Below are 279,621 nucleotides of genomic sequence, written 5' to 3'. Positions count from 1 at the left end.
TCTATTTTTTGTGGCTTTTTTCCAAACGTACGGCCCTAGAAAAAATACTGTTCCTAACTCATGCGGAAAGTGTCTTCCCCGCACAGGGGCGTAACAGAGGCCCCGCATCTTGAAGCTTGCAGGGGGGCCCCAGTCGAGCAAGGGCCCCAACTTGTCTGATATTATGTAAGAATCTATTATAGGTATATGATTTTACTTTGTGTGTTTCACTTTAAAAACGTAAATTTCTAAATAGGCGTATTGGGCAAGTGAATCATCTCGTATCTAAAAACTTAATCCTTTCCGGTCTCATGAACTTTTATGGGTGGCGACAATAAACTATAATTCTTTGTACGTGACTTTTGAAAGACTTGAGAATTGGAATTTGCCGAATTTTAGAACAATATTTCTAAATCTAGAAATGGGTTTTCTCTTTAATCTTTACCTAAGTTTATTATTTCGATACAATTATCCAGAGGCGTAACAGAGGCCCCTCAGCATGAAGCTTACGGGGCCCCAATATGTCAAGGGCCTCATCTTGTTGTCTAATATATCTAAAAATGTGTTGTTATATTATTTGCATACATACCTTTTTTAAGCAGTGCCGTATTGAAAATGAAGTTGTGTGCACGAAGAAAGTTGTTCATCTCATAGAATAATACTAATGTAATCATTTAGTAATTTTTGTTCTATTTTATTCTATACCAATAAAGACAAAAAATGTAAGTCGTCATAAACAATGCATGAATACACCAATAGCTCAGTAAATGACAGTTTTGGAGTGAAATTATCAGTAGTAATTGTACAAGAGCTCTAAAATTATTGAATTTTTCCCGAGTGTCACTTTGACAGTTTTAATTTCACAAGCCGAAAGCGAGTGAAATTATTTCAAAGTGTCACGAGGGCAAAAATTCTATATTAATTTTAGAGATCGAGTGCAATTTGTTGCGATTATTTCATGAATAAAACTGTTCAAAACCAAAATTTTATTGTAATATATTTATGTAAGTAAAAATCAGTACAATTAAACACACAGTTGTTAGAAATATTTCACGGTTGAAAGTAATCACTTTTATAATTTTTAAAACATTAATTGTCATTAATGTCACTGAATGTATTTTTTCGTAGCAACGAAAGGCATCTGACGTAATATACTTGACGACGGGAAATTATCAAAAATTATCGATTTAATTTAGATTTCTGTAGCTTTCTATTGGTCAGAATCTCCTATGAATGAAATAATCAGCGTCACGACGGACGTATTTGCTTGACAATTTGGATTTAGGTTCTAGTTACACTTCACTTCAAAGTTGGATTTATGCAAAATTGGAGGGGGTGACACCACTCCCTGGAGTGAAAAACATAAGTTTAAAATAAGTCCGAAAATGTATAAATTGACTAATTATAAGCAACTTTTGTTCTATAGAGTTTCTTTATCTATGTTAATACTTTTCAAGTTATTGGCGAGTGAAAATATTTACTTTTTAACAAAAAAACAACGTTTTCAGATGAGTTTTTCGCAAATAACTCGAAAATAAGTATTTATCGAATTAAATATTATATATCGAAAAAATATTTGTAGCAAAACTGTAGCTTAAAAGATACAAAAAAATGGTGTACTTATTCATGAAGTCTATCGACATAGTAAAAGCACAGTTGAAGCTCATGAAAAATTATTCTTATTCGTCCAATTCCAAATCGAATATTTCAACCTGAAATAACCAAAAAATGAAGCAATTTTCGGGAAAAACTCATTAAAACTAAATTTTTCACAAAAAGCTTTATTTTTATTTTTTTATAAAAGTTTCTAGTGCCCATACTATACGAGTTACGCCCAAAATAAAGTTGGCCCCTTTTTTGGTTAAAAAAAATCGTGAAAATCTGCCTCCATTTCGCACCCCAAATAAAATTTATCATTAGCGCTTTACCATTTACTTTAAATATTTATTATTTAGATGATCTGTAAGTTTGAACGATTGGAAGTTCTTATTTTTGAAAAAATTTGGTTTCACAGTAAAAAAAGTTTTTTTATTTTGGAAAAATGTTTTTTTCAAAATAACTTAAAAAGTATTAGTGATACGAAAAATCTCAAAGAGTAAAGAAATGTAGGTCTTGCTTTTATAAATATTGTGGCTTTATTTTGTTTTTCTGCAAGACAAAAATTGGTTAAGATATGGCTGTTTAAAATTTGCATATACTCATGATTAGTGACTCGTTCAAGCCCTTTCAACTAAAACCATTTTAAAGGGTTAAGGGTCATAGCAGGTCATATAAAAAAGTTAAGTAATTTGTAAGGCGATAATGATTAGTTTCATTTGGGGTGCTAAATAGGGGGATATTTTCACAATTTTTTTACGAAAAAATGGAATAACTGTATTTTGAGCGTAACTGGCTTATTTGATGCTACAATTTTTTGTAAAAAATAAAGCTTCTTTTAAACACTTTACAAAAATTTCTAATGACTTTCCCCGAAAAGTATTTCATTTTTTGGTTATTTCACGTTGAAATATTTGATTTGGAATTTGACGTATAAGAAAACTTTTCATGAGCTACAACTTTTCTTTTACTGAGTCGTTAGACTTCATTTTTGTTTCATTTTTGTATATTCTAGATACATTTTTGCTAACAATATTCTTTTCGATCGAATACTGACTTACTCTTTAAACTATTTGCGAAAAATCGGCTAAAAACGTGTTTTTTTTTGTTGAACACTAAACATTTAAACTCATAAATAACTCAAAAAGTCTTGAGTTGACTTGAGTCTTGAATTCGGTGGTAACATTGAAAATTCCACGGTATCGCCATATTTTACGTTGATTTACTGGGCTGTAACACATATAGGTATACCTCGTCCGATTTACTTACCGTTGCACGTCATCCGCGCCATAGCCTGTGACACGATACCAACACGAAATATTTAGGCGGTGGGTGTGTTCTTTTTTAGAATCAAAATAATTCTAAAGGGGAACACACCTACCGCCTAGATATTTCGTGTTGGTATCGTCTCACAGGCTATGGCGCGGATGACGTGCAACGGTAAGTAAATTGGACGAGGTTATATTTGTTACACATGTCGCATTTAGTAATTTCTTAAAGGCCCCATTTTAAGGGCCACATTTCCAATTCTGCGGGGGGGCCCGACGGAGTTTGTTACGCCACTGTCCCCGCACTAGACTGCTTGCCCGAACTCCGCTATCGCGTCGCTCGGGTCAACGGCAGTCTCGTGCGGGAAAATGTCACTTTCCGCACTAGTTAGGAAAATAACTATTTTTTTTTCAAATAAATCGAAATTTACCCATAGAACCACATATAAAAATGCAAAACCTAAGACTTTATTACAACAAACTCTACCAAATTTTACGTATCTCTAATACTTTAAGTTAATGTATTTGAAAAAAAAAACGGAATTTTTTGTAAAAAATGATCCTCTTCCTTCGAACTCTTTTGTTTTATTTTATACAAGTATTTTAAACCTGCCAAACTTCTGGAGCATACTATAAGTACATTATTTATAAAATGAATAATTGTAAAGGAGTACCTAATGATGATTTTTAATTAGGGTGGTAATATGGGGGTGATTTTCACGTTTTTTCTCTTTGAAAAAATACGGTCTAATACCCCAGGCTGTGGGTGAAAAAACTTGATATAATTCAGGAATTTTTGAAGCCTATCAGGTGTTGTAAAGGACGATGCCAGGAATAACTTCTATTAAAATGTAACCAAAAATATTGTGCGCTTTTTTTTATTGCGATTTTCATTTGTTAAATTTGCAATTTTTAATGATTTTTAATTTTGCAACTTAGGATATTGATTTTAGAGAAAAATTTTTTAATACAAAGTTGTAGTAAATTACTAAACCTACAATTTGAGGTATAGTATGTTCAATTTTGTTAATTGGTTATTGCAAAACAGCCTGCGAAAGGTCCAAAATGGCCGTTTTTTTACAATTGCATTAATTATTGTACAAATAATTTTTTTTATTTTTTAAAGCTTTAAAATGAAAACCTTTCAATTCCAAACATAAAAAAAATTGTAAAGCCAGATTAACGAATTTGTTGCTTAAAAATTATAAATTGTTTATCCCAAGAGGTCAAATGTCGAAGGCTATAACTTTTTGAAAAAAAATCGTAGAGAGTTGGTGAAACATCCAATCTCCTTCTAAAGAGTTATATTTTTATATTCTGATGTAAATAAATGCGTAAAACATTTTTAAACCTCTAATTTTTTGGTTTGAAAATAAGGGGGCAAATTTAGTTATAAACATTTAGAGCTGAAGCGGCCCTGTACATCCTACGAGTTTTTAACTTACAGATTATTGTTGCTGAAGATGAAGAAAAGATTTATAAAAAAATAAAAAATTTCTACGACCAACTGAAGCCGAGATAATTCTTGTCTTTTAAAATAAGGGGGCAAATTTCGTTATAAACATTTATAGCTGAAGCGGCCCTGTACATCCTATGAGTTTCTAACTTACAGATTATTGTTGCTGAAGACGAAACGAAGATTTATAAAAAAATAAAAATTTTCTACAACCAACTGAAGCCGAGATAATTGTTTTTTTTTTTCTTAAATCGTAGTGCCTTTATTTATAACAATTAAGAAATTATTTTATTATTAAATTATTAATTATAATTAATTAATTAATTAATTAAATTATTTTACTCTCGGGGGAACCTGTAACCCCTAGAGAGCGCGTCCCCAAGGTGGCGGATAGGGGCATGTCCTCACCAGCCTAGTGCTGGCGGATAGGTAGGAAATAAAATACTACCCGCGGACCAACAGGTAGGGCGGAGGATGCTCTAAAGCTGTAGAGAAAGCAAATCCTCTAGGAGAAGGAATACTCCAAAATCAAACCCTGGTCCTCCAGGTCGGGGGTTGAGGCATCGGGTTAACTCCCCGTTACTCGGAAAAATTCAAACTGTTAAAAAACCTAGCGAAACGCCTCGGAATCGATTGATTATAAAACGACGACACATGCTACGGAAAAGGATGACGAATATTGGAACTTGGAACGTACAAGGGTTTAAACAAAAAATAAATGAAGTAATACACGAAATAAATAGACTGAACATAGACATCGCAGCGATTACCGAAACAAAACGAAAGGGTCAAGGATCAGAAAATATCGGAGAATATGATTACTTCTACAGCGGGGTACCAAAGGAGAAAAGAGCACAACAAGGTGTAGGTATACTTATACGCAAGAAACTAAGGAGATTCATAACTGCTTGGGAAGCCATCAGCGAAAGGCTCATAAAAATGAATCTAACTATCAAAGGAAAAAAGATTACGATTATTGGAGTATATGCAGTAAACGATGATGCACTGGTGAATATTAAGGACGACTTTTTTGAAAAGCTACATTCAGAAATTGCAAATATCGGCAGATCACGAGAAATTATAATCTTGGGGGACCTAAACAGTAGAACAGGCAAGAAACAGCACAATAAAGTCATAGGCCAATATGGTGAAGAAGCTATAAATGACAATGGTACTAGGCTAATAGCCTTATGCGAACAAAATGATATGAAAATCACAAACGGATTCTTCCAACACCGAGATATCCATAAATATACATGGACACAAAATACCCGAGGGCTGAAATCAATCATAGACTATACAATCATAAGACAAAAGACTAAATTGATTGTACAGGATGTGCGGGTATATAGAGGAGCCACTTGCGGCAGTGACCACCATCTATTAAAAACAAAGCTCACAATAGGAATAGATAGAGCAAGAGATTTAAAAGAAGCTGCAGCGGAAATAGAAAAATTAACAGAAAAGAAATACAACCTAAACAGCTTAGAACAAGAAAGCGTGAGGGATTTATACAGGAGTAGATTAGATAAAAAGTTAGAAACCATGCAATTTACCAGCAATGAAGAGCATTATCATTATATAAAAACATGTCTTCAGGAAGCAGCAACAGAGGCCCTCGGACTCCAAATAAAAAACCACAGAAAAACTCCGTATTGGTGGGACGAAGAAATAGAACAAGAGATTAAAAATAAAAGAGAGAAGTATAAAAAATTTCTGAACACAAGGACCGACGCCGATAAGGTAGAATACAAGAGGGTCCAAGCTAAAGTGCGAAAAATGATATGCCAAAAGAAGAATGAGGCTTGGGAGCAAAAGTGTAACATGATTAACACACATTTAGGAGGACGGAGAAGTACAGAAAGTTGGAAAGTATTAAAATCGCTACGACAGGAAAAGAAAAGAGATATAATATCAGCAATCACACCGGATCAATGGGACGAATATTTTGAAAAACTCCTAAATGAGGACAGAGCGGAATTTTTAAATAACAGTGATACCAGCAATGTAAATATCTTAGCCTCACCATTACGGGTAACAACAAAAGAAGTAGAAGAAGTATGTAAGTTTTTAAAAAATAACAAAGCACCAGGACCAGGGAACATACCAGCTGAACTAATAAAATATGGCACAACAAAATTATATGAAAACCTGGCTAAACTCTTTCAAAGATGCATCAACGGAGCGGAAATCCCAGAAGAATGGAAGACATCATGGATATCCACCATACATAAAAAAGGCAGACGGGATCAATGTGACAACTACAGAGGCATCGCTGTAACGAACTCGATCAGCCGAATATACGGAAAACTGATTAAAAATAAAATCGAAAACGAATATAAAGATATAGAAGCTGAAGAACAGGCAGGATTCAGGGCAGGGAGATCAACGGTTGACCATCTGTTTTGTATTACACAGATTATTGAGAAGAAACTGGCCGTCAACCAGGAGGTGCATCTGTTATATGTGGACTTAAGAAAAGCGTATGATAGCATCCCACAAAACAAATTATGGGAAGCATTAGAGAAAACCAATATAAGCGCAAATTTAATAACAGCGACGAAACAATTGTATACCAAAACTGCATCAAGGGTGAAAGTTGGAAGCAGGCTATCGAGAGGATTCCAAATTAGCAAAGGCCTAAAACAAGGGTGCTGCCTTTCACCGACATTATTTAAGATCTACCTCGAACAAACTCTAAAACTTTGGAAACGCAAATGCAAAAACATGGGATTACCGATCAGCAACAATACAATATACACTTTGTCATTTGCAGACGACCAACTTGTACTAGCGCAAGACTACGATGATATAGAATATATGACAAGGAAATTAATAGAGGAGTACAAAAAAGGTGGTTTGGAAATAAACATAAAGAAGACCGAATATATGTGTATCGGTGGGACACAGCAGGACCTTACACTGGGGAATGGCGAAATTATTAAACATTGCGACGCATATAAATACCTTGGTATGACCATCACACAAGAAGGAAGCGTAGACCGGACGATAGAAGAAAGAAACAACCAGGGAAGAAAAGCAATTACCCTTCTCAATAGCATCCTCTGGGACCAGTCAATATCAAACAACAACAAACATAGAATATACAATACAATTGTTAAGAGTATAATCACTTACAGCAGTGAAGTATGGCAAATAAAAGAAAGATACAAGAGAAAACTTGAAGCAACAGAAATGGATTTCTGGAGGCGCTCAGCAGGAAAATCAAGATTAGAAAGGGTAACCAACAACAGAATTAGGGAAATAATGAATGTGAAACACACAATAGTAGATGACATTAGTACCAAACAGCTTAGATGGTATGGACACGTACAAAGAATGTCCGAAGAACGACTCCCGAAACAAATCCTAACGTGGACCCCTCATGGTAGACGAAAAAGAGGAAGACCCCGCCTGAGTTGGAGAGAAGGCATAAATCGAGAAATGAGAGAAAGAGAATTGGATGAAGACCTTTGGATGGACCGAAGTGAATGGCGACTAGGCATCGGAAGACGTAGGAGAACGTTTTAAAACCGATATATATATAAGAAATTATTTTACAGTCATTGACTAAAAAAAGACTATATTATCTTAAAATAAAAATTATTATAAAATTTAATTACATTTAATTATTAAAAATTATTTTTAAAATCGGTGCTTTTGCAAGCGGCCGAATTTTGCAAATCGCTCGGAAAATTTTTACGTAACTTGTATTAAATTTTGACAAAAATCAATTTAATAATATTACCATTATAATATACAGTCTATTTACCACTGTATTTGTTTTTCTTGATAAACTTTTATATGTGAAATCCAAACGAATAGTCACTAAAAGAAGAAAAAGTTTTATATTGTATATTATAGTAAGAAGTAACATTATTATTATATTTATATAACAATGAAAAAATTAAAAATATAGTTATATATTTCATATATATGTATCATTTTTGTAATATTATTTCTTCCGATATTAAAGATTATCAAGAAAAACAAATACAGTGTTAAATAGACTGTATATTATAATGGTAATATTATTAAATTGTTTTCTGACAAAATTTAATACAAGTTACGTAAAAATTTTCCGATCGCACGGATTTGAAGCGAGCCGGGCGATTTGCAAAATTCGTCCGATCGCAAAAGCACCGATTTTAAAAATAATTTTTAATAATTCAATATAATTTTATTTTATAATAATTTTTATTTTAAGTTAATATAAGTCTATTTTTAGTCAATGACTGTAAAATAATTTCTTAATTGTTACAAATAAAGGCACTACGATTTAAGAAATAAAAAACAATTATCTCGGCTTCAGTGGGTTGTAGAAAATTTTTATTTTTTTATAAATCTTCGTTTTGTTTTCAGCAACAATAATCTGTAAGCTAGAAACTCATAGGATGTACAGGGCCGCTTCAACTCTAAATGTTTATAACGAAATTTGCCCCCTTATTTTCAAACCCAAAAATTATCTCGGCTTCAGTTGGTCGTAGAATTTTTTTATTTTTTATAAATCTTCGTTTTATCTTCAGCAACAAAAATCCGAAGTTAGAAACTCATAGGATGTACAGAGCCGCTTCAGCTCTAAATCTTTATAATGAAATTTGCCCCCTTATTTTCAAACCCAAAAATTAGAGGTTTAAAAATGTTTAACGCATTTATTTATATTAGAATATGAAAACATAACTCTTTAGAAGGAGATTAGTTGTTTCACCAACCCTCTACGATTTTTTTTCAAAAAGTTATAGCCTTCGACATTTGACCTCTTGCGATAAACAATTTATAATATCTAAGCAACAAATTCGTTAATCTGGCTTTACAATTTTTTTTATGTTTGGAATTGAAAGATCTTCATTTTAAAGCTTTAAAAAATAAAAAAAATATTTGTACAATAAATAATGCAATTGTAAAAAAACGGCCATTTTGGACATTTCGCAGGATGTTTTGCAATAACCAATTAACAAAATTAAACATACCATACCTCAAATTGTAGGTTTTTTAATTTACTACAACTTTGTATTAAAAAGTTTTTCTCTAAAATCAATATCCTAAGCTGCAAAATTAAGAATCATTAAAAATTGCAAATTTAACAAATGAAAATCGCAATAAAAAAAAGCGCTCAATATTTTTGGTTACATTTTAGTATAAGTTATTCCTGGCATCGTCCTTTACAACACCTGATAGGTTTCAAAAATTCATGAATTATATCCTGAAATCGACCTATTTTTTACCCACAGCCTGGGGTATAAGCTTATTTTTGTCATAACTCCCTTATGATTGTAGACTTTTATAGAAAAAAATAAAAACAAATATTTTTCTAGCAATACAAAAGAGGTTTTTTGAATATACCATTAAAAATGCATTAGTTTCTTCATTATTTCACCTTGAAACTGTCAATTTTGGCGTTTGGGGAAGAGGAACCTACTTTCAATAAGCTATTTTTCCGCTTGTATTGAGACTACAGACCAGTGTTGCCAACCGCATTTCTCTAGATTATCCGATGATCGCTCGAAAAATATCCGATTTGTCACGAAAAGATACTCTTATTGGCGTAACCAGGGAGGGGGGTTGGGAGTTATAACCCCCCTCCCCCCCATTTGGATGTACTTTGAGCTCTCTACGCTTAACACCGTTACTATTCCATACCTCCCAGAGACCATCCAGTAGTTATAACTCCCTCCCCCCTTAGGATCACCCTGTTACAACGTTGGATACGCTACACACTAGGTCAAAAATTATTCTTTAGTTAAAATCAATGTTGCCAATGTTATTTTTTTATCTGACTACTTTCATTCTCCGTTTAAATTTTTCAAAAATACTAATTAGTTTTCTCAGAATTCGAAAAAAATGATTACATTTAAAATACAGTGAACTTTCCTCTTACGTAAAAAAAAACACTTTTAAATATTATTTTATTAAAACATATTAACTACCTAAAACTAGGTATGTACTAGAAAAATAAATAATAAATAAATCAATATAAAAAAACTACAACTACATTAAGAGCGTATTTCAAAGAGCATTTCTAGTCAATGGCTTTTCGAGTCCTGAGAAAACTAGTAAAGTATTTTTAAAAAATTTAAACGCAGAATGAAAGATTACCTTATTACCGAGGACCGAAAGTCCCTGAAGACTTCTATAATGTTTATTGTAATAAGTTATATCGGTTAAAAAAAAAGAAAAAAAAAATTGATTGTGATTTTTAATTTCAAATATCTCATTACAAAAAACCTTTTTGTTCCTTAGAATACTAAGGGATTTTTGGTCCTCGGTAATAATGTAGTCTTTCATTCTGCGATTAAATTTTTCAAAAATATTTATTAGTTTTCTCAGGATTCGAAAAAAATGAATACTGCGTTGACACTAGCGTTTGAAAATGGTAGAACGAATAGAGATGAAAATACTTTTTTTAAATTAGGGAACAAATATATATTAGTTTGTTTTTTTATTTTACCATTTATTCATTATAAAACAGTATTTTCAAAAACCAAAACTTATTTCAACAGACATACATTTACTTGAGTACTGCACTACATAAAATAAAAATAAAACTAAATCGTGCAGTAGCTATCATAAGTTTAAAGACTAAAAACCCATAAATAAAATCGGACGGCAGAATCCCTGTTTTTGAAATTTGAATTGAATCAGTATGCCTTAAGTGAAAACATTGGTGCATTCAAATTCTAAACAAAACAATTCACACAGGTCCCTTTTGTCCCTTCTCATCTGTCCCTACTAGTACACTGAAAAATATACGCAAATATCCGATTTATTTAAAGATACGAAGAAGACGCGACAACTCTCAAAAAGATTCGCAAATCGGATAATTATCCGCCGATTGGCAACACTGCTACAGACACCATAAACCTACTTTTTTTTTTTGTTTTTTCATAAGCTTTATTTTTTAAAGAGGTAATTTTTTTATATGGTGTATTCCACGAATATACGACTGTTTTGGATTATCGCGACAACTAATATTTTAGTGTGCAACATAGGAAGTACGAAAGTATTTTGCTATAATAATTACTCCAATAAACAACAATATAATTTGCAATTTACTTTCGTTCTTCATATTTTGCACAGTAAAGTATTCGTCGCGATAATCCAAGAGGGTCGTATATTCGTGGAATGAGGTAAGGGAAAGTGGGGGAATGGTGCGCTCTTAAGCAGTAATCGCTTCTGCTGTAAATTCTTTAAAGCTATCATAACAACCAGTATGTTTAAGTAAGCTCTAACTATTCTACTTTGAATACTTAAAATAAGTTTTAGAGAAATACAAAGTGCAAACGCATAATATTAAAAAAAGAAAAGAAATGCCTTTGCGCACGATTCCCCATCCATGAGGGTAATCATGCGCATAGATGGGGAAATGGTGCGCACTAAATTAATATTAGAAAAAACCTTTCTTGCTGCTTTCTCTTCCTCCTTTCTCTTGAGATTCTCGTTACTTAATCGTCTTTTTTCCTGAGGTTCCTCCAATTTTGTTTTCAATGGTGTGCTTGTAATAATTTCCTATTGTTGCTTGTTACCAGTGGCGCACCTAGAATTTTCCTCTGGTAGGGGTAGGCTTGGGCACCGAAATTTTTTTGTATTGTTTGTGAAGGTGTCGCGAAAAAAGGTCGCCAACAATTGGTCGAGCAAAAAAATGTCGCGCACATTTGAGCGCGTATCAAAAGGTCGCCGACGAAAAAACAGCGCCGACGAAATAAGGTCGCGTGCAATTGATCGCGCGAAAAAAGATCGCGTCATGTTTTACATTATTAAAACCATTCAATTGGTTTTCAAAAAGGTTCTAAAGAAATTCTATTTGCATACTTTAACTTTATGCATTATGAGCCGATTAGTCTTGGAATTCCATCTAATTACTTTTTAATGTATTTTGGATGTATAAGAAGATGGGAAAAATAACGTATATCTAAATACTTTTTAATGTATTTTGGATGTGTAGGAAGATGGGAAATATAGGAGAATGGGAAATTATTTCATATGGTATTTTCAGGTTATTCAAGTGAATATACTTGAAAATTGAACAATTTTTAACATGAAGAAAGTATTTTTTTTTTGTTCTACGTGAATAATTTTAATATATGGATCTAAATTCAGAAAGGTACTTTCCTTCACACTTTTTACAGGCTTAGGACTGTCAGCAAAAAACTGGCGTGTTTAAAAGTGTTTGCTCTTCCTAATCGGATATCGTTAAAAATGTACAGTAATAATAGTTCTATTTACAGTATATATTACATACAAACGAATACCAGGTACCAGTTTACCTATTTTTGGTATTTTCAGAGACCGGTAATTAGCATAATTGGTTCTTAGTAGAAAGTCGTTATGCAGATTAGTGAAGAATAAGTAGTTTAGATAAGGGCACCTTATTGTGTAGGTATTTATTAGGAATTCCATGAAGTCATTACGATAAGACATTATTGGAAATGCTAAAATAAATATTGTACAAAAGTTCTTTGTCTAATTGTGCGTTATTCACTAATGTGGTAATTATTATTCCATATTCGTGAAACGTACTTTTATTACTTTTTAATGTATTTTGGATGTATAAGAAGATGGGAAAAATATCGTATATCTCATTATTCATTAGCTTGTCGATTTGTCAAGATGGTCTTAACTTACGTAAAGAGTCAAAAAGGTGCCAATATGTTGGTGTATAATGGATATATCCATAGAAAGGAAAAAACGATTGATCAAAAGACAATTTGGAAGTGCGCTCAGTACAATAAGCATAAATGTACCGGGAGAGTTCACACAGTGGGAGATGAAGTAGTGAAAAGTACAAGTCACAACCACGTTGCCGATGCGTCAATATTAGAAGCAAAAAAGGCTTGTAACAGAATGAAAGAACTGGCTCATCAAGTTGAACTAACAACACAAGGAATCATAGCTACCGTTTCACAAGAAGTGTCTGTGGGTGCAACTGGGCAGCTACCTTCTATTTCATCCCTAAAGCGAACTATTCAGAACACACGCCAAAGAGTGGAAGCTATTCCGGCAAATCCAAGAAGCTTAACAGAGCTTATTATTCCGGAAGAATACACCAGAAACAATAACGGCGAACCGTTTCTTTTATTTGACAGTGGTCCAAACGAACAGAGAATTTTAATATTTTCCATTGAAAGAAATTTAACTTTGATGGCGAGCTGTGAACACTGGTATGCCGATGGAACATTCACATGTACTCCTCTATTGTTTGGTCAGCTGTATACAATACATGGCGTACAGTATAGCAACGTTATTCCAACTCCAACATACACTCGACTCTTCCATGAATTAAAAACGTTACGACCAGGTTTACGTCCTACAACAATAATGGTGGATTATGAAAAAGCAGCAATTAATGCTTTACAACAAGAGTTTCCTGAAGTCAGAATCCGTGGATGTTTCTTTCATTTCACACAATGTTTGTGGAGAAACATGCAAGGTACAGGACTGCAACAAGTTTATACAGAAGACGCGAATTTTGCTCTACATCTGCGACAATTGGCAGCCCTAGCCTTCGTACCTGAAGTAGATGTTGTTGCAACATTCGGAGAGCTACTGGACAGCGAGTTTTACACTCAAAATGAAAATTTACTAACACCTTTAATAAACTACTTTGAGGATGTATGGATAGGCAGATTGGATCGACGACAACAAAGAAGACCGCCAATGTTTCCAAGGAATCTTTGGAATTGCTTCGAATTTATAGAGGAAGATCTACCGCGTACTAATAATGCTGTCGAAGGTTGGCACAACAGCTTCTCCTCGATATTAAATGCAGCACACCCAAATCTATGGAAGTTTATTACGGGGCTAAAGAAAGAAGAGAGTTTAAATCGATTAAAAGTGGAGCAATACATAGCTGGAAACCAACAACCTCAAAAAAAAATTTATAAAGATACAGCGCGGCGAATAAAAACGATTTGTTTGCAATACGGGAACCGGCCAAATCTAGAATATTTAAGAGGAATTGCCCAAAATTTTCAACTGCAAGTATAAAAAACTAAAAAACAATTAAAAAAAAAATTTAAAAAAAACAAAAAAAAAATAAAAATTAAAAAAACACAAAAAAATAAAAATAAAAAAAAATAAATAAATAAAAATTAGAAAAAAATAAAAAAATTAAAATTAAAAAAACTTTTAAACACGCCAGTTACTAACTGCCAGTCCTAAGCCTGGATAAAGTGTGAAGGAAAGTTAAAGTATGCAAATCTGTTATTAATATAAATGTATTCTTTAACTATGATATCTTCAATAAGTACTCACCAGTGACAATGTATTAATGAAATTGTGCCTGTTATATAATTTTTAACCACAATATCATTATTTTATTTGGGAAATTTTATTTTAATAAAGATGGTAGCCCTTAACCTACCCTATCTATATGTAGTATATACCCTGTAAAATATATTAAGCTTATATTAAAACTTACTCTTAAATAACCAAGGGTAAATTTTGCGACACTGCCAAGTCGTGAAATAATACCTCTAGGTACTTTCCCTACAACATTTACAGTTAAAATTACCTTAATTCGACCATTAAATTGGTCGAACATTTTACATGATCAATTTCAAATAGGATTATTTACTTCCAATTATTTTCCTATTATTTAAAGTGGAAAATAAAACTAAAGTCATTTAGAAGTCAATATTGGGTTGACGAAATATTTTTTACCAAGAGGTTAAAATGACTAATAAGAAAATATTTAACTGTTTGGGTCATTATTTAACAGCAATCCTTTAGTTCTATTGCATCATCTAAATCTGACCTAAGCCTGGATTAAGTGTGAAGGAAAGTTAAAGTATGCAAATGAAAACATATTTTCTGACGCGATCTTTTTTCGCGCGATCAATTGCACGCGACCTTATTTCGTCGGCGCTGTTTTTTCGCCGGCGACCTTTTGATACGCGCTCAAATGTGCGCGACATTTTTTCGCTCGACCAATTGTTGGCGACCTTTTTTCGTAGATCCGTTTGTGAAAGACATGTTATATTTTCCTACTATTCTTTATATATATTTCTATATGCTCTGGGAGGGGTTTCAACCCCCAAAACCCCACCCTGGGTGTGCCACTGCTTGTTACGAGATTTTCTTTTAAGTTCTGGTTTAACCGTTATCGCTGTTATTGGAGCAAAAGCAAAAAATGAATTTTCCTTAGATGTAGAAGACTCAACATTTGTAATATTCAACATTGACTCATCAGTAAATGCATTTTGTTTAGACGTTGCAGAAGCCACTGGTAGAGAAGCGACTTTTATTATAATTTCCTTTACTTGGCATTGATTGGCATTGGCAAGAGTAAAATCATCCTCATTAAATTTATCGGGATCTAACGGACATATTTCAGATGCACTAAAACCTGACACTGCCTTCTCCATAATGGCTACTTTCATAAATGCTATATTTAACAGCTCAACGACGTCACTTTCGGTTATTTTTTTATGGCCTGTTAGACAGATAAAGATCATATTCTCTATAAAGTGCATGTTGCACGTGTGTGCATGTATAAAATGGTAATGTTAATATTTACCATTTCATTGTTTGTGGGGGAATCGTGCGCACTCCTGCGCACTATTACCCTTTTACGCATGAAACAGCAAAAGTCATCACAAACGGAAAACTACTGAACCATATAAACCAACAGATGCACCAAAATGTACGGAAAACAACATGATTTCAGTCAATAATAAGTTCAAACCAACTAAATAAAGCATACGAACGTAACGTCTTAATTTTTGAAGCAGCAAAACTAGAAGAATTTTTGCAATTTTCAATAATCGGATCTCACTTAGTTCACGTGCAACGATCGACTGAAGATAATAGCGTCAACTGTTCACGAGATCGGCCGAAAGGTGTCAGACTGGTTGGATTCATAAAATCTTCCACGGAATTTGAAATATAATGCAGCGCACGATTACCCGCCGCGCACCATTCCCCCACTTTCCCTTATACGGTAACTATTTGAGTAATTCGCAAAACACCACTTGAAAAAGTGTTTTTTTTTTCTAACAATTTTCACATTTTTATCTGCGAGCAAAGACAAAAGTTGCTTAAAGTTGGTTAATGTAATGATTCCCAGTGTTAATTTTAATAAAGAAATTTTACCCACGAGAGGGGGTGCCACCCCAGGGTCATAGCACCCTACGGTACAGAGTTAACTTTTAAGCTGAGGGAAAATTACGCGAAAAAATAATCAATGCCTGTTCTAAAATGCCTGGGCTAAATACATTTTTCAAATTTTCAAGTACTCAAAATTTATTTTAATTCCATGGTTCCTTCAGAATTTTACTCAACGTGGCTTATGGGTCATTTTTCATACCCAATTTTTTACATTTTTTCGTGTCCAAACAATTTGTCCCTCCCGAATATGTGATTAATAAAAATATGTGATTAGATATTATGATTAATAAAAATATTAATTCAAGATCATAGTAGAAAGAATAGATAATTTGTACCAACTTTCGTCTTCAGATTATGCCCGTGCATCAACGGCATTCCAGTAATCTATGACGCAATTGCTGACCAAAAAAGCCTCAATATAAAAACGTGTGCACCTTATGCCATTTGATATTGTTATCCACACCCTTTTAAAAGACTGGTTCTGGTTCTGATATTAATCAACTATGTTTCCGCATGGTCGCGTTCCAAGCTTATTCTACGACTTTTCTGCCGTTGAAAACTAGGTTAGTAATTTTATTTTTCGAGTTTACCAAAGGTTGACGTAAAAATTGTCTGATTTATGACATTAACAATAATTATAAACATGATAAGAATTATAAAATCTTATTTTTATCTAACAAATCTTAATACCGTAATAATTATTAAAAGTGTATACCCTAGGAAATAATCGAAAAATTGTTGGGCGCTATTTTTAAACTGGAATATCTGGGGAAAATCAATAGAAAAGGTGTTCCATCTCGTGAATATCGAAATTTTTACTGCGTCGTGGCTTTTTTATTATCATTAAAGGGGGGTAGGTTTGAAATCAAGATATCAAGCGCATTTTTGTGATTTTTTTTTCGAAGCTATGGTAAAATTATTTTATTTTTAAATTAAATAAACATATTAAGTACAATTCAAAGCATATTTAAAACAAATATAATCCAAAATAATGAAAAATATGCCATTGGTGACAAATTTTGACACTCAGCTCAAAATAAAATGGATTTTGCGGTGGACATCAGAACTCGTCACTCGATCATAAGAAACAAAAAATTCAAAAAGATTTAATTAGCTTATGAGTTTCACGAGGTAATAACGTTGAGTTTTTTATTTTTAATGATTTTTGAATTTTTAGTATAACTCAGAAGTCAAAAATACGAATTTTTTGGTAAAAATTGTGTAACAATCAACTGCTTTAGTATTGTTGAACAAAAAATAAGCACAAAACGAAAAATATCTCGACGTTGTTACCTTTTGAAATGTCTAAAGAAAACCTATCCAAAATTTTAGGTCGATCGGTCAAGTAGTTTTTCAGTTACAATGTCCACCGCATTTGAAAAAAAAAACAGTTTTGAGAAAAATGCGTTTACAGTTTTGACAACTGCATCTTCTTCTTCTTATTTGCCTGCCAAATCGTAAAGTGATGCACATTGGAATATGTTTTTTAAATCGCGGAATAATCTACAAAAGAGAAAGCGAACAGTTGTTTAACGTTTCTTACTACGCCCAAGTTTGCTGGCGCGAAGCCGCGGCAAAGCGAGTCGAAGGTAGGGATAAGTAGGTAGGTAGGTATGCTTTATTGTCAAAAAAATTTTCCAATTTGTGGACAAAGCTTATACAAAATAAAAAATACAATAAAAAACAAAAAATAATAAAAACTACAAACAAAATAAAAACAGAAACAGACAACAAATAAATGGCGTGAGTTATACTACTTAAATACAATTTTATAGTTATTAAGAACACATTAAAAAATTTTAAAAATTTTGCAAACAATATGTATACAACGTCAGAGCAAAAAGAAGGCGAACGAGGAAAAGGGAAAGGGAAAGTAAATCAAAAGATCTATGTCGCTATAAAAATGTACAAAAGTACTCGAAAGTAATAATCCTGCAAGTCAATTTGCTGAATTCAAATCGTTTATAAAAAAAGTCATTCACTGTATAAAAAGCTCTCTCAAGCAAATAAGCTTTCAAGGCCTTGCGAAAAGCGGGAAATGCTGCAATAGATTTGATGTTAGATGGCAGGTGATTGTGCATTTTTCTCGAATTGTATAATATAGAGCTCTTAACCAGCTCAGACCGTGGGGTTGGCAGATAAAGATTATGCTCCACGTTTCTAAGGGGATAGTTGTGCGTGGGTCTCTCTGGACCTTCTGATGCATGTTTGCGGATTAAACAAACGGATTGAAAAACAAACAAAGAAGGAAGAGTTAATATTTTAAATTTTTTAAAGAATTCTTGGCAATTAACTCTGCTATTGAGTCTCAGGGAGTAACGAGCTCTCTTTTGTAGTTTAAAAATACGCTCAAATTGAGTCGCACAACACGAACCCCAGAATGGAAGGGCGTACCGAAGATGAGACTCAAAAGGGCATAATAAACGGTCCTAGATGTTGACAAATTCATTTCCGTAGCAACTGATCTTAGCGCAAAACAAGCAGAACTTAATTTTTTGTGTAAGGCATCAATGTGTAAGTTCCAATGTCTGTAGCTATGGTATTGCGAAGATCCATAATATCCGTGTTACTCCAAGTAATACTAGTATCATCTGTAAAGAGACATATTTTTCCTTTAATGTTCAGACTAGAGATGTCATTTATGTATATAAGAAACAATAAAGGGCTTAGAACTGAACCCTGAGGTACCCCACATTCTAATGGCATGCAAGAAGACGTCTTCGTGTCAACCCTTACAAACTGACTTATTTTATTAAGATATTATTTAAGCCATTTAAGAGCCTTTCCCCTAAATCCATAGTGTTGTAATTTGTCAGTCAAGATGTTATGGTTTACACAATCGAATGCTTTAGAGAAATCACAGAAAATTGTTGCTGTAGAGTGATAGTTGTTTAGACTGGAGTAAACATGATCGAAAAGGAAGAACATAGCATCATTCGTGCATTTGTCACTCAGGAATCCAAATTGATGTGGAGTAAGCAATTTGTATTTCAACAGAAAAGATAAGATTCTTTTTTTTTACCAGACTTTCAATTATTCAACATGCCGTATCTCTGGTAATTTTACTCCGATCAATATGAAATTTTCCAGAGAGTATTCTTGAAAGTATGTACTTTTATTTGAAATAATAAAAAAAATTAAGTATTTCAAACCAAACCCCTTAAACAGACTTGGACACTAGACCCATGACTTGATTGACCATTCCCCTCCATCCGTTCATGTACATTGCTCTCATCCTTCAATTTGTGGCGTTGAGTCTTTTTAGATTGACTATTCCCCTCCATGCGTTTATGTCCATTGCTCTCATGGATTGCGCTGGATAACGACCTGGAAGGGTCTACTATTTGATTGTGTCTCGGAATCGGCTCTCCATGAGAGTAATGTTTTTGTCATCATAGTCTATCATCATAATAACTGTTCTAGGAAATTCTGATGGGAGTGTTTTCTGTTGACTTTCTCATCGCAGTATAGCAACCATTGAAATTTTTCAGGTAATGATTGTGGTAGTCAAGTTTTAAATTTATCCAGGATTACCTATTTCTTTTTTGCGTCTTGAGCTGATACTGATGATCCTTGCTGCCCTTCACCAGGGAGGGATATGAAATAAGTAATTAGATTTTGGAAGGATAAAGGGATTGGGCATGGTTGTTTCAGTAAAAAATTTAGAGCAAAGATGGATCTCATGGGTAGGGTTACGTCCCCTGTCTTCTCTGCATTTATTGAAAATTATAGATGGGTGATTCCATTTCAAATCACTCAATTTTGGATCAAAAAACTTTTGGATCTCCGATTTGTCTGAAAATTGGTATATAGCATCTGCGGGATGTAGAAATAAAACATTTAAGGTCGAATTGTCTTCTTCTTTTTTTTTCTCAAAATGTTATTCTAAGCGATTTTACAGTGATTTGGTATTTATTTAAACAAATTTGCATTTTTTTATCGTAAAATATCAATGGAAAACATAATATTTTAATAGAAAGGACTCAAAAATGTCATTTTATGGCATTATAACAAGTTTTTTGATTCAAAACAAGTTTTTGATTAATTTTATAGTATGGAAAACGTTAAAATGCCGTGTTTTACATTTTAGTCCATTCCTAATATACATCATAATCGATTTGGCTGAAAATTTGCCCACGGATAACCAAAATATAGTACTTTAGGTGGTTGGAAGGATTTAAATTATATTACAATACTAAAAAAGTTACATGCAATATCATGGTCAAAAATATAGGCGTCTACTTTAAGTGCAATTAACTCGGAAAATATCGATCTCACGACAAAAATTGTTAAAAAGAAATTGTAATAACTGTAAACACGATTTATTTTAAACAATTTCAGTTTGTAACATTTTTGTCGAAAAGTTAAAAATGGCGGAGATATTGAGCAAAAACGGTTCTCCTTTAAAATCAAGATGGCGGTGACGTAACAGAGGATATTCATTCGCGATTTTAAATCTAGACTACTATTGACCCCCCTAAAGATTAGAGAAATAAAACTAATATACTTATGAGTCTGATATTATTGCATGTAACTTTTTTGGTATTGTAATATTATTCAAATCCTTCTAACCAGTTAAAGTCCTATGTTTTGGCTATGTATGTACAAATTTTCAGCCAAATAGATTATGACGTATTTTGGGAATGGAGGAAAATGTAAAAAAAGCGGTATTTTAACGTTTCCTACACTATAAAATTTGCTAAAAAACTTGTTTTGAATCAAAATAATTTGTTATAATGCCATATTATGATATTTTTGAGCCCTTCTATTAAAATATTATTTTTTTCCATTGATATTTTACGATAGAAAATGTAAATTTGTTTTCCACCTACCTCTACCGAAAGTATACTTTTCCGAACCTGATTGTAGGGAGCAAAGTTGTACTTTTCCTCCCTAGGGAGGAAAATATTTTTCCTCTCTAGGGAGGAAAAGTAAAAGTGACGTCATGGTATTTCATTCATGAAATATAACTTATTGACGCCCTGTACAATACCTATTTTCTATTACGTAAGTATCTATACATTTTAACGTTTATTTAAAAACACTCTGTATTTTGCAGAATGGCAAAAAAATAGTAAATTGTTTTTCTGATTTAACAATGTTTACATTATTAATTTGACTTATATTTGACAGTTGACAGTTATATTGTACCTACTTGTTAGTTTTACTTCTAATAAATTTTGTTGGTTAGTTACATAAATAAATTAAGTAAAACTGAAAAAATGACTTGTTATTTGAGGAAGGTGGAAAAACCATATGTATAACATGGGAGTAAAGTGCCTTTTCCTCCCTTGAATGATTACTGCCCTCCGCTACGCGTCGGGCAGTAAACTTCATTCTCGGGAGGAAAAGTAGCACTTTCCTCCCTTGTTATACAAATAGCTATTAAATAAACACTAAATCACTGTAAATTCGCATAAAATAACATTTTGAGAAAAAAAGAAGATTTTTGACCTTAAATACATATCTTATTTTTACGTCCCGCAGAAGCTATATACCAAATTTCAAAAAAATCGAAGATCCAAAAGTTTTTGCCTGAGTGATTTGACATGCAATATACATACCAGATACTGTTCATCGAGTTTTTTGAATTTCTGTTATTTAGTACTTTAATATAACTATTTTTCCAATGACAATTTGTATTCCTGGAGCTACTTTTTATATATATACTTCAGAATCTTCTTTATTATTATTCTTTCTTTTTTTATATAAACATTTTTATAAACACCAAAAGATAATTATTTGGATTATTTCATTCGTAGGAGATTCTGACCAATAGAAAGCTACAGAAATAAAAATTAAAGCTTAAAGTGATTTTTGATAATAGGGCTTTTCATTCACAGTCATTTGTTTCGAGCTTCTGTCATATGTTGTATAATCCGCGTATAATAATATTATACACAGATTATACAACATATGACAGAAGCTCGAAACAAATGACAATCGATGAAAAGCCCTATATTCCGTCGTCAAGTATATTACGTCAGATGCCCTTCGGAAAAATACATTCGGTGACATTAATGACAATTACTGTTTTAAAAGTTATAAAAGTGATGACTTTCAACCGTCAAATATTTTATATCAACTGTGTGTTTAACTGTAGTAATTTGTACTTACATAAATAAATTAAAATAAAATTTTTGGTTTTGAACAGTTTTATTCATGAAATAATGGTAGCAAATTGCACGCGATATCTAAAATTATTACCGAATTGTTTCCCTCGTGCCACTTTGACATAATTTCACTCCCCTTCGAACTGTCAAAGTGTCACTCGGGAAAAAGTCGATAATTTTAGAGCTCTTGTGCAATTACTACTGAAAACTACATCAATAACTTATAAAACATTTCATAATTCACTTGTATCTTAAAGATTCTAATTATATACATTAGGATCAGTGATTACAATATTTTAAATATATCTAAGCGTAATATGCAATGTAAAAGTAATTTACATTGCATAGCAGGATATACCCACAGATATTATTAACAAGCGTAATATTTGACTTGTTCAATTGTGATCCATTTTTATTTTCTCGAATAATTCATTGTTTTATTGGTATTTGTGAATAAATAGGGTCAATGCTGGCCGTTTAACTCAATAATATATAATTATCGGTAATTGCAAATTGAGATCATACATAAAGAATGAGATTACTTCATTTGAATTTAATCCGTTCGATCGGTGTTGTGATTTCTCGTAAAAAAATTTCAATACGGATTAGTATTAGCAGAGATAATCACAAAATTGATATAATTAATGGAAAACAAGATGTACGGAAAACTATACAAAGCAGGAACAAATCAAAAACAGGAACAACAACGAAACTGTGATACGAGAAATATGAAAAATAAGTGAAAAAGCTTCAGATATGGATGAATAACAGAGAAGACAAAATTATTGGAAAAGTTGCAGAAAAATTTAAATGTTTTCCACATTCAAGGAACCTTGATTTTAAGTTTTTTGTTTTTTCGATAAAACACTTACTTTTTGAGTTATTTACAAAAAACCGCCTAGTGTGTTTTTTTGTTGTCGGAAAATGAACATATTTACTCGCAAATAACTCGAAAAGTATTAACTTAGTGAAAAAGCGCTATAGAACAAAAGTTGCTTAGAATTAGTCAGTTTATCCATTTCCGGACTTTTGAACGTATATTTTTTCACACCAGAGAAGGGGTGAAACTCACCCCCAGGGCAAAAGCATGCATCGGCTCAATATCACTTTTCTTCTTTGACATGTTACCAATGTGTACGTTAAATTTCATGTCAATCCAAGCGGTTCTTTAAAATTTTGATTAAAAACCGTGATTGAACCTACTATAACTGTGTATGAAACTAATTTCAGTCGTAGTTGAAAATTATTTTGTCACTGCGTACACACAAAAACTTATTGTTTTTAGTCTCATAATTGACATAATTCCCCATACAATATTGTTTTAAATTATTATTGTTATAGGCTATTGATTATATATTTTAGAAAGGAACTACAACGTTAACAGGGTTTTATTGTTTCATATAGTTAATGGACCTCTATATTTGAAAAAACCGCGAAGTGCTACCATTTAAATGGGTGCCTTTTTGAGAAAGGGGTGAATTAGTCCCTAGGCACAGGGCGAATTAGGGTGAGTTCTATGCACATTTAGTGCAAACACGTCTATAGCAAAATTGTTCCAGGTTAAATTTACTATTGAAATATCACATTTTAAAGTCAAAAACATGTGTTTTTACAAAAATATATCCAAAAGGAAAGCCAGAAAAAAACATAAAAGATAGCAATTTTGTTTTTTGCCCCATAACTTTTTTTCACTGGGATATAGGTATAGGCATTGCTTCAGATAAAAAGAACTTCAGTCCTTTCTCTTTAAAATGGCGTTTGGTAGACCTCACTATAATTTACAATTTCCAAAATATGATTTTTCAAATTTCGCCACTCACAGCGATTTTGGGATATTTTCCTTGTTACTTCGCAAACATTGTTCTGTAACTTTTTTCTACGCATTTCTAGGTATACGCAATACATTTAGTAGAAAGAGAAGTCAATTACCTTTCGAATGTTCTATCGTAAAAGGCGATTTGGCTATATTTAAGCAAGGTATGGTTTTTCAAAATTGTATACTTTTAATCATTTTTGATGTATTTTACGATTATTTTTAAATTTCTCATTATAACTTTTTTTATTGTATATTTGGGTATATACATTGTATAATAAAAAGGAAAGCTCATTTTCTTTACTTTAAAATGGTGTACTGTAAAAAATTTTAGGACTATTTTTAAACAAGATAATATGTTATTTCAAAGTGTGACATATACACATGCAATAGTTGGAACCATATGGAAAACTTTTTTAGTATTCATTTTATGAAAAAAAGTTATTTTTTATATAATTATCTGCCTAGTGTAAAACCGAAAATGCAATCATCAGATATAAAATTATATTAATAGTGTACGAGGTATGTTAAAAAATATGAATTTGCTCAGGAGTAAAGTACCTTTATATTTCACAATATCGAAAAGTGTTATTAAGAAAAATTATTTGGAATTAAAAATTATATTATAATATGCAATTATATTTTACTAATTGAAAAAAAAAATAAAAAAATTTAAAATTTTTTTTAATTACGGATACTCTTGGATATCCTACGGATATCTTGTTTAAAAATAGTCCTAGATTTTTTTGGAATACACCATTTTAAAGTCAAGAAAATATGCTGTTTTCTATTATATAGTGTATATCCTTAAATGTACAAGAAAAAAAATCATAATGAGAAATTTAAAAAAAAAATCATAAAAAATATCACAAATCATTAAAAGTATAATACCTTGAAAAAGCAAAGCTTGCTTCAAAACAATACCTTGAAAAAGCAAAGCTTGCTTCAAAATAGTCAAGCAACCTTATACAATAGTTAAAGACTCCTCTTTCTAATACCTAGAAATATACCTAGAAATGCGTAAAAAAAGGTACAGAACAATTTTTGCGAAATAATAGGGAAAATAGACCAAAAATGCTGTGAGCGGCGAATTTTGAAAAATCCTATTTCGAAAAATATAAATCCTAGATACTTCTGCTAAACGTCATTTTAAACAAACAGAATGTAAGTTATTTTTTGCTAAAGCAGTGTCTATAAATATATGCCTTTGGAAAAAAGTTATGGGGCAAAAAACAAAATTGCTTTCTTTCGTGTTGTTTTTTTTTGCTTTTCTTTTGAATATATTTTTGTAAATAAAAATATTTTGACTTTAAAATGTAATAATTCGATAGTAAATTTAACCTGGAACAATTTTCCTGTAGACGTCTTTGTACCAAAAGTGCATAGCACTCACCCTAATTCACCCTGTGCTTAGGGACTAATTCACCCATTTCTCAAAAACGCACCCATTTAAACGGTAGCACTCCGAGGTTTTTTGAAATTTAGAAGTCCATTGACTATGAGACAATATGAGACTTTTAGCTCTCTTATTTTGAACATAATCAATAGCCTATTATTCCCAATACAATATTGTAATAATTGTTTTCAGTCTCATAATTCCCCATACAATATATTCCCAAAATTTAAGCATAACCAACAGAAAAAACCCAGTGACAATTCAAAATTTTTAAGACATATCTAAGGTTTAAAAACAGTTTCTTGACATTCAAAAAGTTTGGGTATTATTATTAAAACTAATACTCACTTTAAAAAATCCATATTAACACAACTGAACAAAATTAAGGAATGTGAAATGATGAATAAAAATTGGAAACTCGCGAAAGAACAGCACCAACAATATAGGATAGCATAATAAGTTCCCTCTACACAAAGAAGAGGTAGGTAACCAGTAAACACCTACACATTTTTAGGTAGCCACTGCACTAGAGCCTCATATATTTTTTGAAAAAGTAAACCTTCTGCTCACCTTGTATGTTTTTGTTTACTAAAGCCACTTTAACAATTTTAGATTCACTTAGCAACTAGAATAGAATAGAATATGGATATAACTGAAAAATAAGGGTGTGATATGATATCCTCGAACGCATGATGCAAGATTCCATAAAGTTAACCACAGTCCCCAAAGTATGTGTTAACATAATATTATTTTTTGCTTATGCAACGCCGTATCGGTTGTGACTATATATACCGGATGAAGTCTGAGATAGGACATAGTTCAAATCTGCTCTTGATCCAGAACAAACCACATCCAACATGAAATTCTTGGTAAGTTGAGTTATAGTATTTTTTATCTTTCCTATATATTTTACTCTCTTTCCAATGTTATCTTTAGGTTTTTTTTCGTTCTTCTTCTTTACGTGCCATCTCCGCGTCGAATGTTGGCAATCATCATTGCTATTCTAACTTTTGACACTACAGCCCGAAAGAGTTCAGTTGAGCTGCATCCTAACCATTCTCTGAGATTTCTCATCCAGGACATTTTCTTCTACTATGCTGCGCCTTCCTTGAATCTTTCCCTGCATAATTAATTTTAGAAGTTCATATCTGTCACTACTTGTTACATGAACCAAGTATTCCAGTTTTCTTATTTTAATGGAATCAAGTATCTCCCTGCTGTTCTTTATTCTTCTTAGTACTTCTTCATTGGTTATTCTATCTGTTCAGGAGAGTCTCAGCATTCTTCGATATGTCCACATTTCAAATGCTTCCAATCTATTGAGACAGTATTTATTAAGAGTCCATGTTTCCACATCATACAAAAGAACAGAATATTTTTTTCATTGCGTTTCCTTATATCTTTAGTCTTCTTTTCTTATACAATAGTCTGTCGTAAACCTGTCTTGACTACCAGCTATCCCCATCATTTAAAGGTTCTTGTAGTATTTTAAAGAGTCTAAATGTCTGGTGCCTGGGTGCCTCTTGGTCTTAAATTACTTAATTTCTACTAGTTATACTCCTCTAATATGTTGTACTTCCAGAGATGTCTTATTTGGTTCTCAATGCTCTCATTTCTGACATTATACGTATTATTTTTTCCTGCTGCATCTGCTCTCGTTGCTATAAGTGGTTCTTCCAAATGGGCAAATATTCTTCATAGTTTGTGTTAAGCAAAGTGATTTTACGATAGTTACTAGGATTTTTACTATTATTCTCTACTGGTCTAGTACTTGCTCGCTATTTAAAATTTCCTGAAAAAGTACATCTATGGTCTTAATTACCGTTTCCCGCACATATTCAAAGAGTTCATTTGATATGCCATCGGTTCCCAAAACTTTCTGTTTCTTAATTTATATAGGCTATCTCAAATTTCTCCTTGTGTGATGTTGACGTTGTCATCAACATCACTCTTGTTTCTGTTTCTTATGCTTCTGTAGTTCTAATAAATATAGTCTCCATTGTAAAGTTCTTTTCTGTAAAATATTCAGTGTTCTGTTTTGATTTTGTTTAGATTTTTATATTCATTATTGGATTGTTTTTACATTTCTGGTAAAACTGTTCGTTATGCTCCATGCTTGGATATGAATCATATCCAGTGGTTTTTTGCTTGCCGCTATTTTTGTGATTTTCATATTCCGGTTAAAGTATGTATTAATATCGTTATTTTCTTCTTGCTATATTCTTACTATTTTAATGGAAATAAGCCGCATTTTTTAATTTCTTCTTTTTTTTTATATAAGCCATTTTGCTTATTCATTGGCGGGTTATTGTCTCTATGGAAGCATGTACTTCTTCTGTCATTTCTCTTCTATCACGGTCGGTATGTTCTTCGCTTATTCTTCGCTCATGTCTTCTTCTATCACTTAGTGATTTAACCCTTGACATTTTAAGGACTATTGTATCAGCCATTCTACTGACGTGATTGTTCTTTTCTTTTTGTATTTAGTTTTCACTAGTTTGTACTCTGTACATTACATACTCAGTGTGTTTTTTGTAATTATTCTAATTTCTGCTGTTTTCAGCACTCAGAAGACTATCTAAGTTTTTTCTGTGTAGGGTCTTATTTCTGATGTCTCTGACATCAGAATATTTCTGACATCTCACAGTGAATGTGTCGGTTACGCCATATTTCAAGGAATCCTAGTAATCTATTTGCTCTTTTTACTTGATCTCTTACTTTTTTTCAACGTCTTCTATCTACTTTATTTCCATTACATGTTCAATACTTCATTTACTTCCAGTTTACATCTTAGTGGTTCTTTACTGATTACTATTATTTTCTGAGTTGAAATCGCCATGTTAAATTGTTTTTCTCTTGTATTAAATCTATAAACTAGTCTTAGGCTATCTACATTTTGGTCTATCAATATTGCGCAATCTGCGTAACAGAGAATTTTAATTTCATTGTTTTCCATTCTGTATCCTCTTCCTTTATTGGCGTTCTTCATGACTCCGTTCATGAATAGATTGAATAGCACAGAACTTAGTGAATCCATGCCTTGTTCCATTGCCTGTATGTATAGGTTCCGTAAGTTGTCCATCTGTTTTGACCTCCATATCATTGTTTTGATAGAAATGTTCAATTATTTTATAATATTCAGAGGGATATCCTTATTATACAAGAGATGAATTATTACATCTTCAAGTCTAACTCTGCCAAATGCCTTCTTCAAGGCGATCAAACATAGGAATGCGGGTCTATTGTATTCTACTGCTTTCTCTGTAATGTGTTTTATGACGAATATTACATATTTCTATACACTCATTTGCTAAGTTTATGAGGTGATTTATTCTTTCTTGTAAAGTTTGAAATGTAAGATTCAGGAAAGTATTTTACAGATTGATACTTCTGTAGTTTTCTGCTAATGTGTTATTTGATTATTTGTTATTTTTCTATTAACATAAGGGTTACAAATGTTTAGGTAGGTATTTATAACATTCCTTACTAATAAATCGTATGATCTTTGTAGGTTGCTCTCGCTATCTTGGCTTTCGCCACCTACGCTCAAGCCTCCATCCTCGGTCTAGGATTGGGAATTGGACCTGCCGGTATCATCAACCCACTCGCCCTTAGCCCAATTGGACCCTCTGGAATCGTAACCGGTGCTGGAGCTGCTGGTCCATCAGGAGTCGTAACCGGAGCTGGAGCTGCTGGACCCGCTGGTATTGTAACTGGAGCTGGAGCTATTGGACCAACCGGACCCAACGGAATCGGCATTGGCATTCTTGGAGTACCCGGATTGGGATTAGGATTGGGATTAGGACGCGGTTTGGGATTGGGATTGCACTAAAAATGTTGGAGATTAGGCTGATTGACTTGGAGATAAATTAATGTAATTAAAAAAAAAAGTAATAAATTGTAAATATACAACAATTTGGTCTTTATTGAGTTTTGTAGAATATAGTACAGTAAAACCTCGATGTAACGAACTAATTGGGGGGACGGGATGTCCGTTAAAGCCGAAAGTCCGTTGTATAAAAATAGGTTTAAAATGTATCAAATTTTTTTTTGAAATTATGTGGGTACTGTATTTAGATACAGTGTACAAATCTGTAAGTTTTGGAAAAAAAAAGGATAAAGTTTTGTTCGCTACTTTTCTACTTCATCTAAAAACTTTCTGCAATATACTCATTTCGTTGACAAAATTACTCATTGATTCATGGGTTGAATAAATGATGTAGTTTTTTGTTGCTGAAAAATATTCTAACAGCCCAACCCAGGGGAATGAAATGAGAAGACGGGGTAGACCAAAGCTGAGGTGGTTGGACGGGGTAACACAAGATGCCGAGAATATCGGAGTCGGCAACTGGAAAATTCAAGCAAGGGACAGAACATAATGGCGTAGAAAGCTTGAGAAGGTCGAGGCCCTCTAAGGGCTTTAGCACCAAGATGATGATGATCTTCTGAATTTAGAATACTTTCAGGGGGATTAGCAGGAGCTTTTTCTAAAATCGATAAACATTTCATCTCTTTAGACGGTATTACCAGTTTCTTCTTTTAAAATTTTCTCATTGCAGGTACAAATCCATTAAAAAACAATTTTTGAAAATCTGGTGAACCATGCAATATTAGAGCTATAATATGAAGCGGGCAGATGATGCCTTTTGATAATTATATCTTTGACAACACTAGGTTTACGAGATTTACCAACAATAATTATACTTAGAGTAGTCAATCCATGCGATCCATCGGCGTTAGCACAAAGCAGTACTGAGATGTTTCCTTTTTGTTTTTCCTTGTAGAATTTGATTTTTCATATTTTTTGCATTCAATTTTTTTTTTACATTTGATCTGATTTCTAGTCCATTATATCCGAAGTCCGTTAAATACAGGTCCGTTCTATCGAGGTTTTACTGTAATAATAATTTTAATATCTGGAATTGAAACTGGAACTGGAACTGGAACTGGAACTGTAACTGGGACTGAAACTGGAACTGGAACTGGAACTGGAACTGGAACTGGAACTGGAACTGGAACTGGAACTGGAACTGGAACTGGAACTGGAACTAAAACTGTAACTGGAACTGGAATTTGTAACTGGAGCTGGAGCTGTAGGACCAACTGGACCCAATGTAATTGGCATTCTTGGAGTGCCCGGATTGGGATTGGAATTGGGATTAGGACACGGTTTGGGATTGGGATTGGGATTGCACCAAAATGTTGGAGATTAGGCTGATTGACATGGAGATAAATTAATGTAGGTAATTTAAAAAAAGTAATAAATTGTAAATATACAACAATTTGGTGTTTTTATTGAATTGTACAAAATAATAATATTAATAAAGGTCAACACATATATGAAATAAATAGGTATGCACTACATAGTATCGTGAAAGATCTGTTGGTAATGACTTAAAAAAATATATACCTTTGCTTTTATCAAAATCATTATTAAGTGTAGTAGGCCAGGACCGAAGCTTTTCACCTCGCAATTTTTATAGAATGGATCGATTTGCTTGAAAGTTTGAGAATAAGTAGCGAATAGTCCAAGGATCAAAATCTATATGATTCCGAAAGGCGCTTTTACGATGGGGGTGGTTGCCACCCCATCCTGGGTGGAAATTTTTTATTATATTATTTCGACCGCAAAAGTTAATAAAAACTTTCATTCTAAGCAAAAAATGTTCTATACATTTTTTTGATAAAATTAATAGTTTTCGATTTATTCGCTATCGAAAGTGTTAGTTTTGTATAGAAAAAATCAATGTTTTTCGATATACTCATTTACAATTTACTCAATTTTTGCTGTAGAAATTTTTTTTTCAAACTAAGTTCTTGGGAATTAAATAGCCTACAATTTTATACTGAAATATTTTTTCGTGTCTCTGATGCTAATCTTTCTATGCTGAAGAAAATTGCATTTTTTACCAAACTACAAAAATTCGTTATTCGCTTTTAACTCCAGTTTTTTAAAAACTAGTCATTCTAGGCCAGTCAAACTTCTATAATCTATTAATAATACATAAGTAAATAAGAATGAGTAAGGTCAATGACTAAAAACACCGCTTACATTATTATGCTTCCAATTGGATTTCTCCTTTTTTTTTTTCAAAAAAATATATTGATTTTTTAACCGTAACTTTTTTATTTTTTATCTTAGAAAGTTTGTTAAAAAACAATTTTGTAGTTTTTTACAAGATATATAGGCCTATTAATATTAAATCTTTTTAAAATGCTCAGTCGCAAAAAGAGGTGACTTTAAAAGGGTTGGTAAAGGTGGTTTTTGCATGTTATTACAAGTTTTAATTGTCAATACCTCACTCAATTTTTGCCGTAGAAAAAATTTTTGCAAACCTGGTTCTTGCAAATTAAATAAGCTACAATTTCGTGTTTAATAGCTATTTGTATAACAAGGGAGGAAAGTGTAACTTTTCCTCCCGAGAATGAAGTTTACTGCCCGACGCGTAGCGGAGGGCAGTAATCATTCAAGGGAGGAAAAGGCACTTTACTCCCATGTTATACATATGGTTTTTCCACCTTCCTCAAATAACAAGTAATTTTGTCATTTTTACTTAATTTATTTATGTAACTAACCAACAAAATTTATTAGAACTAAAACAACAAGTAGGTACAATATAACTGTCAGCTGTCAAATATAAGTCAAATTATTAATGTAAACATTGTTAAATCAAAATAACAATTTACTGTTTTTTACCATTCTGCAAAATATAGGATGTTTTATAAATAAACGTTAAAATGTATAGATACTCCGTAATAGAAAATAGATATTATACAGGGCGTCAGTAAGTTATATTTCATGAATGAAATATTATGACGTCACTTTTACTTTTCCTCCCTAGGGAGGAAAAATATTTTCCTCCCTAGGGAGGAAAAGTACAACTTTGCTCCCTACAATCAGGTCCGGAAAAGTATACTTTCGGTAGAGGTAGGTGGAAAACATTTTTTCGTATCTCTGATGGTAATTTTGCTATTCTGAAGAAAAAGCCATTTTTTCCACACTACAAAAATTCGTTATTCGCTTTTAACTCCATTTTTTTAAATTAATCATTCTAAGCCGGTCAAACTTCTAGAACCTATTATTAATACATAAATAAAAAAGACCAAATAAGGTTAATGACTAATTTTAATTTAGGTGGTGATTAGAGGGTTGCTTGCAATCACTTTTTCGCTGAAAAAAATGGGGACTGACATTTTTTTCATTATAAGTCACTTAATTTTTGAGCTAGAGACTTTTTTTTATTTCTGGAGATAGATATTTTTTAGTACTTTAAATTAGTTTGAACAAGTTGTCCTCGAAAAATGCATAGTTTTCCCGTCTTTTGACTTTGAAACTACAATACTTAGCATTTGACGAAGAAGAGCCAACGTATAATAAAGTATAGCTAGATTACTATTGGTCTTAAAGAATATTTAAAAAACCGGTTTTGTTTATTTTTTCAAAAGGTACATTTTTGTTAAGTAAAGTTGTTTTGATAAAACGAAAACTTTTGGAGATATTAGCAGAAAACTTAATAAAAACATTGATTTTTTCGATATTAAACTAACACTTTCGATAACGAATAGTAGAACGAATACATAGAAAATGTATAGAACGTTTTTTGCTTAGAATGAACGTTTTTACCAACTTTTGCGATTAAAATATAATATAAAATTTTCACCCCTGACATGGGGTGGCAACCACCCCCATGGTAAAAGCGCCTTTTGGCATCATATAGATTTTGATCCTTGGACTATCCACTACTTATTCTCAAATTTTCAAGCAAATCGATCCATTCTGTAAAAATTGCGAGGTTTTGTCCTATTTTAAGCTTCATTACTTGGACTATTATAGGTACCTAATAATAAATTAAAAATTGGCAAACAATTAAATATGTAAATAGAACAATTTGAAAGAGTAGAAAAAGAAAAGTCAGATTTGTCGCCTGAACTCCATCCAGATGGTTGGGTGTTTGCACCTGTACCATAAAACTAATTTTTTTTAACTTGCAAAGTTTTTTAACTTTTGTAAATTTTGTATTTTTTCACCAATGGGATCCTTCTTTAGTAGTGATACCTTTAAATTTTGACAATTGCTCTGAGAATGACTATTGCCAAACTCTGAAGATGGCTCTAAACTTATTAATACTGTAAAAAAAAGAATAAAAAAGAATTTACTTGTAGAAATTACTAGTTTCATTCTTATTCTGCATGGTAGATTGGACCATTGGCTGTTGAGGGTCTAGCGATAATCCAAAAGAATCGCAAATTCGTAAAATATACTCTATCTCATTTACTTATTGAACAACCCTCGTATAAGTTTCAATAATTTCAATCAATATAAAATATAATATAAAATATAACATATTATTATTATAGAATCTTAATGACTGTTTCCATATTGAGTAAATCATATATTGTACAGAGCGTAAGGTCATATACGTTGTTCAAGTTTTTCTCTACTTACAATATCGTTTACAACCACATTTACATGATTCATTATCCAAGTAATACTACATATAAATATCTATTTACTTTAATTAATTTGTTTTATGTTTCGGTATCATTTACATGTAGCAAATAAAATTCGGATTAAATAATAAGTTAATAGTTGGTATCAAATAAGTACAACATAAAACACTTCTTCTTCTTCGAGTGCCATCTCCGCGACGGAGGTTGGCAATCATCATAGCTATTCAGATTTTAGAAACGGCTACTCTGAAAAGTCCCTTGATGTACATCCGTACCATTCTCTCAGGTTGTGCAGCCACGATATTCTGCGTCTCCCTATGAACCCTTTCCCTTGAATCTTTCCCTACATAATGAGTTGGAGCAAGTTGTATCTCTCTCCAGGTGTAATATGTCCAAGATATTTCAATTTTCTGGTTTTGTTTGTATTTAAGACTTCCATTTCTTTATTCAGCTTTCTCAGAACCCCTTTGTTTGTGACGTGTTCTGTCCATGATATTTTCAGAATTCTTCTATATACCCACAACTCGAATGATTCGTTTTTTTCATTGATGCCGCAGTCAAGGTCCAAGCTTCCATTCCGTAAAAAAAATTCGAGAAAACGTAGCACCTAGCCAACCTTACTCTTAGCTCTAACTTTAGATCTCTTGTGCAGAACACTTTTCTCATTTTGTTAAAATTATCTCTAGCCATTTCTATTCTAATTTTAATTTCCTAGAGATGTATTTCTTCACGATGCATATTGGTCTACTCACTCGACATTGGTTCCGTTTATGAGGAGATTCTCGTTAATTTTTGCGTTTTGGATATCCTCATAAATTTTGTCTTCGTGATGTAAATCGAAAAAAATTTTGTCTTCATCTGTAAAAATATTAGTACATTTGGACATTGAGAGGTGACTCAAATTTTTTTGGAGAAATTGCTTGTAAATAACTAATAATAACATTGTTTAAATAATCAAAATGTCAAAAAACGAAGGAAAAATTCGATTTTTTCTTCGTTTTTTGATTATAACTTTAAAAGTATTCATTTTCAAGAAAAGTTGTACTGACATAAAAGTTGCGTAATTAAATTTCCTACAATATACAATTGGTTAAAAATTTAAAAAATAGTCATCCTTGTTGCAAAATAGCAATAATTGTGAAAAAACATACAAAAACAAGTATTCGCATTTTACGTTGTTCAACCATTTATGCTACTCTTGGACCTTCACATTTCACCCCGAAAAGCTGTATGATACAGTAAAATAATACTGTAAATTTCATTAAGATCGGTTTAATAGATTTTGCAAAATAAATTTTGCAATCCAGCTTTCGCAAAAAAAAACTCATTTTTTCAAAATGTTACAGGACTGAAAATAAAGCAGATAGCAGGTTCAAATATTTTTTGCATATAGAAGTCTACTGCACCTTTCATTTGCAATTTGCAAAATTAAAATATATTAACTACCACGGCGTCAGGAATTTTTTTAAATAAACATTAATTATTGGTGCTACGCGCAGGACAGCGGATAGTTTGCTCTTATTGGGCATTCCAATGACCTTTGATCATGATTGATACATTTTAATTTTTATTACATTTCGATATAAATAAATAAATTTGTTTATTGTAAAATAAAAACACATAAGTATTCTATCCTTTGAAATAACACTTTTTTAGCAAAAATTTTCTTTGTTCATATATTTTAACTTAGAGAATAAAAGTTTATTATTTTTAAACATATGCAATTGTTTAAACAATATTTCACAAACAATAATAAAATTAGTTTGATTTTTGTGGAATTAAAATATTAAAATACAACAAAATTTTATTGTATCCGTCTGCAATCCCTTCGGTGAGTACCGATCCAACAAGGATAGAAATTATTTTTATTTATTAAATTTGCAATCTAAATTTTTGGGAAGGGTTATTAATTTTAAAAATGATGTAGAATCATCAAAATAAAATTTTAATTATTTAAAAAATGTCTTACATATAAAAGGGCATTGTTGAATAGAAGAGTCTAGGGAATTTTTAAACAACTGTATGATTTTTATATCGAAAAAAGATTGTCTAGGGCAATCATGTAAGAATACTATCATTCCCAACAATGATAATATGATACAATAAATGAGGAAAAATAATATTTGATGACCAAGAAATATTAAGACGGTGGAAACAGCATTTTCATGAATGACAATTAAGAATACACAGTCTTAACAATGAATACGCAAAACTACTGTACTAAAGATCTGGCGTCATCTCTAAATGAAATTGAAACCATTATAAAGAATCTAAAAGACAACCAATATGTCCTGACGTGATTATATTATAGTAAATGTTAAAATATGAAGGAGCGCAGCTGACAGACAAAATACACAAACTACTAAAAACATGTGGGAAAAGAAGAACTACCAATGGAATGAAAGCAAGCAGTACTATATCCTCTTTATAAAAAAAGGAGATAAAGCGGTAAAAGAAGTTAGCAAAAAGTCTTAACAATAGCAAAGGAAAATACTTGAATTACTTTAAGGGACGTACAAGCTGAAAGTCATGAATATAATAAATCGACAATGACTCTTCGTAGATTTTAAACAAGCTTTTGTAAGAATAAAAAAAAAGAATTATATAAATCGTTAAAAAATTTAGAAGCTAGAAAGAAAAATAATAAGAATGATAAAAAGCTAACTCTTCCAAAAACAGAAAATTAAGGGAAGGTAAATAATAAACTAACATAAAAATTTCAAGTGAGAGAAGGAGTAACTACGACAAGAAGATCTGGTAGGAAATACACAAAAGACTAATGTCAGGAAATCGTTGCATGTATGCAATCAATAGAATACCAAGAAGCAAAAATATAGCCAAAGCAGCTAAATTAAGTATGTATAAAACTGTAATAAGATCAATAGTTACGTATGCAACAGAAAACTCGAATGTGACAAAAACTGAGTACGGGAAAAATTAATTAAAATGATATTTGGCGGAAAAATGATAAAAAATAATCAATGGACATAGATATGAGGAAAAAACAAGTTATAAAAAGAGTTAGAATAATTATAAAAGGAGCCTAATATGACTGCAGTAGTAAGAGCACTAAGGCATAGATGGTTAGGATATGGCCAAAGACTGACCCAAATTAGAATACCAAAAATCTTGATAAGCGCTGCAATAGGTGATAAAAAGAGGACAGGTAGGCGTAAGACCAGATCGAGAAGTTATAATTACGACCTAAAGTATCTCAATGTAAGCAATGGGAAAGGAAAAGCGAGCAACAAACAGGAATGAAGGAAGATTGTAAACCAAGCCAAGAGCCTGCTTGACTCGAAGTGCAAATATATATTATTATTATTCCCTTTGATTTATTTGTAGTGTGTGTTTTATGTCAGAGGAGTTGTCAGAGGAAACTGAAATTAGACATGGGCTGAGACAGAGATGCGTACTGTCGCCAGTTCTTTTTAGTGCCTACTCGGAAGAGATCCTAAAAAAAGCTTAAGGGTGAGACAGCTGGAATAAAGGTAAACGGAGTTCCCATAACAACATTAGATATGCAGATAACACTGTCATCTTAGCCGAAAATATTGAAGATCTTCGGAGACTGGTAAACAGAATAGCAAATGATATAGCAAAGATTATGTAGTCCAGGGCGCATCTGTTTTGAGATGGACGTTGAGAGGTGACTCAATTTTTTTTGCAGAAATTGCTTGAAAATAACTCAAATAATAATAATAATAATATGTGAGTTATCCTCCCACTCAAAATGGTCCGGAACATTGTTTAAATAATCAAAATGTCAAAATATGAAGGAAAAATTCGATTTTTTTATTGGTTTTTTGATTATAACTTTAAAACTATTCATTTCTGAGAAAAGTTGTACTGTCATAAAAGTTGCATAATTAAATTTCCTACAACACAGAATTGGTTAAAAATTTAAAAACTAGTTACCCTTGCTGCAAAATAGCAATACTTGCGAAAAAAAACATACAAAAACAAGTATTCGCATTTTACGTTTTTAAACCATTTATGCTACACTTAGGACATTCATATTTTGCCCAGAAAAACTTTATGATATAGTAAAAAAACACGGTAAATTTCATTAAGATCGGTTTAAAAGATTTTGCAAAATAAATTTTGCAATCCAGCTTTCGCAAAAAAAAATCTTTTTTAAAAATGTTGCAGGACTGAAAATAAAGCAGATAGCAAGTTGAATTTTTTTTTGCTTATAGAAGTGTACTGTACCTTTCATTTGTAATTTGCAAAATTTAAATCGATTAATTACCACGGCGTCAGAAAATTTTTTAAATAAACATTACATTTTGGTGCTACGCGCAGGACAGCGGTGTTAGATTCACACAAGTTGATTTCCACCAAAATTTCTTCCAATCTTTATCTAATATATTATTTTCTTACTCTATATTTATTAGCTTCTCACTAATTGTATCCGAACATAACAATGTTCGATTAAGACAATGAGGTCGACTTTACTAAGTAATAAGACATTTACCAACACACACACTACACATCTTCTCGTGGTCTCCACGAGAAGAAGCACTACGGAGCAGGGGACGACCACCAACCAGATGGGCTGACGATCTGAAGCGTATTGTCGGCAACTGAATGCAAGCCGCACAAATCAGAGAAAGATGGAAAGATCTGAGGGAGACCTATGTCCAGCAGTGGACGAGTACGGGTTGATGATGATGACGACACTACACATTACACTATAATCGGATTGCGAAATCAACTGTATAATGCTAATGGCCTTAATTTTTGGGGCATTTAAGGCAAATGGCAAATAAAAAATATATTTTTCGAAAACTACTTCATCGATTGTGCTGAAATTTTGTGCAGTGTATTTTTATATTAAAAATATTTTTCTGAGTAAATTTTGAAGGTTCTATGTGGCTTTTAAATATCTGAAAAATGTTATTGAAAAAACATTGATTTTGGACCCCTTTTGTACCTAATAATAATATATTTTTTCTACAATCACTTGATAAAGAAGACTTTTTCGCTTGTCAATGGCAACGAAAAGTTGACGTTTACTGAGTACCGTCACTTTATCGCTCTAGCGCGTAAAGTTTAATTTTACGCTCGTCCTCCGTAGCGTCCGTGCAACACACTGAACATTCAAACTGAAAGATATAAAAGTTAATGTTATGAGATTATAATGACAGATATAAAACAGTTACAATAAAGTTTATGATTTAAAAATAGTTTCATTTTATTAAGTGGTTGTAGAAAAAATGTTGTATGTATTACAAGCGCAAAGTGACACTTGCTTTCGAGTATCTTACTCTCAAGCAAAAATGTATCATTTTTCGCTCTTAATACATAAATAACTATTTCAATTTGCAATCAATTTTATTTTGATAACGTAACTTTTTCCGTTTTTTTTTGCTCTTCACATTTTGCTGGAGCTCGCTCTTCACTTTTTGCCGGGGTCCGCTCTTCTGCTTTTTACTGGGGCCCGCTCATCCCTCTCGGCGGCCTTCGGTGCTTCCCTTCGCAAAGAATAAGACGTTGTTACATTTTTGTCCGGCTTATTTCGCAGATAACAATTACTATCTATATATCGACACCTACAAGAATTGAATATTTGTTGTAATACATATTTTTGTATGAAAAAATAATCATTTCCCACGTTGTCAATTAACCACTAATCCACAATCCACAATTAAATATACCATTGAAGTCCGCCCATCATGTAAGCTAACCCTACGCTTGCAACATAACGGTATAGCGGCGTTTACTTGGTCACCAATAACTACCGGATTATGAAATAGCGGTTTTCCATTTAAAAAAATGTATCGTTTCCTAATTATGAGCAAGTAAGGTCGATTCTGAACTATATAAGCTGGGGTTGATACCGAAACTTTATCTTGTGGTCTAACAACACCGAGCAACAACATGAACACTCTTGTAAGTATATTACATCAGAATTTACTCGATTTGAAAAAAATATTTTGCCTCTGGCTAGTTAAACGATCTTATACTATTGTTTTCATTGGGTGTGTCATTTTAGTATTTTTTTAAACAAGGATATGTGTTTGCAAAATAATATGTTTGTAATTTCATTGTAGAATATCACGTGTAGCGTGTTTTAAAAACTTCAAACGTTTTCTCTTTGTCGCATGTAATTAAACTGTATTGAATTTTTTTGGTTTGTTTAGAGATTCTTTTTTGTCAGTTTTTCCAGATTTCAAATAATTCTTCTAAATATTGATATTTAAAAAGTTTTCCTGTGTCTTCCAATGCCTAACCGCCATTTTCTCTATACGTCTACAGGTTTTTCTCTATTTCTCTAGCTCTCGTTTCTCGATTGATGCCTTCTCTCCAGCTAAAGCGAGGACTTCCTCTTTTCCTTCTACCATGAGGTTGCCACTTTAGGATTTGTTTTGGAAGTCGATCTTCGGCCATTTTTTTGGACTTGTCCATAATATCTTAGTTGGTGTGTACCAATATCTTCTACTATTGATGATATACTTTCATGATATCTTTTATTCTACTGTTAGTAACTCTTTCCAATCTCCATTTCCCTGTCGAACGTCTCAAGAAATTAATTTCCGTTGCCTCAAGTTTTCTCTTGTGTCGTTCCTGTATCCGCCATACTTCATTACTGTAGTGATTATGTTTTTAACAATAAGTGGGAATTTATCACATTACACTTTTGTTGTCAGTCTTCATTTTTCTTATGGCATATCATTATTGCACTTTGGCTAGTCAGCAAGTATTTTTGTATTACGAAAAATGGAAAAAAAATAACTCAATTCAACTAAGATATCTTTATTCATTTTAGTTTGTAGCCATCTTCGCCACTTTGGCTGTTGCCGCCAGTGCTGGAGGTATTGGACCTCTTGGACTTGGAGTTGGAGGACTAGGTCTTGGAGTTGGAGGACTAGGTCTTGGACTAGGAGGTAAGTTTGGATCTATTTAAAGTAGATCAATTGTATCAGAAATACTTCATTTTCTTCTTTTCATGCTGTCACACTTTCCCTCCAACAACTTTTGCTGTATGCGGCACACTTTCCCTCCAATTTATCTGCTACACCTTCTTCGTGTGCTATGTACTTTCATAACGTTGGTCAACATCATACCTATCTTATTTTTATTCACTGCTACCCTAAATAGCATGCTTGGATCAAGACCATACCAATCTCATAAGTTTTTCAAACATGAAGTCTTTTTTCGTCTCGGACTGCGTTTACCTACTATTTTCTCTTTGTAGCAATGTATATTTGGAACCACTCGTTCCATGTCCATGTCCAAAGTACTCCAGCTATCTCTTTTTGATTTTTATAGTCACTTATTATAGTATTTGCTATAGTCTCTTTTATAGTATTTTATAGTCTCAGTGATCTTGCTGAGATGTTCTAGTATTGATAAGTTTCGAATCTTCTCCATCCAAGAAACTTTTAAAATTCTTCTCTAGCACCACATTTCGAAAGCCTCAAGGAGATTTAGGTCACTTTTATTAACAGTCCGAGACACCATAATGTAAGAAGGATAACACGTAGCAGTGAAGTAGACGGATTCGCAATGCCAATTTTTGGTCTCTGTTACATAATTCCTTGGTCATCCTTCTAAAATGCGGCTCTGACTTATAGCTGAAGGTCAATAATACTCACTTCATCACTCACATCATTTTTGAAAAACTATTTTGAACATTCCTATCCCAATTTCTCTCCTCATTTAATAATAAATATGGCCAAAAATATTAATAGTTTATTCTCTCTGTTTTAATAGGTCACGGAATCGGCTTAGCTGGTCCCGTCGGTTTAGCTGGCCCCGTCGGTCTAGCCGGTCCCGTTGGTCTTGGTCTTGGAGTACCAGCCCTAGGAGTCGGTGCTCCTCTCGGTTTGGGACTGGGACTTGGACATGGAGTCAAAGTAGCCGCCGTACCCGTACCCGCCGTCAGAGTAGTTGAAGCTTCCGGAGTAGTCACTGGAGCTGGAGCTGCTGGACCATCTGGAGTCGTTACTGGAGCTGGTGCTGTTGGACCTTCAGGTAAGATAAACGAGTACATACGAGACTTATATTGCTTTCTCAGTATTATATTTTATTACTCTTAGAGTTTTGTCTTTGCCAATGTCTTTCTTCTTCTTCACGTGCCATATCAGGAATGTATTTTCAATTATATCCAATTTTTACGATATCAGTTTGATTCCAGTACAAATTTTTTAATGACACGAACATCTTTGTCATTTATTCCTATATTTACTTTAGCTTTACTTTATCGAACGCCTGTTCAAAGTTCACGAAGCATACAAATACATATTTTCTTTGATCACAGCATTTTTGTTATAAGATATTTAGAGAAAAAACTGCCTACCTGGTTACCATCGCATTTCTAAAACCAAACTGGGTATCTTCTAGATCTTCTTCGCATTTGCATCTAATTCTGTTGTGGAGTATTCTTAGGAAAGGCTTAAGAGTGTAGCTCATTAAGCTAAAGGTATTGCGACAAAGATGGACTTAGCAAGTCTATGGGATTCACTCTAAATATATTGCATTAAAAAGTTTTACTACTACTTTTATGTTAACTTCATCTATTAGTTTCAGCAATTAAGTTGGTGTATCATCTGGACTACAAGCTTTCCTAATTTTAACATTTTTTATAGCGTGTCGTACCTCTGATTTCATAATTTCTGGCCCATCAGTACAATTTTGGTAGAATTCGGTAATATTATTTCTGTCATCTTTAAACAACTCTGATATTTACCTACAGCTGCCACTATCTTCTTACTTCGTTCCCATTTACAAAATTTTTGTAGATGTCTATATTCTATATTCTTTACAATAATTCTTCTTTGTAGATGTCTATATTCTGTTTTATTCTTATTATAAGTCAAAGTTGTTCCATCATTTTGAAGATGCCGTCTGTCATTAATGTATTTATTTTGAATAGGTAAGTTACTTCTATAATCATTGTTTGTGGAGATTTCGCTAACTTAGTTTTTAAATTCATTCCACAGTTTATATGGATCTTCTAGTTGTTCTCCGATATTCTTTATTCTATTCTTAAATCCTTTTTAATGTTATTTTTATGTTTATATCGTCAAAGTTAAGCACATTGATTTGTGGTTGTTGTCACTGGATTTGTTTTAACTTTAGGTTAATATCTGATTAGATCCAATATCTGCCACTAGAAATGGAGTGACTTTTTTGGCGGCATTTTGGAAGCTCTCACTTACAAGTACTTATATAGTTTATTTGATTTCTTGAAGACCCAAGGGTTACTGTCCTCATCAAATGGGGCTTTCCAGGTATATAGTCGTGATTGGGTCGTTTATACCAAATGCTTGCAATGATGATGTTTTATTTACAAAATTGTAAAAGTCATTATTACTTAAATAACAACCTGTTACTTATTATATATTTTGCTGCAGGAATCGTAACTGGACATGGAGCTGTAGGACCCACCGGTCCCAACGGTAGAGGTGTCGCCATCGCTGCCCCCGTTGCCGTTGCAGCTCCAGCTGTAGCTGTAGCCCCCGCAGCCGTCGGTGTTGTCGGTGTTCCCGCCCTTGGTTTGGGTCTCGGTAGAGTCGGACTTGGACTCGGAGGACACGGACTCGCCGGAATCGGAGGACTCGGAGGACTCGGTTTGGGAATCGGTCACGGAGTCGGACTCGGGCTCGGACTCGGTGGTCACGGAGTTAGAGCTTGGTAAATTGTTGTTGCCGTTTAGGATTTTTTAATTGTGATGAAAAACTGCCATGATCTATTTTTGTATTTATTTATTTAGTGTTCAATAAAATAAGTTGCGTCATAAGTAGTTCTTTTATTTATCTTATCATTTGGCAATAGACAATAAATTACATAATAATGTAAAAGTGCTTACATAATATTTATCCAAAATGCAACAGAAAACCATGTAAAAATTGCAGAGGACTATCCTTGGCAAATACAGTCAGTAGAGTGTATGGATCAGTAATGAGAAATCTGATAGAAGAGGAAGAGAAAGAAAGAAAAAGAACAAAGCATATTTCATAATGAAAAACATATAATGACAATAATATATTCGTAAATCCTTAAAAGCAGTAATTAACAAAGAAATATGTATACCTAACATTTTTAGACTTACTGTGATTTAATAATCACATTTTTATTATAGGTCTACAAAATATCAAATTTAAATAAATTCAGGATCATCTAAATATAAATCATTTGAATATAATGTGATGAAATTAATAGGGAACTTGCATAAAATTTGAATTCGAAAAAAATGGTATAATCACAACAGAACATAATTTAGAACCTGTATCAAAGATAAAAAAGTTTTGTTTGTCTTTCGTTTGGCCCCTAAAGACGACTAAAAATTCAACTTATACTAGCCACCCCAAAACGCGTCGTGACGTCACGGGGTTGTATGTTTACATTCTACACCAATAATTGTATATATAATTTTATATTAGACACTATAAACGTCAGTAAAAAATATAGTTATGTGACGTTAAAAGTGTTTTTGATCGTTTGAACTATTCATAGAAAATTTGTACTTTTACAAAAAGGTTTTATTTTCAATAGTAAACCTTCTTTCCTTTCCTTCAAAAACTGTATCAAACTCCAATCTCAACAAACTGGTATATATTATTACAACGACATACAATAAATGTCATTAGAATATAAATATTTTCCTTTATTCCCCGACGACGAGCTGGCCAAATACCCAAGTAGGTGGAGGCCAATAAACTAAAGAAGAAGAAGAATAATATACGTAAATATAACCATAAACGGAACCACATAGTTAAACTCTGTGACGTCACGGGTCGTTTGAACTATTTTGAGATAAAGAAGACTTTAAATTTGTACTTCTAAGTTATTATGAGTTTTTGAAGCGTGAAATTTTGGAAATCTCATTTTTATACAAAACTGAACATTATTATGTAATAAAAAAAATGTGCAAGTTCCCTATTAAATATTTTAATTAGTTAAAAGTAAACAAAAAAATATATCACGCATCAACTCTCAAGGAATAAAGGTTGGAGTCAAGGATGTATATAAATGATAAATAAAACAAATGAATAAATAAACACAAACAAACTGACTAACAACAAAAAATTGGACAAATTCTTCAACTGAATAAAAAAAAGTGTGGATTCAAAAATTCCTTTAAATTTTTAACACTCCCTCTCACTCAAACACCCCTTTTTTACGAAAAATGTTTCACGTTTAATGTGTCCTCTAGTAAAGTGTACTAATCACGATTGGGTGCTTAGTTTTTTTTCAGCGCATCAGGTTTTTAGGGAAAGTGTGTTTAAAATTTTTCATGAAAACTGCCAAAAATACTGAAAGAATATTTATTGAAAGTATATTTAGTACAAAATTACACTGCAAACTTGAGTTGTTGTAACAAATTATAGAGAAAAGTACAGCCTTAAATGTGCCGAATCATTTAGTGTTCGTTGACTTAAAGAAGGCGTATGATACAATATCCTTAAAATGATTGTTTGAAATATTAACGACGACAAGCCTAAGTAATGAATACATCAACATGTACATAAATTTAAAAATTGTCGTTAAAATTAAGAACAAAATTTTAGACACATTTTCTGTCACAAAAGGCGTAAGGCAAGGATGTCCATGATCTCCAACTCTATTCAAAATCTATATTCAATTCAAATCAAATCTATATTCTCAAGGGATGGGAAATAGAACTAGGGAACAAATATATGTATAACAATTTTTTTTCGCAGACGATCAAGTGCTTATGGTAAACGATTAGGAAAACATGGATTTTATGATTTGAAAATTAACCGAAAAATTCAAGAAAGCGCCAATCCAAATCCTGCCATCAAAAATCTTTGCGCCAACCCGCACACAAGCGCCACTCCAGTAAACCACTGTATAAATTACCGGTCACATATCGGTAACAACAGTATTGCGTTGTTCAGTGAACATTGTATACTAAATTTACATTCAAGATGCAGCAGAAATAAACAAACCAACACACGTTAAATTCTACTAAGAGCACTCCCGAATCATAATTTACAATGTATATACATTGTAAATCCCAAATCATGATTTCCAAAGTTTATACATTGTAAAGTATGATGCGGGAGTGCTCCTAGTAGCATTTAACGTGTCTTGGTTTGTTTATTTCTGCTGCACCTTGAATGTAAATTTAGTTTAGTAGTGCTTGAGGGCTCAGAAGACTGAGGACCCCAGAAGCCCTGAAGATGACGTCAGAGAGGACGTCGAAAGCTCGACCAATAGAATATCGATGAATTCTTCTCAAATTCTTGTAATAATATTGATTTTAACAACAAAAACAAAAAAGCCAAGATTATACTGGAAATATGCAAACGTTCGTTCCTGAATTTGGTATTTCAAGCTGCAAAGGATAGATATTACTTCACTGAAATTGTTGTTAACATTTATATTAATGAAGATAGTGCATTAAGAAGAAAAAGGAGTCTTAATAATTTCAAATAAGCTTTTTATCTGCGAGATTAATAATAGTCCAGGGATATAATATTTTTCTCGTGACACATCCCCCTCCAGGCCGAAACCAAATTATTTGAGTAGTATGGACATCTATATTAATAACCTATATGTTTCCTGCAGCAGATTTTGATGATATACATAGTTATAAACAAATGAAGATCAAAAAACGGTAAATTTTCACTTTTTTCGTCTATAACCAAAAAGTTAAGCATTTTAAACAAATTTGAGAGTAAGAAATTCATAAATCGTCTAAAAGATTTCAATATGCCGTTCGCTGAATATGTTTATCCTTATTGGTTGCTTAGAAAATTGCAAAATAAATCATAACTTTTGAGTTTTTATAAATATTTATAACTTATGTAAAAATTAACTTAGAACCTTCTTATTACACGAATTGCTGAGAATTCTGGTGTTTAAATTATATTTTAAATTTCAAAGCAATTGGTCAAATAGTTTAAAAGTTATTTAATTTGTTTTTCCCAAATTCATTTTTTTTTTCAACACTATAATTCAGAAAATTATGAGATTACAGTAAGACTTCTGACAGTTTATGGAAGAAAAACATTTATACTATTGACTTAATTAAAAAAAAATGGCAAAAAGTAATTTTAAACAGTGTAAAATTATTTTGCAAAAACACGTAGATTTTTTGCTTACTTATAAACAATTAGATTAACTTTTTAACCGTTACCCGTAGAAAAATTATTTTTTCATATTTGAAAAGACTGAATTTTTATACACATTTAGAAAGAAAAATAATTGTCCGAGGACAATCAGGGACAAAGTTAGCCCCCCCATTTTTTAATTTACATGTTTTTGCAAAATAATTTTGCAGTACTCAGAATTATTTTTTGTCATTTTTTTTTTAAATTAAATTAATAGTATAAATCTTCTTCTTTCATATACTATCCAAAGTATTAGTGTAACTTCATCATTTCCTGACTTATAGCGTTGCAAAAAAAATTTGGGATAATCAAATTAAATACCTTTTAAACTATTTGACCAATTGCTTTGAAATTTAGGGTATAATTTAAGCACCAGAAGTCTTAGCATTACGTGTAATAAGAACGTACTAAGTTAATTTTTACACAAGTTATGAATATTTATAAAAACTCAAAATTTATGATTTTTTTTTTCAATTTTCTAAGCAACCATTAAGGACAGACATATTCAGCGAACGCCATATTGAAGTTTTTTATACGATTTATGAGTTTCTCATTCTCAAATTTGTTTAAAATACTTAACTTTTTGGTTATAGACGAAAAAAGCGAAAATTTACCGTTTTTTGATCTTCATTTGTTTATAACTATGTATATCATCAAAATCGGTTGCAGGAAACATATAGGTTATTAATATAGATGCCCATACTACTCAAAAAATTTGGTTTCGGCCTGGAGGGGGTTGTGTCACCAACAGGATATTTGTTCCTTATTTCTCTGAACTATAAAGAAGATTCCTAATACATCATTCACAATCTCTGTTAAAATCCGCGTAGTCCAAAGAAACATTTTAACCGTATTGACTTACTTTAATTCCAAAAAATCGTGGTATAGTACACATTGAAACTTTTTTTGATGATATCCTGTAGTAAAATGTCGTATCATAAAATATTAGCTATTTTTGGACATTTTTTGTGTAAAGTGTCTCAGTGAGTGCTCTTAGTTCGCTCCTGTTGTTTTCTCAATGTCCAGTTCGGTCCATGCGATTGTTTTCGTAGGATATTAATACGGCAAGTAATCGAACTATCAAAGTGGATACGAAACATATCAGGTAACCGATGGTGATTGAAACAGAAGTGGTCGAAACTCTCGAAGTATTCGAACTATAGAAGGGTTAAAACTTACATTACTTAGAAAGGTACATACTTACTTAGCCATTTAGCCGATTGCCACAAACCCAAAAGCAATCCAACTCGAAACTCCGGATCTCTAATGAAACATAAACGGTCACATATCGGTAATAACAGTATTGCGTTGTTCAGTGAACACTGTAGTAGTGTCTGTAGGCTCAAAATACTGAGGACCCCGGAAGCCCTGAAGATGACGTCAGAGGGGACGTCGAAAGCTCGACCAAGAGAATATCGATGAATTCTTCTCGAATTCTTGTAATAATATTGATTTTAGCAACAAAAACAAAAGAAAAGTCAAGATTATACTGGAAATATGCAAACGTCCGTCGCTGAATTTGGTATTTATTACTTCAGAGTAATAGATAGATATTACTTCACTGAAATTGTTGCCAACCTTTAATAAAGATAGTGCCTTAAGAAGAAAAAGAAGTTTAATAATTTCAAATAAGCTTTTTTATATGAGATATTAATAAAATAGATTCTTAATACATAATTCACAATCTCTGTTAAAATCCGCGCAGGCCAAAGAAACATTTTAACCGTATTGACTTACTTTAATTCCAAAAAATCGTGGTATAGTACACATTGAAACTTTTTTTGATGATATCCTGTATTAAAATGTCGTATCATAAAATATTAGCCATTTTTGGATATTTTTAGTGTAAAGTGTGTCAGTGAGTGTTCTTAGTTCGCTCCTGTCGTTTTCTCAATGTCCAGTTCGGTCCATGCGATTGTTTTCCTAGGATATTAATACGGCAAGTAATCGAACTATCAAAGTGGATACGAAATATATCAGATATCCGATGGTGATTGAAACAGAAGTGGTCGAAACTCTCGAAGTATTCGAACTGTAGAAGGGTTAAAACATGATGTACATACTTACTTAGCCATTTAGCCGATTGCCACAAACCCAAAAGCAATCCAACTCGAAACTCCGGATCTCTAATGAAACATAAACGTAATGAAATAGCGCCGTCAATGTATATAGAAAGGGCTCGGGCAATTACAGGTAACTAATACTCCTTGATACGTGTTTAAAGTTAGCTGCATTGTTTACTAGGTGACCGCAGAGCCAAGAATAATGGCGCAGGCAGGTCGACTCGAACCATGACAAATGGCATTCGCGTCCAGCCCCCGTCCAGGTTAATACCGCTGCTTGGCAAACTTCGATAGGCGAAATTCCAGAAACTTTAGACAACTGTCCACTCAATACAAATCTCTCTGCAGACTCCATTTAACAACCTAGATAACCTTTGCGGATGTTATAAGGAATTTCATAATCGCTTGCAACTTAGGGCAAGATCTATTTGGACATATTGATATTACTTTGAAGATTTATTAGAGACACAGGGTTCGAATTACGCTTAAGGTATATATCAGCATTCGGATACAATTAGCAAACTTTCAAATGTTTCAAATGTGTCCAGTGGCGTGTCAAACAATTGCAAGAACTTTAGCTTTGATTAAAAACCAAGTGTAAGGTCTCGTTTTATGGGTAGATACGTTCTACAGAAAAGCGCATATAAAAAAATCGCATAAAAAAAGACTACTTGCATTGAAAAAGAAAGGATACGTTCTGTAAATTTCTAAAATCACATAAAATGGTGGACGTTTGTCCACCAAAAATTATATGTCTTTGATATTTTTGTCTCCATTGGGCCACATAAAATCTTAAAGAATAAATTAAAAATGCAGACTAACGATATTGAGATTGCAAAAATCTTTTCTAATGGAACATAAAATTTTACGACACTTAATTAAATGTTTCAATCCAGAAATCAAAATGTGCTGTTTATTATACTGCAACTTGAAATCAGCAACATTTAAACTCTTAAATACTTAAACATTTAAATTCAATTTCAAAACAATTACAGGTTATACCTTTCTAGTCCAAGTAATGAAGCTTAAAATAGGACAAAACCTCGCAATTTTTACAGAGTGGATCGATTTGCTTGAAAATTTGAGAATAAGTAGTGGATAGTCCAAGGATCAAAATTTATATGATGCCGAAAGGCGCTTTTACCATGGGGGTGGTTGCCACCTCAACTCGAGGGTGGAAATTTTTTATTACAGTTTGACAGCAAAAGTTGGTAAAAACATTCATTCTAAGCAAAAACGTTCTATACATTTTTTTGATAAAAGTAACAGTTTCGATTTATTCGCTATCGAAAGTGTTAGTTTTATATAGAAAAAATCAATGTTTTTAATCAGTCTTCTGCTAATAGAGAGATATTGCAAATTTAATACAGCCTACGTTGCGCTATTTGCACCGCGCTATTTTGACAGAATTGACATTTCTCAGACGTGTCATAAATACAGATATTGCTCAACATTTTGGTGGCGGTATTTTACGGCTCGATTATGTTTGTCTAATTTGTATGCAATTTTGGATCAAGGTTTAGTTAGAAGCTCTCATTTTGGCCAATGCTAATGATAAGAACATCTAGTTTATCATCTTGCACATAACATTCTGGAAGATGAACATACACCTATTACATGCTAAAAATAAAGAATTTGATTTAAATGGAAGGAAGGTTTGAATTCTCTTCCAAATATCGAGCATGAGAAACAAATGATCCTTGAGTGTTCTTAAAATAAAAAAATTTCCTGTTGTACACTTCATGTTTTCCTGAACTAACGTCCAATTTTCTGAATAAGTCAATTGATTTTGATGTTGTTCTGAAGCTATTTTCTTGTGGCATTTTTATAATCAAGTATATTTAAATGGGAAATAAGCCACAATTTTACCTAAAAATGATTTTATTAACGTTTCGACGCCCAAGTCGGGTGTCGTTGTCAAAATACAAAATGAAATTAATAATAATACAAAATAAAATTTTGTATTTTGACAACGACACCCGACTTGGGCGTCGAAACGTTAATAAAATCATTTTTAGGTAAAATTGTGGCTTATTTCCCATTTAAATATACTTAATTGATTTTGACTTACAACTTATTTTAATAAACACAAATCGTCATCAGATGTAAATCTAATTCGTTTGCTACTGTCTGAGGTACTCATTTTAGAAAATCATTACAAATAAACTTAGTTTAAATGAAAGAAAAACAACAAACATAACCTGAAAAGAAAATAGCGCAACGAATACCGCACAGCGTAACGGCTCCCCTAATAACGGCAGGCACTATTTCCAATAACGCAGCGTAAGCCAATTATCACATCTGCGCATGCTCTACTGTCAAAATAACGCGTGCTGTAATACAGCAAGTGCAAAAGTGACTATGCAATATCTCTCTATTAACTCAAAAAGTTTCCGTTTTATCAAAACAACTTTGCTTAACAAAAATCTACCTTTTGAAAAAATAAACAAAACCGGTTTTTTAAATATTCTTTAAGACCAATAGTAATCGAGCTATACTTTATTATATGTTAGCTCGTCTTCGTCAAATGCTAAATATTGTAGTTTCAAAGTCTAAAGACGGGAAAACTATGCATTTTTCCATGATAACTTGTTCAAACTAATTTAAAGTATTTAAAAATATCTATCTCCGGGAAAAAAAGTCTCTAGCTCAAAAATTAAGTGACTTATAATAAAAAGAATGTCAGTCCCTATTTTTTCAGCGAAAAAGTGATTGGAAGCAACCTCCTAATCACCACCCTATTTAAAATTAGTCATTGACCTTATTTGGTCTTTTTTATTTATTATGTATTAATAATTGGTTCTAGAAGTTTGACCGGCTTAGAATGATTAGTTTAAAAAAAATGGAGTTAAAATCGAATAACGATTTTTTGTAGTTTGGAAAAAAATGGCCTTTTCTTCAGAATAGAAAGATTAGCATCAGAGATACGGAAAAATGTTTAAATATGAAATTGTAGGCTATTTAATTCCCAATAACTTGGTTTGCAAAAATTTTTTATACGGTAAAAATTGAGTGAGCTATTGATAATTAAAACTTGTAATAACATTCAAAAACCACCTTTACCAACCCTTTCAAAGTCACCTCTTTTTGCGACTGAGGATTTTAAAAAATTTAATAATAATAGACTTATAGATCTTGTAAAATACTACAAAATTCTTTTTTACCAAACTTTCTAAGATAAAAAATAAAAAAGTTACGGTTAAAAATCAATATATTTTTTTTAAGAAAAAAAAAAGGAGAAATCCAATTGGAAGCATAATAGTGTAATTTAGCGGTGTTTTTAGTCATTGGCCTTATTTATTATTATTTATTTATGTATTAATAAGAGATTCTAGAAGTTTGACTGGTTTAGAATGATTAGTTTTAAAAAAACTGGGGTTAAAAGCGAATAACGAATTATTGTAGTTCGGTAACAAATGCCATTTTCTTCAGAATAGACAGATTAGCATCAGAGATACGAAAAAATGTTTAAGTATGGAATTGTAGGATATTTCATTCCCAAGAAGTTGGTTTGAAAAAAATTTTTCTACGGCAAAAATTGAGTGAATCGTAAATGAGTATTATCGAAAAACATTGATTTTTTCGATATAAAACTAACACTTTCGATAGCGAATAAATCGAAAACTATTAATTTTATCAAAAAAATGTATAGAACATTTTTAGCTAGAATGAATGTTTTTATCAACTTCTGCCGTCAAAATATAATAAAAACTTTCCACCCCCGAGATGGAGTGGCAACCACCCCCATTGTAAAAGGGCCTTTCGGCATCATACAGATTTTGATCATTTGACTAATTACTACTTATTCTCAAATTTTCAAGCAAATCGATCCATTCTATAAAAATTTCGAGGTGAAAAGCTTCGGTTCCTGGACTATTCAATGCAAAACTCAGATTGATGTAATAGCTACATGCTACATCATGTCACAGGGGGAATAACCGAATTGCAAACCCTAAGATTACTGACATCTGGATGGGAATAGTTAATATTAATTCCTACTATTTGTTAATAATATAATTTTTTTTGATGAAATACAAACCGCGCAACTTCAAAATCGCATTAAAATAATCCGCATAAAAAGAGATCTTACTGTATTGTATATATTTATTTTTCCGATTACGTATTTAAGATTTCATTATGTGTATTTTGAAAAAAGAGAACTTACGAAGAAAACAAGAATAATTACGATGGGACTACAATCATTTTAAAATTTATACAATACAAATAAACGGCCCAGTAGAATTAACAACAGAAAAAGAAGTAATACAATTTTACAATGGATTATAACTTAACTATAGATGAAGGTAGAGAAGAATACAAAGCAATAATAATAATGCATGATTGAACGCTAGAGTGGGCAAAGATCATAATAGAGCGATAGGCTGTTAGGATATGTTATATGATAAAAGATAGAACTGACTACAGAAAAAACTCAAGAATAGAGAAATACAAGAAAAATATCAACACGAAGCAAGCGAAGAATTCAAAAAATTAGAAAGCGAGGAAATCCAAAGAAATCTCAAAGAAAAGTGGAAAATATTCAAAAGAACCGATTACTTAAGGCGGAATGACAAAATTTAACAAACATTTTAAGAGGGCAGAATGGTGCACTCAAAGAAAAATCATTGTAAAATCAAAAAAATTTATAATGATTCAACTAAAATCCAATATGTTTTTGCTTCATTAGTGTTTTTATTTAAATTATTAACAGATCTTACGATTTTAAACGCATTTTTAAAATAAGCATGGTCATAGTCATTCTAATTGGTTAATCCTATTAAAACGTCGCACTGTGGTATTTGAAGTAAATAAGTACCATTAAGCAATTGAAATGACCTATATATTTCAATGAACATGAAACACTGTTATTTTTATAATAGTTCTGTATAGATTTAAATGCTGATAATAACATTTTAAAAGTAAATTTGATTTGAAATAAAAATGCTATCCCATTGATTTAAAGAGAAAATGATTTTACTTCCTTGGCTTTCCTTTTGTTTCTAAATTACGTTCTTTTTGTTTTAAAATACGTTCCTTTTATTTCAAAACTTACAGTTCTCTTAAATTATATGTGATAATATTTAATTTAAAAAGAAGTAATATTAGATATCAAAGAAAAGGAAATTCCCTTAATTTTAAATAATTACATTTTTATTATGTATTCAAATCAATATCATATCATTATCGTCCATGTGGTGGTACCGCTCCCGTCTGGAAAAATTTCTGATTCGGTTTTTTTGTGGATTCCTATTCAAAAATGTCCCCTTTAAACAAATCTGAAGGGTGCAGGGCGGAATTTTTGGGCAGAAATTGTTTAAACAATGTTTTTAAACAAATACAAAAGATCACGTTTTTTTTAACCGGAACATATATTTTTAAAAAGACTAAGTTTTCACTCTAATGGCATATAAAACAACATAATGCTATTCCACATCCCACCAGAATGAAAACAATGGGAACCTTCTCTGGTTACACCTCCGAGGCTTCTACAATTTGCAAGCCATACGGATGCTGAGACTAAGGAAGATGAGGGAATTCTACAATTTACAATTCACGTCCCATCTGCTCAGCGCGGTAAAGTTCCAACGAGAATGGTTCCCTTCATACTCCACACAGAGTAAATGTAAATAAAAAAAAATTAATAACCATTTTCAATTTCGTTGCAAAACGAAAACACAGCCGAACCATATTCTAGTCCAATCAGAGAGTGCCGCAAGCACCCCTACCGGTTTCGAAACTTATTAGTCTCTCATCAGGAGGCACATATGCTGCTCTCCCCGATCCAACCAAAACAAAGCCCAGCGTGCAGTCCCGGATTGCAACGAACGAAATGGCATAGATGCCCTAGCGGCAACTGCTAGCAAAAAGACTAAGTTTTCACTCTAATGGCATATAAAACAACATAATGCTATTCTTTAGTTTTTAGTAAACTTAGTATAAACTTAGTCTTTAGTATAAACTTAGTCTTTTTGCTAGCAGTTGCCGCTAGGGCATCTATGCCATTTCGTTCGTTGCAATCCGGGACTGCACGCTGGGCTTTGTTTTGGTTGGATCGGGGAGAGCAGCATATGTGCCTCCTGATGAGAGACTAATAAGTTTCGAAACCGGTAGGGGTGCTTGCGGCACTCTCTGATTGGACTAGAATATGGTTCGGCTGTGTTTTCGTTTTGCAACGAAATTGAAAATGGTTATTCATTTTTTATATATTTTTAAGTTTTGTGGGTCATTCTAAATAAGAAAGGTATCTTGTAAATTTTCTCAAAAATTGATAGTTTTCGAGTTATAGGCGATTTAAAATCTGAAAAATGCGAAAATACGCATTTTCGAGGCCTAAAAACTCATATTTAAATTAGTATTTTTGAGGTTACCAGATATATAAATTGAAGTTTAAACCGCCAGCTTCAAGATTTTGAAGAGTGATTGCGTCTAACCTTAATTTAAACCGTTGTTTTTTAATTGTTAAATATGCATGCCCATCCGATTTTTTTGCCGGTGCGGGGCGCTCTATTTCAAGAATCTTCAATTTTCCTCCGAAAAATATTTTTTCTAGATTCTTTGGGACTTTCTAAATAAAGTAAGTTTTTTGATATTTTTAATTTGGATTTAAAATCCAAAAATGCGTATTTTTTACATTTTTCGGATTTTAAATTGTTTATAACTTTGAAACTATTAACTTTTGAGAAAAATGTCAAGAAACTTATTTTTCCGCAAATCGCCAGGAAATTTTGACATTCCTGTCAAAATTTCTTGAAGAAAAAGTCAGGACTTCCTTACTGTAAGGAAATGTCATTTCCTTACTGTAAGGAAATGATATTTCCGTACAGTTGTTAGTGTTCTACATAAATGATAGAAAACATTGTCAAGTTTGACAATTCAACCTCAATACGTTTCCATAGTAACCCAAGTAATTTTATTAGGAATTTCAAAGCACCATTTATTTGGGAATAAAATTATCGCGTTTTTTTTAAATCAATCAATATCTGTCGAATTTTAAACGATTTGCGGAAAAATAGTATGTTTACCTCGTAGGAAAAGCCACATTCCTGGACTCTGTGTTGCTAAGTCTCGGCTTGCGCCTCGACTTAGCAATCTTCACAGTCGTCCAGGAATGTTAAGCTTTTCCTACCCGGTAAACAATGTACTATTATTTAGAATATTCCAAAGAATCTAGAAAAAATATTTTTCGGAGAAAAATAGGAGATTTCTGCACCGTCAAAAAAATCGGATAAACACGCATATTCAACAATTAAAAAACAACCGTATAAATTAAGGTTAGACGCGATTACTCTTCAGAATCTTGAAGCTGAATGTTTAGTCTTCAATTTAAGTATTTGGCAACCTCAAAAATACTAGGTTAAATTAATATGAGTTTTAAGCCTCGAAAATGCGTATTTTCGCATTTTTCAGATTTTAAATCGCCTATAACTCGAAAACTATCAATTTTTAAGAAAAATTACAAGATATCTTTCTTATTTAAAATAACCCAAAAAAAAACCTAAAAATATATGTTTCAGAGCAAAACAACGTGATTTTTTGTATTTGTTTAAACAATTTCTGCCCAAAAATTCCGCCCGGCACCCTTCAGATTTGTTTAAACGGGACATTTTTGAATAGGAATCCACAAAGAAACAGAATCAGAAATTTTTTCAGACGAGAGCGGTCTCACCACATGCACTATTAGCGAACGTTTATGAAATAAATACTTTTAATTAATTAAATTAAGCAGATCAACTTAATTGTTTTAACGTGATTTGTTGTGCATTTTAAAACGCATAAATTTTCTGAGTGTGGAGACAACAAAAAATCAAAACATGAATAAAGGAAAAGTAAACTGCCTAGAATTACAAGATATAAAACCAAACGTTCATAGAAATCGATAAGAAGGAATATATTACAAAGAGAAACATAGCAAAAAGGGCAGTCAAAAAACAAAAAGAGAAAGCTGGGAAAAATTTGGAGGTAGCTTGAATGAAGAATATAAGATAAATAACAGACAACTCTGGACTCGGAGTCTCGGAGATTATAAGGCAACAAAAAAAAATAAGAGCAATAAAAGACAAAAATAGTCTACTAAAAACGTAGAAAATTGAAATATTAGAAATTTGGAAATAACATTAAGCAGAAATATTTAGGGGCGAACTGGCACAAGAATACTTAGAGGAAGACGAAGTAGTGGAAAATTTACTGGAGATAATAAGAGAAGAAATGGACGAAGCCATGAATAGAATCAAACAGGAAAAACATGTGAAAAGGGCTAAATTTCGCCAGAAATGATAACGTATCTAAGATGAATGGGAAAATAGTGACAGTGTGTAATTTGAAAAGAAGCTTTAAAAAATTAAAACATGCCTGAGGAATGGGTAAATAATGTAATCATGCCAATATATCTATAAAAAAAAGGATAAGAAACCCAACGTGAAAACACTAAGCAAAAGTCAATGTTTTAATTCAGACATATTAATAGAATGAAACTAGATAGAATTATAAGGCAAATATTAGAATTCGGAAATAGAAGAAAAAGGAAAATGGCAGGTATATCAATGTGTTTACGGATATTTTAAACTGACTTATACATTATACAATATAAAATTAGAAAATCTACGGTTTCGTTTTGATTTAAATCTGTCTCCTGCCATCCCCCGATAGTACTATTTCTAGGTCTACCTGTTGTCAAAGAGGCTCTGCAAAAGACAAATTTATACCAAAACGTCCGTAGTTCTCAGTACAAAAATAAAACTATTTATACCGTAGTATGGTTAGAACGCCATCTAACGGGGAATAAGTGAAATGAATGTCGACTCGATTCAAGTTCTCTGTTTAACCCAGATATGACAATATCAAAAGGCACCGCTAGGGAAATATTCCAATATGCGGTTCAGAGAACCTGTATGAAACGAGTCTTTGTACTCTAATACAGAGTATGGCATTAGTAAAATTAGAGAATTTACGGTTTCGTTTTGATTTAAATCTGTCTTACGCGAAAAAAATAACCAAAATTATTTTAAAAAATTGGTTTCAAAGGTAAAAAAAACAGTTTTTTATAATTTTTTGAAAAATAAATAAATAGGCTGCCATGAAAAATTTTCAATAATTTTTTAAACATACGATATTGGCACTATAACCTATTGATTAAACCAAGTTTCAGTTTGTGAGTATGAAAAACCATTGTGGGCAATCAGTTTTTCCTAAAAACTTTCGAGAAACTTAACCACATACCATTCAAATACAAATGACTTTGTAATAAGCTTAGCATTAAGCTTTACTAAAATATTTTGATAGGTACTATACTTCGTCATTTACTGATATCATAATATACTGATTATCGGCATCTAATAATAATTGAATCCCCGACTTGTAGGAAATCTTAATACGAAGAAACAACAATATTATATCATAATTATTGTAGTAAATAAAATAGAGAAAACACTAATTCAATTTAAATTAACATCGCTATGAAATGAAACTTTTCGATAATGTAATAACTGAAGTAGGAAAATCTCGATACCTCATTAACTCTACTCAAACTAAAAGTGTGAGTTTAGGGGCGCCCAACCGAAAACTTACTGACGTTGTATGTTTCTTATTTTGGTCCTTTATGATCAGGTGTGTACTCAGCCCAATAATAAATTCCAAGGTAGAGTTAACGCTTCATTCAATTTGAATGAATTGTTGTTTTTTCAATGTGCCTCTAGTAAGTTGTTGTTCCATCGTTTTCGTGGATTTTTCACTGATCCAGTGACGGTTTAAGGCATCATGGGGCCCTAGGCGGCCATAAGAAGTAGGCCCCTTTATATCGACCATTTACTTAACACATTTACAGATATTTATGTTGTTTTGGGAACTAGTTACTTCAAAAATAAATTACGACAATGTACAAAATATCATTTTTCTTTTTTTTTACATTTCGCAACAACTTAATTACTTCGCAACTCATATTGTGTCGATATTGTGTCGATATGTGATTTTGCCCTGGGTATAAGTGCTACGTCTTCGGGGGTGAAAAAACATACATTCAAAATAATGGATAACTGATTAATTCTAAGTAACTTTTGTTCTTTTGAGTTTTTTCACTAATGACTAAATCAATACTTTTTGAGTTATTTGCAAGGGAATATGTTCATTTTTCAACAAAAAATAACACCTTTTTAGACGGTTTTTCGCAAATAACTCCAAAATTAAGTATTTTATCGAAAAAATATTCTTAGAAAAAATATAGCGTATACAAAATTTAAAAAAAGGGTGTTGTATGAAGTATGTAGACCCAGTATAAGCAGAACTGGAGCTAATGAAAAGTAGATTCTTATTCGACAAATTCCAAATCAAATATTTCAACGTAAATTACCAAAAAATGAAGCACTTTTCGGTGAAAACTCATCACTTTATTAAAGTGTTAAAAAAGTTTTATTTTGTTTTTTTTTTAACAAGTTTTAAGTATCAAATTTAAGCAACTAAGGCTTAAAATAATGTTTATTCCTTTTTTTTTGGCACAAAAATCTTGAAAATGTACGAAAATCTTGAAAAAAACTTGAAAAAAAAAGTATATTACTTATATGATCTGTAAGTTTCACCGGTTCACAGTGCCTATATTTCAAAACATTGGGATTGAAAGTAAAACAATTTTTTTGAAATTTTGAAAAAAAAATGTCTTTTTTTCAAAATAACTTGAAAATTATTAGTGGTACCAAAAATCTTAAAGAGTAAAAAATATAGGTTTTGATTTTCTGAATATTTCAAATTTTTGCTTTTTTGGAAGATAATAATAATTGGTTAAGATATGATTATTCAAAATTTGCATACCCTGGGTAGAAAATTTTTTATTTATTAAAAATTAAGAAATGAAAATAGTTTATATCCTTGTGGGATCGGTACTCACCGGATGGACCGCAGACGTTCGGATACAATTAGCGTCTCTTTGCAAAAACAATGACGACTTTGCTAAGTAACCAGACATTTACTCAACACACACTACCTACTACAGTAGGTACCTGATTGGAAAAATCCACTGTACTATGCCAATGGCCATTAGTTGTTGAGGCATTAAGCCAAATAAAAAAAATATCATACACTCGTGATTAGTGACTTGTTCAAGCCTTTTCTACTACAGCCCTTTAATAAGTAAGCACTTTATACCGATAAAACTTACAGAGCATATAAACAATACATAAGTAAAGTAGCTTGTGAAGTGGTAAGAATTAATTTCATTTGGGATGCTAATTAGAGGGTTATTTTCACCAGTTTTCTTTTACCCAAAAAATGGGATCAACTTTATTCTGAGCGTATCTTGCTTACTTTTTATAATAGAATTTTTTTTTAAAACAAGAATAATGCTTTTTTAAAACATTTAAACAAGTTATGATGAGTTTTCCATGAAAAGTGCTTTTTTTTATTATTTCACGTTGAAATATTCGATTTGGAATTTGACGAATAAGAACCCACTTTTCATTAGCTACAACTCTGCTTCTACTGGGTCTACAGACTGCACACATACACCATTTTTTCAAATTTTTAAAAGCTATATTTTTGCTAAGAATATTTTTTCGATAAAATTACTTTTTGAGTTATTTGCGAAACACCGTCTAAAAACGTGTTATTTTTTGTTGAAAAATGAAGATATTCACTTTCAAAAAACTCGAAATGTATTGACTTGATGAAAAAACTGTTGAACAAAAGTTGCTTAGAATTAGTCGGTTTATCCCCTTCCGGACGTATTTTGACGGTATAATATACTTTTTAACCCCCGAGAAGGGGTGGACTCAACCGTAGAGCAAAACACACATTGGCACAATATCACTTTTTTATTTGACATGTTAACTATGCTTATACCAAATTTCATGTCAATCCAAGCTCTTGTTTCAAATCCAAAGGTTCTTTAAAATCCGGAGGTTTTGCAATATTTTACCGTGAGTGAATGGATTATAAGACCCATTGGTGGGTAGAAATTGAAAAAAAAAACGTACCATACCAAAATAATTACCAGTTTTTATTAAAATTTGCTTGCAAAATTGATTACCAAATTGAGGGAATGATTAGAACATGGAATATAAAAATGCCTTTGAAGATAACTGCTTAATTTGTCTTGAAGTCGGTTGTATTTTTCTAATATTTGACAAAAGACAAAAAAAAAACTGAGTTTGATAAAAATATCAAATCATAAATTAACCATTTTCTTTTTTTTTCTCAATTAGCCCTATTTGATTTTTTTAACATTTAAATTTTTTTTAAATAACTGCTTATATAATTAAATATTAATTAATGCATTTGTGTGGGATGCGGGCCCCATCAAGTGCCCGGGCCCTAGGCGGCCGCCTAGTCCGCCTAATGGTTAATCCGGCACTGCACTGATCGGCTTACTGTGGTTTTCATCTCCGCTGTTTCAAGCAATATTTTTGTCCTCTCTGTGTAGGGTCGTGTTTCTGCAGCATATGTCATTATTGGTCTGATGGCTGTTTTGTAAATTCTGCCTTTCATTTGTGTTTCGATATTTTTATTTCTCCATATTATGCCATTCAGGCAACCTGCGGCTCTGTTTGCTTTATTCACTTAAGTTTTCTGGCGGTTATGTTAAATTGGTACAGCATACGTTGTAAATCATCTTCACTTTGAGAGATTATTATTGCATCGTCTGCATAGCAGAATATTTGAAGTTGTTTTTCTCCCATTTGGTATCCTTTTTTATTTCTTACTTTTTTTATTGTTTCGTCCAGGATCAGGTTAAACAATAAAGGACTCAAGGAATACCCCTGTCATATGTCATTGCCGCCTTCAATTGGGTCAGTCAAACACTATCTGGAATAATTGCGAGTAGCTCTGCGATTACCACAGCCAGCCGGTATCAAGCCCGGATAAAATGTGGAGAGTGATTGGCAAGGTTAGCAACCTACCAATCGGAAAAACGAATACTGCTCAAAGAATCAATGTGAAGCCTCGGAACCAGATTGATCATAAGAAGACGACCACAGCGAGAAATAAGGACAAAAGAAAAACATTGATGAGGATTACCCCATAGAACATCAGATCACTTAGAGATCTGTACGATAACTTGTACATATGTGAAAGTATGAATATACTTTCAGAGGGTGTGGACTGTAATTAGGATTGTTAGGTTCAGGTGTAAATATAAAATATAGGGTTTTATACAGACAATATTCATATGTATAATAAAGTCTTACCAAGTTGTGAAACCTTGTCCGGAACACGAGTCACATACCAGATGACTGTTTCCGTACCACGTGCCTAGCGTTTTGACTGTTGCGAAATCGTGTATGGCGTCACTCCCGAATTACTGTTAGTGCACGTATTGCTATTGTTGGTTTCAGCCCAAAAGAAAGGCTGGACCGTCAAGAGATGAGCGGTACAAACTTGATACGTCGAAAGATCGTGGCAAAGAGATTGCAACCTCACGTGTGAGTGGTACTTGTTGACCGTCGAACGGCTGATGAGAGAGAGGAAGATTTCTTCTGTCCCGAATCCAAAATTGTCGGTCTGTAGGGGTAAGGGTAAAGTTAGGAGGGGATGGAATGGTACTATTGAACAGGGCTGGCTTGAGGTTTATTTAAATTATGGGTTGTAATAAGAGATTTAATGCAGTAAAAAATAAGTAGTTATTTTAATATAAGTTTAATGCAGTAAGAATATTTTTTGCATGTGAAAATTGAACAAGATCAATAGTTTTTATTCAAACGATTTATTAAAAATTGTGTACGCGACGGCATGGCAGTCCGTGCCTGTTTTATACATTTCTTAATTCACATCTAGAAGACATACCCGGGAGTGTTCTTTAGCATTGCTAGTAATTAACGGGCGTGCACAAAATCTTCTTAAATATATTTATATACATATTTATCTAGCGCAGATTTCTCGTTTAACTTCAATTTCTAATGGTAACTGACTTGGCGCTCGGGCCGCCGTAGGGCGGACTCTATTAATTAGTGCGAGAGGAGAGACAGCATCAGCAGCCGGTAAATATGCTGCTGGTGCTGAGGAGTGAAACGGAATTTTCTGCTGCTTTGCAAGGAAAAGTGCAGATGTGATTGCATTTATTGCGTTACATGACATGGCATGACAAGTATATAAATAGTGATAGTGACAATAAAATATCCGCAGATTATATTTATAATTGCATATATCTTGCGATATATCTTGCCCATTCCAAAACGTCGATAATAATAGCTATCAAATCTTTGAAAGACGGGCCCTAGAATCGATAACATTGCTGCCGAAATACTTAAAACTGATTCACGTCTAACTGCTGAACTTTTGCTCCCCATAATCCGAAAGGTATGGGATACAAACCGCATTGCAGCGGGCTGAAAATAAGGCAACGTTATGAGGCATTCAAAAAAGGGCAACTGTGCAAAAATTTCAGAGGAATAACTTTGCATACCGTCATAAATAAAATTTTCACAACCATTATACTGAGAAGATTAGCAAAAAAGTTGAATTTCGAGCTAATCAAGCAAGCTTTGATAATGGAACAAACGGTTAAATGAGACACACCTCTATACATGATTTTTGTCGATTTCGAACGTGCCTTTGATAGCATAAATCATGCTGCTATTCTTTTTCTCAGAGGCATATTTCAGTGCGTCACAGTTTTTCGATTTCTTTCTTAGGTACTTACTTAAGCCGTCCTCTTGTACCTTACGGTGTCGAGGTAAGTGGAGAAATCAGACGTCTCCATGCCTTTCGGTCAGTAGCTAGTCTTTCTGCTTCTCTCCACCCAATATTTCTTTTTACGCAAGCCTTTTCAATATTTGCGTTCCACGTTCTTGCTGGTCTGCCTCTTCGTCGTTTGTTGTCGGATGCAACTTTCAACTTTCTATACCCTCTTTACAGTTCTACCTTCACTCATTCCCGCTATATCTCCGAACCACGATAACTGTTTAGTTTCAAGTCTGTCAAAGGTCCAACACCGCACCTTTCACGTATGTCTTCATTTCTTATACGATCACGTCTGGTCACCCCTGATACCGCACGTAAATATCGCATTTCACATGCTTGAATTTTACTACGGATGTTGTCGTTCACTGTCCACGTATCACTACCGTAGAGTAGCACCGGCTCGATCGTATACAGTTATGAAATACTTTCATTTTTGTTGTCAGGCTTACTTCTTTTTTCCTAATAAAATTTCTTTCTAACGCATTAAGTTGTATGTGACAGAAGAAAGGCACGTCCGTGATTACAGAAATTTATAACATTTATTCTGGTTGTCGATAAATGGCGCTATAATCGAAAAAAAAATTATTTACGAATTATATAATATATCTACGAATATAATCTGTACAATTTATAAGACTATACAAATCAAAGAAAATACCATTTTATAAATGCAATAAACACATTTGATTTGTTTTTATGCCAAATTGTAAATAAAATTTGACAACTGTTAGATTTAACTAAAATGTAATGTTAGAATAAATGTTATAAATGTGTACTTATCATCACGGACTTACATTTTTTCTATCATTTGTGACGCACTGAAAAATGTATATGAAAAGGACCATATACGGAAAATTTTAAAGCTAAAAAACATCCCGCAAAAAAGTATTTCCATTATAAAGTCACTAAGTCACTGTACATTGAGACGCGCAATGCAGCGTGAGACACAATGGCATCAACAGTAACGAATTTAAAATACTTACTGGAGTCAGACAGGGATGTGTGCTTTCTCCGTTTCTTATTCACATAGCTCTATACTATGTTCTCTCCGATTAGACTCCGAAATAAGAGGTATACGATGGACGTTAATCGTTAACCACGCACCTAAGCGATCTAGAATACGCCGATATCTACCTCTTAGGACAAAGGTTCCAATATGTGGCTGTCCGATAAGAAACACTTTCCACTGAAGCCAATAAAACAGTTTTGAAAATCAGTATTAATAAAACCAGATCCATGAGAATAAATGCACGAAACAACATACTATTTACTATTAACAACACGCAGTTTGTAATAAGATTACGTATCTTGAAAGAGTCATACCAGAAAGCGCAGGTACAGAAGACGATATTATGATGAGGATACGAAAAGCTCAACTAGCAATCAAGCAATCAGAATGCTTAACTCTATTTGGAGGTCTTGCAAGTTTACTACAAAGACAAATATCCGAATACTCCAGTCAAATATCATGTTTGTTCTACTCTAAGGATGTGAAACCTGGGAAGTGACAAAAACCTTCACCGGCAAACTGCAGGTCTTTGTTGACAAATGCATATACGAAGAATAGGGATGTTCACTAATTTTTAAATATAGTTAAATTCAATAGATTACAAGGTATATAAAAACGTAACAATCATAAAACTGTTTAAAAATGTATATTTTTTAAGATAAATGAGTTCATAATGTTGATTTTCTTGGAGGCTAGAAAAACGGTACCCTGCAGCGAGGCTACGGTCTGTGACGTCAGCAGTCGTAACGTCTTTGATCGACGACTAGTTTTGTATACTTATTTACGAAGTGTATTTGAATTTGCGCAGTTTTTTACGTACTTGATTATTAAAAATGAAGCCAAATAAGTGGTGTTTTGTTCCTGGGTGTGTAAATACATCAAAAAACAGTTCTGACAAGATTTTTATGACCGTTCCAGCCAATTTAAAACAGAAAAAGAAATGGTTTGTTGCAGCTATAACTTAAAATAACTAACTTAAAGAACTAACTTAATAAAATAAACACTATAGAAGTTTTCCAGAGACTTTCGCCCCTTGGTAATAATGTAATTGTTCTTTCTGCATTTACATTTTTCAAAAATACTTATTAGTTTTCTCAGAATTCGAAAAAAATTAATTAATTTAAATAGCATTAGACCAAGATTTTGCACCTACCCCGTTAAGGAGTAAATGAAAAAGTTTCGGGACCTCAAATTTGTATTCCTTAAACTGGGATATTCCTAAAAACGGGATTCTAATAATACATACAGTAAAGTAAACCTTGAAATAACTACATGTGGATGTAGGTATGACTTTATATTAAAATCATTAATAATTTAGTGAAAAGATTGGTTGAAATGAAAATGTATAATACCCAAGTTCAAAAACATTTTTTACCTTGGAACAGTTGTCAACTCGAAATACGAAACAACCGAAATAAGATCTAGAGTTAAAAAAGACAGAGCAACATTTAACAACATGCATGAGAAATATTTTCACCCATTGTGACATAATATCTCTTTCACTAAAAATGCGGCTGCTAAAATGTTATTATTTCCGGTCTTGCTATATGGCGCAGAGGCCTGGACAATAATGGAAACATTAATGAAAAAGCTAGAGGCATTCGAGATGTGGGTGTACCCACGTATCCTCAAAATATCCTGGGCGACCCACACCAACGTACAGGTATTGCGTCGAATGGGAAAACAAAAAGAAATCTCTTTTACAATTAAGAAACGAAATCTTAAATATTTCGGTCATCTCATGTGGCATGATAAATATCGTATACTCCAACTGATAACGCAAGGTAAAATAGAGAGCAAACGCGGACCCGGAAGAAAAGACACTCATGACTTAAAAACTTACGCCAATGATTTGGACAAAAATCGATCGAGTTATTCAGAAACGCCGCAAATGAAATTAAAATTGCCATGATGATAGCCAACGTCCACAACGGACAAGGCACATGAAGAAGAATAAAAATAGTTTTAATACACCTAACCAAGGTAAGGTAATAACCAGCCAATGTATGTATACAATATGCATGCATACAACTTTCTCTATGTTTTTGTGGAGTATTAAGCATTTATTTTTTAGCTTAAAGAAGACATGGAAAATTATATGGAATATACACTCAGTAAAGCTGTGGTAGATTTATTTTTTTACAAGACGCCAGTAAAGCATACACCATTGTTACATCTACACTACAGTCAGTAGTTAATACGAATCGGCTTTCTGAAAACCTTCTTCCATTTTATTTGTTTATAACTCCACTTTAACCCTGATAAAACAAGAAGAGAACAAAATAAAATGACCTGAAACGTCAAACAGGTAAACAATTTACACTATGAGAATGGCGCGCGCTAGGGGTATGCAACTAGTGACGTCAGGCCAATAGAGAAGCGTTCTTGAAATTTAAAATAATGCTAGATTTCTAATAAAGATTTTTTATAGAAAGACTTTTTCAATTTTGTTGAAATTTTGGACAATTATTCCTAGGGTGTTTCTTAATCGATTTACATGTTTGAAATGACTTTTTAATTTTTTGTGAACATCCCTATTGTTCATATTTTCTGGCCTAACATCATCAGATACGAAGATCTGCTACACCTGAACGAACAAAAGAGTGTAGAAAATGAAATAAAGTTTCCACTTCGAAAAAATAGCTCCAGTATTTCAAAGACTGCCTTGTAGTGGATCCCCAAGGAAAAAAAACAAAGGTCTCCCAGCACAAACTTGGAGAAGATGCATCATGGACGAGTTTAGAGGTCAACGAAAATCTTGGAATGAGGTGAAGACCTAGAGCAAAATAGAACTCGATGGCGCGTTTTCACTGAAGCTCTATGCTCTAATTAGGGATTGAAGAACCTCATATACAAAAGAGCCGCTACAATATAGGTCCCTATATCTGCGTATTTTTTTATTATTCCAAAATGTATGTATTACTCATTGATTAAACGAAGAGTAATGGGGATGTAAGACAGTAGAGGATGTAGATCGTTGTGCAGAATTCTGCGTAGGGAAGTAGGGAACAAGTGATTCCGTACCTTTCTGACCATCTTAAGATTTCTACATGTACAGACGCTTTTCTGGAAGTTGAAACCCGGTATTTGTAATGACGCAAGCCAGTTTCTTGTCAGAATTCGATTAGTCGCTTACTTTTTTGATTTCTCTCTCCCAAGCCAAAGTTTCCAGTGATGTTTTGCGTTATCTTCTGTTCAACTTAAGCGTTAAAGTCTCGTATAATTGGTTTTGTTTCTTGTTTCTTTATTTTTAGAACTTCTTCTATTTGATGGCAGAATTCTTCATTTTCTGTTCATCTGCATCAGTAGTCACAAACTTATATTATATTTAGGTTTGGCATTCAGCTGTATTAACAGTATTCTGTACTTCTACGGTAACGTAAATTCGTCATTCATGGCGTCTAAGGAACAAATAGGGAAAAATAAATCAACACCAATTTTAAAAACTAATATTCTGTTTAATGTTCATCTCACAAACTAAAAATGTACAATAATTCCATCGGATAATAGGAAAGACATCTGTAAAACAAAATCCTAATCACAGTGCTATACAAAAAGTGATAAAACGTGATAAAAAAACAATTATTCTTAACTCTATGTAAAATCTTTATTAAACTTTATCCTACTTCAAAGACAAGATTAAAATAAATACAACAACAAAGTATAAACAAAAAAGATATCTAAAGTTATATTCATTTTTCCTATGGACAAACTGTACAAAATATGCTTTGTTTCAATTTCTTTATATACTTCTATAGGTACTGTGACTACAGGATGACCCGTTGCTCAGCTTTCAGATAAAAACATTAAAAAAATCTACAAACAATAAATAAGAGAAATTATTATTAGATAGTATTTGTATAACTGTGCAATTATTGCTCCATTGGAAAAAAAATTGAAAAACGATGAAACGCCAACTTTAATTTGATCTTACTGAAAATCAAATATCGACGCTCAACGTCAATGTCAAACTTCAAATGTAAACGCCACACGTCCACTCAAAGTCAAACGTCAACATCAAAAGAAAAATACTTTTAGGTCTAATTTATAATGATGGTCGTAAATTACTGTAGAAGGAGATATAAAAAATGAAATGAATAAAGACGGAGGTATTTCAGTTAAAAAGACGATACGTAAAAGAAAAATAAAGTATTCACAAATTTTGCAATAAAGTATAAAATAAAAAAACGTTATGCAAATGTCAATGTCAACGTCAAACGTCAATATCAAAAGGAACGTCATAACCAGGGTTGGCAAAAACCACGGTTTTTTCCAAAAAAACCAAAAAAAAACAGGTTTTTTTGCTTTTAATCAGGTTTATTTGGTTTAAACCAGGTTTATTTGATACAAAGTATTAAATTTATATATAAGCAATGAAAAAATTATTAAGACAACTTTTATTTTTATTTACACACACACAAAATTAATATAACAAAAAACATCTTCAAACGTAATAATATTCAAAATAACTAAATTTGAAAATACAAAAATAGAATTTATTTATCTCAATTTTCTTCATTTACTGCAGATGTATTAAAAACTTTAAATAAACAACAGTTTGGAGGCTTTTGCTGTACCCAACCTGTTTCGACTTCACTAGCCCAAAGGAATAAAAAATTATTCTTTCAACGCTTGCCGAAGACGCTTGGGTTGTGTGAAGTTGTTCAATAATATTAATGATGTTAGTGTGATGATATTAATATTTTTGTGGCTTTTCTGCCACTCAATCGGTGTCACTTTTGAAGTAACACTGTTTTCAAAAAAATATTTTTGAAAAGCTACACTTTTTGCCTGAAACTTTATAATTATTAGCAAAACGTCAATTTCAGGATACTTTTCTTTTGCAAAGTCCAGTGCTGTTGATGTCTCTTCCTGTGTTAAATCTAAGTAGGGGGATTTTTCCCTTGTGTCAAGCATATATGATAAAAATGTGCTTATGTTATTGCCATTTCATACAGACTTTTGAATTTTTTTTACACTATTCATTTCCAATATTTCTGAAATTGTTTTCAAGCTCATTCCATGCATGTACAGGATCACTAATGTATTACTTTGTTTTGAAAAACCCACAAAAAACCAGTTTCAACCAAGGTTTCAACCATGTTGGTTTAAACTTGCCAACCCTGGTCGTAACGTAAAAGAAAAACAAACTGAAAAACAATTTTTGAAAGAAAAACATTTAAAATTTATATTATTCCACATTCCTCAAGAAATATACAAGGCACGTACGTGAAAATAGGTAAATTATAGATCATTAATTATATTAAACCTGTTAACTACCTCGATATGGGACATTACATAATTTTCAATGAATTATGTACATCTTAAAAAGTAATTTCAGGTATAATTGCTCTCCCAACGGGTCACCTGTAAGTGGTATATATGTACAATAAAAAACTAGCCTTAAAAATACCTTCTCAAACCTGTCTTTACAAACAAAAAGTACATATGTACATAAAGGATATTGTTCGAAAAAAGTCAATCAACTGTTTCAGAATTTAGCAAAAAGAGTTCAACAATGAGTAAAGTTGTGTCAGTTGAACGTAGAATAATGTATTAACTGTGTAGTATTATTACACTGTGTAGTTATCAACTGTGTAGTATTATCAATGGAAATATTGGGAAGGAAGCAGCATGCAGACTGTACAGGATTTATATTAGCATCTAAAAAATAAGAGTAATCCATATTGATTTAATTTTTAAAGTCTCAAACAAATATTATTTACATGTACTGTTTACATTACGTAAATGGGCGACATTGCTTCTGCAATGTAGGCCACTCGTTTTGAAAACAACGGAGTCAGCAATTATGTTACTATTAGTATTTTTCATGGTCACGTTCAAGTATGATCAATCATAACAAACAATTGGGATTTATTTATAGATACGTAGAAAGTAAAGAAAGAGATTATTCATTATTCAAAAACCGACGTGGTTAGAGTAGAGACATTATCCATCCCGACACCAACTAGTTACTGTCGTACATGGTGACTTAAATAAATATATTTCGGTAATTAGTGTTTCAACTTAATCAACCCCATCATCGGGGGGGGGGGGGGGTAACAATCCCCAGTACCAAGAACAATAGGTAACCATAGTCTCCATATGAGTAACGATAATGAAACAAGGTTAATAGATTTTGTAGAATCCCACAACCTACTAATAAAATCAACAATGTTCGAACACAAGAAAATACACAAAGAAACATGGGTCACCAACGACAGCGTCACAAGAAATCAAATCCATCATGTTCTGGTAGATGGACAGAGGATTATAACAACATAGGCTCTACTTGGAAAAATATAAAATTAACTTTGATAAGCGTATCAGATGAAATACTAGGACAAAAAAGAGAGCAACAAAAAAATGATTGGGTGACGATTTACTGAAATCCATAAAAGACATAATCAAAATCCCTCGCACAACAGTGAAAGGTATCAATAAGAACAGAGACAAGAAAACTAATAAAAAGGAAGAAAGAGTACCAAGAACACAGAGATCAAGGCCGGGTACCAAACAAGAACAGGAAACTTCCTTCAAAACGACAGCGAACAGCTTATTACTGATGACAATTATATCCTAAAAACCTGGAAGGAATGTTTCTATGAACTGTTAAACGACAAATCTAGCACAAATACATCAAACATAGAAGTGCATACAGCTGAAATAGAAGATCAATACCCGACATACGTTTTTGGTTTGTGTAATGAGGAAGTGTGTCAAAATGACAAATACAATGCAATATATATTTTCACAAGAAAAGGGTCCTTCCTAACTTGTGTGGTGGAGGACGTTGATGTAATTTGCCAGGAGTGCTTCAAAATGCCTCAAGTCAATGTCATCACCATTAACCCGTACACATCCACTGCTGGACATGGGTCTCCCTAAGCTCTTTCCATCTGTCTCTGTTCTGTTCGGCTTGTATACAGTTACTGATAACATGCTTCAGAGTCGTGTTTGTTTTGAATAATGAAGAAGTGTGCTAAAATAATTCCAAATTCAGTGCAATATGAGATATTTGTCAAAATGGAGTAGTTTATGTCTTGTGTTGTGGGCAACGTTGATGTGATTTGTCAGACGTATGTGAAAATTACCAAAGTTAACGCCATTTGACATAAGATTTTTTTATAAGTATGTCAAAATCACAAAAGTGATGACAATAGGATATTTTCACAACTAAGTAGTAGATTCACAAGTAGTTCAAAATCACAAAGTCAACGTATTTCGAGCTATATTGACAGGAATGAGAGTCAATGGGATAAGAGCGATTTTCACAATCAAAAATAAATAAATTTGCTGAATCTTGTCACCAAAATCAGAAAATTCAAAGTAATTTCAAATGGTTTCAAGTGACTATGGCCAAAAAACCAAAAGAGAGACAAGATAACATTATTTTGGTCCATTATCCTGAAAGAGGGCGCAGCTAACGATGCTATTGATATATAAAGTTTCTTCGCAGAACTGGCACAACTTTTATTAGAATTTTCCATCTCCAACATCATCATAACTTGAGTTCTTGTGTACTCCACAGCAAATATCGAAACATATATTTTTCTGTTTGGTGAACAAAACATTCACTAAAATTTTTGCACTATCGAAAAATTGTATTTATGAACACTAAATGTACTGAAAGGCCATATCGCCGGTCCAGAAGAAGAATGACGTAACCAGAAGAATGAAGTAACTGCAAAAATTAAAATTCTCCAGGAGGACAAAAAACCGATGTTTAAATATTTAAAATCGTAATTAGATGAAGAGTAATCGCGCAAGAGCATCGGTATGGCGGTTATTCCTACAACGATGGCTTTTATTTTCATCCCTATTAATTCGAATTTCATTATTCTAATTTAATCCCCGCATTTTCAACCCTATCTACAGTGGCGTCATTATGCATCTGAAACAAGGCCTAAAACGGCGCGTATTTCAATAACGACGCAACTACCCTATAGTGGCTCAGTACATTTTTAGAGTTCGGTCGTTTTTGTATCATCTGTACACAGTATTTTAGAAGTTAATTATGCAATAAACAGAAATTGACAAAATTTGCAGTTAGGTACGTCATTGTTCTTCCGGGACAGCGATTTATAGTAATATAGCTACATGAAACGATGCTTGGTAATTGCATTGCTAACGGATAAAGACTTTAACAATGAAATATATACAGGATGTTTATTTTAAATAAATTTATTTTATGTAAATCTTGATTGACTCTTTACGATATATACCCGAACATTAACCACTGTAAATCAAAAAAAGTACCAACACAGAACTGTTAAAATAAGAAAAATGTAAAAAATGTAAACAAACAGATCCTAAAGCCAGCACAGCCCTAATTATTTAATAGAATATAACATAACATGATAACTGTAAGGCAATACTTTTTGTGTTATTCATATATTAAGTATAAAATCACTTGTTCAGGACCAGCCTTTAAGTTCTAATGTAAAATGAAAAGTTTCTTATACAGGGTGATTCATTACGAATGTCCAAGTTTAGTTCTGGGTGTCAGAGTTGTAGTTTCTAGACCTCAACCCTAATCACTTAAGGCTATGGGTACATAATTCGCAAATATTTTACGGCTATCCCTACTTTTTCTGTCTTCACACGGCAAATTACAAATTACGTGTAGTAAAATTCTCACTGGTATAGAAACTGCAGATGTAAACATTAGGTTGACAGTGACATTGTCATTAGAAAGGTAGAGATGGCTATTTCGGTTTCGTTCAGTTTTTGAATGTTCTTGGATAACCTTTACTTGTATAAATGATAGGATTATTTTTTCACTAATTATGTATTCAGTGGTTACCATTATTTATATACTATACAAATAGTCGAAAAAGAAAAAAAGTTGTAAAGTTATTTTAATAATGTCCTGTTACCATGGAAAGCTTAGATAAGGTTTGAACATGTGAAGAACTGCGTTGTATAAATGTAGTATCACTCAATTAATTTATAAAGACTTTATTTATTTCTTTATTTGCGCAAATTAAAATATGGGACGTTGTTACAAGAAATGTGTTACTGAAAAGCGAAGAAATAGACGGTTAGCTCAATTGAAGTAAGTACTTTTTTACATAAATCAAATTAATTACTTTTATATTTTTCAAATTAATTTTAAATTTATAGTGAAAATATGATCTATAAAATCTATCGGTAAAACAATAATTTTCACATTAAGTTTTATTCTCGTTTAAAGGAGTAAACTATTTATTACTACACAACAGAAGTACCTACTACTGACCAGAAGTATCTACTACAAAGCGTAGCGCCAGCCGTGTCTGCATTACACCAATCGTGATGGAATTAGTTTTCCATGTGCTTGTGATTTGTGAATTCACATTTTTACGTACCAAATTATTAGAATTGTACATGAGTAAAAATGAGTGACTCATATCCGAAGCGACAAAAGAGTTACGCGGGGATAAAAATGAACAATTGTTATTTGTTAATCTTCTTCACAATTATTAAATTTTATTTGATAAAAGAATGACCCCAAAAATTAAGAATCTGCTTCTTAGTTTGTATATTTTTCTATGACACACATTCATAAATGCTGCCATATTGTAACAAAAAAATACCTACGCCGAAGACGTCCACCCACCAACTTCACTTAAACTGAAGCAAAATACTACTAAACAAGCACATACTTCAAAAGCGTAGTACATTCTTCTATGTAGGCTAGTAAATAGTAGCAAATACTACGGAGAAAAGCAAATGCTTTTAAGTGTAGCGAAATCTTTAAAAATGTAGTACGTACTTGAAGCATTAGCATTTACTACATTTTATACCACCATGGGCACTTTACTTTATAGCTAAACTCGTACCTATTTACGGTTATCGGAACAAACTCTTATAAAATAATGCTTTTATTTGAACTTTAATGACTTGGAATACTTGGATTTTCCATAAATAATATATAAACAATAAATAACTTTTTATTAGTTGAACGCCTTAAATCAATTATTATTTTTCAAATACACTATCAATACTATTTAATAAACAACTCTTTGTTTGATTTTATTATCATCGTAAAAGCGTTAAAAAGCAGTAGCAGAATGAACTGCTATATCAAAATAGCGGGTCGGACACATCTCTACTTGGCACTGTCTAGCTAGAGTCTTGTCATAACATTATATTCGAATGAGTGCGTTGTATGACAAAGATAGCGAATGTTCGATTTCCACGGACTTGGTGTCCATTTTTTTCGAATCCTGAAAAAACTAAAAAGTATTTTTAAAAAATTTAAACACAAAATGAAAGACTAAATTATTATCGAGGGCCGAAAGTCCCTTAGAATATATAAGAAGTTTCTTTCGAATAAGATATTTGAAATTAAAAATCACACTAAATTTTCTCTTAAAATAAATTTTAAATTACTGCGTTTAAATTTTTTAAAAATACTTATTAGTTTTCTCAGGACAAAAAAAAATGAATCCCCATTTGAATAGCATTGCAGCCGAAAATACGTACCGATTCTCTTAAATAAAATGTGGCTACTTACTGTGTTACGGTGTTTTATTAAAAATTTAAAAATTTGTTGCCAGTAGGTACTTTTAAACTATTTAACATATCCTTGTCATTCTTGGCAGAAAGTGTAAGTTGTATACCGTACTAAATTATGATACAAAAACGTTTCTAGCTACTACCAGAGACGTACGATAGGGAGCAGTGAAAGGTTGATTCTTCCCAAATCCTACGCCACTGCACTGGTGGAATTGCTATTTTAGCATAATTTTTAGATTCTCCAATACTTCCTACGTAAATAATATACTCTTCGTTCGTAACGACAAAATCATTAGTTATCGAGATATTTGAAGTTAAAAATGAAGGGGCATAATACATTAATCAAAATAACTGTGCCGTTTCATTTTTTCTTCAAATATGTCGAAAACTAATGATTTTATCGTTATGAATGACAAGTATATTATTTACATAAAGTATTGGAGAATCTAAAAATTATGCTAAAATAGCAAATCCGTCAGTGGCAAAGAATTTGGGAAGGGTCAACCATTCACTGTCCCCTGTCGTACGCCTCTGGGAGTAGCCAGAAATGTTTTTGTATCATAATTTAGTAGGATATACATACAGTACCTACACTTTCTGCCAAATATGGCAAGGATATATCAAATACACACACCGGCAAAATTAGCCGAACGCCTTAAAAATGGGACATGTTTGATGGCTCGAATTTCCTAAACCTGTTGTCCGATTTGAGTGATTCTTTTAGTATGATATAGTTTCATTATTTAAGAATATCGGTGTAATAATATTGTTGCTAGACAGGTAAATGTCATTTTATACCGGGTGTAACAATCATACTGTGTTTTTTCTTAAAATTCGGAACACCCTGTCGAATATTCTAGCATATATAAAACATTGAAATTAAAACTCAATTATAGCCTTAGGCTTTCTTAACATTTTCTTTTTTGATTCATTTGCTTATGTTGGAAAATAAAAAAGTTCTGGGCTTTAACAACTAGCCATGTTTTTCATCAATAAATCCTCATAGTAGGGGAGGAAAGTATGCTAGATTTGCAGTTACTCGAGCGTTATGGGGACCTATTGGATTGTGAAGAGTGGGTGCTAAAACCAAAAAAAGTTAAGATACGTTTTTCATAAACTGTGGGACTCTCCGTTTTTTAATTTAATTTTCCATTTCCACCAATCGTTTTTTCCCATTATACCCATCTACCCATAAGAGTTACTTATTTTTACGTCAAGAATCCAAATCTGCAATAAAAATTGGGGGCTTCTATTTAAGATTTTAAAGTAACCCTCACCCCACCTCCGTGGGGGATCGTGTTTGGTGCCATTCGATAGATTTTTGAAAAATATTAAATACGTGTATTTTGCAGTTTTACGATCTGACGTTCATTTCGCGAAATATCGTATTTAAAATTTTTAATTTATCCCCACCCCTCTCTGTGGGGTGACGTGTTTAGTATTATTCGATACAATTTTGAAAAATATTGAACACGTATTTTTTAGTTTTTCAATCTGACGTTTATTTCGCGAAATATTCGCTTTTTTTTGTGAAACTTTGTGACACCCATTTTCTTACGCCCCGCTCAAATCGTCAGATTTTTGAAATATACACTATTTTGCATGTATTTAACTTAACTTATCTTAATCTAACAATTTCTAGTTTTTCCAAGAATAGATTTTTTTCGGTCCCCCCTTAATGAATTCCCCGGTGTTAAGAACCAATATATGGTATAGGTACATTTACAGGGTACAAGGTTTCTCCCCATGTGATAACCTGACGCTCTCGAGTAACTGCAAAAATCCCCGCTTGGGCTCCCCTACCATCATTATCTGCTTAGTTTAATAAACAAGCCTAAAGTAATTCAATAAATGTATTAAATAAATAAATTACTAAGCGTTGTAAGCGATGTCACAATGACGACCTCCCGTGGATTTCAGCTGAACTAGCTTCGAGGGGGTTTTAATGTCAAACGCTGAGCGCACATGTATTTGAATCAAGTATGTAATATTCAGTATTTATTTTTGCATGTTTTTTTACAAATTTTATATACAACATCGACGCAAAATGAACATCAGATCGAAAAACTGCAAAATACACGTATTCAATATTTTTGAAAAATCTATCGAATGGCACCAAACACGAGCCCCCACGGAGGTGGGGGTGGGGGATTTAATTTAAAATCTTAAATAGGAGCCCCAGGCAACTTTTATTCGACACATTTTTTCGAATTATGGATAGATCGCGCTATAATCGGAAAAAAACGATTGTTTCAAATGGAAAATTAAATTTAAAAAAAAATGAAAAGTATCCCACTATATGGAAAACTTAACTTAACCTTTTTCTGGTTTTAGCACATACTCTTCACAATCCAATAGGTCCCCATAACGCTCGAGTAACTGCAAATTTAGCATATTTTCCTCCCCTACTATAAGGAATTATTGATGAAAAACATGGATAGTTGTTAAGGCACATAACTTTTTTTATTATCCCACATAATTAAATGAATCGAAAAGTAAAATGTTATGAAAGCCTAACTCTACAATCGAGTTTTAATTTTAATATTACACATATGCTAGAATATTCCACAGGGTGTTCCAAACTTTAAGAAAAACTCACAGTATGATTGGTACACCCGGTATAAAATGATGTTTACCTGTCTAGCAACAATATTATTACAACGATATTCTTAAATAATAAGGCTATAACATACTAAAAGAATCAATCAAATCGGACAACTGGTTTAGAAAATTCGAGACATCAAACACGTCCCATTTTTAAGGTGTTCGGCTAATTTTGCCGGTGTGTGTAGTTTTAAAGTACTGGGCACAAATAGTTTTTAAATTTTTAAATAAAACACCCTGTAACTCAGTGAGGAGCCACATTTTAATTTAAGTGTTTAGGGTTAAGTCTTAATATTTTGGGGTCTAGAATCTACAACTAAGAGATTGGACATTCTTAATGAATCACTCTGTATAGGTATAACTATAAAGGTAAGTGAAAAGGGTACACCAAGATGGAGGAACGGCAACATTGAATGTGTGCATGCAAATAAAAAATAATACACGCAATATTGCACTAATATACATCAAATAATTATTAATAGATACCATTCGAAATCTTTACCACTCATACACAAAAATAGCAATTGATAAAAGAGTTGCAGCTTGTCTGTAAAGTTTAAATTTATCACAACAGGTTATTACCAAAAAACTCAAAGACTGGCTCCCAAACACGTTGAATATTGTTTAATGTATCAAATACAACTTATAGTTTAAGAGATATACAGTGTAGGTAGTCATTACATGCCAATAGTTGGCATAATTATCTATTATTATACAAGGTGTCCCCGAAAATAATGCGTTCCTTTAATGTGTGGATATAATGCACAATTTAGAACAAAAAAGTCCTACAACATTTTTTCCTAAAGTTAACTGTGTCCAAAAAAAATTACATTGTTCTCCATATGAGTGAATTTTTATTTTCATACATTTTAATGACCTGGCAGCATTGCGTAGAAGAACCTGTGGAACCCCTTATTTATTTACTATTTGAGGTGTGATTTTTAGGGTTGTTGATCCTAGATGTAGGTACCTACCTGCAAAATAATTATTTCTTGCTTTAATAATGTGGCATTTTTGCTATTAATATCTGAATTAAGATTTTAGATTAAGGCTCTAAATTTTACATAAATTATAACTTTTACTTAAGTAACTATGGTTTAATTCCTAAAATGTAATTAATGCTCTTAGTGGAAAAATGATTTGTATCTAATGTTTTTCTGAAATCTATTGAAATATGGAATAATTTTAAACGAATTGATAAAATGTCAGTCATTTACAATAAAAAACACTTTATCTTTTAACTAAACTAGTATTATGTAGTTATTAAGCTTTAAAGGTGTTGAATGCAAAGGTTTTAACTGAATTACATAGTTTACGGTGGAAATTAAATACAACAGACAACGTTTAATAATTCTAATTTAGTTTTTTACATTATGCTCCGACTATCAGTAATTTGTTTACTTGTGGTCTAAAAATTAAATTAAATATTTGTAAAAAAGTATATTAATTGACAATTTTTATAATACTTAGGGCCGGTTGTTCGAACGCTAATCAACAATGATCATTATCAAATATTTAATTACTGTCACCAACTGTCAATGTCAACTTTGTTTGGGTTGCTGAAAACATAATTAATTATAATTATGAAATTACTTAATCAATTATGTTAATAATTGTTATGTTAATTGATTAACTAATCTCATAATTTTAATCAATTATGTTTTCAGCAACCCAATAAAAGTTGACATTGACAGTTTTGACAGTAATTAAATATTTGATAGTGATCATTGTTGATTAGCGTTCGAACAACCGGCCCTTAAATGTTCAAAGTGAGCTCTACCATGTATCGATACGACGAATACGGTTGTTAGTAATGCCATAGTTAACTAAATTATGTCGGATAGTTTCTACAGCACCAAAAATGCGTTTATGTAATTCAGCTTCTGTTTGGATTTTATGTCGGTTATCATACACTGACGATTTCAAATGTCCCCAAAAATAAAAATCCAATACATTGAATTCGGGACTCACGGTGCCACAGAATGAGTCCATTCCTACCAATTCCACGAGGATAGTGGTATCCACAAGATTTTTCACAGCTTTGGTAAAATGTGCTGGGGCTCCGTCGTGAAGAAACCACATCTGACGTCGCGTCGTCTTTGCGAAGGCACGTCTTCAAGAAGTACCGGCAAAACATTTTGCAAAAAATTTACAGGCCTTTACATTTAGTGTTCTGGATAATTCATAAAATATTGCACCCTTTACCCTTTCTGTATACTTTACAAATTCCTCATTGTTAAGAAAGACATGTTCTTTTGGAATAAAACTAAATGACCCCAAATATCCAATGTCAATAACATCAAACAAAACAAGGGGTGAAAAAATGTAAACACTAGCCATTTGGTTAATATTTACATTTTTACTTTACTACCTACCAAATACAAATGACCTACAAACCTACTGTTTTTAAATGTGTCAACCTTTAGCTCTTGTATTGCACGGTGTTGCCAGACTTCAATTTGCATATCAAAATGTATTTTCGTTTTTTGGCCAAACGGCTGAATTTAGAAAAAAATGTCATAAGACTTTTTTGCTCTACATTTTGCTTTCTATCTATACCTTTAAGGAACGCACTATTTTCGGGGACACCCTGTATATGTAAATATTCAAGCACATGATTAGGAAAATTGTAAGTATTAGTTAAAGATATTATCTAAATTTTGTATTTTATATATTATAACGACGTGGCAAATTCTCCAACGTCACTGATAAAGACACGCCTCTTGGAAATATTATCATGCGCGCGCATTAAAACCACGTCGCTTGAATCAGTGGCGGATCTAGACATTGAAACCACTACTAACTAAAAACAAAAAAGATAAACCCAAACTACATCCTCTTCTTCTTTTGGTGCCTATTCGTTTTGAATATTGGCGAATTATGGCTATAATTATTTTATTAACTGATGCTTTAAATTAAGTAATTGTTATTGAGAACTATATCATCGGATTTTTTAATCATGATATTCTTCTTCTTCCAATTCCTCGCTTTCCGAATACTTTGCCTTCAGTCTGTATTTAGTGCCGTTTCTCATTATGTGTCCGAGATATTCTAACTTTCTCCTTTAAATAGTATACATCACCTCTCTTTCTTTCCCCATTCTTCGTAATACGGTCTCGTTGGTTATCTTGTCCGTCCATGATATCCTTAGGATTCGCCTGTATAGCCACATCTCGAAGGCTTCAAACTACATAAAAGACATAAATAATAACTTATATGCATTAAGTTCCCTTAATTTTCCTAACAAACGGGTTTACTGGGTTGAATTTGTCTGTCTGTGGTTTAAGTTTCATGTCAGTTAATATATGAGACAACAATTGTTTTTCTTTCATTTTGGACCTTGTTGGTGGGGAGAATTTCCCCATTTTCCCTCCCCATAGATCCGTCAGTGCCTTGAATTTGTTGACTACAGACACACCTGCGCAACATATAAAGCTGAAATAAGAGTTGGAAATCAAAGTTACGCCACTGATATAGACACGTCTCTTGAAAATATGTAATTCAGTAACTATAGAAGCACCTGCGCAACATATTAAGCTCAAGTAAAAGCTAAAAATCAAAGTTGTCAAAGCAAAAGTGAGGATCAGGATATGTTTCGTTATAAAAATCTTAGTTGATAAAAATTGAAGATCATAGTTATGAAAACTGTAAGCACGGGTCAAAGATATTGTCCAAATTTTGTAAGTTGTATCATGATACTATAAATAACAAGATAATATATTGCACATCCTGAAGTTGTGACGTAACTCGAGACCGGCAAGTTCGTAATGGTTCGTAATCATTCGTAATGTCCGATTAGTTTGAATTGTTCGCGGTTGTAAGCTGTGTATTTTATATTTTATTTTTTACGAAATTTTGACAGGAATTTCGACACTAATTTTTTTTTCGAATACATTGAAGTTTAAGGTTATTTTGCTAATTGAATAATTTCATCACATAATGCATACAAATCCCATTTAACTTTAACAAGAATTCAAATTCAACTTCCGGTCTCCAGTTACGTCATCATGCGCCAACTCGGAATTATTTGAGCTACGGAAAGACTCTATCTCGTTATTTATAGTATCATGAGTTGTACGTAACCACGCGACGACGTGGCAAATTCACGAACGCCACTGATGTAGACACGCCTCTTGGAAATATGATCATGCGCGCGCATTGACACAATGTCCCTTGAATTTGGAGTCCTGTGCAACATATCAAGTTGAAGTAAGAGCTGGAGATCAAATTGATCAAAGCAAATACTGAAATCAGGATTCGTGTTGCAAATACATATCAAAAAGGATAAAACAACACACTCTTATACGTTATTACTTATGTTTGTTTTCGTATTCAACTGCCATCGAGATTTTTCTCATCCAAAATGCCTATACTCCACCACAAGACTTGTTAAAAGAAAATATAATTTAATCAGTACATAAAAAATAATTTTCAATTCGATAGGAATGACAAATTCAGTCTTAAACCAATCAGTCCTTTAAAGAGCTTTTAAAAAGTATATTAAGTCTTCGAAATCAGTTGTTTAGCGGAAGAGATATAGGAAAAAGTTAAACTGAACGTTTTTTCATCAAGATTAATAAATTTTTGACGACCAGAACGCGATTAAATACAATTTTTCTATCGTCAATGATAATTTAAGAAGCTTGTTACAATCCTTACTATTTTTTTATGAACTACATCTTTTGAAATTCTAAAAATCAACAATTATCCTAATCAGGTATCCATAAAAACCATTCTAGTCTCGTCTACACAATATACCTCTTTTATATATACATTCATCTCGCAGGCATCCCATCACTATTCACTGGTTAAAACGTTTAACGTCTCATTGTACTATTCAACGGTTGCAACATCCCGTTTATATAAGTCCTGTACATTTGGGGTTGCGCTCTCTGCAACGCAGCCGGATCCTGATACTGCGTCTGCGCCATATTCATCATCTGCATCGGTATCTGATTATTGATAAACCCTGTATTAGCTATATAACTAGTCACGGCGCTGGGCGTTTGCTGAGTAGGCATGGGGTAGCTGTTCATGTTGTAGGTCTGCATGTGCTGCATAGCCGCTACATTAGTGCTGTTCCTGCTGGACCTGCCCAAGTTTTGACTGATAGACGGAGGTGTCACGGTGCTGCTCAGCTGATTGACGTTCATGTTTGCTTGGTAGTACTTATGATAGCCCAGCACCTGCTGCTGCAAATTGGGCGGGATCGCGGAGGGAGGGGTTAGGTTTCTCACAGTCTGATTCTGCACTATTTGGTGTGTGGGGGGAGGAGTGGCGTGCAGGTGCGTAGGGGGAGGGGTTAACGTCATCGTAGCCGGAGGGGGCGTCATGATCTGGCACGACGGAGCGGGAGTCATGTCCAAACCGTTGGTCAGTTGCTGCAGTTTGGCTATGCTAGAACTTGCGTTGGCTGTCGCTGGTTGGACGGCCGCTGTGTTGCCTCTTTGAGATGGAGATGGGGTTGTTGAGTGTGTGTGAGGGTTGGTCTGGATGTAAAAGTTAGTTCCTGAAAAGCAATAAATAGTTAACCCAAAATGAAATAAATCACCATAATTAATATACAAAGGCACCAGAAGATATGTCATAATGTACAAACGAAGAATTGGGAGACCATTTGAATGAATCCATAATCATTTGTAGTCCAAAACTGGGAGATCTTTTGAATAACCAAAGTATTGTGAAAGCTTAAGTTGTACACACTATCAAACTATTAAAAAGAAGCAAAGCCGCAGGACCAGATGATGTGTATGCAGAAACAATCACGTTAATGAAGAAAATGTGAACATTATTGTGAAGCTCTTTAACAATATCTACGATACGGGCCAGATTCCAAAAAAATTGGTTTCGCTCTACATCTATCGCTGCACAAAACACTACGTGCGAAATTCTTCAAGGACCATCAGCTTATACAATAAAGAGATGACTCAGAATTGAATGTAGCAAAACTTTTCGTATGCAATTGTGAGAACATCGAAAAACAACTCGACGCATGAGAAAATGGAGAAGATGAAATGGTCCATAGCGCTTTATACGCAAATAAAAGAATACGCATATTGACTTGTATATTAGGGTGCATCGAAAAAGGCGAAAATTTTTTTTTTGCGATGGAAAAGTAATACCTCACAAAAGTTGCCCAATCAACTGTTAAATATTTTGGTAAAATTTTTTCGAAATTGGAAAATATCTTCTGCCCCCCCAAGACAATTAAAAATTTTGAAAAAATGTTAACAGACGAAAAAAATTTTTATTTCGAAACGAAAATGTAATAGCTCTCAAAAGTTTCCTAACACACTATTTAGTATTTTAGTAAAATTGCGTCGAAATAAAAAAATATTTGCTGCCCCCCACGGCAACTAAAAATTAGAAAAAATACATTAATATGCGAATTTCTTTTGTAAGGGAAATGTAATACCTTATAGAACTTGAATAAATAAATTCGGTTTAAATTGGAAAATATTTTCTGGTTTCACAAAGCAATTGAAAATTTTACTTAGGAAAAGTATACTAAAACATTCTTTTTATAACAAAATAGCCTAACTCATCCGTCTCCCTGACGTCACCCAAGTTTTTCAATACTAAAATAAATATAAAGCAAAGTACAAAATTAGGTATATAAATATTACAAAAAAATATGGTAAAAGCATTCTATTCGAAGGGTGTCTTCCGATTTAGCATTAAAGTGGGGCATAGTTTTTCTGGAATCAATTCGAGTTTTTATAAATCCATCCCTCGAATACGCTCCACAAACTGCTAGAGAAGCTTGTGTCACAAGCTTGACACATCGTTCTACACATTGTTTGTGGCAGTGATATTTCTCCATCTCAATGTTAAAAGAGTCTAAGTTAGGATTCTTAATAAAATCTCGCAGATTGTCACTCGAAAATCTAGAGAATATAGGTGGTTCTGTAAGGTGATATTCTAGTTAATTAACTCAAAGTAGTCGTTTGAATCAAAATTTTTATAGGAGAAAGTTTGAAGACCCTCACGTTTTTTGATTTGGTCACTGGAAAACTTCTTTTGATGTCCAAGGGGTAAGATCATTTGAATGTCGCAGACATACAAACCACTGAAGCGGTTTTTTAAGATGTTCTTCTAACAGCCGTATTACATCACCCTTAACGCCAGTATTTACGACTGTTTCGTCACATGCAATAGCTGCATTTGATACTTTCTGATATACCAGACAGCGGATACCCATATCCGAAATATTTGCACCCTGGCTCATACGCAAATGTTATGTGTTCTTCCACGATCGATTGACCATAAAACTTGGTACTGTTTTTTACTTGAGCTAAAGTTTTGTCTTTGCGTCGGTAACTTTCTTCTTTTACCGTTGTTCTCTCTGATTATATTTTTTTTTTGTTTTCCCTATCAATCGAGCTTATCACCATTTTTCTGGGACCTCTCTGATTTAATAGAAAAGCATTGAATTTTATTTTTGTAAAATTCACTGTTTTGTCTGTTCTTAAATGGTTTCCTAAGTTTCATATTATATTTGTCATGATAGGCTTTTAAAAGCTGAATAATTCTTGTATATTAAATTATTGGATTTCAAGCCTTTTTTCATATTTCCTCCAATTTAATTGCAACCTGTTCGACAATACCAGAAAATTCTGGATCTTTCTTGCTGAGTTTGTTATCCTCTTGCAACCACAAAACTTCGCTTGTTTGTATTTCGGTAAAACATTTTCAGGTATATTTGGTGGTTGCCCAAAAATGAGACGGTCCACAGCACATCTTGATTTTATTCCCCATAGTCCTGGTTTATCTATTTTAAAAATCTTTAATTTACAAACAACAATAATAACAAAGTAAGGCATCGCACCAAACATAAGTGAAAATTACACGCACGGACTCACGAAGCGGGACATTTCAAAGGGGTTGGGGAGACTGAAAAAAACAAATAAAACTTTAAATATCGTTTAAATTTGTAATTGATAACATTTTAAGTTTTCTTTAATTGATCTTAGATCGAGTTAGCACATATTTTATTCCAAATAATATAAATTGAAATTTCCAAAAAAATCAGATATTTAATAAAATTCAAGGTCGTTGGGGGGACAGAAAATTCGCTTAGAAAAAAAATTAAAAATACTAATATGCTCAAAAATAACACTAGCAACTTTTTCACGCTATTAGATATAACATTTCCAACTTTAATTTTTTCGATGCACCCTATTGTATATCATTCAAACGATATTTATATTTATTTTCGTTGAAAATAATACTACTGATTTAAATTTGGCAACAATGCAAAATTTTCACAGCGTAAACCATTCAAATGCTGATGAAAAGCGCCACCTGTGAATCGCGCTTTATTAATATAAATCCAGTGGCGTAGTACAGATGAGGCTTTTAACGGAATATAGCTTGAAAAATATTACACCATATCTACGTGTTTGTTATAGTTGATAAAAAATATTGGTAAAAATGGATCGGTGCCTCAGTAAAAATTGTAACAATTTGTCATACCTGTCGTCACAGCACAACTAGGACTTGGAGCTAACTTCTGGTTGGATCCTCCGACCGAGTTCAATGGACTAGCTGCATTTTGTTGAGTGGAACTCATCCCGTGCTGAATAACCGTCGTCATGGGAGAAATATTCACGCACGTACTGGTAGATGGAAACGCTTGAGTCGTCACTGCCAAAGGAATATAATTCGCTTGGCTTATCACAGCGTGATGGTGGACGTGAGGGTGTTGGTGCACTGCCGAGGGTCCAAGCTGGTACTGGTAGCCTTGATGTACGGCGACTTGGTGGTGCAAATGAGACTGTAACTAAAACATTCGGGTTTTTATTCGTATATTGATAAATACATTATAATTTAACACCTTGGTTGCGTTACGAAACAAATAGACCTTGTATTACACTAACGGATGGCTGCATCGACTGTGCCGTAACGCAGGGTGGCAAATGGGCTATACGGGACATATATGTCTCGTAACGCACCCAACGCAAGTTTATAAATATCTAAATAAAATCAATAAACATGTTTCGTATTTTTTTCTATGCATTTTTCTTAAATTAATATGAACAATTATATGAATTAAGAAATAGCAGAGATTGATAAAACATTTCATTTTTCTCTTTATTGTCCATTGTATACACTAAAAAGCTGAAAAACGCCGCTAAACGAGATGAGAACACGTTAAAGACATTAAAAGCTATGACATAATGTTTTTAAAATACCGAAAGTATTATATAAGCGATGAAAAGCTTGGTTAAACCGTTATCAACTTCAAATAATCATAAAAAAGCATTAAAAACCGGCGAAAAGCGGCAAAAATCATGAAAAACAACGAAAAAGGTTGATAAAACATTTGAATTTTCTGCTTATTGAACAATAAACGGTAAAAGCTACCGAAAAAGTGTTTAAAAATGGCAAAACTATCGTATAAGCAACTTGGTTAAACGTTTATAAGCTTCGAATCAGCACAAGAAGAAGTTAAAACCGTCCAAAAAGCAGCAAAAATTCACTGTTTACATTAAAAAGCGTAAAGATAGTGCTTAACATGATAAGAAAGCGTTAAAGACGTTAAAAATGACAAAAATCTCGTACAACTAATTAATAACCTTGATACCCCGTTATAAGCTTTGAATAAGCATAAAAACGGTTGAAAAAAACAACGAAAGATTTCATAAAAAATTTGATTTTCTTCTTTATTGCCTACTGTGTACACTAAAAGGATTGAATCTGAACAATCATCACTTAATTGTGCTCAAGGTAGTGTAACAATCATCACTTACTTGTGCTCAAGATAGTGCCAACTCTATATATACTATACACAGACACAGCTGACATCCCTACCAATAATACAGTCGAACCCGCTTATTGGAATAGCCTTTGTGCAAGGCAAAAATATTCTTATAACCGGGATATTCTAATAACCGATCATTGGTGGCTAGTCGAAATAAGTGTTACCGAATATACGTAATAATATTATTTACATACTGTGCCAATGTGTAGTTTTACATACTATACCAATATGTAGTTTTATTACATACTATGCCAATATGTATATCATATTATATGTACCTACATATTCAGTGTATGTAAATGGTTTTAGGTCTTTTTACGTCAATAATACAGTAGTGTAACTAGTACTTATCTATGTATGTGTTAAATACCAAATTACATTACATGTATGTGAATGAATACATTATATAATTAATATGAAATGTATGCAATATGTAGATATGTAAATATTTTCTTATTAAAATGCATACCTATATAACAAAATTACTTTTTTTTTTCTTGAGAAATTATTGGTAATTATAGCTTTTTCGTTGTTAATCCGTGTGGTCATCCTTAATCCATTGGTTGAATAGAAGTTTTATTGGCGTCAAGAAATGGATTGTTACATTCTTGTTCTTTTCTCTTCTTTTCGAATTTAACAAAGCCATAATTCCATCTTGCAAACAAGTAGGTACTCTCTGAGTGAATTCTAACTAAACTGCTTCTAACAATTTTATAACAGGCAACAGTGCCTTTGTGTAGACAAATAAAAATTATTTTATGACCCATGCATTTGTCGGCTATGCTAAAGATCGAATTGGTATTCCTAACAAAGTAATAAATATTTATTACCCTAATAATATCTAATCCAGCACTACCGGCCGTTGACGACAAACCATAATACCAAACATAATTTAAATTTTTAGTAAATTGTAAAAAAAATATTCTTTGACCTGCAAAATATGCTAATAAGCGGTATTATCTAGTTAGATCCTATTCCAATAAACAGATAAATTTATTAAGGAGTAAATGGAAATGTTTCGGGAACTTGAATTTATATTCCATAAACCGGGATATTCCTATAACAGGGATTCTAATAAGCGGGTTCGACTGTACTACGATTGCTACATGTGCAAATGATACTGTCACAATGATCACTCATGTGAATCCAAGATTAACATCCAACAATTGTTAAAACCGCTTGAACTAATTAGAAAATTGGTTAAAACTATGACGTGTCACAGTAAATAATACTAAATAAAGGCTGATTCACATAATAGCTCAGGTCACACTCCGCTCACGGTCAGCTCAAGCCACGATCAAAATATTCTCTCGGAGAAACCACGCAGTCAAAAAAAAAGGGACGGAACTTGACCGTCGTGTTTAGTGCGGATAGCATGATTAAGATGCGTGTAAGAATAGTTGACCGAACCTTGAGCTGAGCGTGAGCGGACCGTGACCTGGCTATAATGTGAATCAGCCTTAAACTCACATCAGCCTCACGTTAAAAATAGAGAACTTCCCTCTGGTATGTATAAAGCGAAAATTGCTGCCTGCTAAGGAAAATGTCAAATATCTGGGTATCTACAGAGATAATCACTTAAATTGGGGAAGACATATATACGGTGATGATGATTATCCCCTAACTGGGCATGCTTTACAAGAAAATGTACTGACTTATGAATTGGAAGTCAGGTTTAGTTCGCTTGGCTTATCACAGCAGAACAAACTTCTTCTCGACAAGGCCGGTCTGGATGTACGGGATTTAAATCTGGGGAACTGTTAGTAATACAAATATGTAAAGACTACAAAGATTCCAATTCAAAGTCCTTCGTGATTTCTGCAGCGTCCCATGGTATGTGTTATTCATTATGACCTGAATGTTGAAACTGCTAACGTAGCAATTGTAACTCAGTGTACAAACTACTTCAAGAAACTATCATCTCATACACCACTCACCAACGATATTCTGACCCACCATTGCTTAGAAGACTAAAAAGTTGGATTCTCTAGAAGATCGCTCCACCGCTATGAACTAGATAAAAGTTGCTTATTTGTATAAAAGCCATAAATTTGATATTGTAAACTAAATATAGGTGAAGGGTGCTCACCACTGGGTATACCTCCCACTGTGTAATTTTTTCTATATCTGTTCAAACATATTGTTTAATTGATATCAGATTGCAAGAAAAAAAGAAAGTTAAAAAAACTTACTTGTTGTGGATTATGGTGCTGATGCTGCATGCTGCCATGTTGAGCCGTGGGGCTGACTTGCATCTGTTGCAGCTGTTGCGTATTACAAGGAGGCGTGGCCCGTTGGCGGTTCTGTTGGGTGGATTGCGTGGCGCTGGGCGGCGTCGATCTGCTCATGTGCTGTTTGCTAGAAGAAGACGACGACGAGGGCGTGTTGCTCCTGTTGCTGCGCTGCTGCTGAGCTTGTCGTTTGCTCGACGAATGTTGGTGTAGCTGCTGAGGGGCCGGTTGAGCCTGAGCCAGTTGGATGTTGGGCTGCGGTGGCATTGTAGGGCTGACGAAATATTTGTGATGGTCAATATATTTTTATCGATATCTTTTTGATGATAATATAGATTAAACTACAACTATAAAATAGACTATTATTCCACAATTAGGCTTCTTAATAGCAACAGTCTCTTCGCTAAGACAAAATCTATTTATAATACTGCATAAAAAATTATTGGTTGAAATATGAAAATTATTATTTATAGGTAGATCATGATCGTTTCTGTGTCTAACCATAAATGGTTAGACACAGAAAGTGCGGTGCAAAAATTTACTAGAAAACCTACAAATCAGGTGTAAGTCAATCAATACAACGCAATTACTACAAAGCCATCCATAAAGTAAGACAACAATCGTTATTAAACATTATTAAATGGCGCAGTCTTATGATCAATGAAACCTGCTGCTTCCAAACTAAAGCGAAAACACAAAGTTGTTAGAATTAGATGCAATATGGAGTTTAGAATCAGTCAACCATTATAATATGAAAGTAATGTCCCTGAAAACTTTCAGCGATTCAAACATACATTTGAAATTTTCCTCTTGGCTAGTGGCAAGGCGAAAGAGGAAGATAAAGAAAAAAATTGCTCTGCTATTTAATTTTTTTGGAGGTAAAGGACTTTTTGTGTTTAGGGTTGAAGTTAACGGATGCATAGAGAAAATCGTATGATACAGAATTATGTGAATTAGAGAAGTATTTCACCCCTAAAAAGAATGTGATCTACGAAAGATGTTTGTTCTATAATAGACAAAAAAAGGGGAGCTAGTTGACACTTACCCAACTGACTTACGTAAATTGGCAAAAAATTGTGAATTTGGAGATGTTCTAGACTCAATAATCACGAATAGACTAGTTTTAGGAACAATCAATAAAAATCTACATGAAAAAATGTTGCAGAGTTAACCTTACAAAAGGCATGTATAGAGCATAATATGCTCTACACAATTTCATATTAAGAAATTTCAAAAATACAGTTTAAACAAGTTCAGTAAGTGAAGCACTTAATATTCATTCTGTAAAAGGAGGAAATGGTTTTTTTTGAAAAATGGCTTTGGCAGAGCCGATTAGCAAGACTTGTTTATGATTGATTGCAGATTCATAGTCATAAATTTCTTATAACATAAGTATATTCTACAATATTATTTTTATAGATACATTGGTACATTGTGTAGCTTTTTTTAGTTTTTTTTTTTTAATTATTTTACTGTGTTTTTTTAATATATATTTTAATTTGTGCGAAACACTTTTTTACTTCTTTTTTCTATCCTTTTTTATTTTTGTTTCTATTTTTTTTTTTTCTTTTTTTTTTATTAATTAATTAGTATTGTGGGAAATGGTATTAAAACGACAAGAGAAGAAAGTCCGAGTAACAATTTTAAGTTTTTTCTGATGCAGAGTTACGTTCAGTGGAGTCTTGAGGAGATTCCTTTGTGGAAAGTGAGAAGGAATGATATGTGTAGTGATACCATACCGGTATTTTACCAGTATTCTTTTTGTTGTTTGGTCATACAGAACTGTGTTACAACTGATAGACTAATCAAAAGATGACTTTATTATACACAAAGATATATTGACTGGATTAGATAAATATCCTCAAAAATGTTAACTAAAACTTAAAGAGAATTTTGTTGCCGTAGCTAAATCACCGTGGAGGGTCCCTCTAGCCATTAAAAAATCAACTATTAAATTTAGAAAAACGTGGTATTATATCTAAGTGTGAGGGTACTGCGGAATGGTTGAGCAAAACAGACTAATGAAAGCAAACTTTTGTGTTTATACATTAAATAGGTTACTAAGAAATAAGACATTAAATAATAAACAACAAGAAATGGTGCACATATAGGAACGCAAAGTACTAAGGAAAATATTTGGAGAAAAAATAGAGAAAGGCGATTGGATCAGAAGGACAAATAAAGATCTGAAAGAGTTATATGGGAAGCACGGCATACTATGGGTAATACGAACCCAAGACGGCTAAGACACATACAGAGGATGCCAGAGCTAGACTACCGAAAATGCTACTAAGTACACTACTCACTAGAGGACGTCAGAGAAGAGGTCGATCCAGAACAAGGTGGAAAATGAATGTAAAAGATGACTCAGCAAGGTTCAACGTCACAAATTGGACAAGAAGTGATGGAGAATAGTCACTCAATCCGTGAGCCTACTAAGTCTTAACACACTACGAACAAATAAAAAGACTTACCTTGTGGCGGATATCGCAGTACTTTGCAAATTCTGCTGCATGGTGTGCTGCACCGAACAATCATAGCTCGCCTGTGGAGGGTTCTGAACCACGGCAGACGGGGGCCGCACAGACTCAACTGAATTCTGCGAATTAACATCGCTAGCAATGGACGCCGGCGATTCGAGGTTCAACTGCGTCACGTCCATCTCGCAATGGCCGTAGTGCAGACTGTGGACTGAATTCGTCGTGGAATCTGGAGTGTAAACTCCCATGGACGGAATCTCAGCCGTTGCAGCCGCTGTGGGTGGAGTTTGCTTGATGGGGTTGGCGATCTGTTGGGCGGCTTCCTCTAGTTTCTGTTCCTTGCGATCCGCCTTGGATTTGGACTCTATTCTTTCGGTGGTACCGACTGAGGCAGATTGTGAAACAGGTTTGGTCAAATTTTGATTGTAGGAACAAGGGGTTGGTTTATTAGATTCTTCTATAAGAAAATTTTAATTAATAATAAGCAATTAATAATAAAATAATACATTAAGACAACAGAGAACACCACACAACAAAAAACTTTATGCTTCTACAAATATTAATAACTTAACAATTTAAATACCCAACAGTTACGTTGAAGCATATATTAGAATCATCCATACATTTTTTCTGCATTTCTTCTTGCACCAGCCAACCTTTCTCTTAGCTCTAGCTTTAGATCTCTAGTGCAGAGCACTTTTCTCATTTTGCTAAAATTCTCTCCAGCCTTTTCTATTCTAGTTTTGATTTCCTGAAAGTAATCATTTATGGAGTTTATCATTGTTCTAAGATATGCATACTTTTTCACTCCGTTTATTAGAAGATTCTCGTTATTTCTTTTAGTTTTCGATATTTTAATAAATTTTGCCATCTTGGCGTTCACTGTTAGACTCTTTTCTATACTCCGCTATTCTGGTCACCAGTCTCTGAACATCTTTAACATTTTCGGCTAAGATCACAGTGTCATCCGCATATCTAATGTTGTTAATGGGAACTATATCTATCTTTACTTCAGCTGTTTCATCCCAAAGAGTTTTTTTCAGAATCTCATCCGAGTAGGTATTAAAAAGATTTGGCGACAATACTCATCCCTGTCTCACCCCACGTCTAATTTTAATTTCCTCTGACAGCTGTTCATTAACACGTATTTTTTCTTCTTGCTTATAGTATAAATTTGATATGATCCTGAGGTCATTGTAGTCTATGTTTTGATTTTAGGTATTTCACTAATTATTCATGTCGTACTTTATCGAATGCTTTATTATAGTCAATAAAACAGACATGTACATCCAGGGCTGGATTTACATAACCCATGGGCGATAAATCTTCAAATCCGCCTCTGTATACCTACATATTCATGGATGTCCAGTCACCTTTGTATCAGTCCAAGCACCTTTTCTCCATTACTCAACCTAAATCTACACAAATAATAATTCTACTAGTCTAAATCGATCACTTACCAATTTTTGATGAGGCACTAAACGATTCTTGGTCGTGCTTCAACTTTTTATCTTCCTTCTTGGGCGAGGAATGTTTGTCTCTCGACTCGCTGGTTCTGCTCGCCTCCTTCATCTTACTACTACTACTGGAACTCCCACTACTGCCCTGGCTCGAATACCTGTGAGATTTCGATTTGTCTTTCTCGCAGGTCGTCGGCTGCTTGGGTAACATGTCCAAAGGAGCAAACTGATGAAGCATCGGATGATGAGGATAGGCCTATATAAAAACGAATTTATATAAAAATATACTAAATATTAGAAACTACACAGCTAACAGATCATAAGTGACAGACGACAGTTGGCAAATGATTAATGACTATTGGCACATGACAAACGACATTTCACATATGAGGAGTGATAGCTGTCAACCAATAACGGTATATGATACCTAAAAAGTGACAACTAACAAACGTTGGAGTGAAAACATCATCATCCAACTAATTTACGTTCACTGCTGGACATAGGTATCCCCAATTGTTTCCACACTTCACGGTTTTGTGCTGATTGTTGCCAGTTTTTACTAATCCGCCTAATAGCATATGTCCATCGTGTAAGCGACCTTCCTCTACTGCGTTTATCTTCTTTTCCTTCGGCCTGGCGACGTGTCCTATCCAGTTCCATTTGAGCTTGAGCAATAAGCGAAATTTTCAAGAAGATATAGATCTGATAAGCGATAAATGACACAGGACAGCTGACAAATGGTAAGTGACAGCTGACACCTAACAAATTATAAATGACTGTTGACACAAGACAAAAGACATCTAACATTACGACAAGTAACAGCTAACAACTAAAAAATTATATTGACACTTATAAAGTGACAAATAACAAATATTTCCGTGAAATACCAACTTAAATATTTTTTTATAAATATTAACTTCATTATTTCCTAGTCAAAGTCAATAAAAGAGATTATAAGGTGCGATTTATCTATTGTTTTCATTTTATACTAAGGTTTGTTTTCAAACCAAGAGGAGTAAACTAAAAAAACAGATTCACACCCAAGAAAGTCACTAGAAAAATCACCAAATGCATCTTCTTTTTTGATTGATCATATCGGCCTTCGATGATAATCCATGAATATTATATTATACTAATACGTAGCTAAAGAGTTCTAAAAACAAATGTTTTTTATATAAAAGTAGACTAAAAATCTAAAAATTAAAGGAATAACGCAGCAAATTCAAAAAACGCTGATATAACTTAATTAACCTATGACATGCCAATATTGTCAAAAGCTCATAAATGTCATTAGTGTCAAAATTTCGTAACAGTTGAGTAAACTTACCTGAGGTAAAACCATATTTTTAATTCAAAATACAAATGAGTCGAATATAAAAACGTTTTTAAAAGGTCAAAAAAAGCGTATGGTGGAATAAACAGATACAAATTGAGGTAAATAGAACCACGAGCATAAGAATGACAGAAAAGTGGGTCCAAATAAACGAAAGGAAACCTATAAAACTGAGAAATTCCCAAACCTATTACTAGTATTCCCATACCTAGAACAACGTAATCTCATCAATTACCTTATTATCATAATAGATATTCTTGCCCCAAATTCTCTCCCACTGCCAATGATACTGCGCCTGCGTCATATAGTTTTCCGTGGCCATCGCATTCGCTAGCAAACTCTCGCTGTCCATATGCATCTTGGGCTGAGCATCGTACATAGCTTTCTCCTCATGCAACTTCTGATGATACCTCTTTTCGTCGTATTTATCCTTTCTGGAATCTGATTTTGAGGATTCCTGTTTTGGCGAAATCTTCACGTCCATCTTCGGCTTGGGGTCTTGATGCTCGTGAATTTTGTGCTCACCATGCACGGTATAGTGTTTCGGTTCTGGATGCGACGAGTATTTGATCTCTTTTTGAGAAACCTTCTCGGAGGGTTTTACTTCATGGGGTTGAGCTGGCAACGGCTGCAAAACGGAGTGTTTGTACTCAGATAATAGATTGTCGGAAGGGGGATGAAATTTTTCCGGTTGTTGAGGCTTAGGGTGGATCTTTTGGTAGTCTGACTCGGTGGTGGGTTTGCGCTCCTGGGTTGGACGAACCTAAACAAATATAGTGAGTTGTTTAAGCACATTAAATAACAGTGCTGAAAAACGTGACTTAAGTTTTCACTGCGTAACAATATTTGTAATATCGTGACTTCAAGTTGTTCTAAGCTATATAAAATTCGTAATTTAAATTGTACATACTATAAATACTGTATAATATACTGTACGATTTAATCCATTTAAATAAAGTCACTTGACAAAAAAGAAGAATTAATAACCTAGAACAACCTCATCATGTTCCATAGTTGAACCAGACACAATTAGAAGTAGCATTTTAAAATCAAAGAGAGGAATAAGAGGTGGAATATCGAAAAATTTAAGGAAGCAAAAGAGATACAAAAGTATGAAGGTGAAATAGGTAAAATAATTGCCGCACTGAATAAGGGAAGAGATGACGTCGAAGAAATATGGGGTGATATTAAAAAAGCAATTAACCACACGGCGGAGACTACATTACGGACAAAGCAAATTACAAGAAAGAAGGAATGGTTCAATACAAAATGTAAAGAAGCAGTTGAAGAAAAAGTAAAAGCACGAAATCAGTGGATACGGACTCATAAAACTGAACATAGAGATATGTACGAGCAAAAACGAAAGGAAAGCCACAAAATAATAAGGCGACATAAGAGAAAATTCATGAGAAGTCAGTTGGAAGAAATTGAGGCGGAAAGTAAGACTCAGAACACCAAGATATTCTACACAAAAATCATAGAACAGAACAGAGGTTTCAAACCAAAAGTAAGTGAAGTTAAAAATAAACAAGGGCAAATAGTAACATAAGATCAACCATATATGGAAGTCTGGATGGAACACTTCAAGGAGTTACTGGCAGAAAATCAAACAGAAGAGATTACAGAAATGGAGGAAGAGTTGGAAAATAATGGAAGGAATGAGCCAACACTCGAAGAAGTAATCGAAATAATTAAAAATAACACAAACGGAAGAGCACCCGGGAAAGATAACATAAACAGCGAACTCATAAAACTAGGAGGGAAACCGTTGCATAGGGAAATACATACACAAACTGATAGTAAACATCTGGAAAGAAGAAAAATGCCAAAAGGCAAACATGCCAAATCATAACGATACATAAAAAGGGAAACCAACAAGAATGTCAAAATTACAGGGGAATAACATTACTGAGTACAGTATATAAGGTATATTGTCAACCATAATACAAAGAAGATTACAGCAAGCAACGGACAATAAGATAGGTCAATATCAATGTAGATTCAGGAAAGGAAAATCCACAATAGATGCGATATACATACTAAAACAAATAAGGAGAAGGCGAACGAAGCCAACATAAACTTATAAATACTTTTCTTAGATTTTAGACAAGCTTTTGATTCCACCAAACGAAACCAACTATTGGAAATATTAAAAACGCTACAGGTACCGCTTAAATTAAGAAAACTTATAAAAATGACGATGAGCCATACCAGAACGAGTGTGAAAACGCAAATAGGGGAAACAGAAGAGTTCGAAACAAACAAAGGAGTGAGGCAGGGTGATAGTTTATCCACAACACTATTCAATATGGCAATAGAATATATTACCAGAAAAATGAACAAAGGAACACTCAGAAATAAAGGTCGAATTGTAGCATATGCCGATGACGTTGTTATAATGGCAAAGAGAAGAGATAACGCAAATGGTAGAGGAACTCATTCAAGAAGGAAAAACAGTGGGTTTGAGTATTAACGAAAACAAAACAAAAATGTTAAGATTAGGAAAAAATCCTACTAATAAAGAGGTCAAAGTGGGAAGATACAAATTTGGAGAAGTAAGTAAATATAAGTACCTAGGAGTCATGCTGTCAAGTGATGGAACAAGACAAAACGAAATAAATGAGAAAACATTGGCAATAAATAGAGCATTCCAAGCCAACAAAAAAAAATGATAAAAAGCAAAATATTAACAAAAACGATTAAATTAAGGCTCTATGAAACGTTAATAAGACCGACATTAATGTATGGAGCAGAAGTGATGACAATGACAAAGACAGACGAAGAAAATTTGAGAAGAACTGAGAGAAAAATAATTCGGGCAATATTAGGACCAATAAAAACAGCGGAGGGTGAATACAGGAGTCGAAGAAATAACGAAATACATGAGGAATTTAAGGGGCAAGATATAGTCAGGAGAATAAAGAGACAAAGATTGAGATGGCTTGGGCATGTATGGAGAGCAGGAGAAGAAGCGATAATAAACATCGTAAAGTGGTCTCCGGCCGGAAGGAGACGAAGAGGAAGACCGATGTCCAAATGGATGGAAGAGGTGAAGCGGTATCTAGAGGACATGGGAATTAGAAATTCAGAAGAAAAAGCAAGAGACAGAAGGAGCTGGAACAGGATATGTAATGCAGTTTAAGAAACGCATTATTTTTCAAAATGGCCTGAAATTGCACTTCTTCCTAATCAAAAAGCGACTACAGTAGCAGAAGCGTTCATATCACGGAGAAAGGAAAATGGATAACTCACCTGCTTCTGTATAACAGACTCGCTATTCTTCCTGGGATTAGACTCTTCAGATGATACATTATTGCGGAAAGGAACATCTACAGGCTTCTGTAAAACACCATCAAGCGTTTGCTGAACTGGCATTTGCATCTCGAAAGACCTTTGCATCTCGATACTTTTGTTAACTGCAACATCAAGGGCTTTCTGAAGCTGGGGCTCTGGTAGCTGCATTTGAAGCTCGACAGGCTTCTGAATTGGAGGATCAGTAGGTTTCGGAGTCGTAAAGTCGTTGGGTCTTTGAATCGGAAACTCAAGAGGCTTCTGGTGTTGGAATTCGTAGGGTTGTTGTAGCGGAATATCCTTAAATTTTTGATTTTGCAACTCATTCGATGGCTGAGCTAGAACGTTGTGTGATTTTGGATCTTTTTCCATTTGAGGCAATACTTCTTCCGGCCTTTGGAGCTGGAGCTCACTTATCTTCTGGTTCTGAGGTTCTAGTGGTTTTGGTACCTCAGAATCAAAAGATTTGGATATATTGCTTTCAAAAGGTGGTTGAGTTTGAGCTTGCACTTCATAACTTTTTTGTTGAGGTTCAATTTGAGGTTGAGGTTTCTGAGATTGCAATTCCTCTAACTTTTCTGGAAAAAGCAACTCAACCGGTGGTTCAGCTGTAGTTTCCTTTATGTGTTCTTCCTTCTGCGTCTCTTCCATCGCCGTATTTTGTTGTTTACTTTCTGTGGAAACCTCTTCCTGATCCATATTTTCCACAATATCCGCCGACGAAGTGTTTTGTATAACAGACTGCTCTACAACAGGGTTCGCTTCTGAGCTTTCTTTAGTTTCTTCTACTGCCTCCAAGATTTTCTGGGCGTCCTCCAAGAACTTAATTCCAGTGACTGAATTATCCGCAATTGCTTCAGTTATGTCCATTCTTTCCACGGAATCGTCGGTTGAGTCAATGATAATTGTCTGCTTGGGCACTATGATATTATTTTTATGAGTCTCGTCGATCTTTTCGAGCTCCATATCTGTGGATTTCCTTCCGGATTCCGGTTGAGAATCTTCCTTGAGGATTTCTGCATTAACGCTATCGATTGAAGCAGTTTGTTCAACTGGACCACTTTGGAAATCACTGGGATCTGTCTGCTTTATATGAGGCACTAGTAACCCGCTTTGAAGAACTTCTCTGTGAGATATCGACTTGATTTTTTGCCCATCAATCTCCATCTCAGATTCGGAGCTTGTAGAATACGAAGGTGATTTGACGTTTTCTTTGATTTCCACTTTATCTTCTTCTTTAGGAGGAGTTTTAGACAAACTCTTTTGTATAGAGTCCAATTTTTCTTTCGAAGGACTCGTCTTTGTATACTTGAATTTACTCGATGGAGAAATTTCTTTCTGAACTGGTAATTCGTCGTTTTCCATCTCATCATCAGCCTCAGCGCTCGAATCTTCTTCTGTCGATATCCTGGACGTTCTTTTCTTTTCGTCCTTTCGAGCTTTAACTTTTTCTTTTTCAGGGGTAACTTGAGTACTTGGAGGTTTCTTTGCTGCTTCTTCGTCCGACTTTTCTGAGACCAGAGACTCGCTTTCACTGTCTTTTTGTAAGTTTTGTTTCAGAATTTCATGTAAAGTTAACTGTTTGACGGGTTTTCCGCGTACTTTCGTTTTACTCCAACCGCGCTTTTTCCTCATCCTCTTCGCTGAAGCCTTATTCTGAGGTGTAGATGGAGAAATACTTGTATTTCCGACAGCTTCAGCAGTGACACTCGCCTCAACGACTTCAGTTGTCGCTGCAGCTATCGGAGTTTCCTCCAAGACAGTTGCAGGCGTATCTTTTTCTTTCTCCTCCACAACTTCGACTTTGGTTTCTTCTGCCTTTATCTTATGCTCCTTTTCTTTTTGTTCTTGCTGCTTTTTGACGCGTCTTTGAGACCACCGTTCCCCTAATACTCGTTCTTTGGTAGCGGAGTTTTTCTTTGGTTTGGGGGTTGAAATTTCATTTGGGGTTTGGGGCTCGTCGGTCTGGAAATCAAAAAAAAAACTAAATATATCAATTTGGACATGAATGTGTATTATTAGGTTTTCGACCTCGCTGATTATTAATTTGATGTCAAAATTGAAAAATTCAAAATGGGGGATCCAATATGGCAGACCAAATTTCATAAAATTTTAATTAATTGGACATGAAACAAGGATCTACAGACCCAGCGAGTCTCGTAAATTGCACGGCTTCGAGCCACGCTTCACGCAACCGTATTTGCGTACTTGTGTTTCGAGTTGCGTGGTCGTGCGGAGTTATAATTTACCAAATTTAAATATAATCGTTTCTACTGATTCATATAATATACTATTAAAGTTTTTAATATTGCTAATATTATTAAAGTTTTTAACATTGTATTTTAATATAATTTTTTTATTAATAATAAAATTACCTAAATATTGCACCTAGTTCAAAAAAAGTACAAGATAAATACCGTAGTATTTTCATATGAAAATGCAAAGCAAATAAGCAAAATATACAATTTTCAGAGTAAATGCTTGTTTTTTTGATAAAATAATACAAATTGTATATAGGTAGGTAGAGTAACTAAGCGTTGAGTAGTTATAGCAAAAGTAGCTACGCCATTTGTAAAAAAGGTATACTACATTCATCTCGCTAAACTCAACCGTTATCGAGATAAACGCCATTTTAAATCTGAGAGACAAAATAATTTTTTGCATAAGTAATATCATTGTAGTTACACCCGAAAAATAACTTAAAATCATAAAAATTTACAAAAATGTATCGCAAATTTCTTCAAATGGAATTTGCGATGCAATGACATAAATTTGAGAACTGGCACAATTATTATGGTTTCATGTTTATTTTTCGGGTCCAGCTACAATGATATTATGCAAAAATTATGTTGTATCGCAGATTTAAAATGCGTTTATCTAGAAAACAGTAGTTGAGTTTATTAGTGAGATGAATGTAGTATACCTTTTTTAAGTAAAAATATTGAGAGAACAAAAGTTTTTATTCAAGAAGTATATAGAGTAGGGGATAAAAGTTGACCGTATTAAATGAGCGCTGAAAGACGTATATGTGGCGCCCTCTGGGTAATACATCAGTTTTGGTGGCGAATTTAGATTTCTCATCCCAAAAAACCCCCGCTTACCAAATTTCGTGTTGTTACCCCATGCCTTTCGGGAAATATTCAAGAATAAATAAAATAAAAGTTTAATTTTGACACCCTGTATTTCGGTTATTATCAACTTTTATGCTAAGGTAAGTTAGCTTAAATCCACCTATTTTAAGCTTAGAAATCTACGGTTAAGTTATGGCCCATTCTTTAACAAACACCCTGTATAAAATATGATATCACTTGGATGTTTTCTTTTTACATGTGCCGTCAAGTTAGTAGATTTCGAAAAGTTTATGTTACACTACAACGTTTCATTTTCTACTTACAACAAAAAGAACACTTTAAAAATAAAACAAGAGTTTAAATTATAAACACAAAACTAAATAAATAATTTCTCGGTCAGCACAACGGTCAGGACAACGGTCAAAAACCACACTTAAAAGTTTTAAAAATTCACACCACATAATATCAAATTTTTAAACACCTGGCGTGTCTCAAGTACGATTGCGCGAAGCCGTGCAATTTACGAGACGCGCTCGGTCTGTAGATCCAAGTGGACATGAATGTGTACTTTAAGGTTTTCGACCTCGCTGATTACGAATTTGATGTCAAAATTGAAAAATTCAAAATGGCGGACCCAATATTGCCAACAAAATTTCATAAAATTTAAATTAATTGGATAGGCTCGGTATTTAAAGGTTTTAGTAGAACTGGCTGATTACGAATTTGATGTCAAAATTAAAAAACAATGAAGGCACTCGTGGGAGTGCCGACTGAAGTGAAAACTTCTTATAGTATATAAATTACGAGCTCAATGCTTTTTCCCCATCCAAAAAGAAGTGCTATACCTATATCATATACGCGATGCGTATGCCCTATTCTATTTATGTATACATACACATAATTTATATAAGTACAAAATTTATTTCAGCGAAGTGATGACGGTCGCAAATTTAATACTTTTTCCCCATCCCCAACCATTTTTCCCATCTAAAAAGTGCACAACGTCCCTAAAGAAGTTTTCTCTTCAAAAAATGATTTCGTCGAAGTGATGACGGTCGCTAATTCAATAATTTTTCCCCATCCAAAAAGTGCACAACGTACCTGAAGAAGTTTTCACTCCAAGAAAAGTTATTTAGCCGAAGCGATGAGGGTCGCGACGACGGTCGCGATGACGGTCGCAATTCAATACTTCACTATTTAAAAAGTGCACAACGTCCCCAAAAGAAGATTTCACTTTAAAAATTTATTCGCCGAAACGATGACGGTCGCGATGACGTTCGCTAATTCAATACTTTTTCCCCATCTAAAAAGTGCACAGCGTCCCTAAAGAAATTTTCACTTCAAAAATGTATTTCGTCAAAGCGATGACGGTCGCTAATTTAATACTTTTTCCCCATCCAAAAAGTGCACAACGACCCTCAAGAAGTTTTCACTTCAAAAATGTATTTCTTCGAAACGATGACGGTCGCAATTACGGTCGCCAATTTAATACTTTTTCCCATCCAAAAAGTGCACAACGTCCCTAAAGAAGTTTTCACTTCAATACACATACCTACGTACAACATTTATTTCGCCGAAGAGATGACGGTCGCGAAATAAATCCTTTTTCCCCATCCAAAAATAGTTAAGTATTTTCTATGATAAAAATGCCACAAGGAAATAGCTTCAGAACAACATCCAAAAATAGGTTTTACATTTATTTTAAATTTAAATACTTCTATACAATGTATGTATAGATACACATAATATAGATACGTACAAAATTTATTTCGCCGAAGAGATGACGGTCGCGATGACGGTCGCTAAATAAATATTTTTTCCCCATCCTAAAATATTTTTTACATTTATTTTAATTTTAAATACTTCTATAAAATTTATATATACATACAAATAATATATAGCATAAGCGATGACGGTCGCAATGACGGTCGCGAGGACGGTCGCGAATTCAATGGTTTTTCCCCTATTCAAAAATCGCACAACGTCCCTAAAGAAGTTTTCACTTCAAAAATTCAAGATGGTGGATCTAATATGGCGGATCAAATTTCATAAAATTTGAATTAATTGGACATAAATTGATATTGGGAGGTTTTCGATCTCAGTGATTACGAATTTGATGTCAAAATTGAAAAGTTCAAAATGGCGAATCCAATATGGCGGAGTAAATTTCATAAAATTGGAATTAATAGGACATAACTACTTGACTTAAATACTTGACTGTTTTCGACCTGGCTGAATATGAATTAATGAAAAATTGAATATTCTAAACAGCAGAGCCTAAATGGTGAACAAAATTTATTAAAATTTATTAGGTATTGATTAGGGTAATTTATTAGTGTACATTATAGTTGGGATAATTTATATTGAGATCTTGCTGAGATTTAAACTAGATTAGGGTAATTTATTAGTGTACATTATAGCGGGGGTAATGTATATTGAGATCTTGTTAAGATTTAAGCTAAATTAGGGTAATTTATTAGTATACATTATACAAACATATAAAACAAATTATTAGACTTAACATAAGTCTTATATCAAAAACGAAAATCTTAAAATGCTGGATCCAAAATTGACGAATAAAATCGGTTCAGCTGTAATATTAACATGTGTAGTAAAAAATATTAAATTTTTTTAACAAGCTTTTGATAGAATTCAATAAAAAACTATACAGTATAGTATGTACTAAGATAGTCAGGTTTTTTACATTCGCCATTTACATTTAAAGTCGCCATTTTGAAACTCGGCGACAGAATTCACAAAACTCTAGTGGCATACTGAATAACACAAAAACTTTATTGAATTTTCTCTTTCTTCTTAAAAAAATCTCTTAGAAAATCTTGCAGGTACGCTATCTTGAATTTATACGTCGCTAGAGCATCAAAAAAATAATGCAAAGGTGTGTTAGTTTAGTTATTCACAATTTAAAATATTATACTAACAACTTTAAAAGCTAAACCAGTATCGATAGAGTGTGGTCAAAACCATGCAAGAATCACAAAAAAAAAACATGATTTTAATGAAAATTTCATCAACACTGGTAGTACGGTTGACGACCACTGGAATAATAGTAAAATGTTGAGAACTACTGGCATACAAATCACTTACCTTCTCTTTTTCAGGTTTGTCGACGGCCTTGGCAATCTTTGGCGTACTGCTTGGCTTATTGGCGCCCTTAGGAGTCTTGACAACTTCTTGTGGTTTAGCGGTATCGTCCTCCGGTGGTTTTTCGACGTTCTGCTCAATCCTGGACCGTTTCCTCGGCGTAGTATTCTTCTCTACGGGCTTCCTCTTGTTGTTGACTTCCTGTATTTTCGGTTTGGAGTCGCCGAAAGTGGTCTCGTTAAATTTACTGGGTCTCGTCCGTTTTCTACCCGAAGAAGTTATCTCTATTTCTGTGTTCTCCGTGCATTCCGTCGAGGAACTGTTCAGCGCCATCTTTGGTTCTTGTTTGGGAACTTTAGGTATTTTCGGAGTAGCAGTCGATATCTTCCGTTTCTTTCCTCGTTTCAATTTGACTCCGGTTTGTGTCTCTATAATGATTTTTTCCGGCATCGGTACCACTATATCGGCCGTTTCTTTGGAAACGTTAAGGCTGTCGTCCAGTTTCGGTTCTGAGAGCTGGCTTATGGTTTGTGTGACGAGAGGAGTCCATCGCAAACACTCGTAGTCGATGGGTATCCGCGTTTTGGACTGCAGTACCCTCTCCATGTGAGCGTCCACTTTTTTCCAGTCGACACAGACCAGCGATTTGTTCGCGCCCTCCTCTATGGAGACGTATTTTATAAAACCGAGCAGTTGTAGCGCCAGCGATATATCCTGACAGTACATCCCGGTTTCTTTGCTGATGTCTGTAAGTTTTAACTGTTTGGTACGATGGGCGTGAAGGTACTCCAAGATCACGGACTTCCAATAAGCGTAGTAAGAGACTTTACCCAAGTCTGAAAGCGGTTTTTCTGGAGTACCAGGTTGGCCTTCTTCTTTGGAGAGAAGATAACCTAAAAATTCGATATGAAGCTATAAAAGTAATAATTTAAAATTTATACAATTGATAAAATGTTTATTTTGTTACAGAATAGAAGAAGAATTAGATAAACACGAAACTTGTCACTCATGTCACACCTGCCCACCTGTTACACCTTTCCATCTGTTATACCTGCCCAACTGTCTCACCTGAAGTAAAACACCTGAGGTAAAACATCAAAGAATTCCACTTTTTCCATCACTCAACCAGTCCATGCTCTGCTGGCATCTGTCAACTGTCACACCTGCTCACCTGTCTCATCTGGCAGTAAAACATCAAAGGATTCGGCTTTTTCCTACGGTCAATAAAATGTTCTCACACCGAACCTGCCCATACTTTCTACCATGCCATCTGTCACATCTAGCTATCTGTCGCACCTAAGAGCAAAACATTCAAGGATTTCGCTGTTTCCCACACTCAACCGACCCATACTCTGCTAACATCTATCACCTGTCACATCTGTCACACACACACCTGTCACATCTGTCATATATTTTATACTTACTGAAATCGATTAGAAATCTTCCAAACCCTTGTCTTTGGTACTGCGGCATCGTCATTATACAAGAAACATTGTATTTCTGTACACAGTGCTTCTCCTTCGAAAAATACCCCACCAAATGACACCCCTTCTTATCGTTCTTGGTCAACACGTAGAACAAGAACGGCTCCACGTCGTAATACAAAGTTTTGTGGTCCAAAAACAGCTTAGCCAGAAGGCAGAGATTCTGACAGTAGATTTTATTGACGTTTCCGTCCACTTCGAAAACCGACAGGTCTTTACAACGGTATATTTCGGTGGCGGGAGGATGTCTCCAGGTGCATTTGTCTTGGTGTCGTTCCAATACAGCCTTGCTTTTGGTATATTTCAGGCAAAATTCACACAAGAACAATTTTGGCAACCTAAAAAAGGAATAGATTAAAAAATATTTAGAAATTTGTAACCGGTTATTCTTCTTCTTGTGGTGCTGTCTCCTTTAGTGGAGATTAGCGACTACACTGACAAATATGTCTCTTTCCAATGCGGCTCTAAACAAAGATGTTGAATCAAAGCCGGTCCAGTCTCTGATGTTTCTAAGCCATGAAATCTGGCGCCTACCGGGACCCCGTTTTCCTTCAATCTTACCCTGGATGATCAGTTACGCGAGACGGTACTTTTCGTTTCTCATTATGTGTCTCAGGTAGCTAACTTTTCTAACTTTGATGATCTTCAGCAGCTCCCTATCTGTAAATCTGTACCTATTCTCCTCAGAACATTTTCGTTGCTGGTGTGGATTGTCCAAGGTATTTTCAAAATTCTCCTATAAAGCCAGACTTCAAAGGTTTCTAATTTATGCATCAGCGTTATATTGAATGTCCAGGCCTCCGTTCCATACAAAAGTATGTATTGACATAACAATGTCAAAACTGTTCATTTTGATAAAGCCTTGTTAGACTACCTCTATTATCGCACTTACTTCTTGTTTATAATCAAGTTTTTTGTTGAACCAGCAGCCAAGATATTTGTATTGGTTTAGGTATTCAAGCTGTGTGAAAAAGGACTTACCTAGCATACTCTTGGGGAAATGGGCTGGAATACCACGTTTGAATCTCGTATTTTCCGAACTCGATAGCAGAAGGGCATCTTATTTCGGTCGGAAGGTTGCCGGAAGGAGTTGCCGGTACCGTCGTCAGACTCGGAGGGGGCTCGATGATTGGGGGAGCAGGAACTGGTAATAGAGCTGCGGTTGCGGCTGCCGCTTTTTCTCTAGTGTCCCTAAACAGCTCGACGTCTTTTTGGGTGACTCCTGGGGCCAAATGGATGTTCTTGATGTCAACTGTAAAGGATTTCATTTGGTAAGTACGAAAACAGATCATAAAATGCATTTTAAAAAAACTGCTATAATATACAAAATTTTTAAACTAACAAAATAAATAGCAGGGAAATTTATAAGGAAAATAGTAGGCAGTGGAAAAAAAAGGCTTTGAAAAAACAAGTACAAGAATCAAGAAATACCTACTAGCTAGAGCATACCAACAGACACGAAAGCAGAAAATTTTACAAAAGAATAAAATAAAGCACACAGTCATTTAGACTAAAATTGAGAAATGCAAAGACAAGGAGGGAGAACTACAAACAAAGAAACAAAAAATTATAAGGAAATGAAAAGAATACTTCGAAGAAATCCAAACGCAGACAATGAAAATGAACAAAACTAGAATCAGGATAAACGACGAAATTAAGGGCATGGGCGCACAATGTCGCCTGTCAAAATGTTCAATGTGTTTTAAATGTATTTATTTTTTTTTCGAATCCTGAGAAAACTAATAAATATTTTTTAAAAAATTAAACGCAGAATGAAAGATTACGTTATTACTGGGGGCCGAAAGTCCCTGAAAACTTCTATAATGTTTATTTTAATAAGTTACAGGGGTGAAAATAAAAGAGAAAATTTAGTGTGATTTTTAATTGCAAATATTTCATTCAAAAGAAACTTTTTATTTATCCTAAGGGACTTTCGGCCCTCGGTGATAGAGTAATTTTTCATTCTGCGTTTAAATTTTTCCAAAATACTTATTAGTTTTCTCAGGATTCGAAAAAAATGAATACATTTAAAACACATTGAAAATTTTGACAGACGTCAAAATTTTACATTTTGTACCTTTCGCCTTAATGAATTAAATGAAGGGTACGATATTGTAACATTTGTGAAAAGTCAAAGATTCAAAAATCAAAAAGAGTCAAAAATCTTAAATAGGAACCCCCATTATTTTATTGCAGATTTGGATTCCTTACTTAAAAATAAGTAACTTTTATTTGAGACATTTTTTCGAATTATGGATAGATGGCGCTATAATCGGGAAAAACGATTGTTGAAAATGGAAAAAGATGTGGGCGTTCGAAACGTTTATAAAATTATTTTTTTCAATTTAATTGTGGCTAAATGCGACTAAAATGGAAAACTTAACAACTTGACTTTTTTTGGTTTAGGACCTACTCTTCACAACCCAATAGGCCCCCATAACGCTCGGATAACTGCACATTTAGAGTCCTTTTCATGAGCATTTTTCAGTACGTCACAAATGATAGAAAAAAAGGTAAGTCCGTTATAATACACATTTTATTTGCAATTTGGCATAATAACAAATCAATTGTGTTTATTGCATTTATAAAATGGTATTTTCTTTGATTTGTGTGTGTGTGTCTTATAAATTGTACAGATTATATTCGTAGATATATTATATAATTCGTAAATAATTTTTTTCCCGATTATAGCGCGATCTATCGACAACTAGAATAACTAGAATAAATGTTATAAATGTCTGTAATCACAGACGTGCCTTTTTTTTTCTGTCACATACAATTTAATGCGTTAGAAAGAAATCGAAAAACTGTCACGCACTGAAAAATGCTCATGACTCTAGCATACTTTCCTCCCTTACTATTATGATGCCAAAAGAACAAGAAGTACACAAAATTACTTACTTATAGGATTATTTTGGAACGACGAGACAGCTGGCGAATTCAGCAAGTTATGGACCCTCTTTTTGATACTTTTTGGTTCCGTTTCGGCATTTACTTTAACCTGTGGTGTTTCCGGAGTTGCAGGAGCTGCTGCTTCAGATTTGATCAACTTTCTTTTCTCGTGCTGCTTCGAGTTGACTGCAGTCTTGACCAAATTCGAAGGTGTCATCGAAGTCAACGAAACGTCTGCTTTTGGGTCCACTTTCACTTCATCTTTGGGATCGATCTTGACATCATTCGTAGTCTCCACTTTTTGCGGAAGTTTTGGTTCGGCTTTTTCTTGGGTGTGCTACGAAAACGAAACATTAACACATAAAATAAACTAAAAAGTAAACGCTTACTTTGGGAGAACTTTTCGCTACAGTCGTGGCTTTTTTATCCTCGACTTTCGTTTCCTCCTGTACATCATCAGGTTTCTTTTCTTCCGTCTGTCCTTCCTCTTCCTTGCTATCTTTGGGTTTCCTCCTGTTGGGATTATAATTGGGCTGAGACCTGCTAGCCCTGCTTTCTGTAGGTGCTGCGAATAAATGGGACAAACCATCAAAAAGACCTACAACAATTATGGGCTACAATATGCAAACTGACGCTACAAATGGGTAAAACGGGTCGTAAAAATGCCGATGGACGACTGCTATTTACCACTAGATACTCAATCATAAAAGCAAAACTATATGCATGCTAAAAAACAATTACAAACCTTTGAGTTGTCCAAAACCTGGTGTTTTCTGGTACTTATCGGACGAGGTGTCATCCGGTTTTGTGGGAGTAACCACGGCGGCGTTCTCCTTAAGCAATCCCTCTTCTTTAAGGGCGGCAATAAACAAGTTTTCATTGCTTTTAGACTTCGGCAACGACGATTCTTCAGGTTTTGTCTCTTTCTGTTTAGCTTCTGCGGCCGCAGCTAAAATTTAAGAAAAAATAAATAATAAAAAAGGCTGAAAGGAAAGAAGAACCCAGATAGTAATATAGGAAGTATCAATGGAAGAAATAAAAAATGAAATTAATAAGAAGAAAATGGATTTGATAAACAAAACCGTATACTGAAAATAAGAACTAAGGAGGGAAAAAGATAAAATAAAAGAAAAAACAAAGTCAGCTGAAAATAAAAGATAAGGTTATTAAAAAAACAATAAAAGAAAGAATTCCAAAAGGAATAGCAATAACTGACAAAGAACGATAAGGTGAAGATATTTGGAAGGAATATAAGGAATACAAAAAGAAGAACGGAAAAAGAACAACTTAAGAACTGTACCTATACATAAAAGAAAAATTGAAAAAGTTGACAGTGATAAGATATAAGTAACAAAGACAGAAGAAAATAAAAAGTCCACATATCAAATATCAATTTCACAAAAAAAAAACGAAAAAAGAAAGAAGCGCAAAAGAACTGGCAACAAATCCTTACCAAAAATAATATAAACTAGACAAGTGGAAGTGGAAGGCATTTGGAAAATAAACAAGTAAAAGGGAAAAGAAAAAGAATAAATTAGAGAAACATAAGAAAGGAAGAAAAGTCTAAAAGAGAATAAAGGAATTATGATTAAAAGAAGGGTATGAAACATTAAATTGATACGAGAAGGAAAGATTGAAATAAAAAAGGAGGAAATTCAAGATAAATCCACTAAAGAGGAAAATGGAGAAAGGAAGAGACAAGAACTAAACGGCAAGAAAGTTCACAAGAGAGGACAAGAAAGGCTTTTAACTGAGAATCTCATTGTAAAAGGAGTAGGAAAAAAATTGGTATAGAAATACAGAAAAGACTGAAGAAAGAAAAATAATAAGTGAAGAAACTAAACATAATCCAAGACAAAAACACCGAAAGTCAGAGAATAAATTAGAGAAACATAAGAAAGGAAGAAAAGTCTAAAAGAGAATAAAGGAATTAAGAACGAAAGAATGATATGAAACATTCAATTGATACGAGAAGGAAAGATTGAAATAAAAAAGGAGGAAATTCAAGATAAATCCACTAAAAAGGAAAATGGAGAAAGGAAGAGACAAAAACTAAACGGCAAGAAAATTCACAAGAAGGGACAAGAAAGGCTTTTAACCTTATATTAATCCTTTATCTCATATTGTAAAAGGAGTGAGGAAAAAACTGGTATAGAAATACAGAAAAGACTGAAGAAAGAAAAATAATAAGTGAAGGAACAAAACAAAAACCAAGACAAAAACAACGAAAGTCAGCATATTCGAAGCTGATTAATAAAGCAATAATTTTAGTAAAAAAAAATTATAAAATCTGTCTTGTGTATCTTACCCGCAAATCCCCATGGTTTATCTTCGTCTTCCGCCATGCCACCGAACGTATTCGACTTCTCTTGCTTCATATTAAATATTTGGGGAATCTTGATGTTCCGCATACTAGTTTTAGAGTCCGAATTGTCGACAGACGAGTCGGAATTTGATTCGGAACAAGAATCACAACTGGAGCTGTCCTCCGAGGAACTCTCCTCCGATTCTTCGCCTTCAGTTTCTTCTTTTTCTTTTTCTTCCGTTTGTTTATCTTTCGACTTTGGACTACCCTTTGGTGCTGCAGAACAAATAAAACAGTTTTCAAGTGATAAAAAGTTTTATGAAGTTCGGGGTTAGTTTTATATTGTTATTTTTTACTGTAACATCGTGAACGATAAAATATTTACCAGTTACGTGGAGGGCACGAAAGGAGCCTCCACGTAGATTGTGATCAATTGTTAAAACAATCGGGCGTCCCCTGGCAACGAATAATCAGCCCTATTCTGTAACTACAGATCGAATAGAGGTCAGTAAGTAGGGTATTTGAAGGAATTGGTATTCTGTAACTCATCTCGACCTCTACTGTCGGAGCGTTGAGTAGAAATTCATTTCGACTAGACAAGCTCTGTCGAGATCACATTTCGACATCGAAAGGGCCTAGCCGGGTAAGATGATGAAAACTGCCCCCAACTCGATTCGAATTCCATATAGGTCACCGTTTAGCATATACAGTGAAACTCACTGTCTGAAATTTTTAGCCCCCTAGGTGGTCATGTGACCCACCTTAGAGCCTAATTAGGGTTTTTATGTTTTTATTTTTTATCTCAGCCGCATCGAGAACTAGCAGAAAACTTTAAATAAAAAAAGTTGTAAGCTTTAAAAAGTTTTGTCCGAAATTTTTTTTTTTATTTTTGGCGGGAAATTTAAATATTAGAACGATTTTAAAATTTTAAATGAGTATAAAAAAATAACTAAGACATTCATTTTCACTAAAAATATATATAACGTGTATTTTTGCATAACATTTCACCCTGAATTTTTTCAAATCTTTAAAGTTGATGAAACGCACCTTTAAAAATAAAAAACCGCATTTTTTTGGTTTTTTTTTTCGTTTTTTGATACAATTTTATACATATTTTTCAAAAAAGGTCACTAGAATAGGTAAAAAATTTAAAAATAATCGGGGTTTGCTTAATAAAAACTTTTTGTAATGCCATCCATTTTCAAGATACAGGGCGTTGAAAGAAACAAAATTTTACACATTTTTTACGATTTTGCCGAAACTACTGGCACCATTGTAATAAAGTTTGGCGAGTTTTAAGAGGTAGTTACTGTGCATTTTTTGACATACAATTAAGAATTTTATATTTATCACTGGCGCGTACAGGGGTAATGGTCTGAACTTATCAAAGAAAAAAGATAGTACGCCACTGGCATATTTCAAATTAACAATCGTTTTTGAATTCCTCGTTCAATTTGTGACAAAAAATCTATCTTCCTATTTTTTCATACGACGCGCCATTTTTATTCAAAAAATAAAACATCTTAACCCTTACAAAGTATTCGAACTTCTAGTAGTTTCTACATCTACATAAACTCGTACATCCAGTATAAAAACTAATTCGAATACTTTGGAAGCGTTAAGATATTTTATTTTTTGCAGCAAAACGGCGCGTCGTATGAAAAAATGAGAAGATAGTTTTCGTAAAAAATGTGTAAAATTTTGTTTTCTTCAACGCCCTGTATCTTGAAAATGGATGGCGTTACAAAAAATTTTTATTAATCAAACCCCAATTATTTTTCAGTTTTTTAACTATTCTAGTGCCGGTGTTACCTTTTTTCAAAAACATGTATAAAATTATATCAAAAAACGAAAAAAAACCGAAAAAATGCGGTTTTTTATTTTTAAATGTGCGTTTCACCAATTTTAAACATTTCAAAAAATTCAGGGTGAAACATTATGCAAAAATACACGTATATATTTTTTTCGTGAAAACGAATGTCTTAGTTATTTTTTTATACTCATTTAAAATTTTAAAATCGTTTAAATTCTTAAATTTCCCGCCAAAAATTTAAAAAAATTTCGGGCAGAACTTTTTAAAACTTACAACTCTTTTATTTGAAGTTTTTCGCTAGTTCTCGATGCGGCTGAGATTAAAAATAAAAACATAAAAACCTAATTAGGCTCTAGGTGGGTCACATGACCACCTAGGGGGCTAAAAATTTCAAAAAGTGAGTTTCACTATATATGCTAAACGGTGACCTATATGGAATTCGAATCGAGTTGGGGGCAGTTTTCATCATCTTACCCGGCTAAGCCCTTTGTCTTGACGCTTGCGCATTGGTATCATAATTTTGACGTTTATTTATTTGTTAAATAATTAGCGACTGATTAATTTTTGTAGCTGCTTAATTTTTTAATCTGTAGTGGTATTTATTTAGATAATTATTGTATATTTAATTTTGATCGTGTACAATGGATTTCCAAATAGATATGGGTATCATTCTTGAATGATCAATAGAAGCAGAGCTACAAAGCCCAAGAAAATCTACTAAGTAAGTAACTGCTCAGCAGATGTTTTTTCTTTGGTGTTCCGCTTGCCATTTTTTATTCTTGTGTTTAATTTTTCAAACTTAATCAAAACTACTTGACAACAAGCTTGAAATATTATTAAAGATTTCTTCTTTTTTTCTGAATTTGTCGATGAATTCTTCGAGCCGCACTTACCTGAGCACGTCAAATAGAAGTTGGCGTTTTCGATTTACACTGATTACGATGTGAGTTACAGAATGCCAATCCAAACATGAAAACGACGTGATAGATATCCAACATTCCGATTTCGTGTTCTTACGATTCGACATGGTCATTTCTATTCGATTTGTTAAAAGTTACAGAATATTGCTGATTGTCGAATCAATCCTTTCAACATCTGAGTGTTCATATAGCCCATCATTTCCTGACAAAGGGCAAGACGACATCAAGGAAGAAGAAGATGAGATTACAACGAAATATCTACGAAGAAAGGGATGTTCTAGGTACTTCCTTTGTCTGGAGGATATAATAAAGCGGCTGGCCTAGACCAGCAGTACGAACAGAACAAATAATCACCTTTTCACCAAAAACCATAGAGTAGCTAGTGCAAATGATGCATTACATACATACATATATCGGTTTTAGAACGTCTTTCGACGTTGTCCGATGCCTAACTTCCACGTCTTTCTATCATCCCTTGTACTCATTGCTTTGGTTACCCCTTCCTTCCATGTCTTTTTGGGTCTTCCTTGTTTTTTGCGGTTTGGTGGTACTCACTGCATAATTTTTTGGGCAATCTTGTGTCTTCAATTCTCTGAACATGACCATACCAAATCAACTGTTTCCTCTCAATGTCTGTTGTTAAGTAACCATCTATTCCAATTCGTCGTCTTATTTCCTCATTTCAAACCCTTTCCCTGCGGAATATACCTTACGATCTTCTAAACACATCCATTTCTACAGCTTCTAATTTCTTTCTGTTGTTCTCGGTTATTCTCCAAGTTTCTGCTCCGTAAAGTAGGCTGCTGTTAATTAGGGTTTCATAGATATTGTATCTTCGCTGTATTCCTATTTCGAAGTTCCAAAGTATTCCATTTAGGCAGCCAATTGTTCTTCTAGCTTGTGTTACTCTTTTCTTTATTTCCTCGTCTTTTCCCGTTCTATTGAAGATTACATGTAATCACTACAAGATGTGATTTCTTCATTAATCTGGACTTCGATATTGGATAACTCAGCTCCTATGGGTAGGTATTTAGTTTTTTCCACATTAATTTCCAAGTCCCACTGTTCATATTCCTCCTTTAGATCCATTACAAATCCCCAAAATCTGAAGCAAAGCTAGAGTGGTGGAGACATCCCTCTTAAAACCAGGGATATATTCGGTGGATACAAAGAGTTTTAGAGCTGTCTCTCTTTTATGTCACCTTTTCAAGGCGTTAGAAGAAATGATTCTGAACGGGATCGCTGAATCTCTAGAAACTAAAATTATTCCAGAACAAGCAGGATTCAGACCAGAAAGTGCTGCTGCAGTCAAATCCATAATGTCGCCCAACATGGTTTGGAAATAAATAACAGAATTAGCGTTCATAGACCTAACTGTCGCCTATGACAAAGTTAACCATCAAAGGCTGCTGGTTGGTGGGAGCTCAGGGAATGACTAAAAAATCTATTCATTTTTGAAGTGCAATCCCAAAAAAAAACATGATTTTCAAAATTTCCTAGTATTCAACTATAGATGTTATTACTATACTAGCCAACTATTAGATATAATAAAGAAATATACGAACAATATAGCGAACCAACTCTAGCACAATACACTAAACTGCAAAGATTACGGTGAGCAGGGCACGTGGTCTGCATGCATGAGAATAGAATCCCCAGAAAATCCTATCTCAGGAACTTCTTATTGAGACATCCGGTATAAAAAAAAATCACTCACCTGATTTGCTCTCGACGACTACCGCCGTTTTGTTGCTTTTTTCGTTATTAACTTTGGTATTTCTTTTGCTTCTGCCCGTTTCCGGCGTTTTCGCCTTAGCCTTCTCGTTATTGTTACTTTCTTCTTTTTCCACCTTAACCTTCTTGTCCGCTCTTTTTCCTTTTGCCTCCTTCTTCTTTTCGGAATTAAACGCAGAGCTCCGAAAAAACTTTTGTTTCTCTTTGGACATTTTTTGGGACGATTCGAGCTGTTCGTTCTCTTGCGGTTCCTGTTTTACCTTCACCTGGTTAGAGACCGAATGATTCTCGAAGTCGCTTTTGTCGCTTTCGTCTAGAGGTGGTACTCTGCTTTTGCGAGTTGAAGATTTGGTGGTACTGTCATTGGCTGTGGTGGGAGTGCCACTGGGTGTTGATTGAGTCGGTTCTTTTGACCTTAAAGTATTAACAAAGGATGAATACTAGACACAAAATAACATGAATAAAAATTTAAATTATATGATATACATATGCCCCCACAGAAGTCAGTGCATACACTAAGACAAAGGGTAGAAATGCCCTCACCCCTAAAATTCATTCATATTTTTTACTTTTTTATGTGATGTATTTAAGTGATTAAAAATTAAGACTCAGCGCAATTTTAGTCCCTCACCCCCTCTCCCCTTTCCAAAACCCCAAAATCGTCATTTTTCGTGTGTATTTTTTTTTTTTTTCGAAAACAAAAAATCATGTTTTTCGCGGTTTTGTGGGTTTTTGCGGGATTGATCAAATTTTTGACATCGATACAACCTAAATCGATGGATCGTCAATTCATATTCAAAAAAAATATAAAATATTTTCAGGCCTGAATACAGGGAACAAGCAATTTGGATGTGCATTACGCAACAAAGAATTATTATGAAGCTGGTTAGGTAACAGTTTAAATTTTTGAGCAATCATTCCTTGTACTGTTTCAACCACCCTGACCTTAGTAACTAACCTAGAGGCATTAGATTCCTCAACTGTAAGTTGGTTGGATGATTATTAACCCCGCAAAAACTCTTAAAAACAGTGAAAAAAAGATTGTTTTTGGGAGGTTAAATGCGTTTCGCGCAATTTTTGAATGCCCTGAAGGACTCAGTTACTTCAAATTATATAATAACCTATACAAAAACCTTGATTTGATCTATTTTGAAGTCAATAAAATGGGGAAACCCAAAAAACCTCTAAAAATCAGTATTTCCGGTTTCTAAATGTACCGCACATTACGGAAAAATCTGAAAAAAATCATAAATATATTTCTTGATAAAATACACAAAATAAAAAGAATAAACCTGCAGCCATCTCCAAAAAAAAGTTTCACGCTTTTGTCAAAAAAATAAATGTATTTTTAGGTTATGTAATACCATAGGCCACACACCATTCCAGAGTGACGTCATTTGACAGCGGTTGAGGGGCGATATCTTGTAAACAAAGTACGTTTAGTGCAGAAAATCATGCAAAAAACCATTGTTTAATTTAAAAATATGATTAAAATGCCAGTGTTTTGTTCAGTTGTAAAGTGTTCCAGTAAAGGTAAAAGAGATAAAGTGAGTTTTTTTTAGAATACCGGCCGCATTTCAAGATCGAGTCATTTTAAATACACTGTCAACAGAACGACGGGAATTGTGAGTCAAGAATACTGATTTTCTGATTATGCCGGGTTTTTGCATCCCATGTGAAGTTGTTATAATATCCAATATTTGACATTTTTGTAGTTAAAACCACAGAATTTTTATAATAAAACAAGAAAATAGCAAAAATGGCACTAAAAACACAATATTTGCCGCTCAGCGACGCTGTCAAGTCACGTGACCTGGAATGGCCAATTGTAATACCTACAGTGCCGGCAAAAAAAAATCTTTACATTGCCAAATAAATCACCAAATTTGAAGACAATTTGCATGCGTTCTGTCTGCGCTTGGAGGGGAGGGTAGGGGAAGGGGATAGCGTACTTGCGACGGCAATTATCTGTAGTTTACGGACCGCTTGGCTTATTTAGGGTATTCTGCGCGTTTGTACTGTAAACAGTTGGCTTTGTGTGGGTAGTCAGTGTTAAACTTCTTCTCATTTACCGCGTAAAGTTTGAGATCGTCAAATTCTAAATTGAACTGACAAATATTGGTCGAAAGAGACTCACAAAAGAGGAGAAGGTACGTGCTTTAACATAATGGAGAGAGAAGACTCTGTAATTACCGTAGCACGTGATATTGGTGCTTCAAGAAGGGCTATTTATCAACTGAAACGTTGCAGCTGAACGTTGAACTGACAAATATTGGTCGAAAGAGACTCACAAAAGAGGAGAAGGTACGTGCTTTAACACAATGGAGAGAGGAGACTCTGTAATTACCGTAGCACGTGATATTGGTGCTTCAAGAAGGGCTATTTATCAACTGAAACGTTGCAGCTGAACGTTTCAGTTGATAAAAAGCCCCTCTTGAAGCACCAATATCACGTGCTACGGTAATTACAGAGTCAAATTTCTCCAGTAATGTTAAAGCACGAACCTTCTCCTCTTTTGTAAGTCGCTTTTCAGCCATATTTGTCAGTTCAATTTAGAATTTGACGATCTCAAACTTTACGCGGTAAATGAGAAGAAGTCTAACACTGACTACCGACAAAAAGGCAACTGTTTACAGTGCAAACGCGCAGAATACCCTAAATAAGCCAAGCGGTCCATAAACTACAGATAATTGCCGTCGCAAGTACGCTTGCCCTCCCCTACCCTCTTCTCCAAGCGCAGACAGAACGCATGCAAATTGTCTTCAAATTTGGTGATTTATTTGGCAATGTAATGATTTTTTTCCCGGCACTGTACACTCCCCTACATTAAACCTACGCACGGGTCCATAAAAAATAGAATTGTTTTGTAAAAGCCTCAACTATGCGTATGATTTTTTTTGAAATTTGTAAATGGACTGCTACTTACCGAAAAATAAATAACGAAAAAAATTACTTTTGGCGAAAAAAAAATGAAAAAATTCAATTCTAGAAGTGAGGGTATTTTGCGGAGAGTACCCTTTTCATAAAATCCCTGTAATAAAACCACTTACTTTTGGTTTTTCTCCTTGATTTTTTCTCTGACCTTGTCCAATTTTTTTCGCGCGCCACTGCCGGCTTTTTTAGGAATTACATTGTCGTGGTGGCCGAGACAATGTTTGCACCTCCAGGGGCACTTTGGTTTCTTTTCAGCTGGCGGATCCAAACAACCCATATGGTAGTTCCTTTCACAGCTGCAGCAACATAAAAGGCACATGGACACACCGGTGTTGCCTGAAAATGATAACAGAGATTACTACTTGAACCAGACAAGGAACAAAACATTCACTAAGGAAAAACGATAAAAGAACAAAACAGGAGTAAGTGTCAATTTCAATTATGGCACTCTGTGAAGGAATTGAAATATAAGATGTCTCTTGGTTTCGTTTTACAAGAACTTATTATTTCCTTTTTAGTCCAGGGCGCATCTGTTTTGAGATGGCCGTTGAGAGGTGACTCATATTTTTTTGCAGAAATTCCTTGGAATTAACTCATACAATAATAATTGAGTTATCCTCCCACTCAAAGAGGTCCGGAACATTGTTTAAATAATCAAAATGTCAAAAAATTAAGGAAAAATTCGATTTTGTTCTTCGTTTTTTGATTATAACTTTAAAAGTATTCACTTCCAAGAAAAGTTGTACTAATATAAAAGTTGCGTAATTAAATTTCCTAGAGTATACGATTAGGTACAAATTTTAAAAATTGTCACCATTGTTGCAAAATAGCAATAATTGCGAAAAACCATAAAAAAACAAGTATTCGCATTTTACGTTTTTAGACCATTTATGCTACACTTAGGACCTTCATATTTTACCCAGAAAAGCTTTATAAAATAAAACAATACTGTAAATTTCATTAAGATCTGTTTAACAGATTTTACAAAAAAAAATTTTGCAATCCAGCTTTCGAAAAAAAAATTCATTTTTTCAAAATGTTGCAGGACTGAAAATAAAGCAAGTTGAAAATTTTTTTATATATAGAAGAATACTGTACATTTTCCAAAATTAAAATCGATTAACTATCACGGCGTCAGGAATTTTTTTAAATAAACATTAATTTTTGGTGCTACGCGCAAGACAGCGGTGTTCGATTCACACAAGTAGATTTCCACCAAAATTTCTTCCAATATTTTTTAATATATTATTTTCTTACTCTATATTTTGTTGTATTTTAATATTTTAATTCCACAAAAACCAAACTAATTTGATTATTGTTTTTTTCTCTAAGTTAAAATATATGAGAACAAAGAAAGTTTTTGCTAAAAAAGTGTTATTTCAAAGGACAGAGTATGTGTTTTTATTTTGCAATAAACAAATTTATTTATTTATATCGAAATTTACTGAAAATTAAAATTTATCAATCATTATCAAAGGTCATTGAAATGCCCAATCAGAGCAAACGTATCCGCTGTCCTGCGCGTAGTACCAAAAATTAATGTTTATTTAAAAAAATTCCTGACGCCGTGGTGGTAAACCGATTTTAATTTTGTAAATTGCAAATGAAAGGTACAGTATTCTTCTATATGTAAAAAAAATTCAACTTTGCTTTCTGCTTTATTTTCAGTCCTGCAACATTTTGAAAAAATGAATTTTTTTTGCGAAAGCTGGATTGCAAAATCTGTTGAACCGATCTTAATGAAATTTACAGTATTGTTTTATTATGTTATAAAGTTTTTCTGGGTAAAACATTAAGATTCTAAGAGCCGGTTGTTCAAACGCTAATCAACATTGATCACTATCAAATATTTAATTACTGCCACAACTGTCAATGTCAATTTTGGTTGGGTTACTGAAAACATAGTTAATTATAATTATGAGATTAGTTAGTCAATTAACATAACAATTATTAACATAATTGATTAACTAATTTCATAATTGTCATCAATAATTATGTTTTCGACAACCCAACCAAAGTTGACATTGACAGTTGCGACAGTAATTAAGTATTTGATAGTAATCAACAATGATTATTATCAAATAATTAATTACTGTCAATGTCAACTCTGTTTGGGTTGTTAAAAAGTCTGTGGAGTCTATAATCAATTAATATAACAATCATTATTTTCCAAAATTAAAATCGATTAACTATCACGGCGTCAGGAATTTTTTTAAATAAACATTAATTTTTGGTGCTACGCGCAAGACAGCGGTGTTCGATTCACACAAGTTGATTTCCACCAAAATTTCTTCCAATATTTTTTAATATATTATTTTCTTACTCTATATTTTGTTGTATTTTGATATTTTAATTCCACAAAAATCAAACTAATTTGATTATTGTTTTATTTCTCTAAGTTAAAATATGAGAACAAAGAAAGTTTTTGCTAAAAAAAGTGTTATTTCAAAGGACAGAGTATGTGTTTTTATTTTGCAATAAACAAATTTATTTATTTATATCGAAATTTACTGAAAATTAAAATTTATCAATCATTATCAAAGGTCATTGAAATTCCCAATCAGAGCAAACGTATCCGCTGTCCTGCGCGTAGCACCAAAAATTAATGTTTATTTAAAAAAATTCCTGACGCCGTGGTGGTAAACCGATTTTAATTTTGTAAATTGCAAATGAAAGGTACAGTATTCTTCTATATGTAAAAAAAAATTCAACTTGCTTTCTGCTTTATTTTCAGTCCTGCAACATTTTGAAAAAATGAATTTTTTTTGCGAAAGCTGGATTGCAAAATTTATTTTGCAAAATCTGTTGAACCGATCTTAATGAAATTTACAGTATTGTTTTATTATGTTATAAAGTTTTTCTGGGTAAAACATTATAGGGCCGGTTGATGATTATTATCAAATAATTAATTACTGTCAATGTCAACTTTGTTTGGGTTGTTAAAAAGTCTGTGGAGTCTATAATCAATTAATATAACAATCATTATTAACATAATTAATAATAAATCTCATAATTGTAATTAATTATGTTTTCAGCAACCCCAACAAAGTTGACATTGACAGTTTTGGTGACAGTAATTAAATATTTGATAATGATCATTGTTGATTAGCGTTCGAACAACCGGCCCTTAGTGTAACATAAATGGTTGAAAAACGTAAAATGCGAATACTTGTTTTTTATGGTTTTTTCGCAATTATTGCTATTTTGCAACAAGATGGATCATTTTTAAAATTTGTAATCAATCTTATATTGTAGAAAATTTAATTACGCAACTTTAATGTTACTGCAACTTTTCTCGGAAATGAATACTTTTAAAGTTATAATCAAAAAACCAATAAAAAAATCGAATTTTTCCTTAATTTTTTGACATTTGATTATTTAAACAATGTTCCGGACCTTTTTGAGTGGGAGGATAACTCAATTATTATTATATGAGTTAATTCCAAGCAATTTCTGCAAAAAAAATATGAGTCACCTCTCAACGTCCATCTCAAAACAGATGCGCCCTGGACTATTAGTTTTACTCCTAACTGAGAATGCGGGACCAACTTTTCATTGGAATTTTGCTAAGCTGAATAGGCAGGAAGTGAGATGAAATTTATAGATCTCTCCTGGCCTTCTTTGTTTCCAGCATTCCTTTGGTTTGTAAATTGTAGGAACCACAGAGGCGTTACCAGAAAATTAGTCTCAATATAAGTTTTATTTTTAATATTATTTTTAATTTTATTAAAATAAAACTTTCAATTGTTTTATGCAGATGTCGTCAAGGCATCCATATCATTTGATTTTGCTCTGAAAGCTAACGAGCTTGAAACCGGCAAGGTTGTTTATAGCACTCTCTGAGCGAATTGAAATATAAGATGTCTCATGGTTTCGTTTCACAGCGAAATTATTATCTTAAATATATATTAATTATCTCACTTACCACATCCATCACAAACTTTACAATCCTCACAGAACCATTTTCCCCCTTTGGCCAACAGGGCAGTTAGTTCTGGTTCACCGGAGGTACAGGAAATGTGCACCATGGCGCCACATTCGGAACAAGCACTAAGTTTTTCGAAAACTCCTTTCCTGTTTTTCGCTTCTGTGCCTAAACATTCCGAACATATGGGTAAAGGTGTTGGGGTCTGGAAAATAAAAAGAAATACTGAATATAGACGACAAATGTATCTCTTCAGGCTACAATAGTTTGAAATATATTAATACAGCATCCTTTACAAGAAGGATCTACATTACATAGTTAATCCAGCTGAATGTTACTTGTGCACAAAATCATGGTTCATGAATAGTTAGAGATATGTATGAATCTTACCTTTGGAGCTAAAGCATCTTCTTGTCCCGATGATCTCCTACCTGCATCCGACTTCCTTTTTGCCCCCGCTGTATGATTATAACTATACTTGAAATTCTTCCCATCTTGAATGACAATGTTCCTACCGACAGCCCTTTTGATTGCCACTTTGATTGCATTTTTCAAATCGTTTTCTGTAGTTTCTTCAATGATATGAGACTGCCTTATATGTTTTTCTATTGATTTCAACGAGGATCCATCCCTTTCTCCTAATTCCCTTACAGCTTTGGCTACCAGTTTGGTTAGATCAGAGGTTGGTTCAATCTTCAGGTTCTTGCTCTGAATACCACCTAAAATCGATATATTTTTAATACCAAAGTAAATACAAGGCAAATTAACCTACCTGGATCCTTGTAGGAACTCTGCCCCTTATTGAAGACCTTCAGAGTATTACCCTCCTTTACAGCCTGTTCTAGGTGCTCTCCAATCACGTCCTCATGGTAGTTGTGGTGTTGTCTGATGGCGTGGCAGATCCTCTCCACACTAGGTCTCTGCTTCTGTGACCTAATCTTCCTGATTGCTTCGAGGATCCATTGCAACCAGACTTGCTGGGAGACCTCCTCCGGGTCACACATGCCTGACTGATCTGTCGAATTGAAAATTAATATGAAACAATCAAACTGCAATGTTAATTTTATAAGAATGTATAAACAAAAGCTCCCTCATCATGCAAATGTGTACTGAGTCACTGATTAACTATTTTATTTGTCAAAAAATTTAATACATTAAGAGATTTATAAGATGCTTTAGAAAATTTGAAGTATTTTAGTATTTTAATTAAAAGTACTTTCTTACAATTATATTAAATATAGTAACAAATAAACTTTAAGATCATGGAGATGATAATATCTAATACAATATCTATTTTCTATCTGATGCAATAAAAATATTGTGTATATTTCACCGCATGGTGGAAGAAAACTGTCTACACAGTAAGAATAACTAAAAAACTAAACCGATTTACCGTGAAAAGTATCTAGTTGGCAACAGGCAGAACTACTAGAAAAATGAGTTAATATCTAAAGACTTATGGGACTGAATAACCAATAAAACAGAGAGTGAGTCAGATACTGATGTATTATCTGTTTGTTTGAGACATACCTATTAAAGAATCGTAAACACCTAAGGCTCCAAAACTAAAAATACAGAAGATGTGGAATTCTAATAATTTTTTATGGCCCTGGAAATAAGATAAAAAGCACATCCAGTGCTTTCGTTGCCATTCCTGGGTATTCTAATTGATCCACTTTTTTAAAAACAATATTCTCTACTTCTGCTACTTATTTTTAGATTATCTTCGGGCTGCATTTTATTTGCTCTTATTTCAAATTATTTTGATTTATTTTTAATTGCGCACAGTTCAAACTTTTTCAATATTGCTTCCACTATATAAATCGTATTAGTTCTGATTTTGATCTCACAATTAATGGTATACTGTCTGCAAACTGCAAATGAGATAACTTGTTATCTCCTGTAGTATTATTATACAGTGTGTCTCTACACCACCTTGTTGGATTGTAGGGTAGCTTCTGGGATAAGGTTAAATAAAGTTGTGGACAGAGGATCTCCTTGTCGTAATCCCTTTTTTACTGTGAAATACTCTAATAAACTTCCTTCCAGGATTATTTTATTTAACGTTTCTTTTAGGTCATTCCTAACTTAATAAGTTCGGTAGGTATTTTTAATAGGAGGATGAATCAAATATGAACCGACCTTGGCTAATAACTTTTTATTGAAACTTTAAAAGGGTAAACCCTGTAGTTGGCTGTATACCTTCGTTAAAACAACGTAGAATGAAGTAAACACTTCTGTTGTATGTAGGTATATGAATTTATTAAAATTCTTAAAATATATCCACAAGGGAGTGGAAGTACAAAACGTTTTCGGTCAAACTGACCATCATCAGTGTAAACGTCCAGTGTACAAGTAATTGAAACTAGCCACTTAAATAGGTGTAAAAACCTCTAAATAACATTATTGCTACATTATGAGCTATATAGTAATCGACATTAAGTCGATGTCTTATGATTATAAATATCACATGTGGATGTATGTCATCCTTGCTCAGAAATTGCACAAGGTTGTTGTGATCAGGTGAGAGGTTAACAACCAACTCTTAGTTGGATCATATGGATGCATTTTTTAGCCTTGTGGCAATTTCTCATTTTTCGTGATGAAATATTTAAATATTTATTTAGTATTAAAAAGTCTTGATTTTGAGTAAATTATTACCTTACTAAATTATTACTTATTTTGGGTATATTATTATATTATTAGAATATTATGACATTACCTATAAACCATTTAAAGATCAGGATTCTTCAGTACTACTTAAATGTTGTAAACTTTGATCTTATTATTTTCTTTATTTTATAAAGTAATTAATTCATCTATATACTGTATTATTTTAAAATTAATATTTTCTATTGATTTATTTAAAAAATGTTTATTTTCTGTTTACAAGAAAAAAATATGGTGGAAATCAAAAAAATAGAAAAAGTACTTTTAAAATACAGTCCTCAAATGAACTAAGAATATGATAAAATAGAACAAAATTGAACAGGAAAATAAAAACTTAAAATAAATGACAATAAAAAACAGAATGCAAAGAAATCATCAAGAGTAAAACCGTTGATTGAAATATTAATACGGGTAAAATACAGAAAGAGTAAAAATTAGAAAGGCACAATAAATATTGGCATAAAAAGATGGTAAATGCAGACAATAAATTGAGAATTAAAAAGACAAAACAAATCTTAAAAATTAGGCGTTACAAAAAGGGTAAAATAAAGAGAGGAAAAAGTCAAAATTCAGCTATACATTTCTTAAAATTACAAAAAATTGATTTATAATTCAATTGTGTCAGCCTATACAATTGCTTTGAATAAGATGGGTGGTGAGGCACAACCTTGTCTAACTCCTGTTCTACATTTCTCTACATACATATTTTGACCTGGGCCTCTCAAATTTTTAAAAATATAGCCTAGAAAAATATTATGAGTATCTAAATAGAGCAGATGGGCAAGAGGCTAAAAATATATTGTTATTTTTATTCTTTTAATATATAAATATTCTATTCCTGACAAAAATGAGAAGAAATGTCGACAAAACAAGAAAATTTCTGTTGAAAAAAAACAGAAAAATTATAACACAATAAAATTGTAGGTTATGAATGGATTTTAATGTTGTTTATAATAATAAATTTACATAAATTCGTCATTAAAAGCTGTGGGTACAACATTATTGATTTTTAACGCTATTTTCTAGGAATATTACAAGAAGTAGACTGTAAATAATAGTGATGTTTTGGCGGTATAAATTTATGAATAATAAACAAAGCTTTTTAGGAATAAAAACCATATTTTAAACAAAACAAACGTTATCGCTTTTTACTGAACACGGAATGTATTAACACCTTTTCGATCTAGGCCATAAACAAATATTAGACAATCAAATTTGTTTATTGGAATTGGGAAGTCCTGAATATGACCAAATTTGTCTGTTTTACTCAATTTTCGTTAAGGGGATTATATATTGGTGTTTTTGTCAGGTTTGTCTGTAATTAATAGAGCACCTTAATGGCTTTTATACTCACCAGACCGTTGGGCACACTTCTAAAATTAAAAGTTCGTTATCCGGCGGCACCCAAATCTGTGTCCTCCAAAATTAAAACGCAGTAAAATCGACACTTGTCTACCTATTATCTACCACCAAACCCATTTAAACGGTGATCAATTGCTTGCACAGATTATAAAATATCTTAGAAATAGTTTCGAATTGTCCGCATCGAAATTATAACACGTTCATACGCAGCACAAAAGTAGAATGAATTCCGACGGCAGCCATCTTGGGCGAGTAAAATCGTCAACATTATCTGTTTTCCGTTTTAAATCGCTGTTTAACATCACTAAACACTTGTAAAACGATTTTTCACGGCTTAAAACAAGGTGAAGAAAGTATTAACACAGTAAATAATGCGTAAAACTATTCAGAATGTGTCAGTATTTAACTGGGACTTCGTTTGTCTAATGACAAGCCACTCATCCGGCGGCAACCAACGGTAGATATTTCTGTTCTCGATCTCTCCCAAAAACATTCCATAACTTTCGATCGACATCCGTCAATTACTCACTTTTAACGTTTTTAATTCACTGCACTGCTAAAATCGCACTGGCCAGTAGATAAATTTAGATATTTAACATCGGATTAATTATTTTCTGATAGACATAATTAACTTCAAAGCAATATAACAAAAGGTTAATATATGTGACGAAATGATACAGGTCGCGCTAAGCGCGCGCACATTGAATCTATTTGCCTGTTTACGTTCCCAACAGATCATAATTAATTTATGTTTCCTTTGCCAACGGCTTCAGGATTATTTTTCACTTTCTCGCTTTGAACTAATGTAGTAAATGAGATTATAAATTAGTAGAAGGTAAAAATTTGCGAATACAATTTTATGACACCCACGTATGATTCTTATAGGATATTATATAAATAATTATCTTCTGAACTGTTTATAAATGTTTATTTAAACAATAAAGATATTAATTAATCGGAAATGATTTCTAGCAATTATTTTTAACAATATTGTATACATGTTATAAGTAAACTACATATTTTTGGTGTAAATCAAAATCAAGCACAGTAATAATTAAAAACGTTTTTACAAAACAAATTAACATCCATTATTTTGAAATTCCCTCGCCCCTCATGAATGTCAAAAATGATTAAAATAATTTTAAAATGTCATGTCAGCTACTCGAGTCTAGATCCTGACCCGAGGATTAGCGGCGTGTAATTTGTGTTGCCTATATAAACTTGAATCGCGAAAGGGACCTGTTTATTATTCAGAAAATATTACAACTGTACAAAGCAATGTAACTAATACTACCTACTACTAACTTTGAAACTTGTCTGTGCCTGAAATTCCATCTCTCACTTCATCTAAAACCGCTTAAAATGGAATTTTTGCAGCTAGTTTTCGCACTTATAGACGTTGCCTTTAGGGCAGATTGCAATTGCGCGCAGCGGTCAGAAAGGAGAGAGACCTAACCCTTCTGTTCGGTCCAAACCTAACTTGCGGGTGTTAGAGACAAGAATCTACAGGTCGAGCAAGTCTTGTAAATTTCACGATTGCGAGCCACGTTTCACGCAACCGTGTTTGCGTACTTGTGTTTCGAGTTGCGTGGTCGTGTGGAGTTATATTTACCAATTCGCGCAATCGTACTTGAGACGCTGTGTCAGGTGAGGTGTTTGAAAATTTGTGTAACTTGATTGCTTGATTCTGTGGTGTGAAGGTGGTTAAACTTTTGTTTTATTTTTTTTTGTTGTTGCGAATATATCGCAGAAAGTTTTTAGATGAAGTAATTGTATGATGAAGATAACACAGAAAATACAAGAGGGCAGCATACTTTGCAAAACAATTGTTACAATTTGAAATCAACAAATTGTTAAGTTGTTGTCTTGCAGGTAAAAAAAGTGACTTTTTAAAAAAATTATATCTCGGAAACTAAAAATTATTTTTATTTATAATTGAAACATGTAAAAGTATAGTACTCTCAAAAAAATTTCAGCCAAAAATATTCATTTTTGTAGAGTTGACTGCAATTTTTCGACAACAGCCCTTTTTTGCAGTGAGCAGCATAACAAGTCCAGTCTCATCTGAAATCAAAGTTTCTTGTAGTTTATACCTCTGGCTAGTGAATGAACAAAGGATTTTTTATTAGATGAGGTCATTTTTGTTTTATAAAAAAAACTACTTTAAAAATGAGAAAAGTTGGGGTCAAAAATGTGTTTAAACTTATGTAAAATCTTCAAATTTCATTTTTTTTAATTCCTTCGTTCATATTCTAGCCAGAGGTATAAACTACAAGAAACTTTTTGATTTCAGATGAGACTATAGTTATGCTGCCAACGCAAAAAAACTTAAACTCTACAAAAATGAATATTTTTGGCTGAAACTTTTTTTGAGACTACCTTAAGTACTATACTTTTACATGTTCCAATTATAAATAAAAATAAATTTTAGTTTTCGAGATATAATTTTTTTAAAAAGTCACTTTTTTTACCCACAAGACCTATGTAACCCCTTAAAAAAATGTTTGGAAGAATATGTTTGATGGCCAAGATGCATACATATATTTAGAAGGAAAGTTCCTGATTTCTGTAGTATAATACATAATACCGAAGAGGAAGTAGCCCTAAGCGCCGGACTCCACTTGCGATTTGTAGTTGTGAAGATTGAACACATTCTTTCAAATAGAAGTCAATCCATGATTATTTAGTCACAAATGGATTGACTTGTATTTGAAACAATGTGTTCAATCTTCCTGATTACAAATCGCAAGTGGAGTGCGGCGGTAATAACACCAAAATATTCCATATAGGTCCATAGAAGGTACACAGACATTGAAAAATTCCTGGAATATCCCCGAAAACATGTTCCCTGAACATCCCAGGAAAATCCTGTGTCAGCATTTTAAACATTACCTGAATGTCTTATTGGAACATTCCATGAATGTTCTCTGGACATTCAAAATATATTTTGTAGACATTCCCTGGATATACCAGAAATACAGTGATGAGCGCTCTAATAACCGGCAAAATAGCACAAAAGATGTATTAAGTAGTGAGATAAAAAGACATGAAACTAGTTGAGCTGGGAAATAGCGATATTAACTTATACATTTAGATTGTATTGATTGTGTACCACCTTCAGACGTATCAGACGAGTTTGGAAACTACCACTGTCACAGTGACAGTTTTAGTTGACATACTCCTCCGATATGTGTAAAGGTGGGATCAATATAACGTAAATTTAAAGGTTAATTTCGCTAAATTTCCCAGCTCGACTAGTTTCATTTCTTTTTATCTCACAACTAAATATGTTGCCCATATTTTGCCGGTTATTAGGGCACTTATCACTGTACATCCTTGCTGATGTGACAATACCTCCTATCTGTTTTTTCATGAGAGATGGAAAAACATGTTTTAAGGTCACCTCCTGTGTTCATATGTAAGTTTTGACTTGTTTTGTAGTTCATAGATAGTTTAATTTACTACAAAACAAGTCAAAAAATATCATATGAAAACAGGAGGTGACCCTAAGACAAGTTTTTAGTCTCTCTTACAAAACTCATGAAAAAACAGATAGGATGTATTATTACATCACTGACGATATGTGGCCATACCAAATAATACATCCTTGATAAATATAAACATTTTTATTGAACAAAATCTTTTCATACATTTTTTTAATGCAATTTACTGATATTCCTAAATATTTCAAAAAAATGTGTCACATTTGCTTTGTAAACCTTTCTTTTGCCTTTCGTAGCCACATATTCCGTTTCCTTCCTGGTTTTTTGTAGACCACTTCTCTCAGCTGATTCTAAAAAAAATGAAATAAATGGTAATTTTTCTATCCTTTACAATTAACAATCAGAAGAAATATTATTTACAGATAATGATATGCATAATAATAATAGGTTTGTTCTAGCATCAGTTTGAAACCATCAGCGAATAATAGACCAGCGCGAGTAGAGGGGATCGCACTGGTGACTGTATTATGTTCTTTTACTGACCAACTGTTTGCTGATGGTTTTTGACTAGTTTGACTGTTTGCTAGAACAAACCTAATAATAATAAATATAAATATTTTGTATTTTGACAATGACATCTGATGTGGAAGTCAAAACATTAATAAAATTATTTTTTCAAGTTAACTTTCACATGCGCGTCTTAAAATTGTACTTTTAATACTTATATCATAAATAACTATTAAAACTATCTTAAGAGGAAACAGTATCGATCAACAGGTAGCGAAAATGTGTTCCAAGATTGCGGCTGTAATTTTGAATATTTTTCAAGATATTTGGCACACATATTCGTAATATAATAAAGAATGGCGGTACAGAGCCCAATTTGAAAAATATATTATTATGTCGAAATTACTCTGTAATTAAATACAATATAAAAAAACGAGCTTTTACCGCCATTAAGAAGAACAAAAAAATACACTTTCTTCAAATACAACTTTTTTATCCGATTTTGTGTTATTTTGGAACTACTAAAATTTTTTATTTCATTAGTAGTTCCAAAATTACACAAAATCTAGGCATCGGATAAAAAAGTTTATTTGAAGAAAGTGTATTTTTTTGTTCTTCTTAATGGCGGTACAGGCTCGTTTTTTAAATATTGTATAATTACAGAGTAATTTCCACATATTAATATATTTTTCAAATTGGGCTCTGTACCGCCATTCTTTATTATTTTACGAATACGTGTGCCAAATGCCTCGAAAAAATATTCAAAATTACAGTGACAATCTTGGAACACGTTTTGGCTACCTGTTTATCGCTACTGTATTACCTTAAAACATTGTAATTTGCTAAACCAGTATATTTTACTCTACTACTACTCTACTAGCTACATTTTCCACTGTTTCTAAAGACTTGTTTACATGGGTAGAGTTTTGAGGAGAGTAGAGTAGCGGTAGTACTCTACCAAAAATGGCTTGATACCATTCACATGAGGAGAGTACAAGTATAGTACTGATGCTAGTATAGTGAAACCGATTTTTGTATTTTTAAACACTCTTGATTATAAGTGCACCTTAAATTCTTAATTTTTTGCTTAAGCTCGTTTACTCCAAAGCCCCTTTGCCATTCTTTCGACGATTTCATCCTCTGCAGCTTGCTGCAAACTTTTATTTCTGTAGTATACACTACCTAAATTCCATAAACACTGGTATTCGCCGTATTATAGCTCTACAAGTTTTAAAGTTTCATCTTCGGTGAACTTCATTTTCACTATTTACACAAAACACAATTCCAGCCAGAATGACAGCGCCCCCATGTACTCTCCTACCTACTCTATTCTGCCATAATTGAGCGTGTTCCATGGGTAGATTGTGCAGCCGAGTAGACATTTTGGCAGTAGTGGTGGTCATAGAGTAGTTACTTTGCCATAGGTTGCTAGTCACTCTACTTTAACTCCAACTATACACTCTACCAGCTATTCTACTGTGCTGAGCATTTTTACGGTAGAGTTACTCTACTCTATCAAGTACTTGCATCATTACTCTACCTGTGTAAACAAGTCTTAAATCTACTGAATGAAAATCTACTTAATCTTAATCTACTCTTAATGAAAAATGTCTAAAATCATTTACCCACCTAGTATTATTGTAGAATTGAAGACAGTCCAGTGCCTTATAAATAATTTCAATATGAATATTTTTTCCTTTAATTCTCCTTTGATACCACTCCATTTTAGATTTTGGGGAACTAATTTCATTGTGTTTATAGCCCATATTTATTGAAGGAACCCAATCTGGAGATTGTTATTATCGATTAAGTCGGCTGGTTTTCCTATAAGATTAAAATGTTAACATCTTCAAAAATCGTTACTGTTGTAATTGTAACTTACCAGATATAAAATGATTACAGCAGACAGGACAGGAAAATTTTCATTTCGCTAGTAAAACCTGTACATTGTATTGCATTTAACCATTGTTGTCTCTCAGATACCTTATTTAGTTCAGTTTAAAAGTGAACTTTATCTTGACTTTATCACAATTACTTTGCATTTCACACTTCAAAACACAACACCAATGAAGCATATTATCTTTCTAAATTAATACTTCCAGAGAAAATGTTAAATTAATCTTTGTACAACACAAAATTACAAAGAAATACAACTAAAATTATCTAAAACTCATTAAGAACAGATAGAATAAGATTTATCTTTTACACCCAGTAGCCATATTGACATATTGATTTAATTTTGACAGCATGTTGGAACGGATTTAAATTTGGTAAATATAACTCCGCACGACCACGCAACTCGAAACACAAGTACGCAAACACGGTTGCGTGAAGCGTGGCTCGCAATCGTGAAATTTACGAGACTTGCTCGACCTGTAGATTCTTGTGTATTAGAGTGAGAGAACCGCAGGAGGTATTTGACCGCTGCGCGCAATCACAACCCACCCTGCCTTTAAGCACTTTTAAAGGGGCAATTGCATCCAATTTGTCGGGATGCGAACTTTTTACATGTCTTTTTAAATCATGTTTACGTTTATACACCTTTCCGCATTCCACGCACTTATTAATTCTTTCCACACCGAACATTTTCGTTGTCAAGAAAATGAAATACCTACTCAAAAGCAAACACAAACACAGAACTGTGAACAGTAGAAATGATTGAATCCGAAAATTGATCTAACAGCTTCACTGTTTAATTGGTAATTATACAAAGAGTCTACATTCTACCACATCCAATACTATTTTAATATTAAATATCATGCAACCGCAGTAAATATCGGTTTTTATTATCACTAAATGGTCTTTTCAGCGTTTTAAATAACTCAAAAGGCCCATTTCGTTGATTCAAGTTTATATAGGCAACCCAAATTACACGCCGCTAATCCTCGGGTCAGGATTTAGACAGAATAATGTCAGCTTTGTTGTTTGTTGTTGACAGTTAGTTTGAGGTTATATCAGCTGTCCGTAGAGAAGAAGAAGTACTGTCACATGGAAAAATTGTTATAACCCAGGAAAATTTAGTTTATTATTAATTTTATTATGATCCTGTTTAGCTAAATAAATCGATAAAAACAATAACTTAAACAAATTACCTGAGCCACCAAATACAAAACATAGTTATAAATTTGCTGGCTCAAGAAACTGAAAAAAAATTATTAAATTAATTTAAAAAATTTGTTTTTATTCAATATACCACTCAAGATATTTAGCGATACCACGATCAGCTTATAAATAGTTTTATTTTCCGGTATATGTAAAAATAAATTGCGATGAAAATAATTTACCTTCCAAAGAAGTTGTTGGAAGTTTTTTGGGATTTATTTGCATATTAGACCAAAGTGCAGAAGGTCCTGTAAATTAAATTTTAAAATTTATACAATCAAAGCACCTTTCCGTACACAACTGCAGAGGATGTATGAGTTGATGCGTTATGAGTGGTGTATATTCAGGCGTACAAAGGCGCATAACTGACATTGAAAAAAGAGTTTCCTATCTTCATGTGCATCCCATAATCTGAACCTAGTGTTGAATGATGCCGTTGATGGTGTACAGGAGTTGGTTTTTTTACGACATAATTAAGAGATTATTTGTTTTTTTTAGTGCAAGTATTAAAAGATGGAATGTACTACATATATAGTATTATCACTTTCGATTCATGGCGTTTGCCAACCTTAAAAATGTTATGTGAAACCCGGTGGTCATCCAGACATGATGCTGTTATGGCTTTGGTCGAGCTTTCCGACAAGTAATAAAATCTTTAACGAAAATTTCATTGCCTTCAAAAAAATATGAAAAATTAGAAGCTAGTGCATTATTAGAGCATATGAATAATTTTGAATTTGCCGTTAACGTTACTATTCAATCTAAAATACTTAACGTTATTCAACTAACATCAAAACTTCTGCAATCTGAAACGGCAGAGTTTACGGTTTTTCAACTTTTTGAAAAAAACTCGTGATAATCTTCGGGAAATGAGAAATTCGTTATCCGAAATTTTAGTAGAAGCAGCAGGAATAGCAGAATAGTGGAGATTAAACCGGAATTTAAAAATAAACGGAAAAACGTATAAAAAAATTTACGATGAGCTCAGCTGCGACGAAAAAATAACTTGTAGCAAAAAAGTTTTGAAGTTATTGTTTTCAATGTATTAGATATAATATTGCAACAACTTACTAACAGTGAAATAAATGGCGACTCGATTCTAGTTTTCTGTTGACCTAGATATCAAAATATCAACAGGCACCGCTGGGAAATATTCCAAAAATGCGGTTCAGAGAAACTATATGAAACGAGTCTTTGTACTCTTATACAGAGTATGGCATTAGTAACAATACAAAAATAGACGGTTTAGTTTTGATTTAAATCTGTCTCCTGCCATCCCCCGATAGCGCTATTTCTAGGTCTACCTTTTGTCAAGGAGGCTATGCAAGAAGACAAATTTAAATCAAAACTTCCGTAGTTCTCGGTATACAATAAAACTATTTATACCGGAGTAAGGTTAGAACGCCCTCTAACGGGGAATAAGTGAAATAAATGGCGACTCGATTCTAGTTTTCTGTTGACCTAGATATCAAAATATCAACAGGCACCGCTGGGAAATATTCCAAAAATGCGGTTCAGAGAAACTATATGAAACGAGTCTTTGTACTCTTATACAGAGTATGGCATTAGTAAAAATACAAAAATAGACGGTTTAGTTTTGATTTAAATCTGTCTCCTGCCATCCCCCGATAGCGCTATTTCTAGGTCTACCTTTTGTCAAGGAGGCTATGCAAGAAGACAAATTTAAATCAAAACTTCCGTAGTTCTCGGTATACAATAAAACTATTTATACCGGAGTAAGGTTAGAACGCCCTCTAACGGGGAATAAGTGAAATAAATGGCGACTCGATTCTAGTTTTCTGTTGACCTAGATATCAAAATATCAACAGGCACGGCTGGGAAATATTCCAAAAATGCGGTTCAGAGAAACTATATGAAACGAGTCTTTGTACTCTTATACAGAGTATGGCATTAGTAAAAATACAAAAATAGACGGTTTAGTTTTGATTTAAATCTGTCTCCTGCCATCCCCCGATAGCGCTATTTCTAGGTCTACCTTTTGTCAAGGAGGCTATGCAAGAAGACAAATTTAAATCAAAACTTCCGTAGTTCTCGGTATACAATAAAACTATTTATACCGGAGTAAGGTTAGAACGCCCTCTAACGGGGAATAAGTGAAATAAATGGCGACTCGATTCTAGTTCTCTGTTGACCTAGATATCAAAATATCAACAGGCACCGCTGGGAAATATTCCAAAAATGCGGTTCAGAGAAACTATATGAAACGAGTCTTTGTACTCTTATACAGAGTATGGCATTAGTAAAAATACAAAAATAGACGGTTTAGTTTTGATTTAAATCTGTCTCCTGCCATCCCCCGATAGCGCTATTTCTAGGTCTACCTTTTGTCAAGGAGGCTATGCAAGAAGACAAATTTAAATCAAAACTTCCGTAGTTCTCGGTATACAATAAAACTATTTATACCGGAGTAAGGTTAGAACGCCCTCTAACGGGGAATAAGTGAAATAAATGGCGACTCGATTCTAGTTTTCTGTTGACCTAGATATCAAAATATCAACAGGCACCGCTGGGAAATATTCCAAAAATGCGGTTCAGAGAAACTGTATGAAACGAGTCTTTGTACTCTTATACAGAGTATGGCATTAGTAAAAATACAAAAATAGACGGTTTAGTTTTGATTTAAATCTAGGTAAAGTTATTAAAAATCTAGGTAATTAAAATCTAGATAAAGGTAGACCTAGAAATAGCGCTATCGGGGGATGGCAGGAGACAGATTTAAATCAAAACTAAACCGTCTATTTTTGTATTTTTACTAATGCCATACTCTGTATAAGAGTACAAAGACTCGTTTCATATAGTTTCTCTGAACCGCATTTTTGGAATATTTCCCAGCGGTGCCTGTTGATATTTTGATACCAAGGTCAACAGAAAACTAGAATCGAGTCGCCATTTATTTCACTTATTCCCCGTTAGAGGGCGTTCTAACCTTACTCCGGTATAAATAGTTTTATTGTATACCGAGAACTACGGAAGTTTTGATTTAAATTTGTCTTCTTGCATAGCCTCCTTGACAAAAGGTAGACCTAGAAATAGCGCTATCGGGGGATGGCAGGAGACAGATTTAAATCAAAACTAAACCGTCTATTTTTGTATTTTTACTAATGCCATACTCTGTATAAGAGTACAAAGACTCGTTTCATATAGTTTCTCTGAACCGCATTTTTGGAATATTTCCCAGCGGTGCCTGTTGATATTTTGATATCTAGGTCAACAGAAAACTAGAATCGAGTCGCCATTTATTTCACTTATTCCCCGTTAGAGGGCGTTCTAACCTTACTCCGGTATAAATAGTTTTATTGTATACCGAGAACTACGGAAGTTTTGATTTAAATTTGTCTTCTTGCATAGCCTCCTTGACAAAAGGTAGACCTAGAAATAGCGCTATCGGGGGATGGCAGGAGACAGATTTAAATCAAAACTAAACCGTCTATTTTTGTATTTTTACTAATGCCATACTCTGTATAAGAGTACAAAGACTCGTTTCATATAGTTTCTCTGAACCGCATTTTTGGAATATTTCCCAGCGGTGCCTGTTGATATTTTGATATCTAGGTCAACAGAAAACTAGAATCGAGTCGCCATTTATTTCACTTATTCCCCGTTAGAGGGCGTTCTATCCTTACTCCGGTATAAATAGTTTTATTGTATACCGAGAACTACGGAAGTTTTGATTTAAATTTGTCTTCTTGCATAGCCTCCTTGACAAAAGGTAGACCTAGAAATAGCGCTATCGGGGGATGGCAGGAGACAGATTTAAATCAAAACTAAACCGTCTATTTTTGTATTTTTACTAATGCCATACTCTGTATAAGAGTACAAAGACTCGTTTCATATAGTTTCTCTGAACCGCATTTTTGGAATATTTCCCAGCGGTGCCTGTTGATATTTTGATATCTAGGTCAACAGAAAACTAGAATCGAGTCGCCATTTATTTCACTTATTCCCCGTTAGAGGGCGTTCTAACCTTACTCCGGTATAAATAGTTTTATTGTATACCGAGAACTACGGAAGTTTTGATTTAAATTTGTCTTCTTGCATAGCCTCCTTGAGAAAAGGTAGACCTAGAAATAGCGCTATCGGGGGATGGCAGGAGACAGATTTAAATCAAAACTAAACCGTCTATTTTTGTATTTTTACTAATGCCATACTCTGTATAAGAGTACAAAGACTCGTTTCATATAGTTTCTCTGAACCGCATTTTTGGAATATTTCCCAGCGGTGCCTGTTGATATTTTGATATCTAGGTCAACAGAAAACTAGAATCGAGTCGCCATTTATTTCACTTATTCCCCGTTAGAGGGCGTTCTAACCTTACTCCGGTATAAATAGTTTTATTGTATACCGAGAACTACGGAAGTTTTGATTTAAATTTGTCTTCTTGCATAGCCTCCTTGACAAAAGGTAGACCTAGAAATAGCGCTATCGGGGGATGGCAGGAGACAGATTTAAATCAAAACTAAACCGTCTATTTTTGTATTTTAACTTACTAATAGGTTTAGGTTTGTCGGATTAAGACACATGAAGGTATAATAGGTTTTCATGTCTATTCCCAAAAAATTTATTAACACGAACCGACGAAGACTTATTAAAGAAAGGCGAAATATTGTCATTTACACATATTTTAGTAAATGTTTATAATACGGGGCCCACAAAAATGGTCGCGGGGGGGCCCCCAATCTTCAGCTAAGCCACTGAGACTAGATGTCCTGCCAGGTATGTCGGACTCGTATGTAACAATAGTTTCCCCCGCGAAACTACCTTAAGACATTAGCTACTTCACGGGGGGATGATCCGACCATTGCTCTTCCTTGATGCTATCGAACTAATTGCTTTTCTCCTTCTAACATTCTCTATTTTCAGCTCTTCCCCTTTCAATGCACCGCAGATCCTGGAGGATTTCCATCGCAAATGTGTTAATTGCCTTCGATGAAAGCGTTTCTTCTAAGGTCTCTGATCAGATTATCTATCGGTTGGCTAATCGTTTTCAGAGTATTGCGTCCACCTGCCTGTTGTTGCGGAATCCCACTGTAATGGCCATCGATGCATGCTGTTTTGCCGTTCTCGTCTTCTAAATTCATCAAGGCACAATGTAGTTGTAGGTGACCCTCTTTGGTGATAAAAGGTCTTCCTTTCTTCAGGTAGCACTCCATTGGGCAGCATCCCAGCTGTGATGTATATTGCGTTCTCAGATATTGTACGGAATGCGCTGGGAAGTCTAAAGACGCTCAGACGATATACTGATGCGACCTTCCTCCGTGATTCCTGGGGTTCCGAGATGCCAGCCCAAATTTATATTAATCCTGACGACAGTAAAATCCTCCTGCTTTATTTTGGGCCACCTACATTCGGTATTAGCCATGGAAAGGCTGCTCTTAGTACTGACATGCTCCATCTGATGCTTGACACTAGAGTCTGGCATCAATCACTCCCAAGTACCGAAGGAATGCTTATGATGTGATGTCATGTTCTCTAATGCTCAGTGCTACGGTTTCCACCTGTTTCCTACTACAATAGTAATAAGCACTGCCTCAGTTTGGTGCTTCGCTAGTTTTAAATTGATTGTGTTACATTCACTTAGAGATTTTCTCTAAGATGATCTCAAACATGGGACGTATTTCCTCAAGTTGCTATGCGACCATTACCATAGCCACTTTATCGACATTGCTATGAGCAGGCTAGCATCCTTTGGTAATTTTAACTTTAGTAACCTAATCATACATAATATTCCACAATAGATAGCCTAGCACAGAGCCCTGTGGTACCCCTATAGTGATTTTATATTCCTTTGGACCGGACTTATATTTCAAAATTCGATCATTGAGGTAACTATTAGTCACTATACTCTTTATATATACCGGTACCTTCATTTCGATAAGAGCTCGTACAATGCAATCCCAGTTGGCGGAGTTGAAAGCATTTTTTGTCCAATATGGTCACGAGACAGTACCTCTTCGCCCCCCTCTTTGATCTGGTCACTGCACTCGCTTCCTTAGCTGTGTTAACGACAAGATCAATCGCAACTAGTATTATTAAGTGTCCTTTTCGAAAACCATACTGATTGCAGCGATTCAACTGCTGCTTCGATTCTTTGATTGACTATTCGTTATAGTATAGTATAGATTGACAGCTGTATTGTAGAGAGGGGATGATAAGATGATGGTTCATCTAACAGAAAATTAATAAATTAAGGTAAAATTTGAACAAAACTTATTAGGGAAGTTCAGCATTTGTAAAAGCAGCTTTACATCAAGGCTATGCAAGTCTCATGCTATGCAAGTCCGTCTTGCATGGCATATCTCTTGCCTGCCCTGACCTTTTTACATCGGAGCTATTTCTGTGCAATTTTAGATACCACTTTCATTGTTGCCAATAGAAGAAATATATCAAAATATTAACTTTAGATATTTCACTTAAAAACTTCAGTCCATAATTAAATATATTCAAATATAAACCACAAATTATTACATCCAATAAATACCATTTAAACTTACACAATAAGGTTAAGTTTTTTTCTAAACTATAAATTTTGTCATATTGGCAGCATGAATTTTGACAGGACTTGCATCAAAATAGCATGAAAAATAGAACATGTTTTAATTTTTCGTCTAGCACAGGAATTGCATGGAAATAGCGCGTGGGCATGCGCAGTAGCGTGATCTGTCTTGCATGGCTCTTGCCTAGCATGAAAATAGCATAATGTAAAACTGTCTTAAGGGCAGTATTAAAGACAGTAACGAATAATTGAAACCATTCATGGTCAGAATGATAATAAAATATAATGTTACTATAAGTTTAAAATATGTACAAATTTTTTATTCAGAGTTGATAAATTCACAAGGAAAAAGGTTTTATGTAGTTGACTGTATACCATATAATACAAAAAACTAATGAAATCCTTTATAAAAGGTATAAATTTAAAATCCCTAAGAAGGGCTACATCACAGAACTAGTTTTCGATTGGTTGACCAATCATCATCAGTGCTTACGTGATCTAACATGCTTTTTTTGTGTGTGTGAGAGTGGGAATCTTCTAAAGACCGTACCAGGCGAATCGTACTTGGCGTGTGTTGGATTCAGAGTAAACGGAGTACATCCGAACGCAGTTCCCCTCTGGGGGCCTTGCTTCCAGATGCATCCGTCCGTCAAAGCAAAATCGACTGACCTGCTGCTCATGGTGGCGGTTTTTTGAAATTTTATCAGGACGCTTTGTGTATGTTTAAATGAGACATTTAAAAAAATGCCGTGTCCCGCTAGTGATATGATGTATTAATATAAACAGAAAATAAAAACGCACTTAATCTGATATAAATTCTTCTATTTCCAATATTGATTATCAGTTTGATTTTGTATACATAACCTCACTATCGCAGTTTATGTCAATAAATCTTTATTAACGAAAAAGAAAATATTTTTATTGCACTATAAATTACAGTATAAATTAATAACTAATGAATTCTAACAATTGTATTCAGTTATTATCACTACAAAATAAAATATTCAAGTTTAACAAAATAATCCCATAAGACTCAATGTTAAAACGTCCTGACAAAATCTGACAGCGTGTCACGTGACTGTAAGTAGAGGGGAGACGCACGGAGCCAATATTGCTTTTGTTTACCCCTGTTTAGTTGTCTCTCTCTTTCTATAATCTCTTTTCTCTTAATGATTTTTGTCACAGCCAATATCACTTCTTTAAACTCCCTTCCCCCCTTGTCACTATGGCCATAAAATTGTTTGCTCCTAAGATGCCTACTTTTGCATGTAGCTCCGCTCTTTCGTCATTAAACTTTCTGAATTCAAACACGCAGTGTTCTGCTGTGTCGCTTACTCCGCAATCTACGCAACTATCATCTATTGCCTTGCTTATCCTCTCAAAGTATGCTCTAAACGATCCGTGTCCTGTAAGGAATTTCGTGAAGAAGTAGTTCGTACTTATTTATATTTGCACTTCACCCACTCCTCCACGTCAGGTATCAGAGTCCTTGTCCATGCATGCTAACATGCTAACCACCAAAATATAATATTACAAAAATATGAGGGCAAAAACCCTTTAAAATTAATCCGTCAAGGAAACATTGATGAAATATGCTAACTTAAGCATGGATGTGTGACGCCTCACAACCCGGCCTAATTATTCTCGATGCTTCCCGGGGTTACGAGTAAAGGCCAGACCTTCCACGGCGATTCGAGGCGACCGCTGTCAGAGTATTTAAGAACAGGAATTCGAGCACAGGCCAGTCAGTCAATGAACGAGCCGCGACGCGTGATATAATTGTATTCGAATCCGATTTAATGAAATGTATATATTAGTTATCGAAGTTATTATGTTTAGTTAATTAAATCATAAATTTGAGTTGTAAATAAATTAGATGTGTTAGTTGGTGTTATTTGTAATTATTAAAATAAATAAGTGATGTAAATAAAATAATATAAGTAAGTCTTCCTTTATTTAAATTAAACTTAGTGCCTAAAGATATAGGTAAATAAATAAAATAGTAGAGTCAATCGCGTAACAGATGTTTAAGCCACCATATTGTCATGTAAACAAGTCGTAGCTCAGATGGTACCGAATACATGGTACATGGAATATTTTAAACATCCATGGTTAAGTTAGCATATTTTATCAATGTTTCCTTGACGGATTAATTTTAAAGGGTTTTTACCCCCATATTTTTGTAATATTATATTTTGGTGGTGAGCATGTTAGATCACGTAAGCACTGATGATGATTGCTCAACCAATCGAAAACTAGTTCTGTGATGTAGCGTCTTTTAGGGATTTTAAATATATTCCTTTTAAAAAGGATTTTATTCGTTTTTTGATAAATCATTTTTTAAATTTTCTTTCCCAAAATTGTCTTGTACTATAAACCTACCTTTGCTGTGACCTTTGCCACAGATGACAGATGCCTAGACTCCTGCAGTTATTCAGTCAGGAAATATCAATTTGACGTTTTAACTAAAACCTATTGCCGGTTGGCTGGCAGTTGCCCATTTAAATAAAAAATACTTTATAAACATGCCCCGGAATCTTATATGAACAAACTGGGGAATTTCCCCCATCACTTTCACTACCGTCAGCTAATAAAGAGAAATGACAGCCTATCTCGCTCACGAAGACTTTAACCAATCATTTATGTTAACGCCATATCTGAATGTCATAAATAAAATAATCAAACGAGGCTTAACTCGGCAATGTCAATTCTGTCAAAAGTAATGACAGTTAGTGGAAAAAATTTTCCATTAGTTTACAGTTTTTATTTTTTATTGTATTACCTTTAACGATTTGTTCTTAGTAATTTCAATTTAAGTTGGTTCCTTATCCTTCGTTGATAAAGTGTAGTTTTGTTTTAGTTACGAAACGAAAGAACTTTTGTGTTGTGTTAATAAAAAAACTGAACATGGTTTATTATTGTTGTGTACCGTTGTGTACAAATCATAGAAAAGTTAGAAAAATGCGTAGATAGGTAAATAGTAATTAGTTTATAACTGTTTTATCTGAAACAACAAATAAATACACGTACCTATATTTAGAAAAACATTGTCATAACTTTTTTTATATCCCTTTTCCTTACTAAATTTTATAGCAAAAATAACATATTTTTGTAACTTGGGAATTCCGAATAAGGTAAAAATTTACTCTAAGGGTAGACCTTGAAAATGCCAATTTTTTTATGGACTTAGCCTGAAAAGTGGAAAAAAGCAGACATTTTACTGTTTTCTTTGGGGGAAACTGGTAAAAGTGCCCAAAAATCAAGAAATATTTGAAAAAAATCAAAAAATGTAATAGTAGCCAAAAAAAATTTACGTGAAAAGGATACAAAAGTATATAGAATGTCTTAATAAAATATAAGTAATTGAAGCATAATACATATAACTGATTTTTACAATCAAATTATGAAAAAATACGTAATATTGGTTAAAATAATATTTTTTTTGTCATATTTCAAAACAATATGGCGGACAGGCGCCGAGAGGTCAAATTTGACAGTGTTGCCAGTTTTAACCTTTTAAAGATTTAAAAATTTAATAAAAATTACTTACAAAACAGCTATAGATCGATGCAATTTGAGAGTCCAAAGCCAAATTCGTGGCTTTAAATGTAATAAAAGTTGCCACCAACATATTTATTTCCTCTGCCTGCAGTTTACTAGCTTCGAAAGAGGCCTTTTCTTTGTGAATATAGGTATTAAAGCCACACCTTAATTGTACTTAAATTTACTTTCGTAACACCTACACACCATTTAGTCTCACTTCACCTTTATTTAATGATAAACTGGGCAGATTGCAATTGGGCGCAGGCGGTCTGAAAGGAGGAAGGCCTAACCCTTCGGTCCAAACCTAACTTACGGGTATTATATTGAGAGAACCGCAGGAGGTATTTGACCGCTGAGCGCAATCACAACCCACCCGATAAACTAACTTCACTTTCACAAATTTGTATATGATGCAACAGACAACGCCCAAATCCAGGGCGCAGCACAAACAACCGACCTAACAAACTAAAAACTAACAATAAACTGTTTAAAAAATGCGTCAATGCATGCATCTACCAATTTTTCAAAAACAGTTGCCAAATTTAGAGGTTTGCATAAATATTCCAAATCAATGGTACGCTTAAATGGACAAAAATCGATGTTTTCATGTGAAATTATCTTTTGTCATTCACATGGCAACATGGTTTCCCGAAATCAGTGACAGTACATAACCATGAAATACATAAAATTTCATTCCAACCTTGAAAGTGTATTCTGGGAATCCCACAGAATTTATTTATTAAAATATAATCATAAATCACTATAATATTAATAAACTTGATGTAATCTAACCTAACGTAACGAAACCTAACCAGAACTAACCTGACCCTTGTAATAAAGCAGTCATTTTGTGTTAAAAATGCGTCAGAATAAGTAAAATGACATATTTAAGAATTGAAAAATTGTAATTTTCATAAGAAAACATATTTTATATAACTATGGCAACACTGTTAGGATTCTCCTTCTTGCGTTTATAAAACGGTTGTCATTCCTGTCGTTTCTTGTTGTTTCATGGTATATAATGGCGGAAAATGGCGGCGATTTTTAAAAATAAGACATATTTTAAATTGCAATTACATGAAAAGTAACGCCCGCCCCCAATAAAAAATTATTGTACAATTATCAGTAAGTGAAACAGAATTCATTGGTATAAATTTCATATCCGTAATCCGTCTACCCATTCAGTAAACTAGAACCCCGAATAATTTATGAGTATTACTTAGATATTATTTAAATAAAATACTTTAACAAGCTTAGTAAGTTCTGGTATTTTATTTTAATAATATAGGTGAGATTATAAGAAGATATTTTAATTAGTAACGAAAGGGCCCGCAAGAGGCGCTGAACGGATGAAATTAATGCTTGTCCATTTAAATTTCCCGCCAAATGGTGATTAGTTAACACTACGGTCGCAAGTGGCGAAAGGAACCAAATTTTTACAGTGAGTTGCCTATCTATCCGGTAATACCATATTATTAATCTATGCTTTATAAAGGTCAGCCGGTTGTGTAAAGTTCAAATTTTAGTATTTTTTTTTATATAAATGGTTACAAATTAAAATAAATACCCATTTGTATTTGTAGGTGATTAAGGACGGTGAACTCTAAGTTTAGTGTGAAAATGTAAGTAATAATTTGAATAAATTAAGGTCAGTTATAACAAATCTATTAGATAGTTAAAACTTTCACAATTTATAAATAATTAGAGTTAAAACTTTCAGTTTAGTAAGTTTAAACCAGTGAAAAAACATATATTTTAATAAAAATTATTTTTAAGGTAACTTATATTTTTTAATTGAACACTTTTGATCTAATTGTATGAAGTATCTCACAATAAAACACTGAAAACTTTTGTTTTCAATACTACCACAGAATTTATTATAATGTCACTTTTGAATTTATTCGAAATAAATTCAGAATTTGGAACTGTTCATTAAAAGAATGATTATGATCTAGAAGTTGAAGTGCCTATGTAGAATCTGTTTTTTTATAGTTATAAAAGCCCTTTTGTGTTCTGCTATCTGTTTGTCAAAGGTTCTGCCAGTTTGACTGATGTAAGTTTTTGGGTCAACACATCGCTGCCTAAGAATTACAAGGTTGTATGATACAAAATGATGAAACTGAGAAAAATAACTTTGAATATTTTGACCCTTAGATTTCGTATAAAACAAAGTATATTTGCTTTTGCTTTAAACGTAATAGTTAAAAGTCAACTACAAGAGCACATTTAAAAAAGAATGAAGAAAAAATATTTAATTTTTCCCATATTTTTATTGAAAAAATAAAATAACATCCCACATAACAATTATGTTCGCATCATGTTCTAAGCATATTCCACCAACATTCGTCGAAGTATATTTTTTTTAGTATATGCGTAGTATAAGCATAGCATGTACAATAAAAACATTCTAAATTTCATGTTCTTTGCACGTGCTTCAAAGAATATCCTTGCACCGAATAAACTTAGCACATTCATGTACGTAGTATCTCGGAATGTTCGTAAAAGTTTATTCTTAGAATATACCTTAATCGAATATTCTTAGTATATGCGTAAGTATATGCAAAAGTATATGCTTAACACATACTTGTATATACTTTTAAAATATCTTAAAAAGAATATACTGTATGTACCTATAGGAAGAAGATTATCAACTTCGCGTTAAGAATAATTAATAAAATTTAGGTACAAATTGTATTTGTATTTTGGTAGGTACTACTGAACTATTTAATTCATTTTTTTAAACCGTTTTAATTGTATGGTAAAAAAGTTTAAAACTTAATTCTATTGAAGAAAAATGAGAAATTCTCGTTTCGTTTTTAATTGAAATGAATATACCATTTTTATTTGAGTTTATACCATAAGTATTTTTACCTATAATTTTCGGGAATCCGGAAACTGCCATTCATTGTCATTCTGACCTTTGCATTGCATATTTTATACCTGCAAGGGAAGGGGGTAGGTATAACAAAAGGGCAAAATATGAAAATAGTTTCCAGTACAGTTATGTCTACGCTGTTAGGACGAAGTATTTGTAGCTACAAGGACTAAAACATTTTTAAGAACATAAAAAGCAGCTTGAAAATAATAAATTCATATTGGTACTTCAATATTTCCTAAATACCTAGTAAGTAAAAGTATGTATATAGATACCTATAAATATTAGTAATTTACATACATATTATATATATTTGGCTATTATATAATTATTATATAAGCAGCATTTTTATTTTGATGTGCACATAATAACTAAATATATTACTTATATTTTATATATAGGCTACTTACCCATATAATATTAATTTATTATACATAGGTACCTATATAACTAACTAAAGTTTATATATTTTATACTTACTTTTTACGTAATATTGTAGAATGTAATAACTTAATTCTCATATGCAATTAGAATATGTAAATATAATATATTAGTAGAACCTAGGATGAGATTAGGTGATGTTGAAAACATACTTCTGAGGAATATAGCACATCCTTGGAATATTCTTCCCATATACTAAAAATATGTGCGATAGTACATTCTAAGTATATACATAGAAGGTATATAGCACTTCCTGGGAATATTCTTCCCATATACTAAAAATATGTGCGATAGTACATTCTAAGTATATAACTAGAAGGTATATAGCACTTCCTTGGAATATTCTTCCCATATACTAAAAATATGTGCGATAGTACATTCTAAGTATATAAATAGAAGGTTTATAGCACCTCCTTAGAATCTTCTAAAAAGTATGTTCTTGGTATATACTGAAAAGAAGTGCGGTAGTACATTCTAAGTATATACATAGAACGTTTAAGTACTGTAATGTAGTATATACTCAGTATATGCTCTGCACATTCGCAATGGTAATTACGCATATTCTAAGTATATACTTTTTCTGAAAAGTATGTTCTATGAATCTACTAAGAACATGAAATTGTTATGTGGGATAAAACTTTGCAACTCTAACAAAAAACGAAAAATGCAAAAACATGGAACATAAATCTTTGTAGCATTATCTTCTGATCAGCAATCTCAGTTTTGCTGTTTATGTTTAGACATGTTGGAAAACATGTGAACATAAAAGTATCTGTCTACTTCTGGCGTCCACCTGTACATAGATTTCAGAGCTTCCACCTTGTTTTGTGCCAAGGTGATTTAATATCATTTTTGTTCATTGACATGGGTATTTCGTCATTTTCAGCAGTATGTCTCCTCCCAGTTCGTTGTCTTACATTGGTGATTTTGTATTCACTCTTTGAAAATGGAACTGCAGTATAATTCAGTTTTGAGGAATAGGTTAAATAATCCAAAAAATTTTGCTGTTTCAATTGAAGTATTGTGTAAGGCTTTCTTGTGTTTACTTTCAAAAGGACTCTTACTAACCAAAGTGGAGAAAAGTATTCAGATTTTCTCAAACTGCGTTCAATTGCACTGTGAACTGAATCGACCTCTTGTATGCAGGAATGTCGAATGTTCAGCTACTGAAAACTTCATTTGAATTTTCTTTAAGCTCGTGTTAGTTTTTAAAATAATATATGTACAATGGCAAAACTCATAAATTTATTGCGATTTTGCAGAACGCAACTATCGCTCCACAAAGTCAAATCCTCCAATAACGGCTAGTCTTCTACAACCCTTTTCAGGATTCTGTATACAGCACTGGCAATATCATTCCCAGCCCGACCATGCATTGCCTCTGACCATACCGCGCAATAAACAGTCCAGTTTATCGAAAAGTGAGCTGTCATGTTAAACACATTTAGCTTACTTTTATAAAAGAAATTTTTGACGTCTCATTTTGGACATGTCAATACATTTTGTAAGTCAAAACACAGTAAGTACTGCCTTACCATTTTCAATGTCTGTATTTTTCTCTTCTGTCATTAAAAGTGCAAGTATTTTTCATGTTCCTTTTTCTTTTCTCCATTAAGGGTGTTTTCTTTATTCATGCAGTCTATTTCAGCACATAGGTCACATAGATATTTTGGAGGTTTATTAAATGAATAATTGAATTCAGTGCAAAATATTTTGCGATAAACATTAATTTTTACTGGAGTCAAGTCTTTATGAAATTCTCGTACATAGGACCATGTTATAACTGAGTTTGAAAAGTTCACTAAAATTTTGCGAAAATCAAAGTCCTATGTTTAACATATCGCACACCTAGTTCAATAGTGCCACAAGTGCAAAACACAATATTCTCGAGAAATGAGCAAAACGTTCTGTAGTAAACGCGTTTTGCCCTGTAAATAATTTATTTTGAGAATGACTGGCTTCAAAATTACAATTTAGGTAGCAAATTATACACTTATTGGCTGGATCTTATTACAATTTATTAAAAATAAAACGTTATTATTATTTTGATAGTTATGGCGATATTGCATTGTGAAGAAAGTCATTTATAAAACGATACCTAGGAGATACGGCGGCAATATAATGAAAAAATCAATTTATTTTTGCAGTTGTGGCCGTATTGAATTATATCGGTTGTATTGTGGCAGTGTATATTATCGCCACATCTCTCTTGATTTTTGCAGTTGTGGCCGTATTGAATTACATCGGTTGTATTGTGGCAGTGTGTATTATCGCCACATCTCCCAGTTATGGCCATATTGCATTTTCAAAACCTCCAAAAACCCTACAGTGAAATACCGAAGTAACTTACTTTATACTTATCCAAAACAATATTTTAGTTCAGGCTGTATTGCATTAGATGGGCCATTATATAGGCAATATTTTACAGCCTTAACCCAAAATTCGAATTTTTTGCAGTTGTGGCACAATTGAACTAGGTGTGCGATATGACTATGTTGCACTCTTTACATATTTTCACAACATACACCAATGATTTTCGATTAATGTTAGAGCATTGCATGCATATATTTTAGATTTACAAAGTTCTATGGGTGCCTTATGATACATAGAACATTGTTGTATTAAAATTGCTGAATTGCTTGTAATAGACAGCGACATGTCAGCTTGTAAACACCACTCTGTAATTGCTTTCTCTTTCGTCTCTTATTGTTCTTGATGTATTGGCTTATCTGCATATTTAAAATAAATATCTTAAGCTATCTTTATTAGAATCTATAGGTTTGTTCGTAGTACGTTCCAAACGATCAGCAACCGTTGCCAACCATCAGACGCATGCGCAGTTAACAGTTAGCGTTGCGCAGTTAACAGTTAGAGTTCGTAGACTACGAACGCGCATGCGTCTGACGGTTGGCAACGGTTGCTGATCGTTCTACGAACAAACCTTATATAAATTAATAAATTGATAAATACAGATAATTCTGAATGACCAATTTGAGACAAACAGCTTCCCACCCCTCAACCTATTCGGTTAGAGACTTTAAAGTGCAGACACATAGTAAACTACTTATATCACTTAAGAAAGACACTCTGCCAAAATAGCTGTAGTGACATAGTTGTAATAAATTTTGTGGAAGTATAGAAAACAAACGTTTTCAGTGTTTTATTTTTAGATAAAATGAAATTCCATCAAGTAACTGTCGAATCCATCAATAGTCGAGGAAATGAAGCTGAACAAATGGCAAAACCTCGCAATTTTTTCGTCCAGCATCGATTTGTACAAAAATTTGGGATTAGGCTCATTTCACCCTCTAGTTCATTTTCTATATTGAGCCGTTGTACGCTTTTGGTTTTTTAAGGATGAAAACTACCCCTAATTGTAAAAAATTATAAAATAACATTTTAAACTTTAATATTGTCAACATTTGGATTTTATTAGTTACATAATGATTGTTTTATGCTTTAAGATATACTATCATAATTTATTTATTATTCATTTACGGACCGAAGTCCATTAGTACATGATACAATTATAATTTTTTACAATTAAAATGTCACACAAATTAGAAAAATAAGATCTAGTAGATACAAAATTGGTAAATACATAACAAACAATAATAAAGAATAAACTTACTTGCTCTCATTCAACAATTGAGAGCTAGAACATTTTGAAATTGACAAATACAACTTATCCTAGAACAAAGACAATAACAGTAGTTGACAAATCAGTCTTGAAATTAGAACATTAAGTTAAGTATAAATATAATTGTGTGGAAAACGCAGTAAAGTCGTTCACAAAGAAATCAATTTGCGGAGATAATGTGTTTGCTAATTTAAGAGTTTTAGAGAGATAGGAACTTGAACTATAATTTGTGCGGTTAATGACCTCGTGGAAGGTGGTCACAGAACGGGTGGTTCTTGAAGGTACATGTAGACCAATTTTATTTAAAAGTGGGATACAGAATTTATGACCATGAATTAAGTTATATAAGAAGCAAAGATCTTTATGTTGACGACGACTCTGTAATGAGTCAAGTCGAATAATTTGCAGTAAAGACTCATAACTTTGACCAGTGAGATGCATCTTATAAGCATAATAACGTAAGAATTTACGCTGAACTTGTTCGATTTTATTAATATGACAGTTATATTGAGGTGACCAAACACATGATGCATAATCTAAATGTGGTCTAACCAAAGAACAATAAAGAAATTTTAAAGAACGACCAGTCGTAAAGTCATAGCTGCATCTTTTAACAAAGCCAAGCATCTTTAATGACTTAGAAACCATGCTATTAATGTGTAGGTTGAAATTTAAGTTAGTATCAAGAATAACACCCAGATCTATAACTGAGTCAACTAATTGTAACCTAGTGTCCCGTATAAAGTAAGAATTATTCTCAAAGTGTCTTAGTCGAGTAAAAGTTATAGCATGGCATTTGTTTGCATTTAAGTCCATACCATTAAGTGAGCACCATTCCACAAGACCATTAAGATCTGATTGCAAATTGTAGTGATCCAAATCAGAGGTAATTATGTGAAATAATTTAAGGTCATCAGCAAATAGAAGAAATTGAGCAAAATTGAAGCTTTTATTTATGTCATTTATAAATAAATTAAAAAGGATAGGTCCTAAGTGGGAGCCTTGAGGTACACCCGATGTAACTATAATTTCATTAGAGAAATAATTCTTAATACGAACTATCTGCCTTCTACCTAATAGATAATTTCGAATCCAACTAAGCAGAGGATCAGAGAAACCCAACTGTTCGATCTTATGTAACAATAACGTATGGTTGACTCTATCGAATGCCTTGGAAAAATCTGTATAAATCGCATCTACCTGTTGTTTACTTTCCAATGCTTCATTTAAGAAGGAGGTATAATTTAACAAGTTCATTTCAGTTGATCTCCCCATAACAAAACCATACTGTTGTTCAATGATTACATTTTGTATAGTAGGCTTAATTTTGTCACATATTAAACTCTCGAATAGTTTAGGTATAGTATTAAGGATACTAATAGGTCTGTAGCTCTGTACCCCGCTTCTATCTCCATTCTTGAATATCGGTGATATAAAACTAACTTTCCAAACGGGAGGGAATTCACTCGTTTGTAATGATTTTTGAAAAATAAAGAATAAGGGACGAGCAAGATTAAAACTACAGTATTTCAGTAACTTGGGTGGGATTCCATCAGGCCCTGGACCCTTATGTATGTTTAGCTGGGATAATTTGGTATATACCTCTGAAATAGATAAGTCACAACCAGTAATGTTGAAACTAGTGTTAGCCCTTGCACTATTTGGAATAGGACATTCGTCCTCACTATATACTGCAGCAAAGTACTGAGCAAACATCTTGGCTATGGTAGGACCATCGGAACTGGTTTGGCCATTATGGTTTAAAGTGTTCGGAATGCTATTATTGTTCCTTTTAGAATTTACGAACCTCCAGAAGCTTTTAATGTTACTAGGAAGTGTATGTTCAACGTTTGCTACAAACTGATTGTATGCTTGACCTGATAAGGACTTGCATATCGACCTCAGTTTATCGATTGCATACGTCAAAATAATTGTCAAAGTTAATTTAAATTTGGAAATCTCTCCGAAAAATATTAATTTTTGGCGGATTATTTGATTTATACCGTTCTAATTTAGTTTGTTTAGTTTTGTTAAACTTTTCCTTATTTAGTTTACATTTTGAAAGTGTTCATAAGTTAAACGTTACTTGAAAACTCCTCTATGGAGTCATCTAGTGGAGGCGAACCGCCTGATATTGAGAATTCGATGGATAGTAGCTGTGATTTACAAGATTTAAATGGATTTCTACCCAACCAGCCTCAAAATAAGATAAGTAGTAGTATTAATCTTAACAATATTAATGAAAAACAAAATACTTTAGTAAACTCAGATCAACCAGAAAAAACCAGGCCTGTTTATTTATACGAAAAAATTGATTTAGGACCTTTTTACATTTTCATTGAAAACTCCAGTTTAAATTTTACAGGAAAATTAAACGCTGTTAAAATAGGCGAGATCCTATTTACGTTACATCCAGAAATTGAAAATTATATAAAAAAAATTGACTCAATCGGACGCAACCGAGTTAGGGTCTCATTTAAAAATTATAGTAGCGCAAATGCTTTAGTTACTTCCAAATTCCTTATTCAAAAAAATCTGACCGCATACATTCCAAAATTTCAATTGTTTAAACTAGGTGTAGTAAGGGATATAGATTCAGATATATCGGAAGAATATCTTAAAAATAGAATAAAGGAATTTGATCACCATTGCAAATTCTCGGTTGAGTATGTGAAACGAATAACAAGAAAAATAGTAGCAGATGACAAAGTAATATTTAATCCAACAAAATCAGTTATTGTGTCTTTTAAATGCCAGAATATACCAAAGTATGTAGTAATTAATCATGTCTTACACACTGTTGAAAAATACCAGCAAAAGGTAATTATCTGTTACCACTGCTATAGGTATGGGCACATGAGTAAGCAGTGTAAAAGTAATCCTCGCTGTTTTAAGTGTCATGAATCTCACCTTTCCGATTCTTGTTCTTTATCATCGTTTAACAAAAAATGTCTATCCTGTGAAGGTGAACACTTCACTAATGAATGGGAGATATGCCCAGAATTTGATCGCCAAAAGAAAATAAAACATTATATGTCTGAAAACAGCTTATCTTTTAAGGAAACAATTAAACTCTTTCCTAAGATAACTTATGCATCTATAGCAGCCAATAATTCCTCAATAAATTCTCATCAAACTCCAAATATGAATGCACCATCCTCTTCATATTCCTTTACTCAATTGTCCACGTCTCAAACATCTTCCAATCAGTTCGCTCTACCTTCAGTTTCAAATAGATATACAATAATAAAACCACCAAAATACAAACGACCTATCTCTTCCTCACCAGACCAAGTAACAATGGAACATCAAAAAATAATAAAGTTAAACCCCATGTCCAACAGACCTGGTGGTATTATCACCTCTTCTTCGTATCAATCTACATTTAATCCAGAACAAGGATCTAAAATACATGAACCATCAAAAGAATTAACAGAATTAATATCAAATATAGTTACAAGTATTATCTCTAATATAAATCACAAAAATTTTGAAATTCCAGAAAAATCAGTTCTAGTAAATTCAATTCAATCAGTTTTAAGTTCTCTCTTATATAATAATGAATAGATTGGTAATTTGTCAATGGAATTGTAGATCGGCTAACTCTAATAGAGAAAACCTTATCCACCTATTAGAAGACCAGAAAGTTGATATCGCATTATTATCAGAAACTAGATTTAAACCAGAAAAGTATTATAACTTTCACGGGTACAATATTGTCAGAGACGACCGCTTTTCAGTAACTGTTGGCGGTGGCTCAGCAATTTTAATAAATTCAAACCTATATTACGAGGAAGTCACCATGAAAGTAGATTTAATAAACGTCAATAAAGTAGCAATAAAAATAAAGTTTAAGTCATATACTGTCACATTTATATCTATGTATGTTCCCCCAGGAACCAAGTTATTGTTACAACAATGGAACAATTTCATAACATCTATAGAAAGACCATTTATAATAGGAGGTGACCTTAATGCTCACCACATTGCCTGGGGCCTAGACAACCAAACAGATATGAAAGGTAAAATCTTGATGGACTGTATAGACGATAATAATTTAATATTCAAAAATGATGGCTCTCCTACTTTCTTTAGGAACTTCTCGAAATCGGCAATAGACCTGACCATTTGTACTCCTGACTTAAACCACCTGATCACTTGGAAAACACTTCAAGACCTATTTGGTTCAGACCATACACCTATAAGAGTAGAGTTAGAGGATCAACCAACTCATACATATAATCCATATTCACAAAAGTGGAATTTAAAGAATGTCGACTGGAAATTATATGAACAGTATTCGGAAGATGTATTCTCTCAATTTAAAGATATAAATTCTTATGAACAAATTTTGCACAATATAAATACAACTGCATCCTACTGCATCCCCAAATTTAAAATAAAAAAACCGACTTCCAGAGGAAAATACTGGTGGGATTTAGAATGTGAAGAAGCAGTCAGAAGAAGACAGGAAAGTTTTTGTATATTCAAAGAAAATCCAAACCATGAAAACCTACTTAAGTATAAAAAAGATGATGCACATGTCAAGAAGATCACTAAACAAACTAAAAGAAATAGCTGGAGAGATTATGTCGGATCCCTAAATAGGTCAGTCCCTATTAAAGATGTATGGTCAAAAGTTAACCGAATAAAAAATAGAAAAACAAAGAACAAAGTCCCTGTTATTCTGTCGGAAGCTTCGTGGATAGAAGAGTTCCATCAAAATATCACACCGCCGTCTGCAGAATTAGTAATTCCTGATTTACAACTAAATGCTCTGTACGACTATCCAGAACCAATCCGTTTCCTAGTCAAACCATTTTCTGCCACTGAACTAAACTTTGCGTTGAAGAAAAACTCAAATTCAGCACCAGGTGCCGATAATATCCATTACTCGATGCTATCAAATCTTTCAAGAATTGGTAAGGCTGCACTACTAAATATATATAATGAAATTTGGATGCGCCGCATAAAGATTCCTGACGATTGGCACGTTTACACTATTATCCCGGTTTTAAAACCAGGAAAATCATCAAAGAATTGGGATTCTTACCGTCCAATCGGTCTGGCTTCCTGTATACTAAAAACATATGAGAGACTTATTAAAAACCGTCTGGAATTTTGGCTAGAAAAGAACGACCTATTACCAAGAAGTCAGTTTGGTTTTAGAAAAGGTAAATCCACACAAGATAGCCTCTGCCACTTTTTAATAGACATTTATAGTTCCTTTACTTATAAGAAAGCAGTTAGTGCTTTGTTCTTAGATATAAAAGGGGCTTACGACAACGTTAATCTTCACATACTATACGCGAAAATGTTGGAAATAGGAATACCCGAGATAGTAACATGGAACATCATTAACTTATACATTAATCGAGCAGTTCACGTTAGATTAAATGGAGATCAATCTAACTCCCGATACACATCTTTGGGACTACCTCAGGGTAGCATCCTAAGTCCTATATTATATATACTGTATACTGCTGACTTAGAAACTAAACTTCCTCAACACATAAAAATCCTACAGTACGCTGATGATGTTGCGATATATGCAGAAAATAAGTCAATAGATAGATGTAATAACTACCTTAAATCGACATTGAATATTATAAAAAAATGGGCTACCGATAATAACTTAACAATATCAGAGAGTAAATCAACCATTGTTACCTTCACTAAAAAACGATATGTTCCTCAAAGCCATCTACAATTTGATAATACTAGTATTCCTTATAAAACTTCAATAAAATTTCTTGGCGTATTTTTAGACTCCAAATTAAATTGGAAAGAACACACAAATTACATATTACGAAGAATGGAAAATGCAATGAATATCATGAAGACTGTAAGTGTCAGTAACTGGGGAGCTGATCCAAACATATCAATATTACTATACAGAAATTTGATAAGATCAATCTTAGACTATGGATCTATTTTTTATGGCTCAGCATCAAACTCTGTACTCCAAAAAATCGAGAGGATCAAAAATAAGGCACTTAGGTTATGCACTGGTTATCTTCGTAGCACACCTATATTGGTCATGGAATGTGAGCTTAATGAACCTCCACTTTCATTACGCAGGGAATACCTAAGTGAGAAATTTATAGTTAAAACAGCGGTTAACGATAAACTGCTATTAAATAAAATTGTTCATTTAACCACCTCATACCTAACTCATTATTACTGGGAAAAAAAGAAACTGCTTTTAGTTGTGGAAAGCTTCCTCAACGTTTCTAATTCCATTGGCGACATACACCAAATTGAACAAAGCTCGTCTCGAAAGCTAAATTATGAAGATTATTTATCTCCAGTTAACTGTCATTTAAGTAATATTCGTGCGACAGACTTCCTTACTAAAATAGACCACCTTCAGTGTGTACAAAAAAACTGGGGGAGTTATCAGAAATTATATACGGATGGTTCAAAAATGGAAGGAAAAGTTGGATATGCTATATATTACCCACAAAAAAGTATAAAAATAAACAACAGATTACCTGATAAAATGACAATTTTCACAGCTGAACTCATTGCAATCAAAGAAGCATACAAAATATGTATTAATCAAAAAGAACTCAATTATGTTATATTTACAGACTGCCAAAGCATTGTAAAGACATTGAAATACAATGTACATAATTTTGCAGAAAATTATATCATCAGTGACATCATAGCAATGAACAGTGAAGCTTTGAAATCGGGCAAAAATATAATATTGTGTTGGATAAAAGCACACATTGGTATAAAAAACAACGAAATAGTAGATGATCTGGCTAAAAAAGCAACAACGAAGGAATCCACTCTGCATACTTATCAACTTCCTATGGGAGACATAATTTCTATTATGAGATCTATCAAACGGACGAAATGGCAGGAACAATACAATAATTCAGACAAAGGAAATTATTACAAAAAAATCCAGCCTACACTTCCCATCAAGACATGGTTTAATCAAGTTTCCAACAAAGGCTTTATCAAAACTATTTGTCGAATAAGAAGTAATCACTGTCTGACTCCAGTCTACAAAAGAGAAATAGGACTTGTAGATAATGATGAATGTTTATGTGGAGAGCTAGCTGATCTACAACATATGCTATTAGAATGTCCTTTACATTTTATTGAAATATCAAACTTTTTTGCCAATCTAGTTCAAATTAATGTACAATTTCCTTTTAATCTTATATACCTTTTACAATCAAACAATCTAGATGTTTATAAAATTTTGTACAACCATGTTAATTGTTTAAAATTAAAGCTCTGAGAAAAAAAAAATAAAAAAAAAAAAAAATAATTAAATAAAATAAAAAGTTACTAAGATCTAAACCTCCGCGAGGTTGAATCGGGTTTAGGTCTTAGCGCGATAAAAAAATATACAAAAAAAAAAAAAAATAAAAAAAAAAATAAAAAAAAATAAAAAATGTAATAAAAAAAATGTTAAAAAATATAATAAAAAAAATAATAAAAAAAACAGAGTAAAAAAAACAGTAGTACTAATAGTTTTAAATTTAGATACTAAGCATATATTTTGTAAAAGAGAGAATTCAAAACACATTGACTGGCCAGTTGGTTGCTTAAACCAGTGCCAATAAAACATAAACACACACACACGCATATCGACCTCAATCTAGAAAATTCATTATAGTCTTGAGGTAACCTGGTCACTTTAAATTTCTTATGAGCTTTCTTTTTAGCAATGATGCAGTTTCTTAACTCTCGGGTATACCATTTAGGAAAATTGCCGGTATAAAACTTTTTCATTGGTACATAAACATCGATAGCGCCATATAAGACATCATAAAGTATATTGACCATATCATCTAAACTTTTGTCTCTGAAAATTTCATCCCAGTATATTGTGTCTAAGTAATCAGAAATACCTTGAAAATTTGCTGATTTAAAGTCGTAGAAAAAGCCTTCAGCTTTCATTTCATCAGTTAAAACATCTCCGCGGTTTAAATTAAAGCATAAAGGAGGGTGGAAACTATCGGGGTCAACTAATCCCTCATCAGCTTCTGCGACAATGCAATTTTCATCATGAACCAAAACTAGATCAAGTAATGAGTTTACATTATTATAGATGTTATTGCGTTGGAAAAGATTTTGATAGGAACATATATGATTCATAATATTTATAGCATCTTCTTCGATTAAAGGAATGTCTGGAGCAGAAATTGCCGTAGAACAAAAATTATCATGAGACCAAGTACAGTGTAGGTTGAAATCCCCTGCAATACAGAAATGAGAGGTGGGAAATGTATTTGAAAGATTATCGATGCTGTTATTGAAAGAGATATATTTTTCTAAAGCAGACTTAGGAGGAAAATAAAGCGCTCCCACAATAAGCGGACAATTAGTACTGCCAACAGCCACATATATTTGTTCTATACCTGGAAAAGATTCCAGCAGTCTACTAGGGATAGATGAGCGCACTGCAATTAGAACTCCCCCCCCTCTGCTCGCAGTACTAGTGAGGTGAGAACGGTCCTTTCTATATATTACATAATCAGTAAGATCAAGTTCTGAGTCAAATATTTGGTCATTTAACCAAGTTTCAGTAAATATAATTATATCATAACAAACTCCCTGCGAATTGTTTCTAATAACACGAAGTTTAGTGCGCAATCCACGACAATTTTGATAAAAGATAGAAAAAGGAGACTTATGAAGATGGTTAAAACTTAGTTTTTTGTAACAATTTGAGGTACACCACGAATATACTTAATTATTAAATTTTGTTCGCCCTTGGAAGTCCGGTCTTGTAGTTGCGTCTTCATATTTTTCTCATAAGCTTGCTGTTTTGGAGTTAGATCAGGAGTTATGAATACATGCGAACCTTTTAATGCTGAACGGCCTTTTAATATAGTTTGGACATCATAATTACTGGGTAAGACAACTTTAAGGCTTCTGTTACCAGACTTATTCTTCTTTCCTACTCTAACAGCCTTTTGAATAGGTATGGGCTCATTGGTAATTTTCATAAAAACTGACTTTACTGCTTCCATATCGTTGTTGGATTCAGGCATATTAAAGATCATCAAATTATTTGAGCGTTGTTGACGTTCATAAATTTCTGCAAGAGTATTTTCATCCGACGAACTATTCCCTTTTAAATTGCTTTTTAATATTTCAAGTTCATTTTTTAGTTCCTTGGTTTCCTTATCTTTTTCTTTCCTCAACTGCTTAATATCATTTTTGATGGTATTCACTTCTATGTTTAGTTTGTCAATCTGTTGCAATAAAACAGGTATTTTCTTAAATGCCGATCGACATTCAAGACAAAAATATACTAGAGTCTTTTTCTGGATAACTACAGCTCTCAATTCTGATGCACATAGACCAGTGCAATTATCGGTGGCATGCATTGTTAAATGACAGCTATCGCAAGTAGCGGTTTTGTCTTCATCCTCCAAAGAATTTTTACAAGTTGAACATTTACTGACCATAATTGTTACTGTTTAATTATATTCAACTACTGGCCTATGGAACTTGAATAAATCGAGTTTTTGTCTGCTAATGAGGTTTTACAGTTTTTGTTATATGTTTATAAATTCTGCAGGAAGTAATTACATCAAATTGATGCACAGAAGACACAATTTGGAAAATTCAACAATGGATCTTGTACAGAATTTCATACAGTTTCCTTTGATATAAAAATCAATATTTATTTTAAAGTATTTACCAACAGAAGACAGGATTTTGAGGAGCACTTTTTACACATCAACTCACTTCGACTGTGACAATATACATAATATTTCAATTCTTAAAACCACCCTTGTTGGAGCTATATATAAAAAATTTACTTATCCTAAAAGAATAATTTCGGCTTGCATCGATTTACATAAAAATTTTCGGATTAGGATCATCTCACCCTGTACTTCATATTCTATATCATGCTTAAGGGCGTCGATTGTTTTAGGGATGTAAACTACCCCTTATTGTCAAAAATTATATAAAAACATTGTAAACTTTAATATGGGTAAAATTTGGTTTTGATTGGTTAAATAATGATTGTTTTATACTTTAGGATATAATATCATAATATTTCAACCCTTAAAAACCACCCTTAATACCATTACAGTTTTTATAAGTAGATATTTTAATAGATCTATACAGAAAAAAAGTAAAATTAAAGAATTACAAAAACATTTATTTACACAAAAATACGAATTTACAAATATGTACAAATACAAATAGTTTTTTAGTCATCTTCCAGAATACGAACCGGTTCTGTGGTATTATACATACATTGAAAATTATCCATAAGCGGACTATCCGAATATTTCGAAAAAAAAAATCGTTTTATAAACATAGCTCCTTCATTTTTGGCGATAAAAAGTTCTTTTAAAAACAACTTTGTAAAATTTTTGAAGAGTTATAAGACTGTGTAAACTAAATTCCGTAAGATCCCTTAGATTTTAATTAGGGTGGGTTTAAAGGGCTCGAATAAGGGGTGTTTTCTCGTAAATAGAGGTTTTAAACAGCTATATCTCGCTAACTGTTCTATGTCATGAAAAACTATGCACAAGGGAATTTTAGCTGTTAAAAAAGCTACAATTTAGTAGTCCATCATTTTTTTTGTATCTCCAGTATTTTCGGAGATATTTTGAAGTAAAAGGTGAAAAATGGTAAATTCCAAAAAATTTATTTTTCTTTAAACCCAAATTTTTCTAAAATTAGGCCTTTTAAATAGGTCAAACTTTTTGGGTGTATTGATAATACATTTATAGAAGGAATTACAGAAAGGTGAAGACCAATTTTTAATTAGGAGGGTAGTTAGGGTGTTGTTTTCACTGATTTTTTCATAGAGAAAAGCAGGTACCGAATTTTTTTTATCATAAGTCGCTTAATTTTCAGGCTAGAAACTTTTTATTATTATTTTTTGAAAGGCCTAACTGTATACTTGAAAAAAGATAATTTACGTTTTCCTCGAAAAATGCAAAGTTTTTCCGTTATTATACTTTGAATATTTCAAATTATGCATTTGACGAAAAAAGCCAACATGTAACATGCCGTATCTAGGTTTGTATTGGTCTTAAAGATATTACAGGATTTGATTTGTTTGATTTAATTTGATTTGTTTTACTAAAAGATACAATTTTGATATCTACAGTTTTTTTGATTAAATGCACATTTTTCGAGGTATTCTCAAAAAACCCTCTAAAAAAGTCGATTTTTTCATCGAAAAACTGTTACTTTCAAGCGCGAATAACTCGAAAAATATTAGTTTTACGAAGAAAATGTATAAAACATTTTCCCGCCCCCAAGGTTTTAGCGTACAGCGGCATGATATAGAAAATGATCCTTGGACTATTCCCTACCTTCTGTGGAAATTTCAAATAAATCCATGCTGGACGAAAAAATTGCAAGCCAAAATGCTTCATTTCCTCGACTACAAGTATTAGTTTCCTTTTTAGTGTAATATATTTTTGTGTTTTAAAAAGAATTGATTGATTTTGTACATACTATTTTTTTGTATTGTCGTTAAATATTCCTATAGAATAGATACATAAAATAATTATTTATATGTTTACTGATATATTGTTTTGTTATCTGGCCTTGTTTTCAAATTATTTTCATATCTAGGAATGCCTAATTTTCGACTATAATTTGATGTTTATTTAATTTTTTGCCTTATAAGTTTCCAACTTGTTGGTTGAAGGAATGTGTGAAAGTAGTAATGTAATAAACCCATACAAATCTTAACCAAAACAGTGAATAAGGTTCACTGATGTAAGCGGAACTATGAATTTTAGTAGTTCCTATTTGAAGTGCTTCTTCTTCTTATTGTTCCGTCTTCTTACGATGGTTGCCAATTACTTTTCTCTCTAAACACTTCCCTATCTTTTGCAACATGAAATATAAATATTGGCAATATCATTTTAAAGTCTTCTACTTTAAAATGTATAATATACGTCTGAATTGCCAATATAAATGAGTCAGATTAAATAAATTATTAGAAGAATTTTTTTACTAAGCAACAACATTTTTGTTTAATTCATTAATATTTTTTGTACTTTGACAACGACACCCGATTTGGGCGTCGAAACGTTAATAAAATCATTTTTTAGTAAAATTTTATTTTATTTATCAACGGGCAAGCCCAATTACAATACTGTTAAACTATAAATTCATAACACTGACTATATCTACTGTTACAATACAAAAAGTTAATCTGTATTATTATACAAAACAATACAAAAAGTTATCTATATCAAATGCAGTACAAAAAGTTATCTATACAAAAAGTTAATCCGTATTATTAGACAATGCAATATAAAAGGTTATCTATTGGCGGTGTGCAAGTACTTGGAAGGGGAAACGAGAAACGACCCTGCGCGAGTCGCGGAGAAATATTGCAACTATCTTAAATAATTCATATTGTCAATTGAAATTGTCAAATTGACGTATATTTCATACCTTCTGTCAATGAAGCAGAAAAATTATATATTGCTCCACAATATTGATATGATATGCAATTATTATATAAAGGTAAATTTAATTAATCTTATTTTGCTTGCAGTACTGCATTTTAATAACTAATTTTATTTACTACATACAATTGTTGACGTTTTCATAACATAACCTGAATCTTATTTTTTCTTCTTATTATTTTTTTGGACTATGGCCTTGACAATTATCCAGTAACCAGGACTAATATAATTGGCCAATATAATTAAAAGTGCGAATTTTAGTATAGAGCGTAGAAATAGGGGTCGCTTTGCCGAACTTGCACGGTCCCAATATAGATTACTCAAGTCAGGAGTACACAAAACCTGACGCAAGAATGAGCCAAAGGTTGCAAAGAAATCTATGTTAAAATATTGATTGGCTAGTCTGGCAGTTCTTGAAATGAAGTTGTTAAATCCATAGTTAGTGCGATGCATAGGGTAATGGAAACTAGCTATTGGGACCGTGCAAGTTCGGAAAAGCGACACCTGGTTTCATAGCTCTGCACTTTTATTCGCACTTTTAATTATATTGGCCAATAATATGGTCCTGGTTACTGGATAATTGTCAAGGCCATAGTCAAAAAAAAATAATAAGAAGAAAAAATAAGATTTAGGTTGTTTTTAAAACGTAAACAATTGTATGTAGTAAATAAAATTAGTTATTAAAATGCAGTACTGCAAGCAAAATACAATTAATTAAATTTACCTTTATATAATAATTGCATATCATATCAATATTGTGAAGCAATATACAGTACGTAAATCGTTCTGTTGGACATAGGGAATATACATTGAGATCATTGTGGCAACTGCGCTAACCTGTGTTAGTTGAAACTTCTGTTCGAGTACGAGTTTCTGATGCAACAGAGCTGTTAGAACGAATAGAATGAGTGATTTTGAATTTAAGGCAGTCCATAAATAAATCAAAAACAAATATTATTACTGATGAATTAATAATTTTACTTTAATTTTTAAATTATCTTTTATTTAAAAATTAATTTCCAAATTAATCAGACACAGTTTTCCAATTAGGTCAAAAATAGTTCTACTACAATGACATGTTTTGACGTTTATTTGTGTCACCCGAAATTAATTGTCAATTTTGAGGTTAATGCCCCTTAATGCTATTATTGTCATTGAGAGAGAGAGAGAGAAGTTGCCACAATTATCTTAAAATAATACAATGTATTATGTACTTATGTATCTAAATATATACAATCTATGTTCCCTATGTCAAGCTGAACGATTTACGTACTGTATAATTTTTCTTCTTAAATGACAATATGTATGAAATGTACGTCAATTTGACAATTTCAATTGACAATATGAATTATTTAAGAAAGTTGTAATATTTCTCCGCTATTCGCGCACGATCGTTTCGCGTATCTCTTCCAAGTACTTGCACACCGCGATCTGGTAGGTCTAGATGGAACATGTATATTAATTTTATTGATCAAAGAAGAAGCAGCAGCTCTACCATGCAGAATATTGTAAAAAGTAATAAGATATATCTTCTTATGACGCATAGAGATGGGTGGCATATTTAATGTAGCAAGTAAATATGCATCATTGTAGCAGTGGCGGCTGGTCCTATGAGGCAGGTGAGGCAGTGCCTCACCAGTATACCAATCGACTATTTACGTTATTTCGTTATTTCATCATCAATTCTTTAAATACAATTTAACTGTTTGAAATTTGCTTAATAACTTTATTTTCGTTATATCATCATCAATAATTCTTTAAATACAATTTAACTTTTTGAAAATTGCTAAATAATTTAATTTTTATTATAAAACTTTTTTTATCAACTTTATTTTTATGATAAAAAAAAATTAGTACGGCCCTGACCCGTTCTTCATAACACACCGATATACCTACTACAAGGTACCATTAGAGGCACTGCCTCTGATGGTACCTCGTCTAGCATATTACGAAGCCGACGGAGATCGGCCGGCAGCATGACAGAATAATTTTTGGAAGCGGGATTAAGTATCCTTTCAGAGGCAGGCAAAAATATGCCTCAAGCGTGGTTTTGCAGTTTTAGGTAGTTTGTTAGAGCAGTTTGTTCTAGTTACGTGTATTTACTATTAGTATAAGAGATACAATAGATGTTTAGAATATGTTATTATGCTCAGACTGGCTGAAAGTCATTTGCCAATGTCAATTAAATAAATAAATTAATAAAAAAATTAGAAATTATGATTTCTTTCATAATAATTCATTTACTTTTAAGTACGCTGTTTATAAAATAAATAAAAAACCAAAAAAATAAAATTTAACCCTTAGTTTATTTAACATAAAAAAACAATCTTATAATATAACCGTAATTTGCTTACTTGCTTGTTTCTATTTGCATATATGCAATACATTTACAATATAATAAAATTGGTTCTAAAATGAAATTATCACGTGTTTGCAGGTATATTGTTTGCGTACCATAATTTCATTTTGGCAAGTGATTAATAATAACAGAATCAGTCAACGGCCAAACCAGAATGATCCTAAGGGGGCTACAACGGGTGGGTCTCTGGGGGTATGGATTTAAGGCTTTAAGGATTTAAGGCATTTAAGGCTTATAACCCCCAACCCGCCCCCCAGTTACGCCACTGGAATCAGTTGTCCGTTGTTTTCATGTAGTATATAATGTAAATTTTGCTTAATATGGCTGTTCAAGTGTTCAACGCTGATGAGCCAACGACGAAACATCTGATTCATGCTGTTTTGATATGTGGTATCATATTAATTATTATTTTTAGCTAAAAAAACAGCTACTATGAGTATGAACCTGTTAGAGACTTAGAACTTTCGTAGCTATTCTTTTGCGAATAAAATTGTTATTTAATATCGTTTGCAAGCCTTAAAATAAATACGGTGCCGTTCTGTGACGTTATGACGTCACAAAATCGACCTTCCGGCTATTAAAGAAAATCTAACCATAACAATAATAATCCTCAAGTGTAGTGTGCCTCACCATCTTGTACTATCACGAGCCGCCCCTGCATTGTAGTTGTCCAAGATGTTTAATTTGAAAGCAATCTGTTTAAGGAATTTATGCTCAACACGACACAAGGTCTCAATATGCACACCATAAAAAGGTGACCATACACAGGACGCATACTCAAGATGGGGACGGACAAGAGAGCAATAAAGTGCTTCTTCTGATAAAGCCAAGCATCTGAAATGCCTTGTTGACTACATTAAAGTGATCAGAAAGTTGTAGAGTAGCATCCAAAGTAACACCAAGGTCCTTGATGAAAGGTACAGTATCTAGGCAATGCTGTCCAATCTTGTATTCAAAATGGATTGGGGATCTAGATCGAGAAAACGTAATGGTTTTGCATTTAGATGGATTCAGACTCATCCCATTTCTTGTACACCAGTCCAACAAATTGATTAACTCATATTGAAGTTTATCACAGTCATTGGGAGATTTAATTAGACAGCTCAATTTTAAGTCGTCGGCATACAGCAAAAAAAAGGGAAGAAGAAAAACATTCGTGAATATCGTTTATAAAAATGTTAAACACAAGAGTCCCAAGATGTGATCCTTGAGGAACCCCTGAAGGAACAAGAATTGATTTGCAAAGAAAATTACCAATTTTTACTATCTGTCTACGATTAGACAAATAGCTGCCAAACCAAGAAAACAATGGTTCATCAACACCAATCATTCTGAGCTTATGGACCAACATACCATGAGACACCCTGTCGAACGCCATGGAGAAATCAGTGTAAATTGTATCCACTTGATACCCCCTCTCAAGGGAATCAAACAAAAAATCTACATAAGTTAATAGGTTAAGCTCAGTAGATCTATGGGGTCTAAACCCAAATTGTTGATCGATAAGTCTAGGCTCAAGTAAAGGAGTTAAAAAGTCACAAACCAGACTCTCGAACACTTTGGGTATCACACCAAGGACGCTAATAGGACGATAATTATTATTGACAAGAGATTTATCCCTGTCTTTAAATATAGACTTAAGAAATCTTTCTTTCCAGTAATCTGGAAAAACACCAGTTTGAAGGGAACAATTAAATATGTAATACAGTGGCCTGGAAAGGTTAAAACTGCATTCCTTTAAGAACAAAGGAGGTATACCGTCAGTACCTGGGCCCTTATTGATATCAAGAGAAGAGAGTGTGGTGTATATTTCTGATATTAAAATTTTATGATTAGTATTGGATGAAGATAGTTCATGATTGGGCATATTGAGATTACCCTGAGAATAAATAAACTGTGGAAAAATAATCAGCAAACAAATTCGCAATATCTTTGCCTGGGTACAATATTTGTCGAGATATTTAAGTCCATTAGGAAAAGCACTATTTTTTCTTTTGTTATTAACAAAAAACCAGAATTTCTTGATATTAGAAGATATAGCTGTTTCAGTAGACTGAACATATTGTGAGTAGCATTCCCGAGTCAGATCCTTGCACAATTGTCTAACCCTAGAAAACTCCCAATAGTCATTCAAAGAACCAGTTGACTTATATTTTTTGTGTAATTTTTTCTTTAAGATGATAAAATTTTTTAGAACCTGAGAGAACCATATTGGGACTTTTCTGGCTGAAAACTTCTTTAATGGTACAAATTTATCTATAGCTATAAAAACAATTTCATAAAATATATTTAACATTAGACTCGAGATTCGCTTATTAAAATTGTGGTTCATTTCCCATCAAAACTAGTTAATTGCAAAAATGCCACAAGAAAATAGCTTCAGAACAACATTATGAAATATCTGTTCAGGACTGAGGATAGTCCAATCTCTAATATTCTTCAGACAAGGTTTCCTCTTTCTTACCAAGCATTTTCTTCCCTTTACTCTTCTTTGCATGATTTGTAGCAGAGTATTTATTGTTTCGAAGTCTGTGGCCCAGATATGATGTTTTTCTTATTTTAATTGTGTTCATAAGCTTTCTGCCATGTCTAATTTGTCTTAACACTTCTTCGTTTGAGACTTTTGCAGTGCAAGTAATTTTCAAAATACGCCTATATAGCCACATTTTGAAAGTCTCAATTTTTTTTGTATTGGGCTTTCGGTGTCTAAGCTTCTACCTCATATAGAAGCTGCTGCCAAACATAACATTCGACGAACCTCAATCTGATAGCTATACTCAATTTCTTATTTGTAAACATTGATTTGTATTTTATAAATCCTTTTTTAGCGATTTCTATTCTGACCTTTATCTCCTCATCTTGATCTAGCATTCTTATAATAAAACAGCACTTAAAAGATCTCATGTCTACAGTACATCTCATAAAGAAAGTTAGGTACAGAAAGTAAGTTCTCTTTTAAAAAACTTACAATGGATCAGTGGAAAAGAAAGGAAATAATCAGAAAAGTACATAAAATATTATCAATGATTTCAAAAAAGATAAGATACAATAAAAAAACAACAAATATATAGTTCAGTGAAATGAGTAAAATAGACCATGTTTGGTAATAATCTAGATATCCAGAAAGTTTTTTAATTGTTTTATTTTTTTAGTTTGTTTTAGTTATTAATAATATTATTCTGAAACTATTTTCTTGTGTCATCTTAATGCAATTTAGTAGAATATTTTGTTTATAGGCATTTATTATGTTAAAAAAATCTGAATTGATACATTTACTTATGTACTTTTTTATTATAAATTACATATAACAATTGCTCTCATGAAAACATTACTTATGAATATTAATATCATAATTATTATAACAACAAATATATCTTATCTTCTATATCATGTAAACTCATTTTACAAAACTCTTCATGACAACAAGCGCCTGCCAAACCAACGATCAATGCAACCTAAAATCATCATCATTCTCTTTGCCTTATCCCTATGCGGGGTCGGCTTCCCTAATTGCATTTCTCCACACAATTCTATCTTGGGCCATATCAATGTTAATCCCCTTTACCAACATGTCCTGCCTTATCGTCTCCCCCCAGCTCTTCTTTGGTCTTCCTCTCCTACTCCTTCCAGGAATCTGTACTTCAGCTATTCTTCGTATTGGGTGGTTAACGTCTCGACGTTGAACATGACCAAACCATCTTAACCTATGCTCTCTCATTTTGGCATCAATTGGTGCCACACCTAGACTTCCCCTAATATACTCATTTCTAATTTTATCCTTCTTTGTCACTCCACTCATCCATCTAAGCATTCTCATTTCCGCCACATGCATTCGCTGTTCCTCTTTCTTTTTCACTGCCCAACATTCAGTTCCGTACATCATAGCTGGTCTTATGGCTGTTTTATAGAATTTTCCCTTCAGCTTCATTGGAATTTTTCTGTCACACAACACACCACTCGCTTCTTTCCACTTCTTCCATCCAGCCCTAATTCTACTGCATGCATCTCCATCTATTTCTCCATTACTCTGTAATACCGATCCTAGGTAGTTAAAAGTATTGCTTTTTACAATCATTTCACCATCCAAAGATACCATTTTATTTGTAGTAGCTCCATCTTTAAATGAACATTCCAAATACTCTGTTTTTGTCCTACTAAGTTTTAAACCTTTTTCCTCCAGAGCTTGTCTCCACTGTTCCAGTTTTTGTTCTAAGTCTCTTTCACTATTTCCTACTAACACGACATCATCAGCATACATTAAGCACCATGGAATGTTACCCTGTATTTTCGCTGTTATCTGGTCCAAAACTAATGAGAATAAATACGGACTAAGCACAGAACCTTGATGCAATCCTACTTTCACATGAAATTTATCAGTCTCTCCCACACCTGTCCTAACACTAGTCGTTACTCCCTCATACATATCCCTCACAATCTTTACATATTCACCAGGGACTCCTTTCTTATTGAGTGCCCACCACAGAATCTCTCGAGGAACTCTATCATATGCTTTCTCAAGATCAATGAATACCATATGAGCGTTTGTTTCTTTACTCCTGTATTTTTCCATCAACTGCCTTATAATGAAAATTGCATCTGTTGTTGATCTACCCTGCATAAAGCCAAATTGATTCTCGGATATTTCGGTTTCTTCACGTATCCGTCTATCAATTACTCTTTCCCATATTTTCATGGTGTGGCTAAGCAGTTTTATAGCCCTGTAGTTTGTACATTGTTGTATATCTCCCTTGTTTTTGTAAACAGGTACCAGTATACTGCTTCTCCATTCGTCTGGCATTTGTCCAACTTCCATAATTCTATTAAATAGACCTGCTAGCCACCTTGTTCCTGTCTCTCCCAATGCTCTCCATACTTCCCCAGGAATATCATCTGGTCCTACCGCTTTTCCTTTCTTTATTTTTTGAAGCGCTTGAGCCACTTCCTCGTTGGTTATTTTGGTGACCATTGCTGCTACTGTCTCCGTTGACTCTACAGGCTGTCTGTCAAATTCTTCATTTAATAAGCTGTCAAAGTACTTTCTCCATCTCTTTTTGACATCCCTTTCGTGAACTAGTATTTTATTATTTTCATCTCGGATACATCTAATCTGATTAAAATCTTTTGCTTTCTTTGCTCTCTGTTTGGCTATTTTATATATCTTCGTTTCGCCTTCCCTGGTATCAAGTTGATCGTATAGGTTTGAATACGCTTCTGCTTTAGCTTTTGCTACTGCTACTTTCGCTTCCTTTTTGGCGACCATATAATTTTGAAGATCTATGTCCGATCTGGTTTCTTGCCACTTTTTATATAATTTTCTCTTCTCTTTTATGTTTCCTTGTACTTCATTTGACCACCACCAAGTCTCTTTATCTTCAAACTTCTTTCCTGACGTTTTCCCAAGTATTTCAATAGCCGTCTCTCTAATAATATTGGCCATTTTTCTCCAAATTGTGTTAGGGCTTCCTTTCATGTTCCAATATATTTTTTCTACTATTCTTTCCCTGAATAGACCTTCCTTCTCATCTTTTAGCATCCACCACTTGATTTTTTGTGGTCCTCTCCGATATTTTTGTTTAGTTTCGCTTTTTACTTCGATGTCCAGAACAAGCAGCTTATGTTGTTGGCTTACTGTCTCACTAACTATTACCTTGCAGTCCTTGCATTCACGTATGTCTTCTTTCCTTATCATGAAGTAGTCTATTTGGGATTGATGTTGTCCACTTTTGTAGGTAATAAGTTGAGTTTCTCTCTTTTTAAAGAATGTGTTAACAATCGCCATATCCAATGCTGTTGCTAATTCTAGCATGTCATCTCCAGCTTCATTTCTAGTTCCAAAGCCTAATCCCCCATGTATTGTTTCATATCCTGTCTTGGCTTGGCCCACATGTGCATTGAAATCACCTCCTATTATAACTTTCTCCTCCGCTGGAATATCACTCAGTATGTCTCCCAATTGATCATAGAAAGCTCTTCTTTCATTCTCACCCAGACCTGTTTGAGGAGCATACACACACACAACATTCAATACTTCTTTATCAATTACAAATTTCACTGACATCATTCTATCACTCGTTCTTACAACATCTACTACGTTATCTTTCATTTCACTATCAGCAATTATACCAACTCCATTTCTAGTGTTACTACTCCCTACATACCACAATTTATATCCATCACCTAGTTCTTTCGCCCTTTGTCCTTTCCACCTAGTTTCTTGAATACAAGCAATTTGAACTCCTCTTCGTTTGAGCGCATCCACTAACTCCAGACTCTTACCTGTAAGACTACCAAGATTCCAAGACCCTATCCTGATTTTTCTAACCTGCAATGGTGTTCCCCCTGAGATAGTCCTCACCCGGAGATCCGAATGGAGGCTCATTTTACTTCCGGAACATTTTACCTCAGGAGATGCCATCATTTCAGTATAAGTTTTTATTTCGTTTGGAGAAGGTCTTTTCATTATTATGGCCTGAAAAGATTTTTGGATATTTGATGCCTGAATGCCTTTTCTATCAGCACCATACCCTGCCCTGTCCTGCACGTTTAGCCAATACACCACCAATGCAACCAAAGTGCAGTATTACCCCACACCCGCCTGCATTTTTCTGTATAGGCCAGGATCCCTACTGTAAGGACTGCCCTATAAGCCAATGTATTGTTGCCCGTATCCCGCCACTAGGAGGCACGTACTTCATTCGGGATACAGATAAACCTAAAATATGCATAATAATTAATCAAACGTAAAAAGAGAAATTACATTTAATTATATTACCTTTGTTACTAAGTAGATATTACGTCCAGTTTCTGATGAGAAATTTATTTCTTCTTTATTGAATCCTCTTGATTTTTTGGTTTGTAGCCAATGTGGACTTGTATTAATTGTATTAATTGTGCACTTTGAACATTGACTAATTGAAGCTTTTATTTGAAAAACAACACATGTCAATTTTTCGCAAATTCGACTTTATGTGAGTATTCTTAAACTACATAGAATATTTGGATAGTTTTAAAAGAACAACAGATGTCTGGGAAGTTTTTCTTGATTTGCCAAAATTTTAATTTTTAGACAAGCATTGTTTTTCAAATAAACGCTTCAATTGCTACTGACACGCTGATGTAGCCTCTTAATTGCCATAATTTCAAATAGTGATATTATATGTCAATTTGTAAAAAAAACAAAGGTGTATAAATTTACATTCATAAATTACCTACTGCATAAATAAGCATGTTTTGTAATTATCTTGGTCAATTGTTTATACATTTTAATTTAGAATCTTGCAAATTAAAAACATTTTAAGATCTACAACTTTTACTTGAACCATTTTTCTGTAAACTATGCAGTTATGAGCGCGCTAATAACAGACAAAATCACGCAAAAGATGGAAAACATAATACATTGTGAACTGAAAAGAGATGAAGATGAAACTAGGAGAGGTGGAAATTATCGATATAAACGTATAAATATTAACATTAGATGATAATATAGTTTTCCACCTTTAGACGTCTGTGATAGGAGTATTCAGTAGTAATTGCTCTAAGAGCTCTAAAATTCTATATTAATTTTAGAGATCGAGTGCAATTTGTTGCGATTATTTCATGAATAAAACTATTCAAAACCAAAATTTTATTGTAATTTTTTTATGTAGGTACAAATTAGTACCATTAAACACACAGTTGTTATAAATATTTGACGGTTGAAAGTCATCACTTTTATAATTTTTAAAACATTAATTGTCATTAATGTCACTGAATGTATTTTTTCATAGCAACGAAGGGCATCTAACGTAATATACTTGACGACGGGAAATTATCAAAAATTATCAGTTTAATTTTTATTTCTGTAGCTTTCTTTTGGTCAGAATCTCCTATGAATGAAATAATTAGTAATTGCACAAGAGCTCTAAAATTATCGAATTTTTCCCGAGTGACACTTTGACAGTTTTAATTTTGAAATTATGTCAAACTGTCACGAGGGCAAAAATTCGATAATAATTTTAGAGATCGAGTGCAATTTGTTGCGATTATTTCATGAATAAAACTGTTCAAAACCAAAATTTTATTGTAATTTATTTATGTAAGTACAAATTAGTACAATTAAACACAGTTGTTATAAATATTTGACGGTTAAAAGTCATCACTTTTATAATTTTTAAAACATTAATTGTCATTAATGTCACTGCATGTATTTTTTCGTAGCAACGAAGGGCATCTGACGTAATATACTTGACGACGGGATATTATCAAAAATTATCAGTTTAATTTTTATTTCTGTAGCTTTCTATTGGTCAGAATCTCCTATGAATGAAATAATCTATAAAATTCTACTGTCACAGTGATAGTTGTCATACTTCTCCGATACGTCTAAAGGTATCGAACTATGTAATGTAATGTTAATTTATACGTTTATATCGGAAATTTCCACCTCTACTAGTTTCATCTCTTTTTATTTCAAAATGTATGATGTTCTTTATCTTTTGCGTTATTTTGCCGGGTATTAGCGCGCTCATCGCTGTATAAGAAACATTTTATAGTTAAAAAAACTATTTTAAGTGTCATAAGTTAATAAATTTACTGTCGATCTATTTTTTCGATTAAATGATCGTTTCACCTTGTTTTTGTTCGTGTTATTGGTTTATAAATGAGATGTACACGACATAACACTTGTCTGGGGCGGGGTTACACATTACAGACAAGGCCAAAGATCAATGTTTTAGAAAAAATGCTATCCTGGCGGCAAAAATGAATTCATTTATAAAATAGTTCGCCAGTTAGGGACCCGGCTTATGTAATTATTGAAAACAGGTAGGTATTAGATGTGGGCGTCAATTAATTGTTTATATCATACATAATATATTGGTATCCTAAATAGGATAATCTTTCACCCATTTCATTGTATTGGTTTAATAAAAAAGGAGTGATTGTAAAAAGTGATAATTTTGATAGGTTGTAACGTGTCAAAAAATTTTTACGTTATATCTTGTCCAATTTTCGTTTATTTCATTCAATTTTAGCAGCAGTCTTCACCTTTAAAACGCATTTTGACTTTTGTCGATTGGATACTCTGATCAAAAGATATTGCATTTTTACCGTCGAGTTGATACAAATTTTATTTAAAAAATTTATTTCGCGCCTGTAATTGACATTGAAAATAGCAGGTCGCTTCAAGCGTTGTTTCTGAGAGAACGGTTCATTCTACACAAAAAGTGTTCATAAACATTTTTGTTCAAAATTATCTCAGCTACATTTCTTGTTTGAAACATTTTTTTCTACGGCTCACAGATTCTTGATAAATTGATGTTTTCAGTTCCTCCAACGGGTAGGGGGATTCCGGGGGTAGGAGTTAGCCAGACAATTAGCCAGACATTTTGTTATTTTAATAACAAACAATTTTTTTTTTCAATCGGAGGAATTTTTTCTGTATTTCTAACTTTAAATACATAACAAGCTAACTTACGTATTACAATTATTATCTAAATAATACACTCTTTTGGTTGTAAAATTTTTTTGTAAATATTTTTTTTGTATTTTTTTATTATTTTTTTTTATTAATTATTTTTTTTTATTACGCTAAGACATAAACCCGATTCAACATCTCGGAGGTTTACATTTTCTTAGTTTTTTTTTTCTTTTTTTTTTGCTTTTTTCTCCTTTTTTGCTTTTTTTTTCTCTTTTTCTCTTTTTTTCTTTTGTTTTTCTTGCTCTTTTTTTTCAATTATAATATACAGTAATTACTTAAATCTATAGAATTTAAAAAATTAACGTGTTTGTTTTGTTTTGAATTCAGAATCACAAGTCCAACAGATATCGGGCAATGAACGTCCAAATTACGTGTTGCCGATAATATTAAAATTGAGAAGAAAAAGATACGTTGCGGGGACAGGTCGTGTTTTCATCCGTACCGCATGATAAAAACATTTTTTTAATTATTTTCGTTGTTAGATCCATTAGAAATATACTGTTTTCGTTATTCATTTTTGTGCGACCTTACGTTAATTTAGAGCTGATTTAGATAAATAGAGGTTTTTTAATAAAGAACTTTTATTTACTTTCGAACCCGGGGTAGTTGTTGTTAACGCGTAGTTTTCAAGCAGTGCCCCACACATCTTTTCTGTGATGATTTTTCGTATGGTTTTTAGAGATTCAGTAGCATTTTCATCTCTGACGATTCGACTAATACTTCTTTTTAGTCATTTAAACTTTAGTTGTTTCTTTTTTATAATACAATATAATATATACTCTTACATTTGGTTGAGTATAGACTATACATAATCTACTATATTTAATCTATTTTTCAGTTTATTACAAGACATCACAAACGTGCAGCCATCACAGAAACTTTCATAGAATTAAACAAAGTCCCGACCAAAGTGTCCACGATCGGAAAGAAAGTAGGAGAAACGTTTGACGACAACGAGAATTTAGTAATCATCATTCCCGGAAACCCAGGTTTGAATTCCTTCTACGACAAATTCGCCAGAAGAATAAATGGAATAAATCAAAATAAAACAATACCTAATATGCTCAAGAAAAAATACAATTAATGTGACAAGGTTGTCGACGGGTCAGATATGCTCGCTAAGAGCGGTTCAAGACCCGTCGGCTGGAGAAAGAGGGGGTGGGTTTAGTCGGTAAGCGGCCCGTGATACAGATAGGACGGGCCGAATCCGACACACCTGGGACACCTTCCCAGACGGTTTTGAGAAGATTCCCACCTCCAAAAAAAAAATGTGACAAGGTTAAATACAATCGGGTGCAAAATTAACCGGACACCTTAAAAATGAGTAATTTTTGATGTCTCGCAATTCCTAAACCTGTTGTCCGACTTAAGTGATTTTTTAATATGCTATAGCCAGAGAACAAGGACCACAGAGAAGCGACACGCCTTTGATCCTTCGTGAGCACGCCGCCAATGACCTTGAAAGCAACCTAAACAACCAGCGTACCAATAGTCAGTGGGCATGTCACACAATACATATAAATTCGTAAATAAAATTAAGCATTTATGTTGACTTTCAATAAATATAAAATATTGCACCGAAAAAAAAAGTTGCGTGCAGGGCCGACTTTTGTTGGCATTCTTTATAATAATGGAATCATTTTTGATTTACAAAAGGTTGCAAATATATCGCACAATGCAAAGTAATGGTGAAAATCATATTGATTGGAACCATAAATATAAATAGCTTTTTGTTTATCCCCATTTTGGCATTGAAAGACCAATAATAAAATATACCTATTTCCTACGGTAGGTGTGACATTCACTGATTGTTTTTGGCTTGGGCAGATACAAGATATAATTTGTTCGTCGGGGTATTTCCTAATAAATTATATTTTTTAATATGGGTTATCGAAAAATAACACAGCCATTGTAACTTCCACGGAAATGTCACAAACTCTGAAAGTTCCAATTCTCTTTGAGTGACAAATGTTCGTGATCGATAAAAAAAACTTTATGTTGAAATCGAATGTCAATATTGTTATTGTCTTGGAAACGTATACCTTCTCTGATATATCTTTGGAGCAAAAGTATGAAGACATTTTACATTTAATTTTCTTCACGTTTCATAATTTGACAATGTTTCTTTAAGCGGAATTTTATCTCTGTAAATATTTTAAATTGGCTCTAAGCAGTACAAATATTGCCGAACGTCAAGAACCTAAAGCTTGTCACGCACGGAAAGCTATACTATAATTTACGGTGATGAGTGCGCTAATATCCGAAAAAATAACGCAAAAGACGGAAAACATAATACGTTGTGAAATAAAAAACACAAGACTGCAATATAATATCGATGTATCCACCTTTGTACCTTTGCATCCACAAAAGACATGTTAAACTACAAAACCGTCTACTTTCTTTGTTTCTAAAGATATTAGGTACATTCAAAAAAACAAACTATTCAGAAAACAACACTACAATATGATTCCGATGTATACTCCGATCGATATATATAGGTAACCTTTGTTATTTATATTTAAATAATTAAAAGTTGGCAAACAATTTTTGTATACTGCACTGCAAAAGGTAGATAAGTATTTAGTTTTTTCATTATTGAATGTAAGTTTGTTTATTTGCAACCGTGTTTTTGCAATTTTGAAGTCTTGTTCTGCTATAATTTTAAGATTTTCTCAATTATCGGCCCAATTATGTTTCCAACAATTTTTGTTTGAATCGTACTTTGTTTTTGTCGTTTAAATCAGAAATTCTCGTGTATAGAACTCTTTATATATTTTTATTTCGTAAAAATAGGATATCTTGGAGTGCGATAACATACGGAAAACATCTGTTGAATTTTTGACCTGGCTGACCCTTCGTAGACTTGCGTCTGACACCAAATTTAATATTTTTAATTTGAAATATCCCTTGCTTGGCAGAGCGAAGTTTAGTTTTTTATGCATTACGTAGGGGTAATTAAATTCAAGAAAATGAATCACTTTCGTCATGATTTATTATCAATAATATTTAATCAAGTCAAATTAAGACTATTAGATACGTAATAACTAATACTTATGTAAAAATACAAAGCAATAACAATTACCTGTTATTATTCTTACGAAATCTAAATAAACTTATTTCTCTTCCTGTCGCAGATAAACATCCGTGAAACACATACGAGTAACCAGACATTTTAACTATTATAATTATATAAATGCTCAAACAAACTTTTTAAGTCGAGTATTTACCATACACGCCTACGGACTATCGTAAAACAACCAGGAGGGACAGAATTAGCATGCTGATGATACTTAAAGCAACCAGGTTCGCGCATGCGTCTTCAAAAAACGGTACAGGTTTTTAGTGCGGTTGTGTCGTTTCTCTGTGGTCCTTGTTCTCTGCTATAGCCTTATTCTTTAACAATACCGTTTTAATAGTATTGTTGCTAAACAGGTACATTTTCATTGTATACGAGGTGTACCAATGAAACTGTGTTTTTTTCTTAAACTTCGCATCACCCTGTGGAATATTCTAGCATTTACAAAATACTGAAATTAAAATCTAACTACAGCCTCATGTTTTGTAAACATTTTGCTTTTTGGTTCATTCGCGTACATTGGACCATAAAAAAGTTAGGTAATTTAACAACTAGCCATGATTTTCATCAATATAGGGTCTTTTTAAATAAGTATGGCAACCTTTCAAGGGTATTTCTGCATGAAAAAATAATGACAGTTTGCTTTATAAACGGTATGTTCGCAAATGCTTCGTTTCTGAGATAGGGGGTGTTGAAATTTTTCTTACAAACTGATGATTTATTGCTTTAAAACCGGTTGAGATATGCAAATGAAATTTGGTGGGTTTTAAGACGTAGTTATTGCACATTTTTTGACATACAACTAAGAATTTAATATTCCCATTGGCGCGCATACGGGTAATATGACAGCTCATATTACCCGTATGCGCGCCAATGCTGAATATTAAATTCTAACTTGTATATCAAAAGTTATATAATAACTACGTCTTAAAACTTACCAAATTTCATTTGCATATCTCAACCGGTTTTAAAGCAATAAATAAATCATCAGTTTATAAGAAAAATTTCAACACCCTCTATCTTAGAAATTAAGCATTTGCGGGCATAGGTTTATAAAGCAAACTGTCATTATTTTTTCATATAGAATAACACCATAAAGTAGGGACCGCAGACGTTCGGAAACAATTAGCGTCTCTTTGCAAAGACAATGACGTCGACTTTGCAAAGTAACAAGGCACTTACTCAACACACACACACTACACATTACTCCCCTGACTTAGTGATAAGTTATACAATTACGTGGCTAAAGGTTCTAGTTCTAAACCAAAGCCAGAATCAGAGAAAAAAAAAACTCCATAAAGTTTGCCATGCTTATTTAAAAACATACTGTTTTGATAAAAAACATGGCTAACTGTTAAAGTACCTAACTTTTTAACGGTCCAACATAAGCGAATGACTCAAAAAACAGAATGTTGAGAAAACATGAGGCTATATTTGGGTTTAAATTTGAGTATTTTGTAAATGTTAGAATACTCCACAGGGCGATGCGAAGTTTGAGAAAGAAACACAGTTTCATTGGTACACCCGGTATACAATGAAAATTTACCTGTTTAGCAACAATATTATTGGAACGATATTGTTGAAGAATAAGGCTATAACATATTAAAAAATCACTCAAATCGGACAACAGGTTTAGAAATTGCGAGACATCAAAAATTACCCATTTTTAAGGTGTCCGGTTAATTTTGCACCCGAGTGTAGTATTGGCGAATCTGTGTTTGAAAAAGTAGAACACTTTGAATACCTTGGGGTGTCAGTTAATGGAACTAATGACAAAAGCATAGTAGTCAATGAAAGAATCCTGGCAAGAAACAAAACCTACTGGAAATACAACAACTCCCTCAAAGATAAGAAGCTTACTCAGAATACCAAATTGAAAATTTTCAGAGCAGCAATTAGACCAGTAATCACATATGGTGCTGTGGTGTAAAGATTGATTATCCTAGAGAGAAAAATCATTCGGAGAATAGCAGGCCTACTAAACTTAGGTAATAATGAATTTAGGAAACTGATGAACTACAAAGTAAGAGAACTTTTGAAAGGAGAAGACATTGTCAGGTTTATCAAGGCACAGAGACTCAGATGGATGGGACATTTAGAAAGGAGAAATCCAGAAACAAGTATCAAGAAAATCACCAAATAGAGACCAGTCTCAGGCAGACCACGAGGAAGACCGTAAACGAGATGGGAGAACCAGATAATTGCGGACCTAAGAAAATGCGAGTTAGAGAACGGGCAACCACAAGCAAAAACCACACAACCAATTGTAAAACCAAAATGTTAGTGCGGACTGATTCTCCATGACAAACGAATCGGAAGAGCCTAAAGAGGACGGCAGTCACTCCGATAAGAGTTTAAATGCCACGATGATGAAACTGGTAGTGAAACACCATCATGGCTGTATTTTTGCATATTTCATACTTTTTTTGGTCATTTATTGGTCTTAAACTTTTACTAGTTTTTTTATTATGCAACATCTACTCTTATCTTATGTGCTATCTTCAGTAAATTATATACAATATATTTTCAGTTTATTACAAGACATCACAAAAATGCAGCCCATCACAGAAACTTTCATCGAATTAAACAAAGTACCGACCAAAGTGTCCACGATCGGAAAGAAAGTTGGAGAAACGTTTGACGACAACGAGAATTTAGTAATCATCATTCCCGGAAACCCAGGTTTAAATTCCTTTTACGACAAATTTGCAAGAAGAATTAACGAAAATTTGAGTTGTTCAGTTTGGTGTGTAGGACATGCAGGACATAATTACACGGCCGAAAAATTGAAAGGAGTGCCCAAGTACAACGAAAATAAGGAGGTGTACGGTCTTGATGGACAAGTACAAAATAAGGTATGTACGTAAATTCATCATCATTCAATCTTCGCTTGTCCACTGCTGGGTATAGATCTCTCTCATAATTTTCCATCTATTTCAATCTTGTGCTTATTGCATCCAATTCCTAGGACAACGTTTTAGATCATCAGTCCAACGTGTTGGTGAACAACCTCTGCTTCGGTAGGCATCATCTCTTAGTCTCCATTCCAGTATGCGCTTTGTCCATATTATGTCCATTTGTCCATATTATGTTACGTCATTCCAGCCACGTGACCTGCCCAGTTCCATTTCAGTGTTGCTACTCTCTCTACTGCATTAGCCACTCCTGTTCTTTGTCATAGCTGGCGGTTTGGGATCTTGTCTCGTAGTGAAACGCCCAGCATAGCCCGCTCCATCGCCCTTTGAGACACGGATCTTTTGCACTATTTTCCTTGTCATGGTCAACGTTTCCGCACCGTAAGTCAACACTGGCAAAACACACTGATTATACTCTGGGCTAATTAGCAAAATACAAGGAAAAGTTATTTAACAGCAATTTTATTGCTGGAATCGAATCTTATGATTGTATATATTAATAATATAGGTATGCAAAGTCCGCAGATAGTGTGCTACTTTTTTTATAAATAAAATGGCGCCCGAAAATCGTGTTTTTTTTTTCAATTTTTGCTCTATAACTCCAAAGATTTTAACTTTACACCAAAAACACCTAAATAAAAATTCACCATAATTAAATTCTGCATAGATACGTGTTTTTCCCAAATTACTTCGATGAAAATTTTCCCCGGAAAATGCGGGTTTTTCCAACAAAATCTTTAATTTTCAACTAAAATTTTAGATAAGTAATTGTTTATCAATAATTAAATAACTTGGTAATATGAAAGCTCTTTTCGTATAGATTATAATTCCAGAAACCGATGGAAATTGAATGAACAGTTTAGCAACAATTGAATTGTTAATTAAAAATTTACGGTCGCTATAATAACCACAATAATTATGATACATAAGAATAACTATGATTTTTCTATAAAAAGCACTGTATTTATCCCATGTACTTTACAGAATTGCAATTGGACTATTTAAGCGGCTTCAGGAATATTTTGAAATTATAAACAATTTTTTGGCTTATAAACAAATAGAATATCTCCGGAAATATTAAATTAAATTAAATCACGAAAACGGTATTGGAAAAAAAAAGCGGCAGGATACTTCTTATAAAGAAAAAAACGTTTAATTGTGATGAGTGGTTCCTGAGATGCAACCGGTCAAAGTTGACCGGCATTTACGGCAAAGATATAAACAATAGGATAATAATTTTCGAACCATCACCTTTTTATTTTTGTCCTCTTCTCCATTTTCATATCTTTAAAATACTCATGATCCGGTCAAACTTGACTACAGAAACAAACAATAAACAAACCTTAATAAACATACCTTATTTTTGTTTTTAGGTTGACTTTTTTGAAAAATACGTCCCAAAAAATGCGAGGGTTCACCTTATCGGTCATTCCATAGGATCTTACATGGCTGTGAACCTATTAGACAAACCTACGATATCGGAAAAAATCAACAAGGCCTATTTGCTCTTTCCCACAATAGAATACATGGCTAAAACCCCGAACGGACTCTTCTTGAACGGATTCCTGAGAAGCATAATATGGTTCGTAGTTCTCATGTCTGGTTTGTTCGCTATTTTACCACATTTTATACAAACTGCTCTACTGTACGGTTACATGAGCATTGTCGGCATGCCTAAACATAACTGTGATATTATACGATCGTTGATCAGGCCTGCTATCTTGAAACGCGTATTCTTCCTAGCCTACGAAGAAATGGACCAAGTGCTGGAAAGAAACTCGAATAGTCTGGAACACAATATAAAGAAGGTGAAGTTGTTGTACGGTGAAACCGATGGGTGGACTCCTCTGCAGTATTATACCAACCTTAAGAAAGATATTCCGGATATCGATGCAGAGGTAACTAGCTTTAACCATGCTTTTGTGTTAAACAGAAGTGATGAACTTGGTGATATGGTTTGTGATTGGATCAAGAATAAGGCTTAGGTAGTTCGAAGTGGTACACTTCCCGTCAAAAAAAAAACTGGTATAACTCTTATAATCGAAAATCGCGTTTTTCAAGTTGTTTATCGAGAAGCGTGATTGGTTTCTCGTAAATTGTACTGTAAATACAAAACTCTATTGAGTTGTGGGATAATAAGATGAACACACGGGAAAAATAAAAAAATTAATTTGAAATAATACAATATGAATAACTTTTACAGTGAACAAGTGTGGGATTTAAATATATGTATGTATGACAATTCGAAACTGCTGAAATATTAATATTTTGTCAGCTCCATTATTATTAATCACTTCTTGTAATCTTCTGGGCACTGAGAAATAAATTTAGTTATAGATTTTCATCTTCGTCCAAGCTTTCCCAGGTTTCTTCAATGATGGTCAATTGGTAGTGATAAAAATAATACCTATCTAAAACCTTTATACATTTTTAAACGTATTTAGATTTATTATTTTTGTATTTAGATTTAGTGCAATTCCGTTATCTGTTATGGCAACAACGAAGTGATTCACGAACTATGGACAGCCTAAGTCTGACGTCACAAATGTCACAAAATTGGGAGGAGCTTATATTGGCTCCAAACAATTTTGTTTGTAACGTTAAATGGTCATAAGGAATTTTTCATTTATGTGCTTTGTGTGGCAAAATAAGACTTCATTTAGGTATTTCGTTAAAGAAACGTGTTAATTAAGAGATTTTTATTCGTTTTTGCTCAGGTGGTTTTTATTCCTTAGTGGTTGAACATTAAACATAACCTCAAAACTGTTTACGTTCTAATCATTGCATTAAATTAACTCACCTGGGCAAAAACGAATAAAAATCTCTTAATTGACACGTTTCTTTAACTAAATACCTAAATGAAAAGTCTTATTTTGTCACACAAACCACGTAAACAATAAATTAAAAATTCCTTATGAGTGTTTAACACTATAAACAAAATTGTTTGGAGTCAAATATAAGCTCCTCCCAATTTTGTGACGTCAAGACTTAGGATGTCCATTGTATCCAGTCTGAACACAGGTTTACAGGGAAAAAAAAGTGTACCAGTTTTTTGTGACGGGAAGTGTACCTAGTAGATAGTTTTTCACGAGACAAGTGCGTTCATTATTATATTTATTATATTGGGCATATTACGGCGTTGTTGTTTCATTATGATCTTTATTTTATCATTCACTCGTTCTTTTGGTCCCTTACAAATATCATTTCAAATGCGAGTATTTTCCATTCTATTGTGTTAATTCATCAATTGCTTTCTTCGTTAAAATTAAGTGATGTAGTAACGATAAACATTGATAAACAGTCCAGTGGTAGTTGCAAAGATGCAAATGGGATAAAACCGTCATAAATATCCAGGAAGCAATGTGTACACGATCAAATGTCTATTGGAAGTCAATAAAACAACATATAGATATATCACATCTTTGAGCGAGTACGTTTATCCCAAACAATGCCTCTCGTTCCAAAACCGTTTCGAAAACCAAACTGTATGTCACTTGGTAGTCCTGGCATTTATTATAGATTCGGCCATGTACCTATTACCTTTGGAAAAATTTTTAATAAATGACTTAACAAACTGTAACAAAATATGGTACTGAAAACATCGTCAGACATATAAAAGCTAATCGGATAAGATGGGCAGGTCATGTAGTAAGATCAGAGGAAGACAGAGTGCTAAAGACAGTGTTCTTCGAGAGACCAGACGGTAGAAGATCAGTGGGCCGTCCCAGAAAAAGATGGAAGGATGATGTTGAAACCGATCTATCTAGGATGGGGTACAACAATGGCAAATCGAAGCGCAAGATCGCAGACGATGGAGGGCCATAGTGGATGCGGCGAAGACTCACCCCGAGTTGTAAAGCCAGTCAAGAAGAAGAAGAAGACTTAACAAACTGAAGGTTCTATAATCAGCTCAGGTTTTTTCTGTTGTCTTCTTAGGTAGAGCTATGAACGAACAGTGAATCGAACCAACCATTAGGCAGGTGTCCGCTGGTATAATTAGTATTGAAAAACGAAGTTCTCTAAAACTAAAACATTGCTATCATTTATAAGCTCCCATGATCCACTGCTGTATTTTTGCGAAACAGACAGATATATTATGCTTTTTCCCACAGGTCGTATGAATGTCCCTCATGCCCAATTTAAATATGAACTCGCAATATAATTTTAATGTTTAAGACTAAAAACCTTAATTTTTTTGATAATATACATGTTAAAATAATATTTATATCCGGTGTTCCTAGATGTCAGTAAATATACTGTATACAGCGAAATAGCATGAGATCAATATTTGATGTTAAGAAACAACAGTGTAAATTGGATATAGTAGGAACAATGAAAGATTACCCATGGAGCGATCGTTTTAAACACATCTTTTCTGTTCCAAAAAGTAATGAACCAGTACCAGTATTATAAGAACAGTAGTTTATATAATTATTACATGTACTATCCGTTGCAAGATAATTCGGATGGAATTCCGACAAAATATGTACTTTTTGTACATATTTTGTCGGAATTCCATCCGAATTATCTTGCAACGGATAGTGCCTACTTGCGTTGATCAATTTTTTTTGTGGCATGGTGACAGTAAAATACAGCGTGTTTTGTATGTGCGTTCATGGGTAATCTTTCATTTTTCCTACTATGTATATACAATATTGGTGATAGTACTGCTGCCTCGACTATTCTTTTTCTCATGATCATCTTTCAGTGCGTCACAGTTTTTCGATTTCTCTCTAACGCATTAAATTGTATGTGACAGAAAAAAAGGCACGTCTGGGAATACTTCGGTAATTATTCTAGTTCGGTGATTATTCTAGTTGTCGATAGATGGCGCCATAATCAAAAAAGAATTATTTATTAAATAAAATAATAATATTATCAATATAATCTGTACAATTTATAAGACTATACAAATGAAAGAAAATACCATTTTATAAATGCAATAGACACAATTGATTTGGTTTTATTCCAAATTGAAAATAAAATTTGACAACTGTCAGATTTAACTAAAATGTCACGTTAGAATAAATGTCATAAATGTGTATTATCACGGACTTACCTTTTTTTCTATAATTTGTGACGCACTGAAAAATGTTCATGAAAAGGAGAATATCCCAGCTCCTTATACTCAATTCCCAATAAAATAGCTTTTGTTGGGGCATTGAATGTTCAATTCTGTGATAAGGAAAGATCTCTGTATGTAATAAGGTAAGCCCTTCAAATACTTCATGTGACATTGACATCAAGGAACACTGTTTGGTAAGTGGGTACCTAAAATTATCAGTATTCAACTGTTTATTTTGTGTAACGTGATTTCCTTAATTTATTATTTTTATATTGCTGTTTTAAGACTTTTGTTCAAAATTAACCAGTTGCATTCTTCCATGTAATTCGTTACATAGTTTAATTAGTTATTATTTAACAACTTCACCAAGAGAAGTCTACCATGTCAAACGCTTTTTTAATACCTACTTCAAGAACGAACCTCTACCCTTGTCACATCACATTTTATTCATGGACGTGTGTATTTGGGACATATTTAGGTTATTTGAATCATATATGATTAATTTTCTTCTTCTTCATGTGCTGTGCTTGATTATCCAGCGTTGGCCATAGTAATTTTGTTGTCGGCAGCTCGGAAAAGGGAGGCAGAGGATCTGTTAAACCATTCCCTCAGGAAGCAATGACGTTCTTCTTCGACCTGGTCCTCTTATTCCGTCTACATTCCCTTGTACTATTAAATAGAGTATATATATATATATATATATATATATATATATATATATATATATATATATATATATATATATATATATATATATATATATATTATATGTCTCTGGATGTCGCATAACATGGCCAAAATATTAAAGTTTGCGATTTTTAATTGTTCCCATGCAATGCAAAACAACTTCGTTAAGAACTCTATCCACCCAACTTATTCGTATGATTCTCCGATAAACCCAGATTTCAGGCTTCCAGTTTCTTAAGAAGTGTATCCGTTTAAGTCCAACCTTCGACACCGTACAAAAGAGTAGAGAATACAATATACAATATAACATCTCACTAATCTTAATATGATTATTTGGACAGTGAAATTGTTAATACTTATTTATAATTTTGTATTTGCAATATTTGGTGGACGATTGGTTAAATTAAGTGCAGCTGTACAGGTTCTTCTACTTATCTTCCAGGAATTTGTTAAATGGTGCTCAAATTTTGAAAAAAAGTTGACTTTTTGTCAAATATTTTACTATAAATCAGATTAATTTATTTTAAATGGTTTTTGTTACTGTTATCAAATAATTTTATTGATTTAACTACAGTAGAACCCCGCAAATCCGAACTAATTGGGGGGACAGCCTGTTCGGATTCCGAAAAGTTCGGATTATCCGAAAGTTAGCCTAAGAAGCTAACGAAGATGATTTTTAAAAGATTTGGACTGCCACCGATCCCTTTATGAAACTCTATCCGCACGTTTACGCCTCCAATATTCTAAAGCTGAAAAATATTTAGATCACTCAAATATTAAATCGCTAACGCCAGTAGTTTTGTTTCGTCACGGGACATGGGAATTCGGCCATGTAAATGATTCATTTAATTTGTAATCTGGATATTGATTACACTATGTTTCTTATCTTTTTCAATGTTTTCGTTCATAGTATACCATGGAAAATGTGTATTATGCACATTCCTTTATTTATTGTGTTTAGTCTAACTCAACGCTTTTATTCACCCATTAGTGTTCCAGTGTTTAATACTGTAGCTAGCATCTTACGTAATTATTTTCTCACATAATAAACATGTTTTTAAATTTTTATTTTGAAATTTTAAAATTTTTTTTCACTTCCCGTTGGTTCGGATTTGCGGGGTTCTACTGTATTTATTTATGGTTGTATGTTACAAATAAAGACCTACCTCCTTGTTATTCTTACTTTGTATTACCGTAAAGTTCAAATAAATTATTTAATTATGCAATTATTTTATTTCAAGCTCAAAATCATAATAAATTAGTACTACTAGTGACTTCGACCTGCAAAAGTATGAGCATCAAGAAGTCACTAGATTTTGTATATTAGACGGAACGTTACTTGTAGGGCAATGTATTTCTTATGGACGATAGAAGTGCGCGATGCCACTCCGTACTGATTAGAAAGAATCGTATATCGTCAGTCGAGTAGCCACCCGTGCCCGAGAGATTTGGTAACACTGATCTTAATAAGCGCAACGTTGCGTTATATTATAGATGCATTTAAACTTGATGGTTTTTCTATGATAAATACAGCAAAACTAGTATGGAGGACCACAGGAAATAATAGGAAAAAGAAACGGACACCATGATGGAAAATAGGAGGTAAACATTGAAATAAAAGAAGTAATTGTGGGAAGAATATATACAGTCGGAAAAATGAAAGAATACCCATGAACAATCACTTATTTTTTCATTTTTCCAACTGTATAAGACAAAACTCAACAAAAATCTGAAAGATACCATTGATTGAAATAAAGATACAAAATACAATAATAGTCAAAAAATGAGAAAGAGAAGAACTGGGACAAGTTTGTAGAAAAAAAGAACAGTAAATAAAATGTAAAATTGTTTTACAGAACACTAAAAACACTATGAATCAACAAAGAAATAAAGCTAAAACAAATAATGACCAAAAACGAAACAATATTAACTGATAACAAGGATATAATGGACAAGATGGAGAGAAGCAAGTATTATATTCTTATCTATGGAGAGAACATTTCAATCAACTGTTGGAACAGAAAGGGAAATAAAAACAATATAATTGGCGGATCTGTGGAAACAGAAGCAATGGAAGAATAACTAAAGGAAGCAATAAGAAAGATACAAGATTGGAAGCGATGAAGTTAGTCCAGAAATGTTGAAATATTTAGGAGAACAAGCAAAGCAAAAATCATTATACATCCTAAATATAGAAGAAAAAACTGTTGCTTGGTCAAATGAAGAGAAGACAGATAAAGAAAATGTCAAGGAAAAAGCAGGGATAACCTTATTGAAGAGGGGATACATCAATAAAAAATAAAAAAACATTCACATACTATACCTGGGAACAGTAACAAATTGATAACGGGAAGCAATGATGATCTCAACATGCTAGAGAGTACAGGAAAACTATTCCAGACACTGAATAGAGGACTCCTCAAGGAAAAGAGTATAGGAAGCTAAACCAATAAGGAAGAACAAAAGAGGCAGAGCCAATAAAATAGTGGAACTGACATATTATGTAGATATTCACAAAAAGGGGCAACTTACGACGCTTTGTCTTTCTGGCAAAAATTTCATAAAAATTGATAAGTACAGTGGAACCTCGATAATTCGGATTAATCGGGACCACGACCGATCCGGGTTAGCCGGAGAATATGAAAAAAATTAATAAAATACTGTATACTTAGAGATAAACTCCGTTTAATTGAAATATGACTGTACTACACACAATACGGTAACAGTGGAGACTAAGACCATTGTTTAAAAAATAATTTTTTAAATAGTCTTTTTTATTTTAAACAATGCTAAGACAGTTTGAAATAAATAAAGGCATAACAGGTGCCTATTTTTTCCGATAATCCGAGATAATGAACGTCGCTCTGCTGTCATGTGCCAGGAGTCATTTTTACTATCGTATAGTTCAAATTACACAAATACCCATTATCTCTCAAATATATTACATACATTTTTATTGTTGAAATGTTTGTCTGATGAAAATCGGGGTTCCACTGTACTGTGTTTGTTTGGTATGAAATTACTCACATGAGATGTTTATACTTCCCACCAAGATATTTGAGAAAACCTTAATCCTTAGATGAAGTAGTTTTCAATCCTAATAGCAATATTATTAATATTTAAAAATATTACTAAAAGATTTTTAAATTGAAAACTTATTGGTCTATTTCCTTGGTAACACCTCCATGGCTTCTAAAATTTGCAAGCCAGATGGATGCTGAAGCAAAGAAGACAAGAGGGAATTCAAAAAACTTAAAATTCACGACCCCGCCTGTTCAGCTGGTAAATTCCAACAGAAAATGGACCTAAGTTACTCAAAGAAGTAACGACCAATATTAAATATAAATTCCATTTTTATTCAGGTGCAATGCGAAGGCAAAACAATCTTATGTTTCACTTAAAATACGGAGAGCAGTCCAGCCCTCTGAATCGACGATTTTCGGAGTCTTGTTGGAGTCTCATCGGAGAGAATGTAAGCCTGCTTCTCCATACTTCAAGTGATCAACACCGAGAGTTTATCCTCCACACCGCAACTGACGTGAATGGACTAGGTGACTAGCGTCATCTGGCAATTGAAAGATGAAGTAGTTTTCAATCCTAATAGCAATATTATTAATATTTAAAAATATTAAAATATTACTAAAAGATTTTTAAATTGAAAACTTATTGGTCCATTTCCTTGGTAACACCTCCATGGCTTCTAAAATTTGCAAGCCAGATGGACGTTCTCTCCGATGAGACTCCAACAAGAGTCAAAAATCGTCGATTCATAGAGGGCTGGACTGCTCTCCGTATTTTAAGTGAAAAATAAGATTGTTTTGCCTTCGCATTGCAACTGAATAAAAATGGAATTTTTATTTTATTCTTAATCCTTAGCTTATTAAAAAGTTATTTGTATTTGAATGGTGTGGTTAAGTTTCCGGCACAGGTAGAAAGTAATCTATTGTAAAAACAAAATCAATGAGAAAATCCCAGTAGCTGGCTGTATACCATAATTAAAAAATCATATAGAAGTAAAAACTTCGTTTGTACAATGCTATAAAAAAAGTTTATTAAAAACCATTAAGTCATCCAAAAGGATTAGCAAAACGTTTTCAATCTGGATTAGATCATCTTCAGTGCGTTCTGCTTAGTACATGAAACTAGCAACCTTACGAAATTGGTAAAATCGAGAAATATGATTTACATGATACTTATATGGTATTTATAGCGACTCCAAGTCGATGTTAAAAGATTTAATGTGTTACAAGTGCTCAAAGGGCAACATGGTTCACTGCTCGATAAGAACTTGTGGTTCTTGCCAGTTCAATGGACACAGACCAACAAAAAACCCTTTTTTTATACCATTGTACAAACAAAGTTTTTACTTCTGTATGATAATCTACTGTACTTTTAATTATTATACCTGCTCTTCAGTATCTTCCTCTCAAATTAAGGATATTACTCAAATACCTTCATAATAGGATTAAGATCTCATTTTGTCAAATAATTTGTTAGCACATATACATATAATTATCCAAATATAATTGCCTGTTTTAATTGAACACAATGGGTGCGTTCAGACGACCACAGCGGCTGGACAGCTGAGCCAGCAGTAGCTGTCAGACGTCACCGCTGGAAGTCAGCCGCTGAGAGATTTACTAAGCTTTCCCTATCACGGCTGGATACAACCACTCAGCTGATTTCTGCTGACAGCCAGCCGCTATGGTCGTCCGAACGCACCCATTGCTTTGTTATATCCTTTATGAAACCAATTAGGCGGGTATACAATGATACAAGAAAATTAACAAAAAATTTTTATTTCTACATTATAGTCATTTACTTAACTTCCTTAACTTGGAGACCTGCAACAAAAAGAAATGATTAGTATATTTAATGTATGTCTAAAATAGGCCTGGATCCCACGTACCAAAAAAATTTAGTAATATCAAGCTGAAAATTTGTTAATAGCGTTAAAACTTTGATGTATGAGAATATTGGAACAGGAGAAGTTTTAATTGTGGCACAGGTTACAGGTTTCAAACGTCAGACTACGAAAATGTCCCATGTATTCTGTCAGACAAGAGTTCCAATTGATTTGTTATCTTTTCATTAAACTCTTATGCAAAAATCAGACTGATATTTACCACCAACATATTTGTTGGACAAACATTTTTGCATATATTATATAAAATTTGCTATTGAATAAACTTAAAAACAACCTGCTAGTTTTCACAATCATAAACTTGTTAGGATGACACGTTCCACAATTAAAAATTCCTGTTCCAGTGTTCCCATACATCAAAGTTTGTTCAACTAGACACTGTTAAGATATTAACAAATTTTCAGCTTGCTATTAATAAACTTTTTTTTGGTACGCGGAATCTGAGAAATAATAAGTACCAATATGCTCAACTTATAGTGAAAGGGAAGATCAAGGGAAGGAGCGGACTAGGAAGGAAAAGACTATCGTGGCTCAGAAATATCTGACAATGGACAGGGCTAAATTTTGAACAGCTGAAGACAGAGAAGAGTTTGCAATTGTAGTAGCCAACCTCCATTGAGGAGACAGCACTTTAAGAAGAAGAAAAAGAAGGAATCCAGGCCTAAAAACTGTGAATGTGAGAAAAAATTCATGTGAACTATAATTCTGGAAACTAAAATGGGAACATCCATAAACTATGGCCTAGAAAACCTAGAGAAAATGGGGTAGGGGTCGTTTTGGTGTACTTCAATGTGTTGCTATTGCGTCTGTCTAGGAATATAATTTTTACTGTCCTTCAGTTCAATCCCAATTAGAAGAACATGTATGTGAAAAATTGGATATATACAGTATAGTCTCTCAATAACAAACACAGGTATTATGATTTTTCGCTTATAACAAGGTACATTATGGTGGCACTACACTTTGCTATGTGTTATTTGTTATGCACCTTATTTGCCCCCATAGGGGAAGTATGGATGGTTCATTCATCAATATTCACTTGATGCGCACCCATAGTGAGTAGGTAAACAAACAGCAAATATGAAAAATAAATAGAAAGAATTAAACGAAATTACGAGTATGATATTGTATGATTTGTGAAAAGTCAAAAACTGTCATAGCTGGGACAAAACCAGAGACAAGAAAATACAAAACAACAAAGAAAATATTACAATGGAAGCTGGTATGAAAACGACCTGCACACTATGAATGTAAGATAATAGAGAAAAAGGCCATAAGAGATCTGAATGAAGGGCAAAGACCCATCCAGGGTTACTATACCAAAAAAAGAATGTGTGTGTACTTTGTACGCACGTAAGAAGATATTCTTCTATTATATAATAGGTAATTTAAACGAAGTAAATATACTTAAAAGGTTATTTGTACTTATTTTATTTAAAAATCAAACTAACTTTCTTATCTACCACTTTCAAAAAAGAAGAATATCTTCAAAAATTATATAATTAATATACTTACAATCATAAAATCTATAAAAAAAAATAAAAAAATAATAACTTGCTTGGGGCTTGAACCCACTTCACGTCTACCATGCAGTACGAAAAGTTGACGCCATTTCAAACTGCACCAAACTCTCGTATACGTCATGTGGGAATATACACAAACTAAACGTTTACACCATAAATTTATATGAATTTAATAAAATTATTAGTTTGATTTTTGTCGAAATAAAATACAACAAAATATAGAGTAAGAAAACGATATATGAGATGAAGATTTGTAGAAAGTTGCATTGCCTACTAATAGGTAACTACATTATTTTGTTTACATTTTCCAAATAGATAGGTATTGAAACTATTAGGTATTTCCAACTGAAACATTTAGAATTACGTACCTGCGGCTTTTCAAAACTATTTAAAAAGTCACTATAATTATAAATTTGATTTTATTTCTGTCCACACATCAATAAAAACTAATATTATACAATATTTTTGTTTACCAATAACCTCCATATTGAACAATTATTGACAGATCATTTCAAAATTTCAACACCTAGAGCCCGTATAACAACTAATACCATACTGTCAGTGTGCGCATGCACGCAGATGAATCAAATTTTACCCTCAATCGATTCGCTGCTAAAGAAGAATATCTTCAAAAAAAAAAGAATAGAAAGAATGGAGAAAATACAATGAATTTTACAAATAATCTAACACTCTTAGGAACCAAGTGACAACTGTATTTTCTGTCAAAAATGTAACTTTTGATCACAGAGTACTATTACACAATAAGTTGCTATAGCAACTATATTTTCAAAACTGGACAAATCATTAGACTAAAGGTACGATTCTGACCTGTGATGGAAGTCACTATTAATTTCTATGAGACTGATTCGAACAACTGACTGCAACTGCTGTCTGACAGAACGTCAGTTGCTAATAATTATAAAAATTAATAGCGCATAGTAATGACAGTTTGTAGACAGACAGCCTGTAGAGTCAACGGAGACAGTAGCAGAAATGGTCACCAAAATAACCAATGAGGAAGTGGCTCAAGCGCTTCAAAAAATAAAGAAAGGAAAAGCGGTAGGACCAGATGATATTCCTGGGGAAGTATGGAGAGCATTGGGAGAGACAGGAACAAGGTGGCTAGCAGGTCTATTTAATAGAATTATGGAAGTTGGACAAATGCCAGACGAATGGAGAAGCAGTATACTGGTACCTGTTTACAAAAACAAGGGAGATATACAACAATGTACAAACTACAGGGCTATAAAACTGCTTAGCCACACCATGAAAATATGGGAAAGAGTAATTGATAGACGGATACGTGAAGAGACCGAAATATCCGAGAATCAATTTGGCTTTATGCAGGGTAGATCAACAACAGATGCAATTTTCACTATAAGACAGTTGATGGAAAAATACAGGAGTAAAGAAACAAACGCTCATATGGTATTCATTGATCTTGAGAAAGCATATGATAGAGTTCCTCGAGAGATTCTGTGGTGGGCACTCAATAAGAAAGGAGTCCCTGGTGAATATGTAAAGATTGTGAGGGATATGTATGAGGGAGTAACGACTAGTGTTAGGACAGGTGTGGGAGAGACTGATAAATTTCATGTGAAAGTAGGATTGCATCAAGGTTCTGTGCTTAGTCCGTATTTATTCTCATTAGTTTTGGACCAGATAACAGCGAAAATACAGGGTAACATTCCATGGTGCTTAATGTATGCTGATGATGTCGTGTTAGTAGGAAATAGTGAAAGAGACTTAGAACAAAAACTGGAACAGTGGAGACAAGCTCTGGAGGAAAAAGGTTTAAAACTTAGTACGACAAAAACAGAGTATTTGGAATGTTCATTTAAAGATGGAGCTACTACAAATAAAATGGTATCTTTGGATGGTGAAATGATTGTAAAAAGCAATAGTTTTAAGTACCTAGGATCGGTATTACAGAGTAATGGAGAAATAGATGGAGATGCAAGCAGTAGAATTAGGGCTGGATGGATGAAGTGGAAAGAAGCGAGTGGTGTGTTGTGTGACAGAAAAATTCCAATGAAGCTGAAGGGAAAATTCTATAAAACAGCCATAAGACCAGCTATGATGTACGGAACTGAATGTTGGGCAGTGAAAAAGAAAGAGGAACAGCGAATGCATGTGGCGGAAATGAGAATGCTTAGATGGATGAGTGGAGTGACAAAGAAGGATAAAATTAGAAATGAGTATATTAGGGGAAGTCTAGGTGTGGCACCAATTGATGCCAAAATGAGAGAGCATAGGTTAAGATGGTTTGGTCATGTTCAACGTCGAGACGTTAACCACCCAATACGAAGAATAGCTGAAGTGCAGATTCCTGGAAGGAGTAGGAGAGGAAGACCAAAGAAGACCTGGGGGGAGACGATAAGGCAGGACATGTTGGTAAAGGGGATTAACATTGATATGGCCCAAGACAGAATTGTGTGGAGAAATGCAATTAGGGAAGCCGACCCCGCATAGGGATAAGGCAAAGAGAATGATGATGATGAGTAATGACAGTTTGTCTGTCTGTCTGTCATGGTGACAACTGTAACTGCCACCTGCAGTCGTCAGAATTGTACCTTAACATTGATTTTGAATTCAAATTCTGGACCTCGGAAGTAAAGTACATTATGTTGACATGGTGTTGTTTTGCATAAATTCCTTTAATCCACTTATTGTATTAGTTGAATTGTACAAATTGGTTGTACAGTAGACTCTCTCTAACGAACACAGGTATTACCAGGTTTTGCTTATAACGAGGTACACTAGATGTCCCGTGAAATTCCTACTGAACTATAACACCTCTATAACGAGGCATACTTGGTTATAACGAGGAAAAATGCAATCGAAAAATAAGTTTCTTTACCTGTTTTTGGCGTGGTGATGGCCATAAATAAACACCATAACTACCTGTATACAGTAATGCCCAACAAACAGTCGGAAAAATGAAAGAATACCCATGAACGAGCATATAAAACACGCTGTATTTTCCTATCACCGTGTCACAAAGAAAATTGTCCAGTGTTGTCAATTTTTTATATGACATGGTGAAAGGAAAATACAGCAGTTTTATATGTTCGTTCATGGGTATTTTTCATTTTTCCTAGTGTATGTGTGCTTATTGAGACCAGTGCTGTAATAAATTCCACCACCTGTAATAAACTCCTTCCTTCTTGTTTATCTATCTACTGATATTGAATATTGTAGATTTACAATGGCCAAATTTCATTGTTGAGGTTGACCATTGACACCTAATAAACTATGTAAGAGGCATCAAAACATTTCAGTGGTGGTGGTATGCACAATATTATTGCTGTCAGATATAACGAGGTAATTAGTCTACCATTTCAGTTCTTGTTATAGAGAGAGTCTACTGTATATTATTATCATTAAAATATGGTCACCTTGTCTTTCACACAAGATAAAATTATACTTAGATATATCACAATTTTATAACATTCAAACTGCACTATTGCACAGTTGCTCGAAATGACAGTGTAGTTTACCTCCGAGGTCCAGAATTATAATACTTTTACAAACATACCTGGAGGAAGTGATTGTTTTAGTTTTTCTGCCTTCTCCTTATCTGTAATCACCAAAGTATACAGAAACCTGGAGCAACGTACTTTGAATTTGGTGTTTTCTGTGTTCTTCTTTATCTTAACAGCTAAAATAAGAATTCCGTAAAACAAACACGAAAAACTTTATTTTTGGTAAAAAGAACTTACATTTGGCGTCCTTCCTTCTTGCTGTGAGGAGGAATTCCTTAATTTCTGTCAATTCACGTGGCTAAAAATAAAAAGGAAGTTAGATGTTTCCTCTTGCACCCTCTGGATTGTGGGGTTAAGTAAGTGCATAGAAATTAATACTTGCCATGGTTATTTCTTGGACTAACTAAATTTTTAGGCGCGACGAATATCGAGGAAAATAATAATTTCCTCAATTTATTATTCCCTTCACGGAATAATCAGATGATTTCAGATTTCTGAAATAAATTCAGAAACACAAGTCACTTTCGAGAAGCTTATAAACAGAAGGATAAATTACAGGCGTGCCAACAAACGTCAATTGTCATTGTCAAATTCGAAATTTGAATAACACATGGGCGGGTTCTTTTATGTATAATTGCAGGGATTGGTAGATATTTTTCTATTCGTCTATTCCATGGGAAATAAAACGAGATATCTTATTCGGAAATAAGCAATCTTTATTATTTATTTTTCTATAATTAAATAATAATAAATTGTTTAGAAGTCACAACCACGTCTTTACACAAACACAGTTTTTATAATAAAATTATAATACAAGGATAAAACAGCTAGACCCAATCCAGTGGTATGATCGGCGCAATTATCTTCAAAAATATTCGTAGTTCTTTTTATTTTTGTCTTCAGATTATCAGTTAAAATAGCTGGAAAGCATCCTGAAGGTCTTTGCGATTTTAAAATATAGAACAACCATTTGTTAGACAGGAACTCTGTGTATCCTTCAAAACCACAAAGCAGAGCTAAAAAATACGCAAATAAAGATAAAATTCTTCAAAAATTACATATGGACTTACATTCTTCCAGAAATAAGTCGAACATATCGTCAAGTATGTCATATTTATCACCTGTAGTGACTTCTAAATATATTCGAGAACATAATTCCCGTACTTTGTTTTTATAAGCTGTTTTGTCTATTAAACAATTTCTTCCTTTGGCGAGTTGTAGCAACAATAACCTAATAATAACAAGCAAAGATTAATTTGGATAATAGACATATACTACCTAGACTGTGCACTGCAATCTACTACTATTCTCCCCCAATGCGACAGAGAAAAGTGTTTGTATCTGTAGGCATCTCTTTCTAATCGGCGCTGTTTATCAAATCGGCGGTAATGGGAAAGTCACGTGGTCGATAAACACAACGTCATTGGATAAACCCAATCGATTAGAAAGAGATGCATAAATACAAACACTTTTCTCTGTCGCACCGGGGGACAATCTTCTGGTAACACCTTCGTGGGTTCTAAAATTTGCAAACCAATGAATTGCCGGAGCAAAGAAGGCCGGGGAGATATAAATGGTTGCATCTCACTTCCTGCCTGTCCAGCTGGTAAAATTCCAGCGAGGATTAGTCGCCCCATGTCCAAATAGGAACCACGAATAGGCGTAACCAAAAAGCGCTCCCAGAGCAAAACATTGGTATGAACATTAACGAAGAGTTAATTAACAATATACGATACGCTGATGGCACGCTAATAGTAACAGATAACCTAGCAAATTTACAGTATTTGATGGAAAACATAAACACCCATACCAATAAGTATGGTCTAAAATTGAACATCAAAAAGACTAAATTCATGATTGTAACAAAGAAGCTATACACCAATGTGAATATATAAATATTCATCAATTATAAATAATCAGCCAGTTGAAAGAGTTACGTCCTACAAATAATTAGGGGTTTGGTTCACTGATACTAATGACCAGACAAAAGAAATCAAGAGGCGAATAGAGATAGCGAGACAATCGTTTGTCAAAATGAAAACTTTCTATGCAACCGAGACATAAATATAAACTTAAAAACGAGAATGTTAAGGTGCTATGTTTTCTCCGTTATGCTGTACGGCATGGAAGCTTGGACACTGAAAAAGATAAACATCAAAAACATTGAGGCATTTGAGATGTGGTGGTACAGGAGAATGTGGAAAATACCATGGACAGAAAGAGTAACAAATCAAGATGTTTTGCCGAAGATGGGGAAGGAAGCGAAGACATAAAAACCATACAAACGAAAAAACTGGAATGTCTAGGCCACATAATGAGAGGAGAAAAGTACTCTCTGCCAAGACTCATAATCCAAGGAAAATTCTCGGGAAAGATAAATGTGGGACGTAGGAGGATTTCCTGGTTGCGAAATTTAAGGGAGTGGTATGGGTGCAGTTCAATACAGTTGTTCAGAGCTGCAGCCAACAAAGTTAAGATTGCTGTGATGGTAGCCAACCTCCGATAGGAGACGGTACTGCAAGAAGAAGAAAAAACTGATCCCAAGAGAAGTTTTATTTCTCCTGAAATAAAACTTCGAATAATTAATTATTATTAAAATATACTTACTTATGAGTAAGCATATATCCAGTTGAAAAATCATCATCCTTATAATAAATGTCCCAACATCTCTTATAAATATAGCACTTTTGAATTTCAACTTGGTAACTTTTGTTTCCAAAGCCCATTAAACAACGATCCATATTTGACAAAAATAATTCATCATCCTGACAATGATAGATTCCCTTCAATATTTCATCTCTATTAATTTTTGAAAACGTGTCTATTTGGTTATATTTATAATGGATTTCTTTTGACCAGATCCTAGAATCCAAGATTGAATTGATTGCTGAAATAATAGTGAAAATCAATATTTATGTGAATTAATAACAATTTTATTTGAAAATTGTTATAACAATATCAAAGATTACTACGCTATAAAAATTCATTTCAAAAAAGTTCATAGTTATTCATGCAAGTCTAAAAACTAAGGGGTTATCGTGCGTAATATGTATATGTACGATGTACGAAATACTTACTCCACTTTCTTTCAGATTTGATAAATGGTAAAGATTTCTGTATCAGATTTTGTGATTTATCGATGATTTCTTGGGAGTTTTTGTCCATTATATGAGTACCATTTTTATATGCATCCTGGATAATTGCTAAAATGAATAACAAGAATTATTAGGGCACAAAAGATTAAAACAAGATTATGACAAAAACTGAGCGATCAGTCTTACAAGTATGGGAAAGAAAAATACTTCGAAAGATTTTTTGGGGAAAAACGATAAATAATATAATCAGCGGACATAAAGAACAAACAAAGAGTTAGAAGAATTATATAAGCAGTCCAATATAATTGCACTAGTAAGAGCACAAGGAAAGCAATTGAAAAGAAAAAACGAAGAGCAACAGGAATATAGACATTTCATATTGTAAACCAGGCCATAAGTCTGCTTACCAAGCTAGCAGTTACCTAAAAAGAAGAATTGATAAAACACAATGTAAAAAGTATAATATTTTCGACCATTAGGCATGTCACTAAAACTGGTATTACAGTAGGTACCGTAATATCTGCACATTATGAACTGACATGTAAAGGGTAATAAACAAAGATACCGTATTAAACCAAGAATAAAAACGAGGGAGTATTCTTTAAAAAATTATACAGGGTAGCGAAAAAGTACGGAAACATAGTAATTTCTCGGAAACCGCTAGAACGATTTTTACAGATTTTGGTGGGTAAGGGTCTTCTAATGCGACCAATATTATGGTGGTAATTACATTGTTGTCAAATCTTCCGTTTTTCTGGAATTTTTTTTTGTTCCCAATGGTCCAAAGAACCTAAATTAATGTCTACCCGGGCCGAAAAAATTGATTTTTATAATTTGTTTAAATTTCTTTGATAAATGTACCAATAACTCCGAAATTATGGCATTTAGGTATAGGGAATATAACATAAAAAATAATCCGTATTTCTTATGGACGCCAAAACGTAAAAAATATACAGGCTGTTCCATTTGAAATAAGAAAGTTCATTAGATTTTCAAAAAAAAAAAACGGAAGATTTGACAACAATGTAATTACCACTATAATATCGGCCGCATTAGAAGACCCTTGCCCACCAAAATCTATAAAACTCATTCTAGCGGTTTCCGAAAAATTACCGTGTTTCCATACTTTTTCGCTACCCTGTATACTTTTTTCATACTCACTAAAAACCACTTTTACCTGTACTCAACACAACTCCAAGTAAACAATCTTCATTTATCCGCTTATATTCAGCATCCAAATATTCCAATGTCTTTTCAATACCCTGCCTCACTTTCAATATAACCCTGTTATCTAAAGTATGTCCTTCAATTTGCACGAAAAGGCACAAAAACAAACAACTCAATATTCCAAACATCACTGAATCTCTTTCATACCTGCAAAACAATTTTTATTTATACCTGTTTTTCCCACATTTAAAATGTTTTTCGCCCAAAACATTGGCGGGTAAATTTTTACATAATATGTAGTTAGAACGCTTCTAAGCAGAAAATAAACTATAATTTAACGCTGGTCAAACCGAAAAAAGAGCCACTAACTTAATTTTGTAAATTGTTTATTGCATTAGGTAGGTATTGTACCCTCGCGAGATCGGTGGAAAAATGTACACCCAAAATAACAAAATTCAGTTTGGCAACACTGTGTGAATGTTGATAGTAACATATCCCTCTTAAGATAAACAGAACTGTAATTTAGTCCAGACAAATTAATATATTTTTGTCCCAACAAAAATGAAATTTTTTAACCAAATAATGTTTCAAATATGATGTGCAAAATAATTTTAAATTGGGTTCTTCTAATGAGCTTGCTTTTTTTGTCATTAAAGTAGAAAAAACTTTAAAATTCTTTATTATCATTATTGTCCAGTTCTTGTCTTATTATTTTCACTGTACCAATATTCCTCGAATAATTTACAATGATTAACGCGATGTTAAAACTTTTCATCGTTAGCGGATTTTGGAGTGTCTGCGACATATCTAACTTCATTGATAAAATGCGCAGTCCCATCGATTTCCACTTGAACCATACTTAAATATACTTTTGAAAGAAAAATATTAAAAATATATTGGGACCCATTTGCGACAACGGTATATGGAGAATAAGGTTCAACCATGAGTTACACCAGTATTACAAAGAACCCTCTATCTATATCAAATTATGCAAAAATACAAAGATTACGCTGGGTAGGTCACCTTATAAGAATGGATAACGACAGAACCTAGTAAAACGCTTAGCGGAACTGTGGTGGGACGTCGGCCAGTCGGAAGACCAAGGAAGAGGTGGATAGACGAAGTGAGAACAGATGCTAAAGAGATATTGAGGGTGCATGGACAACTGGAGGAGGGCAGCCAGGGACAGAGATACTTAGAGGCGGATGCTGGAGGAGGCTAGGGCCCGACTTGGGCTGTAGCGCCATAGGAGAGAGAGAGAGAGAGAGAGGGGGGGGGGGAGCATAGAACATTTATGGGATGAGCTAAAACAAAGACTTCATACCCCAAACGCGATCCCAGAGCTTATTGTCGCAATAGAAGAAGAGTGGCTTAACATCCCACAAGAAACAATAGCGAGCTTGATTAGATCTATGCCTAACCGTATCAGAGCAGTTATCAACGCAAGAGGAGCTCATACCCATTATTAAAGCATTAATAATAATTGTTAAATTTTTAATTATCAAAGATCCTTTTTGTGTTAGCAGTAAAAAAAGTTAATTTGCTTGATACAGTCATTTTTCAATGTTAAACATAAGTCAAAATAAATTTTTATAAATGCATACTCATAAATATTAAAGCATATTAAATTATCTTTCATTTTTTGGTATATTCCATCTATGCAATTTAGTTTTATCCTAACTACGGTTTTTTTGCAATTAAAATTTCTTTCATTTCATAAATGTCTAATTGTAAGTTAAATTTAATCATCTCAAATGTGATTCCATTAGTTTCCGTTTGTTTTTACAAAAACAATGAAAATTGATGTGTCCTGTCCTATATCCTGAATATTAAACAGGCAAAAGTCAGTGAAGGCACTCTATTCCTTTAGGGGTTAACTAAAATTAAATTTTTTTATAATTTTGGTAGGAATATAGTAAAAATATCGATTTTTAAGTATGGGATGGTATTCTTTCAGAATAACAGACTCGGTAAAACACAGGTTCAAATAAAATAAATGTATTAAGGATATTTATATAGAGTAAAGTCTAAATAATATTCTGTCTTCGCTCCGGCTTCGAAGAAAGCCCCCTCAGCGGACGTCTGTAAAAGAAAACTAAATTGTATTTATTATTATCAAGAACGTAACAACAATATTATTAAAAGACAGAACATTATCACGCTACAGGGAATCAATCTATATACATAATTATACAAAGACTCGCAGTCGCATTACACTTCAATCCAGTGTAATTACAGATACTCCCGCAATCAAAATATCGACACAGAGCTACCCATCCAACAACTCCGGATGGGAGATGGCAGACGCATCTCTTCAATACAGAGTAACGTCGCCCAGGCAGAGTTCTGACTCCAACTGCCAGGTTGAGTTCCTTTATAGTTCAGTACACTAAGTGGAACTACCTTCATGGTCCTCAATTCTCTTCCTAAATACACTCTCGGTAGCCATCACTCCTTGGTTCCATCGGAGAGAAGACCACACGTCCACACATCGGAGAGAAGACCTTAGTAGAAGTGCCACACGTCTCCGAAATGATGCCGGGCGAAAGGATATCGTTACAGTATCTCTGTTCAGAATAAAATTAAAATGCCCGAATTACAATGAATAAATAATGTATGCGAATGATTTTCCATGCTTTGCTAGAAACTATAGGAACCTGTAATTGCCTATTATAGTTTAGTTACTGCGAATACCACAGACGCCTCTGCAATGGCACTTTCGTATAAAGTTCTTCTACTGTATCTTTGCACAATAAGTTAGTGATGTTGATTATAGTTACTTTCGATTATTCGTTACAAATCGTTACTTTCGTATTTGAGTACCGGTAATCATATTGAGAATCGTATTTCTCAGTAGGTAGGTATTTTGTATAAAGTAATCATTTACAGTATTCGTTATTTTGATTACTATGATTGCTTTTGTATTTGAGTACCGGTAATCATATCTAGAATCGTATTTCTCAGTAGGTAGCTATTTTGTATAGGTATTCCGATATAACAACGACCTTCACCTATCTGTTTAAGGGATAAAAATGATATGATTACTATGATTACTTTTGTATTTGAGTACCGGTAATCATATCGAGAATCGTATTTCTCAGTCGGTAGGTTTGTATAGGTATTCCGATATAACAACGACCTTCACCAATCTGTTTGAGGGATAAAAATGATTTTATTACTATGATATGATTACTTTTGTTACTTTTGCATTTGAGTACCGGCAATCATATCGAGAATTGTATTTCTCAGTAGGTAGGTATTTTGTATAGGTATTCCGATATACCTAATAACGACCTTCACGAAGTACGAAGTAATCAGAGTAGATACAATAGTCGTTACTCGCTCTGTTACGATTGGCACAAAGTAATCAGAGTAATCAAAGTAGATATAATAGTCGTTACTCGCTCTGATACGTTTGGTACGAAGTAATTAGAGTAATCAAAGTAGATACAATAGTCGTTACTCGCTCCGATATGATTGGTATGAAGTAACGAAGTAATCAGAGTAATCAAAGTAGATACAATAGTCGTTACTGCTCTGATACGATTGGTACGAAGTAATCAGAGTAATCAAAGTAACGATTTGTCTCTCTGTAGAGTAATCGTTACTTTCGGTATTCGTAAGTAACGAGATACTTTGTAACGAATAATTACTTTTTCAACATCACTAGCACAAGTATGACATTATTCACGAATTATTTTCAACGAAAAATTTGTTTTCGTTTATAAATGCTCAAAGTCTGTTCGTGCGTTGCCCGCCCCTGCAATGCTTGGAGCCGATCTACCGATGGATCCTTATGTACAGTTTATTAGCATGGCTTATGCACTAGATGTAAACAGTAGTTGATACGGATGTCGTTATCAGCAACGAACGAGATGGCTATTTGGTTGTGTCAGAATATTTTTGGATAAGTTACGTGTATAAATCTTTCAAAATTAAATTATAATTTTATTTTTCATAAAAATACATTTTTGCGCCACATAATATTTCTATCAGCTCTTTTGTAGCTGGAATGTTGTGTGCGTCACTCAGTTTTGTCGCGTTTAGCGGTTTTTATTCTTGTTTATTATGCAAATATTTTAAATCAGTCTTATTTATCTACGGCTACGGTTTCTGTTACACGAAAGCGTTTATTGACTTCATTTTTTCGTTGTCCGGTCGTCGTGATTATCTTTATCAGCGGCGACTTTGACCTTTCAGTAATTAATAGAAATCAATTAATGTTAACGCTAAAAACATCAATACAAGAAAATACTATTAATTTTAGTAAACTTCTACGCTTGAACTGAGTCATTATTCAAAAAAATATGTAGGTATATTATTCTTCTTTTTCTTCTTCCTTCTTGTATGTAGGCTTTAAAGCCTGTTTCTTCTTCAATATTAGCCTCCTAAATTGTTTAATTAAGTTATGGGACTAACCATTTAAAAATTTATTACAACTAAGTGACTACAGCTGTTTCGGCAGAGTGCCTTCTCAAGTGATATAGTTTACAATGTGTTTGCCTTTTTAAGTCTTTAACTGAAGAGGTTGGAGTGGGGAGCTGTTTGTCTCGAGTTGGTCATTCAGAATTATATCCGTATTTTTCAATTTATTAATTTCCATAGATTCTAAAAAAGATAGCTTAAGGCCTTTATTTTGAATATGCAGAATTTGAAACTCTTCATTGAAAGAATGATTATGATCTAGAAGGTGAAGTGCGTATGTAGAAGTGTCTGTTTTTCTATTGTTGAAAGCCCTTTTGTGTTCTGCTATCCGTTTGTCAAAGGTTCTGCCAGTTTGACCGATGTAAGTTTTCGGACAGTCATCACATAAGTTGTTGTTAGTTCTGAAAGCTGGTGCTATTCCTTTCTTTTTTATGTATCTGGCTATTTTTGTTGTTATCTTGCCAGTGTATGTGAGAGAGCAGAAGGTACTGGGTTCTTTCTGTGGTGGTGGATACACTAATTTCAGGGCTTTCTTATGGAGTTTTTGGTTTAAAATTTTATTAACTGTTTGTTCGTTATAGCCATTGTTTACTGCTATTTGTTTAATGATGTTTAGCTCTATCTCGAAGTTATTTTTTGTCATGGCAATTTCTGTCAGTCTATGTATCATGCTATGGTAGGCTGCTAATTTGTGCTGTGTAGGATGGGATGATGGATTGTGTATAGTTGTGTCAGTATGGGTAGGTTTATGATATACGGAGAACTCATGTTTGTTGTGTAGTCTGGTAATCGTTACATCTAGAAAGTTTATGGAATCGAAAGCATACTAGTATGCTTTACAGGAACTAACTTGACCAATTTCTATCATACATTAATTCACTTCATAGTAATATTGAGTTTACAATAGAAACAGAACAGAACAATTCCATAAACTTTTTAGATGTAACGATTACCAGACTACACAACAAACATGAGTTCTCCGTATATCATAAACCTACCCATACTGACACAACTATACACAATTCATCATCCCATCCTACACAGCACAAATTAGCAGCCTACCATAGCATGATACATAGATTAACAGAAATTCCCATGACAAAAAATAACTTCGAGATAGAGCTAAACATCATTAAACAAATAGCAGTAAACAATGGCTATAACGAACAAACAGTTAACAAAATTTTAAACCAAAAACTCCATAAGAAAGCCCTGAAATTAGTGTATCCACCACCACAGACCACAGAAAGAACCCAGTACCTTCTGCTCTCTCACATACACTGGCAAGATAACAACAAAAATAGCCAGATACATAAAAAAAGAAAGGAATAACACCAGCTTTCAGAACTAACAACAACTTAAGCAAATATATTAAGAACAATAAAAGCCGAAAGAGAAAGCAACTACAGAGTGGTGTGTACAAACTAACGTGTGATGACTGTCCGAAAACTTACATCGGTCAAACGGGCAGAACCTTTGACAAACGGATAGCAGAACACAAAAGGGCTTTCAACAATAGAAAAAGAGACACTTCTACATACGCACTTCACCTTCTAGATCATAATCATTCTTTCAATGAAGAGTTTCAAATTCTGCATATTCAAAATACAGGCCTTAAGCTTAAGCTATCTTTTTTAGAATCTATGGAAATTAATAAATTGAAAAATACGGATATAATTCTGAATGACCAACTCGAGACAAACAGCTCCCCACTCCTCAACCTCTTCAGTTAAAGACTTAAAAAGGCAAACACATTGTAAACTATATCACTTGAGAAAGGCACTCTGCCGAAACAGCTGTAGTCACTTAGTTGTAATAAATTTTGTGGAAGTATAGAAAACTAACGTTTTCAGTGTTTTATTGTTACATTTAGGTATATTATTGATTGAAACATTTCATGATACAAAAAAAACTTGCGTGCATATAAATAGGCACATTTAAAAATTTGGTCATTTTTGATGTCTCGAATTACCTAAACGTGTTATCCGATTAAAGTAATTTTTTTAATATGTTATAGCCTTATTCTTTGACAATATCGCTGTAATAATATTGTTGCTAAACAGGTAAATTCATCGTATGCCGGGTGTACGAATCAAACTGTGTTTTTTTTCTCAAAGTTCGCATCACCCTGTGGAATATTCTAGCATTTATAAAATACTGTAATTAAAACCCAACTATAGCCTCAGGTTTTCTTAACATACTGTTTTTTTATTCATTCGCTTATGTTGAATAATAAAAACGTTAGGTACTTTAACAACTACCCATGTTCTTCATCAGTACAGGGTGTTTCTAAATAAGTGCGACAAACTCTAAGGGGTAATTCTACATGAAAAAAATAATGAGTTTGCTTTATAATCGTATGTCCGCAAATGCTTCATTTCCGAGATATGGGATGTTGAATTTTTTCTTACAAACTGACGATTTATTTATTGCACATTTTTTGACATACAATTAAGAATTTTATATTCACCATTGGCGTGCATAAAGGTAATATGATAGGTTATACTACCCATAGAGGCAAAATCTGGATTCATCTGTAAACAGAACGTTTTCCCAGTCATTATTCCAGTTTACGTGTGCTCTGGCAAAACTGCAATCTAGCTTTGCGGTGGTTTGCAGCTAGGCCTGTAGCTGATATTCGAATACGCAAGTCATGAGCAACAACGGTCTTCTAACAGTATCTTCTTCTTCTTAAAGTGTCTATCCGTTCCGGATGTTGGCGATCATCATGGCTATCTTGACTTTGTTTACCGCAGCGTGGAACAGAGTTCAGTTGTAGTCGTGTTATACCACTTTCGTAAATTTTGAAGCCAGGAAATGCGTCGTCTTCCCAGTTCTCTTTTACCATTTACAACGGTATCAATGCTGGGATGAACCGCACTAAAGTTCCATTAAAACATTCATTGACGTGGTATATCGTGCTCTTAAAGCGCATAATCTAATAAAATAGACCACAGTAGTACCTCGGAATCTACCTTATCAGGGACGTCTGCTGTAGTCGTTCATTTCGCTCACTAAAGCGTTAGACAATACTAGAAATTGATGTATGTGAAACTCCCAACCTCTGACCGATAGCATGGTAGCTAATCCTTCGCTATAAAGGTCACTGCTTGAACACACTCATCACGGGCCACGGGTCAAATTCCTTGTAGCGCATTCCATTTCCACCAAACAACAAAAAAAATACGGATATAATTGAAACTTTAGATGATAAATCTACTAATTTTTACAACAAACGAGACACTTTTTGACAGGGCCTATTTTACCACTAGGCCCGTGAGGCACCTGCCTCGGGCCCGTATTTGAATGGGGCCCGGAAAGATCACCAAACAAAACATATCCAAAAAAACCAAAAGATCACCAAAAACGTTTATTACAATAACAAAACAAATTTTCAAAATTATCTTTCATTTTACGAACAAGCAATGATAAATGATAACCATAAGTGTTATAATTAAGTGGATATGCGCAACCTTTCGGCTTCAATGCTCTTTAAATGCATTCATTTTTTCGAATCCTCAAAAAACTAATAAATATTTTTAAAAAATTTAGACGCAGAATGAAAGATTACATTATTACCGAGGGCCGAATGTCCCTTAAAACAAATAAAAAGTTTTTTTTGAATAAGATATGTATTTAAAATTAAAAACCATACTCAATTTTCTCTTTTTTCACCACTGTAACTTATTAAAATAAACATTATCGAAGATTTCAGGGACTTTCGGCCCTCGGTACTAACGTAATCTTTCATTCTGCGTTTAAATTTTTCAAAAATACTTATTAGTTTTCTCAGGCTTCGAAAAAACGAATGCATTTAAATAGCATTGAAGCCGAAAGTTTGCGCCTATCCCCTTAAACAATGTTTGATTGTTTAAATATAAATTTTATTAATTGTTAATAAAAAATTTATTTTCTTGTGCAACTATATTTCTATTAAATAATTAATATATTATTTAAAAAAGTTATTATTATTATTAAATTATATTTAGGGGCCCGAAAATTCTGTAGTGCCTCGGGCCTGATTTGAAGTAAAATAGGCTCTGCTTTTTGACTGTTAACAATTTCACATTTACTAAATTGTGCTTATAGCCCACTTTAGGCTTGTTTATTAGACTAAGCAGAAAATATATTGATGAAAAATAGGACTAGTTGTTAAAGTACCTAATTTTTTTATTATCCAACATAAGTGAATAAATTAAAAAACAAAATGTAAGAAAACCTGTAGCTATATTTCAATCGGACAACAGATTTACGAAATTTGCGTTAATTTCTTGAAGAAGTGTTGTAGATTAGTATCCGGTTATTTTTGCGGGTCAGAATATTACTCGTAGATGAACAGTCCATTGAAATGTTATACATTTTTTAGGCCTTGGCTGTTGTTTTTTAGAGGACGTTTTTTTATTTCGTTAATGTGAAGGGGGGGGGGGGTCAGCAGAAGCTTACATTCAAGTTTGTGGGGTTCCCCGACCGCAATCTTGGAAAATGGGGTGCAAAGGTTTCTCGCGCTGTATCTCGTAAACTAGCAACCCTATATACAGAAAATTTAATGAAATATAAAATGTAGTAAATTAAATTTTCTGTAATTTTATTTTCATTAATTTAAATTTTAAATATTTTTTCAAAATTGAAAAACTGACATTTTTATATTTTTACTTGTTTCAAATACATAGAAACAATAAAGACAAAATATTAGTTTATTCTAAGGGTCTTTCGGCCCTCGGTAATAATTAAATTTTTGATTCTGAGTTTAAATTTTTCAAAAATACATACTTAGTAGTTTTACCAGGGTTAAAAACAAATGAACACCATGTCTATGGTGATATTTTTCAAATTGAACATTAGCTATCTTTGTCACACCGCCTAGTGAGAACAATAGTGGCGAAACACGAAAATCGCAACGTTTTTGAGTTAAGTCCAATCGACATCTAAATATGCCCTCTTTTATGTGCAATATCGGCTAACAATTATTTAATTTCCTTATTAGAGGGCGCGTACAAGTCTTTATGGTAAATTTATGATCTTTATGGTGCAAACTTTATATCAACACTGGCGAATCTGTAATTACGCCGTGCCTGCATGTATTTGAAATATTAGATATTTTATTAAAGATGGTAGTACAATGTGCAATAGTGGCGAATGAGCACTTTTGTCTGTGTGGTCGTTTTTGCTTTTGTGTTTGTTTTGTGTAAAAAGAAGTCTTACAAAATAAATCAATTCCTTCTACCCACAATCATTTCTTTAGTAGTTTGAAATACGAAACATATGTGAGTGAAATTAATGATGAATTTAATTTTACTATTCATAGTTCTTTTGCTTACTTTTTATCTTTTGTCATGGTTATCGTTTTCTTGTTAACAGACATAATGTTAATAATTGTTACTTAAGATCTTATTTTGTTATTTTTCTATTGTACTTTAGTTTCATTTTGCGTATAACTGGTGTGTATAATAAAATATTTTATTTGATGCGTTTAATTTATTTTTAAAAGTAATTTTTTTAATTATTTAAAACAGAAACTAAACTGTTTTAGTATAGTAGTAGTAAAGTATAGTGGCGAAACATCAAATTAAACATCCTCGATAATGCAATAATGGCGTAACGCAGAAAAAGGATCAAAAATAAATACAATCTCCATCTTTTCTTCAAATAAAATTACTTCTACTAATTGGTTTAAATGACTAGAAGCATATTATTAGAAAAATTCTGCAAAATGATTACCCATTAGTCAGTTATACTGTTTAGCAGTTTCATCAAAACTTCAAATACGATTATCTCTAAATGTTCATTTTGAAGTTTCGCCACTATTGTTCTCACCAGGCGAACAATGCACTCAGTAGAAAACGTTTTGTAATGTTACCTAAAATATTAAGCAGTTATTTATTTCCACTACATTGTTAATAATTAACACGTTGATGGACAGTACTTCAAATGTATAAGCAAGTGTTGTGAGACTATGTATTTTGCAAAGTAGAATAGGGACATTGCTGAATTTCTTTTAACACTTATAGTTTATAGAAACAACGAGTTTATGAAATTATACTTCTTTAGGTGCATTGGGAGTAAATTTATATGTGCACGAATTCATCAAAAGTCTTGGTCCTGGGCATAGCTGAAGCGTTAAACGTGCTCTGATTGGGTAATTACAACGACCTGTCAATAATTGTTCAATATGTCAGTTATGGGTAAACAAATGTGTATATTAGTTTTTATTGTTGTGAGGGCAGAGAAAAACGCAAGATTATAATTGTAGTGATTTTTTGAATAGTTTTTAAAAGCAACAGGTAAGCATGTAATTGTAAATGTTTCAGTATCGTAATAAAAAACTACATAGGTACCTACCTATTTGGAAAATGTAAAATAAACCTACCTAGTATGTAATGCTTGATTTACATCATTTGATTACCAACAAAATTTCTACCAATATTCATCTAATATTGTTTTCTTACTCTATGTTTTGTTGTATTTTAATGAGTCAATTCCACAAAAATCAAATTAATTTGGTTAAATTCATTACTGTGAAAAGTTTAAAACGTTCAGTTGGTTTATCTTCCAACATGATGCATATATGTCTCTGTAGCCAAGATCTGAAGATGCTTGAATTTCAAAACTAACCGTGCCAATGTATGTGGGTTCAGTCCCCAGTACAATCCGATAAGTGATTGCTGGCGGGTTGTGCATAGAACAAATTAATAGTGGAAGGGATTGCTCATTTCTATTGCTGTCTGCTAGGAGTTCACATCGTAGTGAACAATATCTACGAACGTAATTTTCAGATTCCAACTAAATTTTTGAAACGGCAACCACGCATTTGTGGCACCGGCGATTAAGGTCACCCACCAGCTCTCGCTTGTTGGATTGTACAAACTTTAATTTTATTTATACATTTTATGATTGTAAGTATATTTTAAGTAAGTAAGTATTTAGTTAAAATTTTTCCAACAATTATTGTTCAGAAATCATTTTTGTGGCATTTTTCAATGTGTTTGTGTGTGTTTTATTCTTTTATTTTTTTAATTTTTGGTATTGTTTTAATAAAAATTTTTGAAACGTAGTAAGTATTAAAATTAGTTTAATATTTAAATAAAATATAAATAAACTGTTTAAAGTATATTAATTTCATTGAAATCATAATAATAGCAGTATAACTTCTTACATGCGTACAAAGTACACACACATTCTTTTTTTTAATATATTTTGTAAACATGTGGACTACAACTACAACTATGGACATCTTATCACATTTCATATGCATGTGCAGATGTAATGTGACATTTTTTGACACCGATTTTTTGTTGTTATTTTAAAAAATGTTGTCTATAGTCACATTACATCAATGGAAATTGGGTGTCTATAGACCTTCTGTAAATCAATGTGTTAAAAAAGACACCAAAATTTCTGCAAAAACGTATACCTAGGTTTTCTTTATATAGGTGTACATCCAAAAACAATTTCAAGTACATACCTGGCTTTGAACATGGTCTTTTGTTGCTTATTTCCCTGGTGTATAACTATAACCTAAAACTGCAGATGGATTTTGTGATTGAAATTCAATTTTCGATTCAACAACAAGTATTTGCTGATTATATATTACAGTCTTTGGTCGTTTAAACATAAAATAATATCAAGAGAACAAAACTGTACACCATTTAAAAAAAATTGGTACCTTAAAAAAACTAAAGCAGTCTTAATAAGACAAACATGTTTAGGTGGTAAAATCTAAGATAAACTTCTTTCCTGTCATTCCTTTGACTGTCAAAGTGTTCATAATAGCCTCGTGGTAGTTATTAAACCTCACCATTTTGTGGGAAGGTCCATGTAAATCATTATTGGTCATTAAAGAAATCAGTTCTTCAAACATCTCTGATCTTTCCACACTACTTCCATGTTCTTTTGTCCATCTGGTCATCCAGAAGCCCCTAACTTTAATATCTTTGAAGATTAGTGCAGACGTTGGGACTGTAACAGGCTCTCTAGACATACCTCCGTAGGTAACTATAGGACTACCATTCTGTAAGTATCTCATAATGTCCAAGGCACTTTTTCCTCCTACACAGTTCAGAGCCAACTTCGGCTTATCAACGGCTCCTCTAAATATATCTGTACTCCTTATTTCCTCCTCTGTAAGAACATATGTAGCCCCTAAATTCTGCAAAAACTTCCTTAGTTCGTCTATTTCTGGTCTGTTTCTTACTACGTTAACTGTTCGTACACCCCAGGACTTACATAGTTGTATCACATTCTGCCCACAAGCTGAATTTGCTCCGTTTTGAATAACAGTGTCTCCAGGTTTCAATGCTGTAAAATCTCTTAACATCCTATATGCTGTACAAGGATTCACAGTTAAGGTAGCTGCTTCGACTAATCCCAATTTTTTCGGAACTTTCAACACATTATTCGAATTTAACACAATGTGGGTACGCCAAGTACCCAAGTTATTTGTAAGAGGCACTACATGGTCTCCTTGACTGATACCAACAACCCCAGAACCGACTTTTTCCACGACTCCAACTCCTTCATTCCCGGGCACTGCAGGTAGTTCTGGCTTGGAGGGGTATTTCCCTTGAATGGTGTTAATGTCTGCTGGGTTCACGGGTGCTGCTAACATTTTAATAAGTACCTGCTGCTCGTTGGGGTCTGGTATACGTTCCTCTTCTAAATTTACTACCTTCAGTGGATCTCCATATTCAAAATAAATCAGCTTAGATGACGTTGTACTCGAAAATCTTTTATATACATTGGAAATGTTAGTGTAGTTAAATAATTTAGTTGATTTCATGACTGTTGATATTGTTTTCGATTAAAAAAAATACCGAAAGAACTAGTCTTTAAAGTTCATGAAGGTTAGAAACGATTTGAAATGTAAGTGACAGTGACATTTGAGTGACAGTTTTCTGTTCTGTGACAGAATGGACAGAACGTTAAAAAAAACGCTGTGTCTAGGTACACGCTAACGTGTACGCAAATAAAAAAGTTAGGTACACGCGAATTAAACTTCATCAAGCCAGTGACGTTATTATTTAGCGTGCACAGTGACTTTATATTTTGGTACACGCTATTTTGATATGTTTAGTGTTTGTTTTTTGTTTGATAGAAAATATTTTTATTAACGGAAGGGGAAGGGAAGCAAAACTATTCAGATGTTTCAAACTTAATTGTAATAAAAGAATGTGTAGGTATATAAAAATATATATTCAGGTTATCAAAATGAATATAAGTTAACATGATATAAAATATCCAAAATACTGTTAAAATAATTTTTATACGTAAGTTAATTATACCAGTTTATATTGATGTTTATTTTTGCTGTGGTGTTTATTTTTATTTATACAGGGAGTTGCACTTGTTACGATTTTCATACAAAATTGGTTATAACTTTGTAAATACCCTGTATAACATTATAAACCTAAATAAACCCAAATAAAATAATAAATCATATATTTTTATGGAAGTTAAGAAGAGTTCGATCATAAAATAAAATATAGGGTGTTCCATTTAAAAAACATAAGTTTGGTCTGCTACTATGTAATCGAACGCCCTGTAACATTCTACCTAATTTTGCAATATGAAGCTCAAAGTTTGCTACAATTTTTGTTACTAACTTGTATTAATTGCTATCTATTACTATAGCGGATCTACTGAGTTTTGTCACACTAATCAATGGCCCCGTATATTTTATCTTATTACTTCTGCTACCCTTAATCACGAATTTGTGTCCTTTATCTTTTTCATACTGTTTTAGAATGTTGTTAAACTCATTAAAAAGAACTAAATAATTGTCCACACTCCATAGTTAATTAAAAAAAAAACTCTTTACAAATCAATATTAAAGTGTAAACATAACGCGATTAGACAAATTCTAACCACACTGTGACACTCGCAATACTTACAGATACTTAATACCACAGCATACACGCGGCTCAAATTAGCGTGTACCAAAAACCCAGTCGTAGTACACGCTAAATAATGACGGCATTGACTTGATGACATTTAAGCGTGTACCTAACTTGATTATTTGCGTACACGTTAGCGTGTACCTAGACACAGCGTAAAAAAAAGGGGGGAGATCTTTTTAAATTTTTTGTGTTGTTATATTGCTCATGAACAAGAGCTGTATTTGTTTCTCTCTTTTATAAACGTATATTACCTTTTATCTTTTGTTAGTAGTCCTGTTAGAACTTTGCGAAAACAGAAAAAGGTTAGATGTCAAAGCATAGAGAATTTAAAATTTTCTGTGTCAAAGTCAAAAGTCAAAAACAAAAAGTAAGGTTTATGATTTGTTTGTACAAGTAGTACACAGTAGGTTTTTTTAAAAATATATTTTAATGAGAAGTACAGTTTTTGCATGGAAAAAAATGTAGGATTTTGATTAAAATTCACAATGCTCTCTGTATGCTGTGATAATAGTAGGCCATTCTAAGCTGTGATTTAGCTAAGTTAAATTTTAGAATATTATAACTCTTTTAACACAATGTGTGATGAAAGCGAAATAACTAATAAAATTAGAGAAACAAAAAGGCAAACCGAAGCCTTAAAGACACAACTACAAAATTTGATAGACGAGGGAAAGAATTTAGTATGTCCCTCACAGTCAAAAGTAGAACTTTCAGCATCAGCTAATGAAGCAAAGGAACCCCTAAAATCCCCAAATACAGTACAAATAATTAAGTCTTACGAAACGAAACATTCCAAACCAATACAAGGAGCCATTCCAGCGAAGACTAAAGCAGACTCATCAAAGAAACCGAAATATTATGATATAACTCAAACCAGAGAGTACATGAAGAAGCAGAAGGAAAGACGGATAGAACAGTCAAAGGCTCAAAATGATGCAAAGCTCAAACTTGAACTGCAGAAAAAGAAATTGCAAGAATTGCATAAGAAGTCGTTGGAGTTGCTAGCCAAAAACGTACAAGCCAAAAGGGAGAGGTCAAAATCTAGGGATAGAAATACTTATATAAGGCCAGATAATGCTAGCAATTTGGCAAGTAACTTAAGAAAAGCCAAATCTATGGATAAATTACATCAAGTTGTTCAGGTCAAAAATCCAAATTTGTTATACCCTCCTTCACCTGATTTTGGCAAAAGGTTGAAACAAAACCCTCCAGCTAAGAAAGGTAGGTTTACTTTTGTCTATTTAATGTTATATAATAATAATTTATCATTCATACCACACATATTGATAACATTTCAAAGTCACTTTAACTGCTAGGTTTTATCAAATGCTGTGCTAAGGATTTTATTAATATCCCTTCTATTAAAATATTAGGCTGTTCACTAGTGACACCTCACTTTAATTACTGCTCATGTGGCTGGTTCCCCACTCATTATCGCCATTCTCTTAGCCATTATTCCTAAGGGGGGTTGGCTTCAATAAATACATTTCTCCATAGGTTTCTATCTTGGGTCATATCAACATCAATCCTCTTTACCGACATGTCCCTGCTTTTTCCAGGACCTCGCAATTCAGCAATTCTTATTAACATCTCAATGTTGAACACGACAAAACCATCTTAACCTATGCTTCCCCATTTTTTCATCAATTGGTGCCTTCCCAAGATAGATGCTTGCCATAATATGATCATTATTTATTTTATCCTTTTTTGATACTCCACTCATCTATCTAAGCATTGTCATTTCTGCCACATTCATTTGTTGTTAATCTTTCTTTTTAACTGCCGAGCATTCAATTCAGTCATTCAATAGCCGGTTGCGTCGTTCAATAGCCGGTCTTATGGCTGTTTTATAGAATTTTCCCTTCAGCTTCATTGTAATTTTTCTGTCACACAACAAATTACTTGCTTTCTTCAATTTCATCCATCCAACTCTAATTCTATTGCATGGATCTCCATCTATTTCCCCATTACTCTGTAATACCTATCCTAGGTATTTAAAACTCTCACTTTTCACAATCATTTTACCAACCAAAGATATCATTTTATTTGTAGTAACTCCATCTTTAAACGAACATTCCAAATACTCTGTATTTGTCCTACTAAGTTTTAAACCTTTTTGCTCAAGAGTTTGTCTCCACTGTTCCAGATTTTGTTCTAAGTTGCCTTTACTATTTCCCACCAACACCACATCATCTTTTATCTGATCCAAAACTAATGAGAATAAATAAAGAATAATCACTGAGCCTTGGTGCAATCTTACTTTTACATGAAATTTATCAGTCTCTCCCACACCTGTCCTAACACTAGTTGTTACTCCCTCATACACATCTCTCACAATCTTTACATATTCACCCGGGACTCCTTTCTTATTTAGTGCCTACCACAGAATCTCTCAAAGAACTCTATCATATGCTTTCTCAAGATCAATAAAGACCATATGAGCGTTTGTTTCTTTATTCCTGTATTTTTCCATCAACTGTCTTATAATGAAAGTTACATCTGTGGTTGATATTCTCTGCATAAAGCCAAATTAAATATCGGATTTTTAGGTTTCTTGAAGTACCTTTGTCTTTGTTTAAATATTTGTATTTTTTCTTTGTTTAAATAAATAATAATAATTGTATAACCTTGTCAGGATTCATTGTCAGATTCATCCAAAGTAATATTGATTTTCATCTTACAGCTGATGTACCAAAAGAAGAACCAGAAAAAATAGTAATTTTGGCAAGAAATTTTACCAGGCAAGGCGTCAAGCAGGCAGAACCTACAAAGGAACCTGCTGATGTTCAATTAAACCAAAAATTAAGCAAACGGTTAGAGCAACATAGTGCTAAAATCACACAAGAAGACTCTAGTCAAAATCAGAATTTAAATGAGAAAATCACTGACACTATTCTTTCAAAACCAAGCAACAAATATAAAAATTTGGAACATCTCAAATCCAGAAAATTATTTACTGCCGATGGTGCGGAAAATAAAAGTGTAGATTTTGCTGTAAAACATACCGAACCATCTGTTAAAAACATTCTAGAATACAAGTCACCCAATTTGGATCTCTCCAGTGTGACAACACGACAAAGTACAGAAGACAAAAAAGTAAGTACTAACAAGTTTGCAACAATAGTCCTTTATTTGTCATATTTTTTATGTAATGAGCTGTAGAAATAATAGCTTTGTTTGTGGAGAGTCCATGACTGGTTTCTGACTGATTCGCATGCGCAGTTCCGTTTTCAATCGCCTCCATGAACAAATAGATCAGTAAGGATCTGTTTTTAGGTGGATGTGAGAGGTGGCATTAAGATTTTTGTGGATAAAGTTAGGTGATAACTTCGTTAATAATAATTGATTTATGCTCCTTCTCAAATATGTCCAGAACATTAATAAAAAAAAATAAAATATTTAAAAATTTCAAAAAATTTCGTTTTTTTTTCTACTTTTTTTGCTATAACTTAAAAACTATTCATTTTAGAACAAAGTCCTATAGGAATAAAACAAAAATAATTAAATTTTCTATCAGATGCGATTGGTTAAAAATGTCTTAATTTATCACCCTTGCTTCAAAATAGCAATAAATATAAAATAAGGGGGCAAAACAAGCCTGTCCTTATTCAATGATTTTCCATCACTTAGGTTACACTTGGAACCTTCCTAATTCGCTTAGAAAATTTTTGTAATGTGCTAAAACCGTACACCAAATTTCATTAAAATTGACTTACTAGATTTTGCATAATAATTTTGCAATCTAAACTTTTTTTAAAAAATTAAAATTTTTTAAAATCTTGCACAACAAAAACTAGAACATACAAAGATTTGTCAATTTTTTTACATATAAAGAAGTACTCCACCTATCTAATGCACTTTACAGAATTGAAATTGGATTATTTAAGCAGCCTCAGCAATGTTTTAAAGTTATAAACAATTTTTTGGCTTATAAACAAATTAGTGCTGTGGCCAGGAGGGAGTGCTACGGGCTCCTTTATTTAGATGGACTTACCCAAGTTTTTTATGTATTTTGACCCGTAGAACACGAATTTTTTGGGTAACAGTTGATGCGGATGTCGATAAGATTGTTATAAACAAAGAACTTGACGAATTACATAAAATCGATTTTTCGCAACATAAAACATTTTTTTGTATTTCTTGGGTAATGCTAAGCAAAAAATGTTCCTACAAGTTTTTTCGTAGGATGCATAGTTTTTGAGATAAACGCGGTGGAACTTTCAAAAAAATCGAGAAATTGCAATTTTTGAACGTGAATAACGTTTGATTAAAAAATAAAATAGCAATTCTGCTGACAGCATTTGAAAGTTTAAGTCAAATTATACCGGTTTTAATTATTTGCATTGCTAAAAATTAATTTTTTATTATTAAACAAAGCTATTTGTTTATAAGCCAAAAAATTGTTTATAAATTTAAAACATTGCTGGGGCCCCTTAAATAATCCGATTTTAATTCTGTAAAGTGTATTAGATAGGTAGAGCACCTCTTTATATGTAAAGAAATTAGCCAACTTCTAAATGGTCTACTTTTTGTTCAGAAAGATTTTAAAAAAGTTCAAATTTTTAGATTGCAAATTTATTATGCAAAATTTATTAGGTCGATTTTAATGCAATTTGGTACACGATTTAAGTATGTTACAAAGAATTTTCTAAGCGAATTACTAAGGTTCTAAGTGCCACAAAGTGGTTAAAAAATATTGAATAAGAACAGACTTATTTTGCCCCCTTATTTTGTATTTATTGCTATATTGCAGAAAAGGTAATACCTTAAGACATTTTTTATCAGTCGTATATCATACAAAATTCAATTAACTTTATTTTATTTCTCTACGACTTTGTTTCAAAACGAATCGTTTTAAAGTTATAAGCAAAGAAAACAGAAAAAAATCGATGTTTTTCGAAATGTTTAAATATTTTAATTTTTTTATTAATGTTCCGGGCATATTTGAGAAGGAGCATAAGTCAATTATTATTACTGAAGGTGTCACCTAACTTTATCTGCAAAAATCCGAATGCCACCTCTCACATCCAAAAATAGACGTTTTTTCGCAGATCCTTACTGGTCTAAAATCTAATGTATTTTGATGTGCTGTATGAAAATGGTTCGATAATTGGTTGACTGGTTAACTGGTTATAGAAATTATTGTGCAAATTCAGAGAAGTATTTTTATATTTCGGCAGAAATACATTAAATATGTTGTTTTTTTTTGTTTTTGCAAAATCTGTTTATATTCCTTCTCAATTCACTGTGTTCTTGTCTGTTACTTTCACTATTGTTTGTTAAATTTTTTATTCCTATTTTTCTAACTGCTTTTGCTACTTTTTAACTCATCATATCAGTCTTTTGTTTTATTGTGTTTTCTATTAGTTTTCATTGTTTCTTTATTCGTTTTTAAACTGGTTTTTCTTCATTTTTCTTCTGTGTTAAATTGTTTTCTGATTTTTTGTTCATTTTGTACCCTGCTCTTACCAAAAATGGTCTATATAATATCTTTTCTAAGTAGTTGAGTGCTTTTTATATCGCTATTTCTCTTTCTGTCGCAAACCCTATGATTGTAACACTCCAATAATCATCTATACCACAATTACAATAAATATGCACTAGAAATAAACAAACCAAGATACGTTAAATGTTATGAGGAGCATTCCCAAATTATAATTTAACTTGTATATACATTGTAAATCCCAAATCATGATTTACAAAGTTTATAAATTGTAAATCATGATTCGGTAGTGCTCCTCGTAACATTAAACGTGTCTTGGTTTGTTTATTTCTAGTGCATCTTTATTGTGATTTTAGTATAAGTGTGCACCTCTGTTTTTTCGCATGTGTTTTGCATGTTGGCATATAGAGGCTATCTGTTGGTGATCTAACACACTGAATTTTTTTACATATTATACACGTGGCATTTAGATAATATGCTGTTTTATGTCACCATGTAAGAAAGTTGTGATTAGCTTTTTTTGTTTGCGTCATTAGCATTTATTTCCTCCAATTTTTCAGAGCAGCCAAGATTTGGGTGCCAAGCCAAAAGAGCTCACCCCACTTTCAACGCCAATAAAACCCCCAGAAGAAACAAGAAAACACTCCAAAGAAATTCAGACCGAAACCATCCCCAAAGAATTCCCTAAATGGTTGGAAGAACAACCTCCACAAGCGTATCCCTTTAATTTTATGAATACCATAACCAGAAAGTTACACGAGGTCACTAATAGACAGAAAGATATAGGAATTCAAAACACGATAGTGTCAACAAAGGTTCACGAAAAAGTCGACGTTGTTGCCAGTGGTAAAAATCACGAGAATTCTAAACTAAGATCTTTTATATCACACAAATGCCTCAATTTAGATCCGGTGGCTATAGAACATTTAGAACTAGTACCGAAGAAAAATTTCGATGTTCTTAAAAGAATCTCGCATAGATCGACGCAAATCACTGAAACCGGAAGCGAATCTGACACTTCTAAAAATATTCCAGAAATATCTAGCGAAAGTGGTACCTCTTTAAAGAAAAACAAAGAGTCTGTGAGAAAAGTCTTATTGTCAGACAACTACGTAATAAACACTGATAAAATAGACAGTATGAAGCTCGTACCTCATAGTAAGAGTGGTACTACTATAAAATCAGACAGCCAGATACCCACGGAGACAAACCTAACAAAACAAAAGAAACTTGGCGACTATTCCACAAAAGAAAAGAAGATTACTGACAATTTAACAGTAGATAACGCTTATGGTTCAGATTTTGAGTCTGACATATCAAACGAAGAAAATTTCAATAGAAGCCGTAGATCTATCATCAGCTTCAATAGATCTCCATATAATAAAGCTTCATTTATTGAACCTGATCCGGGAAATGACGAAATTACTAGTAAAAGTCCAGTTTCTCATCAGAAAACTGTGTCTAGTGTCAACACCGAGATGATTCTCAGTAAGAATTCAAGATTAACTGAAAAAACTGATAGCAAAGTATCTTCGTTACAGAAAAGTACGTCAGACAAGTATAATACCTCAAGTACTCACTCGATTGGTACTTCACAACATGACCAAGGGAGTCTAGATACTCCAAAACCTGAAAGTATCAGTAGCATCAGTAAAGTATCTCCCGATTCAGTAAAACGTACTGACAACGTAAAAATTATCACTTCGAGCAAAAATTCCTCTGGCGGTACCGAATCAGTACTAACAAATTTGTCACATCACAGTCTTAAGAATATTAACGTACAAAGAGGCTCTTCGAGTATCGAGGAAGAAAGATCTGAAGTTTTGCCGCTGACGGAGCCCAAAGTATCGTTGGTACAGAGTTCCGAAGTTGCCAAATCCAACGGCGCAGAAGGAACCACTCGTCTTGTTAAGAATTTGTCGGTGCAGTCGAGTAAGGTGTCCACCAAAGCGAATTTGGTAAGTTTTGAGACTTTTTTTATAAATATAATATTTTGAGCGTATTTATCAAGAACTATGAAAAAAAATGCAACGTGGCAACATTGTTACGATGTAAATATTGTGTGTAGGTAGGTACAGTTTAGTTGGTATACAGGGTAGCGATAAAGTATGGAAACACGGTAGTTTCTCGGAAACCGCTGGAACGATTTTTATAGATTTTGGTGGGTAAGGGTCTTCTAATGAGGCCAATATTATAGTTGTAATTACATTGTTGTCAAATCTTGTATCGTTTTTCTGGAAATCTAATGAACTTTCTTATTTTAAATGGAACACCCTATATATTTTTTGCGTTTTGAAGTCCTTAAGAAATACTGATTATTTTTCATGTTACATTCCCTATACCTAGATGCCATAATTTCGGAGTTATTGCTACATTTATTAAAAAAAATTAAACAAATTATAAAAATCAATTCTTTCAGCCTTTCGGCCCGGGTAGACATTATTTTAGTATATTTGGATCATTGAAAACAAAAAAGTTTTTTTGTCATTTTTCTCTAAAGTTAATCGTTTCCGAGTTATAAACAATTTAAAGCTGAAAAAATTCGAAAAATGACGATTTTCTAGGTTAAAAAACACAAGTAAAAATATTATTTTTGAAACTATGAAGTGCCTAAATTCAAGTTCAAAGCTTATTGTATGATCTAGTGATAAGTGAATTGGTCTTATTTCATTTTAAAACATCGTGTTTAGTTGTTAATGCAACCCGATCGCTCGTTCTCTCATATACGCTTCATTAACAATTGAAAAACAATGTTTTAGAATAAAACGTGCCAAAAATTCTTATTGGGAGCTGATAGAAGAAGTTTTGAGCTTGAATTTAGTACTTATGTACTTCGTAATTTTAAAAATTATTTTTTTTTACTTTACTTGTGTATTTTTGAACCTTGAACATCGTCATTTTTCGATTTTTTTCAGTTTTAAATTGTTTATAACTCAAAAACGATTAACTTTAGAGGAAAATGACAAAAGACCTTTTTTGTTCACAATGATCCAAAGAATCTAAAACAATATCTGCTCGGGCCGAAAAAATTGATTTTTATAATTTGTTTAAATTTTTTTTTAATTAATGTAGCAATAACTCCGAAATTATGGCATTTAGGTATAGGGAATATAACATGAAAAATAATTAGTTTTTCTTAGGGACTGCAAAACGCAAAAAATATACAGGGTGTTCCATTTAAAACAAGAAAGTTCATTAGATTTTCAGAAAAACGGAAGATTTGACAACAATGTAATTACCATTGTAATATCGGTCTCATTGGAATACACTTACCCACCAAAATCTATAAAAATCGTTTAAGCGGTTTCTGAGAAATTACCCTGATTCCATACTTTATCGCTATCCTGTATAGTCATAAAAAATTGTCAATATATGATCGACACCCCCTGTATATAAAGATTTGTCCATTGTCGTACGTGAAATCTGCAATATCTCATAAAATTTTCAAAAATTAGCATCTTCAAAGGGCTCTATCTCCCTTAGGAAGCATTTTCGAACTAGGTGAATTGGGTTAAATTGTCTTCAAATTATCTGAAGAATCTCTAGTCTTCGTTTGTCGGGAGAGTTTCTGGACACCCTGTATAGTCGGTTCGCTAAACTCAGACACAACTGGCTAGTGATTTTATTCTTTTTCTCATGATCATCTTTCAGTGCGTCACAGTTTTTCGATTTCTCTCTAACGCATTAAATTGTATGTGACAGAAAAAAAGGCACGTCTGGGAATACTTCGGTAATTATTCTAGTTCGGTGATTATTCTAGTTGTCGATAGATGGCGCCATAATCAAAAAAGAATTATTTATTAAATAAAATAATAATATTATCAATATAATCTGTACAATTTATAAGACTATACAAATGAAAGAAAATACCATTTTATAAATGCAATAGACACAATTGATTTGGTTTTATTCCAAATTGAAAATAAAATTTGACAACTGTCAGATTTAACTAAAATGTCACGTTAGAATAAATGTCATAAATATGTATTATCACGGACTTACCTTTTTTTCTATAATTTGTGACGCACTGAAAAATGTTCATGAAAAGGAGAATAGTAGGTAATTTTTTTGTTTTTGGCTAATTTTGCGAAAATTGGCAAAATTACTAACTGTTTAGTAATTATTAACTATTTAGTAATTATTTTTTTTGCCAATTTTACTAAATTGGCAAAATCACTGACTAAAATCACTAGCCAGCTGTGTCTAAGGTTAGCGAACCGATGGTATTTTTATTTTTTGGCTTAAGTTTCTTGTTCTCATATGTCTACTAAGTCTAGTTTGCTAGGATTATCCTTCGCTTGATTTCTTCCGTTATGACGTTCTCCTTGGTGATCAGGGAGCCTAAGTATGTGAATTTGTCCATCACGTGGTGCAAAGTGGATTTTCTTAGTATGTATTACTGCTTAGTTTTTTAAATACGAGAATTTCTTGTCGCAGAAATCGGTGGAGAGGTTTAATATGAGTTCCGACCCCCCAATAAGAAGAACTTTGACAGAATAAATTCGTCCTTTTTTAAAGAAAAATACGCACCTGATTATAGTAAACTCCCTTGTATTTACGAAGGCTCAAAAAAAGCATCTATGCACATTTTCAATTCATTGTCTGATGTTTTTACCCCCAGGACATTTTCTATTTTAGTCTGAAATTTCTTTTTTAATTTATCACATACACTGCGAACAGGAGCGGCTCTAGTACAATTAATTAAATAATTTGATGAATAAACACATCTATTTTTTTGAAAGTTAAATTTTCTGTTTTGGTTTATTTACAGAGTGGAGCAAAAGTTTAGAAACGCCTAATGCTCTCTTAACACGTTCGATACGCATGTCGCTCATTGGCGACATTCGGTTTCCCTCTCCAGTGCTGATGTCGCCGATGAGCGACATGTGCTCACTTACATTACACTACAAAAATTATTTCAGGTTCTGGGAGAAGTACTTAAAAAATACACGCAGTGAACGTGTTAAATGAATGGTCAGAATTCTACAAAACCAGGGATACACCTATTTTGCATAATATGATGAAGATTTTAAATGTCCTCGTTTGTTATTTTGGCAGTATCCTAAACGACGGTAGAATGCGTTTATATTACATTTCTCAATGTTCTTATAGAAATTAATATGCATTCACCGATAATTCTTTGCCTTGGCTTTGCAGCACTTGCTGGTTTAGTTTTATAAATTCTGCGTTTCAAGTACCTCAAATAAAAATAATCTTTAGGAATTAAATCGGGTGAACGAGGAGGTCATTCAATACTACTTAATCTACCAATCCATCGTCCGGAAAATGTCTGATCTAAATAACGCCGAACATTTACACCAAAATGAGCTGGAACTCCGTCTTGCTGAAATCATATTTCATTAAAATTGGCTCCAAATTTGTTTTTCGGGGCAGATACAATTTCATTTCTAAGTAGCATTTCATAATTATCACTTCTTAAATTTCCTTCTATAAAAAACGATGTTTTTGTCAGAAATGCATCCTTATGTAATACACGCAAGACTGAAGAATGATTTACATTACATCATATATTTGTGCAGGTCTGTGTGAGGATGTATGTATGTGTATCTTCAACGAAACTCTGTATTAAATCTTAAAGTTTTATTGCAATTAATAACAGCTTTTGGTCTACCTGTTCGAAGACAACTTTTACTCGCCAAGTTTCTTCAAAGCGCTTTATAATGAACAGGAGAATGGTTTGGGAAAGTATCGTTGAACAAGTTAGATATTTCACTATAAGATCTTTTTCTATCGTCGTAGCCCCTCATCATTAAAACAGTAATTCGCCTTCTTCATCAAAAACCATAATAAAGACACATAAAACAGTTGTCAGCTTTAATTATTAATGCGGATAAAATGATAAATATGTCAACATTGCAAGTATAAAATTTGAAATCTTCATATTGCAAAATAGGTGTATCCCTGTTTTTGTATGATTCGGTCCATCCATTTAACATATTCTCTGCCAGCTATATTTTCATATATTGTTATGCTCTGTATTTCTCTCTTTTATGAGATTGATAAGCAAATTCTTCATTTAATTAATTACTCAATTATTTTAATTACTGCTTATGTAAAACAAAACCAAATTTAAATTAAATTTTCTAATAAACTTTATTCTCAGGGCTATTTTATTGTTGATGCTTTACCTTTGGTTTGTGGCTTCTGGTATCTCTAGTTGCTTACTCCATCCAGGACAAACAGGGAAATTAAACAAACTCAGTGTCATATAAATGTTAAAAAATATTATTTATTTATCCAATATACCATAAACATAAGATTTTAAAATATGCTAAAATTTTAGATTTGTTGCAACTATTTCTCCTCTAATAAATTAAGCTTTAATTCTGATATCTCTGTTTTAACAAAAAAAATAATATTTAAATAATTCGTTATTTATTCTTACAAAATTTAATAAATTTTAGTTTTCTCCTTTTTTTTTTTTTTTTAACATCCCATTTATTTACAATCTGTAATAATGATTACAATAAGTAAATTGTTTAACAATTAAAAGAGACTTGCAGGAGACTGTCCAGTGACAATAACCTATAAAATCATAATTTTAGTACTTAACAAAATTATTTGTGACTAATAAATAAAACCCTATAATAAATAAAATATTTTTGAAAATTTAAAATTTAAAATCTTGTTCGTAGATCGCTTGGAGTGTGGTGCTTTAGCCTTCTGTTTGCCTGGGGTCTCATTAGGTTCTTCGCTAGCCTGTTGGGGTGGTTTTGTAGTCGGATGTCGTATTTTTGGGCGTAACTGGCAATTTCTTCTTTGACAATTCTCATTTGGAGATCACGATTGATGTGTTCATTGGGCATGTACCACGGTGCATTTGTGATAATGCGCAAGGTTTTCGATTGGAATCTCTCCAGGATGTCGATATTGGATCTCGACGCAGATCCCCACAGTTGGATACCATAGCTCCATATTGGCTTAATCACTGCCTTGTATACTAAAATTTTATTGTACAAACTCAGTTGTGACCTTTTTCCTATCAGCCAGTACATTTTATTGAGTTTCAGACCCAACTGTTTTCTTTTCGTGAATATGTGTTTCTTCCACGTTAATCTGCGGTCCAAGTGCATACCTAGGTATTTTACGTCATCCTTTTGTTGTAGTACTTGATTATTTATTGAGACGGTTGGGCACGTATCTTTTCGATTAGTGAACGTTATATGTACTGACTTGCTTTCGTTTACTTTAATTCGCCATGTTTGTAACCAGATATTTATACTGTCGAGATTTGTCTGGAGCAGTTGCGAGGCGATGTACGGGTTTGAGTGAGCTGCAATGATTGCTGTGTCATCTGCATATGTGGCTGTGATGATGTTTTGGCTTGTAGGAAGATCTGCTGTGTAGAGTAGGTAGAGAACTGGTCCAAGGACACTACCCTGAGGTACTCCAGCGTTGATTGGATATAAGTTAGTGCACTGATCTTTAACTTTTACAAGGAAATGGCGGTCGGAGAGATAGGACTTGAGGATTAGAAAGTAGTTGAGAGGAAGGACTTTTCTTATTTTGTATAGCAAGCCAGTGTGCCAAACTTTATCAAAAGCCTGCGAGACATCCAAAAAGGCTGCAGAGCAGTATTGCTTCTCTTCTAATGCTTTGTTTATGGAATTGCAGACTCGATGAATTTGCTCGGTGGTAGCATGTTGTTGTCTAAATCCAAACTGGTGGTTGGGTATTAGCTGCTTTTCCACGAGGATTGGCTGTAATCTGTCTAGTAAGAGTTTTCTCCTTTTGAATTGATTACTTATTTCTTCTTTAAAATTTGGAATGACTAATTATGTTTTAGAACTGTTCAATACAAAAATTAAGCAAATATGGTGTGGATATAAACAAACTCTCTCTGTTTCACAAATGATTTGACTAACCTTTTTGTTTCTTCTTTACTTCTTTTCCCTGATTGCGTCGTCCTCGATTCTCCCACACGTACTCTTAGGATGTTGCGAAAGGTCCCTCTCGTCCAAACTGCTTCACAAACAAACAAACAGGACTCGCTCGAATTCTCGACTCAGTTTTCTTTCTGCTCGATATCTTGTGCAAATAGATACTAATCGGCTACTCGTTCTAGATAGAAACAGGAATCTTCCTCGGTCCCAGGAAAATTAACTTCTCAACTCGGTCAACGATTTCGTTTCAACTTGATTCTGCTCGCAAAGGACAACTTCACCACTTTACACTGACTTCTCACTTTTCAAAAACTGAACTGCTCTCTCCAGATGTTCATTACATAGTGCCTATTTTCTCTCGTCAAAATCAGACTCAACACTCTCATCCCTTCCATCCATAATTTTCCACCAATCACAAAACATCCTTTCTACCCACTACAGCCATATTATCATTTCTTAAGAACCAATTCAATTTGTATACAAACTTTCCAATTTGTTAAATTCCGGTAGACATCAAATTACTTTCTTTGTTTCAAAATGCTAAACAAAAAGCCTTACATTCTAAACTCAATAAATTTATTTACCGCTTAACCTTCTTTGAATTTTTTATAAAATGTCTTACTGTCCATTGCAAAGCGAAATAAACTGTATTGTCTAATCTGACCGCACCATTGTTTAAGTCCGTTCAAAAACCCATTAAGAAAACCACCTTATTAACCATTTCACTTTTCCGCGAAAACACTGATTACTAACTAAATTATCCTATTACAATTTTTGGCCATATACAGGGCGATGAAAATCTATAATTTTATGGTCTCTGATATAAATTTATTTACTAAAATTTTCTCAAAAAAAATGATACAACAATATATGCCTCAACGAGCCACCAAAGACTGAGTTTCTTGTATATAAAGCCTTCTTCTTTTTCTTCTACGGCACTACAGCCCAAATTGAGCCTTGTCCTCCTTTATTTTTTGCCTCCACCCTTGCTTGTTTGTGGCTGCTGTTCTCCATATACGGACTCCTAAAAGGGCTTATGCGTCGCTGTTTACTGTGTCTTCCCAGCGCTTTCTTGGCTTTCCAACCGGCCTCTTTCCCTGAATTCTAGCGTTCAGTGCTCTTTTTGATAGCATATCCTCTCCCATTCTTATCATATGTCCGGCCCACTGCTATCTTTGTATTCTAATGAAGTCTGATAGGGGTGTTTCCTTATAAAGTTGATAGAGCTCGTTGTTGTATCGACTTCTGAAGATTCCGTTTTCTCTCACAGGTCCTATTATTCTCCTCATAAAGCCTTGCCACTTGGTTATTTCGTCAAAATTAATATACAGGGTGGTGAATCGGAAAACGGGCCAAAGGAAACTCAATGTAAAATTCTAAACTGTTGAATTCCTGCTTCCCTAATTATGTTACATCAAAAGTCATGAGAAGTTATTTGTAGAGGATTGAAATCTGTATTAAAAACAGAAGTTAGAATTGTTCTACGATTTAAACACATTCCAAAATTTTGAAAAATATAATGTATTTACCGCAGTAGGTATGTGTAGGCATGTTAGGCCACGCGTTACTATTTAACTGACAGTGAGCACACTATTGACTGAAGAAAATATCTTTATTATTAATACTTTCTCCTTAACTGAGGGTATCTTATCAACTTTATTGTGTTTTAAACAATAAATGATAATATAAATAAAAAAATTGACAGTTCAAATTGTTAATATAATAACTTCATTGTCACCAAATGCAACCTTATACACATTATTTCACTGTGTGTGGCCTAATTTTGGCGTATTACTCTGAAAATTGTGTTATATTTTCACAAAATTTTAAATAATTATTGTTCGTAGAACAATATTAACAGTTGTTTTCAATACAGATTTCAATTCTCTACAAATAGTTTCTTATGACTTTTGATGTAAAATATTTCACGTATATCTTACAGGCCATGTTGCTCTTTTAGTATGCATTTAAATGCCGTTAATAAATAAATAAATAAAAAGATCTTGGTCCCATGAGACCAACGCGGCCCAATAAGGCAATACTAGTGTTGGTCCCATGGGACCAAAAAGTGGGGTGTTCACTCTGTATACACGTATTGATGACATACCCTACATAAATTTAGGTAACATTTAGCATTTAATGAAAAATAAAATTTAAGCGCATTTGATCTAACTTTTTACTCGCTTCCGTATCGAGTCCGGCCCTGGTCCAAAATAAAATTTATATTTATTGGTTTGTTTATTAGTTTGCCATGTGGGAGACTTAACATAGTCTTGCAAATTATTCCAAACAAGCTGATAACGACGTTATTGTATTTTATGTATTAGACGGGAAGCTATTAGTATGCCTATAATTACAGTGCAGATAGTGTATCTCTAAAATGGTCATTTTAGAGGTTTCCGATAAGTGTGCATCATTCCAAAGTTCTTTTTCTAATTCTAGAACGAACCGAATCAGATTCATTTGAAGTTCGAAGCTGAGATTCACCTGCTCAACGATTTCAATGAGTCCCTTAAGAAGTTTTCTGCCTTGGAACAGGTAAGTCTAAGTTTTTTTTTTTTTTCGTTATAGATAGATGACACATGACATATTTACTGTTGATGTCTATAAATAATATTTAACTGAAAACTATTTCGGGAAACTGCTACAGGGCGGTACTAAATACAAAATTCAATTTACTATTTTAGTTGGAAATGGGAATAAGCCACAATTTTACTTTGAAACTAAGTTTATTTGACGTTTCCATTTCCACTTCGGAAATCGTTATCAAAATACAAAACATTAATAAATTAAACAAATTTTGTTTTTGTTGCTTGGTAAAACATTCTTCTAATCATTTAATTTGATTTGACTCATTCATATTGACAATTCAGACATATACTATTAAAATAGATGACTTTAAATTTATTCATACTTAAACAATTTCTAATATAGTCTACTATTGTCCAAAATTATTCACATATCGAAATATTTGTTTTGGTATACAGGGTTGGACGAAATTTGAATGAGTATTGTCTGAGTTTTCTTAAATGGAACACCCTGTATTTTAGTATTGCAATGAAATGCTATCTTATGCTATTTATTATTTCTTAAACCTAATTGCTTTAATTTGTGAGCTACAGTTGAGTCCGCGAGTCTTTACCCGTGCGTGATTAATACCTGGTGAGATAAAACACATACTTTTTATTTAGCATCATTCTCTTGCACGCATGAAATTAATGACAAACCAGCTGCCGCCTGTTATTTAAGTAAAAACATGTTATTTTTATGAACGATTAAGACTCAGTGTATAGGGCTTTTCATCGATTCTCATTTGTTTCGAGCTTCTGTCATGTGTCACATAATATTAATATATCTACGTTATACGTCTTTGGTTTGTATCATTGGTTATATCAATAACGTATGACGTAGATATATTAATATTATGTGACACATGACAGAAGCTCGAAACAAATGACTGTGAATGAAAAGCCCTATTGAAAAGAGATAGGTACAAAGAAAGACGATTGGGGATGTCTTCACATATTTTAAGTACAATTTCTGACGTTTTGGTTTGTTTACTTTTGTGGCTGTCAGTTTGTTGAATTTTTTGCTGTTATTTTGTCGAGTTTTTGCATTTTGAAGTTTTTTATAGTATACAAACAGTTGTTTTCACAACTAATTTTATATTGGAGTTAGAAATTTTGTGATAAGTTTATGTTATTTTAAGATAAATTTTGACGACGTACAAAGCTAACCTCATTGTTGACACAGTTGAATGCTTGTGTTTAAGGTTCCGCCAAAGTGAATAAAATAACAAAAAGAAAATATGTTATTGAATTTTTTTATAAATTGTTTATTTATTTATTAATCAATCATAATAAAATAATTTATTAAGCTACTTCAAATGTAGCTGTAATGATGCACCAAAATTTTAAAGCAAAACTTAAATTTGACATTCTATTTATTTGATAACGTCAAATTTTATAATAACCCGTGATCGGAATAATATCCATTTGCCGTTGCGTCAGTAAATTTCCGACTTATTTCGTATGCTTTAAATGATGACGCACGGGTAAAGACTCGCGGACTCAACTGTATTCATGATTCTTTGAGCCAAACATTAAGTATAACAACAATTACGTGAAATTTTATTAGGTTGGCCATGAAAATATTAAATCAAAAACAATTCTATTAACAAAAAACATAATAATATAAACTGAACCTTAATTTGTTAAAATTGGAGAAGAGATCAAAACACTTAAGTAGTTAAGATTGTTGGTGTGTAAGACATTAATATAAACCTGTTCCTCTTCTTTTTTCTATTTTTTGTTGCTTTTCTTCCTTTTGTGCCCCTCCTCTTGTCTTCCGTGGTCCTATACTTGGACTAGTATTCGTCTTCAACCGAATTTTAGTCCACGTCCTCATTCTTCTACCACTTCTTCTTATTCTCATCTATATCTACCTTGTTCTTCATATTTGTCTTCATACTCTTGTTTTGGTTTCCTTCCGTTTAATCTATCGCTCCTTTCTCTGTCCCCATAGTATTCTCTTTCTATGCCCTCATCTTCCTCTGCCTGTTCTCATCCTCTTTCTCTTGTTTATATATCCCTGTTTCAATTTATTATCTTCCTCTATCTATTATTGCATAGTATTTCTTCCTTTTTGTCTTTCTTCACCTCTTTCCACGTCTCCACACTCGGACAGACAATTGCTCTAGTCCGCATCCTAATCCTCGTCATTGTGGCTGTGCCTTATTATGATTTAGCTTTAATTATTGCAATTATTGTAGGTCTTCTTGTTTTGCCTTTTTCTTAATTCTTTTAATATTATCAGTGCCGTAACTACGATGTTGGGGGCCCCGGGGCAAACGTGATCTACCAGGGGCCCTACCGGGGAGTTTGGGGTTTACCCCCCAGCGGAATGGGGTCCGGAAAAATGTTTGATATTTAACCCCTTGAAAACTAATTTTAATGTATTCCATGACTGAAGTTTCTTGTACCTACATATTGCTATTTTAGTTGACCTACACAAAAAATTTTGAAAACACCTTATTTTAAGCTAAATAATTTTGCAAGTACCATCAATATAACATCTTCTTTGTTTTCATAAAAAATATACTATAATGTTAATTATTACATTGTTCGACTACAATGTGGTTCCTTTCACGTACCAAGATGTAGTCTGGGGTAGATTGGTTAAGGCAAAGTAGCTGGGACCGGGGGCCCCTATTCCGGTTGCATTTTAGTTTTTATTTAGCCAAAATAATTTCCTCAGTAACAATTTATATCTTTACGAAAGGTCTCGGGGGCCCCAGCTTAGCCCGGGCCTTCTCTTCCAATGACATTTTAGGTTTTATTACGCCGAAATAACTAATTTCCTAAGTAATAATTTAAATTATTTATGTTAAGGTCTCGGGGGCCCCTGCTTATCCCCCTCAACTTTATGTTGAGGTCTAGAGTGCCACTGTAAGGTCTTTTTAAAATTGTGTCATTTGAAAATATTTCGTTGGGATCGGCTTTTAAAATACATATTTTTATTTTCCTCGTTAAAATCTATGTACGGCCAACGAAACGAGGGCCCCAGCGGGGCCAAACCATTGGTCAATGGTAGTTACGGCCCTGAATATTATGTGTTACAGTGTAGCACTGTTACTATTGTTATTTGAAATATCTAAAAGTATATTTTGATGCAGAATTTGCATTTTAGGCGTTAGAAACGTTAAAAAACAAAAATACAGTCGCAGCTTCAAAAGTACTTCAAAACAATGCCGCCCAGACGTCCGTGATCGCCAATACATCTACAATCTCCACCAGGCCCAAGGAGAAGACGTCCAAAGTCGAAACGGCGAGAAGCTCACCGTCTCATACTTCCCACATCAACTTCTCCAGAGGATCCTTCATAAACACCATCGACGACGACCTAGATCTGTTGAAAGATACTATAGTGGACAAAGATAAGTCTAGTATCCTTTCCACAGGGCTGGAGATTTCAAATTTGAACTCTATCAATCAATCTCTGTCTGCGAAGAGCGAGGATCATTTCTCGAACTTCGAGAATTTGCAGACTGTTAATTTCGCTGGACTCTCGCTGAATATGGTAAGTGTCTATATTGTTTTTACATTATCCACATGTTCAAAAACTGTAAGAATCCTCAAAAATAAATGCCGGTACTACTTCAATTGCATGTCGAAGATGGAGGAACAGTCGTTTCTAACGGAACGTGGACAGTTTGGTCTTCCTTTCCTATTCCTTCCAGGAACCGGAAGTTCAGCAATTCTTCGTATTGGGTGATTAACGTCTCGACGTTGAACATGACCAAACCCCCTTAACCTACGCTCCCTCATTTTGGCATCAATTATTGGTGTCACCCCTAGACTTTCCGTAATATACTCATTCTCAATTTTATCCTTTTTTGTTACTCCACTCATCCATCTAAGCATTCTTATTCCCGCCATATAGCCCGATCAAAGAACAATCTGACCCAAAAAAAGGAAGAATGAAAATTTGGGAATAGGTAGTTGAAATTGTCTATTATTATATAAGAAATAGTTTACAATTCTACATCCCCTCCATTTTTCAAAAATAGAGGGGAATACCCCTCTCGAAGGTGAAAAATATACATTCAAAATAAGACCGGAGTCCGGAATTGGATAAAATGACTAATTCTAAGCAACTTTTGTTCTATAGAGTTTTTTCCCTAAGTCAATACTTTTCGAGTTATTTGCAAGTGAATATGTTCATTTTTAACTTTCCCCTGTCGTACGCCTCTGGTAGTAGCCAGAAACGATTATTTAACATAATTTAGTAGGGTGTACAGTGCCCTACACTTTCTGCCAAGTATCACACGAATATGTCAAATTATTTTAAAGTATTATTTTTTTATGTTTAAATAATTTATTCTTTATTTTAAACTTTCAGAACTATGTGTGCCCGGTACTATAAAACTATTTGACATATCCTTGTGGTACTTGGCAGAAAGTGTAGGTACTGTACACCCTACTAAATTATGTTAAATAATCGTTTGTGGTTAATACCAGTGGCGTACGACAGGGGAAAGTGAATGGTTGACCCTTCCCAAATTCTACGCCACTGATGAGACTGCTATTTTAGCATAATTTTTAGATTCTCCAATACTTTATATGCAAATAATATACTCTTTATTCGTAACGATAAAGTCATTAGTTTTCGAGATATTTGAAGTTAAAAATGAAAGGGCACACTTATTTTGATTAATGTATTATGCTCCTTCGTTTTTAGCTTCAAATATCTCGAAAACTAATGGCTGTATCATTACGAATGAAGAGTATGTTTTTTACGTAGAAAGTATTGGAGAATCAAAAAATTGCACTAAAATAGCAATTTCACTAAAAATGCTTTCAAATTGCACTAAAATAGCGTAGAATTTGGGAAGGGTCAGCCATTCACCTTCCCCCGTCGTACGCCTCTGGTAGTAGCCAGAAACGTTTGTTTAACATAATTTAGTAGATTGTACAATACCAGCCCCACTTACCAAATTTCGTGTTGTTGTCCCATGCCTGTGAGGAAATATTCAAAAATAAATAAAATAAAAGTTTAACTTTGACACCCTATATTTCGGTTATTATCAACTTTTGTACTAAGGTAAGTTAACTTAAATCGACCTATTTTAACCTCAGGAATCTAGGGTTAAGCTATGGCCCATTCTTTACCAAATACCCTGTATATATAGAGCTATTAGCCCGATCAAAGAACAATCTGACCCCAAAAAAAATAAAGGAAGGATGAAAATTTGGGAATAGGTAGTTGAAATTGTCTATTATTATATAAGAAAAAGTTTATAATTCTACATCCCCTCCATTTTACAAAAATGGAGGGGAATACCCCCCTCTCGAAGATGAAAAAAATACATTCAAAATAACACCGGAATTGGATAAAATGACTAATTCTAAAAAAATTTTCCTCTTTGGAGTTTTTTCACTAAGTCAATATTTTTGAGTTATTTGCGAGTGAATATGTTCATGTTTAACAAAATAAAACATGTTTTTGGACGGTTTTTCGGAGATAACTCAAAAAGTAAGTATTTCAGCGAAAAAAATATTCTTAGCAAAAAAGCTTATAAAAAACTGAAAAAAAAATGGTGTATGCTTGAGGTCTGTAGACCCAGTAGAAGCAGAGTTGTAGCTAATGAAAAGTAGGTTCTTCTTCATAAAATTCCAAATCGAATATTTCAATGTGAAATATCCCAAAAACGGAGCACTTTTCGGGGAAATTCATTTCAACTTTTTTAAAGTGTTTAAAAAAAGGATTATTTTTGTTTTTTAAAAAAACTTGTAACATTAAAAGTAAGTGAGTTACGCTCAAAATATTGTTGGTCCCTTTTAATTTTTGATAAAAAAATCGCGAAAATCACCCCCTAATTAGCATCACAAATAAATGCTTACCAGTTCCTAAGCCTTTGCAAAACCCAAATTGCCTATCATTAAGGTCTATGTCCAGTTTATGATATACTCGGTTATGAATGACTTTCAGTAGCAACTTTAGCACATGGGACATCAAGCTAATGGTGCGGTAGTCGCCGCATTTTCTTGTGATTTTCTTGATGCGTCTCTTTGATGTATACCTGGTTGTAAAACATCGTGCGCTGTTGTCAGATGTCACGCTTTCAAATGTACAAAGAATAATAGGAGACTACTAACAGATACACTTCTTCCAGTTCGAACAACTTATCAAAGACGAAGACGTCCGCCTAGAAAACCTGAAAACCATTTTGAAAATCCGCGAACAGGCGTTGTTGGACAGAACCAAAGGAGAGCTGGCCTGGTTGGAAATACAGAGGAAGCACTTCAAAGAAACGGGCAAGTTGCACGAGGCGTCGGTGATCAAGAAGAAGCAGAGAGGCATTTTGGTCAATCATCAGAAGGAAAAACATGAAATGCAGAGGTAAGTTGGAAAATCATTGGATACATTTTACTTATCTTTCCCTTTCCCTTTTCCTTCCCCTTTCCTTTCCCTTTCCATTCCCCTTTCCCTTTCCATTTCCCTTTCTCTTTCTCCTTCTCCTCATCCTTCTCCTCCTCTTTCTCTTTCTGCATCCAATTACTCTTTCCTTGTTGTATTCGTCTTATTTATTTTAAAATGAGTATTTTTATTACTTTAGGAGCCTTTACAATCAGTCTTATGTCTTTTATAAAATTACTGTGACGCCTTTTGGAGCTTTTAAAAATCAGTCTTGCCTCTAGATACTGCTAAAATCGTCTATACATTTCTAGACCATTTTGAAATCATTTTTACATTTTTTAAAATCAGTCTTACGTCCTTTCAAATAACTATATGTCTGTAGGAGTCTTTAAAATCAGTCCTATGGCTTAGTAATTTAGTAAAATAGTTTTACCATTTATATGTTTATAAGTACTTTTATAATCATTTTTACATCTTTTAAAATCAGTCATACGCCTGTTAAAATGAGTATTAGGTCTTTAGGAGCCTTTAAAATCAGTCTTATGTCTTTTAAAATGACTTATATTTTTATGAGATTTTAAAACCAATTTGATATCTTTATATTCTGTTAAAACCATTCATAGCCTTCTAAGCATTTTGAGAATAATTTTTTACTTCCTTTAAAATAATTATTAAGGCTTTTGCAAGCTTTTAAAGTGAGTTTCCAGTTTAGAAAGTAAATGTACCCTTAAATATACTGTTAAATATAGAAATTTTTACTTTTCTTTGCTGTACTAACTGTTATTGTTATTGATAATTATATTTTAGTCGCCTAATCACCTCGTCATAACTTCTTAACGAATTGGTGATTATAAAGCAATATTCGCTATCTAATGCACGATTTAATCTTTGATGGGTAGCATTTACAGTCTTATCAATAATTTTTCGTCACAAAACAATTCAAGAAACAATACAGACGGTTACTATAAATATACTTTGTATTTACCTTGTATCAAGTACAATAAAATCCCGAATAATAGTTTAGAAAAGATTATTAATCTTATCTCTAAAACGAGTCAATGGAACATCAACGTCTAGATAAACAGAAATAGTGCACTTGGCAGTTATAAGATGTTTTCGTCAAGTTTTGAAACAGGTGGAAAAACAAGTGCAACATTTGATAAAAATATGTTAAATAATTGTTATATCATCTATTGTTTCTTCACAGTGTTTGTTTCATAATGAGTAGTGTCTGTATCTACGCTAGTATAGAAGCTAGAACCAGTTTTGGAGGTAAATATTATTATAATATTTATACAGTAAGCGCCACCGTACTAGTACATGGGTACAGGGCCGCCGCTAAAGTGTTGGCCGCCCGTGTGCAACTTAATATTTGCCGCCCCCTTCCAACACTTCAGTCGTTTCAACGTAGGTACTAGTATTTAAAGAAATATACAGGACACCATAACGCGTATATGAATAATAATTGCTCTGATCTCGACGTGACTATATTTAAATATATAGGCCTGGATCCCGCGTACCAAAAAAGTTGATTAATAGCAAGCTGAAAAATTGTTAATAGCTTAACGGTGCCTAGTCGGACAAACTTTGATGTTTGGGAACACTGGTACAGGGGAAGTTTTAATTGTGGAACAGGTTAAAAATTTGGAACGTCAGACTACGAAAACGTTCCATGTATTTTGTCGGACATAACTTCCAATTGATTTGTTATCATTTCATTAAACTCTCATGCAGAAATCAGACTGGTGTTTATCACCAACTGGGCATTTTAATGAATGGAACACGAAGAACATGTCAAATGACAGGAATCATGTTGGTTAGTAATATCAGTCTGATTTTTGCATGAGAGTTTAATGAAAGGGTAACAAATCAATTGGATGCTCTGTTCGACAAAATACATGGGACGTTTTCGTAATCTGACGTTCCAAATTTCTAAACTGTTCCACAATTAAAACTTCCCCTATTCTAGTGTTCCGGTACATCAAAATTTGCTCGACTAGACGACTAGACACCGTTAAGCTATTATCAAATAATGTTCAGCTTGCTATTAATCAACTTTTTTTTGGTACGCGGGACCCAGGCCTATTTGAAATACAGTAGTGTGCAAAAGAAAAGCGTGTCTAAAATCATCAAAATCTCAACTTAGACTGAACTACAGTAGAACCCCGCAAATGCAAACTAATTAGGGGGACAGCCGGTTCGGATTCCTAAAAGTTCGGATTATCCGAAAGTTAGCCTCGAAAGCATGGATGAATAGTGCACTTTTTAAGGAATGATTTGAAAAACAATTTGTTCATCCGTTTCGATATTCAATAAAGAAGTGGAAAAGCTGTTTTCCTATCACCAAATATGACCACCTTATTGCAACCCATGGACCAGGGTATTCTGCAGTTTATAAAACTGTATCATAGAAAAAAGTTGGTAAGGACTGTATTAGAAGGCGAGGAAAGCCGTCCACTACTGACAACCTGAAAAAATCACCGTAAAAGTTTTACAGATTTACAATTTGAAGAAGCTCCATTACAAGATGATCTAGAAGTCGTAACACAACTTCCAAGATGTGAAAACAAAGAAGAAAGTGCAATTACAAAATGTATTGAAGCTGACGACAGTGGGCACCAATAATTTACGGATGAAGATATTGTAGACTTGGTTCAACCTTAAGATAGCCCTAATGAAGAAGAAGAAAGCGAGAAAGAAGTTTTTCTGCCAGATCGAGTGTCACACGCAGTTGCAACTAAAGCTCTGGATGTGGCTCTATGTTACGTGGAGCAGAACTCTGCTGCGTTACCGGTCGATGTAATGTTTATGCGTAAATGGTTTAACATCGCTGCGTTAATTCGTGGACGTATAAATAAAGATCTTTATTTATAGGTCCATGGTTAACTCGCTACACCTCCATGCGTCAGACGAAAGTTACCGACTTCTTAAAGAATACGCCTTATTAATCCTACACTGTTAAATTTTATGGTTTTACTATGTATAATAAACATGTTTTTAAGTTTTTGTCTTGAATTTTTAAATTTTTTTAACTTTCCGTGGGTTCGGATTTGCCGAACGTTCGGATTAGCGGGGTTCGGATTTGCGGGGTTCTACTGTATAACCCTATCCATAACAATACATAAGCATAAAGGAACAATATCATAACAGCAACCGTCGAGTAATAAAAATGATTTTTTAAACCATCTGGTAATAAAAAAGACTTTTTTATTACTCAACGAGAGCAACTTAACAAGCACTTATCTAAATTCTTGGAAAGTATCCTATTGTCGTATCGTACTCTCTTAACAAATCATAAATTTTCAGAATTTGAAAAAATCGCATATGGGCCACGTCGATAAAAATATCTTTAAGTCCGAAATCCGCCAGCCACTTTCAACTAAAATGCATTCCCGGAACTACTTTATGACCACAGCTGCAAAAGGACAGTTCATATAATAAATAACATTTTTTGGCATTTTTGTTTAGATTGGTTGGAATATTAGAGTTTATAGAAATATCTGAATCATTACTATTTAATTTTTTGAAATTATTTCCGTTTTAAAAAAAGTATTATCATCAGTGGCCTGCTTTTGGCCGCCCCTATAATCGGCCGCCCGTGTGCTGGACACTTTGCACACATGGTAGCAGCGGCCCTGCATGGGTAGGTACCTAATTTCTATGCTTATGAGCTAATCCGGTCCGTTCTCAGATGTGTCTTTCATCCCTGTCATGTTACTGTCAAGAAACTATTCAAAATAATTGTTTTTCCATACAAAAAATACATTAGTTAATCGTATTATTACTATGCTTTAAAATAACTTTATTCAAACACCAAGAAGATTACAATACTTTAAAACTTTTAACACTTTAACAACATGACAACTATAAACGTCAAAATTAGATCAGCTGTATTTAATACAGCTGATCTATTATTTGTCAACTGTTTACAACTATAATACAACTATATGTTTTATATGACAACTATAAACGTCAAAATTAGATCAGCTGTATTTAATACAGATGATCTATTATTTGTCAACTGTTTATGTTAATATTCAGTTTCTATACATTTTATACTATCCGCTCCGAGCTTCGCTGGTATCGCCGCCTACCTACAGGATTACTAGTTTAACTTTTACAGGAAATTTTCTGAAAAGAAAAAAGTGTTGCCTATACTCTGTGAGTTTCGCTGGTATGGCTGCTATCGCCATCTAACGGTTGACTAGTGTTCCTATTTCGGTCGGAATTTTAAAGAGGACAGTAGAAAAGCAAATAATAGTTGTTTCAAACTTATTAGTTAATTCTTATCGTGTAATATTTACAACGTAAAGAAGTAATTGGATTGTAATCGATAATTAATAGCAGTAAGTACAGAATTTATTATTCATTATGATTATTTTTAAGATTTTGCTTATCGTTTTGACGTTTATGTTGACAACTAATATTAGAAAAAAATTATTCTGCAAAAAAATATAATAATTTAATATAATTATAGTATAATACTTCTTAAATATTAACTTATGAATGACAACGGCATCCTACGTTTGCTGTGATTGGTCGTTATCTTCACGCATTCAAATTTTGTTTCAGGATTGGATTGTAAAATTGAAACCGTCAAAATTCGAGAGTGTGCTAACTGATCCTTTAGCTCAAATTTTTCTACCGTTTTAAAATCAAAATTGTGTTTACTTACTTTTTTTCTAATTGCATCAATCCATTTTTTTCGTTGAATCACCTTATCCTTAGCGACAGGAAAGTTGTAGAATACACAGTTACTAGTGTAACCAGTATTTCGACACTATTTAATACAACAACTTTCGTGAGACATTTAAAAGCTACAATATGCAACTCTTAATGCAGAACGTCAAAAAGCAAATTTCCAGTAAAGGTTTATAAACTTGTCACTACTGGCGCTCGCGAATTTTTAATTATCCCCTCTACCTACGAGCTCACAGCGTATACTATAAAAAAATTAAAGGCACTAGTGGGAGTGCCGACAGAAGTGAAAACTTCTTATAGTATATAAATTACGAGCTCAATGCTTTTACCCCATCCTAAAAGAAGTGCTATACCTATATCATATACGATATACGCGATGCGTATGCCCTATGCTATTTATGTATACATACACATAATTTATATATGTACAAAATTTATTTCAGCGAAGTGATGACGGTCGGAAATTCAATACTTTTTCCCCATCCAAGAAGTGCACAACGTCCTTAAAGAAATTTTCAATTCAAAAATTTATTTCGTCGAAGCGATAACGGTCGCTAATTTACTACTTTTTCTCATCCAAAAAGTGCACAACGTCCCTCAAGAAGTTTTCACTTCAAATATTTATTTCGTCGAAGCGATGATGGTCGCTAATTTAATACTTTTTTACATCGAAAAAGTGCACAACGTCCCTAAATAAGTTTCACTTCAAATATTTATTTCGTCGAAGCGATTACGGCCCTAATTCAATACTTTTCCTCCATACAAAAAGTGCACAACGTCCCTATAAAAGTTTTCATTTAAAAAATTTATTTCGTCGAAGCGATGACGGTCGCTAATTTAATAATTTTTCCTTATCCCAAAAGTGCACAACGTCTGTTACCGGTGTAAAGTTATACGACAAAGGTTAAAAATCAGTCTTATGTTTCTAGGTATGATTCACGTTAGATCCATTGTAAAAATCTTTTAAAATCGATCTTACTATTTTTAAAATGACTTATACAGGGTGTCCCGAAAAGATTGGTCATAAATTATACCACAGATTCTGGGGTTAAAAATAGGTTGATTGAACCTCACTTACCTATATACAATAGTGCACACAAAAAAAGTTACAGCCCTTTGAAGTTACAAAATGAAAATGGATTTTTTTTCATATATCGAAAACTCTTAGAGGTTTTTTATTGAAAATGAACATGTGGCATTTTTATGGCATCAACATCTTAAAAAAAAATAAAGTGAAATTTGTGCACCCCATAAAAATTTTATGGGGGTTTTGTTCCTTTAAACCCCCCCAAACTTTTGTGTACGTTACAATTAAATTATTATTTTGGCACCATTAGTTAAACACAATATTTTTAAAACTTTTTTGCCTCTCAGTACTTTTCGATAAGCCAGTGTTTATCGACATATTTTGAATATTTGTCGAATCCACCACATATTTGTATATGGTTAAGTACGATTATAGAGTCCTGTTAATAATCTGAAAATTTATTTGTAATTTACATTTTTAGGTATATTCTGAAAAAGAAGCCACATCTCGATAAAAGGTGACTTGTCAAAAAAAGACTAAGAGGCAAAAAAGTTTTAAAAGCACTGTGTTTAACTAATGGTACCACAATAATAGTTTAATTGGAACGTACACAAACATTTGGGGGGTTTAAAGGAACAAAACCCCCATACAATTTTTATGTAAATATATTAAAAAAGAAGCCGCATCTCGATAAAAACTGGCTTATCGAAAAAATACTGAGAGGCAAAAAAGTTTTAAAAACGTCGTGTTTAACTAATGGTACCACAATAATGAATTAATTGGAACGTACACAAAAGTTTGGGGAGGTTTAAGGGAACAAAATCCCCATAAAATTTTTATGGGGTGGACAAACTTCACTATAATTTTGTTTTAAGATGTTCCTGCCATACGAATGATACGTGTCCATTTTCAATAAAAAATCTCTAATAGTTTTCGATATATTGAAAAAAATATATTTTCATTTTGTAACTTCAAAGGGCTGTAACTTTTTTTATGAGCACATTTGTACTAAGGTAAGTTAGGTTCAATCGAACTATTTTTGACCCCAGAATGTGTGGTATAATTTATGACCAATCTTTTCGGGACACCCTGTATATCTAGCTACTGTTAAATATTGTAACACTGTTATGAAATAATCATTTATTTCAGGCTTAAGCAAATGCAAAGGGCTGCATCGATAGAAAGAAAAATCGTTCTTAAAGAACAGAGAAATCTGATACGACAACAACTTTCTACAGACAACATGCTGTCCAAGATGAAAGTGAATAGTACGAGGGAAAGAAGATCATCAGGACCTCTAAAGGTAATTAATTACATGGCTAACTCTCTCTCCTGTCGTTTCCCCATTACTGAGGATCGTGATTTCTTCCAATATTATTAACAATGTTTCTCCATTGGTCTCTATCTTCAGCTGCTCTAAAAGCTTCGCAGAATGAGTTTCCAGCTGAATGCTTTATTTGGTCAGACCATCTAGTTTGTGATCGTCCTCTTGATCTCCTCCCCGGAACGTTTCCAGAAACAATTAATCTCTCCAAACTGTCGTCACCTCTGCGAACCACGTGACCAAAGAATTGCAGAATTCGTTGCAGACATATTGTGGACAGCCTTTTTTTAATATTGAGTTGGTTTAGAATGGAAACGTTTGTCCTATGAGCTGTCCAAGGTATGCGCAGCATTCTTCTCCAGCACCACATCTCAAAGGCATAAATTTTTTGGCGCTCGCATGCGCGAAGAGTCCAAGTCTCTGCTCCGTATAGAAATATTGAGAATACAAGGGCATTCATCAGTCTCATCTTGATATTTTGAGAGATAGATCTGTCTTTCCAAACTTTTGTTAGGCGACTCATCGCATTTTTTGCCATACCAATACGTCTCCGAACTTCTGCTTCACAGTTACCATCATTAGTTATAGACCTGAGATAGACGAAGGTGTATACTATCTGGTATTCCTGTAATATGTTAGTCAGTTGAATAGTGTCAAATCTGTCGACCACCATTATTTTTGTCTTAGCTTTATTGATTTTCAGACCAACTTTATTGCTTTCGTACTCAACTCTTCGCAGAAGATCAAACATTTCTTGCTCATTTGCTGCTATAAGTGTAGTGTCATCAGCAAATCTTAAATTGGAGATTTCCCTACCAGCTACTGTTACTCCACCGGCCCATCCTTCTAAAACCATCCTCATGACATGTTCACCATAAATGTTAAATAAGTCAGGTGACAACACGCATTCTTGTCTAACACCTCTCTTGGTCTTGAATTGGTTTGAGAACTTCTGATCTAGTCGTACTGTCGCTATATTAGACTGGTACAGATTTTTAATAAGTGTCACCAGGTGCATTGGTGCGCCCATTTCTATTAAAATTGACCACATATTTATCCAGCTTACACAATCAAATGCCTTTTGGTAGTCAACGAAGCATATAATCATAGGTACTTGAAATTCTCTAGACTTTTCAATGAGTTGTCTCAGGTTCAGGATTTGTTCCCTTGTACCTTTACCCTTTACAAACCCCGCTTGTTCCTGAGGTATTTGGTAATGTAGATAGGTTTTTAATCTGTTTTTGATGATATGCAACGAGATTTTACTAGCATGCGTTATTAGTGACAGTGTGCGGTAGTTTTCACATCTGGTAGTAGTTCTTTTTTTGTGTAGTGGGATATAAATTGAGGTACACCAATCAGATGGCCATTTTCCTGAATTCCAAACAGCGACACAGATAGAATGGATGATATGTAATCCTTTGTCACCTAGTAACAGTAGTATTTCACATGGTATTGAATCAATGCCTGGGGATTTATTTTCCTTTAGTGATTTAATTGCATCTTTGACTTCAGCGAGTAAGACAGTAGGTTCTCTAGGGTAGTCAGAAGGCCACTGATTTTCTGCTGATACCTCGTTATTTTTATACAGGGTGTCCAGAAACTCTACCGCCAAACGAAGACAGGAGATTCCTCAGATAATTTTAAGATAATTTAACCCAATTCACCTAGTCCGAAAAGGCTTCCTAAGGGAGCTAGAGCTCTTTGAAGATGGCGTCATGTAATTAGTTTTTCTTAAATACCTCCAGAACGCTTCAATTTAGAAAAACGAAAATTGGTATACATATTTACTTTCCAGAAATGAATCGATATCATCAATTTCGAATTTCTAGTACCGGTCATAGGCGTCCGTTTTGGGTAGGTCAACAGTTATTTTATAGCATACCTTTGTTGTCTTTAATTTTTAAGTATTTTTGACACTATATTATTCAATTATGAGATATTCGAGTACTAAAAGTTACTCTTGCTTTAAGTTGGTAAAATACATCGGTTTTTTTAATTTTTTTTAACTTTTTTTTTCAAATTCCCAAAACTAAAAACTTTCAAATCGATTTTTCTAGAAAACGGTGTATCCTATCGACTTAAAGTAAGAGTACCTTTTAGTACTAGAATACCTCACAATTTAATAATCCAGTATCAAAAATGCTTAAAAGTTGAAGACAAAAAAGTTATGCGATAAAATAACCGTTGCCCTACCCAAAACGTACGCCTATGACCGGTACTAGAAATTCGCAATGGATGGAATCGATTCATTTCAGGAAAGTAAATATGTATACCAATTTTCGTTTTTCTAAATAGAAGCGTTCTGGAGGTATTTAAGAAAAACTAATTACATGGCGCCATCTTCAAAGAGCTCTAGCTCCCTTAGCAAGCATTTTCGGACTAGGTGAATTGGGTTAAATTGTCATAAAATTATCTGAGGAATCTCCTGTCTTCGTTTGTCGGTAGAGTTTCTGGACACCCTGTATAACTCGCCACAGTAGTTGCACCAATGTTTCCAATATTTCATTAGTATCGGTCTTTAAATTGCCTTCCTTATCTATTACAGATCACGTTTGAGGTTTAAATTCTCTGGTAAGGAGTTTGATCTTCTGGAATAAGTCCCTCGGTTCATTTCGACAGCCATGTTCCTCTATCTCTCTGCATATTTCAGAGATGTAATCAGCTTTATCTTTGCGGCACTGTTTTCCGATTTCTCTCGATAACGCTCTGTATTCATCGTTTGTTCCGTATCTAGTTTTATGTTCTTTTCTGCGTTGAATCACAGTCCACGTATTATCGGATATCCATGGCTTACGGCCAGTGGAAACCGCTGCCTCACAGTCTTTTGCAGCCTCGATTACCTTATCTTTGAGATAGATCCAAGTGCTCTCAGGGTCACTATCTACTTGGTCTAAAGAAAGAGCATCTTCTAGGTTTTGTTGGAAGTCATTTTGGAGACATGACTTTTCTCTGGGGTCTTCTTTTGGGGACTTTAAAACGAAGTCGAACGTTTAATACCAGGAGTCGATGATCGCTTCCACAGTCTGCGCCAGGATATGTTTTACAGTTGATGGACGACGACTTCCATATTGATCTTATTAGGATGTAGTCTATTTGATTTCTTGTTCGTCCATCTGGGCTGCGCCATGTGTATAATCTCCGTGGATGATGTTGATATAACGTGTTTGTAATTGTAAGATGTTGTTCTACACAGAACTCCACTAGACGGTCGCCATTCTCATTTCTCTGTCCTAGTCTATTTTTGCCCAGTACTCCTTCAATATTTTCATTAGATGACCCCACTTTGGCGTTAAAATCTCCTAAAATTATGACTAGTTCACGATTCGGAATAGCGCGAACAGTTTCTTCTAGACGACCATAGAACCTGTTGATGTCTTCTTCTTGTGCAGCTGTTGTAGGAGCGTATACCTGGACAAGGTGTAGGGTATTGGTGGATATTCTCATTTTAAGGGATATTATCCTGTCATCAATAGTATTATATCCAATTACGCAGTCGTTAAGTTTAGAGGGTACAATTATTGCGACTCCATTTGTACTTACTACAGGGCTAAAGCAATTGACAATTATTATTTCAGTATTAATTTTCGTTACGATTCAGAGCAGACCACAGACCTCTCTGAAGATCCCAAAAGGGTGAAACGCACATAAGAGGATGGTGGTTGAAACGGAATGAAATATTAACTGTCTTTTCATCTAATTTTCAATTGACAATTCTTTAATTCGACATTTTACTTTGATTTTTATTCGTAACTATTTTACAGGTTCTTCAGAGTCACACAGAGTTTATAAGATCCGAAACCTCGGTAACGAAGAGAAGCTCCAGCGACAAGGAAAAACATAGCGATGTCTTCAGCATTACGTCACATCAGTCGATGACTCATTCTGTAGTCTCAGAAATATCAGAAGTCGAAGCGTCGACCAAGGATTTACCATCTAGGGAGCAACAGAAACACATTAAAAGGTGAGTTGTTAAGTGGTTAGTTTCAATGTTTTTTATTGTTCAATAAATGTTTTTATTCAACTATACAGGGTGATTGATTAGTAGGGTAAAGCTCAATAGCTCCGCTATAGTAATAGATAGCAATAAAAGTTAATAACAAAAATTATAGCCACCTTTTAGCTTCACATTACAAAATTAGTTAGAATGTTACAGGGTGTTCGATAACACAGTGGCAGACCAAACTTATGTTTTTTTAATTGGAACACCCTATATTTTAATTTAAATTCGAAATCCAGTTAACTTCTCCGTCACAAAAATATAAAGGTTTGTTATGTTATACAGGGTATTTACAAAGTTATAACCAATTTTATATGAAAATCGTAACCAGTTCAACTCCCTGTATAAATAAAAATAAGCAAAACAGCAATGATTTGTTAATGCCATATTTTTTAACGTATTGTCAAAATTTTTAAGAATAATCGATATTGCTAATTTTCTTTATATCAAATACAGGGTGAGTCAAAACGCAAGTACATTATTTTCTTAGTAATTTTAAATGGAACACCCTGTATTTTATATCACTACTAAAAGTACCATTACCGTACTTTAATTTTTAGATAACATTCCCTATGTCTAAATTTATTAGTTTTCGAGATATTTTCATTTTTCAATGGACCAGTAGCGTGGCCACCCAAATCACTAGAATTTAATAAACTGGACTGTTTTTTTTTGGGGTTACGTTAATAACGAAGTTTATAAAATACCTCCAACAACAAGGGATGAGATGAAAAATAGAATACAAAGTGTATTTCGATGTGGTAATTTACAAATGCTTCGTAGAGTAAGTAGCTCATTTAATGATCGTTTTTTGACGTGCATAAATGTGTTAGGAGGTAATTTTGAACACCTTATGTAATTAAATATTAAAAATATTTTATTACAAGTAGCTTCTAATTTTTTCAGACATGTTTTTTTGCAAAATGTATTACTGATAAATTATGTTTCGTTCTTTAGTAGTTACATTGTTACATTTACATACAAAAGTAGTGCTTAATTGTTTTCACAAAATGTTGTATTTTGTGCTTGTGTATTTTTTTGTAAAATTTATTACTAATTTTCTTTGTTTATTTGTTGCATTTACATAAAAAAGTAGTTTTTAATTGTTTTAAAAATGTTTCATGTTGTGGTTGTGTTTTTTTGTAAAATGTATTAATAATAAATTATTTTTATTTCTTTATTTGCTACAGTGTTACATTGATTACCGGATTGATAATTAATCGGTAATCTTCAATCGTCAATTCAGTCATGGCTTACTTAAAATGTAGATAAATTTAAACACCTAAAATAATTTGCTCTGAAAAATGAAAATATCTCGAAAACTAATAAATTTGGGCATAGGGAATGTTATATAAAAATAAGTACGTTAATGTTACTTTTCAATAATGATATAAAATACAGGGTGTTCCATTTAACATTACTGAGAAAATAATGTACTTGCGTTTTGACTCACCCTGTATTTGATATAAAGAAAATTAGCAATATCAATAATTCTTAAAAGTTTTGACAATAATTAAAAAAATATGGCATTAATACACCATTGCTGTTGTGCTTATTTTTATTTACACAGGGAGTTGAACTTGTTACGATTTTCATACAAAATTGGTTATAACTTTGTAAATACCCTGTATAACATTACAAACCTTTATATTTTGTGATGGAGAAGTTAACAGGATTTCGAATATAAAATAAAATATAGGGTGTTCCATTAAAAAAAACATAAGTTAGCTCTGCCACTGTGATATCGAATACCCTGTAACATTCTAACTAATTTTGTAATGTGAAGCTCAAAGGTGGCTAAAATTTTTGTTATTAACTTTTATTGCTATCTATTACTATAGCGGAGCTATTGAGCTTTACCCTACTAATCAATCACCCTGTATATGTATAAACTTTTTTCTTAATATTGTCGTCATATTTATCTCGGAATATCCATAAAATATTAAATAGCGAATGAATTTTATTTTCCGCATTAAATCTGGTTAAATTGGTTATTATATGACAATATTAAAAAATATTTCTCAGCGAAATATTGTGTCGGGCTCAAAATTTTCAGTCGCATCACTACTAGGCCCAGACAAATCATCAAAAAATCTCACAGGCTTTTTGCGCCGTTTTTCTTTATTTGATGTAAATTCTGGATTTATTCCATAATTGCTGGTAACTAATTTAGATTCTTCAACATAGATTCTTCTGATTTTTTTGTAAATATTCTAGAGGCCCTGATATATTTTTAATCTCCATATCCATACCATAGTTTTATCTGACTGCACTGTAGTATTTGACTCCTGTGATTGATTGCTGTTAAAATTTTAAACAAAAGCGATTAAAGGTAATAATATTAAATATAACCGAGTATTATCTGATTAAACTCATTATGGACATAAAGTGAAGAGCAAAAAAACGGGAAAAATTATGTCTTTGGTCTGGTCGACGCCGCGCCGGACCCCTTACATCGCCAGGCCCCGGTAAAATGTACCGACTGTACCGCCCTCTCGGCGGCCCTGCATGTACCATGTGTACTTTAAGGCTGTGGTCTCCAATACCCGCTATACGCAGCCTACGGCGTCTATTGAAGACAATCGGCTAACTCAGTGGTCACTTCAATTCACCCCGTATTTGAGACCACCACTAAGAGACATCCTGCAACACATATCTTTGTAGCTGTCAACCATATTAGAAAATTGTCTCTTTGTAATTGTCAGCCACTGAAGTTTTGGAAAAATTATTTTAAAAATTGAAAGCCCTAAGAATCTTGAAGAAGAGCCTTTACGAACTGCTTCATGAGACTTAATTTTATGTGCGATGGAGGCATTAAACATGATGGGGCTCCACATTTAAAACTCGCTCCGATGAGACCATGAGTGCTGCTGGTAGTGAAGTATGGCTCCACTATCCCAAAAGCAAAGGTAACATGGATATTTAATTTATCCGCCTTGCATTTGCACCAAAAAACCAACAATTTTGAAATCCCCTATCACTGGCCAGACGTACTCTTCATATTTTAAAACTTGAAGCACCATTTTAACGCCCTCGTAATTTTCTTTGAGCATTACAAAATGAGCCAGAAGAAGAGATGGAAATCTATTTCAATTGCGAAGAAGAACTGTTTTATGCTTCGTGTAGAGCTGCCAAATAAAATTTTTTGACTCCCACTTTATAGGAAAAAGGGTCCACGTCATTTTTACACTTTTTAGAAGACATTTTTTAGGCCTCACTACACATAAAATACGTTATTCCAGTTCGATGTTCAAGCGCACACTACCATGTCAATCTGCCACTTCTCGCTTCACCCCCAGTCTCCCTCGCCCCTATCTAGCATCTTAAATGCAACGGTTCTTAAAAAAAATGTCAAAGTACCGTATATTTATTTTTCATTATCTAAAGGTACAAAAGCAAACTTTATTTATTATTTATGGAGTTTTTGCTTAATTTTCGATGTATACAAACAAAATATTTATTAAATAACAGACTCAAAATTTTTTTTTGTTGGCCTGTGTAATCTGTATTCTTAACTCCATAATTCATCGCTTGTAAAAGAAGTTATGGTGTGCCAAGTATTTAGGCGTGTCGTACAGTGTTCATTCCGTGAAAAATTTTATCGTTATTATCTTAATTAGCTTTAATTGACAATATTATTGTCGTTGGCGGTTCTCTAATTATTTTGTTACGGACTTATTTACACTTAACTTGACGCCGACTCGCTGGAGATGCTCAGGGGCGTATCGAGTAGGGCTATAGTTTTAAAAGTTTTTCTGGAAGATTTATTCTTAGCAACTCATCTAAATTTGTATAATATGAGTTGATATTATGATATGAAGGTATGATACAAATATCTGAAAGATTTATTTTTAGCAACTTAGTAAGATGTTTGATAGAGCCATTTTTAGGCTCGTTTACGTTTTCAACGTATTTAAAAAAAATCATTAAACAGTCATTTTAATCATACCGAAAACATTTTATTAAAGAAGACTCATTTTTGGCTTATAAACAATTTGAATAACTTTGTTAATATTGACTGTAGACTAAAACTGCTTTGAGATATGAAAAATTGGTATTTTTACACGAATTTTCAAAAAAAACTTTTTGCCTAGGTTAATTACAGTCAAAGTTATCCACTTTTTTTATTTAATTCACAACTACTTTGTTCATAACAATAAGCAACCTAACTAGCGCCATTTTGAAGTTAAAGGTATATAGTTTATGTGTAAAAGTTTGAGTAAACTTTGATCGTCAACAGAGTGGTTAATCAAGCTTTAAAAATGACGTCCTAACGAAATCGATTCGTGGTCGGTGGAGGGGAAATATTAAAATCCGTGCACTCAAAAAATGAAATTGATTCTTCAAATATATGCTGCGATTAATATCTCCGGAGGTTGTTGATGGATTTTGATCATAATTTTTTAAATTTGCATGTACTCGTAGTCCTTTAGAAAACTTTATGTATACAGTAAAACCTCCGTTAACCGAAATAATTGGGGGAGAGGCAGTTCCGGATAACCAGAATTTCGGTTAAAAATTACATTGTTTTTTGTATTTTTCTTGTATCAAATGACATAGAATGGTCAAAGTTGGCAAACGCATTGTTGTATATTATTAAGTTGCATTATTTAGTTGTGTATTAAAGTAATGTTTACGATGTTTACAAATTAACATCGAATTGTTTCCATTTTGCGATAAAAATTTACTTTTTGACAACATTATTGAAACTGTCAGCCGTTTCGGTTAAACGATGTTTCGGTTAAAAAGGTTTCGGATAACGGAGGTTTTACTGTACATACCCCTACCAAACATTACCCCTTATTACTCAGGGATATGAAAAATCGATTACGACCGATTCTAAGACCTACCGAATATATACATATATAATTTTATAAAAATCAGTCAAGCAGTCTCGGAGCAGTATGGCAACTAACACTGCGACAGGAGAATTTTATAGATGTAAATATATAGATGACTATTAAAAAATAGTGGTTGGGGATAGAAGAGTGAGAATTAAGGGTTGTATGTATTTTTTAATGCTACATAATAAAAAATTAAGATAGACAATTTTGTCCAAAAAAATAAAAAAAAATCTCAGGGGGCAACGCCCCTTACAACTTTTATGGGTATGAAAAATAGGTTAAAACCTATTCTTAGTCCTACAGGATATATGTGTAAAATTTCATAAAAATCGGTCAAGCCGTTTCGGAGGAGTATGGTAACTAGCACTGTTACAGGAGAATTTTATGTATGTACACAGAAGTAACTGTGGATTATATAATAAAAATGGCTAACTTTGACTGTAATTAACCTACGCAAAAAGTTTTTTTTTGAAAATTCGTGTAAAAATACTAGCTTTTAAAATCCCAAAGTAGATTTACTCTACAGTCAATATTAACAAAGCTATTCAAATTGTTTAGAAGCCAAAAATGATTCTACTTTGGTAAAATGTTTTCGGAATGATAAAAATGACTTTTTATTGATTTTTTTAAACATTTTGACAATATAAGTATTCTTCTTTCAAGAGGTTTCCACAGAATTGCTGTGCAACAATAACATTGCAAAAAAAGCTCTTTGGTATAAACAAATTGAATAAAATTTAAACTAATCGCCGAATAATCTTGAAATTTTTAGGGCATTATATACCTATACTGGTTGACTCAACTTTTCGTGCAATATCAAAGTCTTAAGTTCATTTTCGCAAAAGTTATAGCAAATTTTTTATTTTCAAAATTTCAGTCTTTTCTTGCAATTAGCGAAGCAACAAATGATCGGACAAAAATTCAAAAACTGACATTTTACACCTTTGCTCATCTACTAAAAGATGAATACTCTAAATAAGATATTTAATAGCCCTATTTTTACCTGTAGCGATTTAAACGAAAAAACTGCCATTTTTGACCCTTATTTGTTAATAACTAAAATTCTCGTCCGAACTGTGACGGGCATTTTTGTATTTATAATGTATTAGGTATATAGTATCCAAAAAACCCATTTGCAACCTGGCTGCTCGACAAAAATCTTATTTCTCTGGACTATCTTCATTTATTATGGTGCCGAGGTAGTTGTAGTTCCTCACTCTTTTCACTGGGTTTAGTTGACTTAGAGTTGTCCTGTTACGCTTCTTTTCATGAGCATTTTTCAGTGCGTCACAAATGATAGAAAAAAAAGAATGTGTGTGTACTTTGTACGCACGTAAGAAGTTATACTTCTATTATATGATTATATGATTATAAACGAAATTAATATACTTTTTATTTATATTTTATTTAAATATTAAATCAATTTATACTTACTACTTCTCAAACATTTTTATTAAAACAGTGCCAAAAATTAAAATAATAAAAAAATAAAACACACACAAACACATTAAAAATGCCACAAATGATTTCTGAACATTAATTGTCGGAAAATTTTTTAGCTAAATACGTATTTTCTGAAAATAAAATTATATAATAAATATACTTACAATCATAAAATGTATAAAAAAAAATAAAAAAATAAAAGTTTCTATTGGGATTCGAACCAACTTACCACGCAGCTGGTATTTGCGTTGTATTGGGATTCACTCGCATTAAAACTTCGCCACAGAGACAGCTTGTCATAATGTGCAAAGATCGTCTAACTAAACAGATTAACCTTTTGACATTTTTAACTTATGTAAATCAAATTATTTTGATTTTGAATTGAAATGATTTAGAATTGAAAAAATACAACAAAACATAGAGTAAGAAAACAATATATTAGGTGAATATTGATAGAAATTTTGATGGTAATCAAATTATGTAAATAAAAGTATTACATACTACTTATGTATTTTGGTAGGTTCAAGGTAGGTATCGGAGCCCGTATAACGACTAATAAATTTCGCAATCACTTGCGTCGTGCAAAGTGGCTATGCTCAAATATCGTAACAAAATTTGATCAACTATTTATAAAACACTTACCAGTGAAAGATTCTTTAGCTTTGAATAAGCGAGATCTGCGGCACTCATACTAGTCACAGTTTGATGAGCTTTCACATTGGCATGCAACAATCATCTCTTCTATGTAAATAAGTCCAAAAATATAATATGAAAACTATTTAAAAAGGCAGTATAACCATTAACTAACTTTTTGTTTGTTGTTTCTCTTCCTACAAATTTTAAAACGCAACAAGCATACATTATAACCAAACCACAGTCCCACAGCTGTGCCACAGCTGCCATATTGGATAATTTTTGTCATGTCATTTGAACATCCAATCAGAACAAAGTTATAATGCGCATGCGCCCGGTCGCTAGGTTTTACCATATAAAATTTCACCGTCATTACGCCCGTAAAGAAGTATAACTTCAAAAAGGTAAGTCCGTGATAATACACATTTATGACATTTATTCTAACATGAGATTTTAGTTAAATCTGACAGTTGTCACATTTTATTTGCAATTTGGCATAAAAGCAAATCAATTGTGTTTATTGCATTTATAAAATGGTATTTTCTTTGAATTGTATAGTCTTATAAATTGTACAGATTATATTCGTAGATATATTATATAATTAGTAAATAATCTTTTTTCGATTATAGCGCCATCTATTGACAACTAAAATAAATGTTATAAATGTCACCGACGAAACGTAATCACGGACGTGCGTTTTTTTCTGTCACATACAATTTAATGCGTTAGAAAGAAATCGAAAAACTGTGACGCACTGAAAGATCCTCATGAGAAAAAGCATATCTGTTCGATTCTGTATGCTCCCATTCACTATCTTATTTTTCTACTTTTCTTAATTTCTAGGTTCTTTTACAATTGATCTTATATTTTTTAAAAGGCTTATTAAAATATATCTTTAAGTGCTGCTAAAATTATTCAGACTTGTTACAGTCACCATTAAGCATCTAGGTATTTTTATAATCACTCTTACGTTTTTTAAAATAACATTTATATAATCTAGGTAGTTTTAAATCTACTAATATGTTTCTAGCTAATTTTAAAATAAGTCATACGACTCTATACTATTAAAATCATTTTCGCATCAATGGGCAACTCCAATGGGCAGTCACAAGTGTTTAGGTGTCACAATTTATTTGTTGGCGTTCTCACATTTTATTCTTTCTTTTTTTTAGTCACTGCTTCATTATTTTCTTGTGTATTACGTTTTTTACGTATATCCCCTACTTAACTACTTTTCTGCTTCTCTCCCTTGGGGTTTTCTTGTTTATTTACGTTGTTTTTGATTCTTTTCATTGCTTCTGTTATTCTTTCTCTCCCTTGTTTACTTCTTTATTTTTTCTTCAATTCTTTTGCTTTTAACTGTTCTTTGTCTTTTTTCACTTGATTCCTTTCTTCGGATGTACTCTTGCCCGTGTTTTAAACCTTTTGACCTTTTAACGAATTCTTAATTTATTTGTTTGTTTTTTTTTTAATTATTTTAACGTTATTTAACATATATTATCGTTTTTTATATACACTTTTACGTTTATATACACTTATATGCAAGCTTTATACATGGCTCTTATTATATTATTTTCATTTTATCAATGTATTCTGTTTTGCCTGTTCTGGTTTTTGTTCTTCTTTGTTGTTCCTGTTATTCGCAGCTTTAGAATCAGGTGAAAAGTTTTCCAATAAAAAATAAAGTTTTTAATATTGTTCTGAACCTGTTTCTTTGTGGCATCTTATACAATTTACTATTTTATTGGGAAATAAGCCACAATGTAATTTAAAAATGAAAATTTGTAAAAATAAAGTTTTTAGTTTGCTACGCTTTTACTCCTATTGACAAATAATAATATACTAGGCGAACCCTCCCGTAAAGTCAATTAGTCCCGTTCATGGCGCCGACTGTTGTCCACAAAGACTCTGCCGTTTTAAAAATAACTCCTTAATTATGTGTAGTAGTTAAGGTTGTTATTATGAGATTTAGAAATGATGATTAAAAACAAACTGCCTAATATTAGATATCCTGTTGGAAGAATGCCAAAAGTTTGTTTTCTGCCGAGGAAATTTCCTATACGGAGGAAATAGATGTTTTAAAATTAGCCAGCGTTCGTGTTCTAGTCGTGTTATTAGTTTTATGACAACTACATTTGTCGCAACATGTAAATAATACATGAATTACACACCCAAGGTATTCAAATTTTATATTCACTTCATATTTGCCAGATTTCTAACTCGTCGTTTGTTTCAGGACGCTTTTGATGCGAGAAGAAGCGCTCAAAAAGCGTAGGAAGGCCGCGGAAGAGCTGCTGCAATGGCACAAAAAGCTGCTGGAAGAAGAAAAGAGGATAGCGGTCTTAGAATCAACGGCGAGTGCTATTATTTCGCAAAAACCTAGTAGCTCCAAATCTCAGGAGAAATTCAACTTCAAGGGCAAGCAGCTCAACCAATTATGGCTCAACTTGACGGGCAACGAAGGCAAGAAGTTCACCGATGACAAAATCTACCCGATGTCACAGTTAGACCTGGAGCATTTCTGCAAAAGTGCCCGCGGGTATTCCCTCAGGACGAAATCTTTGTTCAAAAAGACTAGCGATAACTTAAGTGAGAGTGAAAACATTCCAACACAACCAACTACTGAAAGAGAGTATTTGTCCGACTTTGAAAAGGAATCTGTACCAGAAGTCGATGTCGTTGACCAAAGCATCGATATATTGATCAACAACTTCAACCAGATCCAAGACGACATTTCGACCCTTAACATCATTCACAGCAGGAAATCTGATGAAAGCCTGGCAGAAGATACTGGCAGCAACAAATTTGACAAGACTGATTCAGAAGCGGGAACGTCGGTCATAGAAACGAACAGAACGAGGTCTGTGACTTCACCGAAGAAATTATTAACTGCTTCAGTTGAGGCAGTCGAAGAAAATGTTCCTAGTTTGGAAAAATCCAGAGAAAGCACTTCAGAAAAAATTACGTCGTTAGAAAAGGATACAGAGATGATTCCTTCGTTAGAAGAACTTAATTTGGATGAAGACAGCAGCCGCAGTGTCTTGGAAGAGACCTCAAAGTTAAAACCTTCCTCCATTCTATCGGAGCAATTAAAAACTGATCTATCTAAACATTCAGCTAATGAAAAGGAACAAGTAACGACGAAATCGGATATGACAAAGCTCTCTTCAGCTCCTGATGAACATCTAACCAGATCAGTAGAACTGATGAACTTAGCAAACAAAGAAGCTGTTGAACAACAAATTTCTATAGTTGCCAAAGATGAAGACGTTAGTGATATTGACGTTCCACTTGGAGCAGATTCTAAAGAAACTCTAAATGAATCTCAAGAGATCCTCGAGTTGCTCGGAGAATCGGAAGTGAAGACAGTCCCCAAAGATTCCTCGGCAAAAGTTCAGTTGAAGGACAGTGTGACCGAATCGGAAGAAATATTGTCCAAATTGAGCCAAATGATCAACGAAACAGAAGATATCAACGATCAAGTGATCAAAAGTGTTGAAATTTCTGAAATTTCTATAAGAGCAGTTGAAGATTTAGGGCCAGGAAATGAAGAGGTGATGTCACATTCTTCGGAAGTTAAGTCCGTGATAGATGAAGATCAGTCCATATCACAAATAAGTACTTCCAAATCTGAAGAAAATATTAAATATCAATTGTCAACTTCTGCGACAGAAGGAAATAAAGAAATTAAAAGTTCTGTTAAAAGTAATGATTCCGAACATGAAGAAGATAGCGCTGAATCAAAAGTTTCAAGATTATCTGACGTCATTGTATCGAAAACTCAAGAAGATAATATTAAATCACAATCGTCGGCTTCTGCAGAAGATGTTATATCTGCGACAGAAGAAAATGAAGAAATCACAAGTTCCAAAGTTGAAGAAGACATCATTGAATCAAAAGCAAATAGATCTTTTGAAGATATTGCATCAAAAACCGCAGAAGATAACACTGAAGTTTCTTCAGCTCTCGTTAGATCCAAATCCGAAGATAAATCTGATCAGCAGTTGAAAGAAACTGTAGAATTCAAAAAGCCCAGCATCGAGGAATATATCTCCAAAACCAAATCAACAATATCTTCAGATCAATCAAGAGCAGCTTCAGACTTAAACTCCCAAACCGAAGACGATACAAAACTGACAGGATCTCCCATACAGTCAAACAGCAGCTTATCCAAGTCTATAGAAGATGGCTTGAGTCAGTCTTTGAAAAAATTGATCGAGATCAGCAAATCAGATATACCAGTGGTCGAAGACAGCGGTAGTTTGTCGAAAGTATCTGCAAATGATGTGCTCCAAGATATATCGGCCCTCGAAGACTTCATTAAGAGTGAGCTGGAGCGTACTGAAAGCGAAGTGAGCGGAATGGAACGTCCTAAAGACGAAGAGAGGGAACTGGAACGTGCTAAAAGCGAAGCGAGTGAATTGGAACGAGCTGAGTTAGAAGCAAGCGAACAGGAACATGCTGAAGCCCAAACGAACGAAATAGAACCAAATGAAAACAAAATAAACGTATTGGAACGAATCGAAAGTGTGGTGAGCGAGGTAGAACCAGCTAGAAGCGAAGAAAAGATCGATTTGGGACTTGCTGAAATCGAAGTCAGCGATTTGGAAGGAACCAAATCAGAAGTGAGCGATTTGGAACATGCTAAAACTGAAGTGAGCGATTTGAAAGATGCTGAAAGCGAATTGATCGATTTGGAGCCTGCTAAGTCCGAAATGAGCGCTTTGGAACGTGCTAAAAACGTTTCTGTCGAGGAAATTGTGAACGGAACTTTTGAAAATTTAGTTGATGAAGTAGAAGACAACGATTACAAATCACTAGATGACGCGATAGGAGATGAAAGTGATGATAGCAAAGTAGCACTTTCTGACAAATCGAACGAATCCTTTATAGTTAACGATATTAGTGATGAACTATCTCAAAACCAAGAAGATCCTATAGAAGAATCTGAAAAACTATCTAAGGAGTTAGAAGCAAAAGAAGTTACCGAAAAAAGTGATAAAGACTGTTCAATTACCGAAGATTTTGAAGAGGAAACTAGCTCTAAGAGTTCCCGCGTAATTTCAAATCTTAGCTACGGTCTCATAGGAAAAGCTCGGTCGGAATCAGATTCTTCTGTTGCTACCAGCAAGGAAGAAGTTTGTTACGAAGAGAAAGAACACGATTCTTTATCGTCTGTAACAGGAGGATCTTCTAGTGACTTATCGGAACTTGTAGTGTTGGCGAAAGATCAAAAAGCGATGAAGAATAAAAAGAACATTCAAGACTTGAGTGTGAAATCGAAGAGTGAAAGTGATGGGGAGAGTTCTTCGCCTAGAATGAATGTGAAGAAACGGGTGTCTGAGATCTTAGCCGATGCCAGCTTGTCTAGGAGAGACAAAAGTCACAGATTGCAAGATTTGTATGTGACTACGTATGATCTGATTAGTCCTGCCAACTCTCCAGAAAGAGGTGAGAAATTTTTATATCAATTTTGTCTATTTCTATCATTATTATAATTATTTACCATAAAAAATCGTCCATGTATCCACTGATGCCCATTTGAGTGTATTCTACTCTTCTCTTCTTTTCTAGAAAGACATTTTTTGATCAATAATGCGGTATTTCTTGACATTCCATGAATTTTCCAGTTCTGTATTCCACAAATGCCTTCGCCAATCTACTGCCACTAATAGTCTAAGAGCTAGAGCCGAAAAATCATCGTCATAAGTAATATGGAGTTTGGCATGTGAAATGTGTCTATTGTATATTGATTATTATGACCCCTTTCAGGCTGACACCTCAGTGGATACAGGAAGTAGCAATAAGGGAGGGAAGGGGAAAGTTAGTGTAGTCTTTAAAGGTTTTCACCTATTTTGTTAAACCTCCATCGATTTGCATGAAAATTGGTTACTAGTTAGAGCATACCCCAAGAAATAAAAATGATTTGGTGTCAACTTGTACTTTTACCCTGGAGGTGGATACCACCCCTTCTCGGGGGTGAAAACGATTTTATTAAAAATAACCCCACAAATCGATAGAGGACAAATTATAAGTAAAATTTGTTATACCGTGTTATTAAAATAAATCAATACTTTTTGAGTTATTAAAGATCAAAGATTTGTCTGTTTAAGAGCACATGCGTGAATTTACGGCTGATAAAAAGAACATATTAATTAATTGTAAAATATTATTTTTATATTATTTCGATATTATAAATTTAGCAAAAGTGTATTCGAATATGTCAAATGTACCCATTATTGGACACCCCAGTTTCTGGACATATTCAGGTTATATTGATAGAAAAAATTCAATTAAATATCGAAGTAATATAAAAATAATATTTGACTAACATACAATTAATTAATATGTTCTTTTTATCATCCGTAACTTCACGCATATGCTCTTAAATAGACAAATCTTTGATCTTTAATAGCTCAAAAAGTATTGATTTATTTTAATAACATGATATAACAAATTTTACGTAAAATTTGTCCCTCTATCGATTTGTGGCGTTATTTTTAACAAAATTGTTTTCACCCGCGGGAAGGGGTGGTATTCACCACCAGAGTAAAAGTGCAAGTTGGCACCAAATCAGTTTTATTTCTTGAGGTATGCTCTAACTAGTCACAAATTTTAATGCAAATGGATGGATGTTTAACAAAATAGGAAAGCTACAGCCCGAAAGAGTTCAGCTGAGCTGCATCCAAACCATTCTCTGAGATTTCTCAGCCAGGACATTTTTCTCCTACCTATGCTGCGCCTTCCTTGAATCTTTCCCTGCATAATTAATTTTAGGAGTTCATATCTGTCACCACGTGTTATATGACCCAAGTATTGAAGTTTTCTTATTTTGATGGAATCCAGTATCTCCCTGCTGTTCTGTATTCTCCTTAGTACTTCTTCATTGGTTATTCTGTCTGTCCAGGAGATTATCAGCATTCTTTGATACTTCCACATCTCAAATGCTTCCAATCTATTGAGGCATTGTTTATTGAGAGTCCATGTCTCCACACCATACAAAAGAACAGAAAATACATAACATTTTAGTTTTCGCTTTCTAAGATTTAAGCTGAGGTCTCTACTACATAATATTTGTTTCATATTAGTGAATGCACTTCTAGCCTTTTCTATTCTAATTCGGATTTCTTTGGTGTAATCGTTTGTTTCACTAATGTTTATCCCTAAATAGTTATAATTATGTACTCGTTCTATCGTCTTATTATTTACGTGTAGATTTATGTTTCTAATATTTTTCTTTGATATAACCATGAATTTCGTTTTCTTTATGTTTAGTGACAGACCAAATTTTTCACTCGTTGCAACAACCTTATCTAAAATTCCTTGTAGATCTGTAATAGTAATCTGTAATATCATCAGCTCTGATTAAATTAAATATTTAAAAAAATCTATAATGTGACCATAAATGTGTGGGTCGGCACTGCAGACCCTGCCGACCCTGACCAGCCGCCACTGTTAGTACATATTCTTAATGACACATATATTTTTGTCATCTATTCCTATATTTTTTAGCATCTGCATTAATTTTATATGATGTACCTTATCGAATGCATTTTCGAAGTCCACGAAGAATGCAAATACATATTTTCTGTGACCAAGGCATTTTGTAATAGGCTATTTAGAATAAAAAATGCGTCCCTAGTTTCCATAGCATTTCTAAAACCAAATTAGACATCTTCGAGATCTTCTTCGCATTTGCGTCTAATTCTATCGTGAAAGCTAATTAATTGATATTCATATTCTACATGACTATATAAATATTAAATATTTTTAGCTCCATCTAGTCCAGTAGAAGAGAACAAACTGGTCACAAGCATATTCGTCAGCGAAGCTGAAGAAATCTTACGAAAACAGTTGGCAGTGGAGGAAGAGGTAAGTAACCAACCTACCAGAGATTACTTTTCCAGTAACAGCATCCTTTTCCAGATGAAGGCTATAACGGAGCAACTGCAGAAGGAGCAACTGCCTGTGATGTACATCAGGGAAATCCCCAACAAACCCCCACCTCCGTACACACCGCCCACGTCTCTAACGCAACCTTCTGTACCGACGATTATTCCTACAGCTGAAGAAATCGAAGAAATTACAATGTATTCGGCGAAAATCCTACACAAGGCCTATTTGTCGAAGAATTTGGTTAATGTGAACATCTCTAATAACACGTTGAGTCTGATTTCAAAGAATATCTCGAAGGATTGCTATAAATTCGTTTTCGATTTGTGTAAAGATATCGCAAGGAAGCATTACAGGTAAGCTATAACTTTGTTCTGAAGCTATTTCCTTGTGGTATTTTTATTATTAACTATTTATATGGGAAATAAGCCACAATTAAATTGAAAAAAAAAATAATTTTATTAACGTTTCGACGCCCAAATACAAAATACTACTAAAATAAACAAAAATGTTGTTGCTAAGTAAAATATTCTTCTAATAATTTATTTCGAGAACGACTCGAGAAAAGGCGATAAACTACTAATTATGGCGTTTTAAAAGCTGAGAACCTTTCTGTTATAGTTTTTAAGAAGTTGACATAAAGAGCGTGGCCAATCTGGCAATTTGTGTTTCCCTGAAAAAACCATTAATTTTATACAATCTGGTTTTGTATTTTAGGAACGAAAACACATGTGAATTTAACATGAGACGTATTCTTTCGTTTTGAGAAAAGTTAATATTTAAAATTAGCAATTAAAAAAATAATAAATGAAGCGTGTCGCTATAGTGCGCTCCGTGAGCTGTACTTAGTTTTGTTAGTATAAAACTAGTCGTTGAAATTTTGAAAGTACCTTTTCTACATTTGTTGTCACTTTGTTTCAGCCAATTCGAAGAAGATCATTCGCCGTCTTGGTTGCGCGTTCCCAAGAAAGCAGACTTTTCGCCTGTCAAACCGTTCGATACGGAAAGCCTAAAGCTTCACATGATCCAACAGCTCAAGGAGATTTTCGGCTACCAGAAACCGCCCAAGACGGAAACCGTCAACATCAAATGGAACCGGAAGAAAAGCGACCACGTCTACGACATTTTGGTGTTGGAGTGTCAACAAGAAGAAGCCCAATTCACGAACTACCAAAAGGACGAGTTGTTGGTGAAGGATCAAATTACGAACGAAATATTTGACAGTTTATTGAATGATACCGCTAGTGTTTTAGCTAGATTGTTGTTAAAGAGAAATTAAGTGGTGAGATTTCCGGATATTGTGTAAAACATGGCAACGCTGTACACCGTGAGGTTAACGGAAATTGTGCGAAAAGCGGCAAAACTGCACACCTAGAGGAGTATTTAGAGAGCTATGATATTTTCACCCACACTATGAAGTATCTGTGACTGATAATAATCTATTATAAATGATCCAGTTTTATGGAAACATATTTTGTCTAAAAAACTATTAAGAATTGTTAAAAGCGTCTTCAAAATTGCCTTATCTGCTAACAGTTCTCAATTCTTTTAAATTTGTTACTTTTAATACTGAATTAGTCAAGGTAATATTTTGTTCAGTTCATTTTGGCGTTTTTTGCTTCAATCCTTTAAACAAAACAGCTTGAAATGATGAATCAATGATTTAAATTAACTAAAGTTAGGTATTACTGAACCTGGAGTTGTATAATATGCATAATAGAAGAAAATATAAAAACGGTGAAATAGGAATTTCTAGATCAATATTATTTCACATCTATACTATACTCCAAATCTAGATTTCACGTCTACATTTATCCTTTCAGATTCCAAACCATATTTCACATACATAGAGTCTCAACCATATTTTACATATACTCACTTCGATAGCTATCTGAGAATTTGTGCTTGACGTTTATATTTCACACATTTTTTTCACATTTTTCATATCTATGTTTAACATCTACGTGTCACGTCCAAATATCTACTTAACATCTACAAAATATTGAAATAAACGGCATTATATGTATTTCACGTATATTTCACATCTATATTTCTTAACATTCCTTTTATTTTGTATGTTTTGTTTCGACCATTTGGCAAGCAAAGATTGAAATGATACAGTAAATGATTTATTTGACATTTTTACATTAAATGAAGAAATGAAACGGAAGAAGAAAATAACATGATATAATGCAGGAATATACACGAATTAATAACGTAACTATACAGTGATGAGCGCGCTAATAACCGGCAAAATAACGCAAAAGATGGAAAACGTAATACATTGCGAAACAAAAAGAGATGAAACTATTGGAGGTGGAAATTATCGGTATAAACATATAAATTAACATTACATTACATACTTTCCCACCTTTAGACGTATCAGAGGAGTATGACAACTGTCACAGTGACAGTACACAGACGTCTACAGGGGGGAAATTATGTAATGTAATGTTAATTATTTATACGTTTATAACGATAATTTCCACCTCCACTAGTTTCATCTCTTTTTGTTTCACAATGTATTATGTTTTTCATCTTTTACGTTATTTTGCCGGTTATTAGCTCGTTCATCACTATATAAACAACTAAATGCTAAGTTGAAAATTATGTGGTCGGCGGACAAAAGTAGATAACGATGGCTTAGTGTGAAAACCTCATATCTCATTTTACAGAAAACTTTACATGAGTGACTTTAAACTGAATTTATGCATACTCTAACCCAAAATATATATGAAAAATGTATGTGTAATGATCTAAACATACTCAGAATCAAAAATATGTAAAGATAGTTTTTTTGTTTTAAGTTAGAGTATGCAGAAATTCAGTTTAAAGTCTCACTTGTAAAATTTTCGGTGAAATGAGATATGAGGTTTTCACACTAAGCTATCGATAAGTCCATTCTTGAAAAACAATTTAAATTGTTAAAAACACCCAAGAAAAAAATTATCTACTGCTGAAATCCTCTTCTTCTTCAGCTTGTTTGTAAAATAACTTGTTATATGTGTAGTTCAATATCCAACAGTGAACTTTTTCATAATCAAAATTTTAACTTTAATTAATTAATTTTAGCTTTAAAACTCAAAAAATGAATTGTATGCTTTTGTCCACCGACCCCACAATTGTAGATATAAGTCACCAAACGGCAACAAACACCAGAGAAAAAGAACATTTTATCTCTATAATTGGATATATTTACGTTATATTTGTTCTATAATCCTGTGGCTCTCATATTTCACATCTACACTTCAAATATAGATTTCATGTTTAGTTCTTGACTGCGTTTCACAACACACTTTCAGGTTAGAAATTTGAGAAGTCTTAATTAGAAATTTCATACTTCAATTTGACGATGTGCTGTAAAATATGGATAAGAAATGTGAGTGTGAAATTTGGAAGGGAGTATAGATGTAAAATATGAGATAAGGTGAAAGAGATGAAGATAGCAGGGTGCAATGCAGTAGCATGCATGAACCAATCGCATAACTGTTCAGAAAACTAAATGTAAAGTTGACAATTTTATTGTAGATAGGAGTGACACAAAAGTCAACGAAACACAAGAAATACCAGAAGAGAAGAATATTTCATCTCTGTAATATAATAAAACACGTTATATTTGTTGTACAATCATTTGGAACTTATATTTCACATCTACATTTCAAATTTAGATTTCACATCCGTATTTCACATCCACAGTTCATGACCGTATTTCACAACACAACTTCAAGTTGTGGGAAATTTGCTAAGTCTTAATTGTAAATTTCATAGTTCATATTGAAGGCGTGCTGTAAAATATTAATAAGAAATGTAAATGTGAAATTTGGAAGGGAATATAGATGTAAAATATGCGATGAAGTGAAAGAGATGAAGACAGCAGGGTGCAATGCATGAACCAATCACATAACTGTTCAGACAATTAAATGTAAAGTTGAGAATTGTAGGTAGAAGTGACACAAAAGTCGACGAAACACAAGAAACGCCAGAAGAGAAGAATGTTTCATCTCTATAATAGGATAAAACACTTTATATTTATTGCGCTAATATTCCACGTCCTTATTTCACATCTACACTTTAAATCTGGGTTTGACATCTACATTTCACATCCACAGTTCTTGGACATATTATACAGCACACTTTCAAGTTGTGTGAAATTTGCAAAGGATTAATCGCAAAATTTGAGGAAGTGCTGTGAAATATGGATCAGAAATGTGGATGTGAAATCCAGATTTGAAGTGTAGATGTGAAATATTGACGTGAAATATAGAAGTGGAACAAACTGAAGTGTGAACTTTGCAGATAGTCTTATTAGATTATATTTGTAAGATTCTATGAATTTCTAGTTTTCATCTGTGTGAAATAATTTTAGCAAGCATCAAAAATTTAACTTTAAAGGAATTGAAAACTTCGTTGGCAGGCAAAAACCTTTCATTCAGAATGTTTTTAAAACGTTCTGGACTTGTGTTATTTATTTTTTACACTTATTCGTTTAATGTAAATATTAAGGGAGGGTAAAAATCTCAAATCAAAGTGTGAATGAGGTATAAAATTAAAGAGAGATAGAGATGGATGATATTTTGTAAACCACCTCAGAGCCTTTATAGGTTTTAAAATGCCTTTATTTCGTTCTGTCAACCTTTAGTTCACGAAATTAACTATTTTTTATATGCACTTGACATTTCTTGATGTGTTGTGTAAAATACTCACAAGATAATCAGTAGAACCAAGCTTAAAAAGCCGTAACTAACTGATGAGAGGATTAATTATGTAAATAGACATTTTGCTACAAAATTAAATACAATGGAACCCCGATAAGTCGGCCCCCGATAACCCGGAAGTCCGGCTAACCCGGACCGATTTTCATCAGACAAGCATTTCAACAATAATAATGTAATATAATATTTGAGACAATGGGTATTTGTGTAATTTTAACTATACGATAGTAAAAATGACTCATGGCAGACGGCGGCAGAACAACGTCCATTGACTCGGATTATAGGAAACAACAGGCACCTGTTATTCCTTTATTTATTTCAAACTGTCTTAGCATTGTTTAAAAAAGACTAAAAGACTATTTAAAGAATTATTTTTTAAACAATGGTCTTAGTCTCCACTGTTCTTAAATAACATAACATCGTTCCGATTGTGACCGTATTGTGTGTAGTACAGTCGTATTTCAATTATAGCGGAGTTTATCTGTAAGTATACCGTATTTTATTAATTTTTACCATATACTCCAGCTAACCCGGATTTTAGATAACTCGGATCGGCCGTGGTCCCGATTAATAAGAGTTATCCAGGTTCCACTGTATATTAAATCTAGTGAGCAAAGGCAAGTTTTTTTAGGACAATACATACAAGTTTTCCCATACAGAAGTAAAAAATTGCTTTGTGATTTATGTACTAGATCTGATTTTGCCTAATGATTCATAGAAAATACCAATAAAATTGCCGAGGCAACTCATCAAGGTCATACTATGTGCTCAAAATCAATATAACCTCAAAAGAGGAGGCACGTCATGCATCTAACTTCAGAAAATGAGTTTGTGTTTCATCTCTGTCTCTATCTCTATAGGTGTATTCGCGGAGTAAATCCTGAACTTACTCAGAGGGAAAACTTCCTGCGCATTAGCTGTTCACAGGGAAAAATTCGACCTTATCGAATGCCCAATTTTGTATTGTGCAGGCGTTCTCCCTCTGTGTAAGTTCAGGATTTGCTCCGAGAATAGACCTTATAAATATCATTCTAAGTAGCGTAGTAATAAAGAAAAAGTAATACTTCGTTAACTTTATGAAATCATATACAATTTTTACAGATTTACAATTTCAGTAACAAATAGCTAAACACAAACTGTACAACTAAGAAGTCATTTTTTATTGTTAGAAACATTTTCAAATATTTTTTTATGAAATATTTAATACATGTACATATTTTACTGAGGTTCTAACACATTTTACGATGTTATTATTTTGTATTTTTATAAGTGTTTTGTTGTCGTAAGTTATTGTATTGTTTTAAGTATTATTTGAACTGTTTTACAGAACTGAATAAAGTCTATAAATTATTGTAGTGTTTTTCTTTTTTTTTTCTGTAGTTCTTTTATTTACTCTATTGTACTGTTCTTTTTTTGTTTCATCAATCTGGATGTGGATCCTAACCTTCTTAAGAATTTCTCTCCAGTCGTCCCTATCTATCACCTTCCTCCTCCCAGCGCTTATTCCCATATTTCTCATGTCTTTAATGTCTTCATCGATGTTATCAAGGAACCTTGTTATGGGCCTTCCTCTTCTTGTCTGACTCATAGGTCTCTTCTCTGTAGCCTCTAACGAAGCCGTTCCTGTACTATTCAAGGTTCATGTTATATTTAGAAGCGCTTGTCTTTGTCGGGTACTTATAGAAGTCGCACAAGATTATAAAGCCGTCTTTTTCCAGCAAAGTACTGAACCGTAAGTAACTGGGTCGTATCTCTGATGTTTGTAACAAATTCGCGGATACATCTTCTATGCATACAATCATTTCCCTTTGTAAGTGTCCCGTGAATGGGTTAATGATCAGATTACCATTCATGGGTCCATCAAGAAGCGTTTTTCTAGCTGGTCAGTTTATTCCATCCGCCTTACATTCCCTACCCACCTCAGGCCTACTATTCAGGTGAGGTTAACATTTAACAAAAAAAAAAAAGGCTATTTGGGACCCTACAGCCCAATAATACACCATCAATCCCTCAAAATCCCTCGATTTATTAATTAGCAATAAATTATATATTTTAAATAAATGGAATAATAAAAGAAAATATCCAGAGTTTTTTTGTACAAAAATGATCTTATATTACTTTAAAATGAACAAAGTAGTAGTACCTACATCGCGTCTTGTTAAATTAATAAATTACTAGAAAAATTATTTATGATTATAAAAATCAATAGAGCTCTTTACCATATATTAATATTATCCGTGAATCCTTCTTTTAAGAAATAGTGAATTAATTTATTCCTCTTCTAAAATTGCTAAGTGCAAATATTTGTCAAATGTTCGTAATAACATATACCAGGTGGTCTATAATTTGTGAATCAGACTTCTCCACGACTATTACTGAATGTATACGACAATATTCAATTGAATATCTATTCAATAAATGAGAAAATAAAATTATAGAACAGAATGGATAAAAACCGACTAAGTAAACAAATATTAAACTAACAAGAATAAGTCTTAGACGCCCCTTGAAAAGCTGAAGCAAAGGTTGATACCGAAACAGGCAATAAATATAACAGGAAACCCAGGAGCAAAAAAACATACAATTGGTAAATTAAATGTAGACTAAATGTGTTCATATTCAAGTGCCATCTCTATGACAGAGGTCGGCTATTCGGACTTTAGAGACCGCTGCTCTGAAAAGTTCATTTGATATACATCCGTACAAAAGTCTCCAGGTTGCGCTGCCATGATATTCTACTTCTCGCTTTGATTCTTTTTCCGTGTCTATTCAGAAGTGCACCAGTCAGATTTTGTTTTATTAGTCCTGCCATTTCTTTAACTTTCTTCGTTTCTTCTATAGATTAAACATCTTATCTTTTTTGAAGGTTGTTACAGTTTATAAAATATGCAATTTATGTTGGAAGCATTCTCTTACGTTAGGTTCTTTAAGCTTGATTGTGTCTATTGTAGGAATTCTTTGATGTCTGTTGATGTTTTGAAGTGTGAATGTAATCCTGGTGATAAGTGGAAAGTGATCTGAGGCCACTGCTCCGGGATATGCTGTCACGGCTTTAAACAACATTACGGTATCTTTCATTCATCGTAATGTAGTCCATTTGGTTCCTAACTAATTACTCTGATTCTTCTTCAACCTGTGTTCGTCCACTGCTGAACATAAGCCTCTTCCATTTGAATCCATCGATTTCTACTCTTGGAAATTCTCATCCACTGCTTGCCTGCGACTTGTTTGATATCATCTGCCCACCTCTTCTGCGGTCTGCCTAGTCCTTTGATTACTCTGATTATCTGCTGGCAATCGTCATATATACAGTCGTCTGTTAACTTGTGTGTGAAAATGTGTTTGTAGTAGTCAAGTTCTTGGCAAAATTGTAATAAAAGGTTCCCTCTGGTTGCGATTGTCTAGACCATAGTTTCCTACCCATTTTTCACTTTGCCCCTTTACAATCTTTGTATTGAGATCGCCTAGGACTATCGTGATTTCTCTAGTTTGCGCTATTTTCAGTGCCTCCCGGCAAAGACTTCGTAGGCATTCGCCATAGAAGCATATACTTGTACCAAGTTAAGTTTGGCGTGAGATATAACTAATTTCAATCTTCTTCCACGTCACTACAGCCCAAATTGAGCCTTGCCTCCTTTATTTTTTGCCACCACCCTTGTTTGAGGCTGCTCTTCTGCATACACGGACTCCTAAAAGTGTGTCTTCCCAGCGCTTTCTTGGCTTTCCAACCGGTCTCTTTCCCTGCAGTCTAGCGTTCAGTGCTCTTTTTGGTAGCCTATCCTCTCCCATTCTTATCAAATGTACGGCCCATTGCAATCTTTGTATTCTAACAAAGTCTGACAGGGGTGTTTCCTTATAAAGTTGATAAAACTCGTTGTTGTATCAACTTCTGAAGATTCCGTTTTTCCTCACAAGTCCTAGTATTCTCTTCAATACTTTCCTTTTTATTTTAAATAAAACTAATTTTAATATCCTTACTTTTTATGAGATGGGGAAAAGCCTTCCACTGCTCTAATAGATACTGGCAGTAATAGACTAAATGTAGACGTCATTAAATAAAGATGTGTCTTAATTATTCCTTAAGTAAGCACTGAAAAAACATTTGAACGTTCATATTTCCAAAACTCAACAGTGCAGTAGATTCAGAATTATTACCCTTGGCAATTGGCTATCCAGTTTTAGGTATTATATGACGAACTTGCCCAATCTTTTAGTAATTTTCACTAAAAACAAACATCGTGTGTCACCCTATAAAGAATAAACAAATTCAATTATTTATCAACTCAATCATGTACTATGAAAATAAAAACCAGTAAGAATAAAACTGTTAACAATAACAACGAATTATGCAAATGAAATTATACGCAACTTGTGTGCTTCTATTAGCACCTTCACCGAGGAAATTTTGTATAATTAAGAATTACAAGAATGCACTTGACTATAAATACCAACAATTGTTGTATAAAAGCGTCAAAACCTTGAAAAAATATTCAGTAGTCAAGATGAAGGTATTTTGCATTTTTCTGAGTGTTTTGTTATTAGCTTCTGCATATAAGCTTAAAGGATCTGCAGGTAAGAATTGTTTATTTGGTTTACTATGATTTGTCTCCTGTATTTTTGTTGCAAACAATTATTTATTATTATAATATAAAGAAAAAGCATAAAATTATCATGAGTCTACGTTGTACAATCAGGTCATTGATAGCAGAATCTCTCTGCAGGTACTGCTTTTCCTCCTTATGGATTACTGAACGCTTTTACGTTTCTTAGTCAAAAGTGAGAGATAGTTGATTGGCTCAAAGAGGCTCTTCCTTTTCTATTTTATTCTTTCGAAATTTTATCTTCAAGTAGTTTCCATTCCTCTCATTTTCTCGCTTTCTGTTTGATCTCTTCATCCAAGACCAATTCTTTTATGATCTCTTGTGACAGTTCTTCTCCAGCTATTATTCGGTCTTTCTCTACTTCTTCCATCTGGTTGGTATTCGAGTGCCTGTCTGGTTATATTATTTTGGTGTTTACTTTTGGTGTTTTGTTTACAGTTTTTGAAATGATAGCCCTAAAGTTGCTCCATATTACCTCATCTAGATTTATTTTCAGTCTTCCTATGAATACAATTTTTGTTTTTTTCTTGTTTAACAGCTTCGGAATTCCGGCCTTTGTTTCTGGCTAATTTCATTTTTATTTTGGCTCTGACTAACATGTGGTCTGATACCACATCTGCTTCGTGTAGGCTCCTAACATCTTAGCCAGCTTTTCCATTTTGACTGGACCACTACATGGTCGATTTGATTTCTGTATCTTCCTCTCGGAGACTTCCACGTTTGCTGTATCTTTTTGTGTTTAAACATAGTTCCATACCCATTATAATCTGGTATTGTTTACACAACTGCCTCAGTCGACTTCCACAATCAAGTCTTTCACATAATCCTTCCTTTTCCATAACTGATTTTTGTCCTGTATTATCATTCCCTACCTTGGCGTTGATGTCTCCAATTAGTATTTTTATATCTTTATTGTATCTCCTATTGACATTATCGTATTTTCCATGTGCTAATAAGTGTGCTATTTCTTGGATCTATTTTTGTATTATTATTCTTTCTCGGTCTTGTTTTCCTTTTGTTCCCACAAATTTCCGTTTTTATTTGCAAAGTCCGTCATCTCTTTTTTATCAGTGTAAATTTAATAGCTTATAACTCTTTGAATTATCAGGTAGGTACTAAAGATTTTATTCTAAAATAGTTGGTTCCTGCCTCTATTCTATTTCCTTATTTTATAACAATATAGACTGCATTTATCTTCTTTCAGATCCACCGGAATTTCACCATGTTCAAGCTCGTATGGCATTACGCCCTGGCTGTTACTATAGATTGATTTGTGACCATCCACCACCCGAATTTCACCCTCACGTTATACCACCTTTAGATGGAGCACGTAGTAAACCAAGACTGACAAGAGATACTGAACTAGGAATAGCTAGATTCAAAAGAATACCACCACCTAGCCCCTATCCTTGGTGCTACCACATTGTAGAATGTAACGACGAACTAAAGCAGAAGATAGATGAAATACCGAAAGACACAAATGCAGAAAATCATTCGCATTCACAAGATGAACAAGCCAAAAAGATAGATTTGGAAAAAAATTCACAAACAAGGTAAATAATTTATGTAGTTTCTGTTTTTTCTTCTCAATATTCGTCAATTGATGATCATTTATTAACACCTCTACACAGAATGTTGGTAAGGAATAATATATCTCATGACCATTCTCTTTGTCTTTATCCCTAAGCGGGCTCCCCTTTACCAACATGTCCAGCCTAAATGTCTCCCCAGGACTTCTTTGATCTTGCTCTTCTACTCCTTCTGGGAACTCGCAGAACCTTTACAATTTTTTTTATTAATGGCTTTGACATATCCAATTAGCCAGACTATTTGTTTTTTTTTTGTATGGTATTACAATAACAATTTTAAGTTAATATCTAAGCCTACTTATTACAGGGTGTTATAATATATAAATGGATACATTTTTCAGTTTTGTGTGATATTTTTACAATTTTTAATTTTATTATCTAAGCCTATTTAAAATTTAAATTTACAGGACGTTACATATTCGTAAAGACATTGTAACGTCTGCTTATTTTTTGGAAAAAGAATTTCGTTTAAATTGACAGGTAAAGGACAATTTAGATCAATTAACTTTTCATACATTACTTTAATATTTTGTCTATACTGTCCACACTCAAATATGAGGTGCTGTAGATCTCCCATTCCACCACAGGCGCAATATGGGTTATCACTGATACCTATGCTGTGTTTGTATGCTGGGGTTAGTGCGTGATTTGACCTCATTCTGTTTATTGTTTTTATAAATAACCTATTTTATTCGTGTTTAAACCATCTCTCATTGGGAATTAGTGGCTGGCAATTTCTAAAATTTATTCCCGTTGTACTTTGGTTATATACACGTTGCCAATTTTGTTTGCAATGGTTTTTACTGATATTATCTATATCGGTTACTGGTAGAAGTATGTTGTTTATGTTTCGTTTGGTTAAAGCTGCAGATTTAGCTAATTTGTCGACTTCTTCATTTCCAAATATTCCAGAATGTCCTCTAACCCAACAAATAATAATTGAACTGCCCGAGGAAGTAATATCATAACATAGACTCTTAATTTCTATCTCAATGTGGTTTAGATTTTTTGTCGATTGGATAGAAGTGAGTTTGTCCACAATACTTCTACAATCGGTGAAAATGATATAATTGTCCATACCAACAGAGGCTATATATTTTAACGCAAGTAATAATAACCTTTACAATTAAAAATATATTAAAAAATCCTTTACAAAAGGTATATTTCCTAAAAAGACCCTTTCGGGTTACATTACAGAACGTATTCTGAATGACAATTCCATCATCAGTTCTGATTACAAGGTATACGTGATTGAGCCACTAAAAATTGGGTGAAAACCCTTTAAAGGGTGTCCAGTGATTATTGGTACAGTAAATGGTGTACAGTGAGTATGAGCAACGTCCGAAAACTGTAGCGATTATAGAATGATAAGCCTTATGAGCCACACTATGAAAATATTTCTACGTATCATCCACAGTAGAATCACAGATAAATGTGAAGAAGACCAGGATGAAACGCAATTTGGCTTCAGAAATGGACTGGGAACCCGGGACGCACTCTTTGCACTAAATGTATTATTGCATAAATGCCGAGATTAAAGGAAAGACGTCTTTGATTTATTTATTGACTATGAAAAGGCCTTTGCGCCTTTGATTGAGTAGGTACAGCATCGCAAATTATTTAAAATATTAGAGGACAAAGGAGTTGATAGTCAAGATTTACGAATCATAGAAAAATTATACTGCCGTCAAACAGCGACAGCTTGCATAAATGGGAAATCAGCAGAAATATGTAAAATACAAAGAGGTGTCAGACAGGGTTGTATACTTTTCCCATTGTTATTCAATTTATATTCAGATAGAATATTTAAAGAAGCGCTGCATAATTTGGAATGGGGTGTAGTTAATGGAATTCTGATAAATATGTACAATCAGATATGCAGACGACACAGTTATTTAAGTGATTATATGAATGGATTAAAATGCCTCTTATATGCCATTCACACAGTGGGAAGAGAATTTGGCGTAAACATAAACTGTTTAAAAGCAAAATACATGGTATTTAGTCGTTTGGCTCATCAAGATTCACGGTTATATGTTGATGGTCATATAATTCAAAGAGTACCCAGTTTTAAATATCTTGGTTACCATAATACTGAACAACTAGATCCAGATAAAGAGATGAAATGTAGAGTTGAGATAGCCTGCACAACATTTTTAAATATGAGCTTATCCTTCTGTAATGATAACTTTCAACTTCAACTTCGAAAACGCATGATTAAATGTTACATTTGGTCAGTCCTCTTGTATGGTGTCGAAGCACGGACATTAAAAATATCCACCATTAATCGTTTAGAGGCCTTTGAAATTTGGCCTGCACAGACGTATACTGAAAATACCATAGACGGCTATGCTGACAAATGTGGTATGCCTTAAGAGAGCAAATGCTGCCCACGAGCTGCTTGATAACATTAAATATAGAAAGTTGGCCTATTTTGGACACAGTAAAAGGAGACCGATATAATCTTCTTCAACTTATTATGATGGGTAAAATCGAAGAACGCAGAAAAATTGGTAGAAAACAGGCCTCTTTGTTGAAGAATATCAGGGAGTGGACAGGAATAAAGAAAGCAGAACAACTATTCAGAATAGCTCGAGATAGAGACAGTTTCGCCATGTTAATCGCTAACGTCAAGGGGACTTGATAGAGCACGTTAAGAAGAAGAAGATAGTGATTATTATGTTACTTTGTTGTATATAATATTAGTAATGGAACTTTTACTTGATTTTACATCATGGCAATGCAGTACATATGTACTCCCAACTACGTAAGTTGCTAACCCTTAGGGAAACTTTTCTAAATGGACCCTAGATAGCAACTGATCTAAATGTTCATCCTTCTTCATTTCCTTGTTCTTCATTGTGTGTTTCATTGTTCTTCATTTCCTTGTGGAGTTTCTTTAAAATTTGTTTGTTTTTATACTTGCGATCTAATTTGTAATTTGTCATTATCTCATATGAAGCTCATTGATCGCCAAGATCAATAATATTGTTTTATTATTTTTAAAAATATGTTTGATTATTTAATTCATAGGAGATTCTGACTAATAGAAAGCTACAGAAATAAAAATTAAACTGATTATGTTTTGATGATTTTAACTTCCAATCGTATAGTAAGATATTTGATCACGTGTTTAATTCTGTCCAATCAGATTAAAATTATACTGAGAATTATCTACTGTAGAAAATTACTGATAGAATTTTTTAAGTAGATGGTTTCTGTTTAATGGCAACCAGTTTCCTAGTTTTGACAACTGTCATATTTAAGAAAATATCCATAATATACTACGTATTAAAAAATAATCTTACGAATATCACACGACAGTAAGAATAAATAAGAAAATAATGCTTCATTTTTACTCAAATTTGTTGTCATTGGGCAATAGCCACTCGAGCGCTGCGGGATCTCGTGTCTATTGCCAGACAACAAATTTTCGAAAAACTGTCGCATTATTTTCAATTTATTCTCACTCTCTTGTGATATTATACCCGATAATTTGTGATAATTTCCCGACTTCAAGTATATTACGTCAGATGCCCTTGGTTGCTATGAAAAAATACATTCAGTGACATTAATGACAATTCATGTTTTGAAAATGATAAAATTGATGACTTTCAACCGTCAAATATTTATAACCACTGTGTGTTTAATTGTACTAATTTGTACTTACATAAATAAATTACAATTAAATTTTGGTTTTGAACAGTTTTATTCATAATCGCAACAAATTGCACTCGATCTCTAAAATTAATATATAATTTTTGCCCTCGTGACACTTTGACATAATTTCACTCCCCTTCGGGTCGTGAAATTAAAACTGTCAAAGTGTCACTCGGGAAAAATTCAATAATTTTAGAGCTCTTGTGCAATTACTACTGAGTATATTTGTATTTCTTATTTGACTTTTAGTGAAAAACCTGAAAATAAGAACAGCAAAAGACAAACAGAAGAGGAACTAGAAGGATCAAGGGCCACAGCTGTGGCTGAAGCACAATCTGATGGTGGATATGCAAAAGCCTATGCATCCGCGTCCGCTAGAGCTATATCTCATCAAAATAAATATTGTTATTATTGTAAAATCATTGATAAATCTAATTAAATGTTTCAAAAACTTTTTTGATTATTACACATTTAGGTACATTATATCAACCACTATGTCTTATAAGTGGGATAATACGTAAGAATGCTGAAGGGAATGCTTTATTGTAAATTTTCTTCAAAGCCTAGGTACGTTTATTCTGATTTTTTAATAAATGTGCATTCTTGAAATTACGCAAATTTCTGAGCGTGCAAATAGAATCATGACACTTGCTGATTTGTTAAACTTGAAATCCTTTTTTGCTTTGTTTCATGCTTCCCTATATAGTCGTCTAGTACAGGGGTCGGCAACCTTTTGAGTCGGAACAGTCAAAAATTACAGTTTCCAAAATTTCAAAGTTTTTAAAGAGCCACAAATTTTTCTTGTCAACAATGAAATAGTACTCACATACATAAAGTTCTTTGATAAAAAAATTAATCTATTTATTCATATGTTTATTGTTGATAGTGTTTTTCACATATTTTCAAACATTTCATTTATTCAAGTAAAAAATTAAAACAACTAATTATTCACTTACAGCACTAACTTGTACTTCAATGACAATGACAAACAATTGAGCAAATAATCTCAATATTTCGATCCGAAGTTAGTTAGCACTCCAAATGATAACTTCTTCACCTCACTGTAGCAATCTGGAAGACTATTCCATGCGTCGAATATAAGTCCCTCAATTCGCGGCATTTCTTTCAAAGCTGTCTACTTTTGTTGCGTTGCGTACATACATTTCTAGACCTCCAACTCTTCCAACTTGCTTTTCAATTCTGTAAATTTTCCACTCCTTTACTTTTTAAATCGATCAATTGCATTTCTGAAGATCCAGTATCAATTCCAAATGGCTCAACGTGGATTTCGTTACTATTTGTGTTAGAAGGATTTATATGAATGCTAGAGTGGTTTTGTTGGTTTTGAATTGTTCAAATTTGCCAGCAGATTCATCTTTATTTTTTTTTGTAACTATGCTGAAGTAATTCGTGTCAACAGTTGCACTGGTATTATCGCGATATTCCTTTAGAAATTGAAAATTAAGTAATTGCTGCTCTGAATATCTTC

General features: G+C 33.3%; 9 protein-coding genes and 2 long non-coding RNA genes across 15 annotated transcripts; 5 read left to right on the top strand and 6 right to left on the bottom strand.

The window, feature by feature from the left end:
- The first annotated feature begins 26,430 nt into the window (after positions 1–26,430).
- On the top strand, positions 26,431–29,641 carry LOC114327360 (collagen alpha-2(I) chain-like). Its single transcript, XM_050656463.1, has 2 exons — positions 26,431–26,595; positions 29,238–29,641. Exons 1-2 carry the CDS (start codon positions 26,584–26,586, stop codon positions 29,556–29,558), a joined length of 333 nt encoding a protein of 110 aa, XP_050512420.1. The 5' UTR covers positions 26,431–26,583; the 3' UTR covers positions 29,559–29,641.
- Positions 29,642–39,914: 10,273 nt separating this feature from the next.
- LOC114327378 (shematrin-like protein 2) lies at positions 39,915–43,925 on the top strand. Its single transcript, XM_028275976.2, has 4 exons — positions 39,915–40,072; positions 40,950–41,067; positions 41,897–42,157; positions 43,540–43,925. The coding sequence occupies exons 1-4, from the start codon at positions 40,061–40,063 to the stop codon at positions 43,821–43,823; spliced, it is 675 nt and encodes a 224-aa protein (XP_028131777.1). The 5' UTR covers positions 39,915–40,060; the 3' UTR covers positions 43,824–43,925.
- A 24,510-nt stretch (positions 43,926–68,435) lies between these two features.
- On the bottom strand, positions 68,436–127,549 carry LOC114327377 (histone acetyltransferase KAT6A). Of its 4 annotated transcripts, none has more exons than XM_028275974.2 (20): positions 126,868–127,549; positions 123,616–123,858; positions 123,234–123,562; positions 122,844–123,048; positions 119,035–119,254; positions 115,968–116,398; positions 111,521–111,793; positions 109,958–110,161; positions 109,602–109,810; positions 109,222–109,549; positions 107,302–107,572; positions 106,261–106,658; positions 104,840–105,729; positions 98,625–100,628; positions 95,608–96,135; positions 94,040–94,295; positions 92,574–93,036; positions 90,061–90,373; positions 86,581–86,881; positions 68,436–83,614 (listed from the first exon to the last, which is right to left on the bottom strand). In XM_028275974.2, the coding sequence occupies exons 2-20, from the start codon at positions 123,845–123,847 to the stop codon at positions 82,923–82,925; spliced, it is 8,547 nt and encodes a 2,848-aa protein (XP_028131775.2). In that variant the 5' UTR covers positions 123,848–123,858; positions 126,868–127,549; the 3' UTR covers positions 68,436–82,922. The 4 variants fall into 4 exon arrangements, with proteins under 4 accessions (XP_028131775.2, XP_028131774.2, XP_028131773.2 ...); XM_028275973.2 differs by having other exon boundaries at positions 86,581–86,887; positions 92,574–93,033; XM_028275972.2 differs by having other exon boundaries at positions 86,581–86,887; positions 126,868–127,548.
- A 2,841-nt stretch (positions 127,550–130,390) lies between these two features.
- On the bottom strand, positions 130,391–133,215 carry LOC126888101 (uncharacterized). Its single transcript, XR_007699386.1, has 3 exons — positions 132,708–133,215; positions 132,455–132,649; positions 130,391–130,668 (listed from the first exon to the last, which is right to left on the bottom strand). It is a non-coding gene; the product is annotated as an uncharacterized LOC126888101 (long non-coding RNA).
- Positions 133,216–143,990: 10,775 nt separating this feature from the next.
- Positions 143,991–145,175, bottom strand: LOC126888100 (uncharacterized). The gene is made up of 2 exons (XR_007699385.1): positions 144,358–145,175; positions 143,991–144,288 (listed from the first exon to the last, which is right to left on the bottom strand). It is a non-coding gene; the product is annotated as an uncharacterized LOC126888100 (long non-coding RNA).
- Positions 145,176–145,439: 264 nt separating this feature from the next.
- On the top strand, positions 145,440–188,149 carry LOC114327376 (lipid droplet-associated hydrolase). Of its 2 annotated transcripts, XM_050656127.1 has the most exons (4): positions 145,452–145,606; positions 176,023–176,173; positions 180,791–181,115; positions 182,549–188,149. In XM_050656127.1, exons 3-4 carry the CDS (start codon positions 180,813–180,815, stop codon positions 183,158–183,160), a joined length of 915 nt encoding a protein of 304 aa, XP_050512084.1. In that variant the 5' UTR covers positions 145,452–145,606; positions 176,023–176,173; positions 180,791–180,812; the 3' UTR covers positions 183,161–188,149. The 2 variants fall into 2 exon arrangements, with proteins under 2 accessions (XP_028131772.2, XP_050512084.1); XM_028275971.2 differs by lacking the exon at positions 176,023–176,173 and having other exon boundaries at positions 145,440–145,606.
- A 3,561-nt stretch (positions 188,150–191,710) lies between these two features.
- On the bottom strand, positions 191,711–197,426 carry LOC114327375 (60S ribosomal protein L38). Its single transcript, XM_028275970.2, has 4 exons — positions 197,242–197,426; positions 197,097–197,157; positions 196,913–197,035; positions 191,711–191,771 (listed from the first exon to the last, which is right to left on the bottom strand). The coding sequence occupies exons 1-4, from the start codon at positions 197,242–197,244 to the stop codon at positions 191,746–191,748; spliced, it is 213 nt and encodes a 70-aa protein (XP_028131771.1). The 5' UTR covers positions 197,245–197,426; the 3' UTR covers positions 191,711–191,745.
- Positions 197,236–213,122, bottom strand: LOC114327374 (uncharacterized). The gene is made up of 6 exons (XM_050656126.1): positions 213,009–213,122; positions 201,132–201,328; positions 199,937–200,062; positions 199,467–199,746; positions 197,930–198,090; positions 197,236–197,875 (listed from the first exon to the last, which is right to left on the bottom strand). Exons 1-6 carry the CDS (start codon positions 213,020–213,022, stop codon positions 197,637–197,639), a joined length of 1,017 nt encoding a protein of 338 aa, XP_050512083.1. The 5' UTR covers positions 213,023–213,122; the 3' UTR covers positions 197,236–197,636.
- Positions 213,098–214,409, bottom strand: LOC114327373 (enoyl-[acyl-carrier-protein] reductase, mitochondrial). The gene has a single exon (XM_028275966.2). It carries the CDS (start codon positions 214,320–214,322, stop codon positions 213,249–213,251), a length of 1,074 nt encoding a protein of 357 aa, XP_028131767.2. The 5' UTR covers positions 214,323–214,409; the 3' UTR covers positions 213,098–213,248.
- Positions 214,410–215,809: 1,400 nt separating this feature from the next.
- LOC114327371 (centrosome-associated protein 350-like) lies at positions 215,810–269,633 on the top strand. Its single transcript, XM_050657213.1, has 12 exons — positions 215,810–216,660; positions 218,123–218,535; positions 221,443–222,840; positions 231,229–231,324; positions 234,475–234,864; positions 237,461–237,687; positions 244,583–244,736; positions 248,522–248,721; positions 257,914–261,128; positions 263,452–263,549; positions 263,604–263,926; positions 264,492–269,633. Exons 1-12 carry the CDS (start codon positions 216,015–216,017, stop codon positions 264,847–264,849), a joined length of 7,518 nt encoding a protein of 2,505 aa, XP_050513170.1. The 5' UTR covers positions 215,810–216,014; the 3' UTR covers positions 264,850–269,633.
- A 3,017-nt stretch (positions 269,634–272,650) lies between these two features.
- Positions 272,651–278,585, top strand: LOC114327370 (uncharacterized). The gene is made up of 3 exons (XM_028275964.2): positions 272,651–272,854; positions 274,088–274,436; positions 278,382–278,585. Exons 1-3 carry the CDS (start codon positions 272,785–272,787, stop codon positions 278,569–278,571), a joined length of 609 nt encoding a protein of 202 aa, XP_028131765.2. The 5' UTR covers positions 272,651–272,784; the 3' UTR covers positions 278,572–278,585.
- The last annotated feature ends 1,036 nt before the right edge of the window (positions 278,586–279,621 follow it).

This window comes from Diabrotica virgifera, chromosome 7 (assembly GCF_917563875.1).
Source record: "Diabrotica virgifera virgifera chromosome 7, PGI_DIABVI_V3a".
NCBI lineage: Eukaryota > Metazoa > Arthropoda > Insecta > Coleoptera > Chrysomelidae > Diabrotica > Diabrotica virgifera.
This window is presented reverse-complemented; position numbering and strand designations above follow the sequence as displayed.

What these genes read in the sequence shown, in the direction of transcription:
- LOC114327371 (XM_050657213.1), top strand. Translation starts at nt 216,015, where the DNA reads ATGTGTGATGAAAGCGAAATAACTAATAAAATTAGAGAAACAAAAAGG. An exon ending in AAACCCTCCAGCTAAGAAAG is followed by an intron (nt 216,661 to 218,122) that starts GTAGGTTTACTT and finishes TTCATCTTACAG; the next exon opens with CTGATGTACCAAAAGAAGAA. An exon ending in AGTTTTCTGCCTTGGAACAG is followed by an intron (nt 231,325 to 234,474) that starts GTAAGTCTAAGT and finishes TTTGCATTTTAG; the next exon opens with GCGTTAGAAACGTTAAAAAA.
- LOC114327374 (XM_050656126.1), bottom strand. An exon ending in TGGAGTTGTGTTGAGTACAG is followed by an intron (nt 200,063 to 201,131) that starts GTAAAAGTGGTT and finishes TATTCATTTTAG; the next exon opens with CAATTATCCAGGATGCATAT. An exon ending in CGACTTATTTCTGGAAGAAT is followed by an intron (nt 197,876 to 197,929) that starts GTAAGTCCATAT and finishes CGTATTTTTTAG; the next exon opens with CTCTGCTTTGTGGTTTTGAA.
- LOC114327377 (XM_028275972.2), bottom strand. Translation starts at nt 123,847, where the DNA reads ATGTGTGACCCGGAGGAGGTCTCCCAGCAAGTCTGGTTGCAATGGATC. An exon ending in ATCAAGGAGAAAAACCAAAA is followed by an intron (nt 116,399 to 119,034) that starts GTAAGTGGTTTT and finishes TAATACTTTAAG; the next exon opens with GTCAAAAGAACCGACTCAAT. An exon ending in AAGATTTCTAATCGATTTCA is followed by an intron (nt 105,730 to 106,260) that starts GTAAGTATAAAA and finishes TCGAATTTTTAG; the next exon opens with GTTATCTTCTCTCCAAAGAA.
- LOC114327373 (XM_028275966.2), bottom strand. Translation starts at nt 214,322, where the DNA reads ATGAAATCAACTAAATTATTTAACTACACTAACATTTCCAATGTATAT.
- LOC114327378 (XM_028275976.2), top strand. An exon ending in ACTAGGTCTTGGACTAGGAG is followed by an intron (nt 41,068 to 41,896) that starts GTAAGTTTGGAT and finishes CTGTTTTAATAG; the next exon opens with GTCACGGAATCGGCTTAGCT. An exon ending in TGGTGCTGTTGGACCTTCAG is followed by an intron (nt 42,158 to 43,539) that starts GTAAGATAAACG and finishes ATTTTGCTGCAG; the next exon opens with GAATCGTAACTGGACATGGA.
- LOC114327375 (XM_028275970.2), bottom strand. An exon ending in AAGAAGGAAGGACGCCAAAT is followed by an intron (nt 197,036 to 197,096) that starts GTAAGTTCTTTT and finishes TTCTTATTTTAG; the next exon opens with CTGTTAAGATAAAGAAGAAC. An exon ending in AAAACAATCACTTCCTCCAG is followed by an intron (nt 191,772 to 196,912) that starts GTATGTTTGTAA and finishes TTTTTGTTGCAG; the next exon opens with GTCTCCAAGTTAAGGAAGTT.
- LOC114327376 (XM_028275971.2), top strand. Translation starts at nt 180,813, where the DNA reads ATGCAGCCCATCACAGAAACTTTCATCGAATTAAACAAAGTACCGACC. An exon ending in ATGGACAAGTACAAAATAAG is followed by an intron (nt 181,116 to 182,548) that starts GTATGTACGTAA and finishes TTTTGTTTTTAG; the next exon opens with GTTGACTTTTTTGAAAAATA.
- LOC114327370 (XM_028275964.2), top strand. Translation starts at nt 272,785, where the DNA reads ATGAAGGTATTTTGCATTTTTCTGAGTGTTTTGTTATTAGCTTCTGCA. An exon ending in TAAGCTTAAAGGATCTGCAG is followed by an intron (nt 272,855 to 274,087) that starts GTAAGAATTGTT and finishes ATCTTCTTTCAG; the next exon opens with ATCCACCGGAATTTCACCAT. An exon ending in GAAAAAAATTCACAAACAAG is followed by an intron (nt 274,437 to 278,381) that starts GTAAATAATTTA and finishes TTTGACTTTTAG; the next exon opens with TGAAAAACCTGAAAATAAGA.